Below are 288,358 nucleotides of genomic sequence, written 5' to 3' on the forward strand. Positions count from 1 at the left end.
GCAAGGCAAAACAAAAGATGGAAGAGAGATATTTGAGTCTAAAGCTGAACTTGTGGAACTGAAGTTGAATGTGTATATCTGAAGCTGAGCCTTCAGATCCCAACTTTGTATAATCTCCTGTCCTTTTACTGATCTTCACACACCTGCCCTATGCCTTACATTTCTCAGACAGCTACAGATCAAAGTAAGGGATGGTTCACTGTAGGGAGGGGGTGTTATGGAGCAGACAGGACTGAACAGGGCTAGGGGGAGAGTGAGGTGGAGCAGGGAAATTGGAGGCAGGTTAAAGGGGTGGAATATTCTACCTAGAGTTTTAAAAGACAAAACTAAGGGTGCAACTCAGTGTCAAGAACTTCCAGGAAATGTCACTACAACCCTCGGAGAATCACTGGTGGTTATTGTTGCCATGGCCCTCTCTCTGTTCAGTGGGTGCTCAGGGTAAGTTATCAAAATGATAGATTAATAGTTTTTGTAAGCAAGTTGCTGAAAACCACAGCATTTTTTTTTTCTTTTGAAACAGGATCTCCCTCTGCTGCCTGGGCTATTCATGGGCTCAAACAATCCTCCTTCCTCAACCTCCCGAGTAGCTGGGACTACAGGTGCACACCACCACATCCAGTTAATTTTTCTTTTGTAGAGACAAGGGTCTCACTAAGTTGCCCAGGCTGGTCTTGAACTCCTGGTCTCAAGCAATCCTCCCACCTCAGCCTCCCAAAGTGTTGGGATAACAGGTGTGAGCCACCTCACCCGGAGGAGCATAGCATGCTTGTATTAAAAAGTTTCCAAAGACTTTTATCACCTAATCCCTTTTTCATCTGTGTGTGAAAAGATTTGACTAGGATCAGAGATAACATATCACTCCAAATGAGCCTTGACAAGAGGGAATGTATCTTACTAGGGATATGTTTGATAAAGTCACAATTTACCTTCTCAGTTTAGGCACTTAAATTCTCAAACTACTTGGGGAAACTGAATAATCCGGGAAACTTGAAATTCAGTCCTAATGAAGTGTTAAAAGCTTTAGTAATGTTGATGAAGGTAATCTAAACTCTTTGATTCACAAACTCTTAAAGATGGAAGGGATCTTAGAGATGATCTCAGCCAATCCTTCCATTTTATAAAGGATGGACTTCAGACTCAGAAGAGATGCAATTACTTGCCCAGGATCACACAGCTAGTTAGTGGAAGAGAAAAAGCGAAAACACCTCTGACTCTCAGACTAAGGATCTTTTTATATATCATGTCCTGAAGACTACTTCAAAAAGACTTTCAGCTAACTAAGCACATTTTTTAAATTTGCCATTTTCATTGAAATATGTAAATCCAGTGGTGATTATTAATCAGCCAATCACTTCATAAACATTCATTCATTATTACCCAAAAATGCGCTGAAAACTCCACAAAAGAACAAAAGTGTTTATCACTTCTGCTTACAGAACTTCCAGTCTCATCAGGGCAGCAACATACACATGAAATATCTAGCGTTCCAAAGGAATGTATAATAAGATGACAAATTGAGAGAGAAAAGAACAAGGATTTAAGCTATCACTATGTCCTCAGAAATGTCCAGGAAAGCTTTGTGGAGAAAGCAGAGCTCGAAGATAATTGGATTTTCCCAGCATTATGGAAACTCATTCATCTGCCATCTCTGTTTGGGCTTGCTGTGCAGGGTAACTTACATGACTCCTAGGAAGGGTCTGTACCCTTTTTGCCACTGCCAGGGCAACGTCAGTGTTTCATTTCTTGATGTTAGGTCTATCTCTATGTTCCCTGGGCCGCGGTTCCCAGTGTCAAGAGTGAGTACTGGTACCGAGTTGAACTGATGCCAGAGTGATCACAAATACAAAGCAATCCCACAGGTTATTACAGAAAAGAAATTATACAAAATGAAAGTAAAGAAGGAAGCTACCCAAAGTGAAAATACGTGCCAGAGAGAGGAACGGGTCAGTCTCAACCAGTAGAGAAAGATGTTGAGGATGCCCAGGTAGTTTCCTTTTATTGGCTTGGCCTGGTGGAGAGTTTACAGGAGGTGTGGGATAGTACCAAATGATTATCAGGTGTTCTGCGTTTTCCTGCAGTCCCTTCCCCACCCAACCCCTTCCTCCACCCCCATGAACTGCCCTCCGGGCCTACACTCACCACCTATAGGTTTGATCCCTACCTAACCTTACCCCTGAGAGACATGGAGCCTGAAAATCTTTGGGAGTTAGGGATGAGGGTCCGTCTTCTGTAGCTACTTCAAGCTGAACAGGGACAATGTATTTCTCAGGCTCCATGGTCCCTCTGCAAAGGGCTGTAGATGGAATGTGTGTATAGCGAGGTCAAGTGGCTCCACGGGTATCAGTGGAGTAGGTCATGTGGGGTCAGGGTGGAATCCTTGGGCCAACATACGTCTTGCATAGAACTAACTGTTGGAATCTTTTTTGAAGGGAAATCTCAGCCCTTTGGCTGGCTCACACTTGTAGGGGTCTGTTGTTTCAGCATTTTCGTTGGTTTCTGGGTCCTGGGCGTCCACCAGTTTGACTCTTGAGACATGTACCCAGCTCTCAATCCCCTTATGTTTGACTCCTGTGGGGGTGGGTAAGAGAACCTGGTAGGGGCCTGTCCATAATGGCTCTGAGTTAATGGGCCTCTTTCCAGTCCTTTAACAATACCCAGTCTCCCTGTTGGATGGAAGGGCCGATCCCTGTCTCTTGAGGACTGGGAAGGATGTTGTCTGTAGTCCAATAAAGCTTGTTGGACTTTGCCAAGATCTATAATACGTTTGAGAAAATAGCCAGCTTCAGCACATCCTCTAGTTACCTGTACTTGCAATGGCCGGCCATACAGGATCTCAAAAGGACTAAGCTTTAGGGTCCTTTTGGGAGAGACACGAACTTGAATTAAGGAAACAGAGAGATCTTGCACCCAGTCTGTTTTGGTCTCCTGGCACAGTTTAGCCAAGGTCCTTTTCAGGGTTTGGTTGGCTCTCTCAACCTTGCCAAATGCCTGTGGTCACCAAGACATATGCAAATTGTAGTCTACTCCTGAGGCAGTAGTCAGTCCCTGTGTTATTTTAGATGTAAAAGCCAAACCATTACCACTCTGAAGACTCAGGGGAAGAGAGGTATAATCTCTTAGTAATATTTTACATACCTCTGTTGCCTTTGCTGTATGGGTCAGATAAGCCTCAACCTATCCTGAGAAGCTGTTTACCAACACCAAAAGGTATTTGTATCCTCTGCACTGATGCATTACAGTAAAATCCAATTGCCAGTCTTACCCCTGATACCTGCCTCGCCGCTGCATCGGTTCCAACAACTGAGGCAGCTGGACTCCCTTGTGGATTGCTCTGAATACACAGGTAGCATGAAGCAGTTACCTGTTTGACCAACTTGTCTAATCCTCGGATAGCTACCATATTTTCTAAGCGAATCGTTAAAGTCATGGCCCCCACATAGAAGGCCTGATGGAAGCTAGATACCACCTTCCGAGATATCAAAAGGTATGAAGGGCCTTCCCTCCTGCTCCCACCATTCCGTGGGAGAAATGGAGTATCCCTTATCCTTGGCCCAGTTCTCTTTCCTCTTCGAATAGATCAACCTGTCTTGTACTTCCAATGGTGTGGGTAAAACCAGCAACACCATGGATACAAATTCCTTCTCCCTTGCCACCCTCTTGGCCTCCTGGTCAGCCTTGTTATTTTTTTTTTTTTGTGCTACATCCCCACCAGTCTGCAAACGGTGGCTGAAATCCTGTCCCAGAAAGCTGGCAGGACCGCCCCCTCTCCCCTGGAATCGGAGACTAAGGAGGCTCCAGGGTGGTGTGAAGGCCTTCTAGGGTGGCTAAAAGGGGCTCATCTAGGATGTCTGGCACAGTTTCTTGGTGCCTGGAGCTTCCATGGGCTAGGCACATCCTGCACCCATCCCTCAAGTCAGGATCCTAATAAAGGGCCATGAAAGCTTGAATAAAGGGAACCTCCTGCCATTTCTGAACAGGATTTCTGTTAGACATGGAGGCTTCCCTAAGCCTGGCTAAGAACTAGTAAGTACAAGGTTTCCACCTTCCCTTTGCCTCTAATAAAGTCAACAAGGCAATAGTGGCCAAAGCTTGCAAAGCCAAGATTGGTGCAGCTGAAAAAGCGTAAGGCTAGAGGAGAGAAGGTAGAACACAGCGAAACAAAGGTTGCAACATATAGTTTGTCCCAGTAGGGAGGTAGGGCAACTGGGAAGTACCAGAAAAGGAGTAAGCAAAATGAAACTGGAATACACAGGGAGCTGGTAATTTACCACACCAATAGTAGAGAGAGGGAAGAGAAACAGGTTTTGAAAACTCAGGGGACCAAACTCGGGGAAACAAGATGCCATAAAGACAGTGCAACAAAGCAGCCTCCAGCAGACACATGTCATTCGTCACCTTACCTTGCCAGAGTTTGCAGGACGTTTGCTCCCCAGGTACCAGCACCCAATGTTAGGTCTGTCTCAATGTTCCCTGGTCCTTGCTTCCCAGTGTTAAGAGTGAGTGCTGGTACCAAGCTGAGCTGAGGACGGAGCAATCACAAATACAAAGCAATCCCACACAAACACTTTGTTACAGTAAAGAAAGTAACCATACACAATGAAAGTAAAGAAGGAAGCTACCCAAAGTGAAAATACCTTCCAGAGAGAAGAACGGGCCAGTCTCCACGAATGATAAAAGATGTTGAGGATGCCCAGGTGGTTTCCTTTTATTGGCCTTGTCCTGGGGAGGGTTTGCAGGAGGTGTGGGATAGTACCAAATGATTATCAGGTGTTCTGCATTTTCCTGCAGCCTCTCCCCTGATTAGTCCCTGGGTGACCACCCGATTTGCTCCCTGACACTTAGAGCAGAGGTTCTTAATCTGGAAAAGGTTCTGTGATTTTGGATGGGGGAAAAAAGTACATCTTTACTCTTTTGATCTCTAGCTAAAATTTAGCACTTCTTCCAATTACCAATATAAACAACAAACCACAGTAATAGTTTCAATTTCTGTGATCAGTCACCAACCAAAAGTAATTACAGGTATTTTGATACCTTATTACAGTCGTCACCGTAATAAGTTGACTGATAATCACAATTATCAGTTGTTACTGATATATTGAAAAATCATTGTTCTCATCACTATTTCAAATGTATGGATATTTTTAGACCCATTCTAGGTTTTGTTACATAATATGTTAATAAAGACAAACATATGTTACTATATCACAATTTTTTAAAGTGTATTTTTATTACTGATTTCTACATAATTATTTAATGCATAATTCCAGTAGGTACAATAATGGCTCCCAAAGAAGCCCACACCCTAATTCCCAGCACCCGTGAATATATCTTACAAAGGGCAAAATGGGCTCTGCAAATGTGATTAAGGTTAAGGAATCTGGGGATGGGGGTGATTAGCCTGCATTATTCAGGTGGGCTCAGTCTAATCACATGTGTTCTTAAAAGCAAAGAACCTTTCCCAGCTGTGGTCAGAGAAGGGGCTGTGCAAAGGACTCGATCTGCCTTTGCAGGCTTTGAAGATGGAAAAAGGGGACCCTGAGCCAAGGAATGTGGGTGGCCTCTAGAAGCTGGAAAAAGCCAAGAAACGCATTCTCCCTTAGATCTTCCAAAAAAGAATGCAGCCTTGTCGATGCCCCCTACTTTTAGCCCAGCGTGACATCTATCAGACTTCTGACCTCCAGAACTAATTGTGATCAATAAAATTGTATTGTCTAATTCACTAAGTTTGTAGTAATTTGGTACAGCAGCAATAGGAAACTAGTATGCTATTCATTCTATATTTTATGCATTAAAAATATTATTCTGAGAAACTTCACCAGACAAAGGTGTTCAGGAACCTTTAATGGTTTAAAAATCCTTATCTGGTTGTGTCTACAGGTACAGTTAAAAAGAAAACCCTATGTAGTTTGACATTGACACCAATCACTCTCTAGTGGGACCCAAAAGGAAAAACTATGTACTTTTTTTTTCCACAGTTATCCAAATGTTCCAGCAAAATTTTTTGTAGCAAAATCACAAGTATAATTCTCACTCAAGCTTGGCTTTTCCCTTGACTTTCTTTCCCACTGGTTCTTATTTTTTCTGGCTTCCACCAGTTCCAAATTTGGATTACATTCATATAGGCAATTCATTCATGCAGGAATGAGAGCCAAGGGAAGAGTGATTTTAATCCTTTTAATCAATATTATCACTTTATGAGCTTTCAAATGAACTCAGCAGCTACTAAAATATGCTAGGGAAATTTTTGTAGGAAAATGAAAGCCCAATAAAGAGGACATATGCCAAAGGAACTGTATTCCCAATATCACCTCAATGGTAATAGGGTCTCTGGAAATTTCTTGAGTGGAATTCTTGAGATCAATTCCTCATCCTGTTATAATATGTTAGTGCCAAAATAATTTTTAAAATAGTTTCCACTTTCCTACTTATTAAATGTAAACAGCACTTTTGAAATATCTGACTAATTAAAATTGGTAGTGATATTTGAGTTTTGTAAAGTTCTAGGGAAATGTCTTAATGTGATTTTTTTTTTTTTTTTTGAGATAGGGTCTCACATTGTCAACCAGGGTGGGTGCATTGGCACCATCATAGCTCACTGCAGCTTCGAATTCCTGAGCTCAAGTGATCCTCCCACCTCAGCCTCTCAGGTAGCTGAGAATATAGGCATGAGCCACCACACTCAGCTAATTTTTAGAATTTTTGTAGAGAAGAGGTCTTGTCATGTTGCCCAGGCTGATCTCGAACTCCTGGCCTCCAGCAATCCTTCTGCCTCATCCTTCTAAAATACTAGGATCACAGGCATGAGCCACACTGCATCTGGCCAGCTGATAGAATTGAAAAGTGCATTCTTATCTGTTATTTTGGAACCTATCAGGAAAACAAAAAAATATCTTTTGTAATCTATTATAAAAGAGATGTTTCTTTCCTTAGGAGCAGCCGCAGCTGTGAAGTAACCAAACCTGAATCTGTCTTTGTCAGCAGCAGTTCAGTCTGTCTGCTGTTAGGTATAATTTGCAGGACACTTACCAGCACAACGTCCACTTCCTCTGGTAGCAAGCAATTTTGTTAAAAGTGTGCATTTGGAGCTTAAGAAAATAAAAAAATTAAAGCTGCTAATGGAAACATTATAAAATTCTAAATTATTGATCAATTTGGTTTGAAAATAAGCATGAAGGAATATAATCAGTCTTTCCCAGGACTAGCGCCTTCGGGTAATGAGAGACAGATGTGCTAGAGATGTCTGTCTCTCATCCAGGTCAAGAATATACAGTGTATAATAAAGTATGATATCTGGACCTTAGACAAAACGCACTGCCAAAACTACAATGTTGCCAGCTTTCCACTGTGCAAGGTCTAATTTAGTTGATAAATCTGCTTTCCATACTTTGTAAACCTCAATGTGTTTTCAGGAATTCAAAACTAATATTTCTCATTACTTAGGATGCATAGTTCTTCTGGCCTCAAGTACATAAAGTTGTGTCAAACGACATCTGTTTTTACATGGGAGATTTTCAGAATGTCTTGCAGAGAGTTTTCTAAAATGTGAAAAAAGTTAAGTAATGCTAAAATTCAGTTGAAAAATCCTAAAAATTTAAGTTGTGCATCATAGTTTTCACTAAAACAATTGCATATTCCCACACCTGAAAACATCTCATACCTCTAATAGCAATCCTCAACTGAGACCAGCATTTTATTGGTTTATTTCATATAACCAAACAATTCATAAATGCTATGCATTGTTGTAAATGGTTACAAAAGGCAGAAAACATTTACTGGTGATGCAAACAGTTAGCACTTAGCAGATCTGATTTTTTTAAAATTAACTTTAATCTAGTAGACAATTACACAATTTCATGCTACTAAAGAAAATCAGTAAGGGTTTATAATAGCTAGGGTAGATTACACTACTACAACATACGTACTCCAAAGTACATAACAGCACAAACACAATATATGTTTCTTACTCATATGAAAGTCCAACGTGGGTATATCTTGTTAGAGGGTGGCTCTCCTGCAGGTGGTGATCATGGAACAGGTTCCTTCCATCCCGTGGTTCCACCATCACCCAAAGCCTTTTTCTCATCCACATCCAGCGGGAAGAATGGGAAGGAGAACTTGGAGGTGTTATATCATCATCTTCTTAAAGCCTTTACCCAGAAGTCATACTCATCGCTTCCACTCAACTTTCACTGGAAAGAAATAGTCATATGGCTACACCTACCTGCACAGGGGCTTGGAAAATGTAGCACAGCCATGTGCCTGGGAATAAGGGGAATCAGATTTTCTAAACAAGATCTGCATGGAGTAATTGTTAGTATTCAGATCATTTCAGGTTGATTTTCATGGATGTGAATGAGATATATAGCTTCTTATCTTAGAAAAAATAATTCATTCTCAGTGGGAAAAACATCCAAACACTGTAGGAAGAAATAAAAAAAAAAATAGAAAATCCCCTCAAGCCCAGAAGTAATCACTGTAAACATTTTGATAAGCATGCTCCCTTTCTATAGTACATGTTTACATGTCAATTCATGTAAGGTTTTACATCAGGTAATAACTCCATTCATGTATTTCTATGTCCTGATTCTTCTCATTTAGAAATATCTATTAAATATTCTTGCACATCAACACTATAAAACTGTATCATCCATTTTTATATATTATGTCATATATATAAAACTATATATGACATAATTTAATATCTTCCCTTTCTGTTATTATTGACATTTCTTCAATAAATGTAATTGTGTATATGGCCTTAGGCAATTGTGTGGTTATTATTTTTTTGGCACAAATTTATATGGGTGACATTGCTGAAGAATTTACAGATTTTATAATTTTAAATATATGGTCCATCTGCTCCCCAGAGAGGCTGTATCAAGTCAGAGCCCTACCAATGGCATGTGACAGAGCCTCTCCCAATGCCTCCGGCCGCTGCAGCACTTGGTATTATTTATATTTTCACCTTTTCAATATGTCACATGAAGTACATCTCATTTCTAATTGGCATTTCTATTATCATTAGTGAAGCTCTTTTTAGTTCTTTTGGAGCCATTTGTCTTTCAAGTCTTCTGAATTCCCTGTTATTGTCCATTAGGCATACCTCATTAACTTATATTCTCAGGTAGATAATGTCCTATCTTTTAATTATGAGATACAACTAAAATCAAACTATGTGGATTTAGTTTTATTAATTAATTTGCACATGCTCTCTGCATAAGGATATCAATTCTTTATTGGTTATGTATACTGCAAATGTGCCTCCAATTCGTATTTTATGTTTTTATATGTACGTATTAAGAAAGAAATTTAAATTTTAGAAGAGCCAAATTTGGTATTTATTTTTCTTTTATTGTTGCTAGGTTTATGACATATTCTCAGGTAGATAATGTCCTATCTTTTAATTATGAGATACAACTAAAATCAAACTAAACAATGAGGAAACTTTTTTAAAAAACATATTTTTAAAAGGATATCTTCTAATAAAATATTGTCCATAATGGTATAATTTTACCAATTTTAATTGACTATTCTGGACTTTAAATTAACAGCTAAAATAATTCAAAGAATTAAGGGAATATTACTTCTCTGAATATGCTAAATAAAAAGAAGGTGTCACTTTGCCACAATGCCATGGTGTAGCAAGCACTGTGCTTCCTAATCCAGGCTCTGCCACTGTGAGCCACATGACATTAGCTCCCTGTGTTTCTGTTTTTTGGGGACCCACAAGATCCAGTTAGATCTCCTGCTTTTCTTATTACATATTTGTGAAATAAATCTCCCTCTCTCCCTCTTTTCAATGGTCAGTACAAAGTATCCTGGATCAAAGAACTATAGGAGAACAATGATGGTTTCCACAGTATCTAGTACATAGTAAGCCCTTGCTCCGTGACAGGATCTCCACAAAACACATGATGCTCTCTCTCTCATAGTCTCACAGCTCTATAAGGTGCATGTTGGTTTCTCTTTCCATCAAAAGACGTCAAAACCAAAGAGGCTGAATGAAACTTGCCAAATCCATACAGCTAGCAAGGACGTGATGTAGGGTTTAAACCATATCTCTGTGACTTCATAGTCTGAACTTCACCGTTATGCCACTCTGTGTCTTTGTCACTTGGAGCCATCAATATTTCCTGGGCAATGAGGGCACGGCATGGTCATCAGTCTCAGGAACAACTCTGGTTCTTCTAAGACATAAGATCACAAGATTGAAATTTCTCTGAAAAGTTGCTGTAGCTTAACTATTTTGGGTTTTAATGTGTGTGTGTGTGTGTGTGTGTGTGTGTGTGTGTGTGTGTGATGTGCCTTGGGTAAATTTTTAAAGTTTTTTTCTGATTATAAAAATATATTTTTTCATTTTAGAAAATTAAGAAAATGTAGAGAAAAAGTATATAAAAAGTAAGGATCACCCGTAATCCCACTACTCTGAGAAATTCCCTGGTGACATCATTGTCCACTCTTCTCAGACTTAGAGGAGGAAGGGCAGATTGCAGCCAGACCAGCCCTCAAAGGACAGGGGAGGCGCTTGGGGGCGGGGAGACAGCACGTGGCTGCTGCGGGGTATGAGGGTTTGCAAAGAAAAGCCCTGTTCCCCGGGAAACTCTGATAGTTCCCACCCCATCCCATCCATGCACCTCTTTTAGGTCCCTCTGTGTAAGCAGAGAGATTGCTGAGGATGTTCTGTTACATTTTCATGCTATTTCTGAGTAGAAACAAGGTGCCAAAACCTGTTGGTCTCACCTGCTTTTCTCTAGTAAAATTCCTCTTGTCTGCACCAGTTTGTCTTTTTTGTCCCTCCTCTCTCTGGTTCCATACACTGTGAATACACGCATACATTTTTGTTTGTTTGTTTGTTTGTTTGTTTGTTTGTTTTTGAGACAAGGTCTTGCTCTGTCACCCAGGCTGTAGGGCAGTGGCGTCAGCCTAGCTCACAGCAACCTCAAACTCCTGGGCTCAAGCGATCCTCCTACCTCAGCCTCCCAAGTAGCCAGGATTACACGTACACACCATTACACCTGGCTAATTTTTCTATTTTTTGTGGAGATGGGGGTCTCACCATGTTCCCCAGGCTGGTCTCAAACCCCTGGTCTCAAGCGATCCTCCTGCCACACCCACCCAAAGTGCTAGGATTATAGGCATGAGCCACTGCACCTGGCCTAAGTATACTTTGTTTTATTGCATTTTATTGAATGTCACAAATCTCACATTTTTTGCAAATTGAAGGTTTGTGGCAACCCTGAGTCAAGCAAGTCTATCTGCGCTATTGTTCCAACAGCATGGGCTCACTTCGTGTCTTTGTGTCACATTTAAGTAATTCTTGCAATATTTCAAAGTTTATCCTTATTATTATATCTTTTATAGTGATCTGTAAGCAGTGATCTTCAATGTTACTAACGTAATTGTTTTGGGACAACAGAAGCCATGCCCATGTAACACGGCAAACTTAATAAATGTGTGTGTTCCAACCACTCCACCAACCGGCTGTTTCTCCGTCTCTCCCTCTCCTCAGGCCTCCCTATTCCCTTAGACACAACCAAGTTGAAATTAGGCCAGTTAATAACCCTACAATGGCCTCTAAGTGTTCAAGTGAAAGAAAGAGTCACATGCCTGTTACTTTAAATCAAAAGCTAGAAATGATTAAGATAAGTGAGGAAGGCACGTTGAAAGCCGAGTTAAGTCAATAGCTAAGCCTCTTGTGCCAAACATTTAGCCAAGCTGTGAATGCCAAGAAAAGGTTCTTAAAGGAAATTAAAAGTGCCACTCCAGTAAACATGCAAATGATAAGAAAGTAAAACAGCCTTATTGCTAATATGGAGAAAGTTTCAGTGGTCTAGATAGGAAGATCACACCAGCCACGACATTTCTCTTAACTAAAGCCTAATTCAGAGCAAGGCCCCAAGTCTCTTTGATTCTATGAAGGCTGAGAGAGGTAAGGAAGCTGCAGAAGAAAAGTTGGAAGCTAGTATAGGTTGGTTCATAAGGTTTAAGGAAAGAAGCTGTCTCCGTACCATGAAAGTGAAAAGTGAAGCAGCAAGTGCTGATGTAGAAGCTGCAGCAAGTTACCCAGAAGATGTAGGTAAGATCGTAGATGATGGCTATACTAAACAACAGACCTTCAAAGTAAATGAAACAGTTTTATACTGTATCGGGAGAAGATGTCATCTAAGACTTCCATAGCTATTGAGGAGAAGTCAATGCCTGGCTTCAAAACTTCAAAGGGTGGGCTGACTCTCTCTTTGGGGCTATCAGGATAATACTGACTTGATAAAGAAATGAATTTCACCTAAGTCTAAAAGCGCTTTTCTCCTCTGCCTAAAAAAGTAGTTAGTTCAAGAAGAAAATGTTTAGTGATATATTGAATTAGAATATTTATGTCTCAAGTTTATTCACTACCAAATCAGGTGCCCTCAGATCATGCACTGTAATAAACAGACCTGTAGGGCACAGCTAGCCCAGGCCGCTCGCTTTATAGACGAGGAAGCCACGTCAAAGTGACAGTCTCCACTGAGATTGTGCAGTTGGAAGAGAAAGTCACATAAGGCTATATGCTGAATAAATATTCAGTAACTGACCCTTACCCAACAGGTAACCCAAACAGGAGACTAAGACATCCAATTAGGCAAGTAAGAAACTGAATCTGTTTTATTTTCACAAGGAAAGGCTCCAAGTGAGCATGGCTGTATTGACGGTCATGTTGGAAAGCATCCGTGATTCAGCTCATCAGGTGACCAATTGCCAAGCTCTCGCGGGAAGAAACCACGCCTGATTTAACCAGCTCCTGTTACTGACACATAATTGTCCTTCAGTAAACTTATTGCCCCTAACTAAACTGAATACCTGAGGGTTGGAGAACATGAACTCTGGCCATGGCATTGGGCTGACTCTTCACCAACCTTTGGAAGGAGCTCTGTCTTATCCTTCCTGGGCTAAATGGCACCCGGCCCACAGAACTGGTGGAGGCAAGTTTTATACAGCATCACATTCTGACTGAGGAAAGTTTTATGGAAACTTTTTTTGAGGAAACTTTTTTTTTACTGGTCCTGTGAAGAGAACTGATTTATCATGACTTTAAATAACCTCAAGGTTCCAGTTATTTCCTTCTACCTAGGTCATCAGAAGCTGCACAGAATGGGCCGGTATTTGGACCATTAGCTCCATTCTTCTTCCTGTAAGTTCCTTCTTAAGAGGGCATCAGATGTTCTACAAAGAGTTCAGAATTACTAATGAAAATCAAGGAAAAGGCAAAAGGCTAAGAATGCTAGGGTAGGTGGATTCATAAAAAATAAAAACTTGAAATAATATCCTTTGTCCTTTACCCTATGTCCTCTGGGCTTTTAATTATCCATTTCAGTGTACAAGAAAAATAGGACCTAACTCCCAGTGGATGAGCATTCTTTAAACCTTTATGGCATGCTTGAATTACAGCTATTAATAGTGAGTTCATGGAAGAATGAGTAAGACATTCCTACTTATTAAAGTTCTCCCAAATGACACATTCAAAACTTTAAGTCCCTCAAGTGGCTGTAACTTTCCATTAATAGTGAAGAAAGTTTCCTTTTTTAAAATTTTCTAGGAAATGGGGCCTTAAAAATACATCTTCTCTTAAAAAGACCAATTCATTTGTTACTAATTAGCTAGTGTATTTTTCTTTCCTTTTCTTCTCTCATTCCCCTTATTAGGGTGGAAGGAGTGTGAGGAGAGTCCTATCCTTTATTTCTAGGCCCCTCTAGGAGGTTATGTGGATCAGTGAAGACTATGAAGGATTCAAACAGTCTAAAGATATAAACAGTGTTGAAACTATGATTATTTACATCATTTTTATTATTGCTATTACCCTGCTAACTTCCATGCCACCTATTAACTTTCCATTCCAAGTCAATGGCTTTAACCTGCTCAAAAGTCTTAATTTCTGTCAATGTTCACTGATATCAGATAAACAACAAAACTCCTTAAATTTAGGTGGAGGCAGAAATAAAATAATAAAGAAAGAGGGGGAGAGATTTGCTCCTTGCAGAGCTATCAAACACCTTTTTGGGATGTCTCCATCCTACAACAACTCTGATTACCTAGATTTTTCACAAACCAAGTTTTCTTAGTTCAAAAAGCAGTCACATATTTTTATTATTATTTAATTTGTAAATCTGGAATCGTTTTCTCAATGGGACCAAAGTTTGTTTTTTTGATTTTAAAAAAGACAAAGAAAATCTATGCTTTTAACTTAAATTCTAACCTGCTCAGGTCTTAAAAGAGTTCCAGTTCAATTTAGGTTTTTGTTGTTTGGTTTTTTCTCCACATGGCGGAGATGCTGCAAAGCTGTAGTGGAGAATAATATTGAGGTGAACTAAGAAAGTTGTTGATTGGAAAGAAGAACTTTCCAGTGTTTGTTTTTATTCCAATTCCTGATTGATCAGCATGAGAGAAGGTAGAGGTGAGGCTGGCCACTGTGTAGGCTGAAGGAATCCTGCCAAGGAAATGAGTAAACTTGAGAGACCAGACCAAATCCCCGTGTCCTCAGTACACTAATCCCCACGAGTCTTAAACATATAAAACACATGAAAAAAAGTAATTGAGTAGCTATAAATTCCATCATAAAAGTTTTCCAGTGGAAATAGGCAATAAGTCCATTCAAAATAAACCACAACAGGCATTCTTGATATTGGAAAACATTACAAATAACTTGCAAGCTGGCAAGAAATTATAACCAATAAGTATGTTCTAAGAATAGTAAATTGGAAAAGGGAAACTACCTACAATAAATGATTTCCAAAGGAAATTCCGATTGTTAGAAAAAGGCCAACAAAAGAGGTGGAGAGGGCCTTAGTTCCAACATGCAGGCCTCTGTTTCTCTCCACTGGCTTCAGTTAGAAGAACTATTTTTTAACTTCCCTATTTCAACTAGTTCCCATGCTTTAATATAGTAAGAAAATGTATGTGTTTCCTCCACAATGTAAAAGGGGGCCTTATTCTTTAAGAATAGGAATTGCAAGCAATTATTACCTTACCGTGTCTAGAGAGGTTCATATTTCTGTATCTTGAAGAACACATTTACAGAGTTTACAAATGAAGCCAGATGGTGGCAATAAGTACTTGTCCTTTAAGAAATGTAGGCATATAAGGTGCTCACTTGCTTTGTTGCCCTCTAACGGGCCCTGGGGATTTAGAGTGAAATAAGACCTTGGCCTTTCCGTCAATGATTATGCTTGAGTGGCAGACATAGACAAATACATAGACTACCGTATAATTTGTGCAGTAAGAGAGGCATTCAAAAAAGCTCTAAGGAAAGACATCTAAAACACACTAGGAGGCAAATTGCTTAAACTGCCGGGACTTGGATTTTCTCACCACAAAAATGGAAACAAGAATAACCATACCACAGAAATATTGAAAGGATCAGATGAATCATATTATAATGAAGAACGTCATACAGATGTGATCTATTATTAATATAATACTTCTAAAACAAAAAGACTTTAATATGTGCTAAGCCCTGTTATTAGTCATTTACGTATGTAATTCAGGTCTCTCCACAGCCCTATGAGGTAGATACTATTATTCCTACTGTACAAATGAGGAAACTGAGACCCAGAGAAATTAGGTAATTTGTGTACGGTTGCACAACTGGGATTCAAACGCAGGCATCTGGCTCCAGAGAGAAGCTAATGATGCTTAAACCTTGAGACTTTTCATTTGCATGGACCACACCAAGGCTCTGAGTGGGCCCTAAATACCTTCACATGGCCACGTGTTCTTGTAAAATTTGCAAAAGTCAGACATTGTGGCCTATTACTTGAGAATACTCTCTGTTTTCATTCCAACTTCAGATCCATCATATTTTCCCCTTGCCAGGTAGAGCTGGAGTAAACATATCATTTTTTAAATACAGCTAAGGGTGAGTTGAGTTGATGATATATTTAGTTTGGGTTTAGTGAGGTCTATTTGTGTAGCTTGCAGTCTCCCCATTTCTGGCTTACCTATTTCTCGGGAGGTTTCACAGGCCAGTAGGGGTAGGGGCAGAATCCAGAGGTTTGTCTGACTCTATTGAATATTCTCCTGACCCTACATTTTCTTTCATGTGTTTAGAAATCCATAAACAGTTCTTTAATTCTTTGATTTAAGGCATAATAGTCTATTCTCAGCCACCAAACAGCATTTGACACTATATCTCATGTCCTGCTTGGCTTTAATGCACCTTTCTAGTTTATGCCCCCATCCACATCTCCTTGTATACCATACTCCATCCAAAGAACATGCCACTCTGTAGATGGCTACCTGTTCTATTAACTCCACAGGACTGTTCTTTTGCCTCCATTCCTTACCTTATTCCAGAAGCAGGGAGTTGGCTGCATCAGTCTCTGAACAACAAAGTTGTTTTCGTTTGACAGTATGTATTGAAAATGGGTTTATCTGATGAAATAATTCCTAGTTAAATACCTAGTTAAGGACATCTAGGTCTTATATCTACCCTCAAATTAGTTTTATATTTTTATTGACACTGTAGATCAATTCCTTTAAAAAAACAGGCAAAGAAAACATTTCTATGTTTTATTCAGATAATGGTCTCAGAGAGCCCTGGCATGTGTTTTGATAGGAGCGTGAAAAAGGTTCAGGAAAAAAACACAAACAAAATGAAAACAGAAGGAAAGTTAAAAGTAACAAGAAGACTTGGACAGAAATGAAAGTGTGACCATTCGCAACACCAAAGAGTATATCTGGCTGTCCTTCACAATTCACCATAAAGAGTTGTTAACACACTGGCGTAGTGGCTTGACCGCAAGCACATTCCTCTGCTGTGGACTGTGAGGCAGTCCCCCCTCTGATTAGTCTCACCAGCCTCACTGCGCATGTGTGAGGCTCAGCTCCAAACTAAGGATCTAGAGTCCTTATTTGCAACCTTTGCTATTTATTCTTTCTGATTTCAGGCTCTTTAGCAGCCCAGAACTCTGATCTCTACTTCTTTGACTCAGTGGGGCTACAGTTTTCTTTCTGTTTGCATTCCACCTCTGTGCTCCGCTCAGAAAATTTTCTCCACATACAGAGCCAGGATGAACTGGGGCTCATCTCATGAGATTCTCTTCTCTTAGGAATCGTAGGCTTGCACCACCAATGTCCAAAGTCCAATGTCTGAAAATGGTTGCCTCATATATTTTGCCCAACTTTTTAGCCCTGTGTTTGATAAGGGTGGAAGTCAAAGTCATCCCTGTTTAATAGGATTTTTAACAAATCCTAATGTTTATAAAAGAAACACCAAAATGTAATGAATATATGTAAATAAACAGAAAAAGGCAGACTTGTGCAATACTACCAAGCAAAGCTATCATTAGCCTTTTGATGAAATACACATGCAAACAACATAATGATAAGCCAAGGGATTATTTATATATTGCTTACAGGAAAAAATTCATGGGAAAATATTGCATAGCCCAACATGTGTGTGCTTAAAAACATAGCCCCCAAATGCAAAAACCAAACTATATAATTACGTGCATATGAAATTTATAAATACTGTATTCCAACATAGTAGGACATTTTAGCCCACCTTTTTTAATAATTGATAAAGTAGATGAACAATTAATTGATAGGAATATCTATCACATTATAAAAGGTAGATTGCTTTAGAAGCTTTTATAGCTAATTGAAGAAATTAAACATTATTTTGTAATGAAAATTATTTTATATTTATTATTTTAAAGTAGCATATTCTTCTAACTCTATACTATACTACATGTAGTAAAAAGTACATTAATATACCTAAATATTCCCATATTTAAATGTTTATGTACAAGAATATCTGATCATTGCCATAGAAAATATTGAGGACAAAAATTTGATCCTTTAAAATACAGGACCATGGATAAAAATAAATGAAACAACTATTGCCACATATGAACAAAATGGCTCATATCTATACTTACATTTTCATCTCTAAATATATTTGACAAAATCTGTAATTTCAGCAAAAATGTGAGGTACCAATTTTTATTCTGTCAACTAAATATTCACATGACTAACTAGAGTACTTGAGTTACAACTAAGAAATGGTAAAATTGATATTTGAATCCAGGTTTATCTTGTTTATAACTCTTACTATTAAATGCTATGCCATACTCTCTTAATTTCCTTACCTTTAACACAGAGAATGATTAAATGAGAAAATCATCAGAAAGATACATTATAATTTCTGAAAGTGGATGATTGTCTTTGTTCCCATTGACTAATTTATAGTGACTGTTTGTTCTTGTCCAAAGTCTTGATACAAATGTATCTGTATGGGCTCACTTCTATCTGAGATTGTGCTGTTAAACAGGAAAGATGAGTATATTCAAAGAGACCAGCATATTATCAAAAATTTGTGCTGAAGCTATTTTGTGTGTGTGCATGTTCTCAAGTTAATTTCCCTTCTTGAATACTAACAAAAAAGTAATGGATTTTTTAAAAAATAGAATTATTGTGACTGCTATATAGAAAACACTTGCTCATATGACTTTAAGCGATGGTTATAGTCTCTCCTGTTCTGTTGACTTAGAAGACTCATCGCCCATCTTGACATTCTCCAAGTATAAGCTCAGTCTTGCAAAGAGTGTCCTGTTCTTTCATGAAGCACATCTATCAATGAGAATAGTTCATAGAAACAAATTTAGATTTTAAAAACTTATGATCAATAAAGTATGACAGAGCAGCCAGAGGATCGTTGTAAGAAAGCTGAAGATTAATAGCACTATTGTCAATATAAGGGCCATTTTATACCTGAAAATTGCCATATCAAAAAAGAGATCACCAATCACTGCCTCTTTATAAATTCATAGTTCCATGTAAATAGTAATACTGTAAACTTTGCAAGCTTTCAAACTAAACAAATTTAAATGTTCTCAATTACAGGAGTTCTCACAGCCTTTATTCTGTTATTTTGATTGACGATTCTTCAAGAGAGGGATTTACTGTATATGACTGTGTGACTCCCCCATTTTATTCTGACTCTGTTACCGGAGGAATGTTTCCAGGATCATACATTGCAGAATGCTTCTGCCTCTGAAAGCTGCCTTTCAATGCCCTGTCTTGTTTTTTATTCAGGATACATTTATTGATTGGATTCCTGCTGCATACCTCATACTATGGTAGAGGCTGAAGATCTAGTGAAGTTCAAAGTCTAGTTAGAAAAGCAGATATGCAAACAAACTGTTATACAATAGGCTTAAAAGTTCAAGGTTGGCTCTGGGTTAGGAGGACAGCGGAAGTGGAAAGTAAAATATCTCTATTGCAGGCAGTCAGAAAAGTAAAATTTAGGACTGGTCCCACATCCAATTGAGAGGTAGAGAGTTTACTTCTGGTGTCTATCATGAGACTTGAAACTCCACCGAGGAAGAACATTGATTTTTTTTTTTTAATTTTCAGCAATATATCTAAATTATCCAGCATACAGTAGACATTCAAATATTTGCTAAATTAATTATGGAATAAATGTATGCCCCTCCACCTTAAGCCCAAATCCTGCCAGGAACTCAATGAGAATACCGCTCTCTGGAGCTTGTAACTCTAATTCTTTGTTTTCAAACTCATTCCTTATATTCAGAGCTGGACAGCTCCTGAAGCTCTGTTCTTATCCAGAACCGCGAAGATCTCTTTCCTGAACCCATTGAAAGATGACTTCCTTTAGCTTCTCCAGCAATTTATTTGTTTTCTTATCCTATCTCTCAAAGCCAGACTTTTTCTCTCTCAAGGAAACAGTTACTATGTCTGAGGTACTGGTTCTTACTAATCAGCTCATGGGAGTATATTAGTTACAGACCTCTGAGAAACAGAAGCTGAAATGGGATTAGAAGCGCACAAGAGATGTTGAGGGGAAAGAGAAGGAAGTAGGTAGGGAGGGAGAGGGCAAAGCCTTCCGTCTGCAGTGCAGGCCTGACGCCTGAGAAGGAGAGGGTGAAGGAAGGCGGACTGGTGGGAAGAGGCTCAGACACCAGGACAGCTCTCAGCAGACTTCAGCCAAGCCAGTGGGGAGTCCTTGAGACACAGGTACCCTTAGAGGAGACCACAGTCAGGTAGGAATGAATGATCTGGCTCTGATCCCGCCGCAGTGCTCAGCCATTGGCTGGGAGCAGCCTTGAGGGGTCCGTTGGGATGCAGGGGGTGGGTGGGTAGCAGCAGCTGGCACCTCTGTCAGATGCCCTCCCCTCCCACAGCAGGGTCTGGCTGGTGCATGCTCATGACCGCCACAGGAAAAGAATTTAGAAGTGGTTTTTTCATGTTTCCCTCCCTGCCCTGGTAATAAATGGGCATTTTCTACTGCTCTTTGGAAACAAAGCTCTGCTCTTGTTTACCTTTGTGCTTCCCAGGCTTTTCGGTACACGTAAGACATGATAGCAAGCCCCCAGCACATTGTGGGACATAGACTTAGTGGCTCAGAGGCAGAGGGTAAGACATGATAGCAAGCCCCCAGCACATTGTGGGACATAGACTTAGTGGCTCAGAGGCAGAGGGTAAGACATGATAGCAAGCCCCCAGCACATTGTGGGACATAGACTTAGTGGCTCAGAGGCAGAGGCTCAGAGGCTCCAGCAGCCCAGAGGACTGATGGAATCGGTTTCAGTCCCAGAGCTCTCTTAACACTTTTGAAGTACACTATAGGGAAGTTGTGATCTAACCCATCAGTTATTTTATAGCAGAAGTTTTGCTATGTAGTGACTGTCACGTCTGACTGCACATTAGAATCACCTGCAGGGATGTTTAAACATCTTTTAAAATTCATTTTAACGAATCAGTGCTTCTCTTTCTTTTTGTCATGTTAACAGCTATTGATGCTCTAGACCTAGATCCATTAATTCATCACAGGTTACCATATCCGTCTTTACTTCACTGTTTAACTGGAGCACATCTATAGGGAGAAATTCCCCTTACTTTTGATATGGTTGCTCAGAGGTGTAGTTTTGCAGGAAAAGCAGAAAACATATTTGATTCTTTTCCTTTATTTACCAGTTCTCAGAATAATAAGTTCCACAACATCCTCTAAAGGGAAGCATTAGATTGTGGTTTTTTAAATCTTTGTCAGAATTACTAGAACTCTCGTATGAGCATATATGATGTGTTTTCATGCATTGTAATTATTATATTAATAGATGTCCCATCTTTGGTTGGGACTTTAGGTTGGATCCTGTGTGGTTTTGACACAATTCTAGTATTTCATAAGTCCATTGCATCTGGTATGATAACGTGTTCCAAGCTTATCTCATATACTTCCTACCTCATACCTCGTAATTATACATATCTCTAAGATATGTTCCTTTTAGTAGGAAATATTGTTTAGGAGCCACAATCCATGCTGTAGGGGTATTACTGTTACTGCTGATCATTTCTAGCCTCTTCAGTGGACAGGACTATAAAATATAAATCAATTTCGATACATTCAATGCAAATTCAGAACTGTATTGTTTTTACATATGCTCAGCTATCTTATACTTACAAAACTTTTTCTTTTTCTTTTTTCCAATGCCAAGAATCCTGGTTTTAAAGGACAATGGTGAAGCTAAAATTTAAATATCACATAATTGTTCATTTGATTTAGTACACTTGACTCACAGAACACTCTAGAACTGTGGTCCCCAACCCCCGGGGCTGGCCTGTTAGGAAAACAAGACCATGCATAACCGCCTGAGCTCTGCCCCCTTCCGTGAAAAACTTATCTTCCATGAAACCAGATCCTGGTGCCAAAAAGGTTGGGGACCAGTGCTTCAGAATAACATTACACTAACAATGTAATTACTGAAAAACCTAAACATTTAGCAGTTCTTTTGTCCCTGAATACCCCACTAAAACTATGAGTTCCTGTGCTTTAAAGTCATTTGAAATAATTCCATTGGTGTAGTTGTGCCATCAACTGGGACAAAATAGGTTCATTTTAAAATTTTTTGATATTAGAAATTTTTTGAATTTAGATTTTGTTTCATAATTATGTTAAATAGATATATGGTCTAAATAGCAAATCTACAAGTAGAAGATACAGTCGAAGAAATGTAGCTCCCATCCCTGTGTCTTCTATTTCTTCTCTCCCACTTATTGGTAACAATTTAAAATAATTAAGCTTTATTCTTCCATTGCTATCATGTACTATGAACTATAAATAAAATATATCTGAGAGGAAATACCATTTTTAAATCATTTCCTTACTACTCCATGGTGGATGACATAAAAGAAACAAAAGTTTCAAAGAATTGTTTTTAAATGCAATATCTGTGAAATTTAAAAACAAATTGAGAAGCAGCCTTACTGTAGATTTTATCTTACTTATTTGAATGCAAAAGAGAGGTTTTTAGGTAGAAAGAAAACGTGTATAAGAGCTGTATTTCCTGGATTATTTCTCACATTATCAACTAACTGTACTTAAGTGATTATTACTATCCCAACTGGCACTCTCAGATTACAAATCTCATCATGGCCTTGCCTAACATTCAGTTCACTACAGCTACATCAGACAAGTATGAAAATTATGGAGGAGGAACAGGGAACACCATCTCACCAAATTGGAGTTTGTCTGTTTCACGTTACGACGTTACAATCTTTGAGGAAGGTATCCTATCCAGTCATCACCTACATGGACATTGAACTCAGTTGGCTTATAGAAATCAAAACTCTGTCAAATGATTAGGGACAGCGTGACCAAAATTTCTTGTCTGTTTAGGCAGATGAAAAGAATAACGTTAGGAGTGTGTATGTATGTGGCAGGAGAGGTCTAATCAGGTGAGGGAATGAGGGCAGGAAAGGGAAAGCAAAGACAGAGGAGGGTGCAGAGGGAAGGGACTGGGTCACAAGGATAGAGGAATAAATAGAGATAGGTGGTTAGAGATATATATTGTTATAGCAGAGAAGTACCAGCTTATAAATTATTTCTTAATTCCACAAAAACTTATTGAGTGCCTGCCATACTAATAGCTGGCTACAACAGCGGACAAAACCAGGTAAAACCTCTGCCATTCACAGTTTACATTCTAACAGATTCTGTGCAGCTGCCAAACTTAAGTGAATAATCATCTTATAATATATTCACAAAAAGTCCCTATCAGTAGTGTGTCCTGAGAGGAAAAAGATACATTCAAGTTTTTTGTTTTTTTAAAAATCTTATTTTTAATCGATATGTAATAAGTGTATTTATTTACGAGGCACAATGTGATGTTTCAATGTAGGTATACACTGTGGAATTATTAAAGCAAGCTAATTAATATATCCATCACCTCACATACTTACCATATTTTTGTGATGTGAACATTTAAAATCTATTCTCTTAGCAATTTTCAAGTATACAGTACATTATTTTTAACTATATCCTCTATGCTGTGCAATAAATCCCAACAACTTATTCCTCCTGTCTAACTGAAACTGTCTCCTTTGACCAACTTCCCTCACTTCCCTCCTCCTCCCACCGTCACCACTTCAGCCTCTGGTAACTTCCAGTCTACTCTCAACTTCTTGAGTTCAACTTTTTCAGATTCCACTTATAAGTGAGATCATGCAGTATTTGTTTTTCTGCGTCTGCCTTACTTTACTTAGCGTAATGTCATCCAGGTTTATCGCTGTTGTTGGAAATGACAGAATTTTTCTTTTTAATGCATAGTAGTAACTGCATTGTGTATATACACCATGTTCATTCATCTGTTGGTGGACACTTAGGCTGATTCCAAGTCTTGGCTTTTGTGAACAGTGCTGCAAAAAACATGGGAGTACAGAGATTTCTTTAAGGTACTGAATTCCCCTCCTTTGGCTATATACCTAGCAGTGAGATTGCTGGGTCATATGGCAGTTCTATTTTTAGTTTTCTGAGGAACTTCCATAACGTTCTTTACAGTGGTTTCACTAATTTGCATTCCCACCAACAGAGTGCAAAGGTTCCCTTTCTCCACATCCCTACCAACATTCGTTATTGTCTGTCTTGTGATAAAAGCCATTTTAACTGGGGTGAGATGATATCTCAGTGTAGTTTGGATTTGCTGAATTGACCCCTTTATCATTATATAATGACTTTCTTTGTCTCATTTTATAGTTTTTGTCTGGAAATTTATTTTATCTGATAGAAGTATAGCAACTCCTGCTCTTTTTTGGTTTCTATTTGCATGGAATATATATATTTTTTCTATCACTTTATTTTCAATCTATGTGCATCTTTATAGGCGAAGTGGGTTTCTTGCAGAGGACATATAGCTGGCTCTTGTTACTTTTACTCATTCGGCCACTCTATGTCTTTGGATTAGAGGGTTTAGTCCATTCATATTCAATGTTATTATTGATACATAAGGACTTGTCCATGTTGTTATTATTTTTGGTTGTTTCATGATCCTCTTTCGTAATTCCTTCCTGTCTTCCTTTGTTACAAGTGATTTTCTCTGGTAGTGTGTTTTAATTTCTTGGTTTTTATTTTTTGTGTATCTGTTGTAGATTTTTTTATCTGAGGTTACCATGAGGCTTGCAAAAAACATTTTATAACCAATTATTTTAAACATATGACAACTCTGCTTACAAACAAGGAAACAAACAAACAAGCAAGAGACATCTAACAGAAATTTTCTACTGTAACTCTATCCCATCCCCATTTTTTAACAGTTTGTGGTTTCCATCCATATCATTTTATATTATCTCTCTCTCAGAAAATTCTTGCTATTTTTGGGAGGCTGTGTTTTAGACTTACGACTCAAAATATAAGTGGTTTATACATCACAGTTACACCAATAGAGATTTCTGTATTTGTGTTCTTACTGTTACCAATGAGTAGCATTCTTTCAGATGATTTCTTATTGTTAATTACTACCCTTTTATTTCAGATTGAAGAACTCCTTTTAGCATTTCTTGTAGGGCAGGTTTGGTGTTGATGAAATCCCTCAGCTTTTGTTTGTCTGGAAAAGTCTTTATTTCTCCTTCATGTTTAAAGGATATTTTTGCAAGATATGTTATTCTAGAGTTAAGGTTTTTTTCTTCAGCACTTTGTATATGTCAGGCCACTCTCTCCTGGCCTGTAGGGTTTCCACTGAGAAGTCTGCACAGAGATGTATTGGATTTCCTTCACATATTATCTTTTTCTTTTTTCTTGCTTTCCTTAGGACTTTTTCTTTATCCATGACCTTTGGGAGCTTGATTATTAAATGTCTTGAGGTAGTCTTCTTTGAGTTAAATCTACTTGATGTTCTATGACCTTCTTGTACCTGAATATTGATATCTTTCTCTAGGTTGGAAAGTTCTCTTTTATTGTTTCTTTAAATAAACATTCTATCCCAATCTCTTTCTCTACCTCTGCTGTAAGGTTAATAACTCTTAGATTTTCCCATTTGAGGCTGTTTTCTAGATCTTGTAGGCATACTTCATTCTTATTGATTCTTTTTTCTTTTTTCTCTTCTGACTGTATTTTCAAACAGCCTGTCTTCAAGCTCACTAATTCTTCTGCTTGGTCAATTCTGCTGTTGAGAGATTCTGATACATTTTTTAGTTTGTCAATTGAATTCTTAAGCTTCAGAATTTCTGCTTGATTTTTTTTAATTATTTCAATTTCTCTGATAGGCTTCTGAATTTCTTCTGCATGTTGTCTTGAAGTTCCAGTTCTTCAGGACTGCTATTTTCAGTTATTTGTTTGAAAGGTCACATAGCTCCATCATTCCAGGATTGGTCACCGGTACCTTATTTAGTTTGTTTGGTGAGGTCATGTTCTCCTGGATGTTCTTGATGCTTGTGGATGTTCATTGAAGTCTGGGCACTGAAGAGTTAGGAATTTATTTTAATCTTCACAGTCTGGGCTTGTTTGAAGTTTTCCATGTTGAGAAGGCTTTTCAGATATTCAAAGGGAATTGAGTGTTGGGATCTAAGTCTTTGGTTAGTGCAGTTGTATCAGCACTGGGGTGCCCCAAATCCAGCAATGCTGTGACTCTTATAGACTCCTGGTGGTACCACCTTGATGGACTTGGGAAAGATATGGGAGAATTCCCTAGATTACCAGGCAAAATTTCTCACTGTCTTCCCTCACTCTCTGTGCTGGTCTGCAGGAATTGGGGAAGGAGTGACATGGGCACTTCCTCGTGGCCACCAGCACCAGGTCATACCTGAAGCTAGCCCAGTCTCACCCAAATCCCGTGGTGACTGTTGCCTGGCTACCTCTGATGTTTATTCAAAACCCAAGGGCTCTTTAGTCAGTGGGTAGTGAATCCTGCCAGGATTGGGTCTTTCCCTTCAAGGCAGCATGTTTCCTTCTGGCCCAGGGTGGGTCCAGAAATGCTAAGGCCTGGACTCAGGAGCTTTAGGAATCTGCTTGGTACTTTACTGTGACTGAGCTGGTACCCAGTTTGCAAAACAAAGTCCTCTGAACTCTTCTTTTTTTCTTTCCCCAAGTGGAAGAAGACACTCCCTGAGCTGGGCTGCCTGTAGTTGGGGGAGGAGTGACACAGGCACTGGCTTGGCTGGCACCATTGGTGGCTCACTGGGTCATGTGCACCCCAAGTCCACTGGCTCTGTGCCAGCACAGCCACAGGATTTGTCCAAGGACTGCAGCCTTTGTGGCCCAACTGCCTTACAAATGTAGTCCAGGCCCCAGGTTGCTTTTTTGTCTGCCAGTCGTGGGGCTAGCTGTATTTCAGGGCAGAGGATTTCCTTCTGGCCAGGCTGGTGTAAATTCTCCGTCTGTGGGCACTGGCAGAATTCTGCCCTGTGCTATATTTCCCCTGTGCCAGGGTGGCCCTGAGTTCCAGTGCAAAGTCCCACAATCACTTCACTCTCCCTGCCCCTCCCCCAGGCACACAGCTTCTCTCTCCACTCAGTGCACTGCCACAGTCGACTGACTGTCTTTTCGTCCCTCTTCAGTGCCTCTTTCCTTGATATAATGTTAAAATCAGGTAGTATGATAGCTTATCTGATTTTTGGTTCTTCTAAAGATGCTTCCTTGCTTCCTTGTTTGGATAGTTGTTGAATTTGGTATTCATATGGAGGGACGATTGCTGGAGGTTTCTATTTGGCTATTTTGCCCCACCCTTGGGTCTCTACTTTCAAGAGGAATTTTATGAAGTCTGTGTTTTCAGGGAATTCATTTTCAGATTGTCCACTGATCTCAAGATGTGAAATTCCTTCATCAACTATAAAATTATATACAAATGAGCAGGACAAACTTTATTCCCCACTCCTCATACTTCATGGAGTTCCCTACCCTTCTACTGAGGCCCTGACCAAGGTAGGTTAAACAAGGATAAGAGGGCTGTGTTATCACCCTTTAGTGACTAGAATAATAGAGCCAGTGGTCTTGGCATAATGAAAGATCAGAGAAGCTGTAATGGGCAAGTAGAAGTTTGTCTTGAAGTTGTTTAGTGCAGAAGATTCCAGGAAGAAAACCAGTTTCTGTCACTCCTTCTGGATTCACACAGGATCTGAAGCACCTGTAGTCCACTCTTCCATCCATTTCTTCATCAAAAGGAAAGCCTGTTGGAACTTCCCAGTCATTAGCTGAAACCTGGAGAAGGAAGAAGTGCATCAGTGGGGCACAGAAAGGAAAGGGAATGGAGTCAGAGAAAGGCAAGAGCACTTTGATGTCTATAAAAATTGCACCATACTCTGGACTCCAAAAATAAGATTTTTTTCCTGTCCTGCCAGCCACTAAGGACATGGTGAAGGGGTTCCACAAATTTCTTTTATTATTATTATTTCTGCTGCTGTTGTTGCTATGGCAACAGACTCTAAACATGCCTCCCACACACCTCCTGTGCTATCAATGACCTCCATACTTCATTATAAAATGACAACGGGGTTGTCATTGATATCAGAGTAGCAGGCCATGCCCATGGAAGGAGGGGGGGGGGAACAGCAAAGCTGTGCCTCTCCAAAGACCGTGACTTTATCTTTTACTTGCCCTTTGGATTGTCAGCATGTGCCTCTACTTTATCCTGCTTTCAGATTATTAGAATCAAACTGTAGGCTGCTGACTGTTTTTTTAAAAAAGAAATACTCAAGGGAGGAGAACAAAGTCATTGAATAAGTGCTATATGCCAGAAGTTTTACTTTTCTCATTCAATCCTAAAAATACAACTGCACGTTATTATTTTTATTGCCATTAGTTTACAGATGAGCAAATAGAGGCTCAGAAAAGTTAAGTGAAGTGTACTGTCACATTTGCTAAGAAGTGGTGAAAACAGAATCCAGGCCTCAATCTATCCAAGGCCTGAGACTCTATATTTTGCACTATACATCTTTTCCACAGCCTGCCGCTGTTTCTGTTGGATGTGGTAGTGAAGTATATGGATCGAAATAATAATGCCTTTTGGAGTCAAACAAGATCTGGGTTCAAAAGCTGGTTCCATCATTTTCCATTCGTGTCATTTTAGCTTAAATTTTGTCATCTGAACAATGGGGATAATAACAATGTCTACTAATGAAGAAACCAAGGATTAAACAAACAACGTATCTAAAATCATGGCACAGTGTGTTAGGTAGTAAGCACAGTGAGTGAGTCTACTTCGAACAGCCTGTGCATAAGTCAAGGCACCACCATTATTTAACTTTCCCTGCCAAGGGCACTCATTCTGATTTTTATAGAAAAGCTCTTTCCTACTCCTCTCTGTGTTTAAAAGGTCATAATTTCCCTGTGGATAGTTCCGTCTCTTCTGGAAAAGATAATTTCCTCATAAATAACAGTCCTGCAAGGACTCAGGAGTGCTGTTCTAATCTTAGCTGTATGAAAAAGGCATCTTTGTAGACAGTTTTGACAATTCTCCATATCAATTTTTCATGGTGATTTTATTTTATTCTTTTCTTCTTCAGCCAGGCCACCGAAAACATAAAATTAGCTATAGATATTGATCAAATATGTGTCAGACATCTTTAAAAAGTACATTTCTCTGGGGGAAGAAAAAACATGGCTTCATCCCAAATGCCAAGGCATGGGAAGAACTCAATTCTTAATCAGGAAAGTGCTTTGGGTGACATTTTTAACCAGCCACATCCTTTTTTTTCTGAATATTTTGGTAAGCTTGAATGGATTTGTATATAATTTCACCTAATTCAGAGATTTTCGATTACAAATTTCAAAGTTCAGCCCTGAAGATGCTTTTCTTGGGTGGGAACTGAGACCAGACATCAGTATTTCCAGTGACATATGGAGATGTGGGGAAGTGAGACGGTGGCTGCCAGATGTTCAGATGATGTGGGAGGAAAATAGGTCAAAGGGTTGCCTGCAAACTCTTTTGCTCTGGAAATCCAGGAGGATCTCTTTTAAGAAGGTTCTGAGCCTGTATGCTGTATTGTAAAGGGCATGTCCTTTCTCATGTCTTTAGGTGGCAGGTCTAAGTTCATAAGGTACATGCTGAACAGATCTTTTATTTGCTGCCCATCTGCTCCCAGAAGGCTGTTTGGTGAGCTGGAGACTAGAAAGAAAGAGAACGATTGAATATGCCTTGATGGCTTATACTCCAGTTGAACTGAATTGGAGTGACTTATCCGTATGCTGGGTTTATAAGGATTATTCATCAAGAAAAACTGATAGCACTTACTATAAAACCCAAGGCATTTAGACTCTTGGATGATGAAGTGTATCCATGAGAAAGGAATGGGAGATTCATTTACTTGGATTTGAAGTCAGGGGACCTGGACTTTTAGTCCCAGTTTGTCTCTAACTTTGCAAGCCATTTAATCCACTTTATTTATTCTAGCCTTTGATTTCTTTGCTCATAAAGCCTGGATTAAATAATCTGTTAGTCTCTTTCAGAAACAGGTTTCTGCAATCTAAGGGGAGATTATATAAATCAAGGCAAAAAACTGTCCTCAGGAGCCACTAAGAACTGTGCACTGTATCTGCTGGTATGGAAGAGTGAGTGAGTCATAGATCTTGTGAATAAGGCCTTACTTTCTACAGAGGGAACTAGATGTGCATCCAGCATGGATCTCTGACTATCCTACAAATGTGTTAATGCTCTGACAGAGGGCCAACAAAGTTCAGATAGGAATGCCTTTATACAGCCATTGATTTTATGTATTCTACCTTTTACGGCACTGGAAAAAGTTGAAAGACCTCCCAGAAGAGACTGATACCTTCTTCTCCCCAATCTGAACTGCTATTTGTTATTATTTTAATCTCTATATATAACTATCTCACATACAAACACACTGGGGATATACAATGGTACATCACATGCAAGTTGTGTTTAAAGAGTTTTTCTATATTAACTCTAGATGCACTAGAACTGATGCATTTATAAGGATTCTTCAGTTGCAAACAATGTAAACAAACTCGGGGTAATGTAAGTGAAAAGGGAGCTTATTTTAAGTTGCCGAGCGAGATCCTATAGTTGAAGGAAAGCACAAGAATATGAAAGTTCAGGGAGCAGATAGCTCCAGGGTTTTCAACAGCAACAAAAATCCTGTTGCCTTCATCAGTGAGCTGTCAGAACTAGAAGGTATGATTTACAACCTTCTTTTCTGACTTTTGGCTTAAGATTCAAAATCCTGGAGAGAAAATCTGATTAGCTTAGCTTTGGCTTTATGCTTCCTCTTGGCCAGTAGAGGAAAGATTCCTAGTGTTTTGGTACTCCAAGATTGCACACAATAGAAGCAGGAAGGAAACTGGGAGACGTAAATTAAATACCCCAAAAGAAAGAGCCTGGGCACTGAGCAGTCAACACCAGCACCCACTCACTGTAGCTAGTCAATTTATTGAAAGCAAGCCTGAATTTTTCTTTAATGAATGATCTTAAAGTCTTCCTAAAGACTGAGTGTTGGTTAATTTTTAATTTATTTTTAAAATTAACATTATTTTCAATATATCTGTGATTTTTTTCAGATTGTTTTGGGGGCTAAAATTGATGTTCTAGAAATATATACCATGTTTATTTTTTGGCTATTAGTAACCCCTGACATATCCTATGATGCTCTAGAGAACAATTATGGTTAGCTAGGAAAAGGCAATGTTAGAAAGAGCTGGTGATAGTGCCAGGAAGCCTAGATTTGAATCTTCATTCTCTACTAGATGTGCAAATTTAGAAAAATCCTTTGACTTCTTTGAGTCTCAAATTCCTAACTATTAAGTGTAAATAATCATCTACTAATGCCCAATGAATAAAAAACAGCTTATAACAATGCCTGGAAAAGTGAAAATGTTAGTTGTGCTGTTATAGTTGTGTTGAATAGATTTGTTAGGCAGGTCAAAGGAGATAGGTAAAAAATATTTTTTTATTTTCTAAGGCACTGGAAAAGACTTCTCAGAGTAGATCAATAACTTCTTCCTGTTTTAAAATGCTCTATAAAATCAGATATCATCATTATTTCCTATTCTCCTTAGGTTGAATTTGCCACTCAAGCCAGGAAATTTTCTCATGATTCCTAATTATTCCTGCTAAAAAATATTTTTAAGTTATAGCCTATAAATGTATGTTTCCTTCTTCCCTTTTCATATTTACCCCATTCCCACCTTCCATTAATTCCCAGCTCATCCCTCTTCTTCTCTGAGATGCTTTCCTCAGGCCCGTAAATGGGTTTCCTTTTTCTCAGAATTCCTACATTTTCTATGCATGGATCACTTGTTTTATGACCTACTCATCCATTGCTTTGTAATGTTATTTTTACTGGTTGCTTTATATATCTGGGAATTGGCAGTAAAATTCAGCCAATATTTAGTATGCACAAGGCGTAGTGCTAGATACTTCAGAGATTTTAGGGATGAGTAACGTTGGTCTTGCCCCCAAGAAATTTGCAGTCAGGTAAGAAGACAAGGATCAATACAGTCTAAAGACGAGAAGGCTTTGTAGATGTCTTAGTTCAGGCTACTATAGCAAAGTGCCATAGACTAGGTGGCTTATAAACAACAGACATTCATTTCTCACAGATCTGGAGGTTGGAAGTCCAAGATTGGGCTGCCAGCATGGCTGAGTTCTGGTGAGGATCCTATTCTGGGTTGCAGATGGCCATCTTCTCATTGTATCCTCATGTGGCAGAAAGAGGGTGAGAGAACTCTTGGGGTCTCTTTTGTAAAGACACTAATCCCATTCACCAGGGCTGCACCCTTAACAACCTGATTATCTCCCAAAGGCCCCACCTCCTAATGCCATCACACTAGGGGGTTAGGATTTTAACATATGAATTTGGGAGAAGGATACAAACATTCAGACCCAGACCGCTGCATGGAGCAATTAGCATTTGATAATTCCCTTCCTCATCAAGAAATAATGGTGAGAGCTGGGGAAGGACCCGGCAAGCAGGAAGGGCTTTCCGGTCAGAAGGGTGACCACAGAAAGAAAGCACACACGTGAACCGCAGCTTTCATTTCTATCCTTCCACAGAAGGTGGCCTATGCTAAGTGCATTAGTAGAACCTCAATAACTCAAATTTGAGAAAGAGAGAGAGACTAAGAAAGAGAAAGAAATCGAGAAAGAATTATATTTAAGGAGTTCAAGATCTCAATATTGTCCTGAGATTTTTCTTTTCTAAAGCAAATCAAGCTTGAGTGTGTCTCCTCCAATTTTAGTCAGAGTGTTCATGGAGCAGAGATCAGAGCGGTGATGGAGGGGGTCATTACTTATTTATGTCCTGCTTTAGAAACTGGGGGACCTTCCTGAGCTGCCAGCATAACATCCCAATATGTCATCAGCCTCTCTCATGAGAGACGTATCTTCAATAACTCCGGGATAATTCACACTTCTCATTTGTTTCAGTTAGGAGCTTCCAAGGTAGGGGCAGTCAGAGACTTCTTACTTTAACTCAGCAGTGAACACAGGATAATCGAGTCCAGAAAAACAAAAATGTGAACAGGGATCGTGGGTTTCGTGTCTTTGTCTTTGAGTAGAACTACTCTTGGAGAATGATCTTTACCCAGCTCATCATTCTTATTTTGAAAAACAAGAACATTATTCTACTTTCATCATTAGTTCACTTCCCTGATTTACAAATTTAGTTGAATGACATTTTATGCATTCTCCTATCAGCTTTTGTTGCTGTTGCTTACATTTTAAGCCAAATGACTAAAATCTCTGTTCTGAGGCTACATTAAATTTATTTTTAATGTAGACGCTCACTGCCCAATAGGAGTCTTTACATATTTTTATCTCTAAGCATACACATAGTGTTTTCCACAAGGATCTTTTCAAGTGTTCTGGTTTCCATTGTGATCACTGCATTGTACTGACCACCCACCAGTTCCTTGTTTTTCATGCATAATAAATTTTACAACCACATGTTTCAGCCAACATTTCTGGTAGAAATTCCTACCTCAACAGGAGGAAATTAGCTATTCTTTTTGATTTATTAACTGACCACTAGGCACAGTCATTTAGATGCATGCAGAGAAACAAGTGCTGCGATGAAGTCCAGGCGCTCCAAGAAGAAAATTTCCTGTAAACAAAATAAAATGAAGCACAAAGTTACCCCAGAAAAACTCTACTTAGGGAGCTCTCAGAGGGCGTATATTTCTTAGTCTCAAACACAGAGACAGTACAAAAATTTCTAGAGGAATTCTGAGTACTTAACCAAAATCTTCTCCTCACTAAACCAAAATGATATTTTGAGGAGGGATTTAATAATGACTTGGCCATGGCATGTGTGCTATGGGGCTTCCAATTTAATATTCAGGTTCTCAACAGTCCAAATATCCAGGGTCCCTGACTTACATTTCTGTACACCTAAGAGGTACATAAATGATATTTTTCTTTGACTAGCATTCCTTTCAGATGCAATTCAAGGGAAGCCCTCTCTAGTCTTTTTTTTTTTCACATCCTCCTAAAAATTCTTTGTATTCTGTCCTGACATTTATGTGTTGCCCAATAATAAGGTATTGCTCTTTTTGATCTTTTTAAAGATGACCAAAAAAAAAAATGTAATGTTTCAGTTGCCATTCTGATATTTTTCTGACTCATACATTTTGGATGTAGCTGTAGATTATGGGTCACTTAAAATCAATAGGCAGAGCTGATTTCCCAGCTGCTGATAAGGGCCGTCTGCTGGAAATTACCTTTACTACTATTGTGAATTCCTGAAATTCTACCACTGGATATTTATTAATTTTGTTCCCTACATATTAAACTACAAATACCCAGGGGAGAAGGTAGCTGTAACAGTTCTAGTGGTAACACCTATTTATAGCTTTCTTAACTCTCTAGTTGGCAGCACATTTTGATAGGGGTTAGAGAGAAAGAAAAACCATGAGGGAGTTGGTACCTGAAGGGATGGGGGAGATACTGTAAAGAGAAAGGGGAGAAAAAAAAGGGGGAGGTAACTTTAAAGGTTAGGCATGAAGGGTCACATTTTTAAGAGCCAACTTAATGTCACTTTCTCCCTGAGGTCTTCCCTGTGTGCCTCAGTAGGAAGCAAAAATGTTGCCTCGCTACTATCAACCCTAGGAGGATTCAGCACCAGTATCAGGAGATCCCTAACTACTACCTTGCATCATAGTAGTTTTTATAAATGTTTAATCTCCTGTTTTGTGTAAATTTCTTTTACAAATTTCTCTGATTCTCTTTTTTTTTTTCCTATTTATTCATAAACAGATTTACCTACACCTGGGGCAAGTCATTTTATACAGTAGTCAATTCTGAAGTGAGAGGTGAGAATGGAGAACAAGGACTGTCTTCTTTCATGAGAACAAATGATGTTCTCCTGCACTGTGACCCAAAAGCATTCTGGAGATACATAGAGGTTGCTTTTGGCTATAGGAAAAACATGCTCTAAAACCAGATAGCAGCATAGCTTAAGCAAATAATCCGTGTAAATAGAGTATGTGTTATTTGAATAATAACAGTAATTTTCATGTTTGCATAGGTTTTCTTCTTTATTCTGACTGCAATATAGCAATTCTTGTGATGATGTCATGTTAGGCTTTTGTTAATTTCTCTCTTTTTTCTCTCTCAAACATACACACACATTTTTCTGCCTAAAAAGAAATGAATCATCTAAAGCTAAGAGACCTTAAATGCCTTCTCTAACAAACATAAAGTTTCAATGGGTGCTGAGAATGCTATATCCAAAAAGTGAGAGTGGGATCATTATATTTTAATATCATTAATGCCTTACCGAACCTATTCTAGAAAAGAATGCCTACACTTTCTTCCCTACCTCATTTTGGAATTAGTATCCTTCTGTTCACTCAGATACAAACCCCAGAACCATTTTATCTCCTCCTTCATCCCCAGAATCCAAGCTCCCTCAATTCTACTACAAGAATGTTTCAAAACATTCATTTTCAGTGGAAATAACTTACTGCCAGTTTCCCTGCCTAGACTATTGCAATAAACACACAAATACTTTAAATATCCATTTTCTACAGTGCCATTGGTCTATGTCTCTGTTCTTGTGCCAGTACCATGCTGTTTTAGTTACTATAGCCTTGTAGTATAGCTTGAAGTCTGGTAAATTGATGCCTCTCAATTTATTCTTTTTGCTTAAGATTGCTTTTCCTATACAGGGTCTTCTCTTGTTCCATACGAAGTGTAGAATTATTTTTTCTAGATCTGCAAAAAATGATTTTACTATTTTAATGGGGATTGCATTGACTCTGTAGATCACTTTGGGTAGTATAAACATTTTAACAATGTTGATTCTGGTGACCCATGAGCATGGTATGGTTTTCCACCTGTTTATGTCCTCTGCTATTTCCTTCCTCAGTGTTTCATGCTTCTCCCTGTAGAGGTCATTCACCTCCTTAAATATATTCCTAGGTATTTTATTTTCTTTGTTACTGTTGTGAAGGATGTTGAGTCTTTGATTTTGTTCTCAGTTTGACTGTTGTTGGCATATAGGAATGCTACTGATTTCTGTACATTGATTTTGTAACCTGAGACTTTGCTGAATTTGTTTATCAATTCCAGTAGTCTTATAGCAGAATCTTTGGGGTTTTCTAGATATAAGATCATATCGTCAGCAAAGAATGATAGTTTGACCTCTTCTTCCCCCATTTAGATGCCCTTGATTTCCTTCTCTTGTCTGATTGCTCTGGCTAGGACTGCCAGCACTATTTTGAATAGAAGCGGTGATAGTGGGCAACCTTGTCTGGTTCCAGTTCTAAGCGAGAATGCTTTCAATTTTTCCCGTTCAGTATGATGTTGGCTGTGGGTTGTCATATATGGTTTTTATCATTTTTAGGTAAGCCTCATCTATGCCTACTTTTTAAAGCATTCTTATCATAAAAGGGTGCTGAATTTTGTCAAATGCAAAAAGCCAGCTTCTTGTTTCACTTGTTTTCTCTATTGCTCCACTGTTTTCTATTTCATTGATTTCCACTCCTTTTTGTTTAATTTATTCTCTTCAGATGGGGTTTAATTTGAGCTCCTTTTTTAACTTCTTAAATTGGAAGCTTATATCATTGCTTCTATTAGTAGATCTTTCTTCTTTTTTTATATAAGCATTGAATGCTATACATTTCCCTTTAAGCACTGCCTTAGTTTTATTCTACAAATTTTGATATATCATGTATTTATTATTATTATTCTCAAAATGTTTTCTAATTCTCTTGTTGATTTCTTTTCTGGCCAATGGGTTATTAACAAATATGTTGTTTAATTTCTGATTCTTTGAGAGAATTTATAGTTATGTCTCTGTTTTGAGTTCAAGTTTAATTGTGTTGTTAACACACTTTGATTTCAATCTTTTGAAATTTATTAAGAATTATTGTATGGCCTATGGTCTATGTTGCTAAATACTCCATGTAGGCTTGAAAAGATTGTGTATCATGTTGTTGTATGTGGTCTTCTATACCTGTCAATTAGTTAGTTGATAGTGTTGCTCAAATCTTCTCTAGTTTTCATGATTTTCTGTCTACTTTTTCTATCACATACTAAGAAAGATGTATTAACATCTTCTACTATGGTTTCAAATTTATCTACTTCTCTTTTTGGTTCTACTGATTTTAGGAGCTTTGTCATTAGGCACATATACACTTATAATTCTTGCATGTTCTTGTTGTATTGATCTTTTTAACTTTATAAAATGTTTTATGTTTTCTGTTGGAATATTCCTTGGCTAGAAGTTTATTTTGTCTTATATTAATGTAACAACTCTAGCTTTCTTATGCTTACTGTCTGAATTTACACTGATTTTCCATTGTTTTTCTTTTAACTTATTTGTGTTTTTGTATTTAATGTGTGTCTTTATCAGGCAGCATAAAGTAGAGTTCTGCTTTTAATTCCACTTTCACATTCTCTGCCTTTTATATTGTGTGTTCAGTCAATTCACATTTGATAAAATTATTTATACTACAGGTTTTAAGTCTGCCATTTTGCTGGGTTTTAACATTTGTTTAATTTTTGTTTTATTCCTCCACCCCTCTTTTCCTGCTTTCTTTTGTGTTAAGCAAATATTTTGCAGTATATCATTATAAATACAGTATTGACATTTTAACACATGTCTTTTCAATGTATTAGTGGTTGCTCTAGGGATTATAACATGCAACTTTATCTTATCAAAATCTACTTAATTAGTTTTGAATTGCTTCCAGATGAATATAGTAGTTTTTCAACACTATAGTTCTGTTTATTTTTCCATTCTTTGGATTGTTTTTATCTATAGAAATTATAATCCCAACAATATAGTAGTACAAATTTTGCTTTAAATATGCATATAATTTTAAAGAAGTCAATAAAAAGTATATGATAACTCACATATCACATATGTATTCACTTTGGTGCTCTTTATTCTTTCCTGTGTATTTGAATTACCATCTGGTGCAATTTTCCTTAATTTGAAGGACTTTCTATAGTAGTTTAAATAGTGCAAGTCTGCTAGCATTGAATATCTCAATTATTTTTGCCAGGCATGGTGGCTCATCCCTGAAATCCTAGCGCTTTGGAAAGCTGAAGTGGGAGGCCAGAAGTTTGAGAGACCAGCCTGAGCAAGAGAGAGACCCTGTATCTACAAAAAAATAGAAAAATTAGCCAGGCATGGTGGCGTGTGCCTCTAGTCCCAGCTAGTGGGGAGGCTGAGGCAAGAGGATCTCTTGAGCCCAGGAGTTTGAGGTAGTAATGAGCTGTGACAATAACACTGCACTCTAGCCCAGGTGACAGAATAAGACCCTGTCTCAAAAAAATAAAAAATAAAAGACCTAAATATCTCAATTATTTTAGTCTAAAAATGTATTTTAGCTTTAGTTTAAAAGGATAACTTCAGTGACTGTAGATATCTTGAATAATAGTTTTTTTTTCCTTTCATCATTTGAACATGTCATCCCAATATCTTCCAGCCTCCACTGTTTCTGATGAAAAGTCAAATGTTAATCATATTGTTATCCCTTTATGTGTAATATGTCATTTTTCTTTTGCTGCTTTCTAATTTTCTGATTAGATTTGGTTTTTATTACTTTGAATCTGATGTCTGTTTTTCTTCTACTTGGGTTTCACAGAGTTTCTTGGATATGTAAGTTTATATTTTTCAACAAATTTAGGAAATTTTATGCCATTATTTCTTTAAACATTTTTTTGTCACATTTATTTCAGTCTTTTCTTTCTGGGACTCTAATTACATTTGTGCTGCACCACTTGATATTGTTGCAAAACTTTTTATTTTCTTCAATTTTTTCTTTCTTTCTGCTTATCAGGTAGAAGAATTTTTATTAATCAATCTTCAAGTACACTAATTTTTTTGTGTGCCATTTAAAATCTGCAGTTGAGTTTGTCAGCAGGTTTTTATTTCAGCTATTATACTTTAAGATCTAGAATTATCAGTGTTTTTATAGTTTCTATTCCTTATTGGTATCACTATATATTTACTTATTAATGTGATGTTTTTCTCTTCAACTATTTGAACAAATTTTCCGTAGTTTTTTTTTAAATATTTATAATACTATTTTGTAGTTTTTGTCTGTTATATCTAACACCTGGGCCCGCTTCAAATTAGTTTCTAGTGACAGCTTTGATTCCTGATTTTTTGTACAACTGGATTTTTTCCTATAAGTTTTGGTTGAACAGTGGACACTGTAGCTACCCTGGAATCTGTTTTGTTCTTCTGAGGATTGTTGGTTTTTTTTGTCTAATGGTCTGTAACTTGCCTGGACTCAGACTGGGAAACTTGTCTCCATGTAGTACATGGTTACTAATGTGTCTGCTCAGTTTTTTGGCTTTTAGTTGCTGGGGTTTTACTTTAGCTGGCATCTTGGAAGTCTCGATAGCTCATGAGAAAAAATTCATATGACAAAAGGTATGTATGTATGAGTATGTATGTGTGTGTGCATGCATGTGCACATATGTCTTGATTTTGCTGGATGAAAACTGACAGTTGTAGGACTGTTATGCACTGAGAGTTTCTCCATCACACTGCCACCCCAATGGGTTGTTTCTGGCAAAGATGCTGTGTTTTTATATTTCCTCATTCAGTCTTGGCTCCCAGTCCAGAACATGATGCCAATTGAGTTCAGGTGCCTCAGAGATCATGCAATCTACCCCAATCTTGTTGTCCCAAGAAATGCTTTATTGATTTTGACTTTGGAGGTTTTTAATTTGAAAAACTCTGTGTTCTGCCAACTCTGACCCAAGGTCTTCTCTTTGTGTTCTCTCTTATAGTGGCTAGGATTTTACCATATTTGTGGACCTTTTACGCATCATGGTTCAACATTATAACTGTTTGCTACTGTCATCTAAGGTAGAGGGTTTTTACCTCTGCCATCTTAAAATCAGAAATCTGAAAACAATTTAAATCACATGGAAGAAATTCAAATAACAACAAACATCTGGCCAACACTTGGCAATTTTTAAGGCATTGTCCCCTCTATTATTTAATGTGATCGACACAATATGTGGAATAGGTGTTGCTGTAATTCCGGTTTTACCAAAATTAAGCTAAGTGTTCAAAGTCTCTTAGCAGTTATGATGTATATTCACAGGAAGAATGAGACAATCCTGCTTTAATGTCCCCACGGACCATGCCATACTCCACTCAATTTAGCTTCTCCAGAACTATGGCAAGCGTCCATATTCATTTTGACTCCAGAATCAATGTTTCTTTCATTTATGCTAAGTTTCCATAGCTCTAATATTATAGGACTAATAGAGATTATTTAAAAATGTTAGTTTTAGAAATACAATTAACAATTCAATCTGAAAGTTAAATTATGAAAATATATTCTTAAACTTTAAACTTAGATTAAATTCAAACCAAATACATTTATATATAATTATAAAGTTCATAACTCACAATTATATCTATATAATATATAGTTCATCAATTTAAGCAAAAATACTAATTTTATTCTATCATTACTTGGCATATGAACAATGAGGAAAATATGTAACGTAAATAATTATGAGCTTCATAATATAGACAAAGTGAAATATGGCCAAACAGGAAAAACAAATATGCTGTGACTATATTAATAAATTCTCTATAATGTTAGGCAGAAATTCAGGATTAAGTTTGGTTTGAAGGAGGGATGCTTACCTTATTAGGAAGAAATTTAGATGCACAAAAGGATGAATATGAAATTTATGGAAACATCATAGTCAATTCTTTATTGTAACGACAGGCACTGAAGACTATTTTGAAGACAAAATAACATGACAAAGATTAATTGTAATGCTTTTGTTAACAGTAATAATAATTGTAATTCATTTTATACATACTCTGTGCCAGCCTGCATAATTAGTAGGTGTTTTATGTGTATTACTTATTTCAGTTAGATCTAAAAAGGAAACCTTATTACATGTTCAAAAGCTGATTAAATAAATTTGAATATCAGTTTTAAATATGAGCACATGCAACAAAAACTGGCCTTTTATTCAGGGATTATCATTCTTTCTGTGAAATATTGTATAATACCTCTTATTGAGCTTAGAACTCAGCAAATATTGATTTCCTAATGATTAAAGAAATTTCCAATTTCTTTATTATTCTAGCTCTGAGATTTAAAAACAAAGATGTACAGCATCTTTATATTTCTTTGCCTATTTTTACAATAATTTCCTGAAAGGAAAATATATCCTTTAAGAGACAGTAGCCATTTCAAGTATCTTTGAAGAATAAATCTAGTCATTATAGAATATGACGTTGTATTGTGTTAACTGTGTTAGTGTGATGAAAAAGACTGAAGACCAAACAATGTCCACCAGGAATAGAATAATAGTCCTCTTGAGCTGCACTGGAATCAGTCCTTAACCCAAAGCAATGGCCTATGCCTTGATTACAAGAATAAAGGTTTATTGAGTCTAGCTAATACGGAAAAGTGTGAAATGTGCAATTCATGTTCACTTGGGAAAACCATAAAAGTGATCATGTGCTCACAGACATGAACTTTATTAATTTTGGTTAAATCAATGATCATATGTAAAAATAGAACCATATAAGCCAAAGTGCAACTTCATAGATCATAAGTGGTGTTTAGCATTTAAACATTAGCTATATTAAACTAAACATATGCATATGTGGATGCCGATAAAGTAAACTAAAAAATCCATTTGTGGCAATGAATGGTGATGATTTCTGTGATACCAGCCATAATTTTTAGAATGAGTGATAAGGAACAGATTATAAAATTTATTTACATGGTACAGAAATAATTAAGAAAAAATTATTATGGGTAATGTTTAATATACTGATAAAAATATTTTTAATGACATTTGTTTTTAAAAAATATTTTATTGGTTGAATCAGTTTGGATTCTAGACATAGTTGCCCATGCCCAAATGCACTAGCATTTTCCATGTCAAAATATTTTTTTTCCTGAAACTACCTAACTATTAGCAGCTGCCTATGTGAGAATAGAGGGAGGATTGTTTTTACTTCACTCAAAGATTAATGACATTTTATAACTTCAAAAGAAGTTTTCAATTCTGGCTTTCATGGTAGGCACCTCCTTCTTGTCTCCTTTAATTTTATTGCCACTTTTTAAACATAATTATTCATTCTGTGGCATATTAAAATAGTCTGCAAAGCAAAAGTTTTCATTAAAAGTAAGATTTTTCTTGCTGTTAACTCTGAATTCCACTTTTCCTCTCTCTCATTTACCAGGTAAGCATTGTCATCATTCCAATCTTTTTTTGTTTTTGTTTTTGTGCAAATATTTAATGTTGGCTGAAGGGAATATGAGAAAAGGTGGGGGAGGGGAGGTTGAATTTGTTCTATTTTCCTTCAGAGTATATATTTTTTGGTTCCCAAAAAAAGATTTAGCAAGATTTCAATGATATAATTTAAGTTCTGAAATAGTGAAATTATTATCCGCATCCACAATTCTCTGGCCTGGTAGCAGAATTGGCGCTAGGTAAGCACGACAGTCATAAACCTGTATTGAAAATAAGCATGGCCTCCACCCGCTTTCACTCTACTACAAAGCCATGGGCTCATTGGCCTTGTTTTAACTTGTGTGTGATTCCAGCAGGATACCCTCCGAACTCTGAGAATTACACTTTTAAAAATATATGTAACACAACCTTAAAAAGGAGTAAAATTCTGATACATGCTACAATATGGATGAACCTTGAAGACATTATGCTAAGTGAAATAAACCAGACACAAAAGGATAAATATTGTATGATTCCACTTATATGAAGTACCTATAATAGACAAATTCAAAGAGAGACAGAAAGTAGCATAGGGGTTCCCAGGGCCTTGGAGAGGGGAAAGCGGGAAGTTATTTAATGTGATAGTTTCAGTTTAGGGAGATGGATAGTGGTGATGGTCAATAACAGTATGAATTATTACACTTAATGCCACTGAACTGTACACTTAAAAATGGTTAAGATGGTAAATTTATATTATCTACATTTGACCACAATAAAAAAATTAATAAAGTTTCAATAAACCATTTTAACGGTAATTTGAAAAGGCATTTTGGCATGTTTCAATGAAATAAATAAGAAATTACCAAAAAATTATCTGTAACACAGATGGCAAATATACACAAACGGCACTTTAGAGAGTCATAAGAACAAGAGTCTTGTAGCTTCTTGTCAATCAAAAATAGGGCTGGTTTATACATAATTCAGAAAAGCTAGTTTCTGACGATGGTATTGCTCACAAGATTATTGTGCTTTGAGGGTTTCGATTCAGGTGCACTAAATATCCAATTTTCCTGGCCTGTACATTTGCACTGTAAATATGGAAACACAAGCTATCAAAAGCGGATCCTCTCTTTAGACCTCACACCACACCTTCACAGAGCCAGGTTTGTGTCCTTACTCCATTGTGGGTCAGCCAAACCATGAAAATTTAAAAGGGCAAAATCTATTACACCACAGTTTCAAGGAATGCTGGCTACAAACTATTTCAAGGATGGGAATATACTGGGGATCTGTCAGTATAATCACAACCTTGCAGAAACCATTCTAGGAGAGTGTGGTGGGATCTCTTAGAGACCAAGTCCTCCATGTGCACTCTGTTTCCCTCCATCACTCCTTCTCCCTTCCCTAGAACATCACTCCTGAAATTCCCCTCCACCCCTCTGTCATCAGCTTCTTCTTCTTTCTTGAACCATCTCTGTCAACCTACAAACATACTTTGGACCTCCATTTGAAGGGAGAAACATCTGTACTACACTGCTTTTTAAGAACATTGTGTTTCATTGTTCCATTCTTCTTCAGAGCTAACTTTCTTGTAAAAGTTGAATATGGTCAAGTGCTCATCTTCTTTTTACATTTTTTTAAATTTAAATTTTATTCTTTGAGGACAGAATAATTGTTTATACTTACAGGGTACAATGTGATGAGTTGATATGAATACATTGTGAAATTACTCAGTCAAGCTAATCAACGTATCCACCACCTCATGTACTTGCCGTTTTTTGTAGTGAGAACATTTAGGATCTATTCTTTCAGCAATTTTGAAAATTGACTCATTTTGACTCATTCTCAGAGCATTAAATACCACCTATTTGTTGATGATTCCCAAATCTGCTCTTACACTCCAGATGTACGTGCCGATTATCTATGTGATGTCTCTACTTAGGCATGTATGGGCATCTCATATTTCACATATCCCTTTTCCTTCAGAACTACCCCTTCTTCAGTGTTAATTATTATCCATCACTATCCAGCTGCTGCTCAAGCCTAGAACCTGGGTGTCCTCCTGATCCCTCTCCTCCCCTCAGTCTCCCACATCTAAACCATTACAAGTCCCAGTTCCCCAATTTCCAATTCTTCTCCTGAATCTACTTCTCTGTCCATCTTTTCTACCAACACCCTAATTCAAGTCACCATTGTCTTCCCCCAGACTACTGCAGTACCTATCCAGGTGGTCACCAGTTCACCATGTATATTAGTCAGGGTTCTCCAGAGAAGCAGAACCAAGAGGATATGTATGAGTGTGTGCGCGTGTGTGTGTGTGAATAGAGAAAGAGATTTATTATAAGGAATTGGCTCATGTGAGCATGAAAGCTGGCAAGCCCAAAATCTATAGAGTGGGCAGGTGTGCTGGAGACCCAGAAGAAGTAATATTTCAGTTCATTTCTTAAGGTTGTTTACTACAGAAGTAAGGAGAGCTGATGCTGGTTGTAGATGAAGTCCAGAGATAGTCTGCTGGAGATTTCTCTCTTGTTCAGAGAAGGCCAGTCTGTTTGTTCTGTTCAGGCCTTCACCTGACAGAATGAGGCTCACCACATTAAAGAGGGCAATCTGTTTTACTCAAAGTCCACTGATTTCACTGTTGATCTCATCCAAAAAACACCTTCACAGAAATATTCAGAATAATGTTTGACCAAATATCAGTGCACCCCGTGGCCCTGCCAAGTTGATGCATAAAATTAACCATCACATCGTGCTTTCATTATTGCACCTCTCTAATCCATCCTCAACCTAGCATCCAATTGCCAAGTCCCTTTAAATCCCTTATTAGCATACATAGAACTTGAAATAAAATTTCACTCTGTACCCTGGCTTACAAGACTCCACATTATCTGACCTGGCTTATATCTCTGCTTTCCTTTTACATTCTCTCCCCTTTACCCACTATGTTCCAGCCACACTTGCCTTCTTTTCCCCTCTCGAATATGTTAAATGTTTCCTGTCTCAGATTTTTATAGTAAGTATACCCCTCTGCCTTGAATGTTCTTTCCTTAAATTTAGGCATAGCTGGCTCCATTTTGTTAATCAGATGACATCTTAAGTGTCACCTTCTTGAAGGTGTTTTTCTATGGGTACTCAACCTAAATTAGCACATTCCATTCCCAGAATTATTTTCCCATTATTTTAAATAATGGTTGCTTAGTTTAGTTTAGATAATACCTCTATGGGTTCCCATTCCATTTTCTTTTCAACAAATAATTGAAATGTGCTCTAATATGTCTAAAATCTAAAGTTGGTTGCTTGTTCACCTCTATAAATATATTCTTGGCTGCATAGTTCTAAATAAAATAGCATGAAGTCCTTTGTATTAAAGAGTGTGCTCACAGCTCATTGCAACCTTGAATTCCTGGGTTCAAGCAATCCTCTTGCCTCACCCTCCCAAGTAGCTAATTTTTTTTTTTTAGAGATGGGGTCTTGCTATGTTGCCCAGGCTGGTCTCGAACTCCTCATCTCAAGCCATCCTTCCACCTTGGCCTCTCAAGGTGTTGGGCTTACAGGCATAAGATCCCACACCCAGTCTATACTTTTAAATTAATCAGCTTTTCCTCCAATTGTAAGAAAAATCTTTGATATTAAATTCTGCACCAAGAGCCCTCATATTGAGGATATTTGTACTGGCTTCACAAAATGTTTACTTTTACTCCAGTTTTGTCATCTTCCCTTGGGGTATTTGATTTTGTCCTCTGTCAGGTGCATGCACACACACAAACACAATTTCCATTTTCTGCCAAATCTTTTAGAAAACTATTTCACTTTGATTTCTAAAAAACAGATCACAGAAAACTTGTATAGAATCAACTCAATAAAGCAAACACTTAATAAAAATATTACTTTCTGTTTGTGCTTGTCTTTCTGGCCAGACTTATGAATAACACTTATGTCAGTGGTGCATCGGTTGTTCAATACTTTTAAATAACAAAAAGACAAGATTTCCCAAATAAAATAGATCCTGTTTGCCAAAGCAACTCATTACCATGTCTAACATTCAAAGGAAAGGGAAGAACAATCCTACAAGTGCTAAGAATGAGAACCACCCCACTGGCAAATAGCCCTAATGATTCTCATAGCTATATCATGTGGAAAGAGCAAAAACTCATGTATAATTGCATAAACTAACAAGAATGCAGTCAATGATATTTTGTCAGCATGATGTTTGGCATCAAAGAGCTTAGATATCTGTTATGGAGGATTGAACTGGAGACGAATCATGTCCCCTTGACTTCAAATTTCCATTGGTGCCACAGTATTTATTATCTCACCCAGTGTACTATTGAAATAGCTTCCTAACTTCTCTCCTTGCAGAAGTCTTTTCTGGTACGGTCCATTCTGATTAATTTTCAACACCTTTGCTTTAATTATGTGGCTTCCTTGTCAACAAGCTAAATAGAAACAAAAGATAAATATTTAAGAATAGGCTTCATTGGTTCTGCAGGTCCTATAGGATCAAGCCAAACTTCTTAGCCTGACCCTCCTTCAACAATCTACCATCAATCAGGCTTTCTCTCCCCATCAGCCTCTAGGATCTACCCCTGCATCCAGACTATTCGTTAACTTTCCCTCAAATATTTTTCATTTCTTTCCTACATTTTTGCTACAATAATTCCACTGGTTCATATTTTCACCGTAAATCCAACTTATTCTTTAAGACTTAATTACAACTCCAATTCACCATGAAAGTTAATTCTGTAATCATCTAGAAGTTTGACATTGACCTTAGACAAAAACTTAGAATGTGATGTTTGCTTAATTATTTAATAACTTTTATCAAACACCTAATAAGTTCTAGGCAGTGTGGTAATTGCATGAGCTAGAATGACTAATAGACAACTCTGATTTACCATGTCCAAAACTGAACTCTTGGTTTTCCTTTCCAAACCTGTTTCTCCCCTACTTTTCTCCAACTCAGTTATCAGTAACTCCACTTACCCAGTTGCATAGGTGAAAAACTCCAGAGTACTCCTTGTCTCTGCTGTCTCTCATACTCAGTATCCAATTATAAGCAAATCACCTTCAAAATATCCCAAATCTACTTCTCACCACTTCCATTTCTACCACCCTAGTTCATACCATCCATTATTCTCTCTTACCTGGATTATGCAACAGCCTGCTAAATATTCTCCCTGTTACCACTTTTGAACTCCCTAGATTCTATTTTCCACATATGTCAGATCATGTTCTTGTCTATTTGAAAACTTCCAATGACTTCTGTAGGGTGTTTCTCTACCTTCTTAGGTTCAGTGGCTTAGATCTGTGAATTAGACTTTAAAGGACATTAACAGGAAAAAAAAAACCAGAATTTCCATCTCCAGTGATAACAGGTGTTTTCCTCTTCTTGGTATAGGAGAAGGAAGAGGGAACACCTTCACAAAAGGAGACTTATGTCCTGCTTTAGGCAAATAGGGAGAGGACAAAGAGCTCTTTCTGTGTTTGCTGCTTCCTAATTACCTTCAGCTCAAAATAATCATTATGCCAATGTGTCATATCATAGCATATTCTGATCCCCTTCACTAATTTACCTTACAATAAAATTCCAAGCCTGTTCTATTGTTCACAAGGCACATAACCTGGCCTTTTGTACTCTCTCAGAAAGACAAAAAGAAAAGCTATTTCCCCTCTCTCAGGTTAGACAGGGAGGGAAGAGAGGTTGTGATGGGGGAGGGGGGGGCTAGTGAGATGAGGGAGATCAGGGAGCTGAGTGGTTTCTAAGAGAGGCCCTGTACCCTGCCCCTCAGATGGAGGCCCAGGGAGGACACAAGGCCTCAGAGAGAGAGAGGGAGAGAGAGAGAGAGAGAGAGGGAGGGAGGGAGGGAGGGAGAGAGAGAGAGAGAGAGAGAGAGAGAGAGAGAGAGGGAGGGAGGGAGGGAGGGAGAGAGAGAGAGAGAGAGAGAGAGAGAGAGAGAGAGGGAGGGAGGGAGGGAGGGTAGCTGCTTGAAGATTAGGCTGATGAAGACTGTGATGAGTTATCAAGGGAGTCAAGAGAGAGCTAGAAAAACCTCACTGACCAACAGACATCCTATGTTGAACAATGACCAGGGACCAGACAGCTTGATATCTACTGACATGAGTAAGTCAAGGACCACATTTCTTTTACCCCCCCTGCCGATGAAGGCAATAAGCCTGGTGAAAAGGAAGGACTGGGAATGATTAAGGCAGAATGGGAGACAAAATCAGAAATTTCCAATTGGGTCGAATTATTTACAAATTAAGGTATCTTTCTTAAACAACTTGGTTTGTGGAATAAAATTTATATAGTCCCTGGCACACAGTAGAAGATCAATTTATTATAACTACTATTCCTACTATAAATATTTTATGGGGCTGCTGAAAAAGTCAATATTATTAACTTTTATTTACACAAGAGTAAGATCCAGTTCAGGAATAGTAGGAATCCCACTGTTACCAGGGCTGAGGTTTGAAATCCACTTTGAGTACATTGTAAAGAGAGCAGATGTTGACTCACGTGTAGATAGGGAAGGAGCCAGACATTGAATAGTTAAAATAACTAGGGCTGTGAAAACTGCATAAGGAAAGGCTGAAGAGAGAAATGATAGCTGTCCTCAGATATTTGAAAGGCTTATTGTGGAATATAGAATGTCCTTGTTCTGAATGGAAGTTGAAGGCATGAATGTTTGATTCAATCAACAGAAAGAGGAAGTTTCTCATAGTTGAGTGTTCGTCAATGTTAAGGGATTGCAACAGATGTTTAATATTCATCTCTTCTGGAATGCTGTCAGAAGATTCCTGTATGTTGAGGAATGTGGTCCTGGCACTTTTCAGTTTTAGGATAATATGATATGTGGGGCAGGTGGAGACAACTGATATTACTAAATTCCAGGAACTATGCTGAGTGCTCTATGTATCATGGGCCCACTGAATCTGCCTGACAGCTGTATGAGTTAAACATTATAAATATTATTATTTTATAAATCAGGCTCACATAATAAACTGCCAGAGTTTGCAGTGCTACTAAATTGCAGGGTCAAGTCTAGAACCCAGGTCTACTGCATTAAAAGACCAAGTACTTTCCATTGTACACTCCATTTCCCTAACTTGCTCTTTCAAAGAAAAAGAACAAATCCTTAATTTTAGGGCAGAACTTTCAAAATACACACATTTTACTGACATATAGAAATATCAGTGCATAAATTATGAACATTTTGACATATGATAGCACATGTACATAACTACTCTTCTGTGTTCTAGATGTATGACTATCTGTTTTGGTTAATGAGATGGTTAATTTTATGTGTCCATGTGTCTTGGCCATGGTGCCCAGATATTTGGTCAAACATTATTCTGGATGTTTCTGCAAAGGTGTTTTGTTGATGAGATTCACATTTTAAACAATGGACTTTGCATTATGTCCTCCAGGTTCATCCATGTTGTCACAAATGACAGAGTTTCCTTCTTCTTCAAGGCTGAATAGTATTCCATTGTGTATATACACCGTATTTTCTTTATCCATTCACATGTTGATGGACAGAAAGACAAATACTACATGATCTCACTTATATGTGCAATCTAAAAACGTGAACTCAAAGAAGTAGAGTAGAATGTGTTTACCAGAGGTGGTGGAGGAGAGATAGGGAGATGTTGGTTAAAGGATACAGAGCTTCAGTTAGACAGGAGCAATAGCTTTGAAACCTATTGCACAGCATAGTGACTATAGTTAATAATAATGCATTGTATGTTACAAAATTGCTAAGAGAGTAAATTTCAAATGTTCCTACCACTGCAATAGGGATAAATGTGAGGTGATGAATATGTTAATTAGTTTAATACAATCATTCCACATTTTATAATCCCAAAACATCACATTGTACCCCACCAATATATATAATCATAATTTGTCAATTAAACATAAAAATAAAATTTAAAAAATCTTAATAAAAACTATTTTTAAAAGTCAGCTGATTTTGAATATATCCTCCATAATGTGGGTGGGCCTCATCCAGTCAGTTGAAGGCCTTAACAGAACAAACACTGACCTATCTCAAGCAAGAAGTGGACCGCCTTTGAACTCAGAATACAACTCTTCCCTGAGTCTCCAGCCTGCCAGCCTACCCTGCAGATTTTGGACTTGCACCGCCACAATGTGCGAGCCAATTCCTTAAAAACAAAAAAAGAAACAAAAAAAAAAACTACATACATATGCATATCAAGTTGGTTCTGTTTTTCTGGGGAAAACACTGGCTAATGCACTCATCTATATTTCTTTGTTTTTCCATATGTTTCCTGGTTTCTTCTAGCTTTAAAACTCTACATGTATAATCTTGGAAGTAGATGTTTTCCCAGACAAGCCTTCAGATCATACCACAGCCTTAGCCACCACCACTTTGCAGTCTAGTCAGAGACATTCAGCTAAGGTGCACCCAGATTCCTGACCCACAAAACTGAAATGATAAATGTTATTGCTAAAAAACAACAACAACAACAACAACAACAACAACAAAAAACCACCTCAGTGAATGGCACTTCAATTTCCTCGAGACAATCTGGTGTAATAGAGGCTAGCCGGGGGAGGCTGAGGACCTGGTCCTAGCCCCTGGTCACCTTTAGCTAGTTTGTGCGGACCTCACATGGCAGGATCTCATTCCCTACCTGTATATAAGAGGGTTGGGCAGGGAACCTTTAGCTTCCCTTAAATACTACAGTTCAGTGTCCCTGTTAATCATACTGATTATTCATCAAAATAAATACTGATAGAGGTCATAAGTAGAACACACCCTGGATGTTCAGGCCTCCAGATTTGGTGGCAGCATTCCAGCTTCCTTTCTGCCTGTAACTGTGCGTAAGTCCTGCTCTACCTCCTTTTTTACCCCCACCCAACAGTTCTTTATCATAAACTAATCAGCGTTAAGTCATTTTTATGACACTTATGCGCGTGGCCCGGGCATGTGTCTGTGTGCGCGTGCGCGGGCTGTTTGGCTCTGGAGGTACCTACAGCTTTGCCATTGGAAGGTTTGTCTTTAGCATTTTGTGGATTAACTCTGGCAGTAGACAATGGGAAAGGAACAGCTTTCCAAGTGTGAGCCCTTCTTCCCTCAAGAAGGGCTCACACTTGGAAAGAGGAGGTGTGTCCAGATCCCTTTGCCAGGCAGCTACTTTTCAGGAGCACTGGAGAGCCCGCAGCGGACTTTCCCCAGTGAGCAGCTGGATTTGCGTTTGCAAATCAATCGCGCTCAATAAAATGATGTGTGAACATCTTCCCAGCCCCCTGTTAATATCCCTTCTTTTTTTTTTTTTTTGAGCGAGCGACCCAGCAGAGAGACAGAAAAGAGAAGAAAAGACTCAGAAAAGTAAAGAGAAAAGAAGCAATTCCCCGGGAGCTTGCAGGAGGGGCCCGCGCGGGGACTCGGGTGGGCTGGGAGCGCGGAGTCGCTGGGGCCGGGAGGAGGTGCCCACGGGAGCGCCCGCGTTCCGAGCGGTGCCTTTCTCTCGCCGAGGGTCTCCAGGGTTCAGCGCTCGCGGCGTTCCGGGGACCTCCGGGTCTGCCCCTCCCCTCCCCGCCCGGGAGCCAAGGCCGGCTCGGCGCCCATCTCTCACCCGCAGCGGGCCCCCGCCACTTGATCCTCGCCGCCCGCACGCGGGGCTCCTGTCCAGCCCCGCGGAGCGACTTCTCCCTTTCTGCCCACGGGCTGACGAGCCTGGGTGGGGCGGCTGCGCCCTCGGGACGGCCCCCGCGGCGGAGCGCAGAGCCCGGGGCAGCCCGAGGGCCGCGCCGAGCCGGCAGGACGCCCCCTGCCTCCGGGGCGGCCGCACCTGAGCCCCCAGCTCCGGCCCAGGCGCGGCGCCGGAAGCGCAGGCGGGTCGCGCAGGCCCTGAGCCCGCGCAGGGTGCAGGGGGGACCCAGAGCCACTAAGGGGGTGACCAAGTCCCGCCTCGCGCCAGCCGGGGCGAGGACCTGCGAGTCTCACCCCTCCACCCGCAGCCCCACCCAGACCCCGAGCACCCTAGCACCAGCTCACAGGCAGCCCCGGCGCGCTCAGCCTCTCGCCCTAACTCTCCCTAACTTCTCTGGAAGGAGGAGCGTGCCGCCCGCCCCCTCGCCCACAGGAGCGGAACTTGAACTCCGCCGCGCCCGGGGTCCACCTTGCGCCGCCCTGAGCGCGGGCGGGAGTCCCTGACGATCTGTTCAGAAAGGGCGTGAAGCGGGGCCGGCGCGGTGCTCGGCCCGGGCGCCAGGGGTCCCCGCGGTGGAGCCCGCAGCAGCCGAGCCGGGGAGAGCGGGAGGATGACCGTGCGGCCTCGGGGGACCTCAGCGCAGTAATGTCAGCATGTAAGTCTCACCTTTGAGCTCAGAATTCCTTCACATCTTTATCCCTACCCGCCTCCCCCCACCCCAACTCTATGATTTTGTAAGAACTTCAAGAGCGTGGACGGAATAAACCGGTTTGTCTTCAGTTTGCCCCTCGGGGCACAGAATGAATATTGCCAAACTGAGCTGTGACATGTGTGTGCGGCTTCCTTCTCTCTCTCTCTCTCTTTTTCCTCCAGCGAGGTAAACCTCACATTTGGGCGGTGTAAAGCATAATAAAAAGGGCAGGGCTTCAAGAATGGGGAAAACGTGTTTTCGATTCAAATTAAACAAGGAGTAAGCGGCCCCACTGCTCAGTCCAGGGGGCTAAGGCCAAGAAAGCGCTCTGCGGGATCAACACCTGGGGGCTTGGAAGGTACCGGTATGCCGAGAAAATGTTGACTTTACACATTGTCACCATTGACTATAGAAGTTATTCTTGGATCTTTGGGATATTTGATTTTTATTTTTTAAGCGCGCAGAAAGTGTTCTCATTGTACTTTGTAGATTACAAAATAATCAAGGTATATGCCATTTTACATTCTAGGATCTGTGAGGGGACTTCTGTAGCATTATATGGGGGGGGGGCGTTGGGGCGCTGAAACGGTTAGAGAAACCTAAAAGTTTTGCTTCTATGGAGTTGTCTTCTAAATGGTGAGATGCCTCAGAGGGACCCCTCGGAAGGGCCGCCAAGCACTGCCTGGCCTTCCAGAATGGAAAAAGGAAGATTGGACTCACAGGGGCCAAGCTTATTTTTGTGGCCAACTGAGAAGGTACTTTTTCTTGTAACATGTAATTTTCCTTCTGGTGTTTTATTTAATCTTGGGCAGACACCCCGACAGACATTTTACCCACTTCCACTGACTAATGTACAAGAGTTTCTAGAAATTGATAATCAGTTACCCTTCCCCGACTCCTGGATCCTTATTTGTCTTCACATGAATTTTCTTTCAGTTTAATACCTGGAAAAAGGCCTCTCCCTTAGTTAGGCCCGGTCTTTCCCTCTCCATCTTCCCCTTCCCCACTCCCCAATACACATTTTTGAAATAGGAGAAAGAGTAGTACACCCAAGCCTAGCACTCTGCAGCTCTGTCCCTTGTAGCGTGCAGTGTAATTAGAAATGAGCCACTTATTTTTGCTAAAACTGCACGTGAAATAATGAAAGAATTCCACACCTGCGAGTTTTAAAGGTTTGTTTATGCCAGTGGAATCAGCAAGGTAAAACTTGAAAGAATTTATTTTGGAATACAGCCAACAATTTCATATAAGACTTGTTCTTATATGTAGTTGACACATTTCGAATGAATATGAGTTTGTTTTCAACTTCAGTTTTTCTTGAAAATATTGTAAGAATTTTAAACAGCAGATATTTATCCAGCTTCCTTTCAGCTTTCCTAAATATTTAGATCTTATAAGAAAAAAGCATATGACACCAAAAAATATGAATATCAGTTTTAAAAATAAAAGATGTGAAACTGATCAACAGGTAATGTAAAAGTATCCTGATTATGAAATTAAGTTATATAGTCCATTTGAATTCCTCGTGATTAAAAAATCATGTCATTATAGTGTAAAGCATGAATATTAAATCATATAGAAAATAGGGTTTCATACCTTGATTTGAGGTTTTTTTTAATTAAGCTATTTTGACTGAAAGCTTTTTCATTTCTTACCAGATTGTAACTATTTTTTTTTCCATTTTACCATTTACAATTCATATGGAATGGTTTAAGATGTTCTGATTCTTTTTAGATGTTGGTATGTTAGGATGTATGGAAAGAATACCAACATTTCTAGGATAAATATTCCTACTATCTTGTTGAAAAATGTTAGTGGGGAACATAAACTATATTATTTTTTAAATTTGAAGAGATTTAAATACACAAACTATTTAAGTGTATTTTCTGCCTACTCCTTGTGGAGAAAGAGTATGTGTATATTGTTCTGAAATTATAGACTTTATAAATATATTTGATAATTGTAGTGACTGCATATTTTTCATACACTAAGAAATTTAATAGAGTTAGTAAGACTTGCATTCATTGGTCTCAAACTGCATGAAGCTACTGTTCCATTTATGGCTTATATAAATTACATGACATTGTGCTTTTCCAGTGTGAATGGTGAATGAGGCTATTGTCTGTTGGCTTATGGGAAATATTGGAATCCTGTAGTTTTACAGCCTAACTGGACACGTCGCTCCGATTTCTGGGAATAATGATTTGAAAGAGAATCAGTTTATATATTAAAAATAAACTAACAAACGCTTCTGTAAACCTGACCATTTTTCTAACTGCCCATATATCTTACAGAGTTTACAATTCTGATGGGATGATTAAAAGTTTCTCAGACTATTCAGAATTTAGACTAAATAGAAAAAGACTTTGTTCAATGTGTGTGGTACGTATGGGCAAAAACTATATCTTATAATTTTCATTTCTAATTAGATGACATTATTACATTATCTACATTGGATGACACTGTGGTGCATGCTCGTTGAGTGGGGCAATACCATTTAAAAGATATATCAATAACAACTAAAAATGCCAGTATAGCTTCAGTGTGGCTATCTGAGTATCATCTTACTTTCCTTCATAAGCATTACTCCAAGTGGAATTTTTTGGAATGCCTTAAAAAACTTCAAGATTCATTTATTTAAAACAGAGCAAATATAAAAAGGGCTTAATGCGTTTAATACAGTATTGGTTAAGAAATCACAAATCAGTAAGAAAAGATGTTTATCTTGTAAAAGAAAACTATACAAATGACTTGAACATGTCAATCCAAATAACGGAAATCTAAAAGAGACTCTACTTCTATCAAACTGGTAATGATTAAAGCAGTAATACTCAACAGTGATGAGAGAGTCATGAACTAAAAACACTGATACACTTCAGTGTAAATGTGTGTGCGTTTAACTTTTTAAGAAATAATTTTAAATCTGGAAGTTTGCGAGAATAAAAATAATAACAAAGAATGTCTGTATACCCTTTACCCAGAATCACCTGTTGTAAATATTGACTCCATTTGTTTTATTCCCTTTCTTCCCTCCCCACCACCCCTGCCGTACACACGTACACACAGAGATAATTTTTCTCTGAACCATCTGAGAATAATTGTGTACATGAGGACTTCAGGGTTTAATTTTTTAATTGAAATTTTAGAGATATTCATTCCAATACAGTTGAAGACAAATACAGAGAGATCCAGAGCACCATTTACCTGGTTCTCCCAATGTAGTATTTTACAAAACTATAGTACAATATCAAAACAAGGATATTGATACAATCTCTCTTTTTCAGATTTCCCGAGTTTTACATGCACTCATTTGTGTGTATGTGTATGTGTAATTTCTCAAAGTTGACTTTTAATCTGATCTGTGGTACAAGCCAGTTAAGAGTGTTACTGGTCAAATAAGGCTTAAGATTTGTGCATATTTGAAGACTAAATCAGCCTTTTTAAAGTGAGGATGAACCCAACTTCATGAAAGAACTTATATTGAGTAATAGAGTAGCACTTTCTTTTCAGTAAATTGCTTTGACTCAGGAACATGCTCTCTACCCCGAAAAAGAAATACTGTTATGATCAGATTTGAATAAAACAAATTACCATTGTTTTTACATGAAAGAATTAAGGTATTCTTCTCTGCCACTCCCCAAACCCCTTTATGAAAAGATTTGCCATAGAAACAGTTGGGATATGGAGAAGGAAGTTAATTCTAACTATTGGCAGTATTGATAGAATTAGTGCTATATCAATTTCTCTACTAATTTCTCTAAATTGTGACTTTTGGGGAGACCACTAGGAGTAGAGAGATGAAAAATGGCAGGTTTTTAAGATTATTTCAGTGACGTATTTGGAAAAAATCACATCTATAAAGGATCATATCCACATTTAAAGCAATTCCTATAAAAAGGTTACATTCTAAAGCTTCCTGAAACAGGACTCAAGCAAATTTTATTTTGTAGCTTATATAGATTGAAAAGAGGAACAAGTTTGTGATGAGGTAGCTTGTTCCTCAGGAAGGACAGCTGGGTTGGAAACCAGGTGACGTAAAGGGTCTTTGGCTCTGCCACTGCTGATTATGTGATCTTGGGGAAGTAGTTTAGTATCTTAGTTTTTTCACCTGTGAGATGATAGGTTTTCCTGCATAATTTTTAGATTCCTTCCAGATATAGAAGTCTATGACTCTCTTTTACTTAAAAATGTCCCTGTTCTCATCAAGAGAACTTTGAGGCCATAATCAAAATGGTGCGGGACTGTACTGTTTTTTTTTGTAGTTCCTATTTAGAACCCTAGTAACCCTGTTTGGGATTTTCCATTCTTGTGAGAAAGTTGTTTAAATCTCAGGGATGTGTCTTTGCTAAGTGATCCCCTGAGAAGACACACAGTGCTTTCCTTCCTCTGTTCTATTCTTACTTTATTTGTTTCTGTTCTTCAGTAAACAGTAAAGTGGATGAAAGTTGGCATGTCATATGGTTCATGTTTGGTTATAAGTGTCTGCCTTGTCCTGGGTTCCTTTTCCGTCTGAAGTGATAGAATCTTGAGACCTGGAATGTTTTAGGCCATGGTTGATCATCATTTGCACCTAGCTTTGGTAAAACAACTTCAGGATTGAAAATGGAGTCCCTAAATGTTGGAACCTTTTATGGCAAAGGAGAAGTTGCATGAGCACATTAAAATAAAACAGTATTGAGTGTAACCAAGTGGATAAGCATGAATCACTATTATGTAGAGATTACAAGAATTTAAGAGAGGATCATTATTCACATATTGATGAAGGGGAATTGTCATATGCCGAAAAGATTAAGAAGCTGGGAGTTCTGTTGGGCTGATACTTCCTTTCTGTTAGTATCTGTATAGCTGGCAGCCACGTTTGATTGGTCTGCCCCTTTATTTTTCTGGACCTCAGTTTCCACCTTTGTGAAATGAGGAGGTTAGATTAGACTTCATCTTTGGTCCTTGGAGCGCTAAACTTCTTTGAATGTAGAATTGTGTTTTTGTTTTAAAAGCATACTTATTCATCCAGCATCAACGGAAATAGGCCCATTCTTCCAAGTAAGTGAATTTTCTATGTGACAGAAGTTTATCATCTATCATTTTAAAGACCTCTACTAAGTGCCATGCACTGGTATCTCTAGTTCTTTTTGGTGGATAATATCCTATTTACAGAAGAGGAAGTAGGCTCAGAGTTTAAATACTTGCCCCACAAACCACACAGCTAATAAGAGGATTCAGAATGTAAATCAGTGCCATTCCAGAGTCCATGTCCATTAACATTACTTACTTACTAACTGAAACATACTTCTCATTATCAGTAACTTCTTTTCACATCAAATATTTTAGATGGGTATATTTGAAAGTATATACAACAAACCTTCCATACAAGAAATACTCTTCACGCCTTAAACTTTTCCTTGCTTAGAATTTCCATCAGAACTGCATGATGTTAGAACTTCTAATTTGGTGAATACAAAAATATGGTATGAGTTCCAGACACTACTTAAAATTTCTTTCTTCATAGAAGACAGAAATAACCAATTTCATTTCTGTTCCCAGGTGATCCCAGAAGTGGCTGTAAAGTCAATTGATTAGTGTTGACATACGAGATTAATCCTATTATCCGCTCTTGTTTGAGCCTTTTCCTTTGATTTTCACTATGGACAGAATAACCATGCTTATATGAGAATGCCTAGGATGACAGTAACAATAATGATAGCTAATATTTATTGAGCACTTGCTGAGTGTTAGGCCCTGTTCTTAAAAGACATTATCTTAATCATCCTCAGCAACTTTATGGACTAGTTACATTGCTGTTCCTTATTTTATAGGTGAGAAATAGGAGGCACAAGGTGATCAGGTATACTTCTCATAGTAACCCACGAGTAGCAAACAAGGTCTATCTGACTCTAATGCTTGTTCTCTTTGCTACAACATGGTCTCTTACAGTAAAAGAAAGATTCAAAATGCAGGCTTGAGGCCAGTGTAGGAATTACTTGATTTCTAATTTTGTTCATTCATGTATTTCTCTCTCTTCCTGCTTTTCTGGTTTTCTGTTTAGTATTACACATTTTACCCAGGTAAGCAATCTTCAGGCTTTAAGGAAGTTATTACCGGGACCCTAAAGTATCTTGTTAGTTGCTCTTCTTTTTAGAAATGACTCTGAATTACTACTTATAGGCAAAGTAATTCTCTCTGTGGGGATTTTAAGATCTCCTGGAGATTTCTTTTGGTATTTACCTACCTTCCTGCCTCATGACTCCTCCTGGTCACCAGACCATTTATGGTCCCTTTTGGTGACTGACTTTTATAATTACTTCCCCCTTTGCTGACTTGCCTCTGTTGATGGTGCTGACTCAATGCAATGTATTATACCATTGTTCTGAGCCAATATAATGTGGATGTTCCTTTCTAAATCATTATTAAATATAACTTTCAGTTTAAAGATGAGACAATCGTACAGAAAGGATTATATGAGAGTTTTCAAAGTACCCCCCCAATCTAATGTCATTTACTAGTTTCTGTAATACTTGGTGTTTAGTAGCCATTTAAAAACAGTGATAGCTATTTCCATATATAAAGAATTTAATATTTTTAGAATGTTAATGCTTCAATGTTTCATTTTAGGGACAAGAAGAGGGCTTATACAATTTTGTTTTATTTTAAATATTTCTATTTTAAAGCAGTAGATGTTAAGGAAAACATTTCCTTAAAGTCTAAATTTCTGGGAGATTATAGGGAAGGTTGCTATAAACATCTTCCTGCTACCCAGATGGGCATGTGTCTGGTGAGGCTCAGGCTGAAATTGCTTTACTTTTTAATAAATGATTTTTAAAAATTGTTTGAATATTTACCCATCTTCGTTCAGACATCACCTATTATATGAAATATATATTCTGATAAGGAAGGTGCCACCAAGTGGCAAATACAATGTGTGGATTTTTTTTCTTTTGCTGATTAGTTTGAAGGAGGTGATTAGATCATCATCTTTTAAGTTCCTTCTTTATTTGGAAGCAAGGCTGACAAAGATTTCTATTTTCCAATCCATGCTGGAAACCCACACTTTTCCATTATTTGTCATAATTTGCTTTACTGGATGCTGAGTGTCCTTAATGCTACTTTCTTTCATTGTAGGATGTTTCATTCAGGTCGAATGTGGAGCTGCCATTGGAAATGGAAGCCAAGTCCTCTCCTGTTCTTACTTACTTTATATATCATAAGTGTTCCTCACTCAGGTAAGACTCTTCCTCTTTCAAACCCCAAATTTAATTATGATTCCATTGTCTGAAGTATAAGTGTGCTACTTACTTAAGTAACCTGACCTTTATTTGTTGCCATTTTTTATCATTTCTGTCCTTATAGGGATTTTTTCCCTAGGGTCTGTCTATCCTCTCTGAATTCTGCATGAGTGCTCTTACTTTGATCATTGTTTTATTTTCTAATGAGTTTATTTCTTTAATCTTTGCTGTCTTTCTTCTAGTTCTGTTTATTTATTTAGTCCATATTGAGTGATGAGATAACTACATAAATGCTCTTAAAAGTGCTAGCTGTTTCTTACACTATTGAATAAATATACAGCACTTACTTCTGCTTTCAAGTTTTCATATGGTTATTTATGGAAATTACAAACTCTGCTGTTTTCATTCATCCTCATTTTATTAGCATGTTGCAATATGAAATAGGAATTGTAAGTTAAGTTTTTTGATTATGTAGTTAATTTAGTTTACCTGATATAAAAAATTAATTGTAATTATAGTATTTTTGGAATTAAAATGCCCATTTTTTGTAATGACGTTTTTTCCTGAACTTTGAAATAAGAGCCTTTTGACTATTGAAAACAAAATTTTCTAGAAACAGCTAATTATGTGAATAAGCCAATCAGAAGCTGGGGAATATAAATGATAGTTAAAAGTAAACCATTTCTTCATTATCTGCTTTTGTCACTGAACAAACTCATTTGTATTAAGTCCATTCTGTTTTACTCTTTGTTTTCTCCTGGTGTGTATTTTCCTTTAGAGTAAAACCAAAATGTCAAGAAAATCATCATTCTTGAAGTCTTACATATTTATTACTTGGAATTTAATCAAGATTTATAAATTTCATATTTATGTATTATTATGAATAATATGTTTAAAGACTCATGGAAATAGATTATCTACTAAAAGTGCTTGTTCATGGATCAAGAAATTCAACTTGTATTTAATATATAAACACTTTTTTCCAAGCCACCAAGTATTTTAAGGGTTTCAGCTACTTACTTGGAAAATCCCTGGCACTTACTTAATGCCTGCAAAACAAAACTGATCTTTGAGTGAATTTTTGTGTGTATTTGTTAGACTTTCATTATAAAGTCATTCTTTCTATTACTAAATCATTGCCAGAAAGAAGAAACAAGCTTGTAAAGAGTTCAGAAAATTGGATTTTATGATGGACAGTGTTGAACTATTTCTTAACTTCCAAAAGTGGTTTTCCCAGAACCAATTTTGTGATGTAAGATAAATTATGAGATTAAAATTAGTTGAGGTCCATTTACTTTCATTTTTGTCAGGTCATGCATTTGTATATCTTTATACAAAAATTCTTCTTCAAAGCACCTCAAATTTGGACTTTTTATTTTAGATGTCAACATTTTAATTAATATGTGCACATTCCTGAATTTTAATCATCGGAGTAAATGAAATGAAACACATATTTTTAGGCTAATTGAAAAGAATCAACTGGGTTGGGATGAGGCTGCGGTAAGAGAAGCACCTAGGGTGCAAAATTGAAGGAGGCATTCATTCCCAGATTCATGGGAATCAAAGTATTACTACTAAATTTTTTAAATTACTCTCTCACACAAGATTTTCTTGTTCATTCATTTATTTATTTATTTAAATTTCAAAGTATTACAGGGGTACAAATATTTTTGGTTACATGGATCGCTTTTGTAATGCTTGAGTCATGGTTATAAGTGTGCCCATCACCCAGATAGTGTTCATTGTACCCATTAAGTAGGTTATGGCCCATCCCCTCCTCCCCTAGCCCCTCTGCTGGATTTCTGTTGAGTTTTACTTCCCTCTATGAGCATGTGTGCTCATCAGTTAGTTCCAGTTTAATAGAGTACCTGTCATGTTTATTTCTCCATTGGATAACTGGATAATGGTCTCTAGTTCCATCCAAATTGTTGCAAAAAGCATTGAGTCATTCTTCTTCATGGCTGAAGAATACCATATATATTCTGTGGTACACATATAACACATTTTGTTAGTCTACTCATGAATTGATGGACATTTGGGTCAATTCCACATCTTTGCAATTGTGAATTGTGCTGCAATAAACATTCCAGTGCAGGTGTTTTTTTGATAAAATGACTTCTTTTCCTTTGGGTAAATACCCAGTAGTGGGATTCCCGGATCAAATGGTAGGTCTACTTTTAGTTCTTTGCAGTGTCTCCATACTGTTTTCCATAGAGGTTGTACTATTAATAATTTCTGGTCCCACCGACAATGGAGAAGCGTTCCTTTCTCTCTGCATCCACACCAGCATCTATTATTTTTGGACTTTTTAATAAAAGCCATTGTAACAGGGGTAAGGTGATATCTCATTGTGGTTTTAATTTGCATTTCTCTGATGATTAGTGATGTTGAGTATTTTTTCACATATTTATTGGCCATTTATCTATCTTCTTTAGAAAAACTTCTGTTCATGTTTTTGCCCACTCTTTTATGGGGTCGTTTGATTTTCTTATTGCAATTTGCTCGAGTTCTTTGTAGATTCTGGTTATTGTCCCTTTATTAGATGTATAGCTTGTGAATATTTTCTCCCATTCTGTAGGATGTCTGTTTGCTCTGTTGATTATTTCCTTGGCTGCGCAAAAACTTTTTAATTTAATCAAGTCCCATTCATTTATTTTTGTTGTTGCTGTGATTGCTATTGTGGTCATCTTCATAAATTCTTTGCCTAGGCTGATATTTAGAAGAGTTTTTCTAACATTTTTTTCTAGTATTCTTATGGTTTCATGCTTTACATTTAAGTGTTTTATCCATCTTGAATTAATTTTTGTGAGTGGTGAGAGATATGGAGCCCGTTTAATTCTTCTGCATGTGGCTATCCAATTTTCCCAGCACCATTTATTGAATAGGGATTCTTTTCCCCAGTGTATATTGTTGTCTGCTTTGTCAAAGATCAGAAGGAACATATCTCAAATTATAAAAGCCATATATGACAAACGCACAGCCAACATTATACTGAGTGGGGAAAAGCTGAAAATACTAAGAACTGGAACAGGACAAGGATGCCCATTGTCACCATTTCTGTTCAACATGGTGCTGGAAGTCCTAGCCAGAGCAATCAGACAAAAGAAAGAAATTAAGGGTATCTAAATTGGGAAAGAGGAGGTCAAACTATCACTTTTTGCTGATGATATGATCTTATAGCTAGAAAACCCAAAGATTCCACCAACAGACTCCTGGAATTGATAAATTCAGCAATGTCTCAGGGTACAAAATCAATGCACATAAATCAGTAACATTCCTATACACCAATAATGGTCAAGCGAAGAGTAAATTAGAGACTGAATACCATTTAATAGCTAACACGAAAATAAAATACCTAGGAATATATTTAACCAAGGAGGTAAAAGATCTCTACAAAGAGAACTACAAACAGTGAAGAAAGAAATCACAGATGATACAAACAAATGGAAAAACATATCTTGCTCATGGATGGGTAGAATGAAGGTTTGTAATGGGCAGTATTACAAAAGTGGGTTGAACTGTGTACATATGATTGTGTAAGATTATGTAAACATATTAATAGAACATGGAATGATTCACACCAGAATTCTAAAACGGGTTATCTTAGAGGTACAGTTTGGAGAAAGAGTGAGGACAACAGTGGAACTTTATACACCTCTGAATTTTTTGCCTTGTTACAATGAGCATGTATTACTTTAGTAATCTGAAAAAAAAAAAAAACCTGATGAACTTCATAAGATTTTTTTTTCTTTTTTTTAAAAAAACTCATATTTAAAAAGTGACCAGAGAAGTTCTTGAAGTGTATGAATATTTAAATTTTCTGTTAGTCACTTAATTGTTACTTTGGCTCTTTCTTCACTTGACGAGAATCTCTAAAAGGTGTTTTGAATAATAACCTCTTTTTATGTGGCGTGACACTCCATGACTCTGAAGATGAATGATATCTCAAGCAGACAGAGGGTTATGGCTTCAAGTAGAGTGGGAAACAAACAACCAAAAGCCAGTAAATTCCTAAGCAACCAGAAGCCTGTTTCCACACATAGTCTTAGTCAGGAGTACTGAGGGAGGAGCCTCCCTTCTCTCCTAAAATATCAATGATATCAGCAGATTGTTTCAAAGTGGAGTGTTATTCTGATATCTATGAGACATCAACAGCTAAAAGGGGAAATGTTTCTGAAAGTATAATTTGGCCTGAATTGTGTACTTTCTAACCTAGAGCACATCATAGTTCTGGAAGGCAGGTGATTGGGTAGAAAGAATCTTGTACTTTTTTGTGTTAATTTTTCCCATGATCATAGAATGAGCAATTATTAGCTAGCATCAATTACATTGCAACCTGTATTTAAGTGTTAAATAGGCATATTTAACATATCATTATATTTGATCAAAAGGCTTTTAAATGTCTGTAAAAATAATCCTTTCATAAATCTGCAAAATTTTTTTTTTTAGCCATTTGAGTATTAATGTGTGCTTAAAATTACTAAGTGTATCTTACAGGTCAAACATAAGGCTCTAATTGTGCAAACTATTTTGCATATAATAATAAGTGTGTGTGTGTTTCAGTCAAGGTGAAAGTGTTACAAATTACCATCTGAAGCTTTCAGCTAAAAGGCTGTGTTCCCATTCCAGACCTGAGATTAAAAGGAGGCAATGTGATTCAATAAAGAAAGTTTTATGTAGATGTTTCTCTGAGGCATCTTTCTCGGTAATTTCCTCATGTACCTTTGGATGATCTGAATTCAATATAGTTATATATGAAACCCCACATGAGGGGGTCGTGAAGTCAATTACATGACTATAGAATGGGAATGACTTACCTTGACACCACAGTGACAATCTCAAATGCCTAACAGGGCCACTAATGAAACAGACACCACTTAGACGATATTATGAAGAGGGGAATTTCAACATAGAGTGCTGCTTTTCACTGGTCAGATCACACTTGTCTCCAGGAATGGTTGTCAGAATTTAGAATTGATGGACACAGACTATCTAGACCAGGCCGACCAGGGTGGTAATGTGTCTCAAGCAGTCTGAGGGCTGTTTCAGAGCAGTCTCTGCCTACATTGAGTATGTGAAACCTCTCTGAGAATGGGCTGCAGCGTGGGGCTCCATTCCTTTGTGTCCACCATAACATTGTTGCTTTTGTGTATCAATTTTTTTAAAGTAAAAATCTCACTGAATTAAAAAAAACTGATTTAGAGAAATGGCATAGTCACTTTAAAGTAGTGAAGTCAGTAGGAAGGTAACGGTCTTTAGATATTTAAAGAGTGGTGATTTGAAAGTGATAACAGACTTATTCCAGATGTCTCGAAGAGCAGAGCTAGGACCAGTGAGTGGCCACTGTAAGTACAAAATGACTCTGCTAGTAATTGGTTGCCCCCTTCACATTCCTTATGACTGGCAATCGGCACACAAAGGAATCTCAGTATTGAAAGGAGTTTGTACTGGAAACCTTGAAGGCTTTAATCATAGAATATGTGTGTGTGTGTGTGTGTGTGTGTGTGTGTGTGTGTGTGTGTGTGTGTGTGTTATACAGTCTGGTTTTTTTTTTTTTTAACATGCACATAGTTAATTGTTTTACCTTAAAAGTTTCACCTATGTGCATTTCCTTTCAATTTTAGCAGCTATTTTTTATATTGAACTAGAACTAGAGATTGGGCAGGTAACTTTCTTGGGCATGATAAACCTGGAAACTCTAGACTTTAATAGGGCATATCAATTCTGAGACTTTAGCAGGTAGAATATTTTCCACCACTTTTAAATGACTAATTCTCTAAAGGTTTTCTTTTCTTTTCCTTTTTTTTTTTCGTTTGGAGGCAAGTTCTCGCTCTGTTGCCCAGGCTAGAGTGCAGTGGTGTCATCATAGCTCACTGCAGCCTCAAACTCCTGGGCTCAAGCCATTCTCCAGCCTCAGTCTACTGAGTAGCTGGGACTACCGATGTTCACCACCATGCCCAATTATGTTTTTTTTTACTTTTTGTAGAGACAGAGTCTGGGTGTGTTGCTCAGGCTGGTCTTGAACTCCTGGCTTCAAGCGATCCTCCCACCTCCACCTCCCAAAGTGCTGGAAGTGCTGGGAACCACCACGCCTAGCAAAGACATTTCTTTTTATTTTCAACAAGTAGGATATGTGCTTTTTGGCACTGTTCTTGTTAAAGTTGCAATATCATAGTGTTCAGTAAGTAAAGAATGTGGAAAAGTACAAAATGGAGATGAACCAGAGAGAAAGAAAACCAAAAGTATTCCAGACTTAATGAGTAAATATATTTTACAGGGTGGGACAGCAGGGGGAGGAAGGTTTGGAGGTTAGATGAGAAAAATGTATTAATTCTACAATGAACACGAAGTCACAGACATATCTTTTCCCCTCCATTGAACTAAGACGATTAAACATCTGAAAAGAAAACAAGGTCAGTTGCCAGCACAGTTCAGGTTAACCTTCTTAACCATCTACTAAGAAAATACGCTCAGGAATAAGGGAGCCCAATGGGGCCATGTTATTATCATATTTTTATGATTAAGACTAATTTATCTTGATTTTTTTTTTAAAAAAAAGTTAAAAATATTGGCAAACAATCTTCAGAATGAGATCCTTTCTCAGAAAAAGTTTGAATTATGATGAATTTCATATCAAAATATCTTGGTTTATAGTCATTCCTAAACCTGCTTTGCCTTAAACTTGTGGCTTAGAAATGATATGCTTTTTAAAATATTACAAAATTTCTGCAATAAATCAACTGTTAGGAATAAAAAAATATGCCTCCCTCTAATACATTCTCCTCCAAGTTTGGTGCTGCCAGTTTAGATAAAAGAGAGAAAGTGTTTGCACTAGAGCCCAGAGGATGGATTGTATCCACCCATTTACAAATCAGGCTCTTTCTTCTCATTAATTATAAGATTAATCAGTACTATTGGTTTGGGGAACGCTATAAGAATGAGCGAATGCTCATAATTCTTGCAGATCCCCAACAGAACAATCTCTTTAGAAGATTTTTTACTTGGTCAAAAGTTTAGATTAAAGACTATTATTGAAGTAAAATACAGATCTGGAAAAAGAAAACACTCTGGAAATATTAATCACTGTTTTTATACACATTCACGGTTCTTTTATTCTTCCTTTATTCTATGTCTTAAATATATGTCCAGAAATAAGGTATTATGTACAACTGATACTGGCCACTATTGAGTGTAAGTGATAGTTTTGAGGGATTACTGGCTTTATTGAACAGAATTTTAAGACAGAGAATGAGAGTTTCTGGTGACTGATTTCAGTAGCTCCAATAATGGTGCTATGGGGGCTAGACGTTTATAGATAATTTGCCTCAGTGTTGGGAGTTTTTTGTTTGTTTTAGAGACGGTGAACTCCAAGTATGTACACTAAGATTATGGAAATATTCTCCCATCCCCATTTTTCAAATTCTCTTAATCAGACTGTGATGATCAATTGTGTCCTGGTTGGCTCTTTGGAGGTCAATATTAGTATTTTATTTGGACTACTAATCTTCATCTTTTATTTGGACTACTCAGCTTATGACACAAAATTTCTGTTTTAATATTGCTGAAGACCTAATATTTCACTAAACCATAGGGTTTGTGGTTTTTCTCTCAGGGCCTTTGCTAAATTGACATAGGGCTTTCTTCTTCCAGTTCAGTAAGCCCTGATGCTTTAGTTGGTTTGGTTAGGACTCTCCTTTTCATCATCTGGCTTGTTTACATGTCTTCTACACACATGCATTAGAGAGGACTGTTTCTTTTATTAAACATTTCAGAAGAAAGTTCTCTCTGAACTTTAAGCCATTTCTTATATTTAAGGTGGGGTCCATTTGCAAACATGATACTACTGATTTTGCCGCCACAGAAGATGTGTTCAGGAAATGTGTAGTGAAAGAATTATAATAAATTGCTTTCCAAGCTGTCCTACTGAGACTTTGCATTTCCCGTAGCAGGATGAGTCTAGCTGATCAGAGAGTTAAACATTCTTAATCAGAGCCTCCCTGTTTCCTCACTATTATTAAAGTATTTTCAACATTTATGAGAGTATTATAGTACTTAAAGGAGTTACAGGGAACATAAAGTTAATGTTCTGTTCTTAGACTTATTTAAAAGCTAAGGCCTATGCCATAATATCATAATATATGAGCATCGTGTGTGTGCATGTATGTGTGTATTTTTGTGTGCATGTGTGTATGTGTATGTATATATTTCAGGCTCTTTTTAAAGTCCTGGTTATGCAAAGCTATTATAAATCATGTTCCTTAATATTAAGAAGTTTTGGATGGGGAGACTGACATAAGAAAAATGTAGGATGCAGTGTGATAATGTCATTTAGTAGAATTGCAAATATGGTATCAAGTGATAACAGAAGAGATCTCAGAAGAGTTCTTACAGAGTAGGTAATGTTAAAATTGCATCTTCTAGCAGGGTGATTAATAAAATATTTAAAAACTGGTATGGCTTTGTCTTTGACCATTTGAACAGATTTTCTTGCTGTAAGATTGAACAACAAGTTGTAATACTGATGCAGCCATTGGAGTAGTGGGTGGGCCCTGATGATACCAGAAAATGAGAAGATGGTGAATGGGTATGGGAATGGAGAAGGTGAGCTAGGCAGAGAAAGGGGCAAGGGCAAGGACAAATGCACAGATGCACTGAAAATGACTTTGAAGGAGCATGTGTACTTCTTGTTACTAGACTAACAGGTAAGGAATGAGACTAGACAGGTAAGTGGGAGGCCGGACTGGAGGATGTCATGCTGAATGAGGACTTCCAGCCCAGCAGGGAGATAAATTTGTTACTGCTGGCTATAATTCAGTAAGATAAGTACACTCAAAGATAAATGCTGAAAGGCACAGAGGCTAAGAACTTCCCTAAGGCTGTGGTTAGGTTGTTCAGTGACAGAATCAGTTTTTGTTTATTGAATCTGTAGCTTTATGCTTTCTTTCTGTCATACTTTTGTGCTTCAGAAATGGGAGACTTAGTTTCTTCATTGGTGAACAGCATTGATATATATACCAAAAAGCTGGAGATAGTAATAGCACTTTAGACACCCTTGATGCCTTCCCTTCCTTGCTGAGACCTGTATTTAGTTGTGACCGAGTGTTGCTGAATCTAGATCAGAAATGTCTCCTTTGTCTTTTGTACCTATTGCCTCAGAGGCTGTCATCTCCGCAGGGTATATTGTAAGAGCTCCTAAGTAATCTCCCTGCATCCAGTGTTTCTGATAAACCACAGTTGGAATCATGTCACAGCCCTGAATCAGTTGCCTTGAGGGTTCTCATTGCCTGTAGGATGGAGTTCACATCTTTTACTTTCTAGGGTCACTACCTTTGTAATGTCCTATCAAATCCCTGCCAAATAGTAGGGTATCAATTAAAAATTTAATGATGGTAGAAATTAAAGAATTTATATTGTTTTTCTTAGCAAAAATAGGATTGCATAGATTTTTAATTATTCAAGAGAGGACATTTGTGCTTAGCCCAAGCATAAAGTTGATTTTTAAAAGACTAGCTGTTTGAAAGAGGAAATTTCATAAAACTTTACCATAATTATTTGTGCCAAAAGGAGAAAGCGGTCACTCTAAATGAGCACAACAGACAGAATAGTTTTTTAAAATAATGTTTTAAAAAAATTTTGCTTCATCCAAGAACTGAGCTTTTCATGGAAACACTTTTTTTGAGTTAGTGCTAATCTCATCACTATTAAGATATACATTCTTTTTTATATCTATTTTTGTTGAAAATAGAAAACAGTGATTACTCTCTTAAAATTCTTTCACGTTGGATTCTAGCAAAATCAGGCTGAGAGTGATTAGAAGTGATTATAGTGGATGGTTGATTTCTGTTTTTCTGGCAGCATAGCCCAGTTGTCACCTGATCAAAAATTAGCTTCAATTTTTATTTAGATGAATGAGGTACAGCTCTATTTGAAATACTCCAGTAAGTTGAGAAAGGGATCTTATGACTTGGTTTGCTATTTTCTATCTGTCCCTTTCTGTAAGTAATTATATGTTAGAGTAGTAAGACATTTTCAAAAATCTTGTAAATTCAAAAGTCTTATAAATTTTAAAATATCTATCAAGCTTTCTCAAACCCTTTGACCAGTAGGTGCCTTGGGTAACAACACATATTTATTTTTATTACTGAAATAGTTATGGTAATTAAATATTAAAGACAACCTAAATATCCAATGGGAGGGGATATGATAATTATGGTATATTTACATTATGAAAGGTAGACATATCCCTAACTTTATTTTTTCAACTGTTTAGTGAAATGGGATAAAGATTAAAATGTAGTTAAAAAAAGCAGAACATAAAACAATGAGTAGTATGGTTCTAAATACTCAGAGTTAAAAAATAAAAAATAAAATGAAATAAAGCAACATAGCAATCTCCATGCTCTTAAGATTCAGTTATTTCCTTTTTCATCATATCTTTGTTTCTAACAATAAGCATGCATTGGTTTAATTATAATATAAAAATCAATGCATACTAATTGTGTTTATAACTTGCATATGGATAGGATTATAATACTCTTTGATTTTATTTGTATATACCTACACATAATGTATACATACAGTCCTTATAGATTATGTGTGTATAAAATCTATTACTAGTGGTCAATATTTTTGCATAAGAAAACTGATTTAGTTAGTGATAATATTGCCCTGAAAACTGGAAATACCACTGTATCTGAACAAGGTTGGCTAAAATTAAAAAGATTAAAAATTACTAGTGTTGGTGAAAAGTTGTCTGGAACTTTCACATATTTCAGGAGCAAGTGTAAAACCGTATAACCACTTTGGAAAACAGCCCAATAGTTTTACAAAGTTTTATGTATATATCTATCTACACTAGGGTTTAATAATCATATTATTGGGTATTTAACCAAAAGAAATGAAAACATTTGTCCACAAAAAGATTTATATAGGAATCTTATAACATCATTATTCATAATAGCCCCAAAGTGAAAAAAAATCCAAATGTCTATCAACATGTAAAGGGATAAACAGATTTTGGTATTCATAATATAGAATATTCCTCAGCAAAAAAAGGAATGAACTACTGATACATGCAACAGTATGAATGGGGATCTCTTAAACACGTAGAACAAAGAAAGGGACATATAGAGTATTCTGTGATTCTATTTATATGGAGTTATGGAATAGAGGCAACTAAGCTATAATAATAAAAATAAGAACAGTTTTTGCCTCCAGCGAGCAACAGTAACAGACTGGAAGGAGACACAGTAAGATACACTGTGTTGATGGAAATGTTCCAAATTTTGATTGGACTGTAATTACTCAGAGATGTACATTTCTCAAAACTCATCGAAGAGGACACTTAAACTGTGCATTTTATGTAAATTACACCTTAATTAAAACAATCTCATCTAATTAAAAAAATACTGGTAATAGTTTTAGGACACAATAAACAGAATTCCAATGTCCCCAGAACTATAGGGATTTTACTCGCTAAATCAAGACTTAAATAACAGTTTTCTAAAACACAGCTTCTTTGTTATATTTGCTAAAGTATTTTTGACCAGCAGGAAAGGAATTTTTAATTTTACTCTAGTTGTATTAGTTGTATTTACTCAGATATTTTCGGTAGTTAAGAATTTTTTTTGAGGGTGGGGGGAGAACCCATTTCTGCAAAGATATAAACTTTGCCTAGCTCAAGTGTAAGCTTCCACCTCGCCTTTCTTTAGCCTCTACACACGTTCAAAGTTCAGGTTATTATATTATACCTTTGCCTGGCAGCTCTTTTCCTTGGGAGCTTCTGTCCTACATTTACTAAAAACGAATGGAGCAATCAGCATATCATTTTTCTATTAGTTACCTTTTTCATACATATATTGGATTTCAGTTTTTAACTAGGACTTTATGGGAGACTTATTGATATTTATGGCTCATGACCATTAATAAAAATTAAAGATTAAATAATGGGTGGCTCAGGAAAAGTCACTCCATTTGTTGCCATCATTCTGTGCCTATTTGTCTTTTTGTTTACTTATTTTACTTTAAGAGTGGTTTATCATTTATTTACTATAAAGTGATCTGTCCTCCTTTCACAAACTCATGGTCTTTTTGAAAAACTCCACAAATCTCTTTACAAATTTGATTGCTCAGCAAATATAAAGCATGAACCAGAAGGTAAATTTTAATCAGACACTTGGCAATTCTGACCTAGCGTAGACTCAACACCTGGTGAGCGGCTGCTGGAGTGGTGTTTGTTCTGCCCTGCTTACTGCCTTGAGAGGTTACGTGGGCAAGTAGTGAGTTGAAAGCTTCAGTCAAGACAGTCTCATTTCTGGAGAAGCACCTGCTATCACTGTACCCCTGGACAAATGTCGCTTTTTTTGCCTTTGAAGAGTATAATGAGAATGGGGCTATTGATGGAAGCAAACTAATAGCACCCACAATCATCAACTATTAATATTAAGATCCCAAATGATTCATAGGTTATATAAAAAAATTCTAGGTAATTTGAGGAAGTACTGTATATAAATCCAAAGGGTGAAACGTGGTATAATTTTGAAATTCAGTAAGTATTACAAGAAGATGAGGCTCAACTTTTACATCTTAAAGTTGTGGAGCTCATTCCTGAGTTTCATACAAATTTAAAATTAAGCTGATTTAGCAAATGGTTCACTATGCAGGACCTGTGTTAATAGTTATAGAGTCATGCACCACATAACATTTCGGTTAGTGGCAGACCCACATATACAAGTGTGGTTCCATAAGATTACAGTCACACATCGCTTAATGACAAATATACATTGAGAAATGCATGATTAGAGTGTACTTACACAAACCTAGATGACATAGCCCACTACATACCAAGGCTACGTGTTATGGGCTATTGCTCCCAGGCTACAAACCTGTACAGTATGTTACTGTACTGAATACTGTAGGCAATTGTAACACAATGGTAGATATTTGTGTATCTAAACATATCTAAACATAGAAAAGGTACAGTAAAAATATGGTGTTATAATATTATGGGACCACCTTCATATATCTGGTCCATAGATGGAAACGTCATTATGGGGCATGTAACTGTATACTGGAGCTGCCCTATACAGATATACCATTTTTATCTTTTATACCAGCAGTCCCCGACCTTTTTGGCACCAGGGACTGGTTTCATGGGAGACAGTTTCTCCACTAGGGTGTGGGGGGAAGGTACAGGGAGGTGGGAGGGGGAAGAGTTCAAGTGGTGCTCACTTACCTCACCGCCTGCAGTGTACTCAGTTCCTAAGTTTCATAGAAGACAATTTTTGCATGGGGGTGGGGGACAGGGGTGGTAGAGCAGAGGTGGAGCTCAGGCAGTGATGCACAGATGGGTTTACTAACAGGCCATGGACCAGTACCGGGCCACGGCCCAGGAGTTGGGGGCCACAGTGTTATATTGTATTTGTACTACAGGCTGTTTGGGAGAGCTTCTCATGGACCTCTGTGTAGCAATCTGGCCTCTTCTTTAAGCTTCTTTTTCCTGGTTTCAATGTATTCATATCACTATTTTCCCTCCCTCCACACTTCTCTGAAGCCTAATCCATTGTTAAATATGGGGGCGTTTTCTTGTATACCTGTATTTTTTAAATGTCCTTCATTTTAATGCAGACCATCATTGCTTCCTGTCTCAGCTTTTGTAATAATAGAAAAACTGATGCTGTTGCCTCCAGTCTTCCTCTGCAATCTAGCAATAAACTAATTTCATATAAACATCTCTTAAAGTATAATTTGCTCAGGATCTTCGAAGAGCTTTCAGTTGCTGAAGTAAGCACAGCCTTTACCGATTGACATTCAAGGTCCTTCATCATATATCCTCAACTAGTACTTTCTAAGCTATTTCCACTACTTCCTTATACTTAATCTAAGAAATAAAGTGAAAAACATTTTTTGCCTCTGACATTTCCTGGACTTCTCTGCCTCCACATCATTTCTTCAGCCTAAAACTCCTTTTCCTTTCTTTGCTATGTAATAAAGTGCTTACCTATCTCAATTTCTTCATCATGTAGGGAGCATTTGAAATAAGGCTAGGAAGATAAATAGTTTTTTTTCTTCTTAATTTCCATGTATGTGTATACCCATGTAACCACCTTTTGGTTAGCATTTTAAAGGTAGAAATGGAGCAGCAGAGTCTTTTCTAAATCTCCAATTTTCTATCTCCTTTGAAATTCCATAACAATTTGTGCTTATTTTATGTTCTGTTGCCGTATTTTGTTTTATAATCAATATGTTTGCCTTTTCTCTTTCACTGATTATTAGTGCCTAAAGGTAAGGGATATGTTATCTTTAATTTTATATTTGGCATAAAACCAATAGAGTAAAGGTACTGCAATAAAATGAATTAAAGCATGTTATTTAAAGGGAGACATTTGTATTTAGGGTAACCCATTCACTCCACAGGTTTGATATGTAGGACAGAGAAGCTGTGTTGTAAACAAACAGAACAACCATGCATTTTAGCTATCACATTGGGAGCATATTTACTTGAATGATTCAGAGTGCTGTAAACACTGGTGGCATTGGGCATTTTAGTCATTTTGTCTCTGTTGCTGTATACCTAAAATTAGACAGGACCTAAGAAAATCTTCCCAAGCAGTTGATAACGTAAGAACCCTGGACTTACACACAACACGTCTAAAAGGCCATGGAATTTACTTCTTCCTGTCTTGTCTTGTCTTTTCATTTATTGATTGATTGATTGAGATAGAGTCTCACTCTGTTGCCCAGGCTAGAGTGCCATGGCATCAGCCTAGCTCACAGCAACGTCAAACTCCTGGGCTCAAGCGATCCTCCTCCTTCAACCTCCTTAGTAGCTAGCTGGGACTACACTCCTGGCTAATTTATTCTATTTTTTTCTTTTTTAAAGTACAGATGGGGTCCTCCTCTTGCTCAGGCTAATTTTGAACTCCTAAGCTCCCAGAGTACTAGGATTACAGGCGTGAGCCACCGCCCCCAGCCTTCCTGTCTTGTCTTGACTGAACAATCCCTGTGGTGGGATTATGCTCCAGCATATCCCTCCATTGTAACCCACCTTCTCCCCTTCCCATAGGAGAAGAGGAGACATACTAGAGCTTCCACTCAGCTCCACCTTCCCATTCTTTACATATCCCATGAGGCCCATAGCTTAGCAGAATCTTGGGTTGAGGCTCTAAGGTATTAAGTGGATTTGGGATTTGGGGCTGCTATTAATTTTGTTTTAGCTATGTTATGAGTTGGCCTGGGATTTTAACTGAATTTTATAGTGTTATTTCCATGGGAAAAAGAACTCTAAAATCTATACAACCAACTTGGAACTTATTTTTTGCAACATAATGAAATTGTACATTTTAGACTTGTGATTTTTGACTTTCTAAAGACTGAATATTTCTAAATTCATTGTATCTGTGCCCTATTCTTTAAAATTGAAATACCTGTATCCATAGCTGTATTAGATGAATTATTTAGAAACATGATATAGTGTTTCACACTTTTATTAATTTATCTGATGTGTTTTCCATTTAAATAAGTACTTGTAGATTTTTAAAAAGGAGTCATCTCTCTTATAATGAGTTGATTTATTATACTAAAATTAAATATAGATGTTTGCTTTTTAAAAATAATCCATGCTGGATTCATCCAGGAGGGTGATGTTATACTTTTGACTAATTGCTGGAAGATTTACCTAAGAAAATAATTTAATAGAAGCAAATGTTTCATGTGTACAAATGTTTACTTAATACTATGTTTGGTAGAAAAAAATTAAAAAACACCTGAAATTTCATTAATGCAGAATAATCTTATGGATTATGCCAAAATGACTATAGTTACAATCTAAAAATACACATAGGTTTAATATGATAAACAAAATATCAACACTAAATATTAGGCATACTATGTTTGCATAGTCCCAGACAGATGACTGGGAAGTAGTATGCAAATATAAAAACAGGGATGAGAGAATTAAGAATAATAGCTTTATTTTTCAAAATGTGTCTGTAAAATAATTATACTTGATTTTAAAGAAGTTGCTTCTGGAATAATATACAGGCAGATTTTAAGCAGTATGCATCAAGGCAAATTCAAATCTTTAGTTTTTGTTTCTCTGCACTCCTTCCTAACAAAAAAGATTATTCTTAATAACTGATTCCCAGTTGTTGTGTTTCCCTTTCTGGTCATTGCTTCAAAATTGTGAATTTTCAAAACTCTCATACGAAAAGAAATGGAAATAAAAATTAGCTAGAAATTTACAAAGATAATTGGCATATCTTATTGTACCTAATTATTTACAATATACAATGTGATCAACATTTTTCAGATTCTCGGATTTTTCTTTTTCTTTTTTTCTTTTTTGGTCTTGAATATGGTTCAAGATGGGTGTCATGCTGAATGCTGAGTCCTTTTACAGAACAAAGTTGTTTTGTTCTTATGTACCCCTTGACTGTTCGCTGTTCTTTTAAATTAATGGTGCAAGAACAAACTCATTCTATGAGACTGAGATCATCTGTTATCAAAACTCCATTATTAGGTGGAGACAGAGACCTCATGGCTGAAGTGATCACAGAAGCATCTGCAGAAAGGGCTGTACAGTCATGTTGAGTGAGAGTTAAGGGTGTGTGTATGTGTGTGGAGGGGGTGAGTAGTTAGTTGGCTATGAACCCTTTTTGTAGACTTATGGGATTTGTATTAATATTTGCATACATTTGCTTTTTATTTAAAAATCTTTTCACTTTCAGATTCCTTTTTATATTAATTGACATAGATCATTCTTTCAGAAACTGATAGCATCCAGAAAAATCTTAGTACATTATTTAGTGATTCAGTATCAAATCATGGGTATTGTGAAAGCATAATTTATCATCCTGGTCTGATTATGGGATATTAATTCCATCTTGCTCTAATACTTTTTTAGGGTATTTATACTTTATTAATTAAATTGTTTTCAGATGTAATGCAATTGCCAATGGAATATTATGACTTTTCCAAAAATGTTTTAATTTTTAAAGCCTTATAAAATAAAGGATGAGGTGGATGAACCATAACTTCAACTTAAATAATGATAAACAAAAACAGAAAAAGAGGAATTTAGGTTTTCTTTCTTTTTAAATAAGTCTTTGAGGACTAGGAGGAACTGGAAGTACCATAACAGCAACTTTCTGTGTAAAATGGAAAATTTCCTTATTCAAACTTAACAAATAGAGAGTCTGCCTTTTATATTAGGAAACATTGTTTCTCAATACAGTATGAAAATCAGCTCTAATAAGAAACAGATTTTAATTAATACAGACAGAGTAAACTTCCGGGCTGAGCACTGTTATTTAATTTAGTTTAAAGATAAGCTACTAGATATTTGTAGGAAATATATATTATCTTTTCCATGATTGTGTAACACAAACACTCTTTTACCTGCATCCTGGTGATGAATTCTAAGAATTTCTTACCGTTGATCTTTCCTTCTATTTCTCTTTCTTTGCAAGAAGATTATGTAACCAATCTCTATTCATCTTGTTATTCAGAAGTCAGTTTATATAAAGGGTAAACTCTTTACCAATTTTCCCACTGCATTCCCTTCCATTTCCTTCTCTAATGCTTTAGGAAATTTTTGAGTTAATAAACTGTCTCTAATCATGACTCATTATAATGATTAATAATCATAAATGTGTTAAAACTTAATTTTTGTGAAAGAAAACAAAATTCATACATTTTGAGATAAAGTCAAACTTAATCAGAATCACGGTAATGCTACTTTATTATTTCTTGGTATATAAAATACTTTTATTCTGTAATCTAATCAGATCCTACACCACCTCCTCCCTCTACCCGACTTCCAAAAGGGAAGGGAATCATTCTTCTCATGTTACAGATGAGGGGACTGAATTTAGGAATAGTTAAGTGACAGCTGTATAGAATAAGAACAAGAACACAGTTCAGACTCCTAGTCCCTAGTTATCATTTTTTCCATAAGGTTAGAGGTAAATGCCCAAAGGGCCCACCAGTATCAAGCAAAGGCTTTGAAGATTCACATACTTCTATGTGCTTCTGCTCTTCTGATTAAGTTTATTTCATCTTGATAACCAGCAGTAGGGGTATGTTTTTTAAACCTAATTTTGGTTCAGTAATTGTACTTAGCAAAATTTCTTCCACTGTGTTTCAGTAATGAGTATTACCAGAGTGATGTTTTATACCAGTGATTTTTAAAGTGTGGTCTGCCTGGCCTTGGGATCCACAGTACGGTAACACCTGGGAACTTAGTAGAAACGCAGATTCCTGGGTGCTGTCCCAGAACTACTAGGTCAGAAAGTCTGGGGTGGGAGCCCAGGTTTTCAAAGGCTTTCCAGGTTATTCAGATGCAAGATAGAGTTGGAAAATCACTGTTTTAAATTCTTCATTACCACAATTGAAATTCAGGTTAATTATAGTTTAATTTTTTTCCTGAGCTACCTAAAGTGTCTCTCCAGCATTTATAATACTTTTCTTATTATGTCTGCATCGCCACACTGGCTACCTGAGATGATACAGTGTAATGGTTCAGTATGTGGGCTCTGAAGGCAAACTATGTGTTGGAATACTGGTTTTATTACTTACAGGTTATATAGGATCAGGAAAAGTTACTTCTGTGTGAGATGAGGTCATGATACTTCCTAGCTTCCAGGGTTTTTGTGGTAATGAAATAGGTTATTATAGCTAATAACAATTAGCTATAATTGTTATTATTATTCAGCACAGTGATTTGCACAGTGAATAATGAATTAGATATTGTTTTGTAAAGCAGTATTTTAAGTTTCAACCAAGGACCTTAAAAATGAACTTTTGGGGAAACAGCTGATTTAAAAGACTTTCCAGGGATAGCGTATAATGTTCATGGCTCATCAGCCAGTTTTTTCCTTTCTAAAATGTTGTTTGCAATTTCATCTTAATTAATTTGTTAGTAACTAAAAGTAGCCATAAGGAGAACAATTATGCAAAAAAATTTTGAAGGTAACTTTCCACATTTTTTTTCTCATATTTTCGTTTTTAAAAGGGAAGATAATTGTATAAGCATCATCCATCTTCTGCAACCTTTATCTACTTTTGTTAACTATAAGATTATCAAGATCCTTACTAAAAAGAAAAAAATTCTCACAAAGTGAGTTTAAGGTAAACTTCTAGCATTTCCTCCTTACTTCGATGAGCAATCATTGTTTGTAGAAAAAGCTCTCATCATTGAGTCATTGCTCCTTTGTGATCTACACAAAAGGTAAATGGACCTGTAAGTGATGCATAGGTTTTTCTGTGCTTGAAGGGTTTCTTTTTTGTTTAAATATTGGTGCTCAAATACTTCAGTAGCTGAGGCATTTCCACTTACTGCTTAAGATTTCTTGGTCCTCTCTAAGTTTGCGTTAAGTGCGATGCAATGACAATAGCCCTGTATCTGCCACCTATCTTAGGAAGGAGGTAGAAAAGAAGGCAGCCAGGGAAAGGCAGCTGTGTAAAGGTTAGATCTGTGAGTGCTGCCCGTGAACTTCACTCTTCACTACAGCCCATACATAGCCTGCAGCTGTGTGCTCCTTTATTTTAGTTTCTAATAGGCTCTGGAGAGGACAAAAACATGTTCTGCTGGAAGAAATTTTTTTATTTGCCACTGCAATATTTTTAAAAGGAGAAAAACAGGGTAGGGGGTGGTTAAGAATTAGGTGGTGAAAACATTTTTTCCTGATGGTATTCTTAGCAAAAGGTGTTCATGCAAGCCGGAAGGATGTGGGAGTAAATATGGTAATGTAATTCATTAATCATGAAAACCATATTAAGAAAAGGGCTTCCCCTAACCCTCAATGTAATATACTAGGTCACCGGATCCATTTTTGGATACAGAAATTGCTGTTCCCTGTTCAGAATCAAGAAACAGATGATGTGTTAGAATTTTGATGTCTTGCCTTTCCGTCCAGGAAAAGAAATAAAAATATTCTTGAGAAGAAGACAGATTTGATTTACTATAACCTTGTAGTATTGAATGTATTCAGTAGGCTGAAAGTTGAAAATATGCCTTTTTCCCTGATGGTCATTAATTTGGGATTTGAGGAGGAGGAATTTAATGCTTACTATTTTCCATTTTCAGTATAGAGTATAAAAACATGCTCTTTCTAGCATGAAAATTCTATTTCCAATTTATTATACATCAGAGGAACTATAGCTTAGTATTTTTAGAGTATAAAATTCTTGCGCATGTAAATTAATTCAGATTTGCTTTCAAAAAAGCTGTTTAAAGCTTCATTTATATAACTGGGCTTGATCAACAGTTTTGTCTCTGGGAGCTCAGAAGTCACCAATGGGGTCCAGGAAAGCTGAGTCTCCTTTGGAGTTGAGGTCAGAAACGGCTGTAGGTGACATGGATAGTCTATAAAATACAGCATGGTATTTAATGGAAGAGTAAAAAAATAACTGACAAACTAGTGGTTTTCAGTTGTCCAGGACTTTTTACTGTTTTCCCACCAAGATCTAACCTTTGCCATCCCTATGCCTGTAGGTCTGACCTGTACTGCCTCTTCTTTTTCTTCACTGCCCTCGCCTCCCTTTGCCCCCTGGCCCCCAAACTTATGGCTCCTTTAAAGTGTGTAGTTCAAAGGAACACCACAGTGAAAAGAGCTATGTCTGTTTAGGCCCAGTGAGACGTGTCCTGCAGCCCATGGGCTTTGTGTGAGTTTCTCTGTGATCTCATCTTGCAGAGTCAGAGATGAAAAGAGATTCTTCTGTTCTGTGTTTGCCGGTATAATCATCACGCTGTATGACGAAAATGCAACAGGAATCCAGCAATGACATGACCTTCTGAAAGCATGCTAAAAAAAACTTTTTAGAAATCTTCTTAACTTGATCTCATTTCTGTTTCCTTGATGAAAATAGTCCTGAAATGCAGTGTTATTTACAGATTATGGATCTAGATTCTTATATTTTTAAATTTTTTACAAGCAAATATATTGATTACTATTGGCAGGGTTAAGGAACAGAATAGTTGAAAACTATTGCCCTTTCCTCCTTTTTTTTTTTTTTTTTTTTTTTGTAAATTGCTTTTTTTTTTTTTTTTGTAGTGTACTTGTGACTAAGAAGGAAAATATGTGTCATTGCTCTCCAACCCCCTCCCCCCCATTAACTAATCATCTTCATTCACAGCTTCTGGAATTTGGCATTTTTTCATGTTAGCTTTTTTGTCTAGTTGTTAGGCCATCTTTTAATGAGATGTGAAGGAATGTTATCTCAAAAATGTTAACTGCATTTTATAATTTAGTACTGTATGGCATCTCGTGGTAATAAGAGCTTTACAATGGGACAATTAAATGAAGATCTTTAGCTCTTTAGAGTAAAATACTGTCAAATCTGAATTATGTGTCATTTCAGAAAAAGCATACATAAATACAGATGTGGTACACAATTCTTAAAGTAGATGGAACAGAATTTAATATCATAGTATGGATGGTCACCTGTTGTTGATTACTTATAAGTAACTATATCATTATAGTATATAATAGGTTTCCATGCTTATGAAAGATTTGGGTACTGAATTTTTGTAGCAGAGAGGCTGTACTGGACACACAGTGATGAGTAGGTAGAATCTTAATGACATCTCCTCTAATTCAATTCACAAAGAAATTTAAACATATTTAATTATTAGATGTATTTACATAGATGTTGAACATTTGTTTATTTTTAATAAAAGTAAATTTTGTAAATTATTGGCTTTATGACCTTAATTGGCTGTCTGTTCTCCACTAAACTAGAATGTTTTTAACCAGGGTGTTTTTTGCTGCTTTTGTGAAGGAAATCTGGGTTAAGCAGAGTTGACATTCTGCTGGCTTAGATAATGAGCCACCTCATTCCAAGGCAGTTTATCTAGGAAATGATTTCCTTTTCTCACAAATCTTATTGTGGGGCATGGATGTCATGTGGACATAAAACATTATTTACCAAGACAAGTATGATAGCTTTTGCAAGAGAGATAAAAGATAGTAGATTATATTTATTTTATATACATCTATTTTGTTTATCTTTGGCCTTTAAATTAGTGAGAATACCCTTGAGCCTCCACTCTCCCAGAGAAACAAGTAAAGGATGGTAATATAGTTGGAAGTATCATGGCAGAAAGAGCAGGCCAGTAGTTCTTGAACCTTCCAGGGAAGAGCCTCTGTCCAGATGCCTGAAAAGTTAAGCATATGGAGGTTCCAGTGTGCCGTTTAGTTATCATCCTAGCCTAGCTCCACTAGGAAATGTACTGCGAATAAAAATAGTCTGGCACTCACCTTACTGACTGAGAGGTCTTTGGACTGTTTGAAAAGCTACAAGTGGAGATGAGATAGACACAGGTTTCCACTATGCAAATGGTGATAATGATGGAAAAATATGATCCTATCATGTGCCTTAAATTTCAGAGCAAAGAGAATATATGACACAAGATTTGATTGGGATGTTAAATTATTTTTTTGCTTGAATTTGTCAATTAATCAGCATCTCAGTGATCAAACTTACCCAAGAAACAATTTTGGACAGTATGGAAGACCCACATGGTCAGAAAAAGAGCACTCTGTATGTTGACTCATTTGTTTTAACTCATCACCACATTTGTTGGTTTGTCAGGGTTATATCCTCTCTGAACCATTTCACTGTTTCCCTAAGTGTTTGTATATAATGTTAGAATCATAAAGTAGGACAGACCTAGAATATCGGCTAGTCCATCTTCCTCATTGTAGAATGTGAGTGTGGTGTTCTGAAGATAGGGTATTAGAACCAGGCAGACTGAGCTCTGGGAATTTGGAAACATTACTTGATATTCTCATTTTTTGAAGATGAGATCAATAATACCTTTGTCACACTGCAGTGAGGCTGAAACAATACCATAGATGTCTTGGGTACATTGTAGTTCATTATTATAGAAAGATGAGGAAATTGAGTCATAGGGAAGTTCATTGATTTGCCCATCATTACATCAGGGCTTAATGGCAGGATTCACTCCAGGCCTTCTGTCTTTAGTCCTATGTTCTGTCCACACTGTCGTTGCTCTTCATTCAAATGGATTTTGGTGAATTAAATCTTTTATTAAATACAGTATGTGGTGTTTGCTCAAGGAGGCCTGGTATCAATTACACTAATTAATGATATCAGATTATTGACTGGGAGAGGAAAGTGGGTTTTCCAGTAACTCCTGTGGTAGTTTCAAGGTGTTTCCAAGGTGAGCCCCAAGGTACGACAGTCCAACTTGAAATTCTAGAAATATGGTCATTAAAGGAAATAGAAAATTTCTAGACAAAAGATGGAAGAAATAACTCAGAGAGGAAGCTAGAGAGAATAACATTTCATGTAAAAAGCAGGGAATCAAAACAGTGAGTTTAGCTAAAGGAAAAAAGTGATAAAGAGAGAGAAAGAAAAACAGAACTACTACACATTGCCAGATATATTACACTCATTAGTAGCTAGGGGATGCAGTCTATCTATGCCATCACAAAGCCCGTAAAACAATAAGATTTGTAAACCTTAATAGATTATAGGAGTCCTATTACCTAGCTCTTCAGAAATAACAGAAGCCCAACTGTTTGTAGAGGTGAAATTGGGAGTAATGAGGAAAAGTTACCAGGAAGTATGTCTTGGCCCAGAATAAGGAAGAACTTTCTAACAATAAGAGCTGCCAACAATGGAATGTCCTATTCCCCAAAGTAATGAGCTTCCTCTCACTGGGAGAGTCAGGTAGGAGCTAGAAAATTGTCTGGCAAGGGTGCTATAAAGGGTTCCAGCATGAGGTCAGAGTTTGAATAAGATGAACCTGAAAGTCCCTTGCCGAGATTCTGTGATGTTCTATGACTGTTTTGGTTACACCTTATTTCTCTTTCATACTCAAAGTTTTACTGTTTTTTTCATAAATATCCTTTCATATACAGAGGATAGGGCTTGGGCTTATGAAATAAGATTAGCTGTGACAGTCCTTTAAAAAATTAATCAAATGAAATTCAAAATAACATGTTAGAGGAAAATAACAAAATATGAAATTCTGGGGCTGAGTGCAGTGGCTTACGCCTGTAATCCTAGCACTTTGGGAGGCCAAAGAAGGAGGATCCCTTGAGGCCAGGAGTTCGAGACCAGCAAGAATGAGACCCCATCTCTACAAAAAAAATAGCGGGGCTTGATGGTGTGCACTTGTAGTTCCAGCTACTTGGGAGACTGGGGTTAGAAGATCACTTGAGCCCAGGAGTTTGAGGTTGCAGTGAGCTATGATGACACCACTGCACTCTAGCCTGGATGACAGAGCAAGACCCTGTCTCAACAACAACAACAACAACAACAACAATAACAACAAAACATTCTTTTGAAAGCCATATTGTTTAAAACCTGTGGGAGTGATTGTAAATCTCCATAGAGTGAATAAAGGTGATTGGTAGCGGAAACAAACACATCTAGAAAAGAGTTTATTTGTTGCATTTAGTATTATTCTGGCAGAGGAAAGAGCTTACATAGAGTTCAGTAGTAAGAAAGCGAGACATGTATAAAGAGTTTCAGGCAAATATTCTACTTCAGTATAGATGGTTGGAGGATAGTCTTGAGGAGAGTGCAGTAAAAACAGGGTCAAGTAATGGAGGAGCTTCAATTTCAGGTTTAGATGTTTGGACTTTGGTGGATACTTGATTTCTTTTGATTTTTTTTGTTTGTTTGCTTTTAAAATAAAGATGGACATGATATGAGCTTTATTACTTAATTATTAATTTGGTAATGGTGGGGATGAAGGTTTTAAAAAGTGAACCATTGGAAGAGAAGTGTAAAAAGTTAGGTAAGGAAAATCGCAGGCCAGAATATAAGTACTGAGAATTAAGATGGATAGCGGGAGCACAAGAGAGCCTTTTAAGGCTAGAAGTAGTGAGAATTCAATCCAGGGAGGGTAGAGTTCCCTTTCATTGAAATGGAAACATGTGGGGAGAAAGGTTTTGGAGGATATCCATGGGAAGGCAGGTTATCTTGTCCACTGGTGGTCCAAGCTGCAGAACTGCTGCTTGAGACAAAGGTCGGGAGTTGAGACACAGATTTGGGAGCTGTTTACCTAGATGATGGAACTGAAATCATGAAATCTGATGGAATTCCAAAGAGAAAGACTCTTGGGGGAGAAAGAAAAGAGACCTCTGAGCTGAACTGTGGGGAACAGTAGAATTTAGGGAAAAAGAAGAAAAAAATAATCAGAGAAGGTGGTAATAAAAGAATACTAAAGAAGAAGAAAACCCTAAAGTTGGTTTTTCTTGGAATCTGAGACAACAGAAAGGATGCTAACCACCCTTCAAGTGGTTTGGAACTGGAGTGGCTATGTAATTTTGTAAATGTGAAAGAGCAAACAGCAAAATGAGGAATTAGTGAAAGTTCTCTTTGTTACTCAAAGCAACTTTTTATGATCCTCTTCCCTTCTGGGTGACAGCCATGTCTCTGTGCCCAGGTGGGTGGTATTCTTCCCTGCACGGCAGCTCAGACTTCTCTCAGGGATAAAGACTTGAAGTGGGACTAAATTTGTCATTTTGTATCAGGCTCTACTGGATGATAGTGCTGTTTCTATTTTGTTTCTTGGGGAGAAGGAGACGATCAAGGCTTGCTAGCATGGAACTTTAGTTATCTCTGAAATACTGTCACGTGTGCAGTAGCCTTGTTCTAAGACTGGCTTTGGTCTAACTAGTAATTCAGAAACGGAAAGTCCCTTGGTCACAAATAGTTTCATCATACATACAGATAAGACTATAATTGGAGAGTACTTAAAGGTTTCCTTTTTTATGGTTTGCTGTCTGGGATTATGAAAATAAATAACTACAGTCCTTGGTTCAAATAGTTTATCTATTATATGGTAGCAGCTGTAGTATATGCCACTGGTAAGCAAATACAGTAATTCTAATATAAATATAACAGCCACCAAATATATATTGAGGCATATTCTAAGGTACTATGTACTCTGCTAGGCATGATGTATATATAGATACATATATGCATGCACACACACATACGTGCATACATACAACACATACATCTATTACGTTCTTTTATGACAGCCTCCTCAGAGGGGTGGTAGTGTCACTATGCAGAGGAGCAAACTGAGTTTGTGAGATCTTGTCAGTGCCCAAACTCAGAAGGGTTTGAGAACTGAGCTGAGAAATGGCCCTGGGGTGGTCTGTTTTCAAATCCGATATTCTCCATCCCTGTATGATGCTGTGATTTCTAGAATATGGAGGTGGTAAGTCTGCCAAAGGACTTCAGTGTCGAAGTGCAAGTGAGGGAGCTAAAGCCTAGACCTAGAGGGTTCGGCACCAGTGAGGCCGATTGGCATTGGGTCTGCATGTGCCAGTCCAGAGTCCCTTTGAATACAAGGTACTTCGCCAGGTGCCTATTTTTTTCTTTTTGAATAAATTTCAGAGCACACTCTATCCAATTTTTACATTTGAAATCTCTAGCCGTTAACATTCTTTAGGATAATATACTGGCATTTTATTACAATATTCTGCATCATCAAGAATTTCATGTAATCTGATATTCTTTGTGAGTTTGGAGTTGTGTGTTAACAAAAAAAGCCCACCACTCTTAGGGTGAACAAGGAGTTCCCACTTATTGGAAGTGGCCAAATGGCATTAGAGTTTTGTATTCTGCCTTTTTGAAGTAATAATTAAAACAAAGTAGATTGTAGTTCAATATTAATCTTATATGGACTGTTTTAGTGAATGCTGCAATGTGACTCAAGCCACTAAACTAAAACAAACCAGGAAAATGGCAATGAGGTGCATACTGGGAGAAATGTGTCTTTTTTCCAATAGTTTCTTCCTGTGAAGGGAGCTCCAGGCTCACTGTATTCCTGGAGAGACTTAAATTGATTGGTGGCCAGGCATGGTGGCTCATGCCTGAAATCCCACCGCTTTAGGAGGCTGAGGTGGGAGAATTGCTTGAGGCTCCTGTTTGTAGCCTGAGCACGAGCAAGACCTCGTCTCTACCAAAAATAGAAAAAAGTTAGCCAGGCATGGTGGCATATGCCTGTAGTCCTGGCTACATAGGACGCTGATGCAGCAGGATCACTTGGGCCCAGGAGTTTGAGGTTGTAGTGAGCTGTGATGATGCCAATGTACTCTAGCTGGGGTGAGAGAGTGAGACTCTGTCTCCAAAAAAAAAGAAAAGAAAAGAAAAGAAAGAATGGTAACTTGTGGCAAGCATGATAGCGCATGCTCAGCCTAACTCCTCCTCCTCTGTGGGGGCAGTTGCTTAAGTGAAGGAGGAGGCATACTTGGGTTTTAGTGCATTTCCCCAGGTTTGCTCCAAAAAGTGGAGGGGTGGGCTTGCAAGTGTTGGTTTCAGTCAAGGTGCATCAGTAGGCCTGGTTGTAGGGTTTTGTCCAGTTCTATCAGGAATGATAATGATATTTTAACCTGTATATTTACTTTTTGATTTTATTTCTCCATCTATCCTGATCTTGACAGGGAAGAAGATGGGCTGCTACAGGGACCCCTACAGATGTATACAAAAGGAATATTATTAGTGAATAGTTAGTATCTGATCATTTTATATCTGACACTGAATTTAAATACACTTCTTTTTTTTAAAAAATATACTTCTTGTGTTGAAAATGAACAAATGTCCTGACAATATCTTTTTTATGCCCTGTATCTATGATACGATATTGAAATTAAGAAGAATAAATCTTTGAATTTAACAATATTAAAGTTTCTTAAAATATGTTGAGAATACCTAATTTTCTTTGGTTTTGGTTAAATTATTTCTTTTTAAATGAAGGTTCTAAATATGAGTATTCCATAAATTTTAACAATATAAAATAAATGGCATTTAATGATGGCTAATATCTAATTGATATATCACCAAATTCATTTTAGACATAAACTGCTAAATATGTCAAATTTGGCATTTTAGTACAAAGAGTTCTCAGCAAAAATTTTACTAAAGTGATTGTCATTTCATAAATAGTTATATTGTGGTTAATTAACATCATTAGGTTTATAATTTTATCATCCTGTGATAATCTAAAGGAAGAGTAATCCTTAATTTCATCTGATATGTATCTGAACCATTTTAATTTTTTTTCTCTAATTCAAATAGTGATGCCTATCCATATTCTATGCATCCATTTACCACCACTAGCCCCCTTATCCCTCCCGCCCACAAACTTGGAAACAACCAAAATATAAATTGACTTTTCTTTCAGTAGCTAACTAATGGTTACAAAATTTGTCCAATTCCCCCCTTCTCCCAGACACATTCCACGTTTCACTGGATGTGATTGGCACTGTATTAATCTCTAAATTAATGTAAGCATTTTTAAATCTTTATGTTCTTAAATCTTTACATCCAGGATAGTTATTAATTTTTAACCTGTCTTAGCCAGCTGTTGGGCAAATCTCAGATATGAATATAAACATTTGTGTATATATATATATATATTAGGACCAGACAGCTAGAGAACCCCTTCTATCCTGTCGACTGTCCATCGGCTTTAGGAGGCATAACAAAAATACGAATGCCTCCAGAGAAGCTGGAGACCAACGGACAGTAGAAGCTGACATGAGACACTGAAATTAAGGATTTGATTTAGGAACTATTAGGCATGCTTCTGCCAGGGCAGATGTCAGCTTTCTAAAAACCACACTAAAATCAGAACCCCTCCTAACCCTCCCAGGGTCAAGAACGGGTACTGATGCAGACTTTGGCCATTTCTTTTTCTCTACTTCTGCTTTGCTTGAGTATCCAGATTTGACGTTCTGTGTTGTTGCTAACATTGTCTTATGTTTAAAAGCATGATCCTTTTGTGGTCTCAAGGGCTAGGTTCATGCAGTACTCTGTCACACTTGGCATTGATGAACAGGCCTTCCTCTACACTATGCGTGCTCCTAGGATCTTTGGACTTTAAGGACTACTACGTGCCTTACTAAAGGAATGAATAAATACTACTATGAGATTACCTGTTTAATCTTTTCATTGCAGCTGTTTATATTTAATGCTAGATAATTGGTTCTAGATTGCTTTGCATCACAGAAACTTTAGAAACGAGGTGATTTTTTCCCCTTTATTCTAGTGTATTGCCCTTTAATATAATAGGATAAGTATTCCTTTCTGTGTCCCATTGTTATACATGTGTGTTGCAGGTATGTAGTTGGCACTGGAAATTTTGGCTCCCGATTCACAGACAAAAAAAGCTTTCAAATATTAGATGCAGGGTGAGTTAGTGCTAAGCCATCCTTGTTTAATAAAGTTAACTTTTTTGTTTTATTAATGATAAATATTGCATATTAACAGAAGCTTATGTGCACAATGAAACCAGGCCGTCTCTCTTGTAAGAGGAACATTAGAAGTAGGAGTTAGCTTAACAAGTGTTGCTATGCTGACGTACAACTTATTTGGCAAGGAAAACAACGTGGAATGCAGATATAGTCCCAAGAATAAATGCCCATCCATAGCAATTTGTACATCACCAAATACTTATTGATTATCTACTATGTACAAATCTACCTGGTCATGAGTAACCTTATTTAATTCCCAGTGTATGAATTCAGCTCACTATTTGAGGTTGTTATGGTAATGAGGTCACTTGTAAGAATTCAGACACACTCGTGTATCTATTGGTATATAAGGTTATAGAGCATGTAATCATAAGTGTGTACATATACATTATGTAAATTGACGTAACAAAAACTTGGATGTGCTAAGAGCAAGTTAAAAGGAATATATCCTTACTCTTTAGTTAAGAATAAGATGAAGAGATAAAGAGATTTCCATTATCTGTCTACTGAGTCCCTTTTATTCATAATATATTTTTCCTAGAGAGAGAAACATCCTTGTTCCCCTGCCCCATTCCAAGACAAATCAGAGAAATCTTTAAATTTTAATCAGTGAAGTTGCTGAGCCTCCAAGTGGGTAATTTTTACAAGCTTAGAAAATTTATTGGAAGTTTGTATAGTCTATGTTTCTGTTGTTATTAAGGTCTCTAAGGATACTCTCATGGTTAAGTGAGTCGAGTACTGCCTTGGTTACATCACTTTCTCTGGTCATCTTGGACTTCAAAGTGTTGCAAGATTGCTTAGATTGTAGCATTTTTAATACGTGCAGAAAATAGTAGTCTTATTAAATGCAGGGGTAGGAATTGGTTCAGGAAGCCATATGGAAAGATGTCTTAAAAATTAAAAACATTTAAAAGGAATGTGATAAGAGAGCTTCTTATTAGCGGATATTGCAAATAAAAGAGCTCTTCAGAATGGAAAATTACATAGCCTAGAATTGACTTCTATATTTCAAAGTAATTAATAATGATGTTTCTAGGGTGTGACAGGGAGCAGTTAATGAAGTGATTTAAGAGAGGAGGCTCTGGAGCTCAACTCCTTTAGTTTGAATCCTGGTTCTACTACTTCCAAGCTTTATGACTTCGGGCAAGTACTTAATTCTCTTCAAGCCTTGGCTTTATTAACTGTTCAGCTGGATTGTTAGTAACTTCTGCCTCATTGGGCTGCCTAGTATATTGTAAGCACTTAATACATATGTTTTCATGAATGGAGACATCGTTGGAGAACACGATTCTAATCATAGTTGTGCCATTGAGTAACCACGCAGCCTTGGACAGGTTGCTCCCACCCTCACCCCCTTCTAAATTATAAAAGGAAATAATGGCCTATATGCTCTCTAATTCTGTTCCTGTTAGAATTCTGTAATTCTATGAGTATTTTACCAGTGAATACCAAATTTAAAAAAAAAACTTGATCAATCTGAAACTTGACTAATTGAAATGCCCCCCAAATTATTTTCTTTTGTGAATGTAAAAAGTGGAACCTAGAGTCAGTCCTTGTGCCAAGAAGCCTTGCTATTAAGGGTTAATCTAGGAAATAGGTTTTTGGTGCAATTCTCCTCTTAAGGTACCCATAGTTTCAGCATTTGACAACTCAGCTGGTTAACACAGGGATCTGTGTGCACAAAGGGAATAAAATGGAGTGGAGTGGAAGGCAAATAGGGCAGTGGGAGAGACATAGCAAGTGGAGAGAGGCACAGTATGATGGAGTGGGAAAAAATTCTCCAGAGGCTGGAGAAAATTGTTGAAAGAAAAAACATAGGAAACTAAGTTTATCTTGGGGATTTATTCCAAACTCTAACTCCAGAGGAGACAAATTTCCACAATGCTTTCTCAATCCATACTTATGCTCTGATGCAGTGATCATGGTTATTCAAAATGAGAAATTATAATATCCTGAATAATCAAGGAAAAGTTAAATGGTTTTTACTATTCCATGCAATGCAGTATATTCTTTTTTTAAAAAAAAGAATTTTAGGAGATAGAATAACTACCACTAACCTCAAAGAAAATTATTATGAAGCCACTAATTTCCTTAGCATTCTTATGAATGCTTTACTACCTAAATAAAGCATGTAGAAGTTTTCATGATTAACTAGCTGTTTCAGTTGTGTTTTACCCAGATCAAAATTAGCAAAGCCACAAGGCTGGTAGTGGTGTTCCATTGCTCTCTTATGAGCTTTTTTGCTAACTTTATAAGAAATTTTTTTAAATTATCAAAAGTATACAACAAAGCCATCATACAGTTGAAAAATGAATGAAATTGTTTTTTTTTTTTCATAATCCTCTGGCATAAATTATTAGTGCCCTACCATAGATATGTATTTATTTAAATGAAGAAAAATAATGGGAAAGATTTTATTTATTTTTAAATATATTTGAATTAGTAAAATTTCTGTAAAAGTATAGATGAAATTCTGATTTCTGGTTTACTCATGTTACTATTACTTTTGTAACATGACTCCCAGATATAAATGAATGGATTTTTGATATTGAACTAGATTATTTTTTTAATTCAGTAATTTTCATATTACGTAAGTGCCTGCGCATTTTTCATATTCATGAAGGACTTAAAATTTGCTTAGTTACTTGAGCTAAAGAGAACATTTGGAAGGAAGAAAATAACATCTTATAAAAATTCAATAGCCAGAGATGGTAAATCATATTTAAACAAATAAATAATAAATTCTACTTTCATAACAACATTCAGCAAAACAAATTATATTTATTTTTTAATAATAATTAGTGGGGCTATCAACCTCTTTGACTAAAGGCCTATATTTACTCTTTATTTTAAATTATGTTTTTTTCCTCATCTCATTTAGTGAAATTGTTCTAAGAAAGATAAAAAGATAAATAGTATTTAGGGATACATATTTTGATTATGTATAAATTCAAGTTGTTCTTGAGATTATCAAGTTATAAATTTTTAAAATTGTAGATCCTAAATTACATATTTTAAAATTAGAACAATATAAAAGTAGTATTAATATTTTAGTTACCATTGAAAAGGAGAGCAACAGTCAATCAAATTGAAAAATACATTTAGTTTCCAAGCATAACATTAATTCATCCATAACTTTTAGATCAACCAAATCCATAGCCATAGCCTTATTTATTTTCATATACTACAAAAAAAATCAGGACTTTGTGTATGTGTGTGTGTGAATTATCTGGCAAAAGAAAACAAAATTCAAAAGTGGAAATTTCTCAATTTGTACTCTCCTGGATTAAAACAGTAAGATTCATAATACTCTATATTATTTAATTTGATATACTTAACTAGTGCTTAAAGTTTACAACAATGAATTCCTGTTTCTAAAGCTTATCTGAATGCTAAATGAAATACATGAAAGATCTTTCTGTTGAACAATAGTTATAGTTCCTCCTGGATTTTCTTTTGGTTGGAAGATTGAAAGGGTGCTTAGAGAGAAGTCAGAAAGATCCATCTCACATGCTAATAATGATTTATTATTCTGGATTTATTACTCTGTGAAATGTGAAAAAATATCCTTCCCTAGATGGTGTCACTGATTGTTTTGTTTCCAAAGGATTAGCGATAAGAAAAATATTACGTGAGCTCAAAATTGTAAAAGAAGTAATAAATACTTGAGAAAACACTGTCTAACAATGTGATGATTAGTATAAGTTTTTTATGCTATAATTTTGTAGTAAAAGGATATTTGAAATGCTTTATTAAAACCATGTGAATATTTTACATGAATTTTTGCACATCACACAGAGCCATTCCAGGTCATATCTACTGTGTTTTAAACGTTTGTAACAAAATATCCAACCTTAAAAGATAAAGTGTGACATGATTGATTTCTTGAATATATTCAAAAGTAACTTGACATTTGCTTACAAACATATCTTAATGAAAACAGTAAGAAGAATACTTAAAGGATTCTGATTGCTAGGATTGAAGGGAGGGAAAATACCGATGCCAGGTAATATAACTTTTGCAATTAACTGGTCAAATGATTTTTTTAGACATCTGATATCATGTGGTATGTTAACATGTACTTCCTCTTCCAAAAATTTTTGTTAAAGTAGTTAGATGCCTTAAAACTGTAAGGAAAAACTTCTACTTCCCTTCTGTTTGAGTCAATAATTAGCAAGTAATAGTTTATGGAAAGGATTCGTAGAGGAGATACACACACACACACACACACACACACACACACACACCCCTTTTAACATTTATAATATGGTGGTATTCAATATGAGTCTAGAATTGTGGCTATCAAGTTGTCTTTGTGAGAAAATAGATAGATGTATACAGGGATATTTGAATATCTTTTTGATATTGGGAATATTAGGAAATGAACTGATTCTATTCTTACTTTAAATACAGATTATTCCAATACCCAGGGCTAGAACATAGGAAGAGTGGGATGGGGGATTAGGAGAACTGAGATTCCAACCAGTCCAATAAAGATGAGAATTGTGGGTCATTCAATAATTCAATTGTAGAATATCATTGACTTTGAAAGTCAATAGAGACTTGAGGAATATTCATTTCATATTTTAAAGTTTTACATGACTAAAAAGTTTCCTATAGAGTAGCAAAGAAGTAAAGAAACATGTGCTATAGATTCACTGATAAATTGATAAAATTTTTGATATAAATATGTAATTTTCTCCAACTTTTTTTTTAGTTTTCAATTAGGAAATAGCCTAGGGGAAAAATATAAGTAATTTGAAAAAATATCTTCATATCTTTGGCAGTCACAGTGAAGGCTATTCTACGTGTTGGCTGATCACTATAAACATTGTGTACGTGATGAAAATACTGAACTAAAGTTTGCTTTGTAAATATAAAGTTAAACACTATATTAAGCCTCTAGCTTTTTTGTTTAGAAGTTCTTTTCACATCATGATCAACTGTGTTTGAATTCAAAAATAATCTTTCTGGTTTACATATCAGTGAAATGCATGAATTTTTAGTGGGTGTTTCTGACATGCAAAATGAAAGGGAACAGAATATCATAAATATTAGGTTCCCCTTTCCCCCAGAAGCATGTTATGAGTATACTCTCTAAGATGTCTTATGGTTCATGTAAATTTATGATCAAATAATTTCATCAACTAAAAATACATTTTCCCAATGGCAGCATGGCTAATAGTCTGGGGCTAAGGCATTACAAATTGAAAAGGAAAGTTTTGTATTCCTATTATGTGATTGAAGTTGACTGTTACAATAATTAAACCTGTAACTACTAGCCAGACTTTAATGTGTGGCAAAATTGGCTTATGTTAAATTAGTTGTTATGTCTTAGATTTGTGTTAAGTTCTCAAAGAATGTAAGGTTATTTTTAGGAAAAGACATCAGTAGATGGCTTTGATTTTGGGGGTTGGCTTCTTAGGATTTGTTCCAGGTCTATTCCTTATGTTGCTAATCTCACTTTAGGTCCTATGGAGTGAAATCCCAATTGTGTCTTCAGGTTGGGTCGGGATATGGGGCTACCTTTAGGAAGGCTGATAAAACTCCATCCCAAAGACCTTACTGAAGGCTGTTCCTCACCTTGGTAAACGGTTGAACCATCAGCCTTGGAGGCTCAGAAGCTTGATTTTGAACCCACTGTGAGAGGGGGTCCATCTCTTAGATAGATTTATCTAAACTAATATACTTTATTTATTTAGTTTGTTTATATATGTATGTATGTATTCATTTATTTATGAATTCTTGAGACCAGGGGCAGGCATTATACTAGGCTTTGAAGATACACTAGCAAATGAGACTTACATAGTCCCTGTGGTCAAGGACCTTACAGCTGAAGAGGGTAGAGAGATGTTGAATGAGCAAGTGAAAGTTTACTTACAAGTTGAGGGAAGTATAGCAGTCTCACAGTCAGAGCTGATATTCAGCTGTTTTTAGTGGTCTGCCATCCCAGCCAGCATCGACTCTGTTGGTCAGGGCCCTAGTTCTAATTATTATAGGTTGTTAAATATTTTTCATATTACCACAATGTTTATATCACTGTGATGGGGCTATTGCTCTACTTGGGACAACAAATTTTAATGAGCCAATTTGTTGATATATAATGAGTAATATCTATCAGAGGAATGAGAAGAGTAGATGGTCCACCTATGTGGAAACCCAAACAGTGACCTGAGCATGAAGTGGAAGAGTATGATGAAACCAGTGTTTAATCCTTATCAAACCAAATGAGCCTTACATAGCCATCTGATGAGAGCCTTGATCTGATCAGTGGCCCAAGGACTCTGGGTCATTTGCTGGAGTTTTCTAGCTGGCCCAGTAGTGCTTGGGTGAATATTACTGTTGAGCTCTTTTTGGACTTTTCTTTTACTATAGTCAATGTACTTCTCTACATTTGATATGATAACAGTCAAGTCTTACTCTTTTCAGAAAGATTCTCTTTATTGACGATGACTATGTGTTTTGGTGTCAGTGCAAAAGAGTTAAAATTTAACACTTTAAAGAACTATCTGGTTTCTAAGTTCCTGGGGAACTCTTCATCATAGCTCCCAAGGACTGACAAGAGTTTCTATTTGAATAAAGTAGCTAAATATTCTTTTGGATTCCTATGTTAGTGTTTTTTATATTCTGGACCAAACTACCATGTTTTTTCTGGCCAACAGATTTAAAATCTAAACATAAAGGTTTATTTTTCATAAATATGTTTTGAATTTGACCTTCACAGAGAACATTTTAAGTGTCGTAATCAATGAGGTTTCAGGTACCTCTTTACAGAGAGCTACTGTGATTATGTTTTTGTGGTTGGATTTTTCTGAACCCATTAGCTACATGGTAATGGAGTGGTGGAATTAAGGTTTTGAGAATCATCACACCACCCGCTTACCAGAAATTCAATAAAAAACAAACATGAGTGATAGGTTTATGTTCTAGTACAGTATATTTTTAAAATGGTGTTTGTTAAGCCCTCTAGAGGATACATCAAAGGGAATATGAAAATCTAACTTTGATCAACATTGAGCCTTCTTATAATTGAACTCAGTATCAAATATTAAAAGATCAGATGGAAGAGCAAAATTTAGATACAGGCATGAGATAGGTCAATTATCCAGAGGGAAGAATGTGTATATTTAGATTGATAAAAATAGGATAATAGGAAAATGCCATTTTAAAATTTCCTACATTATTTAAAAGTACCCATCCTCTGTTCATTCCTAACATCATTTGAAAACATTTGCTTCTTCAGTGTGAATTATAGAGCCCACTTCAGTAACTAAATCACTTCTTCCATTGCTTCAAAAATATTCATGGGTCACGAGCAAAGCAACATTTGAACATGTGGGTTTTTTTTTTTTTTGAGATATTTAGGCTTCATAGAAAAAAACTGGCTTACTAAAATTTATTTTAAATCTTAATGGAAATGTAGGAAATTTCATGTATCAGAAGTCTACTTTGAGGATTGATGATGATTCCACAATGAATAATGAATTTCTACTTGCTTAGATGTATCTGGCAAGTTCTGTATTCCAAATCTGTTAAGAAAACATCATGATCTTTAAGTTAGTCATCTTTGGTCTGTGAATTGATTGGGATTTGATAGAAATGTAATTCTTGATTTCTTTCAACACAGGCAATTTTTTTCTTGGCTTTACGGAAATACCAGCACCATTGAGTCTAAAGAGTGTTCCAAAATGAGGGATGCTAAACTGTGTGTCCAAGTTATTAGGACATCACATTTTAAAGCATTAGGGCTGAGATACCAAATAAGTGGCCCAACCTACTTACGAAGTAGCTAGAGCCAGAACTTACATGTTCTATTTCTCACTTCAGTACTTTTCCCACGACATCTCTGCAGTTTGAATAGAGATTTTTCGAGAATCCTCTATAAAGCCTATTGTTTCACTCAAACATAAGACAATGAAATAGCCAGATATTGCATGTTAAGTTCCTGGAATGCCAGACTTGAGATGGAGATTAAGATGCAGGAGATTTATCAGGGACTAATCTTGAACAAACACCTGTGTGGAAAGTGAAGGAAGGATAGGGCAGAGGAAGAAGTTGGACTGTGGCACAGTCACAATAATGGCCTGTGCAGATACTACAGGACCCTATGTAGCTGGAATGCCCTTCATAGTTGTCTAGACTGGCACAAAGGGACTGGCCCTTATACCCCCACTTTGATAAGTCACTGGATGGAAACTGCCCAGGTAGGGGGCATGAATTTGTGTGAGGTGTCTCTCTTCAGTTGACAGCAGTCTTCGGAGGGACACTTGACACTGTCTTAGCAGCTGAGAGAATGAGTACAGTTTTGAAGGGAGACCTGGTCGGTGTTCCACAGCATCCACTGCACCACCATTATTAAATAATGACACTGGGTCAGCTATTGTGTAATTCACTAGTCCATATGGAAACCACAAAAAAAGGTGGTGACATCTTCCCTTTTCTAAGAAGAGACTCAGATTTAGGGAGGTTGAATAACTTGCCCAAGATGACATACAAGTGACAAGTGTGCCTGACTCAAAAGCTTATGGTCTTTTCATAAAGCTTCTTAAAGTAAGACAGAAAGTGGGGTGGATTATCTAAACTCAAAGGCACCTCACAGTCCTTTGATTCTGGAGAAAATTTGAAGATCGAATTAATTATTAATACTATGACCACCAATACTACCACTACTAGAGATAGATTTTCCGTGTAATACTGATTAAACCATGTTGGATGGGATCTTTGACATTTAGGAGTTTACAGACTAGATTACACAAGTAAAGTCATTCATTAAAATGATATACAGAAATCTCAGTTTTCTCATCCATAAAATGGTGATAACACTACCTACTTTGTAAGGTGGTTATAAGAACTTAAAATTTATATATGGAAAGATAATAGTACATGGCTTGAGATCTCTTAGGCAACCTAAAATTTATTTTCTATGTTTATATTTAGTATAAACAGAAATATTAGAGAATATTTGCATTGATCATACTTGGGAAATAGAAGTGATTCTCATTTTGATTTTAATTAGTGGTGTCCTCTCGGGCAAGTCAATTGGTATCTCTGGGCCTTAGCTTTTAAATTTTAAAAATGAGGGACATGAGGTGAATGAATTATAAGGTTTCTTTTTTTATATGGCATTTGAATTATAAGGTTTCTACCAGCAATAGTAGCCTCCTAAATGCTGTTGATGATAGAGATCCAGGTGATTCGAGATGAAGCAACACAGAAAGCCAACAACTGGCCTTAAGTACAGTGACCCTTCTGTGTGAGGAAGTTTATAGCACCTCTTCCCTGGCTTCCTGTCTTCTCCGAAATCCTCTTCCTGTTTTAATATTTATAATGTGTGCCTTTTACATAATATGTGCTGAATAAGTGCAAACTGACTCGAGTGAAGCAAGTCTATTATATGAAATCACATAAAATCTTACCCTCCAGTGGAATTCAGTTTAATTTTTATTATGACCCGTGGGAAGAAAGCAAGCAACTTGATCAGTTCTTCTACCATGGAAAAATCCTGATTATTTTCTAAAAACTATCTTAGAATATTGTATATTTAAACATATATATGTGTGTATGTTGATATTATATATATTTTGAAATACACATGTCAAGCAGACATGCTTCTTGACCCCATGGAAACTGAGTGCATGTATATCATATAAACATCCCAAAAAGATATATATTATGTATCTGCATGTGAGAGTTATCCCTTTTTTGTATTTTGCTTTTTTAAAAACTTGACTCATCTTACAAATGTGTAGTACTTAATTAAGAAAAAATATCAAAGATTAGATGGCTGTATGAGGATGGTTTTATATCTGGGTTCTCAGTTTTGTTCCATTGGTCTATGTCTCTGTTCTTGTGCCAGTACCATGCTGTTTTAGTTACTATAGCCTTGTAGTATAACTTGAAGTCTGCTAAATTGATGCCTCCCAATTTGTTCTTTTTCCTTAAGATTGCTTTTGCTATATGGGGTCTTCTCTTGTTCCATACGAAATGTAGAATTATTTTTTCTAGATCTGCAAAAAATGATGTTAGTATTTTAATAGGGATTGCATTAAATCTGTAGGTCACTTTAGGTAGTATAGACATTTTAACAATGTTAATTCTGTCATCCCATGAGCATGGTATGGTTTTCCACCTGTTTATGTCCTCTGCTATTTCTTTCTTCAGTGTTTCATAGTTCTCCCTGTAAAGATCGTTCACCTCCTTAGTAAAATATATTCGTAGGTATTTTATTTTCTTTGTTGCTATTGTGAAGGATATTGAGTCATTGATTTGGTTCTCAGTTTGACTGTTGTTGGCATATAGGAATGCTACTGATTTCTGTATATTGATTTTGTAACCTGAGATTTTGCTGAATTTGTTTATCAATTCCAGTAGTCTTATAGCAGAATCTTGGGGCTTTCTAGATGTAAGATCATATCATCAGCAAAGAATGATAGTTTGACCTCTTCTTCCCCCATTTGGATGCCCTTGATTTCCTTCTCTTGTCTGATTGCTCTGGCTAGGACTGCCAGCACTATGTTGAATAGAAGCGGTGATAGTGGGCAACCTTGTCTGGTTCCAGTTCTAAGCGGGAATGCTTTCAATTTTCCCCTGTTCAGTATGATGTTGGCTGTGGGTTTGTCATATATGGCTTTTATCATTTTTAGGTAAGCCTCATCTATGCCTATTTTGTTAATCATTCTTATAATAAAGGGTGCTGAATTTTGTGGAATACTTTTTTTGCGTCTGTCGTGAGGATCATATGGTCTTTGTTTTTACTTCTATTTATGTGGTGAATTACATTTATAGATTTGCCTATGTTGAACGATCCCTGAGTCTCTGGGATGAAGCCCACTTGGTCATGATGGATTATTTTTTTGATAAGCACCTGAATTCGGTTTGCTAGGATTTTGTTGAGAATTTTTCCATGTGTATTCATAAGGGATATTGGTCTGTAGTCTTCTAGTAGTAACATTCATCGTGTGTCAGGCAGGTGGGAGGGAGGAGGAGGGGATGGGTATATTCACACCTAATGGGTGTGGTGCACACCGTCTAGAGGATGGACACACTTGAAGCTCTGACTCAGGGCAAGGGCAATATATGTAACCTAAACATTTGTACCCCTGTGATATGCTGAAATAAAAATAAATAAATTTATAAAAAGAATTAGGCTATCTGAAAATGTGGATTTAGCATATAATTTTTGGAAAACAACCACAGTGTACCTGCTTCTAAGCATTAAAAAGGAAAGAGGAAAAAGAAAGAAACAAAAAAATATCTGACAAAGCAAACAAATAAAATTAGATGAAGAGTACCAAGGAAAATAGACTTAAATTTCAGAGGCTGTACCACAAGATATTCACATCTTCTCCACCTCCCTCTTCCCTCCCCACCCCCCCAAAAGAACCCAAGCCTTTCCTATGTGGGATAAAGGAAATCTGTAACTTTGTGTACTGGAATTACACAATGTCACAGTGTGAACTCAAGATAAGTGGGTCATCTTAGAGATAGCCACTTGCTGTTTTTTCTTTTCTCTCTACGTCCATTTTTATTGGATAAACCCCAAAGAATCAAAGAGGAAGCCAGACAGCTAAAGGCTCCCACCCAAGCTATGTCCAAACTAAGTTTTATTTTATTTCTCTGTGTTCCTCCCCATCAATTACCACAGGAGGTCAAGAGGAAAATGTGATACTTGAATGTACCATAATGTTATTTCAATTATATATAGGAACATGCCACTCATCTTGCAATGATTTAATCATAAGCTATGTCAAACATTCTTGGTGTAGAATGTCCCCTTTCCCAGCCTCCCCCTAAAGTCCTGCATCAAATCAATTGACCTTTGACATTATCTTTTCTTTTTAATTTCTTTTGTTTTTTTAATCCACCAAAGATAGCTAACGGATCACCACGTTAATATTATTTGGCTGTTGTACCAAGTGGAGTAGAATTTGATGTACTTTTTAAATTAAAATTTCATTAACATTAAAATTTGCCCTTATTAATGGTTTTGTTAGAGAATGCTGATCGAACTTATGAGATTTTTAAACTAGAGCCCTTATTTTTTATATTTATGAAAAGAGTGTGCCCCAGGAGGAGTATGTACATCACTAGAAGCAGTAAAAAAATATATACCAAACTTTGAATTAAAAAGCTATACCTAAAAATGATGTCATGAAGCAAATTGGTAGAACTAGGCAGGATATAGTACTGTCTTTGTCCTTTGCTTGAACAGCCCAAATCTAATTGTTGAATAATGTGCTTTAGAGGACAGTAGTGTCTTTCACTGAAACACTGTGCAGTAAGTTCCACCCAGGCAATGTGCTATTTCCAGTCAAGTATATGGAGACTTTACATGCCGAGAGCAGCTGTAAAGATGTTGGCATGGGAGGAACTTAGAAGCCAGCTCAAATAGAAACTTACACTTGTGTCCAAAATAGCTTGTATGAGCTATAGATGTTTAATTTTCATTTCTCCTGTGAGCAAATATTTAAATGTAAACAGAAATGACAAGGTAGGCTACCCTTTTTAAGATTTTGCTCTTAAAAAGGACTTTGCTGTGTCTGAGATATTAATGACCAAATATAATCCTCAGTTTGATAGTTATACATTAGGTCTTACATGCAATCACTTCTAACATTTTCTTTTGTGATTTTGCCAAGAGTTCGGCCTGAATTTTAAATTCGGTGTGCTACATATAGTTCCTTTTGATTGTATTTGTATAAAACAAATAGTAACCAAGGAACTTCATCTGCATTGTTTGCATTTGAATTATGACTTAGTTTTATAGGAAAGAAATTTGTAAAACATCATAAAGTAATATCCATAAAAGAGAAGTATTAGAGAAAAAATATTTTTGACAGTTTAAAAACTATTCCTTTCAGGCAGAATTATGTATATGTAAACTTCAAGCAGATGTTAAGTTTTGCTAAAATTTTGATTAACATTTTTTGGCCCATTTTGCATAGTGGAGCTCAGCAGTTCCTCCATTTAGAAACTGTTAATATACTATATTAGCTGAATGGTTCTTTACAAAAATGCTTGATGCCTTGTTCTAAAAGCTGAAAGTCAGATAATTGTACTGGAGGGAGAAGAAAATCATTTTGATTTATTTGAGTATAGATTCAATTTAAATTGTCTTAGCTAATAACTTTCAGAAAGATCTGTTATTCAAACATCTCCTATTTACTTTTCATTTATTATTAAAGAATCTAGAAACCTATGGTTTCTCATCTTTTGGGGGTTGAGATTTGATGGCAAAATGGCAAATAGTCATCCCATTAGACACCCTTTCTTAGAAGAACAATATACATATATCTAAGGCTTTGTATTTATATTGGAATTCCAAATTGCCATTGTTTGAAATTTCCCTTTCAGTATGATGGGCCTCCCTATGTAATTTCAGAAATCACTGGGGCCCAGTCTGCCTAGTTATCAGTGTTATTTTCATGGAGAGCTGGGGAGACTAAACTGTGTTATGGTTTATGCTGAACCAGAATGATTATTCTGCCTATTATTGTTTCAAAATAACTTTCTGAGATTATACCTACAGAACTTCCCTAACTGATGTCGTAAGTGGGATCATAAAAGGAATCTATATATTAAAATAAAATGTCTTTCTCTCAAACACCACTACAAAGCTAAATGGTAATCCAGAACATAGAAACAATTTTGCAGAAATTTTGAATGATCGTTCAGCTCCCCCAACAGTGAGTGGGACAGATGTTCGCAGCTGGACATTCTCTTACTCTCTAGTAACAGTGAGTGAGGTTTGCCACGGTTCAAACCTCTCAGTCATTGACAAACTTCTGTTTTTAGGCCTGTGCCTCCTGTTGGAAACACGCTGCACTGTTTGCTCTGTAGACCACCCAGCCCACCCACTTTTGGTGGTTTGGCCTTCTCTGTGGCTTGCATGCAGGTGTGACCTTCCTCACCCACCCAGAACAAGTCACTGCCATTTTTCTGGAGTTTAAAAATATGGCTGGCTAAAAGAAGACAGTAAGCAAGTCGATTTTTATACTATCCTGGAAACTTATAATTATAAAGTTTGGTGAACTTTGTGAACTTTTTCAAACATGTTTTTGCTGCAGACTTGTGATTGATGTGGAGGATCCCTGGGGCATAGGTAAAACAGTTGAAAGGTAGGAAGTTGCGTGGGTTGCTTCTGCGTACATAACCTGCCAGAGGCTATGCAAGGTTAGCACCTACATCCCCTCATCCCTAGCCCAGTGCAATTTGAAGTTAGATAAACATTTTGGCAGTGGTGTGGCAAACCAAAATTCAGCCTTGCTTCTCAATAGTTCTATTAACTTTATAAAAGTAATAAACTATTTTTTTTGTAAAGTAAGCTGTTAGGCATCAAGAGCACACTAAAGTAGCTATATTAAGTAGAAGGTGACTTTTTTTTTCCTAATGTAACCACACTCTAAATCTTCACAATCTGTCACAGCTTGCTCTATAATTCTAAGCTGGTAATATTCAAAATAGCACAATAAGTACTGTTAGCAAGATGTGGAAATTTTCTTGAGCAGTAGGAATGTGCCCCAGAAGGCAGGATGTTTACTGACCATTAGCTCTACTTGTATTCAGCCTGTATTGGTTGTCCCTTAGGGACTCAGACTTATGGCTCCAAAGTGGACAAATGACCTGAAACAGTCTCATGAGCACTCATGAAGACACTTTTGCCTCATAACCTTGTGAACTGTACATCAGGGCACTGCTTTCCTTAGGGAAGCATCAGATGTCTCATAACTCTCCCGGAAACTTCTTTCTAGTAAAGGGGAACAACTGAAGCTCTGTTGTGTGTGAAGACCTGAGTCTGTCACCTATACTAGAATTTTAGAACCAAAAGAGACTGATGGGGAAACCGAGGCCTCAAGGGCTAGTGACTAGCTTGAACTCACATGGTTAGTTGATGGAAGAGCCAAGACCAGAACCCACTGTGATCCCACTTGTAATATAGCCAAATATTCACATAAACATGAATTACTTTAAGAGGAAGGTGGTTTAGTCTGTCTTCTCTCAGCTGGCACAAAGTAATCACTCACTAAATGCTAGTTTTTATTTTTTTCTCTTCCTCTCCACTTATTGTTGTTTCACAATAATATATTTTACAGGTTTACATGGCTTATATTCAAATGTTAAAGAAAACACTTTGACATGTATAATTTTAGATCTGGAGAGGCTGTCAAGAGAGCTTCTAGTTCAGCTTCGTAAGCATATTGTCCTTCCCACAATGATTTTTTTCCAAAATAATAAAAAAATTTTCTTATCAGCTAGATCTTGTGATTTAGTCAGAAGATAGTTTGAATAGAAGAAAACTTTTCAAAGTTCAATTTTAGAGTTTGCTGGGAAAAAACCTTCAGATAATCTCTCTTCCCCCCCCCCCCCCACATGCACACTCCCCTAATACATTATACTTGAGACCTATATGAAAAGTTAATGTTACATAAATATTTTGAAAACTAATTCCAGTGGTGAATAAAGGCAGATAGATGAATAGCATATTTAAACAAGCTGTTCATGTATAAAATGGAAAGTTTTACTGGCATTATTTTTAAAAAATCAATATTATGAAATTTTTACATCAGCTCTTTCTTATTACTAAGATGTTTATGTCAAAAGATATTCCATAAAGGGACAAAATGCTGCCAGTTGCATCTATAATTTGCTTTGCCCCAAACCTTGACTATTTAAACTGCTTCCATTTATGTGCACAAACCTGAGTGGGTGTTTTATTTTTTTTTATGCCCTCAAATTAAAGGCTTATTTGGAAAACTTGAGCTAGCATGCACACTTATCCTGTTACTACCATCTTCTTCCCAATATATACTCCAAACTTATTGGGAAGGTAAGTTTGTAAACCCAAAATTTTCTCTAGCTATTAATTTCAGGTTCTTCACCTGTACCACATAACATGGAATAAATTAGAAGCAATAACCTTCCCTGCCTCCTAAAATTTGTTTTATTCCTATCTCTCCTTCTGACCACCCTTTGAGAACCATATGTAAAGACATCTAAAAGAAAAGTAAAAATTAATGGAAGTAGGAGCCCAGAAAATTAAATGAGTAAATGAATAAACTGAAATATGACTAATGTGCTGTGCTATTAAATGACAACCACAAGCACAACAATGCTGAAAACCCACATTATTTGAGCATATTACTGTGAGCCAAGTATGGTCCTAGAACTTTATATAGATATCTCATTAGCTACATTTGTGTGCTCAAGAAGTTAGTTATGTACTGTTCAGCCAATAATGACATCATTGCCTTCCTGGGTATTAGAACTATAATTAGCTTTCATGAGGCTAAGATTTCTTTACTTATGTTGGAACTATTTAGTAATATTTTACCAGTTAATGCCAACATAAACTAGTTTTACCCTGCAATACTACCTAGATAATCCATACAGAAAGATTTTTTGTAATATTCTCAAGTGAAATGAACGTTAGGTGAGTGTTGTTTTTATTTTTTTTAAATTATTTCATCCATCTTTCTTTAGAGGTAATAAAACACATAAGACCAAAATAAGATAGATCTTTGAAGCACACTAGATTGGTCTCTTTGCTGCTTTTATATCTTACTAGTCAACAGTTGGGCTTTGCTTCGTGAGCTCAGTTCTCGTAGAATTAATCTGCCCTGCCACTGTGATGGCTGTGCTCCTTCCACAAACAAACGACCAGGGTGGCCTGCTGTCTTTTGTCTTCCTTTTTGTCATCTGTCATGTCCTTGGAATTAGGCTGCAGTGATTTTTATAAGGATTTTGTTTACTGGTAGTTTTGTGTTGTTTATATATAAAAGGATGAAGCTTTTTAAAAAAGTCTGTGCTAAACACAAATCTGATTATTTTACTTTCCCCAAATTAAAACCTTTTTATTTTCCCTACTGCTCTTAGTATCATATTTTATTTTCTTAAGCATGGCTTGCAAAATCCTGCATAATCTAATCTTTGCCTACTTTGTCATCTTTATCTCTTATTTCTCCCTACTTTGCCTACTGTGCTCTAGCTGAACTAAATCATAAGTTGCTAGAACAGCCCACACTCTCTCTTACCTGCAGGGCTTCGTACCTGCTGACCTCACTGCCCAGAACACTCTTGTCTTTCTCCTCTGCCTTCTTCCTTTACTTGGCCCACTCCCAAGCTGCATATTTAGGTCTCAGTTTCTTTTTCATCTCTTAGAAATGGTACCATTTCTATGAAGTCTAAACTTAGGCTATTGTACTCATCTACCTTCTCTATCAGAGCAGTTATCACATTATATTATTATCTATTTATCTGTGTTTCCAGTAATCTATAAATTCCATAAAATCAGAGATTATATTTTGTACGTGACTATATTCTCAGAACCTGGCACAGTGCCACACACATAGATGCTGAATAAGTATTTATTGAGTGAATGGATATGGGAGGATAGTAAGAGATGAGTTAAGAAGTGACAGGGAAACTATGGTGTGCTGTGTGTGCCATTCAAAGGGGCTTGTCTTGTTGGATCCCAGAGAAGACTTGGCATTAGAGAAAACATGCATTCATACTTGCATTTGCATTTTAGATCTTTCTGGTCTTAATATGGAGAATGAGTTGGAGGTAACAAGATTATAGGCAAGGAGACTAGATACTGAGTTTTTGTCCAAGAAAAGATGAGAAGCTTAAATGACATGGCCATGGGAATGAGATGAGGAGATAGATTTAATAACTATTAATAAAATAAATGTCATAGCCTTTGACTATCTAAAATAACATAGGAAAAGGGAGAGAGAAGGGATGTTCAGAGTCCTAGCTTAGGTGATTCTCATGCTATTAAAAATAATAAAGAAGATAAAAACAAATTATTTGAGGAATGACGTCTGGCTTGATGGATTTATGGGATATTCAAGTGAAGATTTTTTTTCTTTTTTTTGAGACACAGTCTCGCTCTGTCACCAGGGTTAGAGTGCCGTGGCATCAGCCTAGCTCGTGGCAACCTCAAACTCCTGGGCTCAAGCCATCCTCCTGCCTCAGCCTCCTGAGTAGCTGGGACTACAGGCACATGCCACCCTGCCTGGCTAATTTTTTATATTTTTAGGAGAGACAGAGGTCTCACTCTTGCTCAAGCTGGTCTTGAACTCCTGACCTCAAGCGATCCTCCTGCCTTAGCCTCCCAGAGTGCTAGGATTCCAGGCATGAGCCACCGTGTCCGGCCCAGGTGGAGATGTTGAGTAGACACTTGCAAGCTAGGGTATGGTGCTCAGTAGCACATGCATGTCATCAGCATTTGGATATAATGAAGGCCTTTGTTCAGATGAGATTGCCCAGAGAGGATGAGTATGGAGAGAGAAGAGCTGAAGCAAGAGGAGAGCTGTGTAGAGTACTGGCTTGAGGCACACTTGGTTGCGAGGAATAGAAACCCACTAAAGATGGATCGAGTGAAGTAGTGGGGCAGGAGGCATAAGAATTCTTGTCATAGAATTCAAGGACAAGCCCACAAGAACAGCTCTTCCCATTCTTTACATGGAATGTCAGGAATTAAAGCCTCTCTGTTTCTCAGAGGTCCAGTTTCCTCTTACATGTCTGTTCTCTACGTTTTCTCTCTTACCCTTTTCTTTATCAGCCCATCAGCTTCCCTTGTTTCCAAGTGGCCAAAGCAGCTGCTACCTTTGAGTTTAGATAACTTTATCATTCTGTTGTTCATCATTCTTTGAGGAAATTATCTGTGTCTCTAACTTTAAATTCTCAGAGATAGAGAGAATTTGATTGATTAGTGAAGCCCGTGATTTGGTTGCCCTCAGGTCAGGGGGCCATCCCCTGGGTCAAGTAGTAAAAATATGACTGCAAGAGTTCTGAGAGGGGGTCAATCCTCTTGGGAGAGGGTGTGTAATATTAATAGCTTCCCTAGTATGTTGTTATGTAAGGCAGCATTTCTCAGAGTTTAACATGCTTATGAACCATCTGAAAATCTTGTTAAAAATGCAGATTTTGTTGTAGGTGTGGGTGATTATGTCTAACAGGCTGCCAGGTAAAGCTGTTGCTGCTGGTCTGAGGTCCACACATCAAACGAAAAGGATTGTTAGGGCAGGCAGAGCAGAGGGAAAGCTGGGAGGGCTGAGAGGACAGGAAGGGAACAGGCAGAGTGGAGGAACTGTGGGTGAGAGACTGTCAAGGAACAGGGCATCTTTAGCGGCATCAAATGTTACAGCATGTGAGTGAAATGAAAATGGAAGCCTCTGTAGTATGAACAATCTGCATAGTTTTGTAAATTCTTTCCAGCAGTGTTCAGAAGCCAACGGGTCAGAGAGCAAGAAGGTCCACAGCTAGATAAATCCAGAGTTGGGGGTTTGCAGGGCAGGAATGGGGAAGGGAATAAGGGACTTAAATGAATATATTAACCAGGAAGTGCAGTTTAGGTTGTTTCAGATTATTCATTGCCTTTAGGTTGTTTTTTTAAGAGCTGGAAAAGACTCAACCACGGCTTAAGAGAGAACAATTTCCCATGAAAATGTGTATCAGTGTGTGTGCATATGCATGCACATGTGCTAGCATATCTAATCCTCCTGCAAGGAATGTATATCTGCATAACAAGCTGACTCTAGAAAGATTTATAACAGTTCATTTGTTTGGATCTTCAGAAAGTATTAGCTGTCGCCGTTAAATATGGAATGCTTTCTTGCCAAAGTGATTATGGAAAGACAAGGCTCAAAATGTAGACATTAACAATATTACAGAAGTCGGAGACGTGTCTGAGGGTGCGGTGCATGTGAATATTTTTGGAGATTAAAAAATTGTCAAGTTTAATGGTACTTCATCAGGGAAACTTCAGCTCAGTATCTTCTTGTTAGTTTTCTAGCTATGTCAAACTTAATTGAACTGATTCAAGTAAAGCAGTAAGTACCCTTTTGAACTCATGCTTAAGCCGTTGCGGTAGCTTCATATTCATGGTGCTTCCAAAGAACATTTTGGGGTTGAACCATCACAGAGGGAAATGAAATAATTATCCGGTTAACTCTGGGGAAACCAGTGTTTTAGGAGGAATGTGGGAATGGACTGATATCCTGGCGTGGCTGCTGGAAGTTCCAGTAGGAGATCCGAGTGATCAGTATGACCTGACCCTGGTTTAAGAGCAGCCCTCCCTAGTATGGAAATGCTGTCTTCGAAGGCAGAGCTTGAGACGTGGCGAGGCCTGCGGGATGCTTGCCAAGTCTGTCACATTAACAGAATCACAGATGTCACAGCCAGATTGCCGTTGGCTTCCTTGCCGTCCTAAAAACTCTACACAGTGGTCTGAAATCACTTAAATTTAAATACTTACTGTGGTAAAGTCATCCAGTTCTGTATATTATCATTTACTACAAGCCAGCATCTAAAATGTTATTGATATTTTACATTTCAACAATGTCACATCTGACAGTAATTTACTTGGATCTGGAGAAATGTGATGTGGCCATCATGGGTCTTTAATGATTTAGGTATTAGAACTGGTTCTAGAAAATTCTTGGTTGCCAGCCCTTAGGTTTAATCTTTAGAAACCACCAAGTCTACTAAATATTTTAAACTTTTTAATACAACAAATGAGATTTTCATTCCTTAGAACTTAATATATTCACATGGATAATGCAAACTGAGCACAGAACTCAAGCTAAATTTTCTGGAGATGATTTTCACTGGCCAGGTTTCCCAACAAATTCATTAGCTACAGTTTGACACACATTCAAACAAAGAACAAGATTTAATTTTAATGCATTCATGTTGTTCACCATTTAAGACATTTTAGAAAAAACAGTTATTCAATACCATCCACAGATCTGTGTTGAAAGCAGCTAAAATTTAGCTCAATTTTGATTTATCTCTTGGGATCTGACATTCCTGTTTTAAAGAGATTTTTAAAAATGTGGTATTTGTATTTTACAAAGACATACTTAAATAGCAAGGGTGGAGTAAGAATCCAAATATCTGAGATAAAAAACCTGTTAAGATAATGGTTATTAAACCTATATTGAAATGTACTTATCAGGCTTTGGCATGACTGGAAGGTTTTCCATGATAGATTTGAGTTTCGTTGAAGAATAAACTTTTGTGAAAATATGCACAAGTAAATTACTGCTAAACATTTGCAAGCATGGGCAAAAACCAATGGTGGAATTTGGTTTGTTGTTTGGACTACTTGGAGACTTTACTTTTATAAATTATAAATGAGATAGTTTATTATATCTGTGTTTGGGAACACCTTGAGCCAGGTGCTTTAAGTTGGGTAGGTTTTAGAAGATATGTTAATCCTGGTTTTACCAAGGCCTCATTCAGTGACCACTTTAGCAGCCATCTTTTTAAGTAGCTGTGCCTTTAAGAGAGAACAAATTTATTACTTAATGGACGAGCTTATAGTGTAGGAATCAATTAGCAGTGATATTTGATTATTCCAAATGGCAGATCCAAAGTACTGTATTCCATACTCTCTAACATTCTTTACTTAAATATTTCTAAATTAGTTTCTTAAAATATATTAATTTTAGGCTGATGACACTATGTTTAAGAAATTGCCCATTAAAAAAATGTTGTCTTTTAAAGCAGTGCTTGAGCTCACCACTTATCTCTGTCTTTTGTTTAATTGTGGCAACTTTTATTTCCTAGAAAGATACTAGACTTATATTCAGAAGGGGTGGCTTGAATCTTGGTCTCCCTATCAATTAGATGTATAATTTTCAGTGAGTTACCTAATCTATATTAGCTTCATTTGTTTCATCTAAAGATAGAGGGGGTAATAATTTTGAGCATTGTTATGATGTTAAATGAGATAATATTTGTGAAAACCCGTTACTGTGAAGCGATCTGTAAATATAATGAGCATGATGGTACTATCCCTGGTTTAATTGACATTTCATCCAATTAAGATAATTACTATTTGGTAGCACTATTTTTAAATGCTGTCTAAGCCCCTGAAGATAAGAATCATATAGTATAATGCATTGAATGTTCTTTTAAATGCATGTTCTGGGTATCTTTTCTCTCTTTTCTATCCCCATGAATGCTTAAGGGAAAAGGAGATTCTACTAAGGTAGGTGCTCTTTTACCTCTACCTAATTGTCAATGTACAGATTTTGTGTTACAGTAATGTCTAATAATAGCCAACACTTAAATAGTGCTAATTGTGTGCCAGGTACAACTCCCAGGACTTTTTAGTGTTAACCCACACAGTCCCTCCAGTAACCCTAGAAAGTGGGTGCTGTTATTCTCACCAGTGCAAAGGTGGTGAAACTGAGGCACAGAGAAATGAACTTGTTTAAGGTTACATAGTCAGTATTAACAGGCACATTTAACTTTCTTATACCCTTCCTTCAGCTCTTAGGGAATAATATATCAGGATAAAGGAAGTCATGAGCATTACTAGGGTCTTGGATATAAAGGATGGCATCTCATTTTGGAAAAATGATGCTGCCTGTCTGCATGTTGGGATTATACAGAGATTGTTTGCTATTTACTTTTTTTCTTAATCTCTAGTACTTAGTACTGGATAAATTATTGTTAATTTACTAGGACTACTTCTCTCATCTGAGCCCAAAGTATACTAGCAGGAAGCTGAACTTGTCAGAAAGACCCAGTCGTCTCAGTCCTGTGCTATGAGTGAGAACAATTGGTAGAAGGATCCCCAGAGCCCCACCCAAAGAAATGTTCCAGAGATCATGCACTCTTTTTTTTTTTCTTTTTCCAGATTTAGAATTTGTTTGACTTGGTTATAATGCACGCAGTCATTCTTTAGGCATGTTGCCATTCATTTAAGCTACTCCCTTATTTGTTCATAAATTTAATACATTTGACTGAAGATGTCCCATGTGCCAGGGATGCTGTGGGGTGCTGGAGAGTAGGATGGTGAATATGACAGATACATACCCTCTGCTTGTTGAGTATACAAACTGGTGGGAAAAGACAAAAAAGAAAAACATCTCGCAAATAGAAAACACAACTGCTCTGACTAGTGCTACAAAGGACAGGAACATGGTGCTCCAGGGATGGATAAGACAGGCATTTGGCAGATGTTGGGTGGTCATAATTTGTTTTCTGTTGTCTGTCTTTGGCCATGTACAAGATGTCAAAGACTTAGGAAGAACAGAGAGGGCAGATTAGAAAGACTGGAGAGGAGCAGAGTTGGCAGGGCAAAGTGTTGCACAACACAAGATGGCCACAGGGAAAAGAAGCAAGAAAAACCTAACTTGAGCAGTGTAGCACATTTGATTAGTCCTTGAATCTATCACTTTATCCTAGAAGAATAGCAATATTTGTGATAACTACAAATTTTTCAAGAAAAATTATTGCATTTTCATTCTATTCAACTCAGTAAAAGACAGAGCAACATAATAAATTTAGAGTGATTTCCATTAACATGTTTAAAGTATTTTTTGTTTGAAAGTTTATGTGTCAGTTTTATGGCAATTTATCCAGAGTATTAGATAAATGGGATTATTGCTGTCATTTATACAGTACTTAAAGGCAACAAAAATACTAATTGCAAAAGCATTTCTAGTTGGGAGATAGTAAGACCCTGGTTTCTGATTCGAACTGTTGGCCAGGCCCTGGATAAATAATAATTGAGAAGATTCTGTTTACCTTAGTGAAAATGGGATAATAGCATTTTCCGTATCTACTTGGAAAGGTTTTTTTCACATACATTCATTCAATTAATATTTATTGTGAACCCACTGTTGTATATTGGGAATATAGTGATAAGCAAAGAATACATGATCTTATACCTCATGAAACTTATAGTTCAATGAGAGAGACCAACATGCATGTATTATGGGTCTTTATTTTTGCTCTGCCCTTGGCCTGCACGGCTGTTCCCTACTGTGCTCACAGCATGCCCCCTCACTTGAGTTGGGTCTCTGCTCAACTGTCACCTCTTTGGAGAACTACCCGTTGTCTCCACCCATTCAAGTCACTCTCCCTCTTTCCCTTGCTTTACTTTTTTTTCCCACCTTTTATCACCATCTGTCATTGTATTATATTATTGGTTATCATTAGGTCTAAGACTTAAGTGTAACAATCCTTTACACAGAGGCTTTGTCTTTCCTGCTCATTGATACACACTATTTAGAATAGTGCTTGGCATATTACAGGCACTCAATAAATATTTACTGAATGAATGAGTAACTGAGATGATCACAGAGGCATATAATTACCAACTATGATAAACAAATGGGATGAGTGAGAGTGCTTTCAAAACTATAAATGTTCCCTACATGCAAGGGGATGTTTATTTGAATTTTAGAAAAAAATGCAATCTGCCAGAAGAAAACCTGTTTATTTTTTATATTGGTAGTTTTCTATTTAAACATTTATTTCCTAAGAGTTGCTCTTCCTTTGTATCCATGCTTTGTAATATTGAGCTCTGTCTTTATGGTTCTATAACCTCCTCCTCCCCAGTTCAGTTGCTCTTGAGAGTAGAGCTTCTCAACCTGGGTTGATGAACCTTTGTGAAATCCACTGTTGGCTCTTGAGGCCTCATGTGTTCCTGGAAATTGTATGCAACGTGTACTGGCCCCTGTGTATTTTACTAGAGAGAGTTTTCATAACTGTCTTTAGATTCTCAGAGTATGTGACCCCCCCCCTCCCCAAGTTTAAAAATCATTACTTTAACATCTTTTATTTATCTTTTACTTTTTGTTGCTCTATTGGCATTTCTTTTTCTCTTCAAGATGGTTTTGTTTTCCTTTTAATTTTCATGATTGTATTTTGGTGTTTTTAAATGTTTACTGTCTACTTGTCCCTAGTGTGTGGTATTCTTGGTTTATTGTATGCATCTGATCTCTCTTTTCTCTGTCTCTTTTTTGTCTGGCCAACAGTGTGGGGATGTGCCAACTGCAGGGTTGTCCTATCCAACCCTTCCGGGACCTTTACTTCTCCGTGCTACCCTAACGACTACCCTAACAGCCAGGCTTGCATGTGGACCCTCCGAGCCCCCACCGGCTACATCATTCAGATAACGTTTAATGACTTCGACATTGAAGAAGCTCCCAATTGCATTTATGACTCATTATCCCTTGATAATGGAGAGAGCCAGCCTAAATTTTGTGGAGCAACTGCCAAAGGCCTATCATTTAACTCAAGTGCGAATGAGATGCATGTGTCCTTTTCAAGTGACTTTAGCATCCAGAAGAAAGGTTTCAATGCCAGCTACATCAGAGGTATGTAAACCAAAGGCGACGCCAACCTTCTGCTTTCATTTAACATGTTCTACAATAAACACCAGGACCTGAAGACAGAGTTATGCTCTTTTATGTGGATATGAATGATTAGGATTATGCTCTAAGGGCAAGAATCTGTTAATATTCTCTGAGCATTCTCATTAGCAAAATATAATTACCAGATTCAAAATCTGATTACAGTAGAGCTGAATTCTTTTATATTATTTGTATGTAGGACATTTAAAGGCTGCTTAGAAGACACTGTAGATATTCCACTGCTAAAAATTAAAATCTGTAATTCTAATATCTCTCCACTAATAATTTAAAACATCCCTATTTAGAAATCATTTTATTTTAGGCTTTTAAGATGTTGCCCTTTTAAGGAACTAGGCTAGGGACAAATATAGAAAATTAGCATATAAATTTTTAAAAAGCCATTAGTAACATAAAGTAATAAATAACCTGCGAAAAATCCCCTGAAAATGGCTAACTGAAGGAAATAAAGCACATTTTTATTAAATATTCCCATATTCTGGCACAACATAATATTTAAATAATCTCCTTCTCTCTAAAACCTATCTTTGCTTAAGAGAGATTTAGTTTTATTTTTTTTTCTTCTGAGCTTCCTAAGAAGATGTCATATATAATAAAAACGAACAGCCAGAAACTCATTATAAATTGTGTTTTTTGATTGTGGAGTTATTTATTATTTGTTATTGACATTAGGTACATATGTGTTTAAAAATCTTTCAAAATAATGTTTTAAAAATATAGAATATTTAGAAATAAAAAAGAAGCAAATTATAATTACCTGTATATCCACTACCCAGCCATGACCACTAATAAAATGTTTATGGGTATATTTCCTTCCAGGCTTTTTAACAATGCATATAGAATACTGGGTTCATATTATAAAAGTATCCCTTTGCATAAATAGACCTATGAACTGCTCTATATTTAAAAAGTAGACTGAAATCCATAATTCTTTTAAATTCTATCATGGATTTTTACTAGAATATTTATATTAAAATGATGTTTTATTGTAGAATTAATCTTAGGGTGTGGTATATTAAAATATATTCAAACTACCATTCATATGAAACCAGTATTAAATAGTATTTTTGAGGTGAGCCACTTCTCGCTCAGGTCATTTTCACGATGTATATTAGCACAGGACTAAATTCATTATACTATTAATTTCACATATATCACAGAAGTATTAGGTGAATGCATTTTTATTTTGAATTTATTATGCATATAATAGTAGCAGCCACTTGCTATTTATTGCTATATGTAGGCTGTGTGCTTTGTACATATTAACTTAATTCTCATTGACCGTCTATGCAATAGGTGCCATTGACCTTCATTTTGCAGATGAGGAGACTAAGGTAGAGAGAGGTGAAGTGACATACCCAAGGTCATGGGGCTACTAGAGGGAAGAGCTGGAATAGCAAGCTCCGTAGTCTGCCCTTTTAACTGCTGCTCCTTAGTATCCTTCAAAAACTAGCTCACATGCCCAGATATAAAGCAACTATACCTTAAATTTCCATTTTTGTTTCACTAGATCCCTTCTCAATAGAATTCCTTTCGCATTTGTTCCTAAAATAGCCTGATGGTGGGGGAAAAAGAGAAGGATTTGCAGTGTCTGAAGAGGAGAGAGGGTAGTATAGGAATGTTTGGGAAGAGTAAAAGGCAATTGTTAATGAAAAATAAAACTGTTAGTTCTGTTTAGGAATTATTTGAAAAATAACATATTTGTGAGAATCTTAATGTATAAACAGAGGCTTTCTGAAACCAGCTCTTTCCTTAATTAGGTAGTTGGGATTTTTAAAATTTTTAATTTAGTGGTTAAAAAATAGTTATCAACTTGGCTGGCTATAACTCAAAGGTTTAGGTGTGAGATCCAAGCATCATTAGAGTTAAAATGGGTAGAGTTTCTCATTGTTATTATTGTTGGTGTGAAGACAATTGATTACGGGTGGGTGACAGAGGATAGACCAGAAAGAGGGGAGGAATGGGGCCAATGGTAGGTAAAAAATTAATTAGTAGGAGGGATGGGGTGCTTGAGTCTGTCAGATGTTTTGCATCTCATTCCTCAGGGTTTGGGAGTTAACATGTTTTACCTCTACATTTTGTCCTAGTTGCCGTGTCCTTAAGGAATCAAAAGGTCATTTTACCCCAGACGCCAGATGCTTACCAGGTATCTGTGGCAAAGAGTGTCTCCATTCCAGAGCTCAGCGCTTTCACACTGTGCTTTGAAGCCACCCAAGTTGGCAGTGACGACAGTGACTGGACAGCTTTCTCTTACTCAGATGCGACCTTCACACACTTGCTCAGTTTTGGAAAGGCCGAGAGTGGCTACTTTCTATCTATTTCTGGCTCCAAGTGCTCACTGAACAGCGCCTTCCCTGTCACAGAAAAAGAAGACATTTTCTCAGAAAGCTTCGAGCAGCTCTGCGTGGTGTGGAATAACTCTTTGGGCTCTGTTGGTGTCAGCTTCAAAAGAAACTTTGAAACGGTTCCATGTGATTCTACTATTAGTAAAGTTATTCCTGGGAATGGCAAATTGTTGTTGGGCTCCAATCAAAATGAGATTGCCTCTCTAAAAGGGGACATTTACAATTTTCGACTTTGGAATTTTACCATGAATTCCAAAATCCTCTCCAACCTCAGCTGTAATGTGAAAGGGAATGTGGTCGACTGGCAAAATGACTTTTGGAACGTCCCGACCCTAGCTCTGAAAGCGGAAAGTAACCTAAGCTGTGGTGAGTCTGCGGCATACTCTTTATTTTTTTTAATTATTGTTTGATGAATGTGTTTGTCAGTAAGGATTTATACATACAGGCATGTGTGTATACATATACACGTATATACATATATATATAATTGCCATTAAAGAGCTCTTTTAATTTTTAAAACCATATGCTTAGCTGTTCATAGCATACATTTGATTACAAGCCATGCAGATTCAATCAAAATGCTTGGTCATACCATTATTTAGTTTTCCCTGTGTCATAAAATATCACACAGTTTATCATTAACATATCAACCATTGTAATTATTGCGTCTCAAATACAAATGTTAACATTAGGTTTGACACAAAAGAAATTAATAAGTTATTGTTTTTAGTCACCAGGTGATACAGGAATAAGCTGATCTTTATCATCCCGGAATAAAATTTCAATTTAGATTACTTAAATAAACAGCCACCACCTAAAAGAATAGTATTTACTCAACCAGTATTAAATATCAAAACTGTCCATTTTATGGAAAATCTTGATATTCAGGAATTATCAATTTTCTCTTTGAACTTTTTTTCTCTATTTGTTTAAAAATGAGCATTTATGGTTTTTTTCAAATATTCTTCTCTTATTTCTCTTCAAGAGACTATAAATATACTATTATTGGAAGTAGCTAACTGCAAAATTTTGGGGAGATAATTCTGTGTAACAAAAAATGTGTTAAACTTCTATCAAGTTTATTTCATGTATACAAGTTTATTCTAGAAGTCTTTATTTTACTATAAGACTGATTCAAACACAAAAAGTGAAAGCTTCATTATCAAATATAAATGTCATGTGACTAAATCTAAGGTATTGATAATATATTCTCTTCAGTCATAGAGGTAACTCAACAGAGGAGGGAAGAAGGGGCCTGGTATCTGCAGATAATTTGTATGTGACTTTGGAGGGAAGTTTACCAGGAATTTGTTTGCACACTTTGAACAAAGTGGGGCCCATTGTGAAGACCTGAGGCCACCTCCCTAGTTTCTAAGACCTGTGCCTGCCCTTCCGGCCTGGGAAACCCCTGTCACCTACCCCTCCGAGTGGATCACCCATGTATCCATGTGGTCCGTGGCACTCCTGCAGATGGTGGGAAGGCTACTGAGTGACGTCATTTGAGAGTAATTTCCTTGTGGGGTGTTGGAAAGAGGGTAAGCCACATCCCTGTTCCAGAAGGAGACCGAGGGACTTCATAAGAGCTCATGGTGCTCTCCAAGATCCTTTCTCAGTCTGAGATTAGAGAGGACCTTCAGGGATTCCTGAGAAGTCTTTCGCTCAGAGAAGAATTGAGGTCAAGTGTGTGTGTGTTTGGTGTGGGAAGGGGAAGAGCAAGGAGAGAGATATACTTCCTACGTTCCACGTGATTGTCTTTAGTCCAGGGCCTCTTTTCACCATATACTTGGCTGTTATTCAAAAGTCACAATGTAGACCATTCTAATATTTGCCTTGTTATGGGACAGTATTTTGAGGACTATAGCAACCAAAACAAATTTTGCTAGTTATATTAATAGTTGCTAATATTTAAATTACATGTAAATTGAATACATATTGTGTACTAGATAGCACTTCACATATATTGACTCATTTCCCACATCATAGGTCCCATGATGTGCATTCTATTATTGGCCTTATTTTGCAGATGAGGAATCTGAAGCACAAGGAGATTAAATAATTTACCCAACTTAACGTCAGTGGCCAAGCTAGGACTTGAACCTGGAAAGTCTGGTTTTAGAGCTGTGCTCTCCTAACCAGTATAAATTAGGCCATCCTTCAGCATAGGCAGGACTAGAAGATGTGACTCAGTACAAGGGTAGGTGAGCTAATTCTTGCCCAAGGAGGAGTATGAAGGTCCAAGAGCCATCTCTTCTGGCCAGTTGTGCATTCCGTGGGAAAGAAGTAGCTTTAGCGGGGAACATAGTATTTGTTTTAAACAAATGTAATAACGTTTCTTTCCTGAAATGCTTCTTGGATACCTCCATATGATAAGATATGAGGGATATATTATTAAAGAGATTCCTAAACTTCTCTAAGAAATCCTCTAGACCAGAGATTGGAATACTGGGAGGGACTGTGACAGGTCACTTGTGTTTTCTAATATTGTTTTTATTTTTTTAAGAGATGGGGTCTTGATACGTTGCCCAGGCTGGACTAGAGCTCCAAAGCTCAAGCAATCCTCTGGCATCAGCCTCTTGAGTAGCTGGGCCTACAGGCATGCACCCTCAGGCCTGGCTCACTTCTTTTATAAATAAAGGTTGATTGCAACACAGCCATACCCATAGTTTATGTACTGTCTATGGCTGCCTCTGTGCTTCAGTGGCTGAGTTGACTGAATATCATAGATAGAGCACGGCCCACCATCCTAAAATATTTACTCTCTAGCTCTTTAAGAGAACATTTGCCAATCCCCGAAACTCGTCCACAAAATCATAAAAGTCCACTTTGCTGAAGCACATACTTTGGGCAACACTAGGGAAGACCTGCTAGATCTCCTGGGCCAGAGGGAATAAACCAATCCCCTGCTGCTAGTTTAGCCCTTAGACATCTGTGCTAGTGGTCGCATTTATTTGTTCTTGCTCATTTACATTTTTCCACACAATGCTTTTAAATGATGAATTATATCCAACATTAAAAAATTAGATTCCACATAAAAATGAATTTTTGGATTCTTCTGGCAGGCAAAATACTATCACCAGGCTAGTGTTTCTTCATCGCCAACACAGCTAGAGCTAAATGGTGGCTGCTCCTTTCAAAGGGTCTTCCCAGTTCACGTCAGCCCTTAGCACCCCCCACATTGTTTCCAGTCCAGCCCCTGTTTTGTTTTTAGATTACCTCCTGGCCCTGGTAGGCATTTGAGTTTGGGATACTGATTTAGGCCATTGCCTGCACTTTATACAGGGCAGGAAACTGAAGCTTAAAAAAAATAAGTGTCTGAGGCGGTTTGTGGGCTAAAACACATCTTCTGTCTCCTTGTCCAGGGTTTATATCTAGTAGTCTCAACATTTTTTAAAAAAATTATTAATTTATTTTACATTATTTTAATGGACAAATAAAAATTGTATGTATTTATGGCATACAACATGATGTTTTGCTATATGTACACATTGTAGAATGACTAATTTGAACTAATTTACATTCATGACTTCATGTATCAATATTTACCATTTTTTTGTGGGGAGAACTTTTTAAATCTACCCTCTTAGCAATTTCTGAGTATACAGTCATTGTTATTAACTATAGTTACCGTGTTGTACAATAGATATCCTGAACATATTCCTCCTGTCTAACTGAAATTTTATATCCTTTGACCAATATCTTCTCAACTCTTATCCACCCTTCACCCCCCCAGCTCCTGGTAACCACTATTTTACTTTCTGCTTTTTTGAGTTCAACTTGTTTAGATTCCACATGTAAGTGAGATCATGCAGTCTTCATGTTTTCTTAAACACTGTCGTTGAGACTTCTTTCCCAAGCCTCAAGATTACCGGAGCACATCACAGATGTGCTCATTTAGTCATCTATAAGTTTTCAAAATGATTTCATCAAAGGAGTAGCACAAGCTTACAGAGTCAACATATTTAACTCTCTTCAACGTTTATAGCAGTCTTCTTGACATTCCGAGATGACGTTAAACACTCTCATTCCGGACATTCAGATGTCCTGGACTGTGTTTCAGGAGTAATGATGGGAGAGGGAATTTCCTGCTGCTTAATCATCAGCTCTGGGAGTTGAAGAACCCAAGTCACTCATTAACTGACAGGAAATACCTGTTACAGAGATTATATCTAGGCTTGTTAGCTAAGCAAAACTTCAGTAAGTGAAAAAAATTATGCTCTATTAACATTTTAACCTTTCATTTTTTTTTTCCTAGAAATAATGGGGCTTGCTGTTTATGGTTATCATAATTTACAACAAACTACTGATCAGTACAGTAACCAATGGGAAAACAGAATTTCATTCCTAGCATTCCACTGGACTGATGACATTGAATATGAGCTTTTATTCCAGGATCAACTTGTGATGAAAAAATGAATAGATTTTCCAAAGGTGTATTACTAAAGAAATTTTAATATGAAATTAAGACAGAGGGCGGGCGCGGTGGCTCACGCCTATAATCCTAGCACTCTGGGAGGCCGAGGCGGGTGGATTGTTTGAGCTCAGGAGTTCGAGACCAGCCTGAGCAAGAGCGAGACCCCGTCTCTACTAAAAATAGAAAAGAAATTATACGGACAGCTAAAAACATATATATATATATATATATATATAAAATTAGCCGGGCATGGTGGTACATGCCTGTAGTCCCAGCTACTCGGGAGGCTGAGGCAGGAGGATTGCTCGAGCCCAGGAGTTTGAGGTTGCTGTGAGCTTTGCTGATGCCACGGCACTCTAGCCCGGGCAACAGAGTGAGACTCTGTCTCAAAAAAAAAAAAGAAATTAAGATAGACTAGAATTGACTACGATCAACATTAAAATCTTATCATTTGTTTTACATATTAAACATCCTAGCCTTAATAAAATCAATATATTATTACCAAATGTTTCAACAGTTTTAAAATTGGACTTTTTTGTTTTCCTATACTTTTCTAAGCATATTGGGAGAATGTACCTTAATGAAATTTTCAGCAGATTTTTTTAAACATGATTAATCTTGTCAGTCCTTTCCAGGAAGACATGCTTTTTTAGAAATAATTATTTTTCATTTTATAGCATCTTTATTTTTCTTAGAACAATTTATTAAGTATATTCATTTTTATTATCTCCATCGATAGATAATTTTTTTAGTGGACTCTTTAATTATAGGTGCAAGTATTTGCCTGTGTTATGAGTCAAGCTTAGACTGGCTAATGTCCATCAGTTTTCACAAAGAACAGACAGTGCCTTCTCTACCAGTTTTATTTATTTTACTGATTGCTGCTCTTTCCTGAGGAGTGGTACAGTATAACTCAATGAATAGTTTAAGTTCAAACAAATAACATTCATTTAACAAGCATTTATTAAGCGCTTCCATCTATTAGCTACTGTGGATATAGAGATAAGACACAATTCATAAGTACTCAACTTCATTGTTGTTCTTTTCTAGAAATTTCTCAATTTGTACTTTTCCTTTCATCTCCAGAATTTTGCACCTAGTTTGCTAAGGCTTCATTAACTGTTGGATTCTTACCCCTTCACCATTGTTAGTTTTGTCCTTCACAGCTGTGAAACTCTGACTCATTATTGGTTCCTTCCTTCCATTCCTAACAATTTATTGAGTTTAGCATTTTTAGATTACTAACTCATTTTTAAATAATAAAATTAAGATAAAATCACTTTTTCTTTACAAAGGACTTTATTCTTTGAGGATGGCCAAACTCTTCATGAGCATAGATGACTTCCAGAAATAATTTTATTTTAAGCATATTTACTTATGAAAAGTTAAACAATTCATCTTAGTAATAACTGCAGAGAAAATTGAAAGGAATTCTTCTGTTATTGCAGCTTACTGTGAGGGTTTACTCTGCCGTTGTTTGTATTATCACTAAGTAGGTGTGATATGAGCAGTTGGCTACACATCAGTCTTTTTTAGCACAACTTGTGTAAATACATAGTGACTCCTTTCAGTAGTATGTTTTTGGAGGAACAACAATAGAGAAGAAAGCTTAACAGCTTTATAGCTTTTCATCAACTGCACATTTTCAGTGATTACATTAAAAGAAAAGCAACTTGGCTCTAAATTTTTCCGTTAATATTAAGTAAATACCTTCAAACACCTTTGTGGTAGCCTCAAAAATCAGTGAACACATACAGATCACATTCTAAAAGCAATTTGTTGAAGGTAAATATATCACTATCCAGCAGAGGGGATTGTCTCTTCTTTCTTAACAATCTCCTGGTCTGTAAATCCGTCAGCCTAGGCAAATGATGGCATTGACTTTTTTACACAGATATGCTGAAAATGGAACTAGGCAGAAATAAAAAAAAGTTGTGCATAGTTTTTATATTTCATGTATTTATGAAAATTAGTATATTTGTAATGTAGGATTTTATTTATCAATTTAATTTTCTCTAATTTGTCATTTGTATATATAACATTTTTCATTTAAAAAAATCTTCTAATTTAATTTCTATTGCTGTATTAGATCATTATAAAATGGTGTTTACTGAGTACTTATAAAGCAATGTCAATTTGCTAAACTAGAAGTTCCCCAGAAGGAACAACTAATTAAAACATTGAGAGGTAAATGTTACAATTTCCCTTGAAAGGATGTCACATATTGAAATTTATACTTTCACCATACAATGAAACTGATGGAATGTTCAAGAAAATTGTTAACTATCTTACTCTAAATCATAGCTCTTCTGATTTTGTTTCCTTATTTTCATACTAACTTTTAACATCCTATAGTGGGAATGTAGTTAGTCTAAAGACCTCTTTCCCACAACACTGTGTGCTTATCTCCCTTTGTCTTCCAGAGATATTGTATCAGTGCCAGAAGTGGCCTAAGGAGCCTTTGCTGCCAACATTTATGTAATTTGAGATCCACAGGAACTCCGTCCAGCGGTCTCCTCTGTTGCATGTTACAGTGGCTGAGATTTCATCAGTCACTTTGAGCTGTAAAGGCCTTTTTAGTTTCCAGAAGTCCCTTACTAAAATATAAGTACCTACAGGAGAAGTGAGGTCCTGCAAAAAGTGGATGTGCGCTGTGTGATGGGAAGGAATAATGAGCAGAAAGCATTCAAGATAAAATTCCAGCTCAGTCCTGCCTCACCTTCTGCCTCCTCAAATGCTCTTTTTCCATAGGACACTTGCTTAAGGTTTCAATCTTTAGAACTCCCCTCCTTTGTGCTTGCTTTCACAGCCAAGCTTCCTCTTCTTACATTCACTCCTCAAACCTCGGCAGTCCAGAGTTCTTCGTTCCCACACAACTGAAACTAACTTCTCCAGAGCTACTATCAAAATCCAATGCAATGTTAAAGGTCTTCTCAGAATGTATTATTCTTGGCTTTTCGGGTGTACTTCATATTGCCACACCGTCCGTTCAACTTTCTTCTTTTAAATTCTGTAAAACCACCTTCTATAATACAAAAGCTGTTTTGACCTTCTCAGAGTCTATAGCTCTTTTTCTTATATCTGATGCTTAAATATAGGAGTATCTATGCTTCCACCTTTTACTCTTCGCAAATCTACAGTCTACCTCTGGTCCCAGACACATCTATAGCTTCTGTGGAGTATTTCCTGGTTAGACCTCTTACAAAAACATACAACTTCCTGTGTGTCCAGATGTCACATGGGCACCTCAGTTTTTATTACTGGACTTAGTGTTTGCCTCACCTAAGTTTGCTCTATTCCAGTATTTCCTGTACCCTTCTGTTGGATTGTTGTGTACCAATTTTCTCAAGTTGGAAACCAGCAAAATGTGCTCTATTCTTCCTTTTCTTTTCCTGTCTCCAATTAGTCACTAAATCAAATACATTTTATCCTTAAATTTCTTGTGTCCATCTCTTTCTGTCCATCCTCATTACCCCCATGATATCAAGCCTGAATTATTAGTATTATTCCTGCTTCTTGTATTTTCCTTTTGGTTGTAGGACCTCAAAAATGATTGTTTTCAAATGTAAATCTAATTTACTCACCTAGCTTCTCACTATTATTTTCCCATTGCCTTTAGGAAAGAGTTCCAAATTTTAGTCGTCATTCATAATGTGTTTAGTAATTTATTCAGTAAAGCTGGACACCCACCTACTATATGTGGGATCCCACTGGAAGAAAGACACAGGGTTCTGGAGCTCACGGTGTTTGTATTCTACAAGGCCCTCCACAAGCTCCTCATTACTTATGTATCTGATCATCCCTACCAGGTTTATTTATTTATTTATTTATTTGAGGCAGAGTCTCACTCTGTCACCTGGGCTAGAGTGCCCCGATATCATGGTAGCTCACAGCAACCTCAAATTTCTGGGCTCAAGCGATCCTCTTGCCTCAGCCTCCTGAGTAGCTGGGACTAGAGGTGTGCCACCACCATCCTGGCTAATTTTTTCTATTTTTAGTGGAAACATGGTCTCGCTCTTGCTCAGGTTGGTCTCAAACTCTTGACCTCAAGTGATCCTCCCATCTTGGCCTCCCAGAGTGCTAGGACTATAGCCATGAGCCACTGTGCCCGGCCACTACCAGTTTTTTACCATTACCCTACTCCAGTAGTGCCAGTACTTGGGTTCCTGGACCCTTGCAGTGCCCCCTTGGTATATGTTTCAGAAATTCTGTCTGCCAGCAATATTCATCTCTACTCTCTGACCCCCAGCTCTCTTCCAACCTCATATGCCTCCTGGGTCCTCTTCCTTGCAATGGATTTCCTGTTCATTCTTCTCACTACGCTGCTGTCACATTCTGTGAGCTACGACCACCTTCGAAGCATTTCCCTGTGGCACTTAGAACTGTGAAGCCATCTCCCATTCATGCCTCTCTTAGAGCAGTGACATTGCCTAGAGCACCATTCTGGCCTCTGTGCCTCACATATTGTAGGCAATGAGTAAATGTTTGTTGAATGAACATGTAAAGGTCTGTGGTGAAAGCTTATTGCCAGTCAATGACATGCCATAGACCTGCCTGTCGGATTGGGCCTTTTTGAGGTATCACAATTCCTTCTTTGGGCCAATCAAGGAAGGAGAAACCATGCCTCTTGAGATGCTGTTGAACTGTTGGGATATTTTCTACTTAAGCACATCATTACCTACTTAGATATCTTCTGTCAGCTCACGCACCTGCTGTGCCTTCAAATATTATTCCCACAGGAAAGTTCGGAAAATGTTTAAGTATTAGAATAAATCACTATTATATAAATGTTCCTTAAAATTAAATATATAAGTATGTATTATATATGTATGTGTATGTATATTTGCATTTGTATACATATACACATACACATTTATCATATATATTTATTTTTATGTTTTTATTCATGGTGCAATATACTTTGGGATAAGTTTAGCCCATCTTCCCCAGCCTCAATCTGTTGGTAAAAGTCTGTTAATTGTCAAAGGGAGATTTAGTGCCATAGAAAAAATCCACTACTTCTACTAGAAAATCAGCTCAAAACTTGTTTCCTGCTGAGGATGAGTCAGTAAAAGCTTGAAATAAAAAGACACAGACCAAATTGAAGTCACAAAAACATATTTCTGGAATTGCAAATAGCATATGCTAGTGCCTATGAACCAAAAATATGCATTTTATGAGTAATTCATAATATCCAAGTCCACTTTTGAAACTTATCCTTAATGTTTATATTATTCATTTTTGTGAATTTCTACCAGAGCCTTATAATTTATTCTACAAAAAGGCCCTAAACTTTTTGCACAAACTTTAAGGGGCAGTAACGCTTCTTTTCATTTCATTTCATGTGTGGATGGCTGATATTGAGTTAAAGATTTTGAGAGTGATTGCAATATCTTGATTTTCCATTTCAGAAAATTAAGGCACAGTGACCTTAAGTGACTTACTTGATTTTGGAGAATTACTGGTGGACTCTTCTAGGGCTACTCCTGTTACACCAATCATATGATTATGATTTTTTCCTGGATAATATCAGTAAATCATAAATCAAACTTGTATATTCTCTCTGTGTTGATCAAGGTTCCTACCTGATCCCACTCCCGGCGGCAGAACTAGCCAACTGTGCAGACCTGGGGACCCTCTGTCAAGGTAGGGAGGCAACGTCGTCCTCTGGAGTCTGTCTGCTTCCTACATGCTGTTTTGGGGAATGTAGTTGTCACTGTTTTGATTTTTATCTCAATTTTCACTTGCAAAGCCAAAAAAACCAGCAAAACAGAAGAATTTCTGGATGCGTTTTAGTTGTGTGGGTGCATAGTACATACAGTGTGGAGAAGGAATGCATTCACACCCAGGATGACCACATTTCCATAAAGCACTGCATTTTTAAAAATGTGAATGGATTATATGCTACTAAACAAGGGTTGATTTCATTTTTTCCCCCATTTCTTCTCAAGAATATTGCAAAGGTCCAGTATAAATAAATACAGTGGTCTAATATTTTGAAAAAGTATTCATGTCTATAAAACAAGGGGATAAAGTAAGTTGAATATTCAATTAAGTTTAAGACAGAGCAATGAGGCAATTTATGATGTGCAATATAACTTAAATCTTAGGATAAAAATGGTTATACTAAACTGATGTCAATGTAGCTATATTAATTATTATGCTTAATGACTAGAGCTTGGTCAGTATTACAATTATACATTTTATGTTCTAAATAGTTGCATGCTAAATAATATATAATTAAAGTTATACAAGTTTTAAAATAATAATGTAAATATTTTGCTTTAATTTAATCATTGTCCTCCTAATTACTCATGACCCTTTTTCATCCATTTATTCTATTAAACACTTCTTTATGAAGTGGCATATTCTATGTACCACATTAAGAATCATGTCCATGCCTTTTGTAAAAGCTGGATCACTTATTAAGATGATCATAGCACAAAGGTGACAGAGTTAGAAGTGAGACTAAACAAGTAGAAACCTAAGCTCTCTCCTGTGGTTCCAGTGTGGGAGTAGGGCATGTGGGCGGGGTGGGATGGGTAACTCATTATTATCTTTGTTTTCCTTTTAGAGATGTTATTTCTCTGATATTATTATTGATCAATAACCTATGAAAATTAAGTTATTAAGTAGTTTCTTCACATGAAGTCAGTGTAGTTTTTTTGTTTGTCTATTTGTTTTTTTTAGAGATGGCTCATTCTGTTGCCCAGACTGGAATGCAGTGATGTGATCATAGCTCACTGCAGCCTAGAACCCCTGGGCACAAACAATCCTCCTGCCTCAGACCCGCAAGTAGCTAGGACTACAGGTGTGTGCCACCATGCTTGGCTAATTTTTTTTTTCTTTTTTAAGGAGACAGGGTTTTGCTATGTTCCCCAGGTTTGTCTTGAACTCTTAGCCTCAAGCAATCCTCTCACCTAGGCCTCCCAAAGTGCTGGGATTACAGGAGTGGACCACTGCACCTAACCTCAATGTAGTTTTAAAATAGTTATATGAAGTAGAGCAAAAAAACCTTAATTTTTTTTAGTTCAAGATCTGAAGCTTTGTTTTAAGAATTAATTTTTTTTATTTGTTTTATCTATAGTACTTATTCTTTGAGTCAAAGGACCAGATTCCCAGATTTTTTTTGTTGTTTTTCTCCCTTTGTCCTAAGTGACTAAAAAGCATTTTCATGAAATACCTTGCATTCAGATAAACATAATTTGATCATAATAGAAAAATAAAGACTTCAAAGAGAATTTTTATTCTTAAGTATTATATATTACTTTAGAATGGAAAATTATCTTAAGAATGCATATTTGAATCAAGGAATTCAGTATTTTATACAGAGCCTTTAGAAGATAATTCTTTGTAATCATTTAAATACTAAAATGTTTTAAATTTAGGTAGTTTTTTTTTAAACTTAGAGATACATAACAAATGGTCATTGTATATATGAATGTACATCTAATACAAATGTACATGTAAGGTAAACTAAAGGAAAATTATGTGTGTAGTTTGTTTTGTATATAGCTCCACTAGAATCCCTTAGAAAAATATTATCAAAGCATTGCATAAGGATTTAATCTTTGAGAGTTTTAATACTATCAGAAGCATAGCTATGACATAAGGCTGTAAGGCTTCACTATGAGGTACTAAACATCAGTGTTTAGTAAAGTTATTGAGATCTTTGAATGACTTATTTATATATTTCATTCTTTTTTGTTTTTCTTTATACTTACCTTCTCAAGAAGAGATACATTTTCTTCTGAGATTTTATTTCACCAGTCTCAGTGTATTAGGCAGACTGACTTAGTTTAGATAACTTTCAAGCCATAGGTCTGTACAGACTGCCTTTTATAACTTTTTACAAACTCAAGAAACTGAGTTCAGGAAAGGTTTAGTAATTTGCTGTGTGATTGCCAACCTGTTAATGGCAGACCTGGGTCTAGAATCTAGCATCTGAATGTCCTTTCTCCAGTCCCTCTGTGCCCCTCCAGACCTTTGTGCTATATGGCACCAAAGGCCACGTGAACTGATTCTTAATGTGCCATAGAAAGTATTGCTTCATTTTACCCATTATAACTTGAGAGTCTGTAGTATTTAGTGGCAAGAGATGGTTTCCATTCCTCCTCTGTGTATTTTCATGCATTAATTATAGATTGCTTATCCATATTAACTGTCGTGTGCTCCTTGCAAAATTACATCTTTCTCGTCTTTATTACCAGCTACTGTAAACTCTCCTAGTACTACACCACCCACTGTCACCACTAACATGCCTGTTACTAATAGACTCGATAAACAAAGGAATGGTAAGAAATTATTACCTTTTATATTTTCAGTATGTCTTAACATAAAAAGTTGTGTTCTAAGGGTGGAAATATGTAATGTTTCAGCAAAGCTTATTGAAGTCAATCAGTGCATTTGTACATTTGCAAGACTAGTAAAACAAATAAATATCACTTTTCCTGAGTTTCTCATTCTTATGACCAGTGAAGTGAGTACATTTCTAGTACTACTTTTCTGCAGTTTTAGCTAAACTGTCTTTCAAAGAAGTTTTAGGAGAGAGATATTTAATTAAAAGGAATTTACTTGCATTATAATAGAGATCTGAGAAAAAAAAATTTTGTGAGATTATTCTCTTCAGGAAACTAGTGTTTAAAGGATTTTATAAATTTCAAAAAACTAAGTAATTTTAGTAATTTAATTTCTCACTGAAGTGAACTTTATGGTCAAACATTTGTAACATTTAAATCAATTTCCTTTGGTTTCTGTTTATATTCATCAAAGAATAATGATTAGAATGTGATTATATATTAACTAAATCTTAAATCAATTTTAATGACAAAAATTAAAGTCAGTTCCAATACTTCTTGACTTTTTTATCCATATATACTTTTCCATTTATATTATTTGTAATTTGCAAATACAGTTATATAAGGTAAGAAATGAATAGAGGAAAAGCCAGGTGAATTGAGTTATTATTTAATTTGCTACCTACCTGAACCACCTACATAGCCTTTTGGTAATTCAGTTACTGATTTCAGTTTCTTCTAATAAAGATAAATTCCAATCAAGTAATAACACCATTGCTTTGACTGAGATAATATTCTCAAATATGAGATGCTAGAAACAAAGAAATTTTCTAAACCCCAATCATTTATCTTGTGAGGCCAAGACATCTGTAATATATCACCAGGGACCCAAAACCCAGAGAAAAGAAACCCACATAGTTCATTTTTTTCTTTTGGCTTCAGGGGTTACATCAACTTCCTCTGTAAGGACATTTAAATTCGAGTATGGAATATTTTACATAAAACGCAGATATAAATCTCATTAGGGTTATAAAGACATCGATTCAGGGAAGTGTTTATAGTTATTCTGGTAGTTACACCAAGGAGATTTATGATGGAGCAAAAATTTCAGCAACCCCCAAGAAAGCAACAGCAGCTGAAGTTTCCAGTGCATATTTCACATGGACTCCAGCCAGTAGATGGGAATATTATAATTCCAACTAAGTATTTCACTCTTTGTATGAGCATACAAAGAGCCTCTGTGGCATTCTCCCTCTAGGACTGGCACATCCTCCACTGCCCAAGAACATTTATATGATGCTTCAGAGTCCTCGACTTGGTGGAGTGAAGCCGTATTCACTCAGTCATGTCATTTCTGACATTCTTGAAGAAAGCCTTGTTCAGTCCATTTCTCTCTGCGTCATAACCTTCATTTGGAGTTTCAACAAAGCAAGCAAATGTTAGAATCAGTTAAAATGGTTTATCTTGACCACATTAATGGGAAAAAAATTGAATTCAGATGACTCTTGACCAAAATGTAATCTCAGCATTTAGAAATATTCAAAAAACCATTATGTGGTAGAAATATTCTCAAAATTATGTACTCAAATTTGTATACTATCTTAACATTTTTACCATACACTTGAGCCACCTATACTATTTATTTGATGGATTTTTTTTCCTAAATTGACTCCCTTTTTTACTTAAACATCTGTATTTACATGGGAAAATCGATTTCACTATTAGAAACTGAAACCAGGACTACTTGTTATGAAACGGAAGTGAAAAGTGAAAATAAATGTAATATAAACAGTGTTTTTGAATTCTCCCTATATTCTGTTGCCTTCTCACATCTCAAAGCCTGAAGCCTTCATTATCTTTTTTAAAAAGGAAGAGTAACAAAATATTAAGGGTAGACTACAATTAAGATTTTTTCTTTGATGCAATCAAATTTGAAATAATTGAAAAGATTATTTTTCATCTTGTGAATAAATGCTATTTTATATCATGTCCTGTACGAAGAACATTCATATACCATCAACAATTTCTTATTCTTTGGGAAACTGATATAGTAAATATTCTTAGGTTTATGATCTGAAATATTAGAGAATCCCACATTGTTTACTGTAAGAAAGATACATACAGCTGTCAAATCTGCTGTCTACCATATCCTGTCCTTTTAACTCTGGTCTGTCAGAATTTTCCTGAGTTCATCAATAATGATATGCTAGTGTGGGGAGAGAAGAGGGATAAAGATTGTTTAATAATCAGATATATTTTCTTAATATATCAATAAAATTTGTTTTCCTGGATTTTGTGAAATGTTCCTATTTTTCTGTGTAAAATTCTTTTTGTTATTTTCAGTAGGACTTCAGTCTGATTCTTTAGATTACTCCAAATCCTCACTTAAATTCATCTGTAGGTTCTTGGAAACTGCAACTTTTAAGTGAAATGATGTAACGAAACTGATTTTACCACAGGCTAATTGATATAAACAAGAGTTAAGTTCCATCAGCATATTCCTGGTCACAAAAACATCACCAAACTTCTAAATAAAGACCCAAAACACTTCTAATATTAAACATTGAAATAAATGTGTACTATACATACATTTAAGAAAGATTAATGAAAACAAGAGAATTATTTACCCAATTTTTGATGAATCAGTGAGTGACGCAGTTGTTATGGTGGTGGGTTAAATCACGGAATAAATGTTTGCAAAGTGAAAACTGTGAGGAGCCCCTCCTCCCACCACCCAGTTCAAAATCAGTCACAGATGTGGCAGCTCGCTGAGCACTTTCCTACTGCATCCTCTATCCGTGTGCATTTGTATGATTGTCATAGACTTGATGAATTTTTATTTGATAATAATTTGTATTCATTCATTTCTTCATTTTCCATCCCACTTATGCTAGTCAAGGTCGAGTGTGGCCAGAACCTTTCCTGGCAGCTCAGGGTGCCAGGCAGGAACTAGCCCTGGCCAGGACACCATCCCATCGCAGGGCACACTCATATATACACCATACTCACTCACACTGGGATCTTTGGGATGTGGAAGGATGCCAGAGTACCCACAGAAAAACACAGATATGGGGAGAACATGCCAATTCCATACAGACAGGGACCCCAGCCAGGAAATGATATTATTTTTCTCACCAATGTTGTAACGAAGTGACCTTGAATGAAACAATGTTATTCGAAGACTTGCTATTATATACTAAGAAAGTCTTACCTTTTAAGCTATTTTTCAGAAACATATTTCATGGATAATCTAGGTAGTCCCACAAATAATGAACCTTTGTACCTTTTCCATTCCCAAGTAAAGCTCTTGGACTAATTATTTTCATTTCAAATCATGTCTTCTATGCTTGAAATATTTCTCTACTAGTACTGAATTGTAAACTTCTGTGAGGTTAGCACAAACAACCCAAGGAAGGAATTAACTCCATGAGTCCTTATTGTTCTAAAAATCTAGCTTGCAAGTAAGTACAAATTGTGACACTTCTTCTAGTTTCTCACATATGTTTAGTTATTCGAATAACAAATTCCCTTGCAGATCATTTGTTTCCATCCGACAGTCCCTCTAGCTGTACATACCAAATAGCTTAAGGAAATTGTGTGTGTGGGACCTGCAGGATGCCAGTCATATTGTAAATGCTGCTGCTGTACGATAATTGCCTCATCACCAGTTCTAAGAAATAATCACAAATCTTAATTAATATTTGGTTTATAGTTTAATATCTATCTTTTTAAATATACATATTTTAAACCTATTATTTCAAACCTAGATTTTACATCCTTGAATATAGAGTAGTGTCATTTCTATAACCTTTAGGAAACTCTGAAAAGAATGTTAAGAAGTCAATTTAAAGAAAAGGAAAGATTAATTGGAGAGAGACCTACAGAAAGGAATAGTGTTTTGATACTACGTCTGTAAAGGCAGACAGTGATTTCTACTTTGAAGTTCTACATGGCTGAAGTTTTTCAAGAAACATCTATCATGGATTCTTCTGGCCTGGATGTCATTATTAGGACAATGCATACATCTCTTGAAGTCTCTGGAACACATGAAGATTTATGAATAGCTTTTATATTGAGACACCACAGGAGTTGTTACATTTATAAGAGAAGATGACTTGACTGCTATAATAACATGGAAAATCCTGCATCAGTGTGTCTTAATTGTGCCTTTCCTCCAATGGCAATGTTTAAGCCAATTATTTTGCTACAATCCAAAACCCTTCTCTCTAGCCCTTCCATGGACAGTTTTTTAAATCTTGTTTTGACAGTTTACTCTTGGCTATTTCTCATGATTACTTGTTGGCTACCCTTTTCAAAAAATTTAAATAAGTATAACAAGGTTCCTTTGAGTAGTTTTTGGCAAAATTTACAAAATATTGTCACTCGGAAGCATCTAAAGAAAAACTGCTTGAAAATTAGTCATAGCATGAGAGAATCTATAACAAAAGATGCTGGTTATTTGGTATATTAACATATTTATTTGCTATAAGCAATATAATTCTAGGGAGAGTACTCCCTGTAGGCTGTCTCTGCTATTGGATATCATTCCCATTTATGAAAACAGTGAACTGGCCGAAAAAGTGGGGCAGGAAACATTTAAAATTTAAAGAAAATGTTTTAAATATTTGGATACCTCCATAAAATTTCAAAAATGTCAGTGATTGAAACTACCGATTTTTAGTATTTTGCACTGTTTTCTAAGAGAGGGAACAAATACTACTCTTATAACAAAAGCATGCTGTACGTCTCCATCTAGTGGTAGTTTTTCAGATACTCTACTAGCGTCAGTATACAGATGCTCCTCGACTCACGATGGGGTTGCGTTCCCATAAACTCATCGCAATTCGAAAATATCGTAAGACAAACATGTATTTAATACACCTTAAAGTGCTCAGAACACTTACGTTAGCCTACAGTTGGGCGAAATCATCTAACACAAAGCCTAATTTGTAATAAAATGTTGACTATCTCATGTAATTATTGAATACTGTACTGAAAGTGAAGAATGAAATGGCTGTATAAGTCTTCAAAGTACATGGTGAGCGCCAGGCGCACTGTCTGGGGAATGGACACGCTTGAGGCTCTGACTCAGGGGGATGGGCGGGACATGGACAATGTATATAACCTGAGCTTTTGTACCCCCATGATGAGCTAAAAAAAAAAGTACAATTTCTACTGAGTGCCTCTTGTTTTCACATCATCATAAAGTTGATAAATCCACGATTTTATATGGTGATATCTACAGTGTCAAAGTTTTTGAATCAGTTTTATATGTTTTATATGTTCCTCTAAATATTTTTTCATTCAAAACATTTTGTAAAGGCATTTAAAATCAAGATCAGTAAAATACCTGTAGAGTTTTAAAATTGAAATAATCTAGTCTGCATAAGTTTAAACTCACCTGTGCTTGGACCTGTACCAATCTTTTATTATTAGATCAGAGGTAGCAACTTTCGTTATTTAGCATGAGACTCTGACTCCTTTACTGGAAAGACATTCCTTTGCTAGTGGGACTGGAATTGGCATTTTGGTAGATTTGGGAGTTCCCAGAGGCATACTTTTGTATTTTTTTTCTACTGTCTCCTCACAATTTTCATCAAATATTTTCCTCAAAATTGCTTTAATTATATATTTCTACATTTTCTATGCATATTTTACTGAAGACAACTAACCATAAGAATGAAGAAAGATGATTGACAATAATTGAGATTTAAAAAATTTTCCCTGTCTCTGTAACCTGCCATATTTTAAGAGACTATTTTTCTCATTAGCTACTTTGAGTAAAGTGCCCTGTAGCACATTCCTAGAGAGATTTAGCAAACCCTTGTTGAGTTTGATTTCATTTTTCAACAAATTTCAGATTGCTCCTCCTCTCCCAAAGCAGCACCTTCTTTACAATTGGGTTTTCTTTTAAAAGTGAATCAGTCTGTTTAAAATTCTACCTGTAAATATTTTTTATTTTTTCCCTCTACTTTGGTATGAATGACTATTTTTAAGAAATTTTGATGACAAAATCTGGTAGAACCCAACCCAGTGGTTCAGTAAAAGGAAATGTTTTATTGGAGACAGGAAAGAGAGGGAAGGGAGAGAGGTCCAGGGCAGTGAATGTGTGTGTGCCTGTTCTCCCTCTTCAAGTAAACTCCTGCACATCATCTCACTCAAGTTTTCTCATATCCCCAACTCCTTATCATTCTTCATAATGCACAAACAAGCATAACTTCTTGTTATAAGAAGTAAAATTGTACATAAAAACAATCCTTACTTTATGGACAGGAGATATGAGAAATCTATAGAATTAAAAACTATGAAGAAGCGTATGCAAGTGATAATTTAGGAGCAATGAACTACCTGTAAGAGTAAACTGATAACTATTTCTGAGAAGTTGCAAAGGTCAATAAGCTTAACATCATCAAAATATCAGAAATTTTCTGTGCCTTTGTAAAAAGTATTTCTTTTAACTTGTGTTATAAATTATATGATTATGAATAAAATTATGTGATGATATAAACATTTATGTGATTGCAAGTTTAAACTGTTTGATAATTCTGTCAAATGTAATTAATGGACTTATCCTATTTCCAATGGGCAGATGGAATTATCTATAGAATATCTGTAGTGATTCAAAACATCCTTCGTCACCCTGAGGTAAAAGTACAGAGCAAGGTGGCAGAATGGGTAAGTGAACTTGGCAAATTTCTCTTTTTGTTTTAAATCTTTAACTTCTAGAAATCTGGAAAAGCCCCTGGGTAACTGAATCCACAGATCATCCTGAAACACAGATACTATTCATTATAAACATAAGGTACATATTAATAGTAAGTGAGGTGTTGTGCTTATGCATAGAAAGAGGTGCATTTGAATAAAGGGTAAGAAACTAATAGACTATATCAGTGTCTTAAATAAGAAAAGTACTACCCAAAAGGAAATAGGTTTTGGTAGGTGCAGATATCTTTATATACTCTTAGATCCATACATTTTCACCTGTATTTTTAAAAACAGATTTTTTTATTTGTTTGTTTCTTTAAACCCCAAAAGTATAAAAAGACATATCATAAAAGTCACCCAGTCATTTTTGCTGCTTATCTGTTTAGAACCATCCCCATCACCAACAGTGAATTGGACATCACTGTTAGTTTTTCTTGGGTTTTTCCAGATTTCTTTGTACACATAAAAGAAAAGAAAACTATAGATTCTTATTTCCCTTTTACACTGAAAGTAGTATATTTTACACACCATTCTACACTGTATTTATTTTTGTTGTTGTCAGATTTGCAACATTAGTACATGGAGAACTTCCTGGGTTTTTTTTTTTCCTTTTTTCTTTTTTTTTTACACAGTGCATAATATTGCATTATGTGGCTTTCTTGTCATTTATTTAACACATCTTCTGTTGATGGATGTTTAAGTTATAATTTATTTAACCAATATATTATTGGTTAAAACCAGTACTTAAGTAGTTTCCAATTTTTTTTTAAATACTAATATTTTCTTCATTTTCCTACAAATACAACCTGTGGATTTTTTCATTTTCTTCTCAATAATAATCTCAAAAATGTTACTTTTCATAGCTTTCTATTTTTTCTATTATTTCATTACCTACCTACAGCATACTGTGAGACCATACTTCTTTTTATATATAATACTATTACAGTTCAGAATTGTTTTTTTGTGAATAGGTCATTAACATATACATTCTAAAGTAAGAAAAATGGATTTTCTTATGTAGTAGGTGTCTGATAAATGTGTCCTTGGTAGCAAAAGAAAGTTATTGAGAGGTTACATAGCATCATTCTCATCTAAAGTGAAACTTTACCAGACATTTTTTATTTAAAATGCAAGATAGCAAAGCAGATACTTGATAACAGAGAAAACATAAGTGGTGTCCGTGATTCCTATTATTACTATTTACAGTTAAAAATAATTTAATGCTTATTTTGCCAGCATTTCCTAAAATTTACATTCAATTTTAGAAGTGCTTATAAGGAAGGCTAAATGTGCGTATGAAACAAGAACCCTTCAGAGGTGATTTATAAATAGGAGGATCTCATGTCACTGAAGAAATTCTATTTTGTGCTGGTTTCAGACACTGTAGCCTGGAAGCTTGTTGTTTATGTTGAAAGGAATCCATTGCTTCATTAAAGAGTCTGGTGCTGAGGCCCGTTAAGACTGCTAGATAACCACACAATAATTGTCACAGTTCCAAAAATGTTGGACTTATTTGTTTTTTTAAGCTTTATATTGTTGACTTATAATTTTTCTTGTTCCTAATGTACTTACGAGATGTAAATTACTAGGGAACATATTTTAGGGCACCTCAGTGTTTGTTAAATGAAGAATGGGGAAGGCATTTATGATGACAATCTTCTTCTTATAATACGGGCTGGAGAGGAAATGATAAGTGTTTCCAGACCGACAGACTTGGATTCCAATCTGGGATCTGCTACTTCCTATGGGGGTGATTTTAGGCAGACTATTTCCTCTCAGTGAAGCTCAGTTTCTTTATATTATATATAAGGCTGTATGGGAGCTGGGGATAGGCTAATACCTATCTCATTGGTTGTGAGGATTGAAAGAAGTAGCATTCGTCAAGTTCTTGGCATGCAATGATCTAATGACTGTTACTTTATTTTTCATCCTCTAACTGTCCAACATTTTCCCCGGGGTCTTATTCTAGTAACAATTTATCTTTGGGGAGGGAAGAATCTTGATCCAGATTTTTAAAAAAAGTATTGCCACAACTCAGCCTTTTCCATTGTGTTTTTCAGCTCAATTCAACCTTCCAGAATTGGAACTACACTGTTTTTGTGGTTAATATCAGGTAAATGACAGAATGAATTATTTGAGAAACTAAAAGTTTTATCTAATTAATGCTGAGTGTGCTCTCTCTCTTTCTCTCTCTCTCCAACTGTACCCACACACACAAATATACATGTACCGTATTCATAATCTTTCTAAAACAACTATATATTATTTTCACAAAAAGCCTCATGGCTACAGCAATGATTTTTAAATTTTTTTGAGCATTCCTTCCAGTCATTTGAAATATTTTAGCATGTACTCCCAAATATGCATTTATTTTAAATACACTGTGTATGTAGTGTATTGATGTAGCGTGTGTGTTGTGCACAATTGAATCAATATATGTTATAATGTGTCAAAAATTAAAACTAGATAACATAGATAGAAGTTGTCAGTTCCTTCTTATACCCCACAGGGGTGGGGAACCTGCGGCCTTGGGGCCACATGTGGCCTTCTGAATTCTTGAGTGCAGCCTTGTGACTGAATCCAATTGTACAGAACAAATGATTTTAATAAAGAGATTTGTTCTGTGAAAGTTTGGATTTGGTTGAGGGGCTGTGCTTGGGGATCTGGAGGGCCGTGTGTGGCCTTGAGGCAGCAGAGCACCCTTTGGGTTGCATGTGCTTCAGTTTCGGGACCACTTTTCTGCAAGATCTGATCTTGTACCTCTACAGTCTGATTGCAACCTGGCTTTTCAAGATTACCTTTCATGGTTTTTCCATTTAAATTCTCTACTAAATCTTCAGCAATTGGCATTGTTCAATATCTTCCTCTGTATCTTGTTTTTACAGTTTTGTACTTAAACTAATTTTCTGGAGTATATTTTATGACTCTGAAACATATATTCTGTAAACCTAAGAGATGTAATAACACAGAGAAGGGGTCACACTGTCAGATAAGTTCAGGAAGTACATTATTCAACAGACTGAAGCAGGTTTCCTTGTCAGAACATCTCAGGTTCCTTAGTGTACTCACATGCATTGTGAATCTTCGAAACAGCAAGAGCACACAGTTGCCCAGCTTTATGAAAGAAACTAGAACCTCAGAGCACACATTTGGAAATAGTGGCTTAGAATGTCCTGTCTGCCTCTTTCTTTTAGCTCCCCAAATTTTGTTGTTGGTAATGCTGTGGACGAGGTTTATTAATGAATATATGTATTTGTTATAGTTTTCACCAGAGCACAGGAGAGGACAAGATTAAAGTCAAGAGAAGCATTGCGAATGATCAAAGGTAACACTGACAAAGTCTTACAAAAAATAAAACATTTTTTCTCTTTCTCACTGCTTTGACTATCTGGCAGAGGAATGAAAACAATGAGATAGGGAGAAAATTTTAATCACATAGCACATTTGAATTATTTCTTTGGTACTAATGGACACTTTTTTCTTATACTTAAAACCATAATATAACAGACTGAATAGTATTGTACATCTGATGAAAAATAATTCAGAAGAAGAGCATTTAAAATGGATAGATTATTATTTTTAGTATTTCTAGTTTATGTATGATAACCCATCACCTCTTACTTGAAATTGCAAAGAGACCTCCAAAGAAAATAGCTTTATTTTAAGTAAAGTGTTTATATATGATAGCATGTAATATTAGGTGCCAAAATATTTTCAGCATTTAAAGCCATCAGCTAATTTTCTGAAGTCGCTATTTTAAAATTTGTGTCAGGATCATGACTTAACCACCCAGGTAATTTAGCAGTGGTCTCCAACTGCTGGAAGTAAGTTTTTTCACAGACCGGGGATTGGGTATGGGGGAGATGGTTTTGAGATGATTCAAGTGCATTACATTTATTGTGCACTTTATTTTTATCATTATTACATTGTAATATATAATTAAATAATTATACAACTCACCATAGGTTGTATAAACCCCTGATTTAATGGATATGCCCAGCATATCTAAGCAATGGGCATATAAGGACCAGATGTTCAGAGTACCATAAAATGAGTAACAACCTAAACTCCTAAATGGAATAAATTTAGTTGTATTCAGGTAGTATATTGCATCTCCATAGAATTTTTTTTTAAACTCTGTTGAAAAGCAAAAGTTCCCATAAGTCTTGCTGGGTTTCCATTGATTGAATTGATGTTATAGATATATTAATTCAAACCTGATGATAGAGGCTGCTTCTTTTCAGGTGATATATTCTTCCTATGAGAAGATAAAAATAAAATTTGATATGAAAGTTGGCCAGAGAACTTTCTTCTTATTTTTTTCTTTTAAAGTTATATTGAACTATGTTATTTTTTTTAATGTTTAGAACATTTTATTAAACTACAAAATTGTTGGAATTAATCTAAATAGAAAAACGTAGTAAATATTTACAAACATTGATAACGTCACTCAAGTCACACATGTAACAATATTACAAATTGAAATTATGGAGACCAACAGACTGGATTGAGCCATCTGATTAGGGAAAGGTGTTTTTATTTCTTACATTGTTCCTTTTCCTTTATGATCTGAAAACAGAGTAATGTATTTCAGCACTGTATTCTTGAAAGTGATAGGACTTCTATACTCTACTTAGCCCAATAATTTCTCTTCCACACCTTCTGCTAGATCATATTGAGCCTTCAATAATGGGCACAGCAGCAATCTGGATCCCCTTACTGGATACTTCATCTAGCAATTGGGACAACCTCGTTTAGGGTATCAGTGATGGTGTCCCCTCTTCAGGAAGTCAGCATTCTCTTTTTAGTTTATTTACTGTGCTTCTTCTACTACCTGGTAATACCAAAATCAGCCACCATTAGAATATGTCAGCACCTCAGAAACTCTTGCCTGAAAGACATTTAACTTCGTGGAATCTCAGTTTCCCAGTCTGTCATACCAATGAATAATTTCACAGAAAATTATAGGGAGAATGAACTAAGAGAGTGCATGTGGGAAAAATCTACACATGTAGTTTTTTTTTTTTTTTGGTATGAACTCTTGACATTTTAATATTAATTTTATAGCCTTTCCTCTTTCTTCTTTTTTCTATTCCCTACAGATCTTATGCTCATTGATGAACCTCTATAGTCTCATAGTTTTTCCCAAAACCACAGTCTACTAGTTTTACACGTTTTTTTTTTTTCAAACTTTTCTTTTCAATTTGATTGTATCACATAACACAGACCGTAGCTTCAGATAATGCTGTCATACTCTATCGCCTAGACAGACAGGAAACCAAAGCCACAGAGACTGGTTTATTCAAATAAAGAATGGCTGATGGTAACAACAGATAGAACTTGACTGTGTAGAACCATAAAATAGTTTCAGTTTTCAGGATGAGAGAGGAAAGTAGTGCAGATAAGACCTGTGAAAATACATGGTTATTCTTGAATTGTTGAGTTTAGGTATTCAATGTCATCCACAATACATTACACTAATTATGTTCTCAATATTCTAGACAAGTAAAAGGTCACGTTCCCAACTCTAAGTTCTCAGTAACTGGAGTGGCAAAGCTTATCTTCAAATAATAATTTAATCAAGAGATATTTTTCCATAGGCCATTTAAAAAAATTATTAAGATATCACAGTTCACTATTCACATCTCTGTTTGCTTCATCCTGAAATATGGTTTATATATGAATGTTAAGCAGTAAATCACCAGAAAGATAAGTAGCTTTTTGGAGTTAATTGTGAGAACAGTAGAACACTTTGTCCTTGAAATTAGCACAGATATTTAGGAGGAGAAAAATCAAGTTATTATTTAATTTCACCTAACCTTAAATAGCAAATATTTCACTTAATCCTTCTTATTTTTTTAGCACCACACATATATTACTACTCTAATATTTATTCATATTCATAGAATTTCATAAATAAAATATGCCACTGCCTCTCCGCTGAGTATTCCATGGTTATTTTAAAAACAATGCTGCCACTTTGTCTTTGGCATGTGGACAGTAACTGATCTTGATAACACAGTGCCCTATCTTTTGTCATGTTATTCATTTCTCCTCAGAATAAGGAGAAGATAAAAGTTTTGTTGCAAACCCAGAGCTTTCACATATAAGAGAAAAAAATTTCTCTTCTACCTGACAAAATAGCATCATTTAATTTTACCTTAGTATTTAAATTAAGTTTTGATTTCTGCTGTTGACTATAATGGTTATTATAGTTGAACAGAAAATTATATTACTTTAATTGTAGAACTAAAAGTTTTGACAGGGCTTCTAGGATACATCTCTTTGCTTCCCATAGAAATATTTTCTTTTTAAAGAGCTTTAAGGTCAGACATTTTATAACTTTCTTCAGTAATAGGCTGGCCAATCACAGAATATATTTTGACTACTAATTTTGTAACTTTTCACCATACAAAATACTTGCAAATGCTTCACAGAGATGGAAAATCATTTGTCGCTATCGTGGAGAAATTTTTCCACATTTGTAAACAGTAACACAATAATTCCAAAATTTGAATGATCAGTTGAAATTCTAATTTTTCTTTAAAAACTTTATTTTTGGCCATAAAGGAACAATGTAGAATTAACCGCAAGTATGGCCCTTTCTTGTATGTATCCTATAAAATATTAAGATAATATAAAATATTAGTATTAAAATATTTCTGAAAATAAATAGGGTGATATAGAATTATACATGCAGTATCCTATGGAATCTATTCATACTGAAGTATATTTGACAGTATAATGTGCACAGCAGCAGAGAAAGCCTGTGAGCACCCTGGTTCATCTCTTCAGTCTCAGCGCTTCGTGGTCAGCCCTCCATGTCCAAATGTTGTTTTTCCCACCAAATAGTAACCAACCAATCAACGACCCCAGCAATAACCCTAATCTGAAATGTTTTCTTAGGTTGGTGCTTTGGGCCCTTCTAGTTTACAATGCTACCAACAATACCAACTTAGAAGGAAAAACCATCCAGCAGAAGCTCTTAAAAAATAATGAGTCACTGGATGAAGGTTTGCAGCTATATACGGTGAATGTGAGGCAACTGAGTAAGTGACTTTAATTTTTTTATAATATGCATTTTATATGACTGTACATGTGGGTTTAAGTGAAAAAAAATAGACATATTCTTCCTTTATGTCCTATTTGATTATGTAAAAATATTTTCTTCTGATGATGAAATTCATCATAGTGGTGACATTGTAACAAATAAGTGACGTAGCAAAAAAAGAAAAAAGGAATCTGCTCAGTACCTAGGAATCAAAGAGAATGAAGGAGGCAGAAGAGAGTTTATACTTTATTTTAGGGACGTATTTTGAAAATATTAAGAACATGTACATATAAGCAAAATGCCAGAATAACCCTGACCACCATTGGCTTCAACTTTAGGGATGAAAAGAGTATGTATATGTTCATGTAGGAACTCTAATGTGGTAGATATTATAGAAGGCGCTTTCCTATTATTAAAAAATCTCCTTTTTTTACGTTCCCTGTCTGTTTAACAGTATCACTGCCTTCACAGGAATAGGCCAGGAATCTGGGAGTTCTCTTGGACCTAGAATCAATTCTCACCTGGACACCATTCACATCCTAATCTCCAGCCACTCATGTGGCACTGCCTGCACCTCCCCAAACGGCCCATGCGCCTTTCCACATCCTTTCTATGTCTTTGCCTGCACTGCTGTTCTCTACTCCCATTGTCCACCTAATTTTCACCTACCCAGTTTTAAAGACAGATCTAAAGTCACCTTTTCTATGAAGGCTTTTCTAACATCATCACGTGTAAATAGACATCACTGCCTTTGAGCCTCCACTTCATACTGTCCAGATACCTAGAGCATTATACACATTGGAAGACCATAGTATTTGACTGGATGTACTTATGTTCTTAGGTATATTTTCTTGAAATGATAATCTCTGGCTTAAAATCATGTGTTAGTTTTTCTTTAAACCCTTACTTCCCACCTGCCCCTAGATCCCAGCACATTCCCTGGGACCTGAATACTCGCTGAGTAAATGAACGAATGAGTCTTGATGGAAATAGTTTAGGAAGGCAAATGTTCAAAAATATGGACAACAAAAAAATTATTCTAGTAATTTTTACATGATTATGATTATGTACATCAGTCGAGATCAAAAGAAAAGAAAACATTGACACTTCACGCTCAGGAGGTTGAAGTAGGGGAAGCAAGTATTCCTCAGCCTCCCAAAGGGTGACAGTGACTGAGGTCAGAACCACAGTGTAGTAAAGAACGAGGCGTTTCCACTTCTGTGAGGAACCAGCCATCTCCATTGTGTCGATGTACGTGATTACAGAGAACTTGTGTAGATGGATGAATGCAATATTTAATAATAATAATGATGATGATAATAAACAGTTTCTGAGCCTCTGTGTGAAAATACCTTTTTCCAAACAGTGCTTTTTGGGGGTGGGGAAGGCGCAGCCTGCTACTCTTTTCCACACAGGAGTCTGCAAAGAAGGAGCTTGAGGAATGGTAGCCTGTACGTGACTGAGGAACCCTGGGAGGACCAGCCCCTCCCTGTCTTCAGAGGCTGGAGGATCCCCAAGGCAACTCGCTCTGCATACCCAGATGTTTAATTTATACCATTTAAATTAAATTCTACATTTTATTGTTTTTGTGCAAGTGGGTCTGTGGAGAGACATTTCTACCTTCTACCAATCTAAAAATAAAAGGCTAAAACCTGACAATTTTAAAGCTCAGACTGTAAATGGGAAAGTTATTTGAATTTTCAATCGATGACTGCAATTCTGGTTCCCAGGAGTCTGGCATAACTTGTTGTTTTTCGTCACTGAAATACAAAGTCTTATTGTTGTTGATGTATTGCCGATACTTTCACATTTTTTAAAATGTAAAATCTGAATCCTTTATGCCATGACTCTTTCCCAGAGAGTTTCAAGCAAAAAGTGGGATGATTTGGGGATGAAGAAGTGAGGGTAAGACATGGAATTTGCTCACAGGTGCCTTCTTGCAATTTCCCCAGTAACTTCCAGGCATTAGATGATCTCAGAGCAGCTAGAACATTTCCATAAAATATGCTCACAACGCAATGATAACACTGTTGATGCACTATTTATAGGCGTTAAAAAGTTTAAATTACATTTTGAATTTTTCAGGATTATTTTCATTTTCCATAGTGTTTAATTTTTGAATAACTTATTTTACTAATGTTATCTGCAAATGATTTGTATTAGAATGATATATATGTTTCATGTTTATACTCGCATAACTTTTTTTAATTTAATGGTTTTGAAAGATACAATTTTCATACCTGAAATGTATTAAATGCATATTTTTCCTAATTTCTAATTTTTTACAAATTGTGAACATAAAACACTAGTATTTTAGTATTACATGAAATAAATACCTAATTACCAGCGTTGTCATTTTTGCTTTCATCCTGCAACTCTAACCACTAACTTCAAAAAATATATGAATATTTCTCATGTTAGTTCTTATTTTCATTTAGGTATATGTTCTGCCGTGGAGGAACCCAAAGGCTATTATTGGCCAGCCATCATACCTTCTGAATACAACCTCCCTTGTCCAGACAAGCCTGGCTTTTCTGTTTCACGGATATGGTAATACTTTCATTGGCTCTTGCCAGCAAAGCTCCATGTTATTTACCTTCCCAGAGTTACACATGCTGCCTGGTAGTTCTCATGCATTGTATTCATTGAAAACAAGGGCAGGAATTCTGTGTATGCCTAAATCATAAATAAAGATGGAGTAGGTAGGTTACCCAGAAAGGCAATGTTTCCTCCCAGCAATATGCTAATTGAGCCCTCTCCAAAGAAAGATTGAAGAATTTTGAAACCAGAGGGTGGCATCAGAGCAAAGCACCTTCAATCTAGGTGAACCTAGCCAGCTTAAAGCCTTGGAACATACACCTGAAATTCCAAAACTTTTTAACTATTGTTGGAGGTGAGAGAGAAGGCAAAGAGGAAATAAAGATAAGGTCCAGGTTGGGATAATCTTCTGATGGAAAATGTCAGGGTATAGATTTTCCCTAAATGTTGAATGGAAACCTCAGAGACAAGATGGTTGCCGGGATTTGCAGAGCAGCAAGTCAAATCCAATTCTTCACCCTCCTCCCCACTCCCAATTACAGTTTTCTTGGAGGAAATTCAGAAATGGAAAATGCCTAAGTGTAAATACTTTGGATCTACTGCTGTGTTTGATACTTGGTAGGGAGGAAAGAAGGGGACTTTGGAGATTTATGGACTTGAGTTTGAAATGTGACTCTACCTCTTCCCTGGTGTGTGACCTTGGATGATTCTTTGCCTTACCTAAATCCATTTCCTCATCTATAAAAGGTGGATTATAGTATCCTTTACAGACAGAGTCTCACTCTGTTGCCTGGGCTAGAGTAAGTGCCGTGGCGTCAGCCTAGCTCACAGCAACCTCAAACTCCTGGGCTCAAGCCATCCTCCTGCCTCAGCCTCCCGAGTAGCTGGGACTACAGGCATGAGCCACCATGCCCGGCTAATTTTTTCTATATATATTTTTAGCTGTCCAAGTCATTTCTTTCTATTTTTAGTAGAGACGGGTTCTCGCTCTTGCTCAGGCTGGTCTCGAACTCCTGAGCTCAAACGATCCGCCCGCCTTGGCCTCCCAGAGTGCTGGGATTACAGGCGTGAGCCACCACGCCCGGCCTACCTATAAAATTCTTAAAGCAGTACTTGACCAGTACATCCTAGGTTAAAATATAGAATATTGCTAGTATTTTGTTTCCATGATGTCTGCTACAGATTTTTCCCCAATAGGAATAAATAGCATTAGATGTACTTCAACATATTACAGTTTTATTTACAAATTAAGCTTACCTAGCTATCAAGGCAAATTCTAAAACATATTAACAGATCTTGTCAGTTATGATGTCATTTACAACAAATATTTGAAATATCTTTTTTGTTTCATAGTTACAACAGTGCTACAGACTCATCTGTAGCCTACTGGGGGCCCCTTGATCTCTCCAACTGTTCAAGTAAGTGAGCAATTTTTCTTCAGTTCTCAAAAACAAAACGAAATGACTTCATGCTTCATTGTTTTCATTGTTTTCAGACCTGTTCTTCCACTGTGTAATGCTATTTTAATATTAAAAGTCAGGCAAATGATTGTTTCACTTAAGGTAGAAAATACGTTTTTTCCTCATTTGAACTTTCTGTTCTGTTCATTCTGAAAGAGATTGGAAATAGTAAGGAATTCCTAGAGAAGACTTAAAACAAATATATAAATTGATATTTGCATCAATGTTTTGTAGTTTTGTATTGTTTTTAAATTGCAAATATATACATATTTAGTGATCCTGGGGACATTTCTCTTAGAATAGTAGGTGATCATTGGTCCCTCCAAGTTATTTGTATCTTACTAGAGAGAAAAGTTAATCTCTGTGTGTCAAGAAATAGAGTACTCTCAGCCATAAAAAAGGATGAGTTAATGCCTTTTGCAACAATTTGGATGGAACTGGAGACCATTATCCTAAGTGAAGTATCTAAAGAATAGAAAAACAAACACCACATGTACTCACTATTAAATTGGAACTAACCAATGGGCACACACTTGCACAGAGGGAAGTAAAACTCAGTGGAAATGGGGAGGAGGGAGGGCGGAGTAGGGGATGGGCAAAAACCTATCTCACGGGTACAATGAACACTATTTGGGTGACAGGCACACTTATAGCTGTGACTCAAGCATTACAAAAGCAATCCATGTTACCAAAAGCATTTGTACCCCCTTAATATTTTGAAATAAAAAATGAAATATGAAGATGGTGAAAAGAGTACACACAGGAAACCCACTTTCCTGCTTCAACTATAAAGTGGAATATCACACTATACTATGGATTCTTAGAAATGTATAAAATACTCAGGTAAAACCTTGTATGTTATGTCTTCCACTTTTTTTTTTTTTTTTTTAGAGGAAGCAAATGAAGTTGCCAATCAGATTTTAAATTTGACTGCCGATGGGCAGAACTTAACCTCAGCCAATATTACCAGCATTGTGGAACAGGTCAAAAAGATTGTGAATAACGAAGAAAACATTGATATAACACTTGGGTCAACTCTAATGAATATATTTTCTAATATCTTAAGCAGTTCAGACAGTGACTTGCTTGAGTCTTCTTCTGAGTAAGTATTTTTTTTCTGGAGAGTAATATTAATATTTATTGGATAAATGTATTATTATATGTAATTTCTCATGTATCTGAATATTTTGTGCCCAGACTTTATAATTTAAATTTCTAGAACATGCATTCCCAAGGTCATTAACAGGATGAACTTAAAACTTCTCTATTTTATTTTTATTTTTTGAGAAATGCAATTTGCAAAATAATTATAGTTGTCATCTGGCAAGATATATAAGTAGTCCCAGAAAAGCATAATTGGTATTTCATTTTTTATTTGAAAAATTCTAAAAGTTTAATTAACCAAGGTTATACAATACAATGTGTATACAGTTACTTCATTTAGTGTATTAATATGAAGATGTTTAGCTTTTTGTTTATTCTTTCCCTTTAACCACATTTCTTTGATGAAAATTTTTTATTTGTTAAAATGTATTCTCTCACTTTTTTTACAAAATAATAATTTTGAACATTTTTACAGTGCCTTACAATTCACAAAACACCCCATTATTTCCTTTGATTCTCACTAAGTTATAAAGTAGGGAGGGTATTTTTCATGTGAAGAAAGAGAGGCCAAGATGAAAGAAAAACAGTATTTTTTTTTCATATTTTATTTTTTTTAGAGGCAGGGCAGGGTCTTGCTCTGTCACCCAGGCCAGAGTGCAGTGGCACAATCACAGCTCACTGCAACCTCCAACTTCTGAGCTCAAGCGATCTTCCTGCCTCAGCCTCTGGAGTAGCTGGGACTATAGAAACATGCCACCATGCTCAGCTAATTTTTTTTATTTCATTTTTTGTAGAGACGGGGTCTTGCTATGTTGCCCAGGCTGGTTTTGAATTCCTGGCCTCGAGTGATCCTCCCTCAGCCTCCCAAGTACTGGGATTACAGATGTGATCCACCACACCAGGCTGAAAACCAGTATTTGTTCAGAATAATTTAGTTGTTGATTTTCCTTACGGCAGATATTTCTCTTGAGGATGCATCCATCACTGTGATTCTATGTTTTAACTGATATTACTGTGTTTTGGGGTAATTTCGTGGATATTCACGTTAAGATCAGAAAACTTAAATACAGTTTTATTTGGTTTGTATTTTGCCATGCAGCAAACCATATATATTCAAGTACCTGAAACATTGTATTACTTAACGGTGGTATTGTTGTCATTTCTTTAGAGCTTTAAAAACAATTGATGAATTGGCCTTCAAGATAGACCTAAGTAGCACACCACATGTGAATATTACAACTCGGAATTTGGCTCTTGGAGTATCATCCCTGTCCCCAGGAACAAACACAATTTCAAATTTTAGCATTGGCCTTCCAAGCAATAATGAGTCATATTTCCAGGTAATGAACCAGTATTTTCTTTAATTTTAATTAATTAACTAAAGTATAAAAACTTGCTGATCACTTAGCAGTGGCTGCTTCAAAGAGATCTTGGTCCATGAGGTGGCAATCAAGTCTGAACATTGGCTGGGTTTAACTATAGCAGTAGCCACAAGGTCTTGTGGAAGCACACAGGAGGTACATTTTCATAATCTGGATGGCAGAGGTGGTCAACTAAGCTTCTACAAGAGGTGATCCTGCAGCTAGGTATTAAAGCATGAGTAGGAGCCAACATCGTGGGGGTAAGGGTGAGGGTCAGTTCAATCACAAGAAAGAGCTTTATTAAGTGCCCGAAGGTAAAAAGAAGCAGGAAATTATTCTCAAAATGAGCATTAGAATCTCCTTGGAGGACCTGTTAAGATAGATTGCTGGGCCTTAACCCCAGAGTTTCTAATTTAATCAGTCCTGGGTAGGTACCCCAAATTTGCACTTTTAGCGAGCTCCCATGTGTTGCTAATGCTGCTCGTTTGAGGATCACACTTGGAGAAGGAATGATGTAGAAGTCTGGGAATGGCAGGTGACAGCAAGGCTAGACAAGGAATCTGGGGAAGGTTAATAGAGAGTCTCTTTGACATGTTCAAGTGACACTTCAGCCAGTAATTTCCAAGTTCCTACCATATGCCAGACAACTTTAGCCACCAGAGCAAAGAAAATGAATGAAGCATTGTCCTTGACCTGGCAGAGTATGTGGAGCATAATACCTCTTTAGCTGTAGAGATAGACCAAACTGAAAATATCAAAAGTCTGCAATCAGAAGATAGAGAAGACCTTTTTTCTCCTGTAGACTAGGGGTTCTTTTGGGTAATTCTGTTTCATGTTTTAAGTGGAAACCCGATCAACCCCAGTCTCATTCCAAGACCATTTGCAAGAAAGCTCTCTTTGGCCTGAGCTATGGTTTCAGGAAAAATGATCTAAGAGTATTCATAAAACTTCAGTTGTTGCCTCTTTGCAGAGATAACTCAGTCTTTGCAATCAGCAAATTAATTTCAGTCTCTCTCTTTTTCTCTGGTAGTTATTATTTTTCACTAAGTGTTTTGAGAAAACCTCAAAATCTGATAATAGTAAATGTAATTTTTGTATTTGGAAACGTTGACTGATTTATAAATTTCTCAGTTTGCTTTAGTTAAAAGTAACACATTTTCTCATTTTCTACACATGAAAAACCCAAATGAGATCTATGGCTATGTTTGTAGGGGGTTTATCCAGGAGTTGCAGTGACTGCTGTAGAAATAAAGGGAAGCCCCAGGCCTAACTAACTTGATCCTTGGCAATTTTTCTCTCGACTTACTCAGCATGTGGATTAAGTTATCATTACCACGTAGTTGTGATTACTTGACCAATATATCTCTGTATGTGTGACAGATGGATTTTGAGAACAGACAAATGGATCCACTGGCTTCTGTAATTTTGCCTCCAAACTTACTTGAGAATTTAAGTCAAGAAGATTCTGTATTAGTTAGAAGAGCACAGTTTACTTTCTTCAACAAAACTGGACTTTTCCAGGTAAACATTGACTGAATTATTTTTCAATTGCAAATGAAGTTTCTTTGCTCAAAGATAAAAGTAAAGATTCTTTTGATATATATCAGGAGGTTTAGAAAAATTAATCTACTGTATTTTTAGAAATGAAAAATTTAATATAATTGCTTAAATATTTTATTTCAGATAACAGGCTTAATAGAATACTCCAGTTTTTAAAATAAATCAAATATTAGGCTAAGAGTAACTTAGAAATTGAATTAGTGAAGAAGTTACTATTTGTTATTCCTTTTGTTAAATATTTTATGTTCTCCAGTCATTTAGACCTTTAAAGAAATTGTACACCAAAGGAAAGGATTTTTTTTTTAAATTTAGCAGGAAGCTCTGTTTACATAACGAACGGCATTCTTGGCTTTAATCAGTTTTCCCATTAGTATTTCAAGCGACCTTTGGCCTTCACACATCCGCAGAGTTGGGTGGCATTGTGCTGAGCACATATTATCATTTTTATTGGCATCATTTCTAGATACTAGAAGGTCCATAGCCAGCAAACACTGGTAACCTCTGGTTGCCTTTGTAAATACAACCCGATCTGGAGCAATTTTGCTGAGCCCTTTTTAAAAAATATAAGTTGTCTATTAAGTTCAAGATACCAGTGTACATCAAACAATGTGACCTATATGAGAGAAAATAGCAAGTCTCAAGCCAAGTATAATTGCTTCTAGTAGATCTGCCCTATACATCATGTGTAGAGGAATGGTCATGTAGTTATAGGTAAGGAAAAGGAACACCATGGAATCACTGATGGTAATTAATTCCAAAATTTAAAAATTTTATTAACAAATGCTTTAGGAACAAGCTATATACAAATTTTGTAATTTATATATTTTATATAAAAACACATAATTTACTAGATTTTACAGTTATGACCACATACAACTGCATGTCTTAAAATTATTGTAATTCAAGGCTTACAACGTCACCTTTAAAAACAATAAAAAAAATTGCAATAGGTGTCCCAAAATGTGCATGGTACAGAAAGGAGGTCCAGTTGAGAGGCCAGGTTTAGCCCTGTGGGAAGAGTTTGAGAGGACTCTCAGAGTTGTAAGGATCTGTCATTGTTTTATTTTTAGTCTTTTCCACATCATTTTGTCCTTCTCCTTTGGCATCTCTCAAATCAAAGTTGATAGTAGGAAACATGTGCATTTGGTTCTTAAAGTAAATTTATAGCAGAGTGAAAAAATGTTAAGGATTCTATGGTAGTCTCCTAACATAGTGGGTAAGATGAGTATTTTTTGATAACCTGGGCATCACCAACTAATAGGTGACTTTACTGATAGTGACCACCACATAAAAATAATAAAAAGCTATATTTTGGATGCTGAGTTTTGTTTGGAATTCAAGAAATCTTGCAATTATTCCAAAACAAATGATTCTTAAGCTGTGATATAGAGAGAAATTTAAAGGTTTTACAAGAAACACAAGGGGAAGAAAAAAAAAAAAACTAGAGGTGAACTTGCTGGAGAGAAAGCCTGTTGGTCCAAATCATTGTGTGGCACAGATTCCATTTCCTGACAGCCTTATCGCTGAAGTGGAATCTGCAGGTAACTGGCAAGTATCCAATCACAGAAGAAGGTAGAAGTTCTGCACGGGACTTTAATCCAGTAGAATTACATTTAGGTGCAAGTTAGTAAACACGTCAGGCTATTGGCATGGATGTGAAAGATGGATTGCTTTTTATTTTCCACACCATACTTCCTCCATACTTCTGTAAAGGAAAACAACTTCATCTATTTTCTAGAGTGGGGAAATGATCTAATTGTTTCACAGGTTTTTATGAGTTTATATTATTTATGAGTTTGCATTGTTTCAGATGTTAAGTGGCTGACATCAGTTACCGCAATCAAGAATGGAGTTTTATGAACATCACCTTGTAATATTGGCTCACAACGTCCCCTCGATGTATTTATTATAATAAGGGAAATTGCAAAGCTCCTTCAGGAAAGCCAGCAATTGGATGTTATAAACAGGATGTTCTAGAATTGAAGATCTTAAGTGTAAAAATTGCTGACAGTTTGCTTATTTTGGAGCACCGAAGTAAAACAAAAGTGTGTCCTAACACACGCGATTTTGTTTTTCTTTAAAAGGATGTAGGACCCCAAAGAAAAACCTTAGTGAGTTATGTGATGGCATGCAGTATTGGAAACATTACCATCCAGAATCTGACAAATCCTGTTCAAATTAAAATCAAACATACAGGAACTCAGGTAAGAAAATGCTACCAGTAGCAATTGAACAGAGGCAGATTATTTCAGGGAATGGTCAGGCCTTTTTTCCCTACATGATAAAAAGTAACTGGCCCTTTTTGGGAGGGGGCAGAAAGGGAGAACAGCTGGTCAGGCTGTGCTCTGAAGCCACAGTAAAGGGCAACAGCTGGGGGAAATTTGTCTTATCTGGGACTTAAAATTCAGAAGGAAAAGGGTTACTCACTGTGTTTAAGAAACAACCTATATTACTTCAAATAAAGCAAGCCAAAAGAGAAATGGGAGGTCTGACTTTTTTGAGAGGTTAGCTTGTTTAAAATCTTGGCAAATATTGCTTTTCTTGTTGCTTCATTACCCTTGCTCTCATCTGTTTATTTGATAAAATTAGTTGGGGGTTCTTATTGTCCCAGAGGGCCTAGGAAGAGGTTTTTGTCACTTTTGTAACAGGTCCTTGTCATGATTCTCCATTCATTAAGTAGGCAGGGAGTGAGGACTGGAAATTAAGTCACCGAACAGCTAGCCTCCTTTGTCATGACCCCCCTGAGACCTCTTTGTGCTACACTTTGGCTCCATTTGTTTCAGCCCCTTCATCTATAAAAGATCTTTTTTATCATGCTGAAACATATGAAGCATAAAATTTAACATTTTAATCATCTGTACAGTTCTATTCTTGTTGTGCAGCCATCACCACCATCCACCTCCAGAACTTTTTCATCTTCCCTAGGTGAAACTCTGCTGCCATTAAATACTAATTCCCTCGTCTCCCTTTCCCCAGCCCATAGTAACCACCATTCTACTTTCCATGTCTATTAATTTGACGACTCTGAGTATCTTATGTAAGTGGAGACATACAGTATTTGTCCTTTGCTGACTGTCTTTATTTCACTGAACATAATGTCGTTAAGATTTATCCATGTTGTAGTGTGTCAGATTTCCTTCCTTTTTAAAGTCTGGATAATGTTCCATTGTACATATATACCAGATTTTGTTTTTCCTTTCATGCAGCAGTAGACACTTGGGTTTGGACTATTGTGGATAATGCTACTGTGAGCATGGGTCTACAAATACCTCTTTGAGTCTCTCTTTTCAATTTTTTAATGTCAACACCCAGATATAAAGGAGGATTTTGAAGATGATGTGAAATTGTAATGTAAAGAGCTCTGCTAAATGCCAAGAATGAGAGTGGAGTCAGTGTTTAATGATGTGACATACATGGTAACCTACAGATCAGTGATAATATGATTCCTCATGAGGTTATGGTTGATTTTCACTTGAAGTCTCTATGAGAGAAAAGATCCCCCTAGATTCTAAATTGCCTGACATTTTCAGGTTGTATTGGCATAGCTCACGCTGATCTATTTCTTTGTGAAACCCTTGGCATTTTAACTCTTTTCCCATATTTAAACCATGGCATTTTAAACACAGTTTCACATGTTTATTCTTATGTTAATATAGGAAGTGCATCGGCCCATCTGTGCCTTCTGGGATATGAACAAAAACAGTAAGTTTTAAAATATTGGTTCTCTTAATATAGATAACAACTGAATTTTAAACATTGTTAGACACCCCCGTTTCCTTTCATTCCACCCTAAACCAGAGTGAGTCACAATGTAAGTGTAAAATGGCAACTGAGCTGCAAAAGTTAGTTTAGGTAGCTTGGGAAGTCGATTCTAATTTCTGTAACTTTTTAGTCATTGCAAGAAGAAATAGGCAGACTTGACCCTGTTTTCTTTTTTATCAATATTGGAATGACTTCTTTGATTTCAATTATTTGTAAAATACAGTACACGTTTTTATTGCCACTTTTACATGAACATAGACATACACTTAATCTCATTCTTCTAGAATACATTCGAGGAGATTATTTGATAGGCATGAGGCATACAATTTGAAGTCCAGATTCCAGACCTCAAATTATAAGGGGGACAGAGAAGCAGACTAAAGGAATGTAAATATAGGAATGGTTATAATGAACATGTATTCCTTGAAAGAAATTAACAGCCTCCAAAATAATACTCAACAGTCAAGAAAGGAAGGCAAAATTAAGGGATAAACAAATAATTAGGCATAAGATGTGGAAATCCCTTTGAGGGGAAGTACGAGGGATGAAAGCCCCATTGCCTGTCCCCTGGGGTCACCTTCCCTCAGGGTCCCTCACTGGGATTATTGTGGCCAAATTCATTCCAGTGTCAATGCAGGCTTGCTTTCCTGATAAAAAATACAGCCTAAAAGTGGCTAAAACTTCTTTTTTGATTGATAGTCCTCATCACAGCTGGACAGATTTTTTTTTTAATTAATTATTTGGTTTTGAGTCGCATAGTTTTGAAAAGATCCTGATTTACTCACATACATAGTAAAAATATCGCCTTGTATCTTAAAATATTATTCAAACAAATAGATCAAAAACTTCAGCAATATATGAATTGCTCTTACTCCATTTTATACCATAAAAGATGTGTTCAAGCCGTCTGTAACAAGCTATCAGCATCCGTGACTGCTGTGACGTAACAGCACATTCTAAGAAAGCAGACCTTTGTTATGTCTTCACAAAAAGGTAGACCTGACCCTCCAAAAAAATGTGTTGGTCTCCAGAGAGTTCATTAGCATGTAACATATTTGAAAAGGAGTATTCTTTGTATGGAAATTTATTTTAAGATATGTTAAAAAAATTAAACTTGAACCAAATGTTTTTGGAGCCCCTGAGGCCCTCAGTGGTACACAGTTTGAAGCCACTGACCAAATAATCTGTCCCTGCGCCCCCAGCACTAACATGCAGTGATTCCAGGAATCTTTCATAATAGTGTCCGTTTTACAGATACACTCTGTAGGGGAGAAGAGACGGAGGCCAGTTTCCCTAAAGGTCTCACCCCTTACTGAGAAGACAGTGACCTGCTGTGATTTTCACACTGTTTCTTGGTTCCTTCAACAGCAAGCGTGGGACGGTGGAACACGTCAGGATGTGTTGCACACAGAGGTTTCGACTCGAGCGAGACGGTCTGTCTGTGTAACCACTTCACACACTTCGGGGTTCTGATGGTAAGGGGGGGATTGCTAAGCTCGTTTGGACCTGATATAATTTTGGAAAGCACACTCCCTTTTTATGAGTCCACCTTTTTAGCTTATGTGTTTTTTGAATTGTTTCCTGATCCTTTTCATCTGAATCTTGATTCTTAATGAAGAATCTAAATTAGCAGAGGTCATATATTAAAAATATGTGAAAATAATTATAGAAAAGAACTCTCCCCCTTTTTTTTCCTTCTTACAGCATTAACTGTGATGATAAATAATACCAGAAACAAGAAAATCCCTGTGAAACCCTTGGGTTAAGAGAGAATAGAGTCAAGGAGACAGACAGGGAGACAGAGGGGTGGGGAGGGAGGGAAAGTTAAAGAAGAAAATGCCGGGTGTTATTTACATGGATGGGAACTATGAAAAGTGAGGTCAAAATTTTTTCCTTATGTTATCACTCAGTGTGTTTGAATGTCAGGTTGTACCAGGTACTGTGCCAGGCGATCTCCCTCCAGGAGATTGCAGCCTGTTAGGACAGACTGGTGGTGAGGATTGGGGTGGAGGTTTCAGTCCTGCAGGAGAGATGGTGGGTGTGACCTGTCTCTCACTCTTAGGCCTCCGTATCACTCTTTCCTTCCCTTCCTCCTCTTTACCTTCCCATGGCCCTGTTTTATTTATCTCATTAGCCAGCTTGCCCGACAGTTTTAAATAAAAATTAGATTGCATCCCTGTGTTTTTTCATCCTACCAAATTTTCAAGACCCATTCCACATCCAACGACGTGTTTGAATTCATCCATAGACTTACACCTTTACCTTTTACCCAGTAAACTTGTGACTTTGCGCGCACCTTCCTGGGGCCCAGGGGCGCACCTTCCTGGGGTCCAGGGCACCCTCCGGATTATACTGTAGCCATTGTTCTGTTTAGTCCCCACAAAGGGACCAAACCACATTTGTTTTTTAATGGGAGATGAGAGTACTGTGAGCCGAGGCAATAAAGCTTTTCAAATTAGAATCACAGACATCAGGTTGTGTTTATCACCTCCCTTAAATCTTACACCCTTCCTCCTGCAGGGCCGGGAGGAAGCAGCCGGGAGACGTGGGATGTAGTATTTGGCTCCTGCATCTATGTAAATGACCATTGTCGTGTGGCAGCACTGCACGTTGTAATTTTCCTGACAGTCAAGTGCATAAATGCTCGGAGGGATAAGAACAAATCATTTTACAAGCTGACAAGTCATAGAAAATAACTTTAACTTTCTAAAGTATAAATATTTTTCTTCACTATTAGAGCATTAAAATGAACAATTGAACGATAGCATGTTTTCCCTAAGTAATTGAAAAGGAAAATTCAGTTTCCTTCCGTGTTCTCTTTTCTCCAAAAGTGACTGCAGGCATTTCTTTCAGAAAATACTTAACTTTGCGTATTTACTCGTTCAGGTATATAAGCTTTAGCGTAATTCATTTAAATATTTCAGGTGTGTACGTGTGTGTGTTTGAGGATGATGTGTGTGTTGTAAGTCAAATATTAAATAGATAATAGTAACAAAATTCAGGGCGGGTGTGGTGACTCACTTCTGTAATAGTAATACTTTGGGAGGCTGAGGTGGGAGGACCTCGGTCAAGACCAGCCTGACCAAGAGTGAGACTCCATCTCTACAAAAAATAAACAAATTAGCCAGGTTTGGTGGTGCGTGCTTGTAGCCCCAGCTCCCTGGGAGGCTGAGGCAGGAAAATTACTTGAGCCCAGGAGTTTGAGACTGCAGTGAGCTATGATGACACTACTGCACTCCAACCTGAGTGACATAGTAAGACCCTGTCTCTAAAACAAATATTACTGTTGAGAGATGATTTATATACAACCAGAGGTTGGCTGCCCAATACTTTGAATCACCAGTTCCTTCATATATTGTTTAAATTTTATTATGAATTTGTAATTACATATTACTTTTTCTGTTGCCATATGATAAACAGTTAATTTTATGCATTTGTGAAGACATGCATTTTTAGTGCTATCTTTCTGTTTTCCACCTTGGCTGCTTTTGTAGTATTATCAACTGCTGGTATAAAAACTTTCCAGAATTTGTCCTTTCTGGTGATGTACCCATATCCTTTCCACTTTTCCATACCACCCCAGACTTTAAGAGTTTTTCTTGATTTACAAACTCTTTATTCACTTGTATAAGATAATCCCAGAGTCTACACCAACCCATGACACATTTACCATTTGAGAAGTTAAAAAAATGTATCCTATACCTATGATCATATCTCCTAATCTACAGAATCGTCTCTGCTACATTTCTTTGTAGTAAAACTGATTTTTTATATTTTTAACATTAGTACATATTGGCTAGTTCAGAAGGATAAATATTTTCATATTTTAATTCTCTAAAAGTATAAAACATGAGAATTGTGTGTAAATATGTATCAGGAAACAGGATTATTTAGTTTTTATTTTAAATTCTGGATTTAATTACAAGTCAACTGTCTTACCCAGATAGGAAACATAGGTTTTTCAAGAGGTAGTGACACGTCACTTGGAGATCCCTCCAGACCACGACTCATTTCTCTGGCCTAATGAAATCCTGGAGTGACCGAAACATTGATTGAGGTAGCCTATCTGTGAGTTAAGTGGCACTGACTCAGACCCCATCCCTTGTGTCCTGGATGTCCCACGTCCTCCCAGTGTTTTGAGGAGTTCCTGGGGTAAAAAGACAGGGGAAGTCCCTTCGAACTCTGAGCCCCTGTTTCTGTTGAATTCCATCGCTTTGTGCCTTTCCTGATGTCGCAGAGGTGCTGTGCCTGTTCCTTACTGTATCAGTCACACCTGAAACTGACTCACATTTCTTTATTTCACACACACACACACACACACACACACACACACCCACACCCACTTACTCAAGGGCTATGTGTGTAACAGATTTTATTGACATTTTGGTAAAAATTAAAATTAACGTAGAAGGAAAAATCATGAAACAAACTTTTTTTCATAATTTAAGACCTTTCGTGGGGAACTTGGCGGTTTTGCTCCTCAAGTTATACTGGTGTGCAAAGAGCTTGGGAAAGAAGGTAATGATAAAAAACAATGTGCAACTCCTTCCAGAAATAATGCTGCATTTTTTTCATGTATTGATCCAAAAGAATACAATAAATGGAAATTTCAATATTGACTTACATTGTTGTTTTTAGCCCCTGAGGTTAAGCTACCCTAATGTTAGCAATGAACTTTTCTAGTGAAACAACTGTTCTCATGAAGAGAGATTCTCACAGCTGCTTCTGATGTTTTGTGTAGGACCTTCCAAGAAGTGCCTCACAGATGGATGCAAGAAACACGAAAGTCCTCACTTTCATCAGCTATATTGGGTGTGGGATATCTGCTATTTTTTCAGCAGCAACTCTCCTGACATATGTTGCTTTTGAGTAAGTATTTTTCTATCTGCCAAGCCCAGTGCTAACTATTCCAAATGTGAATAAGAAAATTGCCTTGGCTTTTAAAAACATTTATACACTTTGTGAATCATGTAGGGTGGTTCAATTTTAATGTTCAGGTTTCTTGAAAGATAGATCATACAACATGAATTTTCTAGCTATAGAATCTTAATTTATAATTACTATATTTCTATTTATAAAATGCATTCAAATCTGTTAGAAATGATTAACCTTTTAAGTACGTAAAAATCGTATAAGATGCTTTCTACATTATAAAAGATGAAAACATTTGCTTTATAAATCTCATAAAATTAGTCCTGAAACAGGAAATTTTTAAAAAGGATCTTTTAACTCATTAAAAATCAAGAAACTTCAAATAATGTTGAGAAATTATTTTTTAATAAAAATCTCATTCTTATAGCTCTAGAATTTGTCCTGATTAAAAATAATGTCTTGAAACCAATTGGGAATTTTATAAACAACTGGAAACAGTTTTGAAGTAAAATTAATATTTAAAAAGTCTTCATAACTTGCCAAATACTCATAAATATCTTTATCCCTCCTTCTAGTGGAACCATGTCAGAAAGATGGTGCTACCTAGTCTATTACAGAGCTGTATAAGATATGAATTTACTACCTATACTTAATTAGTTACTGTATATATTTCTTTTTTCCTTCTTTAGGAAATTGCGAAGGGATTATCCCTCCAAAATCTTGATGAACCTGAGTACAGCCCTGTTGTTCCTGAATCTCATCTTCCTCCTGGACAGCTGGATCACATCCTTTGGTGTGGATGGACTTTGCACTGCCGTGGCTGCCCTGTTACATTTCTTCCTTCTGGCAACATTTACCTGGATGGGGCTAGAAGCAATTCACATGTACATTGCTCTAGTTAAAGTATTTAACACTTACATTCGCAGATATATTTTAAAATTTTGCATCGTTGGCTGGGGTAAGACTCCTACTTTTTTTTTCTTTTTATTTGTACACATTTATGGGGTACATGTGCTTTTTTGTTACATACATAGATTGCGTAGTGGCCAAGTCGGGGCATTTGGAGTATCCATCACCCGAATAACATGCATTGTACCCACCCACCAATTTCTCATCAACCTTTCTCCTAAAATTTTTTGGTTTTGCCTTTTCTGACATGAAAATTGCCACATTCTCATAGGAAAATCTTATTTTTAAAGACTAGTGCTATTAAGAGAAACTTTAAGATTGTGAATGATGTGGATTAAACTGTACTTACCCTAAGGAAGGGGGGCATCTTCAGAACTGTGTGTTTCAAAACTCTTCAACGGCACTCATTAAATTCAGGAGTAAAGGAAAAGCCCTCACTCCTGAGTCACCACAAACTTATTTCCTGAGCCCAGAGCCAGCCCACCCAAGTCTAAAGAAGCAGCTGGCAGACAGTGGTGCTTTTCCATTATGCTTTAAAATATAAAGGCCAGCTCAGACTCCTAGTATACTCATCCCTAGACACATGCCTGTTTCTTGGAAATGAGAGAAAGAATGTTATTTTTGTGTGTGCAACTGGAATACTTACAGAATTCTTGCCTTGAACTTTTTAACATGAGTCCTCAGTCAGACATGGTTGGTTGTATTAATAGACTGTTTGAGATCTTCTTAGTGAGCACGTTTCTTTTCTGGGTTTCATATGGGGCCAGGCATTTTAGAGTTTTCTCACAAATCTTTTTCAGATGGAAACATAGAAATGAGAGACATTTCCAAGACATTCAACACATCAGGAGGCAATAAAAACATCTTTGAGAGAAATAGGGTGGCATAGCATTTCCCCACTGAAATATACATGGGAACACTCACTTGATTCTCTAGAGAGAGAGAACTACAAAGACTTTATACCCCGATGTTTTCCCCTACTTTTTCTAAAGATTTTTCTTTACGTAGAAAGGGACAACATAGGCTGCAGTGACCTTGTCTGCCTGAACTCTGGCCGTCTAACAAGGCATCATTAATGAAACCACATTTCACTGGATTCAATTCAAATCGGGTTCTAGTTCTCTAGCGGGTCCCACTAAGCAAACAAAATATTTAAATATCTGTCATTTAAGAGTAGGTTTTGACGGTTGCCAATAGGAGTTGGACATATTCCGCACCAAGGCGGGGACTTTGTTGTTTTTAACAAAGTTGACCATTCTAAGAAGTTTGACTCTGTGCTACAGTGTGTGTGTGCGTGCACATGTGTGCGCTTAATTGCTTTTGCTTCTTTCCTTGCCATTATCAGTCTTATAAAGCAGTTCCAGATGCTTCAAAAGACTTGTTTTTGTTTTGGTCTTTTTATAACAGGTTTGCCTGCCTTAGTGGTATCAGTTGTTCTGGCGAGCAGAAACCAAAATGAAGTCTATGGAAAGGAGAGCTATGGCAAAGAAAAAGGTGTTGAATTGTAAGTAATAAACTTTATGGGAATGTATTTGTGGTGGGTATATGTCCCTTGTTTCCTGAAGTAAAGTGTAAGTAAGTTTCCATTGCCAGTAATGAGGCTCTCATTTTAAAAGGTTGAAGTTTATTCGTATATCTTTGCCAAGGTCTCTGCTACACCACAGATTAATTCAGTTGAATGCCCTGAAATGTTCGAGCCACTTTTCCGTACTAACATTGTACTCTGCCATCTGGGGGAATTCAGGAGGCGCCTGAGATACTATCTTCTAGCCTCAGAAGGCCCGTGCTATTTGAGGAGATTTCATAATACTCCCACCTCCTGAAACCCACACACATCTTCAAGAGAGTGAAATAGCAATATCCGACAGTGAATGATTCCATGCCAATGTGAGTGTTATGCAGAAATGCAGAGAATAGAGAAGTCTGTGAGTTCTTAAATAATTTGGAAAGTTCCCTTCAGACTATGACATCACTGAGATTAAGGTTTTTATATTGCTCGGTTTGGGCAGTTCTGACATATTTTATCAGTCGCATCATGAAGTGCTCAATAAATATCTGTTGATGGAAAGAGTTACTGAATAGAGAACTTACTCCTGAGATGAGACCTGTAATGCCACATATCTCTGCACATTTCATGGATGAATAACACTTTTATATCCAGTCAGTCATCCAGTTTCTGTGCTCCAAGTCATGGTCTTCCTTTCTCTTATATTTCTAAAGTAGCACTCAAAAGGCTCCTCAAGAACTAGGGCAAAATAGGCCGGGCGCGGTGGCTCAAGCCTGTAATCCTAGCACTTGGGAGGCCGAGGCGGGCGGATTGTGTGAGCTCAGGAGTTCGAGACCAGCCTGAGCAAGAGCGAGACCCCGTCTCTACTAAAAAATAGAAAGAAACTATATGGACAGCTAAAAATATACATATAGAAAAAAAAAATTAGCCGGGCATGGTGGCACATGCCTGTAGTCCCAGCAACTCGGGAGGCTGAGGCAGTAGGATCGCTTAAGCCCAGGAGTTTGAGGTTGCTGTGAGCTAGGCTGACGCCACGGCACTCACTCTAGCCCGGGCAACAGAGTGACACTCTGTCTCAAAAAAAAAAAAAAAGAACTAGGGCAAAATAATGGAGCTAGGTCAGGGATTTCCAGGATTTTAGGGGAACTTCTATGTGTAAAGAAAAGTTAGCTCCAGGGATAAGCAGTGTCATTGTGGGGGCCTTTAGAATAATATATAAGTAGAAATCAATAAGTTCTTATTGGGAATCAAAAAGGGAATTTAAAAAATATGTTATGGGAATTTAAGAAGTATGTTAGTCGACTCTTACAAGAACATAAAGTACTATTTAGTACATTGCTGTGCCATAAGCAACTCTCATTTATTGAGAATTTACTGTATGCTGAGAGTCACGTTAAGTTCTAGGATTCAAAGATGTTCAGGACCACTGTTGCCTTTGCAAAGGTAATGTTCCAGTGTGGAAGACATAACCCAGAATGATGACCATTTACAGTAGAATTTGAAGATGAATTTAATTGCCTTAAATCATTCATCCAAGTTTTGAGGTACCTAATAATTTCCATAGCATTGATTACATGCCAGGACACCTGCAAATTGCAGTATTTGTCAACTTTTCTCCTACTATACTTTGCCCATACTACAGTTTTAAAATTTCTTTCATCAATTATCTGACCTATACATCATTCTAAATATCAAGTATAGCCTTCTCCACCTCATAAGGATGTTTTGTAATCAATGTAAGCTTTGTAATTGGGCATGAGAAGTGTCTGTGTCAGAATCTCACAGTTCCATAATAAGGTCCTGCCTTATTATAGGCCAGTGATGTCAATGGGAATTATTATACCTACAGTAACAAACCCACAACTAGGTGTGGCTTAAATACGCAGGAGTGTACTCTTCACAAGTGACAGGAAACATGGAAGTAGCAACCACTGGCATTGATTTTATGGCTAAAAATGTCAGAGCCAACAATTCTGCAGCTCGCTTGTCCTCTCGCTCACAGACAGATGATGACTCCTGCAGCTCCAGGACTCAGTTTTGTGTTGGAGGCAGGAAGAAGGAATAAGGGCCTTGCCAGTTGAGTCTGTCAAGAATAAGTCTCCCAAAAATCCCTTAGCAGACTTCTGCTTCCGTATCATTTTGTCACACTGCCATCCCTTAAATACAAAGACCTAAACTGAATACTTAAATTTCCCATTCTTAGTGCATAGGCACGCAAGAGAAAAGGAAGTTAGACGTGGTTTGGGGTAAGCCAACCAAGAGTATTTTCATACAATTCAAAATTCAAGAAGCTGCCTTGCTTTCTTTTTAACACTGCCTTAAATAATTAGATATTAAAGTGATGGCCATTAAAAAGAAAACCTACTCATGTAAAGATCAAAAAAGACACTGAGGTACAAGGAACTTTCTAAAGGCGTTTGAGAGAGAAATCTGCAATAGTCCAAACTAAGTCAAGAAAAGTATGAGGTAAACAGGACATGGTAGTAGTAAATCTCTCTTTCTTTCCTATTTCTTCTTCTTCTTTTTTAAGCTGTTGGATTCAGGATCCAGTCATATTTTATGTGACCTGTGCTGGGTATTTTGGAGTCATGTTTTTTCTGAACGTTGCCATGTTCATCGTGGTAATGGTGCAGATCTGCGGGAGGAACGGCAAGAGAAGCAACCGGACCCTGAGAGAAGAGGTTTTGCGGAACCTGCGCAGCGTGGTTAGCCTGACGTTTCTTCTGGGCATGACGTGGGGGTTTGCATTCTTTTCCTGGGGACCCTTAAATATCCCTTTCACGTACCTCTTTTCCATCTTCAATTCATTACAAGGTAAGATAAATTGTACCTGGGCAATTTTTACTTTCTAATTTTGTCATATTTGCAGGCAGCTTCACTTTTGGACAGATGCCACGTTCAGTTTCTATGTCACTATTCCGAGTGCTGAGCATAGTTCCTCTGGGTGGTCACTCTTTAAAAATGTCTTAAATGAATAAATGAAGTAGAATGTCAGTTTTGCTTTTTCTTTTCCACTGATGTATCCCAAGTACATCAATGTACATGGCAGATAGTAAGTGCTTAATACATTATTGCATGAATATGGAGGAGCAGGAGGTATCTAGCAGAGAGGCCAATGGGAAGTTTAAAGGGATGCACAGACAACTTTTATTCTCTTCACAGTTTTGCTGAGTGTTGGGGCTCTTCACGGAACCTTGTCCCATGTAGATTTACCATTCATGGCCAGAAGAATTTCTAGATTTTATGCAGGAACAGAAGCAGTTCACCTTGATTCCTTGGCTTCTTGAATATCAAAATGAGCACCAACACTCTAGTTCAGAAACTTTTGTCTCTTCCTGAGTTATGTTGAACTTTTCACAATTAATTCAACAATTTAACAGACATTTGCCAATGGCCTGCTTCATACAAAAATACAAGGCCTCCTTCAAGGAGCTTATAGTCAGTCATACTTCTTATTGCATAGTATATAACTTTAGTGTACTTTTTAATATAATTTAACTTTTAAGCCTAAGTGAACATAAATTATTTTTTGCAAATTAAATGATCTCTTTTAAGATATTGAATATACCCTGTGTTGTTAGAACTCCTTAATGTTCAGAAGCATTATGAGGCCAACACTGTAAAAGAAGTTAGGTGACAAAGTTTGGAATGTTTTTGAGCAGAGCAGTATGAATGGCTTACCTGAGCTATTGTTCGTGCAGTTGTAGGTGTGTGGGGGAGAAGAGCTGACTGCAGGTGAATAAACTTGAACTGGAGGGGAAAGCAGGTTGGTGCTACTCCCCAGATGGGTGCTACCTTCAGGTGTGTTCTCAAGAAAGTCTGCACTCCCCTGCAGGGGAGTGTTGCTTACTGCTAATCCCCCGAGGTCCTCCAGGAGCTTATGAACTGCAAAAAAGTTACATGAATGGATTGCTGGATGAAGACAGAAGCCCTTGGGATGGCCTAAATCCAATCTGAGGCTCTTCTGGCATAAATGTATATTAATTAGTTCAGCAAATTTTATTCAGGTTCACTCTCCCATAACAGAGGAAATATGTAGGCTCATTATCTTTAGTCAATAGAATAATAAACCTCAAGTGCAACTGCAAAAGTTGGAAACTGAGTATGTAGCATATCAAGACATCTTCACTGGGATCTAGCTGTGTAAAGCGAGTATTCCTCTATTTAATCTCTTCTATACTATACAACGTAGAAGTGCCTAAATAAATATTGACAAAAGCGTCCATTAACATTAGAAATTGCATGGTTTCATATTGCAGGATTGTACATGAAAGGCACACTGATCTGCCAGCCCAACCTTGGTTTTGCTTTTAGAATTTCCTGGCAGTTTCAGTAACTTTCAACAGTTACAGTTGTCTGTTTAGCTCTGTTTCCATTAACGAGGATGGGGATGTTTTATTTTTCCCAGCATGAGTCTCCTGTCAGGAGGGAAAAATGTTGTAAACCATCAGCAAGTCAGTGTTCTTCATAAATCACTGACTTTTAAGACTGATTTTACATTATATAAATTCAGAACAGATTTCTACACATTTAATGATATTAAAAACACCTCCTAAAAAGAAAAATTAAAAGGCAGTGATGACAGAGCACATGAGTCTACCAACAATTGCTTACCAGCCAGGCTTGTACAAAACTTCTTAGGATGCTGTGGATAAGTCACATAATGGGTTTTTATTGGTGAGTCATTTTCTGAACCTTTCAAGAGAGGCTTTGTTGTTAGAAGTATCTGCTTTATTAAAAGAAGCATGTAGAATTTAGACAGTTTGAAGAAACAATTCAGTGAGTGCAAAATGAACTCAGCTACTATGTATGCAAGCTATGTATGCAAGCTACATACATTATATCTATTTTTTTTTCTTTTTGATATTCTTCATTCTAGCAAAAAACTTGATGTGGTCCCTTTGCCTCATGGAGCTTATATTCTAGTAGGGGAGACTGATGTTACTCTACTACGTTGCTATTGGAAAAGTACCTCACAGATTGAGAACATATTACAGAAGATGTGACGTCTAATCCAAAATCTGAAGGATCAATAGGAATTAAAAAACTAGGTGAAAAGTGAAAGTAGGAGTAGGGACAAGAATATTTCAGGTAGGAAGCACTTCATAAAAACAATAGGAAGCCTTTGCAAGGTTTTAGGCAGCTGGAGTAACCTGATTAGATATGCACTTTGTAAAGAGAAAGCTGGACCTAATGTGGAGAGTGGATTAGAACCACCCAATAGTGCTGTAGGGAGAGCAGGTAGGAGACTTTCACAGTGGTCTGGGATAAGGTGATCCAGTGTGTTAGACTGTGATGGAGACAGGGGAGCCGGAAAGATGTGCCAAGAGTCAGGGGAAATTTAGGAAGTGTGGTGTGACTTAATACTCATCATTGGTTTGGTCATTAAAGTAAACTCTTATCTTTCTAGAGCAATCAGGGTAGGGGGTCTTCTTGTTAATATAAGAGTATAGTTAATGGATGCCTATCGTTATGAGACTTAACAATGGCTAAATATTTAGAATGCAACACAATAGTCAAAAAACTAAAACTATGCTAAATAAATTTTAATCTCTGAGATTTAGCTTGTACTTGAGTATCTAAAAGTCAGCAGGGTCACCATGTAGTGTTAGGGACATGGGACCTGTGGGAGCAGCACGTGTTCGAGCTGGGTCTGCTGTGGTGTCAGAGCATACTGAGGAAAGGCTTTTGAGAGATTTCTCTTCACATTTGTTCATTTCTTCAAAACTTTGGTTTGATCATGTTAAAAAGTCCATTTTATCTTTCAGGATTCTTGGAAATATATGTGGGGAGGTGTGTGTGTATGAGCACATATGTGTATAATTATATAGATATGCACAGAAATTTAAATAGTCTATATGTTAAAATTTTACATTTTATTTTTATATTTTTTATTTGCATGTTTTATGTTTATTTTTAGTATATATTTTTAATTTTCAGTTATACCTAGTTTTTTTTACTTGTAACTGTATAATTTAATTGCCAAAAATCATGTTAAGTGGATACCAGAAAATTATTATAGTCTGTGTGGTTATAATTTAAATTTTATATACTTGAATGAGCAAATGAAGTCATGAATTGAATCAAGGCTGAAAGCAAGTTTATTATTTTCTAATTTTCCATATATATTGCTTTGTTCTTCTTATTTTATCTACTTCACTTGGTTAAGTTATATAGTACTCATTTCATTGATTTTTTTTGCCTGCTAAGATTAAAAGATAAATATACTTTCTCTTAATATGGTGAAATTACATATCTATCTGCTTTCGCTATTTTTGCTGCTTTCCCAAGATGAAACTGGCAGTTAATTGTATTAACATTTTTAATTTTTTCTCAAGAATACAACTGCAGAAAATTCTCTTGTACAAATTGCTATGCAACAGAGAACAAATGTTTGACAAAAGTACATCATAATTTGCATGCCTGAGTACATTGTATTTCAATAATTCATCCTAAAGAAATAAAAGGCAATTTCCTGGTTACTGAAATCTTGGCAAGAGCACTTTTGGACATCTGTCCCTTGACAATATCATTGATGAGCTTGCAGAATTGAATTATTGCTCTGAGATACAACACGTGCATATAGCTGCTTGTTATACAAGTGATGAACAACAGTATCTCAGACTGTATATTTTGTTCCTTAACTGTACAAAAGTATTTCATGTATTTATTGGATTGTGCTTCTCTAGTATATAGGGAAGTTTAACTCTCCTGACAAGTTCATTAGGATCTAAAATCTAGCTCCATAACAACAGCTTGGTCTTTAATATTCCTTTTCCAGGCATGTGAAACAATATAGATTAATAGTCTTAGGTATAATCAGCCCATCTTCTGCAAGGATATATGACAGTGTAATAAGAGGCAACATATGGTTCTGCAAATAGAAGTTGCCAGGGGGAACACAGAAAGGTATCATCAGTATACTCAGAGATGATGTTTCCCATTACTTACTTTGAAAACATTAAGATACCCGGAGAAACAGAAATAACATATTTGTATAGTGCATTATTGTTTACCAAGCACTTTCACATAGCATCTGTGATCTGCTGTCATTCTTGAAGCAAGTCTGAAAAGTAAGTACCTAAAAGAGGATATTTTCTCCATTTTAGAGTTAAAGACACTGAGAGTAAGAAAAGTTAATGACTTTCCCAAGATCAATGTGAATCTGGCAATGTGATATTTACAATATAGCAATATATGAAAATAGAAAAGCACATTATTAGGAGACAAAGCATAAACAGAAAACTAAAATTTCTGGCCTTTCACTTTTTTATTTCAAAGTTTCTAGGAAGTGAATATCTACTTCCATTAAAAATCAAAGCACTGTTAGTAAATATACATTTAATGAGTAAATGAGAATTAATCTCTTACCCTTATTCAGCAAAAAATCACATAGGGAAATGCATCATTATTATTATTATATTCGTAAGAAAATTAAGTCAATTTATGAGGCAAAATATGCTGAGTGTCAACTAAGTCTCCCTGGGCACTGGAGGATGAGGTTAGGTGCCTCATGAAAGTTGAGCTGTTACATAATCACATGTACAATACACATATGGAATTGGTGCCAAGGTAAAGAGATGACCCACATTTCAACTCCTAACATCTGAAACGACATCATGTTGGCTGAGACATTACACACTGCAAGGAAATAAATTACTCATCTTTTGGCAGGGCATTTTGTGCCACAAAGAAATAATTTTCTAAAGGGCACCTTGGTAGTATGAAAGGAGGATTTAAGAAGTTTCCAAAGAGAGCCATAAACCCTTAAAGATCTCCAGCCCATCAGCCAGCTGGCTGTGTCTATGTGACAACAGAACACAGAGCTGTTTGAAGATTTGGACTCAGGCTTGCTATGGAGCTCAGAGGTCATCTAGACCATTTTTGTCAAAAATCAATTACCTAGAGCACATGGTCTTTTCTGCCCAAAGACCTGGTTTAATTCTTGACCGATTTTCCCTTCAAAACTCCAGAACTGCTTTATGCTCATGACCCAATTAAGACACAAATCACTCATTACTACCCACTCTGATTCCATTTCCCATCCCTGAAGTTACCTATGTCTGCAGTCTTGCCCTTAACTGTATTTCTGGAACTTTATTATCCAAGGGAAGAAAAAGTCAATTTAGGCTATTTGTTTGAATTTATTGGTGATGATTCTGCTGAAAATGTCAGTGGCCTTTAGTTATTAAATAACTCAAGGAGATGAGGACCCAAGGTGGTTGTTTCTTTCCCTTCCACCTGGATTCTTGAAAGTGACCTTTTAGAGCAGTAAGTGAATGACAATGTGTGCTTCCCTGAATTTTACCATATAGTAGTATCTAAGGAAACTGCTTCTAGGATTTTTTTTTATTTTTTGAGACAGAGTCTTGCTCTGTTGACCTGGCTAGAGTGCCATAGTGTCATGGTAGCTCACTGCAACCTCAAATTCCTGAGCTCAAGTGATCCTCTCACCTTGGCCTCCCAGAGTGCTAGGATTACAGGTGTGAGCCACCAGGCCCAGCTGAAATTTTTTTTAACTTTTAATAATCAGGCTAAGGATCTGAGAACATCCCTTTGGCTACTCATTTTACATTTGCCCCGGAAAGCTACATATCACTGTGTGAATCAAGCCAAAGGAATGAATTCTATGTGGGGACCACATTTCTAGCCAAAATATCTAAGTATATCTTTTTTTCCCTAAACAGTTAAATAGCTCTTACAAAGATCAAGATACATTCACAATCCACAGTGAATATAATGCCAGTTCTTAGAAGTAGGTTTAATTATTTTTTTCCAGATATGCTGCTTGAATGTGTTCTGAGGTAGATGAAAGGATTAGCTATCAAAAATCAATTCTACTACTTGATTAGATTTTTCAGAATGCTTCTCACTCCATTTTAGGGCATCTTCTAAGCTGTTTCTTTAACATCTTCCTTTACTGTGTTTGCTGAACCAGTGTTGGCCCACAGAGTCTTTCTCGAGAATTTGACAAGGTGAAGTTCATTACATTTTCCACCCTAACACCTGTAGGTGGGCCCACTTTTCCACATACTTGCAACATTCTTCCTTCATCACCATTAAATATGTCACTTATTTTGAATGAGAAAATTATAAAATTTACTGAGAATGAAAACCTCTTGAATTCACATGTAAATTTTTGTAGACATTAGCATGTACGTCTGGCTAGTGAAAGATGGCGGCGAAGGGCAGTCTGAGTAAGGAGTCTGGAATGAGAGGGTAGGTGGCTGGTTAGGAATCTGCTCATCTAGAGTGTGGTAAGTTCTTGTTTTTCATGCTGTCTTAGCATGAAATGGATTCACATAGGTAAAATAAAGAATGCAGGCAGTTATCAAGCTGAAGAAACTATTGCGAAGGAACTCTGGCTTGGATTCATCAGAGTGGTAGTTTTCCAGGCTAAAATTCACCAAGAAAGGACCATCATGAACTCTTTTGTGAGATAGGAAGATTTCGTGAAACTAGCACTAGCCTGTCAGGGTGAAGTAAAAGCTTTAGCTCTGAATTCAGTCTGTTGGGCCGTTTTAGCTTCCACCTTTTACAGGCAATGTTGCCAGCTCCTTAATTAACTAAAGCTATACTCTAAAGAGTAAACAGAGCCCGATTGTCATGGTCCGAGGTCAGGTCACAGCTTAATGCTTTTTCCAGAAAGCTACAGGAGTATATTCTTCCTGGTATGAAGATTCACAAAGGGAAAAAAACTGGTAGAAAGAAAGCAGAGACTGTTACGGGAAATCAGACTTATTTCCTTGGATATTAACTTAGAACTCTATTAAAGTTTTATGATTTTAGTTATGCTTCTGGCACCTAGATCTATAAGTAGCTGGCAGGGGCTGGGGGATGCCTTCAAAATTTAAGAGGGAGTAGCCCTCTGTCTTCCCATGTTAGCCTCCAAGTGCCCTTGGCTCTTTGGCTACATTTTCTACTACTCCTTCCTGAAGTGTTTAGAATTTCTTTCCATACTCCTTATGCGTGCTGTTCCAAATGGAGATGCCTACCTCATTTCCCACGGCTGAACTCTTTTTAAAAGGGATATTTTGTCCTGAAAGAATTTTGGTATAATATTTATTGCCAGACTTACTTAAATTCATGGGAAAAGGGCAAGTTACTACAAATAGTATAATAAAACAACCTATTATGAGAATCCTATTCTGATTCAAAATGGAAATGTATCTCAAGGCTAAATTTACCATATTTCTATTATAAATATAATACCTTGGAATTTAAAACATATTCATTTCTAAGAATTCTAATTTCTTAAGCTTAATATCTGATTTTGTCCCCATAGTATCACAGTTCATAGTAGAAGATGGAGCATTTACGTGACTTTTACTCTATCACTTAATTTTAGAGGAGATGTATCAGATTTTTAATCCAATTTACATATGTACCAGTGTCTCTTAAACTTATTAGGTGCTTATATATTTATAGGCAAATGTGGTTGTTTAAAGTAGGCAAGATCGTCTAATGTTATATAATTATTCAGGATAGCACTACACAATCTAAAAAATTGTTTTATTAAGTCAGTTTTATCTTTAACGTCATCCTCTCTGATTGTGGTCAGCTGCTGATCCTCAAAATAATTCACATTTTAGCACCCCAAGAAGGCTGAAAAAGTGAATCTGTGACCTAGTTCTCTTCCATTGTCCTTGAAACCAGACACAACCTCTGAAATTTTTTCTTCCAGTGTATATGACATGTATAAAAACTACTGAGTGTTACAGAAGAATAATAGAGTATTAAGGGAAGCAACATCTAGCAAATTTTCCTTCTACCCTCAACTAAATGAAAATCATTTGCTCAATGTGAGGCCCTATAGTGAGTAATACCTGGATTATTGCCCAGGAACAAAAGTCCTTAATTGAAGTTTATAATCTTTTCCAGGTCTAATACATGATTCTTTTAAAAAATTGCTTATGAATACAGTTACCTATATTTTTAGCTGTGTGACAAAAATACCTCCCAGAACAACTTGTGGAAATTCTGATGCATTAAAGGAAAATTGAGTAAACCTGAAGCAATGATTGGCTTCCTGCTCTGGAACTGTGGTCTCCTTCATCTGTAACCTCTAGTGACCTCACCTCAGGCTTCCTTCCCTCCACTCTTCTGTGTAACTGCTACCATCTCTTCAAAACTTAAAAGGATCTAGTAACCAATTCAAGTTATTTATACACTGTTGCTTATTCACATTACTGGTGGTACAAAGTAGATTTGCATATTAAACTTACTCAATTATGCAAGCCCTAGATCCCCTAAAACGCCCTCCCTTAAGTGGGTATACTGCTTAGTATGGTATATTACTAGGGAAGTTCCTCAGCAACTTATTTGTGTGCTTTTCAGAAACTTTCACCTTAAGTGTATTTTCATTGTATTCCTGTCATCCGTTAATTTGTGTGCTACACACACCTATTTTTAACCTCCTATCTCAAACACATTGAACACATTAGTGTGTATGTGCAAGCATTTGATTAACAGAAGATTGGCTGATCATAGTTACCATTCATTCAATCAATAAACAGTCATCAGAAAATTCCTGTGTAATTTCTAGCATTGTTCCTGGAATGGCCAATGTAGCATTGAATAGACAAATATACTTATTCTCTTGGATCTTATGTGCTAGGAAGAGACACTCAAGCGAATAAATGAATAAATGAGTAATACAAGAATATCAGGCACTGATAAGTGCTATGAAAAAAATAGGTATGTGAAACGGAGTGAATAGAGGCTAAAATTAAAAAAAAAAAAAAAAAAAAACAAGGGTTGATGATGGCCTCTCTGCGGAGTTAACTGTTGGTCTGAGACCTGAATGATAGGTAGGAACCTGTTATGGAAAGATCTGGAAGAACAGTGTTCAGCATGGTATTGGGTAGAAACAAGCTTGATATATTAAGAAACAGAAGAAAGGTGAGTGTGGCTTGAGGGTCATGATGAGAAGGACCTCTGTTCAGAACATCCGGGGTGTGAGATGCTGCTACATGGAGATACAGCCAAGTGAATATGTCCTGTAGGCAATATGGGTTGGAATCCTGGTGATGTTGGGGAGAGGAGGGAATGGGACAAAATATAAAATATCAGTATATGAAACTTAAATTTCAGAAGTAGTACTAGCCACTGGGACAATGTAGCCATAGAAGAGATGGAAACCTGGGACTGAGTTACAGACATGTCAACCTTTAAAGCAGGCCAGGTGTGGTGGCTCACATCCCAGCACTTTGGGAGGCCAAGACAGGAGGATCACTTGGACTCAGGAGTTCGAGATTGCACGGAGCTATTATCACGCCACTGCACTCTAGCCTGGGTGACAGAGTGAGGCCCTATCTCTAAAAAAAAAAAAAGAAAGAAAGAAAGAATGAATGAATCTACTTAGGAGACCAAGAAGCCAAAAAGGAATCCTTAGGAAATTAGGAAGAGAACTGGGGAAAAATGGCATCAGGAATGAGGAAATGTTTGATTGTGTTGAATGCTGCTGAGAGGTCTAATAAAATAGCCATGACAACCTTGCAATATGGGAGTCACTGTGACTCTCACAGGAGCAGTCACAGTGGGTCATGGTTGTGGATAGCAGCCTATTTGGAGTGGGCTGAGAAGAGAAAGTATGAGAAAAAGTGGAGACAGCAAAAGTTAACCATTTCGAGGTGTTTTATTGGGAAAGGAAATGAAGAAGTTGAAGCTAGAAGGCAATTGGAGGTTAAGGGAGGAATTTTTTGTTTTTTAGATAGTAATTAGAACATGCTTATAATGTGAATAACGGAGTGTAGAGGAGCAGAAGAGATAGGATGGGGCCGTGAGGAGAGGGTTACAATGCAGGAGCAAATTCCCTGAAAAATGAAAAGGGATTGGCTTCCAAAGCACAAGTGACACAGTTAGTTTTTGATAGGCTAGGCACAGGGAGTAGCTATAAATATGAAGGCTATTTCCCATTATGGTAACATTTCTGTTAAAATGTTGAGAAACTTAAGTAAGCCAGGTGACTGCTGACAAGGCCATGTTTAACCTGCAAAAATACCACTTTTCTATGACCCAACCTAATATACCATGAATATAACTATGATATGCATATGTAAAATAGCTCAGCATACACAAATCGAAACATGATGAGCTCATGGGTGTTTTCAATTCTCTCTTTTTTCTAAATTTTATGGAAATTTTTAATATAATTTCAAGACAAATGTAAGGGAAATATTGAATACTTCTTAAATTGAACGAATGTTGCTTATTTCGGCTTGGTTTTTAGGTTAAGTCATTATGAATGCTGAACAGAACAAGAAAGACAGGATCAGATCCATGCAGTTATTCTAGTTTTGTCTGAGGCTTTGTGTTCTGTTCTAAAGGACTAAAATTTTGACTGCATACTGAAAAGTTCCTTTCCTTAAGATCTTTGTCTCTTCCAAAGCACAAGTGACTTAGATGTAAAACATTTTAAATTAAAATGAATCCATGTATTTTGTAAGATTTATCTTTGAAAATGCATCCGCTGGCTTAAATATTTATATTTTCTTTTATCACAGGCTTATTTATATTTATTTTCCACTGTGCTATGAAGGAGAATGTTCAGAAACAGTGGAGACGGCATCTCTGCTGTGGTAGATTTCGGTTAGCAGACAACTCAGGTAAAGGAGCATGTTGTGGATGGGGTTTTACATCTAAAAGTAGTTGGAAATGTTTGTCATTCAATCTTCCATTGTCAGAGCAACCAAACCCTAATGGTAGCAAGTTATAAAAGTGAAGCATATGAAGAGATCCTTAGTTGGAATCTTAGAATATTAAGCCTAGAAGCGATCTGAGAACTTTGGAGCCATCCCTTCTATTCTGCAGAGGAAAAGCAATGAATTCCAGGCAAATCAAATGAGTTGCCCAAAGTTTAATGTCTAATTTAACAACCTGGATATCCAGAGGTTCCACTATTCCAGATTCATCTTTCTATGTTTTTGAGATCCTTAATTACATTATTATGCAAAGAGATTTTTCTCACTGTAAAAAATATCCTTAGAAAAGTATTACTTTTTCTTTCCTTTTCTTTCTTTCTTTCTTTTCTTTCTTTCATACCATCAGTGGTTACTTCTCACCCTTAGGATACTGAAGTGGGATTTTAAGCAGTATATATATTAATACAAAGTCAAAGTAAGAAATTTTTCTGTCTTCAGTTTATTGTTGTTTACATGTCTGCCTCTTCTCTGGGCCATTGCCAGCATATCAGAAAATCAGATGCTCCAGATAAATGAAATGATGCAATGATGATTTTTCAGGGCACAACATATTTCCCATAAAGCAGATTGATAGAGTGATGTCATTTGTTTCAGATTGGAGTAAAACAGCTACCAATATCATCAAGAAAAGTTCTGATAATCTAGGAAAATCTTTGTCTTCAAGCTCCATTGGTTCCAACTCAACCTATCTTACATCCAAATCTAAATCCAGCTCTACCACCTATTTCAAAAGGAATAGCCACACTGGTGAGTCACTGTGGTCATGATAAAGATGTCCTCTGGTAGAGTTCTCATTGCATTTTCATTGCAGAAATGTCCCTATCATGAAGAGTGACAGAACACAGTGCCTGATAGGGTGCTTATTTTAGATTTATGAACATAAAAATCTGTTTGAAGACTTTATCCAATACCTTCTGAATACTTTGTCCTTTTTAAAATCATATAACCCAAACTATTTCTACATAACCGTAATATCACTAACTCTGAATGTCAACAAAGTGATTCAAAACTTAGTTTTATTTAAAAATTATGGTATTTTGTTTAAATAGCTATATATTTTTATTTTAAAAATACCAAAATTGAATTGCAGATTATTTCAGTGTAGTATGAAAGTTTCTTGACAAGTTGTCATGGGAACAGGAAGAAACACCATCTAGGATGTATATTTTATTTGAGACTTAATTCCTTAAACATTGGAATGTTATTGGCACCTGCTCTGTAAATATGAAAGATTTAAATCACTGATTAAAGATGAAAGAATATAGAACATAATATTTGGAAAGCAATACAGGGCTGTAAGAAACACTGTCTTTGTTCATATCCTGTTTTTTCATGATATTTACAATGACTACACATTCTGTCACTGAGCATATATATGAACAATCCTCATGACATGGAAATAAAGAATATTTTAAGCAGAGGTGTGTGCCTGTAGACCCAGCTACCTGGGAGGCTGAGGTGGGAGAAACCCTTGAGGCCAGGAGTTCAAGGCTGCAGTGAGCTATGATTGTGTAAATAGCCACAATACTCCAGCTTGAGCAACATAGCCAACTTGTCTCAAAAAAGAATATTTTGCAGTACTTGATAATCAGGGAGTGATGAGAAAAGGTGTAACCTTTTGATAATTTCAAAAGGAAATAATAGAATTGCTACTTTTAAATACTAATTAAACCACTGGCAGACAGCTTTCACGCTTAGCACACAGCACTTTCCTAATTAAAGATGATTCTAAAAGAATAATGGAAATAACTTTTTACTTTTTTTAGCTATTCAACATGAGCAGAGGTGAATGACGCAGAGAAGATTAATACTTAGCTTTTTGCAAATAGGGAGCAAAGTGTGTGATGTGTCTGTAATTGTTCATATTGCAAACACTTGAATTATAAATGACCCTTATAAACATTTGATTCCTTACACATGTCCCTGCTTGCCCCACTGGAGTGGCCACTGCCTTGGATTCATGACAGTACTGTGGAAAAAAGTTAGAGTGTTTAGAGAGTTTGTTAATTCCAAAATTAATTAAAGAGATGTAAGAACTCAGAGCAATTTAGGACAGTGGTTCTTAAAGCTTCTTGGACTCAAGGATATTTTGGGGAGAATTGAATGAAAGCTGCGGATTCTCTTCCAGAATAAGGTGCAGGCTTTGAGTCACCTACACAATTTTGCCTAAAATTAAACGGTTTGTGCCCCCCTGCTGAAGAATACCTGTGTAAGGAAATTGATGACAGGTGTATAGTCTAAGATAAATTATTCTACCTAATTGGTGGTTCCTTGGCACAAAATATCTTTTACTTATAATGAATTATTTTTTCACTTTATTTAACCAAACTTAAAACTACTCACTTTATCTCCCCTTCTTAAATGCAAATAATTAATGCATTATCAGTCAGTTGTGAGTGAATAGGAATTAGACCAATTGAATTGCTTTCCTCTCAACACAGCTGAGAATATGCCACTCTTAAATGGGGAGAAAAGAAACAAGGTAGACAAATTAGGATGTGGAGCATTTGGGAAATTATTAAGGAAAGAAAGGGCTGTAGGATCCTGGGGGAAACTGAAAGATAAAAGAGGATGTGCAGAAATGGAGGTACCACGCGGAGGCAGACTTTACTATTTTGAAATGTTGTGTGTTTTTTGTTTTGTTTTGTTTTTTAAGGCATGCATTAATGTTTTTCTGTTTCCCTTAATTAAAAAAACCCTTGGGACTAAATGGGTTCTTGTCAACTGGCAAGAGAATTTAGTTAGTTATATGGCATTACTTCTATGGTATAATCAATTCTGGTTTCCAGTCAACTGACTTCAAATAGCCTTGTCTACTCAGTTCTCAGTGGGACAACTGGTATACTGGGGATCACTCAGGGTATGCAAAAAGTCACTGCATATCATCATGAATATCTAGTTGGTTTATTTCTTGGAATTGATCTAGACATTCATATGTTTATGGTATAGATAATGTCTCCTAAGAGCATTCCTTCAACAAAAGTGGATCATTCAGGTAAACTTTTATTGCTTTTTTGAATGCATGAATTTTTTTGCAAGGTAGTAAGAGAATATGTGCATGGATTAAGCTAAGATTCTTGCTGCACCAGCAAAATGGCTTGTTCTTTACAATACTTTTCCACTAGCACAATGACATTCCTGCGTTGAGCTGAAATTTCTGAAATTCAGAATGATAGTGTGCTGTGCTTTCTCTTCTCTGCATGGGGTGTCTGCAAGCCGCTCCTTCTAGGAAATGTACCATGGTCTGGAGTGAGTGGGTCACATAAGTAATGACAAAAAGCAGTACTCAAGAGAAGATTTGTTATAGAAGGGACATGAAATTCTTTACTTTCCCACTGCTCTTATGGATTACTGCGTATGTCATGGTACATTCATAGAAGCCATATAAATGAAGTTGTCAATTCCAAGCCTGCTTTGTGAAGATTTTTATCTGCTTGAAATTTCAGCATAGATCAGATAATAGTTCATTTCCCTAGCCCCTGGTTTTCAGACTTGCAGCTATAATCAAAATCTATATTACCCATAATGTAATATCTAACAAGAAGACTGGGAATAGCATATATATGTGTGTGTGTGTGTGTGTGTGTATGTATATACACACACACACATATATATATTAAAATACAACCCTTGTTCAGAATTTTACTTTATTACACCATGAAGACCCACCAAATTGGATCACATCTTTGGAATGGAGCTGATTGAAATCTCTGAAAGTGCATGCCCCTGGGAATTACCAAGGGAGCAGAGTGAATATATCCTTGACATTTCTCTGAGAATGTGTGGTCTTCTAAAAATATCAAGCACAAGTTATTCGCAATTGATATTTATATCAACAAAAAAATCCCCACCAGAAAACCAATGGCTAGTGAATATATGGACTAAAAGGAAGCAGAGGATCAGTCAGCTTGCTGAGAGCTGTATGGGGTGGGGGTCATTCTACCATGCTTCAGTCTGGCCATTCTCTCCATGAGCCACCTTTTCTTCTTTCCTGTGTCCTTGAGTGTGGGATGAGAGTGCCATTTCTATTTCAGCATTCATTTTATTTAGTGTCTGCTCCAACACAAGACAACAGTTGAGCAATTTGAACAGTTTCTAAAGACAACAGCATGATGATGGTTTTTACCAATTATTGATGGATTTTAAATCTTATATCACATGCTGAGTCTACCCTATTCAAACACAAAAAGCCTGAAGTGAACATTCCAATTTCAGAGCCATGATTTCTAAAAGCAGTTTTTCAGGATAGAGTTTTTGCCTCTTCCACAGTGCATAGAGAAAATACTACTGTAGGAAACTGAATACTTTGTTCATATTTTCTCCTTCCTTAGTATAAAATCTCTATAATTTTGTTAATTTGAGGGTAACATTTTTATCCAAAGTCTATCGGGAAAGGGAGGTACTTATAAGGTATTCATAGGATGCATGAAAACCACCATATGTGTTTATAGATAATAGAGCTTAAGCACTATCTGAGCCAATTTTAGAAAGTTTTTAGGTCTAGGAAAATAATATTTTAAATATATGATATTGAAAAATTCAGAACAGAAGTTTATTTAGCAGTCCTTTATTACTCTTACTTGCTCTGATATTACTACTATCAGCAATAACATCATTCTGAAACTCTAGCATAATTAATAAAAACATAATTTTCTATTAAGATATTTCTGATAAAGAGAATTTTGATTCTATAATTAAAAGAAAAATTCATAAAGGATGCCTTTTTACTGTATTTCAATCATTTGACAAACCAAAACCCACAGGAAAATGTGTTCAAAGTACCTTTTATGTTTATTTTCATTTACTTTTATTCTCTAAAATCCTTGAATTTTATAACAACTTTCATTATCAAAAGTGTCAAACATATATAAAAAGTGGAGAGGATACTATCATGAATCCCCTGTACCCAACTCACAGCTGGTCATGTACCCCACCCTATTTCCCCTCCCTGTATTATTTGGAAAACACATCTCAGATATCATTTCTTCCATAAATATTTCAACACATTTCAATTCCTTTATTACATAATCTGGTACTTCTTCTGAACCATTTGGTGCATGTATTTTTAAAGTGGTTTTCTGATTATTTTATTCATTGGCTTTTTGAAAAATGTCACTTACAAGAATATTTCTTATAAAAAAAACCACAATACTAGAAGGCAAATGGACATTCAGTATCTATTAGGAATGTACTTTGAAGATGAAAGCATGAAATTTTAGTGCTGCCTATTACCTAATCTAAGAAAGAACTAGAGCTCCATGTCCTTTGTGTACTTAGTTAATGGGCAAAACAGAGTGTACAGTGTGGTGGTCCTTAGGCATGTCACCAGCTCATCTTGCAGCCTAATTTCTCGTATCATTTCTTGCAGACAGTGCTTCCATGGACAAGTCCTTGTCAAAACTGACCCATGCTGATGGAGAACAAACATCAATCATCCCTGTCCATCAGGTCATTGATAAGGTCAAGGGTTATTGCAATGCTCATTCCGATAACTTCTATAAAAATATTATTATGTCAGACACCTTCAGCCACAGCACAAAGTTTTAATGTCTTTAATATAAGAAAAAGGAATCAGTCTACAGAAACATGAAGATCAGCAAGCTGTGAAAACTACAACTAGCAGATGTAAATGTGCTATTACCTAGGTAACTGCATATATATGAGGAATATATTTTGTTAAGAAGGCTTTTGTGAAATTCAGAATTTATCTTTTCAGTATATTTCTTCCATGGGGGAGTTTCCATCATCACTAAAACTTCAGTGCTGAGAGTGATATGACTCAGTATCCAAAAGAGACATGATTTTTTAAATATATAATTCAATCAGACTAATCAGAACTCAGGGGGAGACATCAAAATTAACAGACAAGGGAGGGGCAAAGCTAAGGACAAACCTTAGTTTAGAGTTCATTTAGATGCCACCTAATAGTTCTGGATGTGCCCATTTTCAACATCATTTTTCTCAACAATAAAAAGCTTGCTGATAGTTATAACTATTTTGGACGCCCACAAGCCTCATCCCAGGGCTACTTTCTATGAGTGCAGTAGCACTTTCTCATTTTTGATGAAATTTCAGCCACAGATAGAAAAGAATGTTTAATGTTTGATCCAAAGTTTTAAAAAAGGTTTTTTTCTTATATCAAATGTTTAACCTTCAGAACCATAAGATGCTTATGAAAGAAAGTTTTCCCTAATTTTGACCTAGTTAATGTGAGGCTATGTTAATTTCTAGTATTTTACTTACTCTGTTCAAAGCACAAGGCTAAAGCAGCATCATTAGTTATAATTTAATCCCATACATTTGAGTCAAGTTTAGTGTGGATGTACCCGTCAATGTGGACCTCCTAGCAGTTGTTTAGGAATTAATCTGTTACTCCTCTACTTGTGAATACTGAGCCCTCAGGCTCAGGGCAGGAAGGAGAATTTCCATTAGGCATGATGTGAGTAGTACAAGTTCCCTTTTCGGAGACACACTGTTAAGATGACATGGTCCTGTCCTTGCTCTGGAGACTTCAAGACATTTCCAGTCACTCAAAGGAAGGCCTCTTACTTCCCCTTGTGCTCCAAAGAATATAAAGTGAGACATATGGGTGACTCACAATAATCAATATAATTTATAAACGTGTGGGTCAACAATTGCTAGTCTAAAAATTATTTGTATGTAAGTCCTCTGATTGTAGTATATAAGAGCCTGTAGAGATCTGGCAAGATAGATGGTGTATTATTTATGGATTAGGCTTCTGCATACAAGCCATGCATAAAATTAAGCAGCTTACCTAACTCTCAGGCTGTCTGGAGTAATGCCTGCTTGCTAGTGAATGTATAGACGACTACGCTTTAATTGTCCTTAGATGACAGAGTCCTATGGATTTTCCTAGAATCTGGTCTCAGTGCATGCTAGGCTTTTGCCTTTCCTCCGGGTTATCTGGGAAGGATCACGTTCTGGGAGATGGCAGCATAAGTGATGAGGCCAGAACCCAGCACCTGGAGGCCTTTCCATCTGCACAAAATGCAGGTGGTTCACAGGCTATGAGACTTGATCTGGGAGGGCTTTCAGGCTATGCAGCAACCCAAGGGGCCTCTCACCTTTTGCTGAGCTTCAACCATGAAGCTATTTGCCAGGTTGGAGCAGATGATGAGATAATGAGGTAGTGGATTTTTATTACCGTTCCATTTTGCAGCAGCCTGGAGCACCATCCTGGGAGACATGAGCACTGCCCACCCTGCCTCTCACAGGGGAGGGTTGCATTTAGTAGAAAAGAATAGTAATTCTTAAGGTCACTGAGATTCACTACATAGAGCCAAAATCCTTTTCAATAGGCATATATTAACAGGCTGCTTATTTTGGCAGAGGTTACATATAGATGAAAGTTAATCTTAAATAGTCACTGAATATTCACATACTTTCTCCCCCAAACCTTAGATATTCATGGTAGATTTTAATTAGCTTTCTACTGTGAGATTTCTGCCCAAAGTGCTTATTTTAGTTAATAGTAATTAAGATAGAGCTTCAAAAGTGGCTTTGCTTTTAATTTCTACTCATATTCATCCAGAGCTAGAAAAATTTTTTTCCCCATATTTGACAACAATGTCAGCTCCATTTTAGAAATATTTAATAAAAGGTGAGGAAAAATGAAGAAACTGCTGAATAGAAACATTTGCAAATGGAATTAAAAGACTGAGCCAAATTCTCCCTTCAATTCTGAGCATGTAGTTCTCACCTTCAGTTAGTCGCCTCAGAGCACAGGGGCAGGAATTTAGCTGGGAGCCAAAATTTTGGTTAGCCTGTCTTTGAGAATATCAATTCAGACTCTATTTCTGTTTTTTTTTTTTCCTTTTCCTTCCCTCTTTTTACACTATATTGTATTAGAATTGTAGTCTAGGATCCTCAGATATTTTCTATTCTTGTCACCATTTATTTGCATTGTAAAGATTTTCTTTGTCTATTGTTGGCATAGTGTCTTTTGTATATATTTATTTATTTGTGTTTATAAATGTCAATGTGTTTTGTGTCTTAGCTTGATATTGCCTACCTTTGTTTTAATTAACTTTCTATTAGAGAGACTGTATATATTTTTTTCTAAATACTTTGTGAAATAGTTTTCTGTAGCAATACTTTTGAATATGATGAATAAAAGCGACTGTGAGTGCAAATTAGAATTAGTAGTAAGAAGCTACTATAGCTGATTTGCCATTTTACTTAAATGGAAAATGTTTTTCAAATAAATACTTACATTGTTCATGTTCCAAATTATTCAATTTCTTTATGAGTGAATGTTTTTATTTCTGACTCTTAAATAGGAAAAGATTATTTGACAACTGGAAAATAACCTGCCACCAATTAAGCTAGTGACATAGGGCTACTTTGCCAAAACACTTGGAATGAATATATTCCAGAGATCCAGTTCGCTGGGGATTAGTGCATTTAGAAGTTTTTAGAATTTCTTAGGATGACTGGTGCAAAGCCAAGCTCTGTGGAAGATTAAAAGTAATGCAGGTTTCATTCGGGGGATGTCTTCAGCACCCCCAAAGGGAATCAATTCAGTAATATGTAGAAATTAGAACCTGGGATATTTTCCTCAATTTATAGTTGCTATTTTCATTGTGGGAGGTGTAGCAAATGACACATTTTAACCAACTTCACTTGCTTAATGAGAACAGAACCTCCCCACATCCTTTGACCGCGGTTATTTAGGATAAGTCTTTTCTGCAGAAAGCAAAGGCCCAATGTGGCTCACAGCCCACTCGGCAAAGTGCATACCCAGAGTTGTGAGGCACTTTGACAGGTCACTGCTAAAGCTGGTCTTCCGATCCGACGTTCAGGACTCCCAGCCAAGCCATGTTAAGGAAACAGACAAGCAGTTTCCTGAGGCTCACCTGCAGTCGTGTATGATGAGCAGGTGGCTTCAGCAAGCCTGGGGAGAGGATGTCGGGAGTAGATGAGGAACACTTGGGCAATTTGCAGGCTGACCTGTGTTTATAGTATTTTTGAAATCTGAAGGAATTGGGCTTTATAAATACATTGTTTTGGAAGCACTGCTGTGTTTTCAGTTGAATAACATTCTACTTCTCTCTTATAAAAACACGAAATCCCTCTCTCTCCCCTCTCCTCCCACCTCCCTTCTTGTCCTTCTTTCCCTTTCTCTCTTCCTTTTTCCTTCCTTCCCTTCCTCTTTCTTCATTTCAAGGAGGAATAATTAGTGTAACAGTTTTCTTTTTTCTTTTTACTTCCCTACAGAAAAATAAGAATAAATGTGAAATTTTCAAACTTTTGCATTTATATTCTATAGCCAATCCAAAAAGGAAAAAAGAAAATGCTTTGTTACCATAGGCAGCTCCAACCTAAACTGAATAATCTGAACTTGACAGAAAAAAAAAAACCATGAAATTCATAAAAATATTTGCCAGATGCTGATTTGCTATTTCATATAATTTTTGCCACAGTTCTATGAAGTGTTATTACTCTAATCTTCCATTTGGAGAAACCGGTGATTAAAGACATTAAGTAACCTGCCTGTGGCCACAGAGACAGCAAGAGCAGGATTCACATTTAAGTCCATCTGACTCTGTGTTCATTCTTCTGCATCAGCTTTCCTGGCTGCCTCCTTCAAAGAACCTACAGCCTTTAAGGGAAGGCAGTCCAAGGACTGGATAGCGCTGTGAGATTCAGATGAAAGCTCTGGGCTAGCAAAGCAGCAGTGATTGGGTCTTCGAATTTCTGGTAGATTCTCATCGGCCCCTCCCTGGGGGGCAAGGAAAGTTATTCCAGACATGGAGGTTGGAAAGTCCAGGGCAGTGAGTGGAAAATAGTTGAGGTTGATTTGATTGCAGGGTGCAGAGAGGGGCTGTGGAGGGATGGGGCCATCTTATGAAGAGCCTGAGTGGCTGGAGAGGTGTTACCTTAGCAGCAGGCACAAGAGAGGCAAAATGTCTTCTGGGCAGCGAAGGGACCCAGTCCTAGTTGGGTTTTAGGAAAGCGACTGTGGGGAGGTAATTAGGAAGAAGGGAAACTGGACTTGGAGAGAGCAGTGAGGAGCCCCTTGGCGAAGTAGACAGAACAACAAGGCAATTTGGGGATCTGTTCCTGGGGGTCACAGTTCTCAGAGAAGTGGGGACGCTGCTGCAAGGCTTTCAAAGCAGCACTGAGCCTACGTGTCAGTAGGAGCCAGCTCACCATGTTCAGAACAGCAGGGAGTGCCCGGTGGTTTCCGGGTGCCATGGGGTTAGAAGGACCTGTGAAAGAAGGTAAGCCTTCAAGAGAAGAAGAAGCTGCTATGTGAAGAAATGTGAGAAGGAGAAAAAGAAAGAAGGGGCAAGTTGTTTAAAGGAGTGTAAAGGTAAAGGCAAGTTGTCTGACGAAGTTTCGTTTGTTCATTTATTTCATGGGTGGAATACTATATTTGAAGGCAAAACAGAAGACACCAGAAGAGAGTGGGTGGTTGATATATAGCTGGGTCCTGAAGGTGAGGGGAGAAGGGATGAGATAAACAGGTAGAAGCATCAGCCCAGGCAAGGAGAAGAGGCCTCTCTCCTCTAAGATGCCAAACAGACTGTTAGATGAGACAAGGAGATATAAGGGAGCAGATATTAGGGAAAGCTTCTTGAGTTTTCTTACTGCTTTTGGTAAAATAATTACAGGCTCATTTCCCCTGCTGGGAAGGTGTTATCAAAATGGGGACTTGAATAAAATTTAAAAGATTTGAAACAAGCTTCCAAGGTTGTTTTATAAGGAATGCAAATCCTTGGCTAAACTAGATTAAATAAACTAATAAATAATGTTTGCCCTCAGAGTGGCTTTTACAAGTATAATCCCAAATCGTATCATTAAAGTATTTTTATGTGCTGTGTTTTGAAAAGCTAGTTTGTTTCAAGGTCATAACTAAACAATATTCTGGTCAGGGATGTATTTTAAATACTTGTATATAAAAGAATTATGAATAATTTTAGATGTACTGTAAGATCTTTTGAATCTTTTAAATTACATGTTTTGCTTGGCTTGGCTTATTTTCTTTCTGAATTAATTAAAATGATTTTTATGAATTCAGATGTCAATTAGAATAAAATATTTGATATTCTCATAAATGCATTTTAATATTGACATTTGTACTGTCTGGTTTACACTGTAGGAGAAAATAACAAAAAATAAAGAGTTTAAATACTCTAGGAGCAAAAGAAAGGCCCCTGGAACACTGCAGTGTTTTCCAGCTTCCTTGACCAAGTATACTAAGTGCCTCCAACTCTACATTGGTTCTGGGGGTTGCAAAATAAAACAGGAGTTCACTGGTCAGCAGAGCTGATGTGACACATTCTAAACTACTTAAACTCAAAGAATAATTGGCTTATTTATAAAGATATGAAATGCAATCAATGCCATCCAGTTAGAGCTAATAACACTTAACTGCAAAAAAAAATCTATTAAGTACCTGAAATGTCTAAGAAACTTAAATTTGACACCTTACATTGTGTTGATTTTTTATTTCATGTGTGTGTGACTTTTCTACTGAATGATGTTATTTTATTAAAGCTTATTAAGGCACTAGGTTTTGTTTGCAGTCATCATTTCCATAAGCAATAGCATATTGCTTAGCCACGTAACAGGGGCCTGGTTAACGCTTATTGAATTCAATTGAAATTGGTAGTTTACCTATTTCACTTGCATTTTAGAAAAGTAGGTATGAAGTACGTTGGATTTTCATGGGTTTCCAAGGACATGGACTAGAAATACAAAGCAAAGAAAGAAAGAAAAAAAGAATTAGCATTATACCATTCAAGACCCTTTACCCCAATTGCTGTAGGTCATTTTATATGATGCAGGCAAATGGGATAAGAACAAGAAGACATCAGTTTGATATTAACTGTAAATAATTTTTAATGGTATCAGAAAAGGAACTAGGCTCAACTCAAGTCTGAGATGAATAAGGAGAAAAACCTGCTTTAGAGCAATTGTCCCGGGAACTGTTTTATGGGTCGGGCTGGCTTCACCATTAGGAGTTTAAGAGCATGGAGGGTCCTCCTGGAACCCAGCAGCCAGGTGTGCAGCCAGACTTTGGGGATCCGGGACCAAGGGATGATGGCCTTGGTCATCAAGCAGCCTCTCCTTTATGTGGCTATGGTTGGTTTTTTTGTTTGTTTTTTAAGAGACTTTATTTTTGAAGTGGTTTTCGGTTCACAGCAAAATGGAGAGGAAGGTACAGAGATTCCCCATATACCAGCCCACCCCCACACAACCATAGCCACCTTCATTTTTCAACCTTCGCCGTCGGAGTGGAACATTTGCTCCAATTAATGAACCTGCAATGACACATCAATATGACCTAAAGCCCATAGTTTACATTAGAGTTCACTCTCAGTGGTGTACATTCTGTGGGTTTAGATAAATACATAATGACATGTATCAACCATCATAGTATTATATAACACAGAGTATTTTCACTGCCCTGAAAATTCTCTGTGCTCTGCCTATTCATTCATTTCTTTCTCCATCGCTCCTCTGTCCCCCTGGCAACCACTGATCTTTTTACTATCTTCCTAGTTTTACCTTTTTCAGAATGTCATATGGTTGGAATCATACAGCGCGTAGCCTTTGCAGATTGGCTTCTTTCACTTAGTAATATGCATTTAGGTTTCCTCCATGTCTTTTTATGGCTTTGTAACTCATGTCTTTTTAGTGTTGAATAATATTCTGTTGCCTGGATGTACCACAGTTTGGTTTCCACTCATCTACTGAAGGCCATGTCGGTTGCTTCCACCTTTGGCAATTATGAATAAAGCTTCTATGCACATTGCTGTGCAGGTTTTTGTGTAGACGTAAGTTTTCAGCTCCTTTGGGTAAATACCAAGGAACGTAATTGCTGGCTCATATGCTAGGACTATGTTTAATTTTTTTAATAAACTGACAAACCACCTTCCAATGTGGTGATGCTGTCATTTTCATCTGTGCTTTTTTCCATATCTGCAGCAGACTATCTTCCTTTCTAAAGCCTTTAGTTTCTGTTTCTTCATAGCGACATTATATATGAGGTTTGAAGTTACTGTGGTGCCAGTTCTGGCCTCAGCCCTAAACATGAACTTACAGCTCTGGTTCTCAATACCATATAACCATTGTTTTGATATCTCTTAGTTTAAATTTTTGAGAAAGATCCCCCGATTAACTCAGCTTTCACCAAGTGTCTACCCCTGGTCCGAGAACAGGGGCATGAATATGGCTGCCCAGACTCAACCACTGAACAGAGCTGTGGAGGCAGGAAGGGACGAAGTTGCTGATTCAGACGGGATGCTTCGAGTGTGTTCAATGACAACAGATTGTGCAAAAACAAAGTGATTTATTAAAGGGTGTTAGTTAATTCATTGTGTCAATTTGGGTCACCCAGGAAGTGGATGCCAAGACAGATTAGAAGCTCCAGCTGTTTATTATGGATAACACCTGTGAAAGGTAAAGGAGGGTGGGAACAGGAGTGGGCAAGGAAAGCCTGTGGAAGGAGAGAAGGAAGAAGGATATGGGGCAGGAAGAGCCTCAGACTGCAGTGTATCTCTGAGAAAGTCTTGGCCAGCCCAGCAGGGAGCTCCCGCACGAAGAGTTCTCATGGAGGAGTCCCATGTTGGGTGAAAATGGCCTGTTACTCCCCTTGTGCTCAGTTATTGACTGAAGGCTGTGTGGGAATAAGATGTCCTCAGCTCTAAGCCTGCAGCAGATCCCGAAAGACTGAATCTGGAAGCTGTAGGCTGACTTCACTCATTACAGCACTTTTACTCTGCAAGACCCAGTGGCATACCCCGATGGCCACACCACCGTATTCAGAAAAATCCAGGATGGCTAGACTCTGGCTTGAAGGCTGCGTAACCAGGAGCAATACTAAGATTAACCTGGCGGCTGGCTTTGATCACCCTGGTGGATTTCTACCAGGCACCTTCCAAGTGCTTCTGGATACAGGTATGGAAAACAGAATATTAGTGAGTAATATCTGCAGCCAGAGGTTTACAAAGAAAAAGGACTTTAAAAATAAAAAGTAAAGTTTAGACATTAAATATGAACTTTAATTATTTCTATTTCTCCCTATCAATTATACTGTGTAAAATGGAGAGATGTTTTGGAAACAATGGTGAGTTTAGCAATTGACATGCCCTTGAGGAAAACATTTCAAATTATTTCTTTTCGTCTCCATTTGGTAAATTCATCAGTTTGCTTGAATGGCTTTTAGGTTGTTGGGAGAAAAATTGTAATTTGGCTAACAAAAATCCAGTATTTGTTAGAATTGCTTTGTGCGAACTGCTGTTAAATCTGTTTTTGTATGGTTAACTTGTTGCAGTTAAAGAAAAGTCTGAGGTCTTAACCAGCTACTTAGCCTGGGTTCTAATACTATCTGTCTAACAGTTTCTAACCTGAGAAAACTATGTCATAGCTCATGGTAAGGCTGTTAAGCTATGATACTGTTAACTAATTAGGATAAAAAGAACTAGAAAAAGCAGTCATATGGAATTGCTGTTGTTGGTGGATTGATCCCATTTTGCTAAAGTCAAATTTTCTTCACTTTTAAGGAATCATATAATGTAGAAGAAAATTCATGGGCTTAATTTTTAGGAAATATTTATTTCGCTAATAATGGTCTGTGCTATGTGTATTTTCTATGTCACTTAAGTGCCCTGAGCCTCAGTTTATTTCTCTGTAAAATAAAGGAGGCTGAGTAGTAGCTAAAGTATTTTCAGCACTAGAATTCTACAATTTCCTTTAACTTCTTTAAATATTAAAATGCTAATAATTTCCATTTAAATGCAAAATCAAAAGATGAAAAGCTAAATGTCAAGCTAGACTTTTAATCTTGTTCAATCTGAATTTTTCAAGGGAACATATGTATTCTATCTTTCTATGTCCAAAGTAAGTGCCTTTTCTATACACACAATTTAGTATTTTCAGGGCCCTGATTAAGTCTTCTGGGGATAAAGTTAGTAGGAAGATTCACTCTCAAATGCAAAGGAGAAGATGGCCGAACAGTAAGGCAATATTCACTGTGAAAAGCAGAGCTAAAACCTCAATTTTCTGTTAGCAACTCTGTCAAATTAATGATCCCCCCCCCCCAAACATGGGTACAAAAATCCCATTTCTTCTCCCCAACTGTGTGATACAACACTGTGCAAAGTCCACAGGGGAAAAGAAGAAAACAGATCAGCAGGAAATAAGAAGACAGCAAGCAAAATAGACTTGACAATTGCCAAGAGGTGTCCTCAGATGTGCAATACAGGATCTCTTGCTGGATGAGTGAGAAAGACAAAGCCAACAGCCTCCATTTAGTAAACCCATATGGATATGCCCCACGGCCACAGAGGCCTGCCTTTGCCTTTGCCCCCGTGTGCCTTGGGCAGGTTTGCATTCAAATGAGAGGAAGCTGTGTGTGTGTAAGTTATGGGGGGCAGTTTTGAGCATGGAGCTCATTGCCAAAGATCCAAGAAGCACTTTGCAGAGGTAATATTTCGTGTGATTGCCATTCAAGGGCCCTGAGAATCTTCTCATAAGTTGTATCAAACATGAGTTTGCAGACATAATGGCAGAGGGAGCTCGTCATCTATGGCAGTGAAAATACAGGGACTGGGACACGAGTGATGCTTGAGTGGCTCAGAAATCAGTACAGCTGCTAGATTAGTGACTTAATATTTTTAAAAAATGACAGATATATTTCTTGTGAAAAGAAATTGTCACTACCTTGATTAGCCTATTTCTAGGTAACATTTTAACCTAAAGGCAATAAAGACTGATTTCCTCAAAGTTTTTGGTAGGTAACCATATGTGTGTGTGCATATATGCACACACACTGAGACTGCTTTTTAATAACGTACTCAGAATTGTAAAAAGAATATTTTGTGTGTGCACATATGCACACACTCGGACTGTTCTTTAATAAAGTACTCAGAATTTTAAAAAGGATATTTTCTTCTCAGGAATAATTTCAAACAAGTACTCCAAACATAAAAGCTAGAAAATTTTTTCACTAGACCTTTGCCACGGTAATAGGAAAATCAGTTTGTAGTTATGAATTGTTGGGCCTTTCTTTTTTCCTTATCCACAAAAGCTATAAGGCATTGCTAACATAGTTGTGGCTTTCATTCTTCCGAATAATTCCTAACTCGCTTGGATACTTTTTTCTTCCAAAAGATCTTCTTTCTAACGTTTGCTCTGCTATTTTTCTGTAGTCAGTGTTTACTAATATAAGCACTTGACATTTAAAAAGCATTCTCTCCTCTGATCCTTGAGATGCATTTTTCCCCTATCTCCCTTGGCATGTATTGGGATGAAAGTGGCCCCGACTCAATTTAGGGAACACGTATTTCATAGCCTCTCCTTGTTTTTGGTCACCTCTTTTACATCCACCAATCCAGTGAGTATGAGAGTGACTCCCTGCCCCACTGAGTGCTTCCTGAAAGAATTATGATGTACAAAACCTTGTTTTCTCACAGTCACCACAGAATGGTAGGACAAAGCCACTGTTCCCTAATCCCTCCCTTCTTTGAAATTCTTGTTCCACAAACCTCTGTAAATCCAGGGTGGTTGTGGGCAGGGATCCAGGGCCCCGTCTGCGTGGAGTTTGCACATTCTCTCATGTCTGCGGGTTCTCTCTGAGTCCCTGGTCTCCTCCCACGTCCTAAAGGGGTGCTCATGAGGTTCACTGGGGTGTCTCCGTGGTCCCAGCGTGAGTGAGTGTGTGTGAGTGTGAGTGTGTCCTGGCCAGGGCTGGGACAGTCAGTCTGCTGGCAGAATTCCTTCTGGCTCAGGGAGGTCAGTCTTTGTTTGATTCAGGCCTTCAACAGACTGGATAAGGCCTGCCCACACCATGGAGGGTAATCTGCTTTACTCAAAAGCAACAGATATAAACGTTAATCTCATCCGAAAAACACCTTCACAGAAACATCCAGAATAACGTTTGACTAAATATCTGGGCACCATGACACAGCCAAGTTGACATATAAAATCCACCATCCCATCGCAATTACATATCATATTAATAGACACTATGTAGAAGACACTTTTTGTAGGATGGAAGGATGGAGTGATATTAACCACTTCATCTATCTCTTCCCATTCTTGGCTCCATGTAAAGAAAGGACACTTGGGAAGGCAAACACTTTAAGGCTTTCTGAAGTTTAAAAGAGGCAGTGCTAGCTCATGTGTCTGGAAACCATCTCTAAAAAGTCTAGCATAAGGGAAATGGAAGGGGGTCGTATGGCTCTGCTGTCAACTCCAAGCTTCTCTGGGCTCTGTTTCTTTTTTCTAATCTCTTCATCATCATTTTAACCACAAGGTATTCTCTAAAAGTCCAGGAAAATCATATCAAAATTTCATTAATTCCAAATAAAAACAATATTGATGGTTCTTTCTGTCCCCTAGTGCAATTTCCTTAAATCAGAAGATGATGGTATGATGTTGTAGAATCAACAAAGGATTTGCTATTAAGAAATATGTTTTGGACTTAAAACAACAAAGGATTTGGTATTAAGAAATATGTTTTGGACTTTGAATGGTCATTTGCTAGGAAATATCTTAAACTTTCAAAGCCTCACTTTTCTCATCCGTAAAATGGGAATGACGATGATAATGTTGTTAGCTGACTTACTTGATTATAAAGATCAATTGCAAGAAAACGTGTGGCAATCTTTGATAAATGATAAAGGATTATGGCCTTGACTTTTATTACCATTTTTTATTAAGCTACAATTTCTCAGTTCTTAATAGCAAATCCTGTGATGTTTTATGAATGGAGAAATGGCATTTATTAATATTTGGTGACAGGAGAATATTTCGTGGAATAGGAGGCATTTATAATAGGGATCATTTGAAAAGGTGATAGCATAAGAGAAAATATTCCAAGGCAGAGAAAATAGGGCAAGACTATTTGCCATTATGTTTTCTGTTACACAGAAAATGAAAGTAGATGTGTTTAAGAAAAAAATAGTACTATTCCATAAGCCTGAAAGCAATTAGAGCAGTTTCTTGGCCAGTATTTGCCAACATCTCTTATAAAAGTAATCTTTATCCTGCAAAAACTAAATACTACAATAAAATTTTACTAAAGAATGGTATAAAATATATGATCCGTTAGTAAGGACACTCTTTATACGACCTTTGAAACTCATCCCACCAGTAATGAACATTTTCCATGGAAAGGTGAATCATGTGTTTTTGGTCTCCTTCTTTTGTCCCGTTATAAACTGCTTGGTTCTAAAAGCCACTAACTTATGTGAAAGGTTGAAAAATAGTGGTGCGAACAAAGAAAGCAGCCAATTATTGCAAAATCACAAACTATCCTGTTGGACAGATAGGACCCTCTAGGAGGACACTGTTTAAAAATTGTGTTCCGTGCATGGGCTCTAAGGGGTCTGGTAATTCCCCAAACTTACTTACAAATGTTTTCATTTGGTCATTTGTCAGGAGAGGGAGTTTATAAATTTTATCTGCTTATCATAGGATTAGGTGATTCCCTCCCCAAATTAAGAAAGAATGGACTCATCCCACCACCACTTTGGCCTTGCATAATGCGAGTTACAGCCCAGTGCCTGTATTTAGTGTCCTGGAACATTCTAGGATAGAATTTTAATACAGTGGGAGTTATTTTCCAAAAAACCTACTGGATCTCAGGAGAAGCAACTACTTGTCTTTGTATCTTAATGTCACATGGTTTGCGGCATGCTCTTAGAATGAATGGAGTTGAGGAAGTCTGGTTCCTCTGAGCTTGTTTCAAATGAAGATGGGCTTTACCTCGTTAAGCAGAACTGCAATGCTGGCTGATTTCTAAGAAGACCCGTTGACTTTGTCCATTGGGCTGCTATAACAAAATACCATGAACTGGGTGGCTTATAAACAACAGAAATCTATTTCTCACCGTTCTGAAAGCTGCAAAGTCTAAGATCAAGGCTTGCTAGCAGATATCGTGTCTGGTAAGGGCCCTTTTCCTAGTTCAGAGATGGCACCTTCTTGCTGTGTCCTCATCTGGTGGAAGGGGCCAACCCGCTCCCTTAGGCCTATTTTATGAGGGCACCAATCCCATTCATGAGGGCGCCACTCACGACAGAACCACCTCCCCGAAGGCCCCACCTCCTAACGGCATTGCCTTGAGGGTTAGGATTTCGACACACGGCTTTCAGGGGGACAAAAATATTGAAACTATAGTACCCATATCCCAAGAGAATCCTTCCGAAACCTAGTCCTGATGAAAAATAATCCAGTTGGTGATTGCTGAATCCCAATAAAATGATCAAAAACCCGCTCTAAAGCCCCATGGTAAGCTGGAGTCATAGTGGGAAACCTTCTGTGATGAAGAACTAACACTCCTCAGTGCTACGCTTCCATTTTTGGAGTCATATGCCTGTTCTCCTTATATCAGTTTTTCTCTTTTCCTTAATAAACTTTATTGATTGTTTTCCAGAATCAACTTTATTGACTGTGTCCATTTTAGGTACATAGTTCAATGAGATTTAACAAAAGTGTAAACCCGTGTAATCATCAACACAATCAAGATATAGAACATCGCCATCATCCTAAAAGGTGACTCATGCCCTTGGCAATCAGCCTCTCCCATCAGCCACAGGAAACCACATTTCCATTACTATAGATTTGTTTTGTCTATGCTAAAATTTAATACAAATGTAATCATATAGTACTTATTACATATTTATTACATGCATGCTTATTTTGCTCAGTATGTTTTTGAAATTCATCCATTGCTTATATTAGTAGGTTCTTTTCATATATATACATACACACATGCATATGTATGCATGAAATATGTATATATTTCATATTTATACACGTACACATGCGCACAAACCTGGGGGATTTTTACTGGAGGTGCTCCCTCTGGAGGCTCTAGGGAAGAATGCACGTCCTTGCCTTGTCTAATTTCTACAGCTACACTCCTTGCCTCATGAAACCTCCCTCATCTCTAAAGCCAACAATGTACCACCTTCAAATCTCTCTCTGCCTCAGTCATATCGCCTTCTCCTCTGTGTGGGTCTCCTTCTTTTCCTCCCTCTTATAAAGACATTTGTAATTATGTTTAGAGCCCACAAAGATAATCCAGGATAATCTCCCCGTCTCAAGATTGTTAATTAAACCACATCTGCAAAGTTCCTTTTGCCGTACAAGGTGATCAAAGTCAGAGTGACAAAGCCAGTCAATCATCAGCAGCCGTATCACACCATGGCCTTTTAAGGGTAGTATTTTGCTCTTACTACAACTGATATTTTAGTGTGTGGGAATGACATGCACTCTTACTCCATGTCAACTCAGGAACTAAATGACATTTTACATTAAATATTAATCATCACATTCTAATTTGTCTGGCTCCCAGGTTGTACGTCTGCCAGTCTGTTACTCCTGCCACCTGCAGTTCTGCACGTGAATTCTAGTTAGCAGTCCTCTTGCCTAAGCATTCGTTGTCTTCTCCCCATCCTATACATTGTATCACACTTCAGCTCTCTCAGCAGCAGCTATTTCTCAAGGATGTAACATGGTTCAACATAAATGTTTCCAGCAGTTAAATCTTGTCTCTGCTAATCCCCTGTTAGGCGAAGTTCATCAAGTTACTGCCCTCTAAATTTCATTAGCCAAATACGTGATAAAATAATACTACTTATTTCACATAAAAAGAATTGTCACAGAGTGGCCAACCAATAAACAGTGACTTTGTGTGTATGTATATATTTGTATATATTTATACAATATAAATATATATATATTTAATTGTGGTAAGAACTCTTAACATGAGATCTGTCCTCAAAAAAGTTTTAAGTGTACAATACATTGTCGTTGACTATAGGTACCGTGTCGTACAGCAGAACTCCAGAGCTCCTTCAACCACTGACTGAAACTTTAGTAACTACCTATACTCCATGGCAACCACCATTTAATTCTTTGAATTTGACTATTCTAGATACTTTGGATAAGTGGAATCATGCAATATTTATCTTTCTATGACTGGCTTGTATCACTTAGCATAATGTCATCAGGGCTCATCCACGTTGTCTCATATTGCAGAATTTCCTTCTTTGTTAAGGCTGAATAGTATTCCATTGTGTATACACAGCTCATTTTTTATGCATTTATCTGCCAATGAACATTGACATTGTTTCCATATCTTAGCTATTGTGAATAATGCTGCAATGAATATGAGAGTGCAAATATCACTTCAAGATCCTAATTTCAATTATTATACCAGAAGTGCTATTGCTGGATCATATGGTAGTTCTATTTTTAATGTTTTGAGGAACGTTCACACTTTTTCCCATAGTGGCTGTACCATTTTACATTCCCACCAACAGTGTGCAAGGGTGGCATATGGTATTTGATGGCTTAAAGAATTATTAATTTTGTGATATGTGATAATAGCATGGTGGTTATGTAAAAAAATCCTTATTGATTAATGATACATACTGTGTTAGTTCCCTGTTACTGCTGTAACTAATTACCACAAACCTATTGACTTAAAGCAACACAAAATTGTTTTCTTAAATTTCTGGAGATCAGAAGTCTGAAATGAGTCTTACAGGTCTAAAATGAAGGCATCGGCATTTCTGGCTCTTTCTGGAGGCTCCAGGTGTAAATCCACTCTTTGCCTCTGCCAGCTTCTAGAGGCTGCCAACATTGCTTGACTGGTGGCTGCATCATTCCAGTCTCTGCTTCCATTGTCACGCAGCTGTCTCTGACTTAGGTCTTCCTGTCCCCGTCCTCTAAGGATCTTCGCGGTTACATTGGTCCCTCCTGGATAATCCAGTATAACCCTCCATCTTAATATCCTTAATTTAATCACACCTGGAAAATTTCTTTTGTTATACAAGGTCTCATCTCCACAGGTACTTATCTGAGAAAGGAGGGGGCTGGGGAGGACGCTTTTTGAACAGGAAAGCTGAAATGCTTATCAGATTTAATGGTTTTCAGAGCTGCAATTACCTTAGAGTTTCTCTAGAACAATCCATATTTCGTAGAACAAAATTGTGGCCCAGAGAAACTCACTTAGCAGCCACCAATCTTGGCTTCTAATAAGAAAAAAATTTAGGCCCGCAAGGGTTTATTTTAAAACATAGTTGGGAGAATGTAGAAATGCTGAGTGAGATCTTGTTTTTAAAATTGCAGGCCTGATAGCTAATGAGAATTGGGAGTTTTCTAGGGATTCAGGAATCTCAGTTCACTGTATGTTCTCTAAGAAAGGGTCCCCACGTCACCTCTGGAGACCAACCTTCATGCTAGCTAAGGCGCTGAGCATCCACGGGGTGGTCCCCGCACCATTGTTCCTTTTCCCGGCAGGAGCATCTGTTCAGATTTCCGCCTCTCCTCTCCCTGGCTTGCTCTGCTTTCTCAGGTGAGGTATATTTACTGTCGTTTTGCGTGGAAAATGAAGAGTCTTCTGGTATAAACATATAATCCTTTTTATTTTATTATAAAAGCAATAAAATGGTCCCACGATTTCTTCTCTAAATACTGTTAAAGCAATATAAAAGCAAAAAGGAACAAGTTCTTCAAGGATTTCATTTTCACATATGCAACTGTAATTATTCATATTACCAGCAGATGGCATCGCACCATTAATAATAGCGCAGCATCCCTTAGAGGAAAGTGGGTTATCCAATTCTTTGGAGGTTGGTAGAACTAGATGCTAAACAAATGTTTATGGATCTGCTGCTAAGTGCAAGGTTCTTCTGGGTTTCATTAGTTAATAAAACAGACAAAAACTCTGCTCTGATGGAGAGTGTTCCTAGCAAAGTAACATGAGCAATCAAGAAGAGAGAACTGTCCCAAGCTTGTCTTCTTTAAATTCACCTCATCCTGCCTCACTCGTTGAAAGTCACATTTCTGAGAGAAATGTTATAGCAAAAGGAAGGAGGGAAAACAAAATACAACTAAAATACTTTTATAAATTAGGAGACTTAAGAATGGCAAATGATTTGCCCAAATACACAACTAGTAATGGTTAGATCTAAACATGTTGACCCAACATTTTCTCTATCCATGGTACCACACTGATTGTCAGGGTGGCAATTTCAGGGATTAAGAGTTCTAGTCCTTGCCCTGTCATGGATTCTCTATGGAATCTTAAGCAAATCATTTAATCTCTCTAGGCCTTAATTTACTTTTATGTAAAAATTAAGGCATTGGACTAAGTTCAAGCATTTTTTACCAAGGGATTTTTTCCCCTTGTTTTAAAAAAGATCTCATTCAGAAGTTTTGCACATAAAATAAAGGAAAATGCTTTAATGGAAGGAGACTAGACTCTTAGGCTTCCTCAGAGCACAGTTTGAAAACTAACAGACTGGTGATCCTGCAAACACCTTCCAATTCTACATATTCATTATTCCTCAAATGCATTGGATGAAGCATGAGATAGTAATAACCTCAAAAGTGCTTCTTGCTGCTTGGTTAAAAAAAAAAAAAACCCTAAATCCTGACAAACTAGCACAGTTAGTCATTAAGGACAAAGAGAAATAGGCATGGGCATTTAAAGCATCTTCACTATTTTCGACATAAGGCCTTTTGAATAATGACATCACCTTTATGCTTTACGGGGCCCTTAAACACCTGAGCCAGGTTTCTGCTGTGAACATCCTCTGGCACAGGCTCTCAGAGACGAGAAGGTTGCCTGTGGAGAACACTGGCTCCCCTGCATTCAGGCACCAGACACAGGCTTTTGGCTGTAGTAAGTGCCAAAAGCCAAAGGTGGCATGGCTTACCGCTGAACCACGGTGTCCCGGGCCAAAGAGCTCTGGAAGGCATTCAACCACGGAGCCATAGGCAGTGGCAGCAAGGGCGACTTAAGGTCAAAGGACTATCGGAGAGCGCTAAGACTGACTCTAGAATTAGTTTTCCTGGGTTTACATCCCAGCTCCCTTACCTTGGACAAGTTATTTTGGTTTTCACATTTTAATTGTGGGTAATAACAGTAACTACTTCATGGGAATGATAAGACTTCATAGGGCAAAGAATAGTAGTGTATGAACCCCAAGTAAAAGTCTTAGTCGTCTTGCAGAGGATGCCTGCAAATTCCTGCAGGCTGGGCTCCTCACCGCACCTCCTTCACCTTCCCACCATCCTCCACACACAGACTGAGTGACCTTTAAAAGGTATGTCAGATCAGGTTGCTCCACTTTAAAACCCTTCAATGACTCTCCCTTGCACTTGAAAGAAAATCCAAATTCCTCACACCAACCTCCAGGTCCTCCATGATCTTCCTTGTCAACTCTCCGACCTTAATTGCCACTTGCTGACCACACTCCAGCCACACTGGCCTCCAGGGGTTCCTGGAATAGCCCAAGCCTTTTCCAGTCTTTAGAACTCTTATGCTTACTCTTTCCCCTTTCCCAGAACACACTGGCATTTCCTAAAGTTTCAGCTAAAATATTCCTCCTCCGAGAGGTCTTCTCTGACCACTCTATCTCAAATGTTAACGAGAAAGTGTGCCTTATTCTGTAGTGCAGGGGTTGGAAAATTTTGACCCATGGGCTGAGTAGGTCCACCATGTCTTTTATTTCTCTTTTATTGATACATAATATTTTATATATTTATAGGGTATATATGAGTATTTGTTACATGCATTGAACGTGTAATGATCAAGTCAGGGTATTGGGTGTGTCCATCACCTTGAGTATTTATAATTTTTATGTGTTGGTGTCATTTCAAGTCCTCTCTTTTATTAATAGTTACTTTGCAATATATGTAATATTGTTGCTAAGTATAGTCACCCTAATCTGCTACCAAACTTTAGAACTTATTTCTTCTATCTAACTGTATGTTTGTACCCATACCCAACCTCTTTTCATTCCCATCTCTCCCCACTTTCCCAGTGTCTGGTATCTGACTCATTCTCTATGTCCATGAGATCAAGTTTTTTAGTTCCCACATGTGAATGAAAATATGCGGTATTTGTCTTTCTGTGCCTGGCTTATTTCACTTGACATAATGACCTCTAGTTCTATCCATGTTGCTGCAAATGACATGATTCCATTTTTTTATGTCTTTTTTAATGTAAAATTTTATTAGAATGCAACCAGTACTTATTCATTTACGTAATATCTATGACTGCTCTGGCACTACAATGGCCAAATTGAATAGTTGTAAAGCCTGAGATAGTTACTATCAGGTTCTCTGTAGAAAAAGTTTACTAACCCTTGGTTTATCTAGCATATTATAATTTTGTGGCTTCATAACATTGATTACATCACTAATGTCTCACCTATTTGTTTACTTGTTCATTGTCTCCTCTCTTTCACTCCATGGGCTAAAAACCATTATGTTCTATTGTATGTTATATCCTTAGCTCCTAGTCAGTGCTTGGAAACATTTATAAATCTGTTGATATTGTGAATTGTATTGTTTGAAGAACATAATACTTATTAGATAAAAAGAATAGAATCCAGAATCTCCATAACTTATCATGTCTAGGATACACACCAAAAGGACCAAGAAAATGAAATACATTCTCAAGAGAAAAGAAAAAGGAGGAGTTGCATACTGGCTTTTTTGTCTATCTGTGCAGCATGGGGGGAAAAACAAGTTTTATGATGCACACATGCTTGAAGACATGGTTCCAAATGGCCAGTGAATCAATGAATGAAATGCAACTTGAAGGAAAATGAAGAAAACTGAGAAAGCAAGATGCTCTCTCAGTGATGATATAATGTCCTGCTTTAGTCTATAAAACATCTTCAGAACCGATGTCTCATGGAAAAGGTGAAATTTGTGGCTGAGTTTGAATTGTGGACTTGGGCAGCTGCTCTGGTTTCAGTCCAGATCTTTTGCTCTTACTGAGTCGAATTGAGTCCGTTCCCACATGTGCTGTTCAGGGGTCAGTCAGAGACGTGGGAGCCCTCTCTGACCCCCTTCCTTCTAAAACTCCATTGCTCTCTTCAGCATTCATGCTGTCCTGGCTTCATGTTTCTGGTTGTCCAGGCCTGAAAGACCTCAGGTTTTTCCACATGCTTCCCAGTCTTCACTGGGCTCATGGTTTGAATGTCACCAAGCCCAGGGTAAAAGGAATTCCCTTGTAAAGTTTTCATATCCTTTACTTCAAACAAACATGCACTCCCACCAGAGTCTCTTTGCTTCTATTCATTTTCCAGTAACCTTCAGATAGTTGTTTTTTAAAATTATGCCTAAGTTTTATAGCTGTTGTCTTCAGGGCAAGCCATCCTATGGGATTTTACTCCATTATACCCCAATCCTGGTTATTTTAAAGATTCTGTCTTACAGTTCCAACATCTGAATCATCTCTGAGTCTTGTTCTATAGTTGATTTATCTCTTGACTATGGGTCATTTCCCCCTATTTTTAATTTTATATATCTCATAATTATTTTGTTGTCTAACATCGTGTGTAGAATTATGAAAACTGAGGTAAACAGTATTCACACCTGGTAATGGTGGAGGTCATCCTGCTTTCTGTTTCTACTTTCCTTCAAGCTGCATTTCACTCATTCATTCATTTGCCATTTGGAGCTATGGCTTCAGGAACACACACATTATAAAAATTATTTATCACCTCAAGGCTCACAGATAGATAAATCAGTGTGCAACACCTTCTTAGGTTCAGTTAAGTCAAATGCTTTAGGGGAAATAACCATGTGGTCTTGAGTTAAATAGTCCTAAGAGCACCCCATTTTAAACACCAAATCTACACCAAGCCTGAATGTCTTCTAAGTTTCCAATGCAGGCTGCATGGCATTGGGGCAGGAGCATGGAATGTGCCTCCCTGTGCCCCTCACTTCCAATGCCAGCTCTAATAGAAGGTTACTGTGTGATCGTGAGCAAGTTCCTTACCTCGGAGAGTCTCACTCTCAGTGAGTGAAATGGGATTAATACCAACTACTTGTTAGACTATTTTTATTAGGATTAGAAACAGTACACATAAAGTATCTTGTACAAAGTAGGTGCCTTACGAGGGTAATTATTATGATTATTATTACATGAGAAGGTGGCTTACCCCTTGATAATTTCTGAGAAGAGAATTAAAAATTTCTCCAATCCAATTGACAAAAAGATTTGAGAGAAAGTGTTGAAAGATAAAAAAAAAAAAAGGAAGGAAGGAAGATAGAAAGGGAGAGGGAGGACAAGAAAGGAAAAAAGAAAGAGAAAGAAAGAAAGAGAGAAGAAGGAAGGAAGGAAGGAAGGAAGGAAGGAAGGAAGGAAGGAAGGAAGGAAGGAAGGAAGGAAGGAAGAAGGAAGGAAAGGGGAAGGGAGGGGAGGGGAGGGTTGGATTTATAGAATAGCTTATTAGGATTCTGGAGGCATGAGTTCTGTTCCCAGTGGAAATTTGGACATAGCCTCTCGATATCTTAATTTTTTTTAATCTACAAAAATGAAAGCATCCTTTGTCTAGGGATTATGTTTGGGAAGTAGCCATTCCTGGGTGCCTACTTGAGGAAAAGAGTATGTTCATTCTATGGGATAAATGATTAGTACCCTTCTCTCCCCATCCCCAGTGGAAACTGTGCACATTTCACCTGAAGGCACTTATTTTTCAGGTTGACATTTTCCCCACAGTGTATTAGAGTTCTGCAGAGAAACAAAACCAATAGGACATAGAGACACACAGAAAGAGATGCACTGTAATGGATTGACTCATGCAGTTATGGAGGTTAAGGAGTCCCATGATCTGCCATCTATAAGCTGGAGGCCAAGGAGAGCTGGTGGTGTGGTCCCAGTCCAAACCCAAAGTCCTCATCTGAGTCCAAAGGCCCCAAAACAAGGAGTGGTGATTTCTGAAGGCAGGAAAAAATGGACATCCCAATTCAATCAGAGAGAAATTTGCGCTTGGACTTTTTGTGTCCTGAATTGGTGAAGGCAATCTTTTCTATTCAGTCTACCAATTCAAATGCTAATCTCTTCCGGAAACCCTTACAAACACAACCAGATGTAGAGTTTTACCAGCTATCTAGGCATCCTTTAGCTCAGTCAAGTTGACACATAAAATTAACCATCACACACAGATAAATTCCAACCAAGAATTCTACCCGCCAGAAGCCCTCACCTAAGTCCTGATAAGAACAACTTCCTGTATTGAGCCTGATTTGACCCAATACTTGTTCCTTTTGCTTTTGTTCAAATTTTATTTTTAAATTTTATTCAAAAGAACTTGTGGTAGTTTATTGCCATGAAATTTTTTTTTGACTGGTGAAATTTTACTCTTTAATCTCATCTTCCTTATTAGGAAATGTTTAGATTATTCCATTGCCCATCTGTTTTTAGCTGGGGTCTAGGAAATGGCTGCAAGGGATGAACAATTCTGAGGACAGTGCATGCTTCAGTATGGACAGAAAGTGCAAAGCAGCACTGTGACACCTACCTTTGTTACACCCTTAGGAAAGATGCCAAGGTTAGAATCGGTTTTCAGGTGACTTCAGGAAAACAACAGCCCACACTATCTCCTAAGAAGAGTGACTATGCCAACTCCAAAGAGCACTGGGCAGGAACAGGACAATTGCTGTCCATTTTCAGTATTCAAAAACTGAGTGAATAGCAGCATGGTATGAGGGTTAAGAGCATGGATTTGGGGGCTAGGCTGCTCTATCCCGGCCCTGACACTTACCAGCTAGCAAGCTAAGGTATGTATGTGAGATGTAAACTTTCTGTAGTCAATGGCCTTATATTCGAAATACTACTACCCCATGCGTTGTTAAGAGGATAAATGAGTTGAAATTTATAAAACATTTAGAACAGGGTCTGGCACATAAAAAGCTCTAAATTTAAATATTGGTTAGGTAAAAGCCACTATCTTTAGTGAACATAACCCCATTAGAGTGTGGCTGTTTCTCATGAGTTATCTATGCCATGGAGGATAATGGAAATGGAGATCTTTGTTATTCCTCTTCTTTCTCTGTGTCTGTACACATGTGTATGTGTGTGTGCATGTGTGTGTACATCCACCATTCATGCATGGTTGATATTGTTATCAGTTGACAGGGGAGGCTGACAGAATTCAATTGATAGCTCAGGTCACAGTGCCAGGGGTTTAGAGCTGGGATTCATGTCCCTGTTACCAACACCCAGCACTCATTCCCTCTACATTTCTCCCAACTCCCAAAGATACATATACATACACCTGGAGTTGATCCTCAAATTCTGTCTTATAAAGAAGACTCTGGGGGAGTAACCAGAGGGTTTTGAACAACAAAGGATCTATGGCAGAAAATAGGCCAAAATGCCCAAAGTGGTTTTGTTAGGATGGTGGGATGATGAATTTTTTCCTTTTCTCTATTTTTCAAAAGTATATTATTCTGTATAAAATCATATGTTTATTTTTTTTAAAATCAGTAATTGGTAGAATTATTTTTATGTTCCATATTTGGACTAAATCTGAGTAAACTATTTCATCTTTAAGGAAGAAATTCAAATACTTCCCCCAAACATGAGAACTCGAGAAGCTGGGCTTTGGCTGGAGGTAGTAACACAAGAGTAATCATATCTATGCTTACAGGCAACACTTCTTTCAAATATCAACACCCTGTACTATCTTCTCTCATTCAAGCCTGGGAAGCATTGTAGGGACTGTTAAGATTGGGGAAAGGGCTTCATTCTCAAACAGGTCAAACCTCAGCCCTTTGCACAAGCAATCTGAGAGCATACAGAGTTAGCTGAGGGGCTGTCATGGGACAGGCCAGATGCCTTCCAGATCAAAATGACCAGTAAGGGGCTCAGGCACTAGATAACTCATTTCATCTAACAATGGTCCTTCTCATCCCATGTCGTAAGAACGAATCATATAGCAGAATGACCCATGCAGCTACCTTTGGTACCTTATATACTTCACATCAGTCTCATCCTCTTACAGGGGACAGACAGTAATCAAAGCTTTTTGGCTGGTCAGCATCCCCTTATCCTTCCTACATTTAGGAGTCTTCCAGCCAGTGTGTCATGCTGGGAGGAACTGACTCCCGTTTAGAAAGTGAAGAAGTGTGCTTGTTTTACTGGGCCCTTTACCAATCAGACCCACCTATGCAGACTTCTGCATTTGGAGATGGTGAAGCAGAAAAGACAGAGTGAGAATTTATCCAATTCTGGAGCAGCAGCAACAACACCAGATGCTTTCAAGGGTCAGCAGAGGCAGGGATTCTTCCTAGGCATGTCTGGTGCCCAGTGCTTGGTGGCATCACCAGGGAGTTCTGGGTAGTGATGTTGGATCCTTCCACCTAAACTGCCCAGGTCTCCGCCTGCTCCCATGCCTGTCTCCATCAACTCCATGAGCTACATCCACCAGTCTTTTCTGGCATTTGCTCTTGGTAACCTGCCTAGTTCACATGTCCAACCCCTGGTTTGGCTAGCTTACTCCCAAATCCCTTCCAGTTGTTATCTTGAACTTTCTTATACCTTTGTCCAATCCAGTTCCTATTACATTAGTCAAGAAATGTTATAGCTCTTTACAGGTGGATGGTTCCTTCCATCCTCTGAAGACTGGCTTAGCAACATTATCACTTCTCCCAACATGAGTAACAGTAGCAATAAATAGCTAACACTTATAGTGAGTGTGCCATTTGCTGCAAACTTTCAGGCATTATATGAGATAATCTTAAGGAAGAATAAATATGGTCTATTTCCCATGATTATATCAATTTCACTGGTTAGGAATCGTGCCTGGAAGAAGTACATAGTTGTCCAGTGTACACAAGTGACTGTATGGCAGAGATGGAGACTGAATCCAACTCTGTTTAACTCCAGTGCAAATCACTTCACACACACATCTCTCAGGGACTTGACAAACTGTTCTACTTCAGCTCAAGAAACTGGGTCAGGTTAACAAATTGATCACTGTAGAAACATTTCATCTAGGTTTCAAAAGGCAAATGAGTAAAAGTTACCTGGATCTGAGGGATTGTTAAATCATATTCTATAACGATTAAAATATTTTCTCTTCTCTTAGGGAGGGAAAGATGGAATAATTAACATTCCTTTGTAGTTTCAAAATTCAAGAAATGAGGAATTTAGAGGGGAAAAAAATCTTCTCTTGCTCAAGGTGTCAGGTCCTCTTTCAATATGTCCACTAGGCAATATGACATTGCTAGACCCCAGGGCAGCCTGCTCACACCAATTTCTGTTAATTTAACATTCAAAGCTGCTATAATCAGCACATCTTTTGAGAGGTTCAAGCAAGAATTATGGGTCAGGTAGGTTCATCCGAAGGTCTATTTCTGATTTACTCATAAATAACCTGAACAGTAAAAAAAAATATTTTTCCACCTTTTCCAATGGGATAGACATGGAACTCTCAATGTAAAAATTTTTTCCTAGTAATGAAGACACTTGTGGATGTTAGTTCCTCCTTCAAAGTCATTTAATTCTTAAATATTCAGAGACTATTTGGGAATAGTCTCTTTCTTTCTTTCCTTTCCTTTTCTCACCATTCTTCTTAGGGGCCACCTACTTTTTGATGATGGTGATAATTCAAAATAATGATGAAATTTGGCTCCAGAGCAGCCAAGCACTAGAAACCACAGTAAACCACATGGCATTTCCTGGTAGGGAAACATACTAAGTCCAACTAGTAACTGACATGCGTGGAGTTGAGAGACCTGTGTGTCCACTACACATGTACATAAGGCTTTGGCCAAATCACTTGGTGACGTTTTCTAAATTTTCCTACCCCAAAGCTGGAAATATAATAGATAAATACATAAACTTGTCTATCATATTCCCTCATGCTGTTCTAATAATTTGATTTCATAAGCATCTTCTTGAAACATTTACTGTGTCATTTTTGCTACCTTACTATAAAATGAGGATGTATCAGCTATGGCAGGAGAACAAGTTTCACTACGTATTCTGCAAGGAGAACACTACCACTGACTTAGGCTGTAACCATCCTTTATAGAACAAACTAATCCAGATTCCAATAGAAGCCCTGAGAAAGTAGTGAAACACACCATTGACTTCCAACACTTGTGCTCACTGCATTTTGCTATTTTTTAATTACTATAACACGTTCTATTTTTAATGAGTCTCTTCTCTACTGACTACATTTCTATCTTTCTACTTGGCCACCAAGCTAGGCATAACCCACGGGGAGATTGTGAGGGGCCCTCACAAGGTACCTGCACCTTGGTCTACTTCAAAACGCACCAGAGCTTCACTGCAAGGAACAAGAACAGAAGAGATTAGCTGACTCTGCTCCCTCATTAGGGTCGACATGGCATCAGAATCAAACTTTGACAGTTTAAAACTATCTTTGACCTCTCCTAACTCTGAGGAGAGCAGAAGTCTTGACCACAGGAAGGGTGTTAGGACCATCAGCAAGCAGCAGTTTTCCCAGGATAGGAATCCTTTTTAAAGCCCATAACTCTAGTGTGGAATGTTAAAACAGGGACAATTAAAATTGAATGACCCAGATTGGGCCATTTAGAATGTGACAAATTTATTATTTCTCTGAACTTTAACTTTCTTATCATTTCTTAGAGTATTACCCAATACTATGTAAAACCCTAACATAGGACCTCTCACAAAGCTAGGCACTCATTTTATCTTGGCTGTTTTTCCCAAAAATATTTTTGGAGAATTGGATCTTTTAAAATGAATATGCCTTTATATCAACTAAATAATATTTTTATAACAAGCACAAATCACACACCATACATTTGCCACTCGCAGGCCATTATTATGTAAAATGTAAGAATGTTTACTTATTCTTTGAATTTTTTCATGGTTTCTCTGGGATAGCAGTGGGTTGGCAGAATGCAATGCAAATGAGAAAAAGAGAGGGATTTTGACTTGTAATGTTTTTGAAGGGCAAAGGGAAGCACATATTTTACAGAATAAGGTCTTCAGACCAAAATATATATCCACTGCCCCTTGCCCTCAATAAAGTCAGTATTGTTTGGATCATGAAGGAATAAATATTATGAGTCCCAATTATCTAATTAATAGCATGTCCGATACAACTATTGAGCAAATACAGGTTAAAGAAAGAGCATCTGGCGTTTTGGCAATAGGAGGATCCACAGTCAAATGCAGGGGGAAATTGTTCGGGAAACTGTGGAGAAATCAAGCTGCATTGCCCTTTTCTAAGGAAGCAACGTCCCCGGTCATATCATCACACACAAAAAAGTATCAGAATGCAACTCTCCCCTCCTCCTAATACTAGCTACAATTCTATTCAATTCTAAAAATATTTATTGACACCTGCTATAAGTACCTACTATATGTCAAGCATATTGGTTGGCATTTGTGGGAAGCAGTACACCAGAATGGTGACAAGCACAGACTTTGGTGTCAGGCAGAGAGGGTTTGAAAACCAGCTCCATCACTTACTAGTTTTTTTTATTTTACCATGAGAAAGTTTGATAGTTTCTCTCTCTTTCTCTTGCTACCACTCTCTTCTTCTCTCCTTCTTTTTCTTTCCTTCCTTCCTTTTAAGTTGAGATATAACTTGTATGTCATTTATTAAGCAAGCTCAATGATATTTTACATGATTATATACCAGATCAATATACATAACATTTGCATCTTCTCAGAGAGTTCCCTTGTGTTCCTTCCCAATCAGTACTTTCCAGTCCCACCCCATCAGAAGAAAATACTATTCTAAAAATAAAGAAATAAATACAAGTCTACTTTCTGTCAATATAGGTCACTTTTGCCTATTCTTGAACTTTATATAAATGGAACGATTCTATGTGTTCTTTTTCAGTATCTGGATTTTGTCCTTCAATATAATTTTTCTGCCATGTATTTGTTGTTTCTTAATGTTGTTACTTTATAGCTTTCCATTGTATAAATTTATCACAATTTATTTATACATGTTCCAGTACTGGTCCGTGACCTGTTAGGAACTGGGCTGCACAGCAGGAAGTAGGTGGTGGGTGAGTGGGTGAAGTTTCATCTGTATTTACAGCCACTCCCCTTTGGTCACATCACCACATAAGTTCTGCCTCCTGTCAGATCGTAGTGGCATTAGATTCTCATAGGAGCATGAACCCTACTATAAACTGTGCATGTGAGAGATCTAGGTTTCATGCTCCTTATGAGAGGTTTCATGCCTAATGATCTGATGTGGTGCTGAGGCAGTGATGCTAGTGCTGGGGAGCAGCTGCAAATACAGATTATCATTAGCAGAGAGGTTTGACTGCACAATAAATATCATGTGCTTGAATCATCCCCAAAACATCCCCCCTCCACTCCGGTCCATGGAAAAATTGTCTTGCATGAAACCAGTCCCTGGTGCCAAAAAGGTTGGGGACTGCTGACGTAATGAATAGAAGAGTTTTTGTCAATATATGTGCTCATTTCTCTTGGGTATGTACCTAAGGCTAGAATGGCTGGATCATAAAGCATAGGCACATGTTTAATTCACTAGAAACTAGCATACAGTTAGCCTCTAGCAATGTGTAAGAGCTCTGATTGTCCACATCCTTGTTGACACTGGACATTATCATCCTCTGTGATTTTGGCCATTCTAGTGGATATGTAGTGGTAACTTGTTTGCGTTTCATCTCTCTGGTGATTGGACTTGAGCATATCTTCTTTGGGGGGGAGGCCTTTTGTTGAACAGGTTGGTTTTGTTCTCTCTGCCTCAGTTCTTCCTTCATCTGCAAAACAGGGTCAATAATAATATATTCTCTTGTGACTGTTGTGAGAATTAAAGGAGATAATATGTACAAAATGCTTAGCCTAGTGCCTGGCACATAAAATATTCAATAAATATTATCATTATGTCTGGCAATGTTATTTTACATCACTGGGTAAAAAATTAGTAATAATTAAAGAGAGTCCCTGAGCTTGTAAAGCTCCTAGACTGGCAGGAATTATAGTGCAAACATCATCTAGAAACACATATCAAGGAGAGTGCTGTTTATAGACAGACAAATGGATGGGAACTCACTGGGATACACAAAGAGATAACTATAAAAACCACTGGTTGCACAATGCTTGGCAATTTGCTAAGTACATTTTATGTGTCATTTTTCATTTTGATACAATGCTGAGGCTAAAGGGATTTGACTTTCCTTTCTTGTTTCTACTTCATGAATGATTAAAGATGAGCCAACCACAAAGAAGCTATAGTTAAATTTAAAGGGATATCTTTGGACCATTAGCAACAAAGGGAGGACTTTGACTGAAACAGTGGCTGACACATAGCATGACTTCCTGTCACTTGGCTGAACTTGTCTCTGATCATAGTTGTAGAAAGCAATAAAATTTTAACAAGAATCAGAGGTGAGGAAGCGATAAAGCTTTTAACAATAGGTAGAAGTACATGAGAAATTAGTCTAGAGGCGATTTACTGTGAATAAACTGTGGAGATACATGCCTGGATCCAACTGCCTCAGGAAGTAAAAGCACCTACCTAAGAATGAGTTAGATGACCGGATCCTCTAGGAATTTTCTTTTGAGGATATATTTATTTTTATCTTACTTATTCATTTTAAAGAAAAATGAAGTAAAGACATTATAAAACAAATTTTATAGTCATTTTTGTGTTTAAGAACTCTAAAATGCTTTAGTATAGTCTTTAATATTCGCTAACAGGTGTACCTACCTCATAATTTGTTTAAGGTAAAATCAACATGCCATCAATTGCACATATTCAAAATGTTTGCAAAATTTTGTAACAATACACATAATTTTAAAGTCTTGACATATGTATACAACCATGAAATCATCACCACAAACAGTACAGTGAACATGTCCCTCATCTCCAAAAGTCTTTGAATTTTTCTTTGTACTTTTTGTCCTTGAACTCCATGCTCTACATCCATCCCCAAGGAGCCACTGATTTGCTTTCTGTCACTATGGTTTGCACTTTCTAGAATTTTCCGAAAAAGGCATCAACAGTATGTATTCTTTTATAGTATAACATTTATAGTCTTACTTCTTTTACAGCATAATTATTTTGTGATTTGTCAATGTCATTGAATATGTCAATAGTTTATTTATTTTTATTGCTGAGTAATTTTGTATTTTAGGGATAAACCACAGTGTATCTATTCATTTATCTGTAGATGCACATTTGAGTTATTTCTAGAGTTTAGGTATTATAAATAGGGCTGCTGTGAATATTTGTGTATAACTCTTTCTAAGGGCAAAAGCTTTCTTTTCTCCTGGGTAAAAGAGGGAAAGGCTGGATCATACAGAAGGTGTATGCTTAACTTTTTAAGAAACTAACAAACTTTTCCAAAATGGTCATGCCTTTTTACATTCCCACCAGTAGGAATTGTGAGTTCCCATCCTTCAATATCCTCACTAATGCCTGATATGGTCAGTCTTTTTAATTTTAGCCATTCTAATAGGTATCCAGAGGTATCTAATTATTGTTCAATTTGCATTTTCCTAATGGCAAAAGATGCTGAGCATCTCTTCATATGCTTATTTGCCATCCCAATGTCTTTTTTGGTGAAATGTCTGGTCAAATATTTTGCCCATTATTAAAAAGTTGGGTTTGTTTTTCTATTATTGACTTTTAAGGAATAGATCGGTGGGTGGTGGGGGAGAGAGAGATACACGGGGCAATCATAAAAACGGGTAAACATGATCCTGAAATGTTTCAATCCATCTTTAATCAACTTATCTGAGCCATTGTTTTTGATTTTCTGGAATTTGGAGATTCAGTGTAGACAAGTAAGGACTAGTCTAAACATTTAAAGTCCTGTGTTCTAATCCTAATTCTGACACTGATTATTGGCACCCCTGAACAACTGATTTGACCTCTCCTTGAAACTCAGCATCCTTGGGGGATTTTCTGAATATTAGAGTAATATTTAGCAGCTTTAAAATAAAACTCAACATTTCAATAAAATCAATAAATAAAATACAATAAAAGTTTGTCTCTTGCTAATGAACATATAAAACACATGTTCTTTGGCTGCAGGTGACTTTACACCACTAGTGATTTGAGAACACAAGCTTTTCCTAATGGTCCTGCTCTCACATCTGGGAGCTCTACTTCCAGCCAGGGCAAAGGGGCAAGAAAGCCCTTCTTGAGGCCTGTAGAGCTTTAACAGGGGGCTTCCTGCTGAGGATGTTTTAGGGGTCTGGTGTTAGTCATATATTCATACTTATAAGCCAGGCTTACGATTTCTTTGGCACTGAAATTCCCTTAAAAATTAGTAGCTTCTTATATAAATGCTTCTGTTCCTTTGTGTCAATTATTTCCTGGACATAATTTTCAAAGCTGATTTATTTCTTTGTTCTCTCACCCTCCACCTTGCTATTTAATTTAAGGGCTATAGTCTATTGAAACAGTAGTTTATGTCAGGAATGACATACCTTCAATCTGAGTGTTAGGAAAGGCAACTTAAAAAGGAACTCACTCTTTTAGTGGCAAATTCTTTAAGAACTTTTGTCTTCCTGGTGGGGCACAGGGGTAGTTAACTTTTCCAACTCTGTGACACCCTCACTTTCTATGTCCCTTCTATTCCCTTTCATTTCTATGCCGAGCTAGCCTATTCTTGCCTGAGTGGATCTTTTTAAATATCTGGCTACTCAGAGCAAAGAAGAAAAAGCTCATTCTTCTAACAATATCTTTCCTCCTCCTTCTCCCCTTGAGTCACAGGCTCAGAAGTCACACGACCCACCCTCCAAATGATCACAGGTAAAATTTTACCAAATATTTCACCACTACCAATCAGGGGGCTCCACCTTTCCAGCCTCCGAAATCAGTTTTCATTTTCCCCATTATTCATACTCTTAGCCAATGACACTTATTTTAGAGATTTTTTAGCACCCCACTCTAAGGTATCAATTTCAATATTGGGTAAAAGAACAATAATTGTTGTCACAAACAAAACCTAAAATTTCAGTAATTTCACCTTACAAATGTATTACTTTCCCACCCATTCCATGCAGGAGTTACTGGGAGGCAGGTAGCTTTCCTTTATAAGGTGATTCAAGGACCCAAATGCTTTCAAATTTATAGCTCAGCCACCCCGTAGGACCTTCAGGCAGGAGAATAAAGTGAAACTGGAGGTATCTGATGCACTTCTGAAGAGCCCCAGACTTTTAAGCCCACGCATTTCCACGCACATTCTATTCATGAGAATCAATTCTGTGGCTACGTTGGAATTGTGGGGTAGGAGGACTGGGAACTGAGGTCCCTGGCTGACCTCCTAGCAACAACTCCACTTTGAAGAATGGAGAATGTGATTGTTGGGGGGCCAGTTATCTCTGCCCCATTCTGCTAGGTGATGTCTCTGATCCTTTCTTATCTACCAACTGATAACAATATCCTCTATTCTCCCTACCTCCCAGAGTTTTTGTGAGAATCACATAAAAATCATGTGTGTGCAAAGAATCTATGGACCATAAAACACTTACCAAATATGGATGACTGGTATTACAAATTTAAGAGTTCTTTAATCCTTCATGAATCCCCACTGACTATTGGAAAATAGTCACAAGTTTAACCTTTCTCTTTAAAGATATCTATATTCTGACCCCACCGTAATTTTACCACTTTATTTCTCAACTACTTCCTAACAAGAGAAATTCCATCTACAGCCAAAGTAATCAATTCATTGCCCTAAAATTCTGCTTGGCCACCTTTGTGTATGTACACATATTATTCTCTTCTTGCCTGATGTGTGCTTCCCCTCTTCCGTGAAGCTTTACGTAACCATTCTGCTGAAAGGAGAGGCATTGCATGTTCTGCTTCATTATTCTGTTTTATTTGGTACTTGTCTGCTGTGTTGACATCATGGAAATCTTATCAGATGTAGGGTGCAAATCTCTCCTTTGCCTGACTACACACAATGTAAAGGAGGGCCTCATAATTAATTTCCCTGTACCCATCACTTTTACACATGTAAAAGAACCATATCAGAGCACTCGATAAGAAATGAGAAGACCAGGGTAAGTCCCGTTCTGCCACTGCCCATCTGTGTATATTTAGACAAGCTTCTACTTCTTAGTGCCTTTATTTTATCATATAAACTATGAGACAAAAACGATTTGTCTTATTTAAGGAGTTGATTTTTGTAAGGATCAAATGAGATCATGTTTATGAAAATACCTTGTTAACTGGATCATGTAAAATTTTAAGTTAGCATTTTTGAGATATTTGTTAATCAAATACTGGTAATAGAACATTGCATCGAGAATTTGGAGGATCACTTGAGGCCAGGAGTTCAAGACCAGTCTGGACAACATAGTAAGACCCCATCTCTACATTAAAAAAAATTAGCCTGGTGCCAGGTGTGGTGGCATGTGCCTATAGTCCTAGCTGCTTGAGAGGCTGAGCCCAGGAGGATCCCTTGAGCCTGGGAGTTGGAGGTTGCAGTGAGCTGTGATCACACTGCTGCCCTCCAGGCTGGGGGACAGAGCCAGACCCTGTCTCAAAAAAAAAAAAAAAAATTAGAGAAATCAATTCTTGGAATAAATGTAATTATGTAAACAAGCACTGGCTTCAGCTACCAGGTCCAAAAGAAACAAGGAATACACATAGTGAAAGTTTACATAATTTTAATGATGACTCACATTCATGTCCTCATTAGTTGGTTTGAGTGCATATGAGGACTACTAAACCATACACAATAGGAGAATGAAAATATTGGAAAACATTTTGTTCCCTTGACAATAATAGGCAATTATAAGATTATTATAAAGAAGAGATGTTGTATAATGGTAGAATTTCAGTGGATACAAAACTATCGTGACTTTTAACCCTAAATTTATCTATTTTGACATTGTCACCAATTTTTATTCATGTATCCATTCATTCTATATAATGAGAATCGTCTGTTATGTTCAAAGCACCATGCTCAGTGCTAGATTATGATAGTGAGAAAACAAAAATAGACTCTTGGAGTGTGGCATTAAGTCTTGAGGGCAAGATTGAAGTTTGCAAAACAATGACACAAATATAAAATGATCACATTACAAGTTCTATGAAAAAAAAAATCACAGTGCTGGGAAATGGTCCACAAATCAGAAGTATATATGTGCTCCCACATATTTTTAGGATTCGTACATCTCAGTTAAAATAAATGAAATAAATTGTTGAGAGAAAGACTGCAGGACAAATGATAAGATATGTTTCTCTTAATGATATTGGATTTCTCATAATTTTACAATCTCTGCATGCCATTCAACTTGCTCTCAAATATTGGGTGCTCATTTTTAAACTACCGTGCATGAATCATTCGCTGTATGAAGGAAAGAGCAGTAAGCATTTTACATACATTAACTTGTGCATTCCTTACGAGACGACACTGTCATGTAGGTTTTTCTCATTTTTGTTTTTTAGAAATTCAGATCAGAATCACACAGCTGGAAAGTGGTTAGGCCAAGGTTGAACCTAGGTTTGTTCTGAGTCCAAAGGCACACTCTTATTATGCATACAGACAAAAAGAGGACAAATATTCACAAAAGTGGTACATATATTCCTCCTGTCTAAATCATCTGTTCATTCACTTTTTCAGAGATTGACAGTTATATCTTACTTCATTATAACATCCTTAAAGTTTCTACAACCTCTTTCCTTCTTTATTCTCACCTGATGACCTGACCTCATACTTCATTAAAAAATAGAAGCAATCAGGCAGGAACTAAATCCCACCAGCCAGCCCCGCTGTGTATCCATATTCTCTGTGACAGCGCGTATTAGTCTGCTAGGGCTGCCATAACAAAATACCACAGCCTGGGTGGCTTAAACCACAGAAATTAATTTTCTCACAGTTCTGGAGTCTAGAAGTCCAAGGTCAAGGCGTCGGCAGGTGTGATTTCTTTGGAAGGCTCTCTCCTTGGCTTGCAGATGGTGCCTTCCCACTGTGTCCTCATGTCGTTGTCCCTCCATCTGTGTGTGTCTGCATCCTCATCCCCCGACATACCACATCGGGGCCTTCCCATATGACTTCACTTTATCTTAATCACTTCTTTAAAGAAACTATCTCCAAATACAGCCACATTCTGAGGTGCTGGGAGTGAGGACTTCAACATATGAATTTTGGGGACATGATTCAGCCCATAACACAGCAGAAGGAGAGCCCTCGCCCCCATAGAGGGACAATCCCTCCACATATATCCTCAATCCCATTTTCTCTCCCTCCCTGAGAACTTGGCTTCTATAATTATCCCTTCTTTCCAGTGTTGTCAACTTTTTTTCTCTGAGATCAATCGCATTAGTTACAGTCATGCTCAGCTGTCTTCTTGCAGTAGTAAACGGTACCATTACTAACTCAAGACATTTAGAAAACATTTTCCCCTTTCCTGTATCCTGCACATCTTATTCATCAGCAAGTTTTGTTGGTTGTACCTCTAAAATATATCTTAAATCTGCCCTCGTCTCTTCATTCCTGCTACGTTCACCCTAGACGAAGCCTCAGCTACCTTTCATGTAGAGGGCTACAGTAACCTGGCTGCCTCGCTGCTTCCACTTTTGTCTTCTTTTGATAAAATTATTTTTATAGATTTGGGGGTACATATGCAATTTTGTTACGTGGATATATGTGTAGTGGTGAAATCTGGGCTTTTTGTGTCACCATCACCCAATTAGTGTCTGTAGCACAGATTAAGTCACTTCTCATCTCACTCCCCCCCCAACTTGTGTCTTGGAATGGATTCTCCACATAGCTGACAGAGTGGCCCATTTTTAAACTTTTTATTTTGAGCTAATTCCAAACCTAGGGAAGAATTGCAATAGGTCAATAAGCTCTCATTTAACTTCATTCCAGTTTATTAATTGCTGATATTTATCACATTGACTTTCCCTCATGTCTCTTTATCTCTAAGTACTCCAGTGTTAGTTTCCAAAAAACAAGGATATTCTCTTATATTGGGGACTTTTGATAGCATTGAAATAATAATATTATCTAATAGTCTCTATTTTAAATTTGCCAATTTTCCCAAAAATGTCCTTCATAGCAACCTCAACCCCCTCAAAGCAGCATCCAGTCTCAAGATCATACATGGCATTTAGTTGTGTTGTTTGTCTTAGTCTCTTCTAATCTGAAACAGTTCTTCAGTCTTTGTTTGTTATGACATTGACATTTTTAAAGGTTACACATCAATTGTTTTGCAGAATTTGGGACTATCTTTTCTTTTCTCATGATTTGATTCAGGTTGTGTGTTGTTGGTGGAATATGACATCACCGTAAATATACATATAGTGACCCCACGTTATCTGACTTCCCTAGCCACCCAACCCTATCGAGCCCCTTCCAACCACAGAGCTCTGGTAATAGAATGTTCTCTCCACCTAACTCCAGTAGGGCTGGCTCCTTCAGGTCTCTGCCTGAATGTTTTCTCAGATCCGTGTACACGGATCATAGTACCAAAGTGGCATCCACCTTGTCCCACCCCCAAGCCCAACAGTTACCTTCTCACATATCACCCAATATTTTTCATGGCATTTCTCATGTTTGAAATGAGTGTGTCTATTCATTTGTTTATTTGCTAATTTCCTACTTCCCCAGGTAAGAAACTCCTTAGGGAGTTTTCTGTTTTATTAACTTCTAAGTTTCCAGCATCTGGCATGGAGAAAAAAATAGTTGTGACTTCATATTTCTCCTCCTCCTGCACTGTGTGGCCATTTTAATTTCAAATATGAAATGAGGATGGGCAGCAGTACTGAAGTGTACTGATTTAGATTTAGATGCCTTATGTTTAAAGCATGAAGCAAGACATCAAAGCTGTAGATGTGACCAAATTTGTATTTCCATGCAATTTTTGCTCCTCTAAATGTTCCTGAGTAAGATACGTGGCCTAGACCTACTTTTCATTATTCTGTGCCACAGGAAATGGACGCTCGGCCATGGAAATAAGAGGGTCCTTTTCCTATCCAGTGCCAATTTCATTACAAATAGTTTTGAATAGCAGTTACTTTTTACAGCCCCATTAATTACCTCAATTATTATTAATAGATTTGCCAAAACATAGTATTTTCCCCATAATGAGTGTAAAAATGGAATTTAGGCCAGGCGCGGTGGCTCACGCCTGTAACTCTAGCACTCTGGGAGGCCGAGGCGGGAGGATCATTTGAGCTTGGGAGTTCAAGACCAGCCTGAGCAAGAGCGAGACCCCGTCTCTACCAAAATAATAGAAAGCAATTAACTGGAAAACTAAAAATATATAGAAAAAATTAGCCGGGCACGGTGGTGCATGCCTGTAGTCCCAGCTACTCGGGAGGCTGAGGCAGGAAGATCGCTTGAGCCCAGGAGTTTGAGGTTGCTGTGAGCTAGGCTGATGCCACGGCACTCTAGCCTGGGCAATAGAGTGAGACTGTGTCTCAAAAAAAAAAAAAAGGAATTTAAAGACCAGAAAACTAACTTCATTCCTCTTTTTCAGGATATACTTCCTGGCCCAAAAGTTCCCTGATAATGTCTTCGTGATTTAGGCACACAATAGGTAATAACAACCTGAGTACATTAGAAAACATCTAAGTTGGAATCATTCTGGAAATATTCACGTAATGTGATGGGCTCATTCTCAGCAGCTAGGAAATATGAGGTTTAAAAATATATTTGCATTTAATAACTAGAAAATTTATAGAATTTTTAGCATATTTATAACATGTATAGAAAATTTCCAAAAACTATGTTCACATGTTCATTTAAATAAAGTAGAAGGAGAGCCACTTAACATATTTGTTCCAAAAAGAAGCACTTTAAGATTATTCCTTATTCTTTCATTTATAATGGACTTCATCCATTTATTTGCTAAAAATTACCAGATAACCTCACCAGCGCTCTGGAGTGCTTATGTGTTCTTGAGAGAATTCCTCATTTGTACTTGCTTATAAATTGCTACCTTTGAAAGGAAACTGAACTAAAGCATTGCCTAATTTTTAGCTCCAGCAGAGCAATTTTGTATTCTCACATTGAAATGAAAAGATGCTGTGAAATACCCCTTGAAAAGGTGATTAGATGATGCTAACTACTCTTTTAGACTTGTAAACATATCTCATAAATTTTGTATACCTCCATAGACAGAGGATAAAGGCAGCTCTTTTGTTCCTTTGCTCATTATTCAATCATTCAACCAACTTATTGAGTGTCTCCTATCATACATCTTGCCCTTATCAAACTCAGAATCCAGAAAAGAGCTCAGGCTTATACATAGCATGGCAAATACCATGTATGAGTTACTCTGCAAAGCCAGAAGACAGCTGCGACTGACAGAGGCTGGGGAAACAGGAAAGCCATAACAGAATGCGTAACGCTAGAGTTGAACTCCAGTATTTAGCAGAAGAGAACATGAATGAAGAATAGTTCTGGCTGATAGAACTTGTGAAACAAAGAGGAGAGGAAGGAAAGCCCACGGTCCTGCCAATCACTTTGACATTAGAGAATTAATAGGCTGAGAAACATGAGACATGTCAGACAATCCCAAAACAATTATTTAATGCCCACTAATTGAATAACTCTGGGCTAAGTGCTGAGTGTGGGGAGAGGGACCAGCCTAAACAGTTCCTGCCTCCCCGTTTACATTCTAATTGCTAAAAGGAGACAAAAGTGCCTTAAATGTAAGCAGTGACACAAGGCAATAATAAATGCTGCTGAGTTGAGGAAAATGGGGACTTTATTGATTAGGGCAGTTGTTTTCCAACCTCTTCATTACTTATTCTGCAAGTAAAAAGTATTTGAGTGTATATGCCTAAATATATTTATTTGCTTAGAAACAACACACATATGCTATCGTCTCAATGCATTAAAATCAGTAAAATTTAATTTTTCTTTTTATGTAAAAGCTCTTATAAATAGAAAACCTAATATTTTTTCCACACTCTAGTGGATCATCTTGAGTAACTCTTAGGGTGCGCACACTACTTGGAAGACTACTAGCTTTGGCCATTTAGAAAGATATTCCTGATAGAATATTTTCTTTCCTTCGCAGCATGGCCTAGATTTGGCCCAGATATGAGTGACATTTTTTTAGAGTGAAAACAGGAACAGAATGTGTTCTAGAAACTGCTGGAAGAAAATGCTTATTAGACCTTTGATTAAAGGAAGCTGTTAGATCAAGCTTAGTAAATCTACAGCAGGGTTTCTCAAGTGTAGTCTATGGACCACTTGCCTCAGACTTGGGGGAGGCTGTAACATTTATATAGACTGACTCCTGGGTCTCACCCAAGACTCACTGAATCTAAATATCTGGAAATGGAGATAAGAAATCTGTACTAAGCTGATTCTTTTCATCACTAAAGTTTAAAAACAAGTTAATATATTATAGAAAATGGAGACTTCAAATAGAACAAAATTTTATGTATTTTATGAAATCCTAAGGTATCATAGAGATGACAGATATATAAAATTAGTCTGTTAGAGAATCTATAAGTCATGAACAATACAGAATCTGTGAAAAAGACTTACTTTCATTGTTTTGTTTGTTTTGCCAAGAGAGTAAAAATTGCTATTTTAATCCTCATTCAGAATAAGAAATACTTTCTCTGAGAGTAGTAAGCCCGTTTACAACTAAGGTTATACTTTTCTTCCTTAGAGTATATGCCATATAATGCAGGAAAGTGTTTTTTGAGTCTTTGGGGCAACTTGCCCTCCAGGCAGATGAGTATAGATGAATAGGGATGCCTGATGCACAGTTCTCTGTAATGATTGTTAGTTTATAGCCCTTATCACATTTTGGAAGTTCTGGCATCATTAGCTCATTCTTCCTTAAGACTTAAGATTATCATGAGATAACTGAAATAGAACTAGAATTTCTGATTGATCTGTTCCATCAATACATTTTATTACATACAGGAACTTCCACTCGATGGTACAAATTAATCTTTTATCTCAAGTTGAAAAGAATCCAGATATTGGTTTATGGTACTATCTATGACTTAGTTCCAATTTATAACCAAATGTGCCTTAATTGAATTGGAACATAGAGCTTGTTTGTGTTTTAGAGACCCCATCTATAAATATAGTTTTTGTAAAAAAAAAAAAGAAAAAAGAAAAAAAAAACTGGATGCAGAGAATTTTTTTTTAACAATCACATTTCCTCCAATTGGAAATAATCTTCTTCTAAACTCCCATAACATTTTATCTATGACTCTATTATAGTGCTATCACTTTCTCACTTGTATCAATATACACACGTCCCTGAATAGATCCCTGTGCTGATCTGTGCTTTACAGAAGCAACATGTGGCTTTATTCATCAACCCACCTTGCCTAACAGTAACTTAAAAAGTAAGTCTAAAAGATAGGTATTTAATGTTAAATGAACTCCCAATACCTCATCAAGAGTCAGAGAAAAGCAAGTTAATACCTATAAACGTAATGCCTGCTTTTAGGTCCCATTTTGGACCCTCCAAGTTCCTACGAGCCTGCAACTCTGCACCAGCCAAGGCAAGGACTTGAGCCCAGTACCTTCCACTCTCAGTCACTGATTTATGCCTTAATTACTACTGCTAACAATTAATATTTACTATGTTCATTTACATAGTTGAAGAAACTGATGCTGATAGAATTTAAATACGTTGCTCGGAGTCACAGAGCCTTAAATGGCAAGAGCCAGTCTTCCAAACTAGGTCTGCTTGACAGGAGAACCTCAGACAGTGACTGTGCTTTTTCTGCCATCCATTGTTGACTCTTGTCCATTTCTCTTTCTGGTCTCTGTCAAATGCCTAAACTTATATAACAAAAACAAGGCATTTACAGTATACTTATATGGTTAAAATATTGAACACCAAATCATGATACTTGGTGAGAGCATATATTATTTACCAAAAACGTGTGCATTATATTGGTGTAGTCCTATAAAGAATGAGGAAATTAATACAACCTCTGTGGAAAGTAATATGGAGATACCTCAAAGAACTGAAAGTAGACCTGCCATTTGATCCAGCCATCCCACTACCGAGTATTTACCCAAAGGCAAAAAAAAAACATTCTATAAAAAAGACATCTGCACTCGAATGTTTACAGCAGCACAATCACAATTGTCAAGATGTGGAAACAACCCAAGTGCCCATGAATGCATGAGTGGATTAATAAAATGTGGTATATGTATACCATGGAGTACTACTCAGCTATTAAAAACAATGGTGATCTAGCACCTCTTGTATTTTCCTGGATGGAGCTGGAACCCATTCTACTAAGTGAAATATCGCAAGAGTGGAAAAACAAACACCACATGTTCTTACCGGTAAATTGGAACTAATCGATCAACACTTACATGAACATATGGAAGTAACATTCATCAGGTGTCAGGCAGGTGGGAGGGGGGAGGAGGGGATGGGTAAAATCACACCTAACAGATGCAGTGCGCTCTGTCTGGGGGATGGGCATGCTGTAGCTCTGACTCGGGTGGTGCAAAGGCAATTTATGTAACCAAAGCTAATGGTTTGGTTTGGAATGTACCCCCAAAATATTCTGAAATTTAAAAAAAAAGAGTGAGGAAAATTGGCTACAATAGTCAAACATGTACAGACATTGTGATGTTATACCCTAAAGTTATAGTAACCAAGCATTTCAAGGGAAGCTATATTTAAAGCTTCAAACATTCCCTAACATAATTATAAGTATTATTTGTTGAGTATCAGTCATATATGTCAGGCATCATACTACCTACTTTCAGGGATAATCAAATTCCAAAGAGATAGGGGCTAATATGCCCATTTTAAATAAAAGAAAGCAAAGATTCAGGGTGAGGGATAGTATATTTCTTACCCCAAATGGCACAATTAGGAAGCAACTCTCAAAGCTTTCTTCCTTCAAAGCCTTGTTCTCTTCAATAAACTACATTTCCTCCTGCTTAAGTTCTCTGCTGCCTTGAATCTAAAGTCCTCTCTTTGATATGGAAAAAGGTGCCACATCTGAACATTTATTATGCGTGAGGTCTCCCTGCTCTGCTGTGCTGTTCTTAATTGTCTATGTTGAAGAAGCTCGGTAAATCTTTAGTTTGCACCTACTTCCGTTTCACCAGGGCTGACATTTCTGAGTTAGCTGGGCATTCAACACCTGCATTAATCTAGCAATCTTGTTCTACTCCATCTTTTTCTCTCTGACACATACTCACAAATATTTGTAATTCTGTGCCACCCCCTATGATATACAGATCCTCCTCATTCTCTTGTTCTATTTTTAAAGCTAATTTTTCTGCCGATTTTTTTCTGATTGCATGTTTTTATTTCACAAACATTGGCATTCTCTTCAGCACCTATACCGATGAAAACATACAGCATGAAATGGACTGACAGCCTCCTTCCCGTCACCTGGCCTGTGGAAATGTCCACACAGCTTGACCAAAATCCATTCTAGGGCTGAAGGAACTCTGACCATATAAAATTATTAGTAATTCAACCCCCTGGCAGCTACACATCTAGCACGAGTTGTTATTTTCCCAAAGAGATTCAAATTATGCTTAACATGCTCCTCACAGGAAAGAATTTTACTGAATTCTCTCCTCTCTGATTGTAACCGAGAAGAAATAGGGAAAGAAAAAAAAAAAAAGCTGGCTATTTTGGTGCTGGTGGAGGCTATATTTGGAGAGGAAGCTTGTGTCCTATTGGAGGCTAATTTTAGAGAAGATTACAGTGGAAATTAGGAATAACTAAGATGGAGGGCATTAAGGACATAAAATTGAAAATGTCACTCTTACCGATCAGTGGCCACGCTGGGAAATACTAACAGCGGTTATATAATAATTCTTCAATGGCCTTTTGAATATGCTGTAGATTCTGTATTAAACATACATTGCACTCACCAGTTTAAACTTTTCCTTCCCTCGATTGAGAAACTGAAGCCTACATTTTAAACATCATGCTTGCTTTGGAGAAAATGAAATATTCTGCGATGATAAATGAACAATAATTTACCACCTGAAGAAACAAGCCACGCTGCCAGAGCATTTTTCAGGATGGGCAGGACATCCATTGATCATGCATATTTACTCCTGACATGCCCAGACCACCTGTAAATTTCCTGCTCTAGGATGGAAAATAAAAAATGTTTGCCACACTATTCCACCCCTTCCAGACGACTGCTAACACTCCATGAACAGCATTTTACTTTAGAAGAGATTTAACACTGGAGTTAACTGCTTTTTGTCCATGAGAGGCGGAGGCCAAAGTTTTCTGGTAGGATGTTAGTCATGGAGAACTATGGGCCACGTAGATACAATGTTTGCTGTAGGAGTTTTTGGGATACACAGCAAATCAATTAAAAATAACAATTTTAAAGTCAAAAGTAACACATTTTTGTTGCAGAGAACTAGAAAATTTAGATAAGCGAAAAAGGAAAAGAAAAAAATAACAAACTGAAAACCACCCATGATTCCAACATGTAGAAAAAATTATGTGATACTTTGGTATATATCCTTCCAGGAATTTTTTCAATGCATAAATCTATATTTTTCCTAAAATAAATATTGAACATGTGGTAAATAACTTCTTTAACTTACATGTACATCATGAATATACATCATATAATTAAATATGCATATACTTTTACTCATTAATTTCAATGGATGTGTATTTAATAAATGTTTTAATCTAATTTATTCTTGTAGGTTACTTTGTTTCCTGTTTATTATTAACAGTGCTGTGATGAACAATAATATAATTTAATCTTTCTATTTAAAAAATATTTTTAGTGGAACTGTTCATAGAAAATGTTCAAAACATCAAAGTTTAAGGGCTTCTCTCTATGATGTGAAATTATCTGTTTAAAGTAGACAATTCTATAAACAGCATTTGCAATCCCCTCCACCAAAAGTGGCAAAATTATTTAAATCTATTTAAAACTTTAACTGTTTGCAAGAAAGAAATGTAAAGAAAGTTTTCATTTTTTCAGTTCAGGTAATTTCTTTTTTAAAAAAGTTTTTAATTGACAAAAATTGTATGTATCTATGGTGTACAATGTGATTTGAAGTATGTATACATTATGGAATGGCTAAATCAAGCTAAGTAACATATGTATTACTTCATATATATAGCTTTTTATTTTTTGGTGAGAACACTTAAAATCTACTCCCTTACCAATTTTCAAGTGTACAATACCCTCCTGTTATCTATAATCACCATATTATACAGTAGATCTCTTAAACTTATTCTTCCTAACTAAAATTTTGTATCCTCTAACCAGCATCTCTTCATTCCTCCCTGAGCCCCACCAGCCACTAGTTAACCACCATTCTAATCTCTGCTTCTATGAATTTAACTTTTTAAAATTCCACATATAGTGAAATCATATGGTAAACATGGTCTTTCTGTGACTGGCTTATTTCAATTAATATAATGTCTTTTTGGTTAATCCATGTTGTTGCAGATAACAGGCTTTCCTTTTTTTTTTTTTTAAGGCAGATTGTATTGTATCATATATATACCACATTTACTTGGTCCATTCATCCACTGACATTTTTCACAGGTATAAAAAAACCAATCCTAACATTTATATGGAATTGCAAAATATGTGAAATATTAAAAACAATCTTATGCATAAAAGTGGTTTTCACCTTATTCCAAAAATAATTTGTAATTCAGTTATTCTCTCCTTTGAACAACATGCTTTGTGTTTTAGGTTTGCACATGGTAGTACAGTCTACAGTCAGATGACACTTTAATAATTCTCCTCTCTCACTTCACGATCAGTGACTGCTTCTCTATTGGGTCATTTCTACTGGCATACAAACATATTTTTATATTTCCTATCTTAAAGAAATAACCTTCTCTTGACCCAAGAGCTCACACCCTATTTCTGTCTTCTCCTATACAGCAAAATTCTTCAAAAGCATTGACTATATTTTTGAATTCCTCTCCTCATTTCATCTTTTGAAACGCAGCTCAGACATTTCCTCAACCCAGAAATCTTCTAGAACTCTGAGAGTCCAAGGTAGATAACCTTTACCTGTCTTCCTCTTACTCTTGGACTCTACCTATCCGTGGCTCTCACCACTTTCTATTGTGATGACCTACTTGCTGGCTGCCTCTTTCATTAAACTACAAGGATTTCATGAACAAATACAATCTTTTAAAATATTGAGCCATGAGCACCTAAAACACTGTCTTGAAAATTATAAATGACGGCTAAATGTTGCTGAATGAATTGACTCTTAAAAGATGGGCAGGAGTCCATTAGGAGCCAAGAGAAGCATATTCCAGGTATAAGGAACAGAATGTGCAAGAACACAGAGACGAGAAAGAATATAACGTGTACATTCAGTGCAAGTCATCTAGTGTAGAAACACAGGGTGTATGTGTGAGGATAAAGGGAAATAAAGAAAAATTTAGACCTGGATCATTAAGATTCTTATACTCTGTCAGAGAGATTAAACTTTACCTTATACCCAATAAATGTTCACAAAAGACATATAAGCTAGATAGTAACTGATCAAATTATAATAGTGCTTACTAACATTTGCTGAGCTACTCTCTGCCTATTCCACAGAAAAGGACTTTAACACAGAAATTTTTTTTCAATTTATTTGCCCAGGGTTCATAACTAATAAGTGGTAGATTATACATTCAAAACCAGAGGGATCTGGTTTTCAATGTATAAGACATATTCTAAACTCAGTATCAAATCCTGAAAAATCACTCTGGCAATAACCTGGTGGATTGAAGAAAAGCACCAGTTAGGAGGCTATTGCAATAGGCTGGATGACAAATAATGACAGTATGACCTAAAGCTCTTTGAGAGTGAGGACCACATCTTGGTCACCATCATCTGGCATAATGTGCCTGATACATTTAGGTGTTCAATAAATATTTTCTGAAAAAATGAAAAGGTGACTGAGAGGAGGACAAAAGGAACAATTAAGAAGTAGAGTTGACATTTGGGAGATAAGGGTTGAGGGTTAGTGAAAGGAAGAACTTGAAGGCTATTTTCTAGTAGAGGCTATGAAATGAATTGTGATGCCATGAACTGAAATGTGAAACACTGGAGGAGAAGTAGGTTTGTCTGGGAGGAGGATGGGTCCTGTTTTAAGTTCTTTGTTATGCTTGGATAGAGATGTCTGGTGAATAACTGGAAATATAGATCTGGAGCTCAAAAAGGAAGTCCAATCTGAAGATAACCATTGATATATTGAAAGGCATCAACATAGGTAATAAATGAACAAAATATGTGTTTATAACTTCATAAGCAAAATGTGCAATATGAGAAGACTGACAAGGATCAAATCTGAACCACACCAATATTTTAGGGATGAGCAGAGGGTGCTGAACCTGTAAAGGGTACTGGGAAGGAATAAAAGAACTTGAAAGAATGGTGCCATCAAAGGCAATGGGAGAGGGTCAAAAAGGAGGAAGAGATTCAGTATCGGATTCTCTGGAGTCCTTACTTAACTGTGTCCGTTAGGGAAGGAAACAGAAACCACTGCAGGTGTTTTAAGAAAGAAGGGATTGAATTCACTGAATGAGCTGCTTACAAATTTTTAGTAGGTTCTAGGCTGGGCTTTCTGATCAATGCAGAAGTGTGCTGTATCTCCTCACCTTAGGATCCAGGCTGTTGGCAACTCCACCATCTAGAATGTCTCTGGTTTGCCATGGCAAGGGGAAGGGGACAAAGACAGAGGAAGCACTGTTTCCTAAAGCTTCTGTCCAGAAGTGGTGCATATCACCTCCTCTCATATTTTATTGGACAAAGCAAGTCAGTTGGCAACACCTAACTACAGGAAGCTGGGGCTTGCTGTCCTACCATGCACTCAGAAGGAGGGGAACTATAGTCATGGTGAACAGACCACAGGCAAGTGATTTCACTTCCGGTATCTCATTTTCCTCATTTGTAATGATTCTACTGCACTCATCTCTAAGGGTTGTTAGAGGGTTAAATGACCTAATATATACAGGATGCTACAAACAGTGATTGACCTACAGTAAACTCTAAATTATTCTTAGACATTATTGTGTTTTTCTGTCCCTCTTCCTTAACTCTTTTCTCCTCCATCACCTCCCTTTCAGCCCTGGACTTGCTCTGCCCAGCCTGTCCCTGATCTAGTCCGCCATGGTCTTCCTTCTCCAAATGAGCCCCTCTCTCCACCCTCCAACTCCACAAATCCACTGCTAGGGAAAGGAGAACAGAAAATTCCTCTTCTTCCTTGTCAAAATAAATTAGATTTCTCTCTTGAAAGATGACAACCCAGGAAGATTATAAAATTCTACCTAGTAAACTGCCCTCTACCCCTCTACCTCCCCTAATCAGTCACCATGGCCATTTTTTAGCAACATGCGCTACAAAATAATTTGGAGCAAATTGATACCATAGCCATTATCAGCTGCTACAGGCATTTTCACTTGTGATCAACCTCCAGCTGCTTCAACCTGCGTATTCTCCAATCCAGCATCTCAGACAGGGAAGAATGTGTGTCAACAATCTTTCCTCTCCCTGTCAACTCTCTCTCTCTCTCTAAATCAGGGAATTGTATGCCTTCATGAACCTATTTCTGTCCTATCCCCCAAAGCAAGAATCCATCACAGCTGCAGCCAGAGAGGGAAGTGTCCTGAGTACAAACAGCTGCCTTCCCTGCTAGCACCAGGAGAAAAGCAGAGGAATTTATAAAGCCACATTTTGTCAGGGAAGGGATTTAGCTATTTCCCTGAGCCCAAAAGACCCTTTTTGCCCCCCTCTTACCATCCCACAGCTCCCTTTCTCTGAATCTCAGCTCCATAGCAGTCTGAGGCAGCCTGGGTGGTGCCCCTGTGGCCCTAAGGCTTTCCTCTCCTCAAGACTCTTGGGATCAAGATATCCTTCTGGAAATTCTTGACAATGATGAAAAGCTTCTGGCAACTGAACATGCCTTTCTAGTTCTGACTTCTCATTCTTAAAGAAGGAAGGGTGGCATCACTTTTTTCCATACTTGTTATCATCATCAGGAATACATTGTCTGGAATGTCTGAACCCTTCTGTTGCTTTCCTGTAGGGTACCTGGGAATGAATTGAGCCGCTGGTGGTAAGCCTGTCACCTGCTAACCCTGCCCACTTCCTTACCCGCTATGTGCCTGAACTTTCTACCAGGTCATTTTATGCGTGAGATCTGATTCCAACATGCTCTCTAATAGTATCACATGTCCCCAAATCCTTTGATTGTCTAACCAATGACTTAAACATCTACTAGACCCAAACATGTCCTAGATGCTAAGAATACGGAGCAGACATAAGACTCACATCATTTTGTTTCGCTCCCAAGAAACTCATTTTAAAATCTTTATTATAAAACAATTCAAATAGTCAAAAAGCACAGCGATTGATATAACACTAAGGAGATATAAATATCAACATTTTGCCAAATTTTTGGAAGACTTTACATTGGTATAAAAGAAAATATTATCAACAGAGTCAAAGACCTCTCTGTCAACCTTTGAATTTCTCTTTCTCCCTCTCTCCTTCTCTCCTCCCCTCGCTCCCTCCTTCTGTTCTTTCCCAAAGGTAACTACTAGCCTAGTTACCTAGTGGTCATGTATTCATAAAAAGTTATTTTAGTTTTTTAAAATATACCAAAATAGTATCATACTTGATACGTCCTCTTGTGTGTTGTATTTTTCACTCAAAATAATGTTTTCATCATTTATCCAAGTCAATACATGTAGAACTAGTTCAGTATAGTCTACCAATTGGATGCTATTCTGTTATGTGAGTTTACCGTAATTAATCTTTTCTGATTTTGATGAATATGTGTAAGCATTTTTAAGTTTTTGCTATTAAATATTGTTCTGCAGTGAACATTCTTGTATATATCTTCTTGCTCAAGTGTGTGAGAATTTTTCTAGGGCAGTGTTTTGGCACTTCGTTTGGACAAGGATCTACAGTTAAAATACATTTTATAGCACTATCACAAGCCCAGGAGCAAACATATAAACACATGCTCATTTAACTGAAGCAAACGCTAGAAACATTCTCATATTTATTCTATTTTATTCTCTATTTTCTATTCTATTCTATTTTATTTTTTGTTCTATTCTCTTCTCTTCTATTCCTTTTTAAATTCTGGGAGTGACACACTAAGTTCATTCCACAACCCAACAATGAGTCAGGACCTAGGGTTTGAAAAACACTGACTTAATGTAAATATCTGGGAACAGAATTGCTGGTCAGAGGGTCTGAACATCTTCAACTTCATTATATATTGCCAAATTGCTCTCTTTTTATAGTAATATATATCCATTTTAGAGATATTAATATGTAAAAAATATATTTTATAATCTAGGTTATATAATATTCTGGATACTAATTCTTTATTGTATGAATTTCCAACATTTTTATACTTGTCTTTTCACTTTATGTATATTTTATCATGTAGAAGTTTTTAATTTTAGAGTAGTCAATTATGTAAATTTTTTTTCTATATGGCTTAGCTAGCCTTTAAGGTATTCCTATCTGATATCAAAAAGATAGTCTCCTACATTTTTTTCTGAAAATTCTGCAGTTTTGATATTTTCAGCTTTAGACCTTTAATCCATCTGGGATTGATATTTTTGTTATGGTGTGAGGTAGGGATTAATGGGAATCCTCAATTATCTTTTGAGTGTTCCATTCTTTCCATTGGGTTTTTAATATCATCTCTGTCCTATATCAAGAACCCAAAATATGTGAGTTTATTTCTGGGAATTCCATTTTTTCCAGGTAGTCTATTTGTTTATCCCTGCATCAACATCACAGTGTTATTTAGTAAAACTTTATTTTAAAAATCTGCTATGAAATTGTGTTGGCTCATCTTGACAATCTATTTTCTCATAGTTTTTAAGAATGAGCTTATCTAATTCCATGAATTTGATTGAAATTATTTTGAATTTATAGATCAATTTGGGGAGAATTGTCATATTTTAACCATTTAGTCTTTTGATCCATGAATGTAATATATCTACTTATGTATTTAGTTATTCATTCATATGTTATAACAAAGGTTTAATTTATCCATAAGTCTTATGTGTCTGTTAGATTTTCTACTAGGTACCTTGGATGTTTTTACATTATTTTAAATGATATTTTATTATTATTACATTTTAAAATTAATTCAGGTATATAAAAATATTATGGATTTTGATATTTTGTCCAGAAAACTTGCTGAATTATATTATTGGTTTAATAGTTGCTCTGTGTATTGTCTTGGGTTTTCTATATAGACAAGCATTACCTGTGAAAAAAAGACAATTCACTGCATTTATTTCCATTCTTAAACCTTAATTTTTGGCTTACAGTTGTCTTGTTTGTCTGACTAGGCCTCCATTACAAATATTAATAATATAGCTTGTACATATTGACATACTGAACCCCAAGGTATGAAGCACCGACAGGGACATAAACTTATTTCTGAGTTAGTCTCACTAAAAATGCATATCATCAGTCCACTCATAAGAAGACATAAAACAAATCCAAACTGAGGGACATGCCACAAAATAACTGATCAACACTTGCAGAAGTGTCACTATCATGAGAAGCAAGAGAACTGGGGAATAATCACAAACCACTGGAGGCAGTTATGTCTAAACAACAAAATATAGTGTATAATTTTCTATAGGAAACTAGAACAGGAAAAGGACATCAGGGGAAAAACTGGAGAAAATCTAACAAGGTCTTTAGTTGATAATATTGTACCAATGTTAATATCCTGATTTTGATGATCGTATTATGGTCATATTATAAGATGTTAACATCTGGGGAAGCTGAGTAAGGGATATAAAATCTTTATGTACTATTTTTTCAACTTTTCTGTAAGTTTAAATTGAGCTCAACATAAAAAGTTAAAAAACATAAGTTTGTAAATTGGTATACTTTTGTTATTTGGGATTTTGCAGAAGTACTTTTAATGTTTCACTCATAGAGTATGTTGTTTGCTTTAAGTCTTAGGTGGATATTCTTCACCTGTTTGAGGGGTTCCCATCTGATTCACAGTTGGCTAAGTGTGTGTGTGTATGTGTGTGTGTGTGTCTCTGCGGGGGGTGGGGGTGGGTTAAGCACATCTGTATGTTGAATTTGATCCAGTACTTTTTCTATATCAGCTGAGATATTCAAATACAGTATTTTGTTTTTCTCTTTTAATTTGTAAATGTGTCAAATTACTTTACTACCTTTTCTAATATTAAGCCATCCTTAATAGTTCTCAGATAAACCCTCCTTTGTCATATGTATTTTTAAGGTACATTGCTAGATTTGGTGTGCTAATGTTTAACTCATTTTTTAGTATCTATGTTCATCAGGTGAGATTGCTAGTGATTTTTCCTTTCTATAATTTTTACTGCTTTGCATTCCTATTCTTTTTTTTTCTGGGTTTCATTTTACTTCCTAAATTATGGCTTTTCTATTGCTAGTGAGTGACTCATTCTCTTACCTTTGTTAATATTTGTCTTTCACCCTCGCTCTTGAATGATGGATCCCCTATGTGTACTTCAGGTTGATTGTTATTTCCCCTACTACGACTTCAACATTTTAAAATGCTATTGCCTTCGGGCCTTTACTTTTACTGGTGAGAAATTTTGCTGCCGGACTAATTGCTATTCCTTTACGGGTAGTCTGTCTCTTTCTCAAGTTGCTGCTTTTTAAGATTTCTTCTTTGTCTTTGATGTACTGCAGTCTCCCTATAATGCATCTGGAATGATCAGGGACCCATTTGAGGATCATGACCTTTCTTAATTTTAGAAAATTAGCCATTATCTTTTGAAATATTGCCTCACTTAGATTAATTCTCTTCTTGTTCTCTGAAATTATTTTGGATATATATTGGATTTTCTTCTTCCATCTTCCATGCCCCTTATAATGTCTTTTACATATTTTTTATCTCTTTATCGATTTGTGCTGCTTTGTGAGTACTTGCACCAGATTCATCTTCCAACATACTGATTCTGTTCTTTAGCTGTGTCTAATCTATTGCTTAACCAATTTATTAAGTGTGTTAGTTTTAATAACTACATTTTTAATTTATAGAATATCTATTTTCTCTTTTCCAAGTCCACATTATTCTTTTCCCATATTTCATTTTATTTTCTGTTTCTTCCTTTATCTCTTAAACATTTCAGTTACTACTTTAGAGGGCTATTTTCATCATCTCGAACCCTTGGGGTAATTTTTATTATTTTAAATTATTCTTCCTTATTGTTAAACTTGTTACTTCTTTCTCATGATAGATCATTTCCCTGTACACTCTGTAAAATTTTTACTGTGAGCTTGTCTTTAGGGGGGTTGTGTTTGTGTTAGGGGGGTTGTGTTGTGTTTGTGTATATTTTTGTTGAAGTCCCATGTGCCTTAATTGGTGAAGATTTTTCTAGTGAGAAATTTTATGTTTGCTTTTATGTGGCAATTTAGGTATTTTACTGCTCTGGGACCAAATTTTATATTCATGTCCTTGATGTGGGTTGAATTGTGTCCTCCAAAATGGTATGTTCAATTCATAACTCCTAGCACCTGTGAATGTGACCTTATTTGGAAATAGGGTCTTTGCAAATAAAATCAAGTTAAAATACGGTTATGTAGGATTGGGGCGGTTCTGACTCCAGTGACTGGTGTCTTTACAAGAGGAAGGAGAGGGAGATTTTAACAAGGAGATACAGAGAGACAGAGTGAAGAAGGCCTGTGACAGTGGAGGTGGGGATGGGAGCAATGCAGCTACAAGCCAAGGAACACCAAGGATCGCCAGCCACCACCAGAAGCCAGGAGAGAGGCTCCTCCCTCAGAGCCTCCAGAAGGAACAAATCCTGCCAACACTTTGATTTCAAACTTTTGGCCTCCAGAACTATGACAGAATAAATTTCCGTTGTTTTAAGCTACTCAGTTTGTGGTGCTTTGTTATGACACCCTAGGAAACTAAGACAGTCCTGGCTTGGGATTTCCTGCGAGGACATTAAAATTTCATTTGTTAGCTTTTAGAGCTTTCTTCTGTGTTAGATACCCCTTGGCATTGGCTTAGACACTCACCGCTTTGATTTTGAAATCCCACTTTATTCCCAGTCCTTGAGGGTTTCCTTTTTCCCTGAGGCTGACTTTTTACAGTATAATTTGTAATTTTGTTTAAATATTTTATCCAGCAGAAACCAGTGTATCTAAGAGGAAAGATATCTGTCTTGATTCTATCTGCCATATTTCTAGAGCCTGAAATGTCATTCTCATTTACAACCATAGAAAGGAAATCACAACAGCCTGCTGTGAAGAGAGAGCGCAATGTCCCATGGGCACAAAAAGGCAGAGAGACGTGGAAAGTAGGAATTGTGGAGGCACACTCTGTACCTCTCCAAACTCTTCCACACCTTCAATTATTTTCATGTTAGAGAAAATAGAAGCTCTTTCCATAACCTATAAGTCCCTGCCTACATCCCCTCTCATCTCTTCCCACTCCCTCCTTTTCATAACCCATCACCCAGGCCCAGAAACATGTTTCCTTCCCTCAAACATGTTTCCTTCCTTACTGTTATTTCTTTCACTTTCTCGCTTCATGTGTGAATTTCCAGAACATTCCTAGTTCCTTTCTGACATCAAAGTCCTACATGTTCTTCATGCCTCATCTGGATGAGAAAAGCCCCACCAGTGACTAAATAAACAATGGGTGAGAGAAAGCAAGACTGACAGCTGGAGACCAGTAAGGACATGATATGGACCAGACTAAGGTTTGGGGATGAAGAGAAATAGACGCACTTGGGTAGGAGGGGTCACTGAGTTCCTACTACTGAGTATGTGAAGGCCATCTAGTCAACAGTTATCTTGTATATATTTTTGTCTTTATTTTTCTTACTGTATCAGAAATTCCTTGAGATCAGTAACATTATGAAAACACACCCTACACAAGGCCTATCCTAGGACTTAACAATAAAGCCTAAATATTTGTTGACTGAGGGGATAAAAGAATGAATTAATGAATACATAACCCTTAAAAATACATTTTCTATATCTTTAAGTATATGTGGTCTGACTGTCAATTAATAAGCCTCATTAAGGGTGGTGTTTTGTTTTACCTTTGGGGAGGGCTGGTATTTGTGTGGTTTGACAATGGTTGGTGGAATTCAGTTTATAATTTTGTTGTTATATAATCTGTTTTAATCTATTATTTTTCTACCCCTTTTGTGTTTTAATGTGAGTCCTCAGAGAAAGGGGCTTGCTCATTCTATGTACCACGGAGGGCTTAGCATATTTTTGGCACTCATTAAATGTTAACATCAACAAGAGCATCATGAACGACGATTACACAAGAGGGAAGTAAACAGAAAGGCAAGAGTTGGCAAGCGTCAAATAGATACACCCACTTCTTCCCCAAACTCATGACTATAGGAGGTATTTATTTTCTCAGCATCTTTAACTCTTTCACTTCTGGATACAAGTACAGAGCTGAACAGATTGCAAAAACCATTTTTCTAAAGGATTAATCAGGAATTCAAATCTTTTTTTTCACTGCAGCAACTATTCCAGAAATCATAAAACAAGATTTATTCTTTTGAAACCTCCAAGGTCAGCAATATCCATATTGGCAGGAACAGCACTTACAGCTCTAGTTTTCCTTTTTCCCCAATAGTGAAAGACTGCAGTGTGAGGGGAGCTCTTTGGTGCCAAAGACTAGGCCTCCTCACTCCTGTCTATAGCAAAACCAGGGAAATAAAATAATAATAATAATAATAAAAAGCAAGATCCAGCTACCAAACACCTTGTCTCCATCAACAGTTCTGGCTGGATCAGCTGCTTGCTGATTCTAATTAAGTCTTCCTAAAAAAATTTATATGTCAGCAGAAGTGAGAGAAATAAAGGAAGCATTTTTACTTGGCAATAGTGAAACTTTTTATTGGCCAAAAAATATGTGAATGAAGTAAGCTTTTAAGAGGTTATGGTTTCTTTGTCAATATGAACCTAATAAATTGAAATTGGAAATATTTTCTACCATCCCCACAAGATCACATCAATCACCAATTTGCTGAATCCCCTTCCCTCCCACCTCAAATCCAGTAAAGGAAGACAGCTGGCAAGCTCTGGAGGCTTAGTTAAAACAAGCCACATTATTAGAAAAGAAGCAGAGTTCTTGCTAAAGGAAGTTTGAAGTGCTAGTTTCAGGTTTACTTTTTAAATGTGCAAAAGGAAGAGGGATGTTTTGAAGAGAGAGAGAGAGAGAAAAAAACCTTTGGAATCTTCAAAGTCGGTGTTTGTTGGCATCACAGCTAAGTGTTAGAGCAAAAGCCCCAAAGACATGGAAATGAGAAGAATGAATTAAATATTATCCTCACATCTACTTCCTTTGGTTTGAAGGGCATATAGCACCACTCAAGGCAGAGAAGTAAGTGTTCTCTGAGGATAAATATCTAAAACCTTTTACTAGGTAAAATTTGCACTCTAGTTAATCACAAAATTATTTTTTTCCAGATATATTCTTAGTCTGCAATATTATTAAGCCATTTGAGTTAAGTGTAAATATAGTATAGACCGAAGCCTTGACTGTCTTCTTTTATGTTTTTTAAAAAGGAGAAGAAAATGAAAGGGCTTTTGCATTGGAATCATTTGGACATTACGCATTCGAGCTATGAAATCATGAAACTCAGAACACTGTAAGAAATTATTATAGGAAAGATGTAGACCAGGGGTCATAAAATCAAATGTCCACAGATCTTGAATGAGTGTTGCAAGGCCAGTGTAAACTACTGGGGAATGGCAAGGACTACAGCAAAGTGCAGACCCCAATTTACATCTCAAAGCCATGACTTTTAAAAGGTGTCAAATAAGTGAAAATATTTTAGAAGACACAATAAAGACCAAGAAAGGCCCATCTGCAATGTCTATAGCTTTCAATTTACAACTTCTCTTCTGGGTCAAAGGGTTGCAGAATTTCTGGCCATTTTTAAATTTCCAGCCAGAGAGGCCATTCCTTTGGAAGATTGGGTGAGATATTTTGATGCCAATCTTGCGTTTGCAGCTACATCTGTTTGTCTTTGCAGCTTGTATATATTCTGATGCTGACACATCAACCAAAATAAAAGATTTTCTTTGCTCCCCTGGCTAGAATAAACTCTCATGTTACAAATGCTCCCCTGAGAAATCCAGAATTATTTTCTATACTAAAGAGAAAAAAGTATATCCTAACAACACTGCAGCTGCTTAATAGGAAACCAGAATCCATAGCCCAGAGTTCCCATTTGAGCTCCACAGACAACAGTCCTTGAAGCAAGGACTTTCCTGTGGTGCACATACGTTACCCAGTGGTGCAACAGTGAGGAATTAGTGATGTGTGGTTGGTGGAAAGAACCTTGGCTGTGGATAAGACTGATGTGAGTTCAAATCTTGATTCTGCTTACCATCTGATGAGCATGTTACTTAGTCTATCTGAACTTAAATTTCTTCAGCTATAAGGTGGAGAAAGTAATTGTATCAGTTTGCCAGGGCTGCCATAACGAAGTACCAAAAACATGGTGGCTTTAAACAACAGGAATTTATTGTCTCACAGTTCTGGAGGCTAGAAGTCCAAGATCAAGGTGTTGGTAGGTTTGATTCCTTCTGGGAACTGTGAGAGAGGATGTGTTTCACACCTCTCTCTGAGCTTCTGGTGGTTTTGATGGCAATCTTTGGCATTCCTTGGCTTCTGCTACATCACCCTGATCTCTGCCTTCATCTTCACATGGTTATCTCTCTGTGTGCATGTCTTTGTCCATATTTCCCCTTTTTATAGGGATACCAGTCAGATCAAATTGGGGGTTTACCGTATTCCAGTATGAGCCCATCTTAACTAATTATATCTGCAGCTACCCTATTTTTAAAAAAGTTCGCATTCAGAAATACTGGGAGTTAGGACTTCAACATATGAATTTTGGAGGAACACAATTCAATGCATGATGATTTATAGTTACCTCAAGAGTTGCTTTATACTTACCCATACGATGTGGGGCATGCCAGGGCTTGGCCTTGTGCTTCTGCCAGAATTCCTATAAATTGTTGGGTTGTTTTTCCTATAAAGCTCTTGTTCCAAGTTCCTCTCCTTGTCCCTTCAAGCCTAGAAGTGATAACGGAAACCCTTTCGCTTTCCTAAATCCTTCCTCTGTCTTTGTAAATTGACCTGTCCCAGGTGTGGATCCCAGGAAGCAGACTCCAGGAAGCAGTCTCCAGGAGACTGGTGGGCATGAGGTTCATCAGGGAGTGCTCTTGGGATCAAAGCCTGCAGGAAGCAAGGGGAGGAAGCAAGATAGGGCAGGGGAAGAGGCTGGGTCAACCTGAAGTGCCTGGGAGCTCTGAAACTGGGACATACCTTCAGAGTTGCCTCACTGAGGCAAGGGGGATGGTGAGGTCTTTATCCCCTATGCGGACAAGTTGTTGGGTGCAGCCTGCTCCAGTAAGAGAGGACGGAATTGGGCGAGGCAACTCTCTTCAGCCTGTGGGGACTGGGTCCTTTAGTCCTGACAAGGAGCGTGGGCAGTGTAGTGCAGCTTCCACGACAGCTTACCTGTGGTGCTGCTGGCATCCACCTCTTCCTGTATGTTAGGGAGCAGCTTCTCCAGGGTTCCTGTTGTCCTTTCTGCCCAGAGAAAACTTTTAAGAAGAAAGCCAGTGGGTATACACCTTCAATTCAGCTGGCCTTGGGGTCACAACTGTTACTTATCATCTTCTACCTTTCCTTTGTGTTCTAGATTCCCTTATCCTCGTTGGCACCTCTGCTGGTCCAGGAGGCTGGTGGGGCGACCTAGATTCTCACTTGTGAGGAGTCTAAGCCCCTCATCGTCATGCCTTTATTAGGCAGAGGCTGTTGAACTTGTCCATTCATCATCAAAACTAGGCAAGGGAATTCTAAGCAAATTAGCCAGGTGCCAAACATATTCCTCTTTACTGCCAGTGTGGAAGAGCGGTCCCAGCTCCTTCTGATGATCAGGGTTGATTACCCTGCATGGGATGGAGATTCCTCTTCTTGCCTGCTGGTCTCTTGGCATGAGGAGCCCGATGCTTCCAGACGGCAGCTTTGGCCTCCTATTAAACTGGATGCATGTTGTATTCCCTGGTGGAAGCGCATCTCCTTTGGGCACCAGCACCTCTAAACCCACAGAGCCTAGGCAAAAATTCCCCAAGTGGGTCAAAGGTGTTGATAGTAAGCAAGGCTATTACTGCTTCCACCCCTTAAGTCCCCTATATTTTACCTCTTGAGAATGCAGCATCATATAATGGTTGTTTATTTAGTGTGTATATTACATCAGGGATGGTGGTGTTCCATCCTTGCAAAGTAATGTCACCAAGCTGGACCCTCAGCTGTGCCTTCAACAGGCCTTTCCATCACTGTGCTTGTGTGGCAGCTTCTGGATGGTGCAGTATGTGATAGGACCAGTAGAGCATAAGCTCACTTGTCCACTCTTGCACCTCCGTTCCTGTAAAGTGGGTTACTCGGGTCACTCGGGTTGCTGGAATGTTACGTGAGATGCCATGTTGATGGATCAGTCACTCTCTAAGCCTTCAGACAGCAATGCCAGCTGAGACCCTGAAGACAGGAAAGGCAAACCCAAACCAGAAACTTTAGTATACATGTTTCCGCCTCAAGGTTAAACAACAGGTTCAGGACAGGTTGTAGGTAATTCACTTACCTATAACATGTATAAAATTGAGCAAAGGGCACACCTGCATTTTAAGGGTAATATGTGATGGTTCCCAGGGCCTGTGAGCACTGAGAAGTAAGTAGCCTCCAAAAAACAAGGTCGAATTGGGGAAGAGGGTGTCAGATGGCACACCACTTTTCCTCCCCACAGTCCAGGTTACAAAATAGGGTAATATCACAGGTTCACTGGCACCTTCAACATCCCAATGGGTGTGTCCTCTAGATGTCTCCCTTCTGGCATCTGAAAAAATACACCCAAGGGGCAGCAACATGCTTGCCTCTTGCTAGAGTCGGGGCTCACTAAGGTGAAAAGGACAGCCACACGCTTCTGGGCTCTAACTCCAGGAAGGACGCCGGGGCTCGTGCCACGTATTACTATATACACACACTGCTAAGGGTCGGGGCGGGGAGGGAGGGAGTAAAACTTCAGCTTGGGTATAAATCTTCCTGGGGTTGAGATTACAAAGCAGTCACTCCTGGAGATATTTTTGAATTCAGCCAATCTTACAACCAGTTTGAGAGGTGTCTGGGGAGACCTCCCTTTATTCTTTTTCTTGCATTCATGTCCAGTCTGTAGAACATTTTTCTCAAACACAGTCAGTAGTTGATGGTGAATCTATTAAGCTTCAAAATACACTATTCTAACCTCATATTTTTATTTTAAAAGAACATATTTATTCAAGTGTTACTTATTAAGGATGCTTTATTGGAGTCTATGTGCTTTATAGGACGCTACATGTTCTCTCAGAGCATAATTAGAGTGAGCCTGTTTGCGTGTCCTTAAGAGATGATATTTGTGGGAAATTGTAGAGGAGTATGTGGTAGTGGTCACACTGTCCCCGTGTGAGGGTCATCTGTGAGGCAGGGTGCTGACGGAATAGTCCTACACACACACACACACACACACACACACACACACACACTCACAGGGTGATTTAAGGATAATGCAGCCTTTTAGTCTGTGATCCCACTTCTAAATTCAAAGCATATGTTTAAGTTCTGATTTTGAAAAAATAGCCAATTTGTATGCTTGTTGCACACAAAACTGGTTTGACTTAACTTGACTTTTCCCGGCTGAAAACTTTTCTCAGTTGCTGCCATCAATGGAAAACAGATTAAGAGACAAATTTCAAATGAACACTTGACGCCCTTTCTGGAAAGGAGGAAAACAGAAGGGGAATGCTGTGCCGGGGCTGGTTTCCGCAGGGTTCGCTGTCAACAACACGGTCCTTCTCCCTCTGTGTGGATTTAACTAGTGCTGAAAATGTGCTGGGTTGTGAAAACGTGATCAAGCCCACCCCATGAAAATTTCAGGGTCACATCATTTACTGGAACACATTTACATTTTCTTTTTGCACATAAATTACCTACATGTCCTTAGATTAAACGCACCTTCCAAAAAAAAAATTCCACATCATTATTGAATTGCAATTTCATACACTTAGCCTGAAATTTCCATTCTGTCAGAATCACTCATGTTACCCACAGTTTCAAAAGACTAAAATCATTTTACTGTAACTATATTTTTTTCAGTACTAGGCCAAGGATAAATGTGGTTACATTGATTTCTCACAAATGAACCTTAAACCACTGATTTGAAATGAGAAAACCACTGTTCACAATCACTTTCAATCTGAGGTATATTTAATTGGCTTTAAAGAAACTTTGCCAGCTCATTTGCAAAAAAAATAAAAACCAAAAGAACTCTTGAGCTCACTCTTTTTTTCCAATACCCTAGAAGAAGCTTGAATGTGAAAGAACCTCTCTTTCTTGGATGATTTCATCTATTTCACCCCCCTCAGTATTTCTCTAGGAGAGCGAAAGCTACGGACCCCCTGTTGGTCTCCCCTCTGAGTGCCCTACCAGTGTGGGCCCAGCGCTGTTTGTGTCTAAGCCATGATGAGAATGGTCCCAGCTCGAACTCCAGATTCAAGGTGGTGATGTTTACTGTTCAGGTTCTGAGTGTATTATTAACAGCAGATCTCTCCTCCCAAGAACCTTCACTTTAGGGAATAATTATCAAATATTTGTCAATCAGCTATATAGCCAGCACTGGTTCACAAAAAGATGACTTTGTCTTAACCCACTCACAATCATCCTCTGCTCTGGGCCCTTTCTGTTTACCTCTCAGATCCACTCTCCTCGACTGCCCCAGGTTCCCTGAGAGACTGACCTCCGTGTCTGCATCAAAGACTCCCTTGTCACCTGGCTTCTTGTTGGGTTCAGCTACGAGAGGTGCTGGCAGCAGATCAGAGTGAGGAAGGAGAGTAAGTTCAGGATATGTTTGCCTGGCTCTGTCACTGCTGGGTCATCACTAGTGTTGCTTGAGTTTTTTTCTTTTCTTTTTCATTTGTTTGTTTACTGAAGGAAGCAGCTCCTGCCAGGCAAACCTCAGTTACTACTATCGCATCTTCTTTAGTGAACTTTTCTCCTAAACCCTTTGCCCCTTAGCCTAGGGTTGGTGAGATCATGCCACAATGCTTCACAGCATGTTGTTTTTCATTAATCCTGCCAATTCCTTTATGTGATTCACTTTAATTCCCTCTTTGAATGAGCTATCTGTGTCCATCTGGGACAAACACTGGTCCTTTAGCATCATCTAAGGCCTGATTTTTTACATGTGCCTTCCCAGAATCTAGAATGAAGGATAAACCACTCATTGGAAACTAAATTCATTAGTCACTTATAGATACAGAACATGTTAGGAACCCACTCAGGTGTAAGGAAAAGGTGGGGCCAACCATGTGGTATTTCATTTAACCTGCCTGAGGTCCCCCAGGGTAGCTGCTGCACTTCCTATGAGGCTATTTCCTCACTTTCTCTTAGCCCCTAGGCACTGGGAATAAAGCTTATTTATTTGTCTGACTGTGTTAGCATTCCTTCTAAGAAGATTAAAAAAGAAAATTATTAATTTAAGGCAGGTACACATCACTGAATTTGAAGTTACAAATTTGAGCAAGTATAGCTGTTCTGAATGACGTAAACAGATACATGCAGGGAATATTAAACACCTCAAGTTCTGCTTTGAAAGACGATCAAGCAATGATAGAATAGTCCAGAAGCAGATTGTTTCAATGTGATCTACAGATGGAAGCAAAGTGCAAGCAAGAGCCCCAAAATTAATATTGATGTTTCAGAATCAGAAAATCTGGGTTTAGGTTCTACTCTTAATAGCTATGCCACTTTTAGCAAATTAGTTTTAGAGAGGGGAGATGAGAAAGGAGGTTTCTATGATATAATGCTGTTGTCCTATATTGTGCTAAGAACTCACTTCCCTGCATTCAAAGACTAGCTTCTTAATCATTGAGTTCCCTACTCTACCTCATGGCTACTAAAACACATGTTTTGATCCCTGTTATTTAAAATATTTAAACAGATAATAAACTTTTGCTTATTTTTCTAGAATAGATTGGCTAAATTCCTATTCTTTAAATATTTCTTGAATGGACAGGAATCGCCTCCAAATTATAAGCCTCAAATCCACCTAAGCATAATGCAAAATATAAATTCAGCATTTCTTATTTTAGAGACACCTAAACCCCAATCTTCCCATATTGGTATTTAATCTAGTGTATCCTTTTCACCAGATCAAGTGTCCTTCAATCTTCAGATTTTTGGTATTCATTTCTCCCTCATACAGATACATTTACAGGAACTCTACTAGTGAAGGTTAAACCTAAGCCCTCCTCATTACTCAGTCCTCTTACTGCTTGAAAATACGGATCCCCAAACTTCTTATCCTTGATTCCTTCTGCATTTCCACATTGCACTCTGACAAAATTCTTAGAAGCTCCAATAATCTGTGCAATATTCTATGCAATGACCTGGTCATTGGTTTCCTTCATTAATGACAGTTAAATCCAACTGGGGGCACTTGAGGGCAGGGGGAGACTCTGGCAGCCTGTCACTTACTGGCCTTCTCCTTGACATTACTTACACGCTTCATGAAGGATTTCAGGAATGAAATTTTCCATTTGATACTAGTTCCATGCCCATTGAATCAAGATTTGTAGATAAGATAGTAGAAAATTTCAAAAAGAAAAGATAGTAGAAAACTGTTGTTGGCTCACCGAAGTAGTACCGAAAATGTTGATTGTATGTATGTTCACTATTGACAAATATACACAGTAGAGCTAGTAAGTTTGCCAGTTATTTTTTAATATGGGTATATTCCCTTACAAACAAATAAATAAACATATATATACATATATGTATGTATATATATGTGCTAATGACCAGTCCAAATGTCTCATGTCATTTATCACTCAAGTAAGTAGAGTTCACCACTTACTTCTTAAGAACAATCCGACATGGAAAGAGAGACCCTTTCACACGCAGGAATAGCAGGGCACAAATCAAAATTGGTCTCTCCAGGGTCCTGAGCATGCATCCTGAACACTTGCTTGGGTTTCTTGACATTGCTGCTGACTCCACCTAACCAAGGCCAAATCCATTATTCACAATATAATTTCTCTCCCCAATTTCCTTATATTCTCATAGAAATCTTCGTTGTCCTCATCATCCAAGATGTGCTGCCTCTTTCATATTCCTGCCTTTCATCTATATATCTAATGATTTACTGGTCCTTACATTCTAAGTGACAAAACATTCTTCAAAATATCTACCATATTATTGCTAACAATAGTTACGAGAAGACTGCCATTTTTAAGAGGCAATGAGGTAGAATGTCACTCTGAAAACTGTCAAGAACGGCATTCCAGAACCTTTTCAAAATAAATACCAGCTGCCAGAACAATAATATATGCATGTGACATATTGATAAAATAAAATAATTTCAAATGAATATTTATTAAGGTTTTATATCTTCTTACATATTCTGAAGAATTGTTATGTTTGACAATGGTTTCTCTTAAGCCATTCTGCAAATTCATTTCATTTCTTTCAGCTTTTTTGTGAGGTCAGCTCACTTTATGGTCCATACTACTGGCGAAATGTAGGAGGAAGGAACAAGAAGAGGAAGCAGAATTTTAATATCCATGCTTTGTGGTTCTAGATAGCTAAATGGCAACTCTAACCTGTCATTACCCTAACCACCCTGCCTCTGGGTGAAAAATGGCAGAGGATAGAGTTAAACATGATTCCTTTTTACCTATGAAAAATGACCCCTTATTGGTCTCTTTTTTAAAAAAGCTTATTTCAATTGTGTCTATAACCTACATTTAATATCAATCAAGAGGAATTATAAGAGAAAAAATATTCTCAAACCTTTTATTAAGGAAAAATAAATCATTGGAAAAGAACCTCATTGTCTTGTAAATCTGCAATTAAAATAACCTCTCAGCTGTCCCAACCCCTGAATTCAGGTTCTTCAGACTCAGTTTTTCATAAACATTTTCAGCACATAATGCCTGTGCCCTAGCATCTAAAGTTCACATCCTGATGTATGGTTGTTAAGGCCCTTCATACCTGGAACTCACCCTACTTATTCAAATCTATTTTCCATCACTTCCTGCCAATCTCCTACAAGTCTCTCTCCCCCTAAACAAGATACATCCCTGCTTTCTGGTTTTTGCCTCTATTTGGTTGTTCTCTCTCCCTACATGCCCTCCATTCTTTCCTTCTAATTAAATCCTTCTAGTCCTCAAAGATCATCCCTTCACAGTCCAGAGAAGGACTCAGAAAATTCTAGGGTAGTCTTCTGTAGCCCATGCCTAAGCTGACCAGCTTCTGATGATTTCATCCAAAAATCTCCTTTACTCTTCTAATATTTCCCTGCAGTCCTTGGTTTCTTATTGACAATACCATGTGAATTAGCACCTAGCTTAGCACCCTTATATTGTTCCGGAATTAGTATACATTTGCTAGTCTTATCTCCTCAAGTAGACTGTCATCAGGGACTGTGAGGAGAGGTTTTTTTTTTTTTTTTTTTAATATATATAGCTACATGTGAGATTAAATTTGTTTCAACATATGTTGTGCATAAAACTAATTCTGCTGTTTTCGAAAGATGCTAAGTGATTATATCATTCACCTAGTAATAAACCTGAAGATTTGCAAGACTGAAGCTGGTCAGCACAGGCATGGTGTACATAAAACCCTCTCAGAGTTTTGGAGGGGGTGGCCACATGCAAGAGCAAGAAGCTTACAGCAAAGGAGGCTGCTCCAGGAGAAACCATAACTTGAGAGTAGCAGTTTTGGTCTAGAAAGATTTTTTTAGATTCTTCCAAGAAGAGGCAACTGACTGCTTTGAAATACAAAAAAATAGGCAAAATAGTGGGATAGAAGGCATTTGGATTCTAAGCAATATTAATTTGTAATTTTCATAGAGACTTTAATCATTTAGAATAGAAGACTGAAAAAAATAGAAAGATAACATAATAGCTAGGGGCAAAGAGGGAATTTAGGTCAAAGGTAAGTTATCACATAGCTTAAAGAGAGACAATATATGGCAGGCCCGGTTTGGTTGTGGGGTGTGTGGTAAGGGGGTGGTGAGAGGCCTGAGGGTGAAAACCAGTGGTAGAAAATGGGAGAAAATAAAGTCAGGGAGGCAGAGCGGTACCAAAAAGTGTAATGACAGGTGGAAGTGGCAGACAGGTTGGCTGAGAGGCAACTTGAGGAAGGTGTGGGGGCAAATCCCAGGTACCTATTTATGGGAGGGGAGCTAAGAGGCCAGAAATAGCTGTTCAAGGGTCTGGAAGGAGCAAAAAGGAGGCTGGTTCCAGAGAAATCGCGTATAAGGATCAAGGCATGTGTCTGCTTATTCTTTGTTGGAACACAAGGTCGGACTTAGAGCTGTAACTGGAGGACTAAACAACTGGCTAAAGGCCCTTATGGTGCTCAGACCAGGAAGAAGGGGAAACCTTCAGGTAATGAGAAAGTAGACCAGCACAGGGCAGGAAGGCTGCAAAGACAATTAGCATGACCACCTTTTTTGATTTACCTTTAGATAGTATTAATGCATGACACATTTAAGATTGATTAAGTAAATTATATTTAATATCTCTTTTTCTTGCTATGTGTAACCTGGCATTTCCTCATGGGGTTCTTACTCATTTGACACCAAAGCACCTGTCTTTCTTTCTGTGCTGGGTAATTTTATATGTCAAACTCAACTGGGCTACAGGATGCCCAGATAGCTGGTTAAACATTAATTCTGGGTGTCCCTGCAAGGGTCTTTCCAGAAAAGGTTAGCATGTGGATTGACGGATGGAATAAAGTAGATGGTGTCCCCAGTGTGAGTGGGCATCATCCAGTCTGTCGGAGGCCTGAGTAGAACAAAAAGAGGCAGAGTGAGTTTGCTCTCTGCCTGCCAGTTGAGCCGGGGCATGGGTCTTCTCCTGCCCTCAGCACTCCTGGTCATGAGGACCTCAGACTTGGGTTGGAACCTACAGCATCTGGCTCTGGTTCCCAGGCCTTCCAACTACATCACCAGCTTTCCTGGGTCTCCTGCTTGGAGGTAGCAGATCATGGGACTTCTCAGCCTCCATAATCATGTGAGCCAATACTTGATCATGAGATGACTCAATATATGACAAATACCTTAATACACACACACATACAGTTGACCCTTGAATGACCCATGATTTAGGGATGCCAATCCCCTGCACAGTTGAAAATCTGCTTATAACCTTTGACTCCCCCAAAACTGAAGTACTAACACCCTACTGTTGACTAGAAGGCTGACTGATAACATAAGCAGTCCATCAGCACATAAACAGACTAGCATAAACATATATTTTATGCATTCATGACATACCTAACTTTTTCTTAATTTTTTGGACATTTCTAGGCTACACAGTATACCTACAAGTTTTTCAAATTGTCACAAATCTCCAAAAAAATCTCCAATATATTTATTGAAAAAAAAATTATATATAAACACACCCATTCAGTTCAAACCCATGTTATTCAAGGGTCAACTCGTGTGTGTGTGTGTCTATGAGATCTTCCTTTGATTCTGTTTCTCTGGAAAACCCTGACTAATACACTTTCTGTGCTGTACTTTCCTTTTTAAAAGAGCACCATTTACTCTGGAAGTTGTGGATGGAGAAAGGGCAGGGTTCAAAATAAAAGCTACAATGCCCTACCAGGCTTGGATTCAGCCCTCAATGTTCCGGCCAAATCACAGAGGCCATTCTTGATGCTATTCTGAAACCAGCAGAGCCACCCTCCCCACCAGGCTGAGCACGTGGCAGGTGTCAGACCATTCCACACAAACACCTTTAAAGGTGTTCTCATGTGCAAACTCAACTTGTGGGAGCCTGTTCACTGAATAAAAGATTTTTGCCTGGGTTGCAAGAATTTAAATGTTACCATTTTCTTTCACGAGGTACACATTTTACTTCAAATCACCATGCATTATTCATTTCACTTTAATTCTGTGGTGCTGACCCTGGAATTTCATAACCCTGCAATGCTGCTGCATACCAAGTGTCTTCCAGCAATACGGGCTGGTCTGAAGCGTCACATAAAATAAAGCCTTGCACATCTCTCTCCTACTGACTATGTGAGGTCACTGCACAAGCCTGTCATAAACTCAGCTCCCCACTGGTGGAAGAGATACATCTGCTGGTACAGCTCTGAGCAGTGAATATGTTCCAACCCTGAAAATACATGCTTAAATATTTAATAAAAGCATACATTTGAAGAAGTTCTGGCAGCTGTAGAGAGAGGAGCTGAATAGAAGGCAAAAACAATCTCAATTTGAGGAGATTAAGAGAATTAAGGAAATGCCTGTGGTACTATACAACTGTATGGTAAACAAACACTCCAGGGAATAAGGAAAGGGGAAAAAATACACGGAATGCTTGCCCCATGCAAGGAAGTAAACACAGTCCAGAATATTCTGGAGGTTCAAGTCTGAAGCAAAATCCAAGCCATGACTGGGCCAACCACTGTCTATAGCCTCCCTTATAAATCAGCCCTGCCCCTCGGGAGGACAGACGGCTCAGTATGTAATACTTACATAACCACAACCTGAGCTGAGCAGGACCTGCCAGAAGCAAAGCAACAAGGGTGTCTCAGAGAAAAGATAAATTGTGCTCTCTTTAAAACCCATTGGAACTGCTCCCCCTGGCAACCCAGGGTACAGCAGGAGACATCAGCATCTTCCAACACACAGGCAACCAGCTGTACAACCTTGGCAAAGCAGCCAGTAACTGCAGCCAGGCGGTTGTGTGTCATTAACTCAAGCCTCCAAACCCCAGGGTGGCTCCCAGGTCCCTGGGGCTGTTCGCAGGCAGGGCAGGAGCTGCTTTCTGGAGGTTTAGAGAATCCACATTCCAGTGCTGCCTTGGGGGCAGGGAACGTTAGTCAGCCTTCCTGAGCACAGGCAGTACCAGACTAGCCCATTCCCAGTGTATAAATAAATGATCCAGGAGTGACACAGAGGGTCCCTCCTGCCAGGCTAAAGGCAGCACTCGTGTTTCTGTTTCCAGGAAAGTCAGAATGAAATAACAGAACATGGAGAGAGTCTGTGGATCCTCAAAGCCAGGCAAAATCTGTGGAAATGAAGACCAGTTTAGAGGATTAACCTCAATCGCCACTTAAAGCAAGCGTCTCATGAATAAGTCATTCACTTTTGTGGGATTCGTTTTGACCAGCTTGTCTTGTGCATACTTGAGATCTTGTTCAGTAAGAAAATCTGTCTTATGATTGAGGTTACAGGGGATATTTTTTTTTAAGTGCAGCATTTTAGAAAATAGGACAGATATAGGATGAGGCAAAATAATGTACTAAGATAAATGGGAGAGTTTCAAAGATTCCTTTTGCCAAAATACTTCCAAGGGCCAACCCCACACAGTGGGAGCAGACAGATCCTTTGCCTTATTTCTGCATTCTGAGACTCTGGACTCCTGAGTCCAGATTTTAGGCTTATTATATGAGTCTTAAGATTTGGTGGCATTCTCAGTTACACTAACTTTTATAGCTTGGGTGAGAACCTACTCACCACATATAACAATGTTTCTCTAAGAAACCCTTTCCAAGTTTTCTACAAGTGACTTAATAAAATAAATTTTGGGGAAGCAATGTTTGTAAATTCGGGACAATCTGTATGTAGTCTATAACATACTGGCTTATTACCGATAGTGAATAAAATACATATAATCAAGCAGAATCATTCCCCAAATTTCATATTCAACATCATCTATCACTTTTTTATTATATTTGATGAGTTTATTGGGTACTTGCTAGATGCTGTGGATTCAGAAGTGCGTAAAACATGGTCCCAGTGGAACAGAGGAAAGGGCCTGAGGGAAAAAATATATTTTCTGTCGCTTTAAAATTTCCCCCACTCTTTTTTTGAGTACTGCAGCCTGGCCTGCATCCCTGAAGCAAGTTAAGTCCTTTGTTAAAAGAGCCCAGGAGGTGCCAGCCCCCCAGGTGGGTGACTGGTGGAGTTCACAGGCTTTGTCTTTGGCAAAGATAGGACGATTAGGATAGTTAACTACAGTAGCCTAGAACTGAGGGGCCCTCCAAAGCTCTGTATTTCTGCCTATGTTCAGGAAATTTGGATTTTGAGATGAAGTCTACCATTTTTTCTCCTTTGCCAGCAAAATAATAAAACTTCTCTTTCCTCCTCCCCAAACCACTTGTCCCTGTTCTGATTTGGCCTCATGGATGAGTACTTAGTTTTCTGTAACACCAGGTCTTAAGGAGTGCATATTCCAAGAAAGCAATTGCCATCTGATGAATGAAGGGCTGAGATAAAAGGAAGAACAAGACATTTCCTTGAGAAGAGGGATCTTGGGGAAGCATAACAGAAAAATTTGGGGAGACAGTGGCTCCAGATTTGTATCTTAAAGGACAAGTACAATATGTGATATGATTTGAGTGTTTCTGTCCTCCCGAAATCCCTAGGTTGAAATTCTACCCCTCAAGATGCTGGTATCAAAAGGCGGGGTCTTTGGAGATAATTAGGTCACAAGGGCAGAGCCCTTATGAATGGGATTAGCACCCTTAGAAAAGAGGCCCAGAGGAGCTTACTTGCCCCCTTCTACCATGTGAGGGCACAGTGAGAATTTGGCACTCTATAACCAAAAAGGGGCCCTCACCAGAACCCAACCATGCTGGTATCCCAAACTTGGACTCCCCTGCCTGTAGAACTGTGAGAAATAAATTTCTGTTGTTTATAAGCCATTCAGTTAATGGTATTTTGTTATAGCAGGACCAATTGACTAAGATATTATACTTCTCCTGAGGAAAATCCTTGTGTAATACTCTCAGAGTGTGGGGCTTGAGTCTATTATTTAATAACCATTTAAAATAATTATTAAGTGCCATTATAATCTGAAAACCCCCTGGACAACACCTCTAGTTACCTTTCCCCAAATCTCTTACCATGCCACCATGTCCAGAGGACCATTTGATTTACTTTTTGACTTTACTGGGATTTATCTCATTGGAAGTAATTTAGTAGAACTAGTCTTACCAAATTTCTGGTTACTCTGAAAAAAGTGGGTCCATGGTTTTGAGACATCTGGTACTCCTAAAACCTTGGCATGTTTTGTGACAGATTCTCCACTTCCCTGTAGTGTCTATGTGTCTTTAGGTTCAACTGAGCTGCTAGAACTCACAGAGGAACGAGCAATGGAATTTAGCATTTGCCGAATATTCAAATCACTCATTAATTTGGAGGGTATTTCAAACATTGTATAGGCACAGGATTTTGTCAGCAGGTACATTTGTATTGATAGTTCATCAATATAAGGAATTTGGATTAGTGCTTCTCAACTGGCAGGCAACGGTGCACTGCTGTGCCGTGAGTGTGCCATAGGTGTGCTTTCTTTAGCCCTGCTGGCAGCCACGTGGGACCTGGAGTTGCAATAGTTCCGGGCCAGGGGCCTCAAGCTGACAGCATCTTATCCATTTATCCAAATGCTGTAAGATATTATTTTCTAAGTTTGTATGACTTGAAAAAGTTTAGGAAGCCTCACTGTGTACTATAAGCCTGTTAATACATCTGACCAATCTATCCTTGACCTTGCAATGTGCTGGACCTAAGGCAAGATACAGGCCAACCCCCATGACCCAAAATAGCTCTCAGAAGCACTGAGCTGAGCCTTATGGCCACTCATCCCAACCATATGCAAACAGTGCTGACAAATTGTGTCTGATGATGACGGTGATGAAGTCTGGACTTCACACTGAGACCCACAGACTCATCTGGACAGAGGAGCTGAATCAGCTGCAGTCCACTGCTAACTGTTCCATGTGCCTCAAAACCACCCCAACTTGTTCTATTTCCAGCAGAAGCAACTGGAAAAAAATTCCTGACATAAGAAGACAACTTTGATTTATTTTGACTCATGAATAATCAGATAAAAAATTTAGAAAAATATACAGTGTGTTAAGGGTTAATGTTCATATAAACTTGAGGCTGATGCAGTGTCAAAGCTTAGGCTTAACAATGGGAAAATCAGTTGTCAAAATCCTTCCAGAGATGATAGTGAATAAGGGCCAGTGAGGAAAAGCATGTGTTAGTGCTGGTGATCACGGCCCTGTGGCGGCCTCTAGAGCCCTTGAGAGAGAATAGAAGGCCCACTGAACAGTCAAACCCCAAAAATGACACTGCTGGCATGTCACAGTTGTCACCTCCCTCCCTCACACTGAAGCTCTGGACGAATGGCATTCATTTGCTGTAGAGGCCACAGGTATAAGGAACAATGGGTGACTGTGCTCCCAGAAGCTACCTCATCTTAGCCATTTTATGCCAGTCTTCACCCACATGTGTTCTTCATTTCAGATTGACGAGTTGTACCCAGTCAAACAGATCAGAACTAGCAGTTCTCTTCCTCACCTTGTTTGGCAGAGCCTGTCCTGCCTCTGAAATAAGGGGTCACTGACCCAGGATGCAAAGAATCACCCAATAGACCTACAGCCAGAACACTGGCTCAGCAGTCTGCCTGCATATTGCCTGGAGACAGACATGGTGTTAACAAATGGATGAACCCATGTTTTTTTTAAAGATAAAGATTTGTACACTTTAAAGCTCTAGAGTTAAGGAGGGTATTTTCCTAGATCTTTAAAGGTAACAACATATAGGAATTTTTCTGGGGTTGAAGCCTAGATGATCCATGTTGTGAGATGACAATTGATACTTAAAAGCAATTTCTCAGGAAGTATTCATGAATATTTGTTCTGAGTAACACTGGTGTACATTTTGAAAGGGAATGAAAAGAAAAATACTGTGTTGGGTGGTTGCAAGAGTGGTGGAAATCAGGAGACAAATCAAAGTTTTAAAAATAATGCTTTGCTTCACGTTGATACCGTTCACAATGCATATAGAATGTGCATATGTAGAACATATGAAAATAATCTACTTATATATCATATGTATGATATATTTGCATATACATATACTTGATATATATACATATTATATGTGCACATGTACACTGTGATGGTTAATTTTGTATGTCAACTCAATTGGGCTAAAGGTTGCTCAGAAAGCTGGTAAAACATTATTTCTGGGAACTCAGAAATCCATATATTTACAGCCAACTGATTTTTGACAAAGGTATCTGCCGCAAATATTCCTTGGGGAAAGGAAAGTCTTTCTTATAAATGGTGCTGGGAAAACTGGGTATTGCATGCAGAAGAATGGAACTAGATGCCTATCTCTCACCATATGCAAAAATCAGCCCAAAATGGGTTAAATACTTAAATGTAAGATCTGAAACTATGAAACTACTAGAAGAAAATATAGAGGAAACATTTCAGGACATTGTGTTGTGAAAGATTTTTATGAAGAAAACCTCAAAAGCACAGACAACAAAAGCAAAAAGAGGCAAATGAGATTATATCAAACTAAAAAGCTTTCGCACAGCAAAGGAAACAAGCAACACAATGAAGAGACAACCAGCAGAATAGGAGAAAATATTTGCAAACTATTCTTCTAACAAGCCATTAATAAGGAACTCAAATAACTCAGTAGCAAAAAAAAATAATAATAATTCCATTAAAAATGAGTAAAGGAGATGAATAGACATTTCTCAAGAGAAAACATACAAATAGCCAACAAGTATATGAAAAAGATGCTCAACATCACTAATCATCAGGGAAATGCAAATTAATACCACAATGAGATATTACCTCATACAAGTTAGAATGGCTATTATCAAAAAGACAAAAAGTAACAAATGCTGGTGAGGATGCAGAGAAAGAGGAACTCTTGAACACTGTTGGTAGGAATATAAAACAGTAGAGCTATTATGGAAAACAATATGGAAGTTCCTCAAAAAACTAAAAACAGAACTACTATATATTATAGCAATCCCACTACTGGTTATATATCCAAAGTAAAGGAAATCAGTGTGTCAAAGAGATCTGTAGTCCCATCTTTATTGCAGCATTATTCACAATAGACAAGATATGCAATCAACCTAAATGTCCATCAGCAGATGAATGTATACAGAAAATGTGCTATATATGCACAATGAAATACTAGTCAGCCATAAAAAGAATGAAATCCTATCATTTGTGGTATCATGGATGACTCTAGAGGACATTATGTTAAGTGGAATAAGCCAGGCACAAAAGGCAAATACCGCGTGTTCTCATGCATATGTGGAATCTAAAAAAGTTGATCTCATAGAAGTAGAGAGTAGAATAGTGGTTAGTGGAGGCTTAGAAAGGTGGGTAAGTGGGGATAGCCACAAGTTGGTTAATGGATACAAAATTACAGCAAGATAAGAGGAATAAGTTCTAGTGTTCCATGGCACTGTAGGGTAACTTTGACTAATATCAATTTACTGTATATTTTTGAATATCTCTTCTGAGCAGATTTGTAATGTTCCCAACACAAAGAAATGATGTGTTTGAGGTGATAGACATGCTAATTGTCCTGATTTGATCATTACACATTGTATACATGTATGGAAACATCACATGTACCCCATAAATATGTACAGCTATTATGTCTCAATCTAAAAAAATAATAAAAGCAAAAAAACCCCAGTATTTCTCAGTGTGTCTGTGTGGGTGTTTCCAGAAGAGGGAAGTATTTGAATCGGTAGACTGAGTGAAGACTATCTGCCCTCACCAATGTGGGCAGGCATCCTCCAATCCATTGAGGGCCTGACTAGAACAAAAAGGCAGAGGAAGGAGAACTCACTCTCCCTGTCTGAACTGGGACATCCATCTCCTCCTGCCCTTGGCCATCAGTGCCCCTGGTTCTCAGGCACTCAGACTGGTACTGGAAGTCGCATCATCAGTATCCCTGATTTTAAGGCCTCTGAACTCAAACTGCAATGCCTCCGGCTTTCCTGGTTCTTCAGCTTCAAATGGCAGATTGTGGGACTTCTTGGCCTCCATAATCATGTGAGTGAGCCAATTTCTTATAATCTCTCTCTCTTTCTCTCTCTCTCTCTCCCTGTGTATATATGTATCCTATTGGTTCTGTTTCTCTGAAGAATCCTGACTAATACATACATCATACACACACACACACACACACACACACACACACACAGTTCATCATTTCATCTACAAGAAGAAGAGAGTCATATAAGTAAGCTCCTTAACCTCCGTATATACACACATACATGTATGTGTGTATTACAGTATACTTATCCATAGATGGTACATTCATCCCTAAAACATCAGAAGGGACATCCTCTGGAAAAAGAGAGACATGTAAACTTAAAAGAAAATAGTGCAAAAAAGAAGAAAATGAAATTCAATTGCATCCATACTTCAAAGAAATTTTAAAGTAGAAATTTACTAAAACCAGAGAAAAATTGTGTTCATGAATTATAAATGTTAGTTGTTACTTAACTTCTTGAAGACAAGAAGTTTTGATTTTAAATTAATTTGTGCAATCTACTAGATATTAGGTACAAGGCACCCCCAGGCCCTTTTTACATATGAGGTTCTTGAAAATAAGCAGAGAATTATGTTACATCAACTGAATGCTGAAAGTAGAAAAACTCAACAGTTCTGAACTCTCTTCACCCAATTTGCACTAACCATAGGGAGGCAGCAGCATGCAGAGAACAGAGTATAAACTGGGGAATCAGACGACATGGATTTAAATTACGGCTTCATCATTTCCTAGCTGGATATGTTATTTAAGTATTTTAAGGCTCAACTAATCTATATGTCACAGACTATTATCTCACAGTTACTGTAAACAGGAGATGAGATAACATTTGAGATTCCTAGCATACATATTAAGTACTCAGTAAATGTTTATTTTCTTTCCTTGGAATCTTTCACCCCCAAATGATCCAAACGATGAAGATGCATTGATCTTTGTCCAAGTGTCCAAAATTGTATACAGAACATCCGCAGGTGGCATTAAGCAATATACTAGATGCTTTCACAATTATAATGACCCTATTTAGTACTTACTTTGGTCTTGCATGACTTCCTATCCCATTTTATAGTAAGCCAAAGTTCTGAAAGTCCATATTCAAAAGCTAGGTCAGTGTGACCACAAAGCCCTTCTTCCCTACATCTAGCTACTCTCACTTTCTGTGGGAGCAGCATCTGTTTTAACAGTTGCTGGGGTGTCTGCTGTCATAGGCAGGAGTAAAACAGCCCCCGATGTAAAGAGTCCTCCCCAGCTCTGCCCGACTAACCATTCACATAGGCCTCCACGCAGAAGATATTTACTGAGCACTTTCTATATGCCAGGCACTGTCACAAACACTGGGAAACCGAGTCTGCTGAAAATAGATACACCAGTAGCTTGGGGCCTAAATCTTTAGTTTTCACATTTCTGCTGCTGTCCTCCTAGAGTATAATGATGGCTTTGCTGACAACTGGGATTGTTCCGTAATCAAACATTACTGCACACCATGTGACTCTAATGTTTCCCTGAGTCTCTGTGGATGCCATGTTATAGCAAAATGACTTACTTCAGATACCATTTAGATAATATAATTCAGACTCCTCAAAAGAGGTTCCCCTCTCTACGGTCAAGTAAGCTCTGAGTGAAAATTGCTTGGATAATCAGCTTGGTGTAAGCGGTTAGCTCATCACGTGTTTCTTGTCCCTGCAAGGGCAGCGTGTCCTATGTGAAGAACATGAGAAAGGAACAGACATCACACAGCAATGAAACCTTGCAGAGTACCTTGTTTTTGGCCATCAAGCTGAAACGGCAACAATATGGCAGAGAATTTGAGTGATCAATTACCAGAGGTGCTCCTCATAACAGAAAAATTCAGCCAAAGGACAGCGCATGGTATCTTCCTTTAGGGAAACAGCTGTCACTCAAGGAGTGCTGCTGACATTCCCTTGAAATTCTAAGCTTCTCTTAGAGTCATGAGGGAGGAAGGCTGTTAGGGTTGGTGATTAGAGAATTTCACAGTGAGCTAAAGCTATGATACCTTGAGAAGCAGCTTCCAGTGTGAAGCCTTTTTGGCACCATGGGACATCCCAAACCGTCTTTTCTCTCTTCATGGGAATTGCACCAGTGTCTTAAAGTTCCTGGATTTCTTGTAGCTCACTCCAACCACACGACCTCAAAGAAGCCCTCTTCTCCCCTGTTGATGGAAATGACTCTCCCTGGTGGCTACTCGATCTTGATCAACACTTCAGGCATGGTGGGATAAACTCCTGTCCAGCACCCCAGCATGCTCGCTAGCCCCAAAGTGTGCACTGGAGAGCATGAAGACCATGGGGGATGGAGCGAACCCCCACCCCCTCCATCCAGAACATTCAGTGAGCAGCATTCCTTCATCTCAGGCTAGGAAGTGTTCTGCATCAGTTATCGCATCACCCTTTTTACTTCATGCATGCTTCAAGTATAGACCCTTTTGTTCCAAATTCTACTCCTGAAAGCTCTCTGACATGCTACATAATTTCTTCCATTTGCTGGGTTAGTGTGCATCACATAAACCCACATATGCAACTGTGGGAAATGAACAGGAAAATGATGTCACAAAGCAAAGGAAGTCAGATTGCTGCAAACCACAAGTCAATACAGAAGCATCAGCTAACCATTTATGACCAGTCATTAGTTTTTGTCTCCAGGTGGAACAGATAAAATCTGGAAAAGACAGATTACTGTCTGTGAATCAACTTACTTTGGTCGAGATTTCTTTTGGCAGCAAAAAAAAAAAATTTTTTTTTTAAATAAGCAACAGCCTATTTTTCTGTTCAATTTTCTTTAGGTAGTCTCTCTGTGACTCTTTATATAATTAGAAATAGTGTTTACCATGCTGTCATGGAGTTGCTCATACAGAGCAACATGAGCTCTCTCAAATACCTAAGAGTTACTTAGAAAGGTTTCTGATATAGTAATATGGGCTGTCTGAGCCCGTTCAAGCTGCCATAACAAAATGCCACAGATTGGGTAGCTTATAAATAACAGCAATTTATTTCTCACAGTTCTGGAGGCTGCAAAGTCCAAAATCAAGGCCCTGGCAGATTTGGTATCTGGTGAGGGCCTGCATCCTTACAGACAGCTGTCTCCTCACTGTCACCTCGCATGGCACAAGGGGTCTCTTTCAGAAAGGCACTGCTCTCCCTCGTAAGGGTTCTACCCCCATGATCTAATCACCTTCCAAAGGCCTCATGTCCTAATACCATCACTTTGTGGGGGGGTGGCGAGGATTTCACCATATGAATTTGGGGGGGACGTAAACATTCAGATCATAGCATGTGCTGTGCTGATTCTGCATTTGACGAATCTCTGGAGCTGAAAGAGAGTGGATATAGAGTGACAGGGACACAGGGCAGTGGCTGTCCTACACGCACACACATGTACACTCACACTCTCATCAGTCCCCGGAATCCTTCAGGGTCCTCTGTGCAGTTTTACACTTAGAGCACCAACTAAGAAGAGCCTTTGGGGACAAAGGGGCCGTCAATGTGGTAACGCTTTCCACGTAGAGACATGTCTTTCTCATTATGTGACTATCACAGCCCTGAAATTTATTTTAGATGCTACCATTGCAAACATTTTAATTTAAAAAATCTGTTGTATTTGGCAGCAGCCAGGATAACATGTTGACAAAGAAAGGACTAACGGCATGGTCTCTAATCAACTATTTGGATCACCAAGTAATTATGCAGAAATAATCCCCAGGAAGCTGGAGAACCACCTGAAGGGCGAATCCAGCCATGAAGGATGGAGGGGAGAAGCCGAAGGCAGACGCAGATGCACTGGCGAGCACCCCAGTGTCGAGAGAATTGCAGCTTCCTGGGGGACTCCTAACTCTCTCAGCCTGGGAGCTGCTGTCTCACCTGCAGGTCCCTCTTGCTCTCTTGCCAATCCAGGTATCCCTTTCGGATATTCAGGGGTCTTGCTAATATTTTACATCAGTCTCCTCTGTCCTCTTCCCTTTGGTAATGCTCCCCGCTCCGATCCAGGGCAAAAACCGCAGGGAAGATCTGCTCCTAAAGTTCCCAGATGTATTACCCAGCTCGTCCACTCAAAAACTGGCCGTGGCTCCCAAGGCTCTCTAGGCTTATGGATACTTCTCAAAAGTCAACACAACAAATGTAAAAATGTGCTAAAATTGTCTCCTATACAGGAAGCTCAAGGCTTGGCTTTCGTCAAGGCACTGGGCTTGATCAAGAATATGCACAGAAGGGCATGAGAGGAGGGGCCTTCGTGGTGGGCCCACCGTGATGGGAACAGGCAGGGTGATGGGGTGTGGCTCTACGGCATAACGGATGGGGCTCTCATGGCATCTGCAGCCAAAGAGATCTGGATTGGAATCTTTGTTCTTTTATTTTCTAGCTACCTTGGGTAAATCACTCAACTCCTCTAAACTTGGTTTCCTTATTCACAATGTGGGAATAAGAAAACCTATCCTCTTGGATATCTAAATCCCAGTAACTGCTTTTCTGGTGACACACTGATTGATACAGTTCTTTACGGGGGGTTGACTCCTTCCCTGGCATGTGGGGCAGGGCATGCATTTCCCTCATCTCTATATCCCCAAAGCCAAACTGTCCCATCCGTTGAGCCCTCCCTGGCTACAGGAGTAGATGCTGACCGAGCTGTCAGTGGTTTCCCAGCCCCTTGCAGCAGTGACCAGCTCAGGGCTATGCACATTCGCTCAGCTGATCTGTGCATATTCGCTCAGTTGAAGCCAGGTCTTTTGCTGGATAACACAAATCAGAGAGCACGTAGCCCTGGGAGCACCTTGCAGCCACGTTACTGGCCGGGGTGAAGTCAGTCTGAGGACAGAGCAGACAGGAGGAAGGCAGAACCGACACCAGAGAAATGGGGCTACAGCTCTAATGACAATGTGGGCCTCCGGATCCCCCCTTGGCTTTCACTTTAGATGATCTGATCCTTTTAAGAAAAAAGAAGAAAAAGAGTTGAATGTTTTATAATAGGGAGCATTGCTGATCCACTCATTTCCACGTGGGACTCAGTGCTCTGGGGGTGAATACAGAACCTCAGTACCCGAGGCTGGGACGGGTCCAGGTCCTGACCAGAGCCACTCAGTGTCCTTTTACTTGTGTCAGGAGGGGCAATGGGAAGGGACAGAGATCCAGCCAAAGGTGAAAAGATGATGTTCTTTCTTTTTATGAGAGTCCAGCTACATCTACCATACAGACTGGATGTCCTCTTTCCCAACTTTGTGGGGAGATCTTACAGGAGATAAAAGCCTACAGATTATGGCAAACACCTGAGAGATGGAAAAAAAGAGACAATTTCTGTTTACATCCTCTGAGCATCTGCATCTGGTCCTATTTCAGATCACATCCTTGCATCTTCAAGACTCCTAAGCAAAGGATTCTCCGTTTTGCTTTAATTAGTTTGAGTTAGGTGTCTGTCGCTTCTAACCTAAAGAGTTCTGATGAATGTATATTATTTTCAAGATCGCTCCATTGAAACGCAAATATAGCCCTTAAGATGACTAACACAAGCCGGTGGGCACAGTGAGCTTATCGCAGTGGTCGCCCCACTGTGTTGCACGGGGCTGCCTCCGGGTGGAGGCCACATAGACACGGCTACAGGCGTCACCCCTGCACACTAAACAGCTCTCTCTCTCTCTGTGTCTTCTGTTTTGTGTATTTGGCTTCTGCATGAGATGCTATTTGAAGAAAAGAGGCCATGCCTAAAAGTATTTGAAAACCGCTGGCTTGTCAGATTTAACAGACGAGAGCAGGGCAGGCCGCCATGGGCGCAGTGGAGTCTGTTTCCCCAGGGCCCAGCTGAACCTCCTGTGCGGAGGCCTGGAAAAGGCCATGCAGTGTCAGCAGTGACCACAAGGGGGCAGGCTAGAGACACTGGCCGTCAGGGCCCCGGTTACCAAAAGGAAAATGTCCTCTTTCCAGATGTTACCAACGGCTGGCTCAGGCTGCCTGCCTCAGTCACTTTTTTTCCCCCTCTTAACTTTATTATTGTGTATTAGTGCTCACTCTCTATGGTGACCGTCGACACCAGAGCGTTTTCCACTGCCTTTGCTGCTAGTCAATGTGCTTCTTGGCCTCCGTTGGTCAACTGTGAGTGTGTCAAGTTATGTGAGTGTGTTTTGTTTGTTTTGTTCTGTTCTCACGAAGACGATCACGGTGGAGAAAGAAGGGCAAATGCCTCTGTACCTGCATGTTGCTCTTTCCGAATCATTCACCAGCTCCCACGTGCTCGTCTCAGCCCATTTCCATCCACGACCCACAGCAGATAATTAACCACCCTGGGTTCTTCTCATACTGGGGAACACAAATCGATCTCTCAGCTGTTCCCACCTCAGATCCAAACACTCCGGCTGCTGCCAAGGTTTTTAGACTTCCTATAAATCCAGGCAACATTTTTCCTGGATGTTCTTCATAGCCTTGGAAACCAGAATTCAACTGGAATGGTTTCTACATAAGTGAATAAAAGTCTGTGATGTGAACACTAAACTCCCAGTCACCTGGCTCTCCCTGTGTCACGAGGTCTCCTAGCAGAACAAACATTCTTGATCCAACTACTGACAGGAGTACAGCTCTCTCCCCATTTCCCTTGGCTCCCAAAATCTCCATTAGTCATTTCCTCGCTGAGCCCATTTGCTGAACTTCACTGTAGCTGCAAAGTTGCATCTATGCTCGCTGCTTAATAGGCCATCGTAGGATCTGGTTTTCTTTTCAAATGCTTCTTGTGCTCCTTCTTCTCAAAATCATTTCCACTTCGCCAAATGATACTATTTTGAATAACAGTAAGGGCATTCTAGAAGTGAATTTATGATTCTAAAACCAGCTTCATCAAAATAAAAGCTGATAAAAAATGTAAATGAGCTTAATTCAAAGGACCTGAGCCAAGGAAGAGAGGCAAAAAGCAACTCAACTTCTAGAGTTTCACAGAGAGGACCACCTGCTTCAGTATCACTTGGATTGCTGCTTAAAAATGCAAAGTTCTGGGCCCAACAGCCAACTTTCTAAGTCATAATCTCTAGGAGTAGGGACAAGATATCTGTACTTTGAATACCCTCCTCAGGGCAGTGATGCACATGGAAGGTTGAGAACCTCTGCGCTAAAGCCTGGACTCCTGCCTGCCAAACCTCCTTTATCTATACAGCCTTTCTCTCCGCTAGATGCATCCCCTCACCATGGAGGCCAAAAACAAGACTTTGAACACTTCTTAGCCCAATACTGCTCCATGGCTATGCCCTAGATATTCAGAAATCCTATGCAAAGACCACAAGGAGGACCAAGCAAGAGGGTAAGGGAAGCTCAAATCCACCTCCACTATTGAAAAGACCATGCCTGGAACATCCCGCCTGCTCGCAGGCCACTGGTAGCATGAGAGCACCACGTGAATGGGGACACAGTACAGCATAGCACTGTGTGTGTAGGGGAGGTTGGAGGGGCATCTCCATCAATTCTTGTGGATTCCTACCAAGTTATCCTTCCCTGTAAATTTCTCTGTTACCCGGCATCATTCTCAACCTCTTCCTACATCATTATTGGCTCCTTAGATATCTAATCTGAATTCATGTATCTAACACTGAGTACAGTTAAGTTCCTGAAAAATTTTCTGAAAAGATGTTTTCTGTGTGTTCTGGTTTTGGGGAGTGTTCCTTTGTTTGTATAAATCAAATCAAATTGTGGAAGTATGTCTTTGCTCAAGAGCCTATGACATTTTGAGTTTATAAAGAAAATAAGATTTATAGCCAACAGATAACCTGCATAGCACGTAGGACTTGGGTGGAGTGTATTCGGCACAAGCCAGCAAGAGGACTCTTGCTCACTGGAACTGTAAATGCCTTATCCATGGGTAAGGCTATTTCTCTTTCAGTTAAAGGACTCTTTATGAGATCATCTAAATTCCTTCTTAAATTAAGCTCTATGCTCACCAAAGAAACATTCTGATTATGATCTTCCTCCTTATATAATTTAGCAACAGTGAGGAAATGCTGAGAGTTTGCCTCCTACCTTCTGAGAAACATTTTATCTTCGTTTCTAGCCAACTACATTGTAGTCTTCCTTTTAGTTCAGAAAATGCACTATAGCTTCTTTAATAAGAGTAACACACAACACTAAATAACACTTCTGGGCTACCACTTTATTTCTCTTTTCTGAGAGTCTGCTTCTGACTCATCCGTGGCTGTGAATTAGAGCTGCAGAAGGAGAGATGAAGACGGATCAAACCAACATCACATTTTCCTGACATTCACAGAAGCTGCATAATGAGCTGTTACCTTACATATTCTTCACAACCTGCCTTTACCCAGAGGTAGCAACATGCAAAGAATTCCTTCCTTCTGACAGGCTGCACAGCCTCAGAGACCAAATAAATGGGGAGCCTTTGAACGACAACTGAAACCTCTTGTGTGCATTCTTACTTATCTAACTCAAGATTTGCCTCAGAGTTCAAGTATCTAGTTAAATTTCAAAAAACCTGTGATTAATATCTAAATTGCTGATGAGATGTTTTTTTCTGATCCCGATCGTTGCTGAGCAATGGCATGACGTTAAATGCTGGAACAGCAAGGTTTTACTTTGTAGAGGACCACGCTTACAGAACATGAGAGGGAGGCAGGAAGAGGGAAAGGGTGGAGTTTGAGCAGCTGAATGATAAGCAAAGAACCCTTTTGTTCTCTGCACACTACGGAATCAAAGGCATTTCAGCTCACTTCCCACACCTGAGATGTTTGTCACTGAGCCACTTCCTTCTCTCTGAAGTGGGTTTAGACAGTCATTTTGCTGTTCTGAAATTCACATCCTATTCTTTTCCCAAACCACATCCATGCTTCTCTCAGTTCACCCTCCCCACAAACACCTACTCTCAAGCAGGATTAGCAGTTTGCAAGTTTAGAGCCTCACACAACAGAGAGAGGAAAAATTAAAATGGGCGGCGGGGGGAGGGGGGAGTCTCTTTCCAAGGAAATTTAAAATGTAGAGTCTATTTTACCAAGTGTCTGATTTTAGCACCCCTGGAAACAAATTGCCTTATGATAAATGTTGTCAATCCCATTGATCTTCATTTAAGTTTAAGTACGCTGATGGAAGCCTAAAATCTGACCTTGTTTCCGTGGGATGCTTACCTGAAGTTCACCTCACTACATTCCGGTTGTTGAAGCACATGGCAAGCTGTGACTTGTGCATAGTTTTCCCCTGAGTTTTGAAAAGTAGAAAGCTGGTATTTAACTTTGTGGTTTGTTGGGGTTTAAATTTCTGTTGCTATTGCAGCTGTCTTAGCAGTGCTAATCCCAAAGCAAAGAATGATGCAAAAAAATTCTTGCTCATTTTGAAAGTGTTAGAGAAGGAAATTTTTTTAAAAAACTTTGATTCCTTGAATTCCCCAGGAAATGATGTCATCCAGTTCAAACAAACAGCATTTTCCACAGAGCTGCTAGTCAAAGGCACGCGCTGTTCTGCTTGGAACTCACCAGGTTGGTGTTAGAGAGGGGACAAGTGTATTGGTAAATTAGAGCAAGAAGGAAGGTTTAGGGAATTTGGGGGATGGATGAGTTCTTGAGTCATTTCCTACTTCATTCCCTTAACTTCAAATATTTACATTGATAAACCTTCCCTGATTAATGCCTTTCATTTGTGTTTCCAGACATTTCTAGTAGAGGAGATCTGTCTTTCAGATTAAATATTAATAAAATGGGTAAACTGTCAACTCTCAGGTGAGCTCTAAGTAGAATTAAAGATATCTGCTTTATGTTTGTGGGCAAATCCTAGATTTGGATAGATCAAGTATGGATAGATCACATGCAAGAATATGTAAACAAACAGACAAACATCTAGAGAAACGACACTGAATTATAAGAGAATGTAAGCGTAGTTTCAAAGAATCAGAGGAAACACTTGCCTTTGAAAAATAACTTTAAACCAGGAAGAAGAAAAATTATTGATGACATTTTCTTGATGTCATTAAGAGAAGCAAGACTGCTTGGCAACTATGAAAGAAGAACAGGAAATTACAAGGAGAAAATTCATTAAGTTGAGGACAGATAAAAAGGAAGCACACTTAAATTAAAAATGTAAAAAAGCTTCTAATGGAGAACCAAAATTAATATGTGAATTGGAGGCACTAGCGAATAGAACTGACAATCACAAAATGAGTTGGGCCTGTGGACTATCTCCTTAAGCATCTCCCTGAGTATCGAGTGAAAAATAAAAGAGTTTAAATGATTGAGAGTGAAGATGATTGATGATCAACGCGGAGGGCCAAGGAAAGTGAGTCATAAAATAATATATGTTCCAGAGAAAGATATGTGACTGGCAGGAATAAAACAGAAACCAAAGATTTAATAAAACAAGGTAAATATCAAGAAAGGTCAAAAAGGAGTAGCATAAAACAAAATAGCAGGAAAAAAAGCAAGTAAATTAGTTAGAACAGTAAGTAAAGTAAACAGGAAAAAAATTCCTTTCCAAAGGGCAAATACCCAGGGTATTTAAACATAAAGCCACCTGTGCTACCAGGCTTCTAATATATAAATCAAAATTATAAAGAAATAGTAAACATAAAAGTGTAAATAAAAATATTAAGCAAATGTCAAACATAAAAGAGATTAGGTTTATAGTATTTCTATCCATATAAAGTGAAATGATAATTACAGTGAAAGATGGAATCTTTTCATAAATTGAAAAAAGTTATAATCAATAGCAAAAATTAAGCAGTGAGAATATTTACATGCCCAAAGATATAGCATCAAAATACAGAAAGCAAAAATTTAAGACCATTAGAGAATAATTAACCAAAGCCTAAACACAAGTTTCTGCCAATGGAAGTAATAATCTTCTATCAACATCTGTATTTAGAATGGTCGCCCAACCAATAAGCACCCTTGAGCTGCAGGATCTCCTAAGCCCTGGGTCATTCACGGAGTTTGGGGTTGCTGGAACATTCAGGTGGGTCACCTCCAGCCTTGAGCAACTTTTTCTGGGACTCATCGTAGAACAGCCAGAAGAGGGGAATCTGACAGCATGGCCCACAATTGTGTATCGATGAATACAATAGTAACATCTGACTCTCTTCTCCCTGCCATAATACACTGAGCGTGGGGGAAGAAATGCTCTACCACGTGGACATCTGACTCAGTAGCCACCTGAAGAGTGATCTGCTGCTGCCTGTCATAGACAAAGGCCCATGCCTGCAGCTGCCAAGGAGTTCATGTAGTGGTGCCCAAGGAGTAAGTCGTGCAGCTAAGACTGTGGCTGACAGTTAAGGAAGATGAGCAGGAATATGCCTAGGAAGGAGCCCTAAATCTCTGTTGTCATATATTTAGGATACTTCCGTGGCTTTAAGGTCGATGTGCTTTTTAAGCCAGTGGCCAGCAGCAGTGACTGCTCTAAACATATATATACAAACTGCAAATTAGAGCTCTATTGTTGTCTTAAATATGCATAGAAAAACTTTAATTACATATAAGCCCATTTGCTTTATCACAATTTATTTCAAGAATGCATTTGTCTGGGAAATAGAAGACAGAATTGTTAGTTTCATTAAATATAATTATAAGTGTTGTAAAATTCTGAGTGGCTGTTTTGAAAAATTTAAATTTGTTTTATCTATTTGTGTAAACAAAGTTTATTGGTCAATGGTAGTGGTAAATTATTTGGAGAAAATATTCTTAAAAAGTCTTGGTTAGAATTGTATGTACATATAACCAGAGAATAAAAGCTAAGTAAATTCAAATGCTCATTAAAAATATTTTGGAAATACTTTAAGTTTAGAAATATTATACCAAATCAGCATTTATGTTATTTTATAATACTGATATTCTGTTTTGCTTATCAAAATTATATAAGATAAAGCAAAATATGATTTGTTTTTCACCAAGCCACATCTATATATGCTATGGTTTGAATATTTGTCCCCTCCAAAACTCAAGTTGAAATTTAATTCCCATTGTGGCAGTATTAAGGGGTGGGGCCTTTAAGAGGTGATTGGGTCATGAGACCTCTGCATTTGTGAATGGATCAATCCATTTATGGATTAATAGATTGATCTGTTCATGGATCAATGGATTAACCCATTTGTGGATTAATGGATTATCACAGAAGTGGGACTGGTGGCTTTGTAAGAAGAGGAAGAGAGACCTGAACATGCTAGCATGCTCAGCCCCTTACCATGTGATGCCCTGCACCACTTTAGGACACTTCAGAGAGTCTCCACTAACAAGAAGACTGTCACCAGATGTGGCCCCTTGACCCTGGACTTTTCAGCCAACTAATTAATACGTAAGCAGTCACAGAGTTAGAAAATCATGGATTTATGCTAAAAAATTACCACAAATGTAGTGTCTTTAAACATCATGAATGTATTATCTTACAGTTCTCGAGGTCAGAGGTCTACAATAGCTCTTGCTGGGCTGAAATCAAGGCGTTGCCAGCATTGTTTTCCCTCCTAGGGGGGAATTCGTTGCCTTTCCATTTCCAGTTGCTAGAGGCTGCCCACTTTCTGCTTCCCCATTTTCCAAATCGGCAACTGGTGAGTCAAATCCTTATCAAACTACATGACTTTGCTCTGCTCTGGTGCGTAATCTCCTCCTCATCAAAGATCCTTGTGATTACACTGAGCCTACCTGGATAATCCATGTTAATCTCCCTGTTATAGTCAACTGATAAGAAACTTTAATTGCATCTGCAGCCTTCATTCCCCTTTGCCATGTAATGCAACATATTCACAGGGTTTGGGGATTAGGATGTGGGCATCTTCTGGGGGCCATTACTCTGCCTACCACTGTGAGTATAAAGGACATGAAGAAAGCCAATGTGGCTGGAGTCTACAGAGTTTGGGGAAGGGTGACAAAAGACCACACCATATCATTACTAACATAACGTCCTCAGTTATTAGAGGCAAGAAGATGTACAGGTCTCCACTCTCCGAAACCTACTTCCCATCCTGTTTCCCACTAAGTACCTGGGAAAAGGATGATATCTTGTCTAAAAACCAATTGGAAATTTTAAATATTCATCTGAATAGTTGGGTATGCAAAAAGGCACATGCATGTAGGAATGAAGGCTGGAAATACCTAAAATGGGAGGATTTTTTTTCTCCTTAAGAAGAAGGAGCAGAAAAGAGTCAAAAGGTGAGGGGAGGGTGGCAAGAAGGGAGAAGATCAAGAAACACAAGAGATTTGCTATAGGATCTTTAAGAACAAAGATGTCTAACAGTCTATGTTGTGTTTTTCTGCTCCTAAAATTTAAATCTCTAACTTTTGGCAAAGTTTGCTGTGTATAAGAAGGCCCTTTGTGAATAGATTTGTTGTAGAAATAAAGAACAATGGCTGCATGCACCTCTGGGAGACACCAAAATAGAGATAAACAAAAACTGTACAACGCAAAGCTCAGAATCATAATTCAGTAGAGGCAAAAAGTCCAAATGAGAGAGTCACTGTGAGATGGCACAGATTCCCCCTTGTAAATCTTGGGAGGGCATTTGGGACAAATTTATCCAGATCTTGACAGCTGAAAATCCCAAGTTGACATCTGGACCACAAGTCTGCCCCCTCTTTCCCTAAAATTGCATTTTTTAAAGAATACCTGTTTTCAGTTACATTGCAAAGTCTCTCAGCCCTTTTACAGCTTCTTTGTCTTACAAAGATCACTTTTCCATCATTTTAATCCAGAAGGAATTGATAGCTCTTCAAGTAAATAGGTGTGGAAAAATGAGAGGAAAAGAGAGAACATGTTTGCAAGTACAAATGAGAGCTGAAATGGGAAATAGAGCTTGGGTATCCTGAAACAATCTCACAGGGCAATGTGTGCAGGACAATAAGAAAGGTAACCAGCGTGGAGTTTGGCCAATTTGAGGGCTTTACAATTACTTTTAAAGCCATTGATTGAATTTTCTATTCTGAAATGAATAGCGGTGTAGTGTTCAATCGCTCTGTTCATGACAGAGACTTACAAAGCAATTGGTAGTTTAGTTTCTTGAACTGTTAGCCAAATTGAAATCACTTCAGTGTCTGACACCTCGTTTTTCATGAAGTTTGGAAATGAGATGTAGCGAGAGGAGACTAGTCTCCAAGTTAGAGAGTTCACAGCTCTGAAGGGAACGAATAGAAGCCAACCACCCCCACCCCAAAAAGGAAATGCTTTTCAACACCTACATATTTTTTTAAGTTGCATTTTGCGTGTTATTTAAAACAAAAACAGCTTGATGCACTCTGTAGTGTCACGCACTACAGCTTCTTTTCCTATATTTTCTTTTCTGATTTCCCAAGGTTTAATTTCTCCCTTCCATCTCCAACTTTATATTTATCTAGTCAGAATAGTTACTCCTCTTAATAAAAGGGCCAGGGAGAAGGCGCCCTCTGGCATTTCAATGGCCACCAACAAAATGGTCAGAGGAATAGTCAAGGCTTTGTACTTTGCTTCTAATTCAATAGAGACCTTTGTAATGAACACACAAATGCTTATCCCATAGCATAGCAGTCAAAATATCACATAAAATGCTGTTGAAGATCTCTTTTTTAAGTTATATGGAAACATGGTTTAATGACCAAAAAGAAGTATTATGGACTGAGGTTAGTATTGATATAATGATCTGGTACATGTATAAACGAGCCAAGGTTTTTTAAGTGAGGAGGAGTGGTCAATTTTGTTGCCTGTAAAATCATTTCTGAAGACATGATTTATATGCAGCTTTTACTGTCTCGCATCTCACTGTCATGTATAAAATTCCCACCACAAGGCAAACTCCTATTAAAAACAAGAGGATTTGATTTAGACCACATGACAAACAAATGGTTTTCTCTGAGATATTTGTTTATGCAAACAGGTCCTTGGCTACTCCCAAGTTTTAATCAACATATTTTGCACAGAAACAAATTTATCATGGGTTCACAATTGTTATTCCAACAGTTTTTTTTTAATTTACTAGTCCCTCCAATCCTTGCTAAAGACTCACCGTATTTGTTTTGTAAAATAACAAATGGAATTGAACAATATCATTTAAGATGGTCAATATGTCCTCCAGTATTGAAACCAGGATTGAGAGTTCCTGTTTTTTGTCTGACCTATGCTATTTTCTTATTCTTTACTGTGTTTTAAGAGTGTAGATTAAAATTGAGAAACAATTTGGCCCTAATTCTTTCCTCCCCACCCAAACTTTTCTTCCCTCCTGCTCCAAAAAGTTTGATTTTAAGAGTGGCAACAGATGGTCCACATTGTTGAGACTTTTAAGATGACCAGTATTGTGAGGAAAAAAACAACATTAGGTTAAAATAAGAATGAGAACTGAATGAGAACCTTAGAGATGCTTCTGTAAACCCCACAGGTGATTGCCAATTGAGAGGGGAAACACTTCTTATAAGAAAATGGATGGAAAACAAACACATTTAAGACCCTACAGTGTACTCTCATTTATTATGTTTTTATTTCAATAGATTTAGGGGGTACAAGTGGTTTTTTGTTACATGGACAAATTTACAGTGGTGAAGTCAGGGTTTTTAGTGTATCTGTCACCTGAATAGTATACATTGTACCAAGTACATAATTTTTCATCCCCTACCCCCTTCCCAACCTCCTCCCTTCTGAGTCTCCAATGTCCATTATACCACTGTGTATGACCACATATACTCTGTATGACCACTTATAAGTGAGAACATATGGTATTTATTTTTCCATTCCTGAAATACTTCATTTATGATAATGGTCTCCAGTTCCATCCCAGTTATGGCAAGAGATATTATTTCGTTCTTTTTTTATGGTTGAATAGTATTCCATCGTATATATAACACTTTTTCTTTATCCACTCAGCAGTTGATGGACACTTAGATTGATTCCGTATGTTAGCAATTGTGAATTGTGTTACAATAAACATATCAGTCCAGGTGTCTTTTTGATATAATGACTTCTTTTCCTTTGGGTAGACACCAAGTAGTCGGATTGCTAGATTGGATGGTAGATCTACTTTCAGGAATCTCCATACCATTTTCCATAGAGGTTGCGCTAACTTACATTCCCACCAAAGTGTACGTGTTCCCTTTTCAGCTCACCCAAACCAACATATATTGTTTTTTGCTTTTTAATAATGTTCATTCTGACAGGGGTAAAGTGGTATCTTGTTGTGGTTTTAATTTGCATTTCCCTGATTATTAATGTTTGGCCATTTGCCTATCTTCTTTTGAAAAATGTCTGTTCATGTCTTCTGCCCACTTTTTAATGGAGTTGTTTGTTTTTTTCTTGCTAATGTGTTTGAGTTCCTTGTAGATTCTGAATATTAGTCCTTTGTCAGATATATAGTTCATGAATACTTTCTCCCATTCTGTAATAAGTGATCTATTTACTCTGTTTATTATTTACTTTGCTATGCAGAAACTTTTTAGTTTAAGTCCCACTTATTTATTTTTGTTTTTATTGTACTTGCTTTTGTCTTAGTCACAAATTCTTTGCCTAAGCCAATATCCAAAAGAGTTTTTCTTAAGTTTTCTTCCAGAATTTTTATGGTTTCAGATTTTACATTTAAGTCTTTAATTCATCTTGAATTGATTTTTGTATATGGTTAAAGATAGGGATCCAGTTTCAATCTTCTGCATGTGGTTGTTCAATTTTCCCAGGACCATTTATTGAATAGGGCATCCTTTCTCCAGTGTATGTTTTTGTCTGCTTTGTTGAAGATCAGTTGGTTGTATGTGTATGGTTTTATTTCTGGGTTCTCTATTTTTGTTCCATTGATCTTTGTGTCTACTTTTATACCAGTACCATACTGTTTTGGTTACTACAGACTTGTAGTATAATTTAAAGTCTGATAACGTGATAACGTGATGCCTCCAGATCTGTTTCTTTTGCTTAGGATGCTTTGGCTATTTGAGCTCCTTTCTCTGATGATCTCTTCGATTTATGGGTATTTGATGAATATCCTGATTTCTCTCTGAAGAAGAGATGAACTTCAGCTGCCTAGTCACCATCTTGAAAACTCTGTAATCTCTCTCATTTAATTTTCATAAAAATATCTATATTTAAGGACAAAAAACCCAGAGCTCAAACAGTTGGCTTATTGTCCAAAGTGAAGCTACAAAGATGAGTGATGGCATCAGTATTAAACTCACAGCCATTTCACTTCAGCATCTATTCTTCTTTTTAATAAGAAATATATAGATGTGACATGTTTATGGTGGAAGGGGAGACCAAATTTAAGACATAAAATGACAAATGCAAAGGGAGAGAGGAGGCTGAAGTCAAAATTTTCAGTATTTTCAAAATAAAGAAAAAAATAGGGTTAGGAATTTCTAAGCACAGAGACCAAGAAAAAATTCCAAGTTGGGTTTCAGGGGCAGTGAGGAAAACTTACAAGGATTTATTTACTTGTTTGTTTGTTTGCAATGTAAGAGTTACCCTACAACAGTGCCCTGGTTCTGAACATTTCCTGCAGGTCCCTGAGTCTCACCTCTTACTCTTTCCCTTCTGTAACTTCATCCTTCCATCTCCACTGACTTCTTTGCATCATCATTTAAATATATTCATGTATCTTTCAACAGCAAACATCTTCACCTCTGCCCTACAGCTGTCCTTCAACAGCAGCTCTATTTCTTGCCTGCTTCTTTTCAAGCAAACTTCTTGAATTCATTGTTTTTACTTCCACGTATTCCATTCACTCCTCAGTCTGGTTTCCTGCTCTGCCAAAATCCATTATCAACAACATATCATTAAATCAAAGGAACATCTTCTCTCAGACTTCAACTTTGCTTGACCTTTCAGTAGAATTGGATACTTTTATTGTTCTTTGGTTTCCCTGACATCACTCTCTTCTGGTTTTCTTTTTCCCTCTGTTCACACTTCATTATCCTTTGTAGAGTCATTTTCTTCTATCTGAACTTCAGGTACTGGTGATCCTCAGGGTTCTGCCATGGGACCAATGCCTTTCCTACTCTACTCATTGTCTGAGGGTGTCTTTATCTATACCCATGGCTGTAATTACCAATCCTATGCAGTAATCTCAAAATCTCCAGCCTAGTTCTCCCTCAAGAGTTCCACAGCCTTATTTCCAATTATCTACCAAATGTATACTCTTATCTCATAGAAATTGGAAACTAAGCATCTCCGAATCTGAACATATTATATTATTCCCCAAACCTGATATTTCTAGAGATTTCTACATCAGCAAATACTCCACTCAGTTTTCCATTGTGCAAGGCAAACACCTGGATCTCAACTCTTGACTTGTTCCTTTCTTCATTCATTCCCCGTTGCATCTAATCAACTGCCAAATCAAGTTTACCTTTTAAGTATTACTCAAATCAAGCAACCTCCCTCCCTCCTCACCTTCACTGCTCTTGCCACATCATTTCCCTCCTCATCACAATAGCAGCCAACCTTCACTGGCTTCTGGTTCCAGCCTGTGACCTTTAACCAATTCCCCATACTGTTCCTGGAATTCCTCATGTCACTCTTCTTTTAAAAATATTTTATGGATTCATAATATTTTTTAGATGAATTTCAAACTCTAAAATAGCTTATAAAACTCTATCTGATCTGATTTTTCCCTGGCTGTCTTACCTCACCTCCTGACACACTCTCTTCCCACTCCACACTCTAGGGACTGAACTTGCTGTAACGCTAGTTCCCTCCTCTACATCCCCTTTTCTTTTCCTCTGGCTGGCTGCTGTTCCTCCAGGCCTCAGCCCCAATATCATTCTTTTAGAAGGCACTCCCTAACCCTCAGGTTAGGTTAGGTTACACACTCCCATCGCACTTAGCATTTTTCTTATCATGATATTCCCATACATTATGGTAATTAATCACTGTATTGTCTTCCCCACTGGACTGGGAGCTCTATGGGCACAGGGCTTGTGAGAACATACTCACTCCTATATTTGCAAAGTGTTGTGTGTGACATCTATCAGTTCTCAATAAACACTTGTTGAACAAATGAGCCCAAGCTTGAAAGACAATCACATAAAATCAGAAAGTCATTGGGAAGTCTAAGGTGGCTGGACATAAAGCAGTACACTTCAATCCTACTACATTGATCCCATTGTTTGTTCTTTCTTCCACTAACGTCAAGGACAATGATTACATGGTATACATGTGATCAGAAGCTCATAGAAGAAATTGATTAATAATAGAATTTTTAAATTTTTATAAAAAGAGAGTCTGAAGGAAACTGTTCATCATTATGTCATAGATATATTAAGAAATAAACATAGCTAACAGTCTCTTGTTCAATTCAAAACAAATAATATTGAATACAAAAAGATTTAATGGTGATAACATAAAATAAAGATATAAACAGACTAACCTATAAATTTTGCTATTATTGAAAGATTTATAGAAAAATAAAACATCTTAAAATTTAGGGAGGCAAATTTTGACCTCAGAAAATAAGACTTGGCAGAAATAATAACCATAAAAGGGAAGATTCTAAATGGAAGAACTTATATTAGATACAACTTAATTTAGATTTCAAAAGTGATCAAATAAAATCCATAGTAAAATTAATTGATCTTACTGAAAATAATTTTGGTAAGACCAAAAAAAAGATAAGAATTCAAAACAATTTGACTACTCTTTAGAGAGAATTGAACAATGAAATAAATTAGCTTAATGGATTTTTACCTAGAATATGTTAGCAAAAGTTTATCATTAAATATATGTATATGCACATATGTATTATTTGTTATATATTAATGTAATTACAAATTATATATAATAATGTAATTAGATATTATATATGTGTGTGATTAATTGTGTCAACATCCTTGGAGAAAAGAGCAAAATCAGCTAGGTGAAAACAATAGAATCAAAAGTTTCTCTTAACCAAGTATTATCTATTATGGCCCATCTCACAACCTCACAGGAATGTCAAGAAAAAATCAGAGAACTGCTTGGTGAGCACAGAGTCTGAACAAAAAGACTTAATTCAGATTAAAGTATTAGGTAGCAATGACCTAAGAAGGCTGATGTGTCCCTCTTCATAGCCAGGACTGGACAACCCAAATTCTTTGGTTTCATATTTTAAATTTTCCCAAGGTTTTTTTTTGTTGTTGTTGTTTTGCCAGATTTAAAATCCAAATTTTCACCACTTTACTTCTCAGCATGAACTTATAACTACCAACGGACTGATTTTCTTATTTACTCACAAATGACATCATATGCAGTCCCATCTTTGTAGTTTTGCTCCCTACCTGGAATTCTCCTCTCCTGTCTTCTTATCCATGTCTAATCAATGCTTTCTGCTTCATAAGGTCTACTCTGGTCAACATGGAATTATATTTATCTTCCACACCTTACTTCGAATTCCTAAAAATAATTATAATGTTTACAAATACTTCCCTGCCATTTTCATTTGTCATGTTTTGAAGGAGTTTCACTTTATGAGGAGGAAAGTGTATATAGTCTTTCTCCTAACTAAATAATGAGTTCCTTTTTTTTAGCAAAAATATGAACATTTTCATTTTTCTTTCTTTTTCTCAAATAGATACTTTAGATTGCCTAAAGGCCAGCCCTTCCACTGGGGGCTATACTTCTTTATTTCTCTTTATTTTGGTATTAGGGACCCAAGGTTTCACATCTGACAATTTTAATGAGGTGTGAGTTGTTAGAGGCACTTCATAGGGTCTCCTCCACTTCTCTGCTTCCAACTGGGGCAGAGATCTGAAGCAGGCAAAGTCATGTACAGTGGTTAGCACTTGACCCACTCATTTGACATATTGTCTTTATTTTCTTTTACTCATAGTTATATTACCATACTTACCTCAGGGTGCTAGGAAGGGTCTCTCATGAACTATTTCTTAGGGGCTTAACTTAAGCCTGCTTCTGAAGGGCTACTCTTATCCAGAGAAGGGCAAGTGGCAATATCTCATCCCACTTTAGATGGGTTTCCTGTATTAATTCCAGGATGCATGCAATTTCTATTCTGGGACTAGAAGGTACCTGGAGGCTTTTGCAACTTTTGGGCAATGTTCCTTTCAAGGTCTTTGTTCTTTATAAAAAGTCAGTCTGGGGTGGCTCTTTTCACCCATTGAGTGTCTCAAAGGACCCTGTCAGTTGTTCTTGCACAGTCAAGCTCCCATCTTATATTGCCACAAATTGCCCACCCTGCCTATGGGTTCTCTCTGGCACAAATTGAGTTTGCTGCTGGGAGAGGCCATTCTAAACCCTAAGTTGTAATTTACTGGGCATGGGATTGAACAATTAGTTCAAGTATTAACCTCCCCAGCCCTCCCATGGTGCCAAGATGGCAGCAGCATCAGGCATTCCTTCCCCCTTGCTGTGTGCTGCTCCTCCCTCCTGCCAGGTCCACCCCTGGGCTGTGGCCCCACCGAGCACCTTGCCCTGGCTGGCTATGGTGTTCCAGTGGAGACAGGAGGACCTCATTTATCAAAAATCATACAAACATACATCATTTCGTATACCATAAACAATGAGTTATCTCAAGCAGAGAGCTTGAGACGCAACATTTTAACTCTATAGTGGTAGGTTGACCATTTGAGCTTTGAATTTTAAAAGAACCAACAGCTCAGAATAAACCAGAGACCATCAACCACCATATTTCCTCATACTCCAGACAAGTGGTATCACAATAATCTCTAGATATAGGTACAAAAACTCACCAGACAAAAACTCACAATCAAACACAAACAATATAGGGAATTCCCAACAGAAACAATCTAAAATGGCAAGGCCTATCAATCAAGTGGTAATTTTCATTTAACAGCCACTTCTTCCCATACTCCAGCACCTACATTGGATCACAATAACACCATTCTCTTTACACACAAGTTGCTAGCTATAAACTAACCATTCAGCCAAAGTTTTTCCCAAGGGACTTTGAGATGGAGCTTTCCTATGTTGCAACAAAACTTTACAGTCAAACAAATACAGACAATACAGGGAGTCCTCAGTACAAAATGCCACGGCTGACCCAATGGGAACCACAAAATGAGAGCTGAATTCTGAGTTGAGAATCAGCATTTCCTAATGCAAAAGAGGACAAACTGAGATATCTCAGATAAAAGAACCGACATCTCCCAATTCCCCCTAGTTCCCTGGGAACCACAAATAAGCTCAATCCAAACCAGGTTTCCTAGTTCCACTTGACCTCTTGACTTCCAACCCCAAGTTGGAACACTCAAAACAAATCCAACAGGGAGGTCTGAAAAGCGCCCCCCATGTGAGTGGAAACAGGACCTGGGAGTCTCAGAGAACTTTATTTACAAATGTCTGTGGCTGTCACATGCTTCCCAAATCTGTTTCCTTCTCCTCAACTCAGTTAAGGTTGTGGGGAGCTGGTCTAACTTGGGGAGAAAGAGATGGGAGTTTCCTAGAACTAGAAGAGGCTCTGACAGCTGTTGGGGTCCTTCCTTGCTCTCTCACCTCAAGAAGAAGGTGCTCATACCTTCAAAGACCCACAGCTTTTACCTGGAGCTGCTCCCTGCTTCCTCCAGCAGTTGCAGGGTGCCGTTACACCAGGGACACCAAATTCTGTTACCAAAAGTTTGGCACTTGTCCTTGAGGCCACATCAGTATGAAGTCAAGTGGTTTGAGGAGAAGGAAAAAGAGATTTATTAATTTTCTGGCAAATGAGGAGGATGGAGACTACTGTCTAAAAATGCCATTGTTGTCGATAATGAGTTCCTGGAAAAAAAAGGGAGAAAATGTCTTAGCTTTGCATCCCCTATACTGTCTTGAACATAGTAGGTAACTGATGCAAGCGTTTTGAAGAAAGATTCCAAAGAAAATGGAAATATCTTTGGAGAACATTCTGTCATCCTAAGAGATGCATTTCTCCATGAACACTTAAGAGAAAATGGTAATATTCTATTTAATAACTTCATTAAAAAAAACTATTAGAATATACAGACCAGAGATTATAAACTAATAGCTTTGGCCACAGACCTATTTTGTTCAGCACTAAAATATTGCTGTTTTCAATTTAATTCATTGTCAATCTTTGAAAATCAGAAAAATTCATATTAAAACCCACATTTCTACTTTCCCTTGAAAAATCAAAAGTGTTAGCAATACAAGTCTGTGTGGTTCAGCATGGCAATAATTGTCCAAAGCCAAACCCAGTTAGCTCTTTCAGTGCATCTCACCACATCCTCCTCTCAGCCCTCTCCTCTAGTTTCCTATTACTTGCCTGACCTAAATAGGCATTTGGTCTTGCATCTCTGACCCTTTGTGTCATTCTGAAGCAATGATGTTTGTAGTTAGTCTTAGAATAAATCATGTTCCAAGAAGCAAAACCTCCTCATCAGAAATGTGCCTGTGCTTTTCCATCCTCAGACAAGTCAAATAAATGACAACTCACAGCCCATTCTATTGGTGTTTGCAGCAATCCAAATAAATAAAAGGTAACATTCCAAGTATTCAAGGAAAGAAACCAAGCTACCATTTATATGATGAAATCATAGAATGGCTTGAGAAAAAAGGGACGATATCATTAGTCATCCAGACAGAATGTAGAGTCTGCAGGAACTGGCAAAAAGTTCACTAAAATTATAGCAGAGAGGAGCACATGTTTGCTAAAGAGACATGCAGAGATTTAGATCCAGCAAAGACAGAATTCTAAGCCCAGCTCTGAGAACAATTGTTTATGTTCTCACACTCAGGATACCTAATTTAGAATGCTGTAATGAACCTCAGTTGTCACATAGCTTCTCAGAAACACTGTGCAACACAATCCACACCAAATGACACCACGATTTCAGTGGTTTATGAAAAGTTGGTTGACTTATCATACAAATGCATTGAGAGTGGAAGCCAGAAAGGCAGAAAGAAGAACTGTGTTCAATCAAGAGGAAATGGAGAAAATTATACACATGTATTTTTATATAGAAAGGAAGGAGAGGATATTTAGGGCCTTTGGTAAACATCAAATCCAAGAGGAATGTGTCCATCTTTCACTGAAGATAATGTAAAGATTTGAAGTAAGAATATACTACTAAAAGAGCATAGTCTGTATACACTAATCTCTGTCCCCAAATTATCAGATCATGCAGTTTTTTAATAAGTTGTTTAGTGAAAAGTCACTGCCAAATAGAACTTGGGAGACTAATTCTCTTGTTTTACACATCAAGAAACTGCAATCGGATAGGCTACATGATGTACTGAGGTCATGCATTCAGCAATGATTTACTGGATACCACTTTTTCTTGTACAAAAGTCAATTATCCAAAGTCATTGCACTCAGATATCTTAAAGTCTAATAGGGAGAAAGGGCAGAAACCCCAAAACAATACATATTAATGAAATAATAATGGTAATGATAATAATAGTTTTCAGTTACTTTCTGCTGCATTGTATCAGATGCTGTGCTGTGTGATGTATTTCTGCCACCTAATTTGTTCTCCCAAACTTCTCACAGGTAGGTCTAATTGTCCATACATTAAAGATTCAGTGATTTAGTGATTGAAGCTTTAGGAGTTAAATTCATTATTCATTCATTCAATAAATAATTTTAATCTGAGCTACTTGAAATATATGCATATATATATGAAGAAAAATAAAGTAAGGCAATAGAATAAGAATAGGAATAAGGTTTCTCTGAGAGGTGATACTTGAGAAGAGACTTAAAGTGAGGGAAAGAGCCACAAGGATGTTGGGATAGGAATATTTGAGGCACAAGAACAGAAAGTGTAAAAGCCCTGGGCAGGAGTATGGGTGAGAAATATTAGTTCCCTCTTTCCCATTTCTTAGGCCATAACAAGATAAATCAGACATGCATCTTTTTTTCCAGAAACTTATAATTTACTAAAAGGGTAAAAAAAAGTACACCAATATCAGAAAACATGGTAGAATATAAAAGAGATAGAAATGAAATTAAAGGTCAAATGAAATTAAAGGTAGCTATTTTGTTTTACTTGGCAAAGGGAGAATCACTGCAGGTTGGAAGACTGAAAATCTCCCAGAAGTGGCTTTGAAACTTACCTTTAAGAACAGGTAATATTTGGCTACTGTGAAGTTGGATATGAGGTTCTGAAAATAAAGAACACTTTCTAACCACTAGATAGAACTTTGCAGAAAAAGGTAGAAAAATGTAGAAAAAAAAATTGGCCAGAATGTAGCAGGAATGAGAGAGAAAAGACATTTAGAAACACTGAATGGGAACATGTTCAGTCCAAGCTAAGGTACTTGGAAGTAAATCTTGGTAGGACCTGATGACTTATTGAACGTGGGGACAGAGAGGGAAGGATGATTCAAAGATGACACTGATGCTTTGCACCTTGGTGGCAAGGAGAGAGGTTAGTAGAAATAAGGAATCAGGAAGACGAGCAGGTGGGTGACCTGGAAGACTATGTGTTTGGTATATTAAAGATGAGCTCCTGGAGCAGTGGTCCTCAAGCACTCACATGCATCAGAATTACAGGGAGTGCCTATCAAAACACTGGTTGTTGGGCTCCACCTGCAGAGTTTCTGAACCACTAGTGCCTTAGAATTTGCATGTCTAACAGATTCCCAGGGAATTCTGATGCTACTGGAGTAGAGACCACACTTTGAGAACCACTATCCCAGAAGAATATTTAGGTTGAAGCAGACAGGGGAAAATGCAGGACTGGAAAAAGATTATCCACTGAGAGTGGTAAATAAGCTAACAGGAGCCTAGAGAAAAGTGGCAAAGTTTTGCACAAGTTGCTGTGGGCATCTCCCTAGAGAACTGGGATGACAGCTCAAGTCATCTATTTAGTTTTTCTTCATTTCCTTGTCACATTTTCTGCTCTTAAAATACCAATGACATAGTCACTGTCCGAGGATTAAGAACAGATGTTTCCAAATTACTTTGAAAGTGCTCTGGAAAGCACTGTTCAACAGAAATATAATGCAAGCCATCTTTGCAATTTTTAATTTTCTAGAAAATTTGTTTTAAACAGTACTGAAAAGGTTAAAGGAAACAGATAAAATTATGTACATATGTATTCATTTTAAAATGCAATAAATATAAACAATTATTAAGAAAATATTTTATATTTTTTGCATTGTCTTTGAAATCTAGTGTATATTTTACAACTACAGGCCATCTCAATTTGGATTAGCCACATGGCAAGTACTCAATAGCCCATGTGCGAAGTGGGTATTATATTGGACAACACAGCAATAGCATCATATGATAGAAATGCCTAATAATAATAACAGCAGGCCAGACGCAGTGGCTGACACCTGTAATCCCAGCACTTTGGGAGGCTGAGGCAGGAACATCACTTGAGCCCAGGAGTTTGAGAGCACCCTGGACAACATAGTGAGACCCTGTCTCTACAAAAAAAAAAAAATAATAATGACAGAGTTAAATATGTCTGGGACTTAAGAGCAGCAATCAAGGAGATAGGACCAAACCTAACTTGAAAGTTACTGATTGTGATGGTTAATTTTAGGTGTCACCTTGACTAGATTAAGGGATACCCAGATAGCTAGTAAAGCATAATTTCTGGGTATGTCTATAAGAGTGTTTACAGAAGAGATTGGCATTAATATCAGTGGATCAAGTAAGGAAGATCTGCCTTCATCCAATGTAGACAGGAAAAATGCAATTTGTTAAGGACTGAATAGAACAAAATGGCAGAGGGAAAGTGAATTTGTGCTCACTCTCTCTCTCTCTTTCTCTCTCTCTCTCTTCTGAAGCTGGGGCACCCTTCTTCTCCTGCCCTCAAACATTATAACTCCAGGTTCTCCACCTTTGGACTCCGGGGCTTGCACCATCAGCCCCAGGTTCCCAGGCCTCCTGCCTAGGATTGAGCCATGCTACTGGCTTCCCTGTTCTCCAGGTTGTGGACAATATACTGTGGGACTTTCAGCCTTGCTAATCATGTGAACCAGTTCCTATAAGAAACCCCTCTCACATCTATCTATCTACCTACCTACCTACCTACCTACCTATTCATTCTATTCTGTTGATTCTGTTTCTCTTAAGAATTGTATCTAAAATATTGATCTTAACTTGTTTCAGCCAGGACAGAAGTTAGAAAAAAGTACATGGACATAGGCCCAAGGGTAAGAGTAAATAGAACTAAACTGACTTCACTTTCACCCAAGATGGAGTAACAGGAACCAGATTTACATTTCTGGCTGAAAGACTGAATAAAGGCTGACAAAATATATGAAACAATGATTTTTATGTATTATATATCATCCAGTACAAGATATAATTCCTGAGAGAGAAGAAATATACAAGGAAAGCCTTACAAATGCATCTGCAGATAGTTGGGAGAGAGTTTTCACGTTATAGTGCAAGGAAGGGGAGCCCACATGGAGCCCCAAATCTCCATGAATTGAGAATATTGAGTTGAAAGCCTGGAGAGGCCAAGGAAGGTCGAGTTTGTAGGGCACATCATGGGAGGAAGGTAGGCTGCAAAGAAAGAGAACTTCAGAAACATTTAGAGCATCCTGTGTAATCTATAGCTGAGTACTATAAGAAAATGATCTAAGGCTGGAGAAAAGAAAAACAGCCTAAAGTACTAGAAGGAATGATCTGTGAAACTCACACAGAGTTGGGAATCGTTTGTGTTCATCCCAGCAAGGAAAAAAAAACCCCTCATAATTCACAGGACATTGAGTAGAGAACACAAAAGGCTCTTAGTGGGAAGAAATTAGCCCTAAATTAAGCCTGCTTCTGACTCATGTAATAAAGCTGAAAAATAACCCTTAAAAGAATAAAATTATTACCAAATAATTTAACTTTGTCCCAGAGTAAAATTCAAGAATATTTATAGGAATTCAAAAATATGTAGCACCAAGCAAGGTAAAATTCACAAGGTCTGGCATCCAATAAAAAATCACCAGGCATACAAAGAAGCTGAAAATATGACCCATAAAGAGGAAGAAAGAAATCAAGGCACAAGACCCAGAAATTACAAAGATGGTAGAATTAGTAGGCAAGGACGTTAAAACGACTGTAATTGGATTCTGTTTCAGTCACTTGGGGTTGCTGTAAGAGTACCATAGACTTGGTGGCTTAAATAACAAAAATTTATTTCTCACAGTTTTGGGGGCTGAGAAGTATGAAATTAGGATACCAACACAACCAGGTTTCAGTGAGGACCCTTTTTCTGGTTTATAGATGGCTGCTTTCCCTAAGTGTCCTCTCACTTAGAGAGTAAGACAGAAAGAGAGAAAAGAGTGAGAGTGCACTCAGGTTTCTTCATCCCCTTACACTCCACTCTCATGACCTCATCCCAACTTAATTACCTCCTACAGGCCCCCCCCCCCTCCAAATATGATCACATTGAGGATTAAGGCTTCAACATGTAAATTTCAGGGGGACACAAACATTCAGTCCATAGAATATTCATTATGTTCAAAAAGTGAAGGAAAAATTCAGCATGTAAAGTAGACACAAAGGAGATATTTTTAGAAGACCCAAGTCAAACTTCTAGAGATATTATAAAAACTATAATGTATGGTATTAACAAAACATTAGAAATTTCAAAAGAAAGGATGAGCAAACTTAAAGACATAGCAAAAGGATATGTACAAAATGAAACATAGAAAGGAGAAAGACTGAAAAAACTTGAGGAGCATTATTAAGTTGTGGGACAAGTGTAGGTGGTCTAATATATGTGTAATTGGAGTTCTCAAAGATTGGGGGATTGGAAGAAAACGTATTTGAAGAAATGAAATATAAAGCTGAAAATATTTCACATTTGGAAAAAAACAATAAATGCACATGTCCAAGAAACTAAATGAACTCCAAACATACAGAACATAAAGAACATTACACCAAGGGATAGCATAATCAGATTGCTAATGTCAGTCTGGTCAGGCTGCCATAACAACCTACTATAGACTGGGTGGCTTAAACAATCCAAATGTATTTTCTCACAGTTCTGGAGACTTGAAGTCCAAGACCAAAACGCCAGCAGGATCAGTGTCTAATGAGGGCTCTCCTTGGGTTGCCAAGGAGATGGCCAACTTCTTGCTCTGCCCTCACATGACCTTTCTGTGGTGCATGCAGAGAGAAAAAGTTCTAATGTCTCCTCTTCTTGTAAGGGCACTAATCCCATGACACTGGGGGTTAGGATTTCAACATATGGATTTGAGGAAAACACATTTCAGCCTTTAACAGCCAAAAACAGTGATAATGAAAATATCTTAAAAGCAGTCAGAGAGAAAGGCTATATACTGAGAAACAAAGATAAGGATGACAGCAGATTTCTAATCAGAAACAATACAAGCAAGACAGTAGTGCAAACCTAATCAGAAATTATGGATTTTTTGAGCACTAAAAAATATATTTCTGCAGATTAGTTGTATCATTTGAAGAATGTACTTTTTTCCAATGCTTATGGAAGAATCTAGAATAAAGAAAGTCATTTAAAAACTCTATTTTCTCTCACCCATCTTGATTCTTGTTATAATTGAAGCAAGTGTCTCCAACCCAAACTCTATATGATAAAAGGTTGGTTGCACAGAGATTTTGGTACTTGTTAGAGATCTAACAGTTTTTATTATGGTAAAAGTTAGCTCTCATCACCTGAACCAAACAAGCATTGCAGAGTTCTTCTCTTAAAAAAAAAATTCAGTTTACTAAAGAACTTCCAGGACAACATCCCAGTATGCCCCCTCAGTGTAGGCAGATGGATTAAAGCCCAAATGCAGTTTGGTAAAGCCAGTTCTACGGAGATTCAAAAAATTCAGTCTAGGTCTCACAGATCTCTAATAAATTAGTCTGATCCAAAATGAATGTGTGTTATACAAAATAAAATTCAAAAGGATCTCCTCTTCAAATAAGTTTGAGAAACTCTGAGTTAAAAATCTCTAAGAGATTTGTATATTTTTCTACAAATTTAGCTTTAGACTAATGTCTGGCTAAACCAAAAGAGTGTAATGTACAATGCAGTGCTATATTGGCAGTAGACCATAGCTATAATCTGCAGGGAGGGGAACAAAAATACCCAAAGTTCAGAGAGAAGAGTCAAGGTCAAAAATGTGGAAGGGGAAGTAGGTGGGTGGTTTCTAAATAGAGATTAAATTCAGTATCTAAGAGCTGGGAGGACTAAAGATGTCTCAGATTGCTGTGGGACTTTTCAGAGCTTTGAATTTATTAATGCATACTGTAAATTTTATATTTTAAAAAGTCATTATTTCTCATACTATCAAACTAATTTGTCTCAAATTAATTCCCAACTATGTTTCTCAAATTTACATTGTGGAGAATTCTTGATTCAGAGTGTCTGTGAAGGCAGGTATTATGTCAGTGACACTTTGATTAAAGTTAATTCAAAGAAATAATACATCTACCTAATGCCACAGCTCATGTCAAACTGAGCATTGTGAATAAGATGCGAAAGTACGCAAGAAGGCCAGAAGAAGCCTCATTTCTAGCATTCAGTTGTGTGCATGGGAGGGCTAACTTTGCATGGGCTTCACGTCAGAGCACATTGCATTTTTCTGATTGCATGAGACCAAAGAGTTTAGTTTCATCCTTGAAAACTAGTTACCAGTAGATGTATCTGTATTAAGGAAAAGTGGTGTGGAGTTTAGCCAAATGTCCATAAATCTGAAGCATTTTCCCCCAATAGCACAGGAGAAGTTGGAGAATTGAAGATGTTTACTTGGTTCAGAGTAAAAACAATCTTAGATCAGTACCTAAAAACAACACCCCCCAAAAAAAGCTTTAGAACAGGACAACATGTTCAAGATAAACACACTATGACAGAATAAAAAATTAATTCCTGTGAAAGTAAAAGCAACTAATTTTGAATGTGCAAAATAACCTTACAGATTCCTAAACTTCCATGCCCTGAAGCTTTTTGCTTACAGAACAAAAAAATGCTTCTCACATCACTAAACCAGTTGTCTCTTAAAACACAGTTAAGAGCTGCTAACTCTGGGTCCCTGAGTGCCTGTTGGGGGTGTCAGGCTTTGTTCCAAAGTCAGTCTCTCTCTGACAGCAGAGTCCCTTTGCTCCCCATTTCCATACACACCAGCATCCTATTAGTAGGGGAGAGCACACCTTGAAACGACTACAAGAGATTTCCCCCTGCAGGATCTGTTTCATTCCAGTGTTCCAAGAAGGGTCAACAAGAGTAAAGGAGCAATTTTCAAAGAAGAGAAATAATCCATGAACTTCCTCTTTGGACATTCTGACCTACTGTATTTTATAAAGAATATTATCTGCCAGACTTATTCTTTTGTCTAGGCTAGTCTAGTCTTGCCCTGACATAGCTGAGGGAGAGGCTTGTATGGCTTGCTCTCTAACACATGGAATTCCCAGCTGCTCTGACTTAAGTATGCGAGGAAAGATCTTTCTGCCCTAAAACATCACCCCACTGTTTGAGTGGTGCTGTTGTTGCCATAATTACAAATAGATACATGCCCTCGGGCCCATCTGAGGTAAATAATAAATAAGATGAGATCAGACACTATAAGCGTGGACTCATTTCCTAGACTTTCCCAATTAAGAGTTAAAAAAGCAGATACTTTTGGAAATGGACTCCTGAGAGATACTGAATAAGGTATTGGAAAACAACTAAACAGAGTTGGTTCAAAGAAAGGAGGGCCTAATGTCTGGCTACACCAGAAGAGTCTGATGGACAATAGAGTTCTGTGACAGCAGGGGACTACTGTGAGCTCACCCATTACAGGGAAAGGAGCAAAATACCCAAAGTTCAGAGAGAAGAGTCAAGGCCAAAATGCAGAAGACGAAGTAGGTGGGTGGATTCTAAACAGAGATTAAATTAAACATATAAGAGTTGGGAAAGGTACTAAAGATCTCCCAGATTCCAAGAGCACAGGCCAGTTGGCATCTTCCAAGATCAGCGTAGTGCAGAGAGAACAAACCAGGACTGATCAGAAAGGTAGGTAGGCTAGCTGAGAGCAGTCAGTGCAGAGCCCAGCACAAATAGGCATATTCCCATAAGAGGTACCTCGGGAATACGAGCACTGAGCCTAGGTTGGCCTCTTCTTTCTTGTTTTAGGCATCCTGCTGAGGATGACTTGAGATGGACTAGAGTCACACAGAGGCACGTCTCCCTAGGCCACTTAAACCCTTTATGATGAAGACAGGAACCTCAAGGAGAGTTCAAAAAATTCTTACAACTGACTTTGATAATTCCACTCCATCAAACAATGCATAACTACATTTGCTCCTCATTCATATTCTGAAGTCTTCCACCTAAAATTATTCAATTCTGAGACTAGAACTTTCTAATCCTAGTCTCCATCCAGTCTACCCACCCTTCTTACCAGATCTTCCTTTAGATAATGTCAACCTCAGTCCTCTGATCCTTTCATACTGACTCTTCTCATTTGCTTACCTCCCTATCAGGCATGGGCCAACCTTCCCTTCTGTGTTCTCATCAGAAACCTCATGTGCCCATGACCCCCTTAACCTAGCACATCCCCTATCTTGGGTCACTTGCTCCATCCATCTTTTCCTGTGTCTACATCCTGGGTACTGAGAAAAATCAAATTACATTACTCAGCTGGTTGGTTATACTACAAAATAATGGTTTCTGGTCTTAGTTTGTCTCTTAGAAACACACTTTTTCTTTAATTCATTCAACTATCATTGCTCACTACTTTCCCAATATGTGCAGAGAAGAATTTCAAAGTGCTGAGATATATGTCAAAAGTGCCAAATATTTATGTAAGTTCGAAAATTAAAGAGCACTTATGAGGTGCTTGAAATGATTAAGATGCATTAATTACCTTTTCACCTTTCCTTTTACCATAAGTATGATGGATGGCATCTTGGAATGTCTACGGACACACCCCACCCCCACAAATAAATAAATCTGAACAAGAACAGAGGCTAGTTCAGTATCCACGGAGAACAACAACATAGATCCCCAAACCTACCAAAGATGAAACTTAAAGGAGATGACACTGGTTCTCAGGGCTTTCTCTCTCCTTTTCCATCTGAGGCCTTGGGTCTCCGGCATTCTTTGAACTTCCTAGAGTTTCTGGCTGAGTCACCCAACCTGTTCACTCTAGGCAATACTCCAAAATAGAAATCCATCCTCCATCTTACTCCAATTTGTTTCAGAAAGTGCTCATTGGATATTTGCTGTGTGCCAGAGCCTGTTTTGAGAATCTAGATGTGAATACAACACCTTCAACAAAGTCACTGAATCTCCTTTTGAACATCATTAAGATGATGATTGTTTTCATCATCTTAATTTAAAAAGCTATCATAATCTTATATGCAGTTTTTATGAAGAGCAAGCCTTGGAAATGGACACGTACATTTCTTCCTTGGAAAAAAGTAGGAAAGTCAAAAGGATGGAAAGCCCTCAAAATAAGTCCTAGGGTGGACATTCGGGGAGC

At 37.5% G+C, this 288,358-nt stretch overlaps 1 protein-coding gene and 1 long non-coding RNA gene across 7 annotated transcripts; one reads left to right on the forward strand and one right to left on the reverse strand.

Annotated features, from left to right (window-relative positions):
- Nucleotides 1-27,134: 27,134 nt before the first annotated feature.
- On the reverse strand, nucleotides 27,135-51,689 carry LOC123633327. Of its 3 annotated transcripts, none has more exons than XR_006733574.1 (4): nucleotides 51,504-51,689; nucleotides 40,345-40,439; nucleotides 33,199-33,321; nucleotides 27,135-27,460 (listed from the first exon to the last, which is right to left on the reverse strand). It is a non-coding gene; the product is annotated as an uncharacterized LOC123633327 (long non-coding RNA). The 3 variants fall into 3 exon arrangements; XR_006733575.1 differs by lacking the exon at nucleotides 51,504-51,689 and adding an exon at nucleotides 50,684-50,848; XR_006733576.1 differs by lacking the exon at nucleotides 51,504-51,689 and adding an exon at nucleotides 49,946-50,026.
- A 413-nt stretch (nucleotides 51,690-52,102) lies between these two features.
- ADGRG6 (adhesion G protein-coupled receptor G6) lies at nucleotides 52,103-183,754 on the forward strand. 4 transcript variants are annotated; one of them, XM_045544476.1, is made up of 25 exons: nucleotides 52,103-52,236; nucleotides 59,389-59,489; nucleotides 113,521-113,862; nucleotides 116,004-116,627; nucleotides 126,250-126,318; nucleotides 128,883-128,966; nucleotides 135,559-135,644; nucleotides 137,735-137,787; nucleotides 138,937-138,999; nucleotides 142,581-142,723; nucleotides 145,164-145,275; nucleotides 146,617-146,681; nucleotides 147,615-147,825; nucleotides 148,996-149,167; nucleotides 150,569-150,709; nucleotides 152,833-152,952; nucleotides 154,405-154,450; nucleotides 155,879-155,985; nucleotides 159,252-159,379; nucleotides 160,072-160,340; nucleotides 161,699-161,795; nucleotides 164,329-164,612; nucleotides 175,304-175,405; nucleotides 176,096-176,248; nucleotides 180,870-183,754. In XM_045544476.1, coding segments are annotated over exons 1-25 (3,753 nt in total). In that variant the 5' UTR covers nucleotides 52,103-52,234; the 3' UTR covers nucleotides 181,049-183,754. The 4 variants fall into 4 exon arrangements, with proteins under 4 accessions (XP_045400432.1, XP_045400430.1, XP_045400429.1 ...); XM_045544474.1 differs by lacking the exon at nucleotides 128,883-128,966 and adding an exon at nucleotides 178,451-178,496 and having other exon boundaries at nucleotides 180,870-180,946; XM_045544473.1 differs by lacking the exon at nucleotides 128,883-128,966 and adding an exon at nucleotides 178,451-178,496 and having other exon boundaries at nucleotides 180,874-180,905.
- Nucleotides 183,755-288,358: the final 104,604 nt, after the last annotated feature.

This window comes from Lemur catta, chromosome 2, assembly GCF_020740605.2.
Source record: "Lemur catta isolate mLemCat1 chromosome 2, mLemCat1.pri, whole genome shotgun sequence".
Classification (NCBI taxonomy): domain Eukaryota; kingdom Metazoa; phylum Chordata; class Mammalia; order Primates; family Lemuridae; genus Lemur; species Lemur catta.

Coding starts and splice junctions, on each gene's coding strand:
- ADGRG6 (XM_045544476.1), top strand. Junction 116,628..126,249: donor GGAAAGTAACCTAAGCTGTG/GTGAGTCTGCGG, acceptor GTGTTGATCAAG/GTTCCTACCTGATCCCACTC. Junction 152,953..154,404: donor TCAAACATACAGGAACTCAG/GTAAGAAAATGC, acceptor ATGTTAATATAG/GAAGTGCATCGGCCCATCTG.